This window comes from Orcinus orca, chromosome 18, assembly GCF_937001465.1.
Source record: "Orcinus orca chromosome 18, mOrcOrc1.1, whole genome shotgun sequence".
Lineage (NCBI taxonomy): Eukaryota > Metazoa > Chordata > Mammalia > Artiodactyla > Delphinidae > Orcinus > Orcinus orca.
This window is the reverse complement of record NC_064576.1, coordinates 1,251,257-1,537,866: the sequence shown is the minus strand read 5'-3', so window position 1 is coordinate 1,537,866 and position 286,610 is coordinate 1,251,257. Positions and strand designations below refer to the sequence as shown.

At 50.2% G+C, this 286,610-nt stretch overlaps 1 protein-coding gene and 5 long non-coding RNA genes across 6 annotated transcripts; 4 read left to right on the top strand and 2 right to left on the bottom strand.

Annotated features, from left to right (window-relative positions):
- Window positions 1-58,164: 58,164 nt before the first annotated feature.
- LOC117202772 (uncharacterized) lies at window positions 58,165-69,355 on the bottom strand. The gene is made up of 3 exons (XR_004485227.2): window positions 65,191-69,355; window positions 60,035-60,336; window positions 58,165-59,133 (listed from the first exon to the last, which is right to left on the bottom strand). It is a non-coding gene; the product is annotated as an uncharacterized LOC117202772 (long non-coding RNA).
- A 20,262-nt stretch (window positions 69,356-89,617) lies between these two features.
- LOC117202771 (uncharacterized) lies at window positions 89,618-93,962 on the bottom strand. The gene is made up of 4 exons (XR_004485226.2): window positions 93,810-93,962; window positions 93,601-93,710; window positions 92,781-92,870; window positions 89,618-91,842 (listed from the first exon to the last, which is right to left on the bottom strand). It is a non-coding gene; the product is annotated as an uncharacterized LOC117202771 (long non-coding RNA).
- A 244-nt stretch (window positions 93,963-94,206) lies between these two features.
- Window positions 94,207-182,759, top strand: LOC125961886 (uncharacterized). Its single transcript, XR_007472984.1, has 3 exons — window positions 94,207-94,343; window positions 143,870-144,792; window positions 179,768-182,759. It is a non-coding gene; the product is annotated as an uncharacterized LOC125961886 (long non-coding RNA).
- A 12,568-nt stretch (window positions 182,760-195,327) lies between these two features.
- On the top strand, window positions 195,328-199,419 carry SOX1 (SRY-box transcription factor 1). Its single transcript, XM_033435027.2, has one exon. It carries the CDS (start codon window positions 196,391-196,393, stop codon window positions 197,549-197,551), a length of 1,161 nt encoding a protein of 386 aa, XP_033290918.1. The 5' UTR covers window positions 195,328-196,390; the 3' UTR covers window positions 197,552-199,419.
- A 2,070-nt stretch (window positions 199,420-201,489) lies between these two features.
- LOC117202773 (uncharacterized) lies at window positions 201,490-228,711 on the top strand. The gene is made up of 7 exons (XR_007472983.1): window positions 201,490-202,363; window positions 202,562-203,744; window positions 203,971-204,016; window positions 210,065-210,849; window positions 213,795-214,490; window positions 221,442-221,601; window positions 226,477-228,711. It is a non-coding gene; the product is annotated as an uncharacterized LOC117202773 (long non-coding RNA).
- A 38,379-nt stretch (window positions 228,712-267,090) lies between these two features.
- LOC125961909 (uncharacterized) lies at window positions 267,091-273,533 on the top strand. The gene is made up of 3 exons (XR_007473015.1): window positions 267,091-267,546; window positions 272,426-272,581; window positions 273,252-273,533. It is a non-coding gene; the product is annotated as an uncharacterized LOC125961909 (long non-coding RNA).
- The last annotated feature ends 13,077 nt before the right edge of the window (window positions 273,534-286,610 follow it).

Here is a 286,610-nt window from a genome sequence, read left to right as displayed (position 1 = left end):
TCCATGGAAGGAATGTTTTAGTTGTTGCTACGGTTGTGTGGGTAGCGGGTTATAACTCCATCACTCATGAACTTCCCGAAGCCTTTCAGAATCCGTAAGTATTTCTCACCCTTTCAGGCCTTGGGGGAGATGATTTCCTTCATGTGTTCACCCAGAGAAAACGGAGAACGTGGGGTGTCTCGTCTTGCTTGTCATAGGTCCTCCTCCCATTGTCAGTGTCCGGGAGCCGGGCCGGGCTCCGCGGTGACCTCCGTGCCTCCCCCATGCTTCCTCCATCCCATCAGGTCGCAGCTTCCGCTTGTCCTGAACACCCTCCCACAGCCGTTCTGCTCGGAGCTGGGGGGTGCCCACACCATTCACCCTCTCCAGCCTCCCCAGATTCTTCTTCTGGTTTCAGGGTACCTACTCGGGGTGGCAGCTCAGATGACAGATGTCATTTCTGGTAGAGAGTGACCGCCAGCGTTGCCAGTGTTGTCACAGGGAAGGAAGGAATTCTGATCTCTTTTGGGGTCAGACGCCATGTGTGTTTGCGGTGGATGCCGTCCCCCAAGCGGCCCAGTGGGGACAGCGGGACATGGTGTGCACCTCACAGCCGTGTGCTGCGGTTACTAAATTTGTGTGAATTTAGTGACTAATCTGGAAAAGCAAAGCTCAGATGCCCCGCACACAGGGGCCGGCACGTTGTTGTCACTGACCGGCTGCCCCTGCCTCACAGCCCTGCCAGTTCCTTTGAAGTTGGGCAGCCCCAGGTTCCGAACGAAAACTGCCAGGGGAGCTGGACCGACAGTGCCTCTGTGGCTGCACGGAGAACAAACGGCCGGCCTCCCTGCACCAGCCTCGGCCCGTGCACTGCTGGCCGCTCAGACAAGAGCATTAAACCCACGTGGCCCGCACACAAGCAGGCCTGTCCCTGGGCCGACCCCCCAGGGCGCACCTGCCAGCCTTGGGCTGCCCTGTTTGCCAGGGCCCCAGGGAGCCTCGTCCCCGGCAGACGCCTGGGAGGTGATACAAGGAACAGCACCTGCTGCAGGGGCTGCCAGGCCTCCAGAGACCTCCCCCGCGGCCTGGGCCTCCAGCGCCACCTCTGCTCCGTGTTTGCGTTCCAGCCTCCCCACCCCCACCCACACTTGCTCCAAGCCCAGCCGAACAAGGAGAGCGATGGGGACCCCGTCCGGGTGTTGTTAGCGCTGTCTGGGCTCACAATGGCCCGGGCCCGGTGATTGGCAGCCACTTACATGCAGCCTCCCACTGAGCTATTGGTGAGCGTGCTTGCTCTGTGCGATTTTAAACCGTTCCTGGCCTGAATAGTAATACGGAAGGTCTGGTACATGGAAGAAATAACGGTATTTAAAGCCCTTTACCATCGAAGCTGCACATGGCAGAAGGATTCTGAAGTCGCCTGGAAAGGTCTTCGTTTAAGGTTAGCGAGGCAGGGAGGTGAGGACGGGCTGCCGGTCGTCTCCTCAGTGCACGTTCGGATTTCTTTATGGGCTTGTGTTGGGCCCCTTTTGAATGAAGAAGCTGGAAAGGACCCCGCTCCCGGTCAAACAACACGTGATCATTGGCTAGTCCTTTCTCTTCCTACCCTGAGTACATTCAGGCAGTTTCTAAAAACCTGTCACGGGAGGGATGATTTGGGGGCAGCTGTGTGACGGCTCGTTCTGCACGTCTTCATCGGAGTGTAAGGCAACCCTGGCTTTTAACATCATCTCAGTGTTAGTTTTTTGAAGGTGAATTATCCAGAATGTAAGAAAACATTTTTTTTCTCATTTAAATAGATTAGGTCTCATCTTTCCGCCTTCAAAATCGACAGGCTTAAACGTCCGAGGGATAGGCATGAGCGGTCAGGGTTGGAATGCTGAGCCGGACTCTATGAAGGCCACCCAAGGCCCCAGAGCTGGGCGGGGGGCCTGGGGACACACAGGGCCTGTCTTCCTACCCTGACCCTCCCCAGCACTACCTTTAGTTTATCCTCTAAAAGGTGATTCCTCCAGTCTGTTCACCACGTGCCTCTGATTCTCAACCATCACATGGGGTGGAGTCTGGCAACCTGACCTGATTCTGTGGCTGTTGGCCTTGCTCACCTGGCTGAGGTGTGTGGGCCAGGTTTTCCTACCCAAGTGACTTCGTCCGTGTTGCCATCTGTCCTCATGGGAAGGAAGCCGTCTGCCCAGCCCAGGCTAAGGGAGGGGAGTGACGCTCTGGTCCGTGAGGGTGAAGCAGCTGCATGAATTACACAAATTGTTCCACATTCCTCTGCGTGGGAGATCTGTCTCTTCTCCCTAATTTAATAACGTATTCAATTATTTATTTCTATCACTTGCTGTGATTTCATCCTTTTAAAGAACTACCTCTCATGAATAGTGCTTATGAGGTACACACCACACGCTCTGAAATGATCTTTCGTTCGCTAAGAACAGGCCGACCATTCCCTAGAAACAGTGCATGTTTCTAGGGAATGGTCCTTAACTATAAGTAAATATACATTGATTTCACTGAGTACCTCCTAGAAGGAAGTGATGGGCGTTTAATACCACATGCTCCTCTCCGTAATCTCGTTGCACGGGGCTTGTTCATTTCTTCACACACACCGTAGAGCTAGTCTTCAGAATATTTTCCTGATATTCACCTTTTCCTCTGACGTGTAGTTCACTCACTCATGTTGGGGCTTTACAGTTATGTGAATTAAAGATAAATCTGCAGAACGTTGTACCATTCTACTTGGCAATCCATTTATCCCACCTATTTTTAACGAGTTTTCAGTGCTGGGAATGAGGGATGAACGCAACCAACAAGGTGTGTCTCCCCGGGGAGCTCCCACCACAGTCCAGGTGGACCGGCAACCCAGGTACATGCGGGCAAAGAAAGAGACGAGGTCATTTCCACAGGAACAGTGAAAAGACAGCGCTGTGGGCGGGACTTGCGTGCTGACGCGTGTGTGGGCGGGGGGGTGTTTCCGAGGCGTGTGTGCCGTCGTGTTCGGTTCAGAGTCATCTCACTCTTGAATCACAGTGGCAGGTATCAAGATACAGTTTCTTCCTAACGGCAGTTGTATTGTAGCACGTAATTTGTGGGTGGAAACAGAGTACAAGTGCTGTAGATATCTCCTGCTTATATATAATTAGCAGCTTTCTGGAGCTTACAGACCTACTCCCGACCTTGTAACATGTGATCACATCTCCTCCGCCAACAATCCTGGGGAGGAGAGACGGGACGATTAAGGAGCACAGGGACCATGGTCAGCTTCACTCCAGAGAGGAGATATTTCCGGACGACAGGCATCGAGTAGCCTGTTCGATGCTCTGAACTCGTGAGCGGTACAAAGCGAAGGAGTCTGAATTTAGATTCCACTGTTGCAAACCCCCTCAGGGGCCAGTACGATTAGAGAGAGCTGACCTTGGTGTTAATGTGGGAAGAGGGCGCCTTTCCCTGTATGAGGCCCCTCTCGATCCCTCACAGGGAAGCAAGTCTAAAAACCCAAATGCAGGGACTTCCCTGGAGGTCCAGTGGTTAAGAATCCGCCTTCCAATGCAGGGGACACGGGTTCGATCCCTGGTTGGGGAACTAAGGTCCCACATGCCGCAGGGCAACTAAGCCCGTGCGCCACAACTGCTGAGCCCGAGCGCCACAACTACTGAGCCCGAGCGCCACAACTACTGAGCCCGAGCGCCACAGAGAGAAGCCCATGCGCCGCAACAAAAAGATCCCACGTGCCACCACTAAGACCCGATGCAGCCAAAAAATAAATAAACAAATAAATAAAATATTTTAAAAAACGCCAAATGCACCCACCCACTCTTTTCCAATCCAGATGACCAGTACCCTACGCAAGGCTCTTCAGGTGTTGAGTCCACCGTCAACCAACATGGGTTGATCAGTCAACACATGTCAGCACCACCTGATTTCCATCCTGAACCCCCAGAACCCCCTGAACCCCCAGTTCTGGAGGGACAGAGGTGGATGGGGCAGACCCTCCCTCTATAGAGCTTAAGGTCTAGCGAGGAAGACGGACGTTACACAAAGTATCACATTCATGCACTAGTCCAGCCATTCATCCAGCAAGTGCGGATGGACCAGGGCCTGAGAAGGAGGTGCACGGGGCCCAACCTCAGTGAGGTGAGTGTAGGAAAGGCCGTCCTGAGGAAGTGACACTGAGCGTGAGCCATAGGAGGCCTAGAAAGTTCCAGAAAGAGAGAACCACTTGTGGAAGGCTGCTGAGGACTGCAAGTCCAGGCTGGTGGAAGGAGGGAGAAGGACAGTGGCAGGAGACGAGGGGACTGTCCCCCGCCCTGATGTGAAGCCAAAGCGCTCTGCTCCTCTGGGCCCTGTGGACTGCAGCTCCCGTCACCGCTGCGCCCCCCGCTCCATTCCCGCTCCTCCAGGGCTGAGTGGGCTCCACCTTTGCTTTGCACCTGCCATCCCAGTGCCCCGAGCATCCCTGCAGACACCCCCCGCTCACTCCTCTGCCCTTGCTCAAAGGCATCGCTCAGTGAGAGCCCGCCACCCCGCTTGTCAGGCAACTTGCCCAGGACTCCTGCAGCCTGAGCCGCCTTTCCCCACATATTTCTCCTCTATCTGATTTCCTTAGTTTTCATTCAGTGTTGGACTTCCCTCTGAATGTTGTCTCTATTAGGCAGGAGTTTCTCTGTTTTGTTCACAGATGCCACCCTAGTGGCTGGAACAGTGCATGTTTCTCCATAAATGCTTATGGAAAGTGCAGTGGAGACCCGGTGAGGGGCCTCAGTCAGGAGAGCGACCTGGCAGCGTGCGCCTTATCAAAGGATCACCGTCTGCAATGTGGTGGATGCCTTGGAGGGGAGCGAGGACTGGGGGCGACCAGGGAGGATGTGACCGGAATCCTGCTGGCTGCTGTCCCTGGAGCCGGCAGAGGGATATGTGGCCATAGTGGGGATACTGGCCGTAGAATGATTTTTCAGGCTTCCAGGTGAAAATAGCCCTTGTTTAAAAATTAGGTGAGCTCCGGAGAAGAAGCCCCAGAATCACATTTGAAGGTTCAGCCCCATTACCTACATCAGTACCTAAACCACACTTACGTGAATAGAAGCAGGGGGCACTCGAGTGCTGGCTGTGCCCCCTGCCAGCTTCGAGTGAGCCAGAGAACGTTAGAAACTCAGCAAGTTGAGTCCACACTGTATCGCTGAAGGTGGCCCTTAAGGACAAAGCCTGAGAACTCCGCGTGCACCAGAGTCACCCGAAGGATCCAAGCGTCGCTCCAGAAATCAAGCTCCCTCCACTGGAAGATGAGAAGCCCCCAGGCCCTCGGCATAAAGGAGAGGGGGGCTCGGGCTTCCAGGAAGGAACTGACCCCGCTACTCAGAGGTCTGGGGTTCTGGGGGGCAGAGTCGACTTCTAGTTCTGAAGGCTTTCTCAGAAGATGGAATGACTTCCTTCACAGGAGTCATGTGGATTTCCTAAGTCCGTTTCACATAAAAATCCCCCCCAACCCAGCAGTTATGGTCACGCTCTGTCCCTGGGGTCACGGGGAACCACAGGCCCAGTGAGTTAGTTGTCCTAGAAGGGCAGGTGCTGGCACAGTGGCAGGTTTCTGGAATCTGTGGGTGGGAGACATAAGCCTGGATGGCCTGTGTGATGGAATCACTGGAGTGTGTGCGCGCGCGCGCGCGCGTGTGTGTGTGTGTGTCGTCTTGAGGGAAACTTCTGAGCTGTACAAAAAATAAGAAGGGACTTGTGGAAACACTTCTGCTGGAAAATTCTTAGATTGTCTGCATGACTAGGGGCAGACAAATTTCCCCATAGGCAGTGGTTGAGAGGCTCGTACTCAGTGGGACTCCAGTACGGTCTGCGGATGCCTGGGGGGCTCCCAGAGCTAGCAGAGTGTCCAGAGATCAGAACCATTTGCACAACAGATCAGGGCCAGCTTCCCGGGGCTGTGCTGAGAAGGGCTCCACCCTGGTCCAATGACTTGCCCTTGGAGTCTTCAAACTCGTAATGATTTTTAAACAAGGGGCCGCACATTTTCATTTCACAGTTGTGCAGCTGGCCCTGACATTAGTACTGAGACAAGGGCGGTAGGTAGAGTTCTAGGATGGGGGTCCCTCCCCCTCTCTGATGTACGCACCTTGTGATCGAGGGTGGGGAAGGAGGAACCAAGGAATGTGATGAGATTATGTCACAGTATAAGGCAAAAGGGATGTGACAGACATGATCAAGGCCCCAAGTGAGTTGACACTGAGTTAATTAAAGAGATTATCTTGCGTGGGCCTGGCCTAATCTTGTGAGCCCTTTTTGAAAGCAGATTTTCTCAGCTGCTCTCAGAGAGAGAAAGCGAACAGCCGTGACGGGAATGGTCTACAGAGGCGCGGCCTCTGGGAGCTGGGAGCGGTCCCTGGCTGGGAGCAGGCAAGAAGACCAGGACCGTCGCCTTACATCCATGAGAAGCTGAGCTCACCTACAACCTGAGAGACTTGGAAGAGCCCCAACTGACACCTGGACCGCAGCTGCGCGAGGGTGCTCTCAGCCCTGCCGACTCCCGGCCGTGGGCTCCCTGAGATGGCACACGTGCTCTGATGAGGATGCTCAGCCTGGTAACTTGCTGTGAGCGACAGGAAAGGCGGATGACGTCAGGTCATCCTTGCTCACGTCCGCAGTTTCGCCAACAGCAGGTGAAACCGCTGGGCCGCGGCTGGGAGCAAGGGCAGCGGCGCCCAGCGGTAACCTTGGTTCCTTGAGCACCGTGCACGTGCAGGGAAGGAAGCCAGTTCCACTCAAGAACGTTCTGGATAAAGCAGTAAAGAGCTTGCCTCCTATTAGATCTTGACCCTTCGTCCAGGTCTTTTCGGTACCCTGTGGCGAAGCGCGGGGCGGGCGCGAAGCCTGTCTGAAGGGCCACGTCGTCTCCAGGAAGAGCTCAGCTTGCACCCCGAGGCAACCCCTTCTGTTGTGGAGCCTCATCTTTGCCTCAAGGAATGTTTAGTGGAAAAACAGTACTTACTCAGACGTGGGCATTAGGCAGACACTTTCTCAAAACATCACTTCAAAGAAAAGAACTGGCAGTATTTATTGTCAATAAGAAAAATTGAATGTTCAAGTGAAATCAGAATTTTGAAAAACTAATACCCACCACTGTGAGCTTGAAGTGTTCCCGTACTTAAAGACTTTTCTGCTGAGAACCGTGGTGGTATTAACAAACGTGAGTTTTTAAAATATTGTCTAATAAAATTTGCCAGCACTTGGAAGATCTGCACAACTCCAGTGCACCAGTAACATCCAAAAGGCAGTGCTCGAGGGAGAAAATCACGCGTTCACAGGGCAAAAGAGACCCACAGATGTTCAAGGAATAGAGCGGAAAGCTTACTGATGCGGCTTCAGATTCCATAACTAACCGTTAAGACACGACCGTGGTTGAATCTGGGTGGAGTAGCGAAGGAGCACATCCACGACTCTCTTAAAAGGCTATTCAGACACTTCTCACTTCTCCAGCAACGCATCTGCTCGAGGCTGAATTTTCTCCACATATTTCAACAAAACAACACACAGCGACAGACCAAATACAGAGATATGAGAGCCCAGCTGTCCTCTTCAGCCAGGACATCAAAGAATTTGCAAAGATGTAGAACAGTGCTACTCTTCTCACGGACTTTTTGGGGAAAATATACTATTTTCATAAAAATGTGTTATTTGTATGAATGTGTATTGGGTTTATTATAGTTATTTTTAAATGGGTTAAAGTAATTAATTAAAGTAAACACTTTCCTGTTTTTAATCTCTAGCGTGGTAAATATCAATACATATATCCCACAGAAACAAGAGGTCTTTTTGTTTTTCAGTAATTTTTAATAGCGTAAAGGGGTATGAGAACAGCTGATGTAATCTGACGTCGTGGTACACAGTGGGGCTGGGGAGGGAGAATGTCATTAATGTGGGTCAGGAAGCCAACTGCCGCGGACTGAACTGTGTCCCCGAAAGGTACGCCCCAGTTCTAACTCCAGTACCTGTGAACGTGACCTTGTTTGGCAGTAGGGTCGTTACAGAGGTAGTCATGACCAGTGTGTTTATAGAAAGGGGAAATTTGGACACAGAGACAGACACACGGAGAAGGAAGATGACATGAAGACACGGAGAAGATGACCCCTGGCTGCTGAGGAGGACCGCCCTCACCTGCGGGCGGAAGAGGCAGGAAACCATCTCCTCCGGACCCTCGGGGGAAGGTGACACCTTGACTGGACTCTGGCCTCCAGGCTGCGAGACAATAAATTTCCATGGTGTGGAGCCACCCAGTTTGTGGTGCTGTGTCACGGCCGCCCCAGGACACTCGGGACACTGCGTGTCCGCTCCCCGCGCTGGACCCACGCGCGTGACCTCACCCTGGCCTCCCGGGAGCCGTGGAATAGGTGGCCTCCGGCATTTTACATATGAGGAAACGGGAGATGAACGGAGTCAATGTTGCGAAGTCCGTGCTTTTTCTTTTCCCCTGCTCTGCCTCCCAGGCTGGACAGCTCTGTTATTCTGCCCCAAACCCACTCCTGCGACACCGCAGTGAGTCCACTCAGGGTTGTCATAGCCCTAAAACCGACTGGGGCTGAAAACATTCCATGTGCTGATGCGGAGTTTATCCTTTCATGGTGGTAATCATACAAATGCGGTAATTATTATTTAATTCTGTTGGCCGAGTACCTCACGGTAAAGTTACTAATTACTATTTTGACTGCCGCACATTGTAAGCGTTTCCAGCCGTTGGTTTTATCAACAACTAAGGATGTGAGTCGACAAACACCCGAGGCTGTGCTCCACAGCAGTGGGTGCTGGACGGGGCGCAGGGTGAGCGGAACTGTTCTCGTCCAGGTTCAAATAAACGCAGGAGAGGCACAGGCACGGTGCCCTGCGGGACTCGGCGGACGTGGGGTCCATTGGAGAGAACAGGAACAGCAGAGCAGAGGAGGTGACTTCAGCTGTGCCCGAGGCAGCATCTGAAGGTTGCCCAGGACATTGGCAGAAGCATGGAGGGCGTTCCCCCTGCAGATGCTTGTTCAGGAAAGGGGTGCATCCTGGCTGAGGCCTGCGTACCCGGGGTGAGGGCGATTCTCTTAGTTACCACAGCCCCTCCTCCTAACCTCCACTCCCCAGTCTTAGGAAGCTAGACTTTTTGTTTTTTCTTTCTTTTCCCCCCGAGATAGTCTATCTTCCAGGAAGATTCTGAAAATCGTTCACATTCGTGTGTTAATGATTCTTCTCAGGAGAAAGGAAGTTTCATTTTTAACAGGGATGAAGAGCTTCTGTAAGTCAAAGGTGTGGCTCTTTGATGACAGGGTCTCAGTAATCGTTTTCGTGAAAAGGACCTTCCCGTTGCCCCTGAAATCACACAGTCTGCCCACGGCGGACACGGCTGGACAGTCAAGCTCTCCGAGCAGGGCAGCGTCCTCTGCCCCAGTCCGTCTCAGACATGCTTCCTAGGAAACTCGGCCTTTTAACTTTTATTCTCTACAGTGTAGCCTCAAATAGGCAGCTCCCCAAACTCAGGTCTTTGGCACAGGGTGGTAGAAAGCTTAGCCCGAGAGCAGACCCCAGGGGTGTGTGTGCCCTGCCAGGCGGCAGCCACGGCCCTCCAGCTGGTCGCCCAAGTATCGGGCTCACGTGAGGCTGGGAAGCAGGAGGAGCGGCGGCCTGGTCAGGGAGGTGTGTTGCCTTCCATTTCCATTTCAAGACACGTGACCAGATGAAGACTCCCGAAGTTAAACCTTTGTCCACCCGGCTGACAATTTGCAGGTGACTTGATCGGGACGCTGCTTTTAATTGAGCTCCAACAGTCACCTGCACCTCGGGTACTGTTGGGCCCGGGTCCAGGCTCCGGGGACCCCGATACCGCAGAGGCTGCCACCAGCCTGTCTACACAGGCTCAGGGGTGAGCCTCCATTTCCCACCAGGCCACACTTCAGTGAGTGTGTCGTGATTATTTAACACGGCAGAAATCGTGGAAATAGGTTGGGGTGGGGGGAATCGTAAGCGGTTGGTGGGAATTGGCGAAGCCAGTGGATGAGGTGCATTTCCCTGGTGATCTGTGTTACGTGCACAAAAGCAAGCCATCCTTCTGTGTGGTAACTGAGCTACGCTCCTCGCAGACCAAATATTTCCTCCCGAACAAGTAACTTGCCAGAGATTCGTCAACCTCGGTCACCTGGAGAGCAGGGTGGCCAGCCGGTGGGTTTTCCCAGCCCCTCGTCCCTCTTCATCACCTCACCTTCGGTCACGGGAACCAGTCTCCACCGTCTGAGCTGAAAAGGCGCCTTTGTAGCATGTTGTTCAGCTTCAGACCTAAAAATTCCTTCCCTGCTCGCCGGCGCCGGGTGGTCCCTTATCTGAGGTCTAGAGGAGTTAAATCCTCTAAGTTTACACCCCTAGTGCAGGGCTGTCCCCGCAGAGCTGACAACAGCCTCCTCATCTGGGAGGTGATGCTGGACTTTTTCTCTTGGGCATCTTCTTTGTCCTAAAGACAAGAAAGTGAAACTCAGTCTTCTCCGTCTGGACACTCGGGACGTTTTCCTTGGAAGGCACTGATAGTTTCTTAAAGTTCGGATTCTTAGATGACCTGTCACTTTCAGTGATTTGTTCCAGTTTTGCTGGACACATAATCAGGAATTGGCTGTACATTTGGCGATTATGTTGTCATCTTCAGTTGAGGAGAACATTTGTGACAGGTGTGAAAAGGAAGCTGATGGTGCTGTGTTGATCTGTTTGGTCATCTGAGTGAATGGTTTCTTCCCAAATGAGCCCGTCACCATAGAGTTGATTCAAGCCGGTTCCTCCCATGCTCTGGTCATCTTTAAAGCTGCCCTTCCACCAGCCGATGCGTGGCGTGAGCATTGGAAGGTAAGGCGGGGCCTCTCCAGCCCTTGGAATGCCTCTTATTACCAAGGTCAACGTTCAAACTGAGAAATGAAAATAAACAGGACTTAGAACTTGTCCCACTGCTTTATTTTCTCAACAACCTGGAAGAAGAATGATGACGTCACCATTTGGAATCTAAGTTAAAATCTAAATTCAAGTTTATCACCAGCCTGCGCGTGTGGTTGCCTTTTTTCCTAGGTCTATGGATCTCAGTTAAATCTATCACACTGTTGATGGTTGACTTTATCAACGAGTGGCTTGGATTCAGCTCGTCTGGTGTAAGTTGAAAAGCTTGCATTCCTTCACATTTGGCCCAAATAGGCCATGATGCTGGGTACACCTTGTCTCATAGAATGAGACAAAATTTTCCTATGTGCTTTCAGTATAATCTGATAATCTGGTAAATTCTCCCTCCAATGAGGAATCTGATTTCAGTTGGTATAAAAGAAAATGAAGTGATAAGTGGGTATTCCGAGGCTGTTCTAGGACAGAACAGTGTTTCTTCTCAGACTGGCACCGTGGTCCTGCCTAATTTTATCTCCTGAGTCAGGGGTGTCGTTAGAGATTTCAGCCTAGACGCCTTCTCTTTCTAGAGACTCAGAATAAACAAAGATCATCTCATCCTAACGAAGGCTTTTACCGGATGGAAGAAGGTAACATCCAAAAAGAATTGGAAAGCTACTCCTTGGACTTTCCAGATGAATATTTCATGGAGGAGGATGTTTAATTTGCATCAGTTATGCAAAGGGCATAATTCCATTGTCTCTGAAATGGGAGGCTTTCAGACCGTTGGGAACAGCATGAGAAAATGCTGGAATAGGGCAGAGTGCTGTGGGCAGGAATGGGAGAAGGAAAAATGTAGGCAAAGGAGGAGGTTGGGCTTTGCATCAGAGGAGCCTCCAATGAGAAAGTGAGGCGAGAGAGTTAGTTACAGGAAAAACCAGATGCGGAACTAGTGTGTAGGGCTGTACAGTGTTAGGGGAAGCTTTATAGGATGGACGTGCATGGCCAGAGGGCTGAGCGGCACCAGGAACACGGCGGGGGTCGTGCCCCCAGCCTGTTGAGCTGTGAAGTGAGAAGTTTCTTGATGGAAGAAGAAGGATCAGTGGGTAACTGTAAGAAATAAAGTGGGGAACCCTCTAGGGTACAAGGGGAAAATGATGCTCTGTCGGGGCCTAGGGCCCAAAAGGAAAGGTGAAGCCGTGGGAAAACACGGAGAGATGTGTGTTTACAGGTAAACCGGAGGACATCGGGAGGCAAGCAGTGGCCGAAGGTGAATGCATGGGCCAGGAGAGAAGGCGTTTCCGTTTGCTGGTTCTGATGCTAACGAACTACTCCCCCTCTTCAGGACACCGAGGGGAACACCAGCTGTCGCATCCAGAGGCCTGGAATGTCGGTTCATTTCTGGTGGGGGTCGGCCCACCCCTGAGATCTCACCCCCTGAGATCCAGCCCGTCCTCAGAGCCTGACACTGGCCCCTCTTCCCGCTGCGCCTTGGGGCGGGGACCCGGCCCCTCCCCTCTGGTTCTGGGCACAGGAGGGGCTGCAGAGACCAGCTGGGGGCTCACGAGCCCTGCCTCTCCCCCAGGGAGGCTTGAGACCCTCACGCCTGCCACGAACAGCCGCCGGCCAATGAACGGGCACACGGCGGAAGGGAGGCGCCTACCCTGGCTGCCCGCGTGACCTCTGCTCCGCGAGCTCCCGGGAAACGTCTGATTTAAATGCGGGGTAGGCGTCCGTGCTGCTTGGGCTCACGCTGGCCCTTCCCTCCTGGACACACAGGACAACTGCGTCTCTCTGCCAGGTGAGGCTTGTTTCAGTAGAAACTCCCAGCAAACATCTCGACCGAAGGATGATGAGAACCCATCATTTGTCTTAGGAAAGGTTCGGTGCTGTGCTGTGACATCCAGCATCGAAAGCCGCAGTGATTTGAGACCGTTCCCCTCACTTTGCAGCATCTCTCGGCCCGGCCGAGGGTAGGGATCGTCTGCAGGGCTGCCCTCCCTGTGCTGGCTCAGCGTTCTGGAAGCGCCTACCCTATGCTACCTGTCTGTCAGCCGATATATACGTCCTCAGTTACAGGGGAAAGGGAGCTGGAGACCCTCCCTGCTCCTCCGTGGGGTTTGGGGAGCGAGGGTCACCAGGGCTGGCTCCGGGGCTGCCCTCTCTGCGGAATGACCATGTCAGGGCGTCCCTCCCCAGCTATCGCCTCGGCCACGAAACAGACGGAGGTGCTCTCGTAGCTCCCAAGATCCGTGTGTGGAAGGGTGAGTGTCCACGAGCTGGAAGGAACCAGAATCTCTGATCTTAGTGCTCTGAGCTCTGCAGGCAGGCTGGGGGCTTCTCCAGGGCGCTGATGGGGGCTCTGCAGGCCCTGCGTGGGGTCAGCGGCCTGGGGTGGGCAGCCGTGTCCCTCGCGCTGTCCTCCCGCCAGGTCCAGGCTCTCTGCTCGGGGCCTTCTCGCCCTGTGGCTTTTCAGACAGCCTCACTCTGCCAAGCATCCTCTGGGGTCTCTGCATCTTCCATCCTGAAGCGCAGCCCCTACGAGAACCCCAGAGAGGACAGCGGTGCCGTAACCAGAGCAGGGAAAGGGCTGGGTGCCCGGAGAGGGGATTTACCCCAGGAAACCCCAGGGCCAGCCCGCCCCTGTCTGGTCCTTTGCTCTCCACCCTCCGCCTCGGCCGGAGACCCCGCAGGGACGGGCACCTGGGCCCAGCCGCTGCCCCCAGGCGCCCCTGTGGTTCCTTTGTTCCAGGTGCCTCACCGCTGACTCCCGAAAGGGCTGTTTTTCCTCTCCTCTCATTTCTTTTGAAACGTGACACTCAAATTTGAGACGGGAGCAGAGATCAACAAACCCTGTCAGCCCTTGTCAACCCAGGTGTGACAGTACCATCTCGCTAAATTGCCGCTAATCTACCAGGGGCCTCTCCATCCACAGCCTCCATCGCGCTGTTTGCTCACACTCGGTTAATGCTTTAAATTCCCCTTTCCAGGGCGTCACTGTTTGCCACTTAGTGAGTAAGGAGAGCCGTGAGCACAGCTTCGAGCACACGGTTTTGGGAAGCTGGGAAAAGCTGATTAGCTATTCAGGGAGAATAATCTTATTGAGAGTAGTAAGAGCTGTATAAAGAATGCTCTTCCCTTCCCGGGAACAATCTTCTAATTATGTTGTCAAGCTTGCTGTTGAGTTCTTTTCCCTGTGCCATTAAGAAACCGTTTTCTATGTTAAGAAAGAGATTTCCAGATTGTGATGCTGTTTGCTGATTTATTTTTATTGTTTAAAGAATCTGTATGTATTAAACCAAACATTAAAAAATGATTCATGTGCAGCATAATTACTGGAGATGAGGTTCGGGGCCACGGGCGGGAGGTGAGAGAGGAGGGGTGAGGGGGGCCGGTATGGCTGGCGGGGCGGGGGTCAGGGTCCCACGTCGGTGTGACAAGCACAGTTACTGATCGCCGGCAGCTAGAAGGGTCAGGAGCCGGCGGCAGGAGGTGCAGCTGTAGGTTTCCGAGCGAAACAAACATTTCCAGGCAATAGATGTTGCTTGTTAAGAAGGAGACACGAAACGAGATATCTGAATTGTGCCGAAACACTCTCCTGGATGCCAGCTGTCCCTCCTTGAAGGCGGTGAGGAGAGGGTGCCCGTCCTGAGCCGCTCCCTCTGATGTGGCCTGCAGATCCCCCCCTTAAGGTCCCCCTCTGATCTTAGACCCCCTTTCGGCAGGAGATTTGGGGACCCGGGGAGCTAGCTGCAAGCTCTCTGCTTGTCCTTCGCTTGCGGGCGACAGTCTGCACACCGTCTACTACCTGCTAATGTAAATACTAAACAGCGAGGAGCTTTGTTTCAGTCTCCACGTGAACCGGGGCACAAAGAGTAGGTACCAGAAGATTTCCTTGTAACAAGCCCTGTCAAAGGAACAAACTCTGGAGCCGAGGCCGTGTGCGCCCCGGGGGAATAGGCCGCATATCCGGGGCGTCCTCGCCTCTGGGCCCACACTCACTCCTCAGCGCCTGAGCTCCGTCCGCTTCACCACAGCAGGAGTTTGGATTAATTCTGGCAAATCAGGCAGTTAGATAACTTGGGATTAATACGTTTGGGAGCTTTGTTATAACACCTCCTGGTGTGTTTACAAGAGCAGGAGGTGACTGAAGGGACCTCTCTTAGAGTTGGCAAACTACACGACGAGAGGGCGCCGTCAACCTGATGATCACTGAGCAGCCATTAGGCCAGAGTCTGCCGTAGGCATTAGGGAACACATGCAAATAACACTTGCTCTGTATTTTCAAGACGTTTGAAGCTGAACTTCCTAGTCAGCCTCTCCCGCCCAGGCCACCTTGGACAAACGTGTTACCTGTCTGAACCTGGGCCCCACAACCATAAACAAGAGCAACATTTATTTCAGGTTGTTGGAAGGCTGAAAAGAAATTGCCTGGCGTTAAGTATGTGCTCAATAAATCGTACATTTTCTTTCATTTACTAGCTCACAACGAACCAACTATTACCACGCTAGTTTCCATTGTGTTTCTTTCTTTCTCTCCTTTTTTCTTTCTTCTTTTTTTTTTTTCTGAATGCACAAAATTTAAAAGACACACAAAAAATACCTCCTGAAAAGTAAGTTCTCTGGTTTGTCAATCTGTGAAGCCCAGCCCCTTCCTCTTTTATGTTTTCAGGGTGGAGCTCAGGAATGGAGCTCACCCCACAATGAACGATGAACCCAGGAAAAAGGGAGGACTCTCCAACAATATGCCATTGTTTGTATAGATTACTTAATCAATTTGCTGTTGATCGACTATTTTCAATATTTTACATAGTATCTAATGCTGCAATAGATGTCTTTGAGCATACGTATTTTACACGTGACTCAATACATATAAAAGATAAATTTCTTGTAGTGCAATTTGTGGGTCAAAAACCATATGTATTTTTGATAGGAAGTTAACAAATTGCTCTCCGTAGGGTTTGTCCCACTTTTTGATCTTTGCCAACCCGAGAGGGAAACAGTGGTATCTCACTCTAGTTTTAATTTGCATTTCTCTTTTTACGAGCAGTTGGGAGTTTTATGTGCAAGAGGCGTTTGTATTTCATTCTCTCTGTCTGTCTGCCTGTATCTGTGCCATTTATTCTACTAGATTGCTGGTCTTCTGCTTATTGATTTGTAGAAGTTCTTTATCTACTAGACAAATTAGCGCCTTATGAGTTCAAATATTTTGATCCACTCAGTCATTTGTCTTTTCTCTTTGTTCTTATTCCTTTTTGTGATTCAAAATTTTTTTCAAATTTTTTTGTGTAAGGTGAGGCAAAGATTTCTTAAGCATGACACCAAAAGCATGATCGATAAAAGAAAAAAGTGATAAATTGAACGTAATCAAAATTAAGAACTTCTGCTCCGGGCACTGTTAAGATGATGGAAAGTCAAGTCCCAGACTGGGAGGACATATTTGCAAATCATATAAAGGATAAAGGATTTGCATCCAGAATATATAAGAAACTTTTAGAACTCAATTATAAAAAGACAATAACTCAATTTTTAAAAATGGGCAAAAGATGTGAATAGACATTTCACCAAAGAAGAGATATAAATGGCCAATGAGCTTGTGAAAAGACGTACAACACCGTTAATCACAGGAAGGCGCAACTCAAAGCCACAGTGAGATACCACTGCACACCCCTGAGGATGCTGTTGTCAGTGACAGGTGTTGGTAAGGTTGTGGAGAAATTGAACCCCCCCCCCCCCAGTTGCTGGTGGGAACGTGAAATGGGGCAGCCACTGTGGAAGACACTTGGGCAGTTGCCTTCAAATGTCAAACAACTTACCGTATGACCCAGCCATCCCAGTCCTAGGCGTCCTCTAGGAGGAATGGAAACACCTGTCCTCACAACAACTTGCGCACCATGTGCACAGCAGCTCTGTTTTCTAGCCCAAGTGGAAAAGGACCCAAACGCCCATCAACAGATAAATGGATAAGCGTATTCTGGTGCAGCCGTACAGGAGGGTACTCTTCAGGAATACAAAGGAACAAACCAACAATACGCACAACAATATGGATACGTCTCAGAATAATTCTAGGAGTGAGAGAAACCAGACGAGTATTTACACTGTATGGTTCTGATTACACAGCGTTCTGGAAAATGCAGACCACCCTTCGGTGACAGACAGCAGGTCAGCGGTTGCCGGGAGAGGTTGGAGGGGTGGGTGATGAGGGCAGGTGGAGACTCTGGGCGTGACTGGGATCGGTGGACGTGAATTGTCTTCACCGTGGCGATGGTTTCACAGGTGCACACGCATGTTAAGCTGTCAGATCATACACTTGTTGTATGTGGGTTTATTGCACATAAAATACACTCAACAAACTGTTCAAAAAGTGTTCGTATGTAGCAGCAATCTTGTCCTTTATGGATTCTGGGTCTCATGACATTTTTTTTCTCGCTCTGATTTTGAAAAAAGTTCTATGACATTTTCCTCCTAGTCTTTTTTGTAAGACTGGGCAAAGAGATCTTAGGCACGGAATCTCTTATAGTGTCATTTTTCATGTATATAGAATTCCATCTGGAATTTGTTTGGAATAGTGTGAAGTAGAAATCCAGCTTTTTTTTTTTTTTTCCCAATTAGGCCAACATTATTCATTGTCAAAATTCATCTTTCTACACTTACTTGAAATGCTGTCTTTATCACATAATAAATCCCGTATACATTTGGTTCTGTTTCTGGACTTTTCTTTTTTGATCCTTTTGTCTATTTTCATACCAATGCCACACTGTTTGATTACTGTAGCTTTCAAAATATGTTTTAATGTTTAACATGGAGAACCTTATGATTTCTTTATTACTTTTAATTTTTAAAAACTCTGACTATTCTTGATAGTTTACTTTTCCATGTGAAATTCAGAATCAATATATTTAGTTCAGAAAATCCTGCATGGGCTTTGTTGAAAGGTGGTATTGCATTAAGTGCATTAAATGGTACAGATTATCTCATGGAGAACTGACCACCGTATGCGCTCAGTTTTCCTGTCATCGAATCTCCTTACCCTAGAATGCTTTCTGTTTGTCTTATTTTAGGTCCTTCAGTAGTATTTTAATTTTCTTCATATAAATCTTGTACAGTTTTCTTTTTCAACTGTATATTTATATATATATATATTTATATTTATTTATATATATATATATATATATATATATATATATATATATAAATAATTTGAAGACCTAAGCTGCCTTGTGGAAATTTAAAGATACGATGGTTCTATTGGAGAAGTGGCAAAATAATCGCATCAGTTTTTTCTTTTTTATTATTGAAGTATAGGTGATTTACAATATTATATTAGTTTCAGGTTTACAGCATAGTGATTCAGTTTACAGATTATAGTCCATTAAAAGTTATTATGATAAAAAAGAGTTATTACAAGATAATGGCTATAATTCCCTGTGCTGTACAATATATCCTTGTTTCTTATCTATTTTATACATAGTAGTTTGTATCTCTTAATCCCATACCCCTAATTTGCCCCTCCCCCTTCCTTCTTCCACTTGGTAACCATTGGTTTGTTTTCTGTATCTGTATTTTGTTTTGCATATACAGTTGCTTGTATTATTTTTTAGATTCCACATATAAGTGATATCATACTCTATTTGTCTTTGTCTGACTTACTTCACTAAGTATAATATCCTCTAGGTCCATCCATATTGCTGCAGATGACAATATTTCATTCTTTCTTATGGCTGAGTACTATTCCATTGTATATATGTACCACATCTCCTTTATCCATTAATCTGTTGATGAGCACCTAGGTTGCTTCCATATCTTGGCTATTGTGAATAGAGCTGCTGTGAACATTAGGGTGCATGTATCTTTTCAAATTAGTGTTTTTGTTTTTTCCAGATGTATGCCCAGTAGTGGGATTGCTGGGTCGTACGGTATTTCTATTTTTAGTTTTTTAAGGAACCTCCATACTGTTCTCCATAGTGGCTGTATCAATTTACATTCCCACCAACAGTGCAGGAGGGTTCCCTTTTCTCCACTCCCTCTCCAGCATTTATTGTTTGTAGATTTTTTGATGATGGCCATTCTGACTGGTGTGAGGTGATACCTCATTGTAGTTTTGATTTGCATTTCTCTAATAATTAGTGATGTTGAGCACCTTTTCATGTGCCTCTTGGCCGTCTGTATGTCTTCTTTGGAGAAATGTCTATTCAGGTCTTCTGTCCACTTTTTGGTTGGGCTGTTGGTTTAACACGAATCAGTCTTGTTTGGATATCCAGCCCGTGCTTACTAGCCGTGTCACTGAGCCTGTTACTGACCCTCCCTGAGACTCGGCTGCTGTGCGGCCCCAGACCTCACACAGCTCTCTCCAGGCAGAGCCGGCGGGAGGCCTGGGCAGCAGGGGTGCACAGACCCCCGCCGGGGACCAGGGAAGACGGGCTTGGGCACCAGGACCCAGGAGCTCCAGGAAGCCGGCCGGCCTCCTCCACGACAGGGCCCCGCCTCCTGCCCCCCCAAAGTCCTGCTGTGCTCCGATTCTTGATTCTGAGCCCCTGGGTGGCTGTCCAGTCCCCAGTGTCCGTCTGAAACCTCAGAGCAGGGCTGTTGGGTGATAAAACTCACACCGGGCCCAAAGGACAGACCCCAGGCCCTTCCCCTGGGCCCCTTTCGCCCCGTTTATTAACGTGCAGGTGAGGACGCTGGGGGGAGCGCGGGTGCCTGAAGGCTTCGTGGCGCATGGGGGGGTCGGGATGCAGCCCAGGCGCTCTCCCCGCAGGGTCCACACCCTCAGGCGCTCCTCATCCGTCGCTGCTACGCATTTAAAGCAGCGAGTGCAAGGCTGAGGCTGCAGGGGCGCCTTGGGGTTCTGACCTCGGAGACGGGGCTTCTAGGGGGACGTGGCAGAGGGGCAGGCAGCGAGGGGGAAAGGTCGGGGGTGTGCTCCCCGCGTCCGCATGGCAAATGCAAAGCTCCCCCTTGATGTCACGGCCCGACCGCGGAGGTTTCTCCTGCCGCACTTGTGCTCGGGCTGGTTTGGAAGCTATAGGCCGCCCAGTGAAGCGGGCCTTCGCGGTGCTCCAGCCATCCGCATCCTCCGTGCCTCCCTCTCTGCCCGCCGCCCAGAAAACACACAGAATCCACGTGACTGTCCTCCCCAGCCTGGAGGGACCACTGGCGTGCGTGTCTGTCTCTGGTGAGCTGCTCTCCTTCCTGCACCAGAACCACAGGACTCGGGTTTCAACACTGAGAGACCCTGAGAAATCATGAGCCCCACCTCGTACCTCACAGAGCAGGGGACGCAGCGAAGAGTGAGGGCCACTGCCATGGCGATGTCCCTTCTTCCTGACAAGGTTTGGGAGGCTGTTGTGATGTCCTTCCAGCCGCTCGACGGTTACGCATCACTCCTCCTATGGGGGAGGAGAAGCCAGTGCGAGTGGGGTGACAGGTGCTGCCGGGCGGCCTATCCCTGCACCCCCACCTGTCTGGATTAAGGCCCACTGAGAGGAGGGAAGCCCTTGCTCGGGGTGGCCCCTCCGGGAAGAGCAGCAGGCATTGGTGGCTACGTTTGCAGCGATGTTGGAGGACACACCGCCCTTGAGTCCCCCCAGGGCCCCGCGTGGCCATGAAGACCGCCTGTGGGGCGGGATCCACCCCAGGAGACGCACGTAATTGGCCGGGGTGACGGCTGAATGATACGGGCTGTTGCCTCCCGTCTCTGTGAAGAGCCACCGACCGCTTTGTGTGCAGACACGTGGCCTTAGGTGCCTTGGGGTTCACCCACCGACGGGACGGGGGGACCGTGCAGGAGAGCGTTGCGCTCCCACCCCGAGCGTCCCAGGACCCACACGAGCGCGTTTTGGTGGAGCAGTTCTGGAGACCTTGGTGCGTGGGGCGGGGCGGGGACGTGGGCGTCCTGACGCCCGGAAGAGCGAAGCCCTGCCCCGGGGGCCCCTCCAGCCGGGCCAGCCCCGCTGGGGCCCACACCGCACCTGTGGCCGTCCGCCAGCTGTGCAGGTGCTTCCCTGTGGGTGAGAGCACGCTTCTTGCGCTAGAACACATGCTTCATGAGGGTGGGGAGTCTCGTGGGCATCCCTGGAGTCGAGAAGCCTCGCTGGTGTGTGCTGGGAGCTTAATACAGAGCGTGGGATGAAAACGAGGGAGGGAGGGAGGGAAGCTGCTGGGAGGAAACCAGGCCCGTCTCACGAGGTTGGTGTCCTGGATGGGGCGGCTGGCGATCACTGGGCTGTCAGCCCACTTCAGAGCCCACGTTCACGGCCGTGTCCTGGGGCTGCAGCGTGCAATTAGAGTCACAAGTGCTTCTGCACTAAGGTACATAATGATTCATGCTGAGAACGTAATTAAAATATTGTGGTAGTTTAAAAATAATACTCTATTAGGATAATACACCAAAATGGCTACTTCAGACTGAGTGCTTCCTGCTTCGGTGACATTGCGGTGAGCATGGTATATGAAATGCTTTAATCGAAACCGTGACGGTCTATATAAATACATCCCCATGATGTGCACTGGGTTCTGGGTGGATGACATTTCAAAATCTGTGCTCTCCAGAAGTGTCCGAGGGCAGCATCCTGAGTTCATTCTGGTTTTTGAAGTGCTGGCACCTGGACGAGGCCAGGCTGCTCTAAATATCGTCTCTGGTCAGTCCACGCGAGGATGGGCTGGACCCCCGCCTGGCGACCTGGCCTGTGTCCTTTTGCAGATAACACCGGTTGCAAGTCTGAGACCTGAATGAGGCTCAGAGCCCTGTGCTGCAGGCTGGAGAGGGGTCTCAGGGACCCTCCAGGGCAGGAACCTCACAGCCTCGGAGGAAAGGGGCCCGGGGGTGGGGTGTTGGCACCCAGGCCTCGCCCTCCCTGGACTCCAGCAGGGAGACATGGACACCCTGGGAATCAAGGCTCTGACCGCTTCTCTACTTCTTTGGAGTCTTTTTTAAAATACATTCTTTAATTGAAGTATAGTTGATTTACAAGGTGTTCATTTCTGCTGTATAGCAAAGTGACTCAGTTATACACATACATATTCTTTTTTATACTCTTCTCCATGGTGGTTTATCCCAGGGTATTGAATAGAGTTCCCTGTGCTCTACGGCAGTGTACAGCTAGCACCAGCTAGAGTCCCGACACTTGCTGAGAACTTACTCTAAGCAGCCCACAAACTCGGGCCGCCTCAGAATTGCCCAGGGGCCGTGTTAAGACACGGGATGCTGAGCCCCAGCCCTGCCGGGGTTTCTGACTCAGGGGGTCCGCAGCCCTCACCAGCTCCCCGGTGACGCCCAGGCTGCTGGTCTGGCCACCGTGGAAACCAGAGCTTCTGCAGGGCCACCAGCAAGCACGTCACACCAACGAGGCACCCGGGGCTCAGGCAGCCCTGTCTCGGAGTTGTCACTGCTGTCCCACGTGTTAACAAAAAGTAAAACAAAATTAAAAACGAAACCAAACAAGCAGAAAGGCGCAGAGCAGGTTAGGAATCTTTTCGGGTGCACACGCTGAGTGTGACCCGTGGGCCTGAGCGCGGGCAGAGGGATTGACACGGGTCAAAAGTATTAACACTTCCTGGGCCCGAACCACCACCGAGGTGCCTCCTGGGGCTGCCGAAGCCGCCGGCTCAAAGCGGCACAGACCGGGCCGCTTAGACGTCACAGACCGATGGCTTCGTCTGTTTCTGGAGCCGGAGTCCAGGCCAGGTGTCTGCAGGGAGCCTGTGCCGGGCCCCTGCCCAGCCCACCTGGAGAGGAATAGGCATTTCCACAAGGAAGCCAGATTTCCCTGCCCAGCACCTGGGCGCTTCCCTTCACGGAGGAATCATCATTTGATGGTGGGACTGGGATGCAGCTGGCACCATCGTACTGTCCCACGGGAGCGGAGGCAGGTGTCTTCTGGGCCCAAGGCCCTCTGCAGGGACGTCACAGGGACAGAGACGGTTGTTTGCGTGCTTCTGCAGGAAACTTCCTCATGATAAGTTGCAAACTCCTTTCTCCCCCGTGGAAGGCCAGTGTTAGCCCCCAGTCTGCTCAGCTCTTGATAGAAAAGTGCCTGAACATTGATCACCTTTATCTGAAGTCACTCATTTATTCCTACTTGTCAGGAAATAATTGCCCGGTGCTTTCTGGAAAGCCAGTGAGACAGAGAGACGGAGGCACAGGTCTGTGCCGGGCCTTGCCCCCTCCCCCTCTGCGTGTACTCGGGCGCGAGCCCAGGGGTCGTGTACGTGCTTTTATACCCGCTTTGTAGGCACTGTCCGTTCTTTTCCAGCTTAAGGCTGTTCTCCGCCTTCGGCTCGTCCTTACCCGACGCGGGCACCGCCGTTGCGCTCCCCTTTCTTGGTTTTGGTTTGGTTTGGTTTTTGCCTTGCATTTGCCTGGTATCTCCAGTCATTCCTTTATTTTCAACCTTCCTTTATTGAGCTGTTTGAGGCCGGTTTCCTGTGCACAGAGTAGCCTGGGCGTTGTCCATTGATGCAGCCTGACAGTCCCTGCTTGTGTGAACGTTATCGTCCCTCTCTGGTGACACGCACACCTCTCTCATCTCAGGGCCGTGGGACCCAGAGGACTTCCTGTCTGCTCTCTGCCCCCTCCCCGTCCATACGCAGCCCCTTGGATGGCAGGACTGCACCTACCCCACCCTGGCCCACGGTGCAAACTCCTAGATTTGTGGATCTGATACTCTTAGCTCAGGGTACAGAAGGCTGTGCCTGCGGTAGGTCTCTTCAATTTCAAAACTATGTATTTAGCACCTGTGTTTCTCATTCCTGGATAAACTGTTGCCCTCACTCACACGCACCTGCGTGTGTCTCTCTGCTTGTTTGCCGGCTCATCCCGAGGCCCCTTGCTCGGGGATGTCCCCAGGAAGGCTCCCTGAATACCTGCAACCATCCTTCCTTCCCCTCGACACCCAGCACCGTGGGATTCTTGGACAGCACGCGTCCCGCACCGTCTGTGATTCTCTCCAGCATCTCCTGGCCTGCCGTGCTCCGGAGGAGGACTTGCTGCCGGTTTGCCGCTTCCTCCTTTGTGATTTATTCTTCACTTCTGAAGGCTTCGGGGTTTGTCTCTTTGTTCTCGTCCCGCAGGCTTTCCCCGGACTCTCCTGGCTGGCTCTTCTCTCTGGAGCTCCCTAGCTCTGCAGACCCTGGTCTCTCCGTGGCTCCCTGCTGATTTATGGGCTGACTCCGCAGCCCCTGCCCCGCCCCGGTTCTTCCATTTTCCTCCTGGAACTATTCCTCTTCGGCATCCGTCTACCCCCTGCTCCCGCTGTCCCCCCGTCCCCTGAGCTCTGGGGCATCATGTATTCTCTGTCCACTGGGGCGCGAGTCTGCCTCTCCGCAGCGACCGTGCTCTGGTCCAGTTCAGCCGGGTTTTTTCAGGATGAAATCGGGTGTTTGCTACAAGAGAGATGGACCTGGGGTCATCTAGAGGTTAAACTGCCCTGGACACCGTCCCTCCCTCCATGCGTCTGTGCCCGTCTCCCCGGACCGAGCACCATGGGGGCGGCCTGGGGTCTTCTCTCCATCGTGGGGAGCCTGCACAGCGGGCTCTGGGGGCACCGACTGGAGGGCTGAAGATCTGCTCTTCAGTCCATCACCGGGAAGCTTTCCTTTCGTGGATGGCTGCTCAGTTACTGGCCTTGCCCAGGAGCACAAGACAAGCTGAAAGGAGGCTTCCGGATAGTTCCAGATCCAGCAGAGGAAACGGGGAGGGAGCTGAGCCTGAGAGGCTGGGGGCTGGGAGAGCCGGCCCCATGGCCAAGGCTGGTCCTCAAAGGACAGAGGCCCGAACACAGCCCTGGGGCCCCAGAGGGCAGGAAGAGAGGGGAGAGGGGGCCAGCAGGGGGGCGCAGGGGCACAGGGCACAAACAGGGGTCTGGGCCCGAGGCCGTGGGCCCAGGGTATCGGGAGGATGAGGGGACCCAGCCCCCGGGGAGCCGGCAGCGCAGGGGCCTCTGTGAAGAGGGGCTGGGCTGAGTGCCGGTGAACCTGAGAGCGGGGCATCCGCCCGTGCCCCATGAGGACACCCACGGGGGTCCGCCCGCGTGCGCCGTGCTCCGGCAGGGCCCCTCCGGGCGAGGCCGTGAAGGCGCAGGGCGTCGAGTGGCCAGGATGAAGAGCCGCATTTTTCCAATTCGGCTTTTCCTCCCCAAGGGAGACGGTTTTAGAAGGATTAATGAGCGTAATGACAAATACGTTTGGAAATTAGGGGTGGCATGTCTTTTCTCATCAATTTCTATGCCTTGGGTCATTAAACTTTGAAGTTTTCAATGGAAAGGCACTCGCTCCATTGGAGCCGGGGCCTCGGGGACGTGGCGTCAGGGAAGCAGCCCAGGTCCCTGTTCCAGAGACACCAGGACAGCCGTGTTCTGTCCAGTCTTTGCACATCAGCTTCAAAGTGTCCTTTCTCGAGGAGTGTGTTGCTTCGTCACTTCTCCTTCCGCCCTGGTCTCCGGCCGAGGCCTGTGCCGTGTCCCCAGCCCCGTGGCCCTGGTGTGCCCTGTGCATCAGGAAGGAACGTCTCGATGGACCACGGGGCAGGGAGAGTGTGAGGTTCCCTCTGTGGATGCCCAGAGGACCCAAGTGGTCAGTCTAGAGCCTGGAAGGCATCACCCCAGTGCTCCGTGGATGTAACCTCGGGTCCCTGGAATCAGGGCTGCCCGGGCGGGGCCTCCAACCAGCGCTTTCTGAGGTGCATGGCCAGCCCAGAACACGAGGACCTTCCTTTTTCATATCAGGGAGGGAGAGGGGTGTGGCATAGCTCCTCTGGTTTATCAAAGTCGTATGCACACCTGACAAGTCCTGAATTAAACAGGGGGCTTAACTCATATATTCATATTTACCCACCTCCACTCTCTCCTTAAGCCTCTGCAAAATGACACAAGCCCACAGGGCAGAAAAATGGGGAAAAGACAGTAGGGACAAAATTTGAGAAGCTGGAAAACAGATGTATGAGGATTAACTGACTTAGCAAACGTGAGGCAGCTGGAAGCCAGGCTGGCAGATGGGGTCCAGGGGCCGAACCAACCCTCGATGTCGAAGCGGGTCGGACGGGAGACACCGGTGTGCAAGTGGAGCGCAGGACCGGGTAGGCCAGCGGGGAAGCAGGGGGGGACCCCGTGTCCCCCAGCCCCCTGGAGAAGGCTGAGGCCAGGAAGACACAGGAGGGACAGGTTTCTTATTGCCCGAGATTGTTCACACACGAAGAGTGGTCAGCGTCTCCCGTGACGCAGTGACCCAGAGCTGGGCCTGAAATGCAAACCAGGAAGCCACCCAGAGCTTTCCATGCCGGGGTGGGGAATCCCAGCTAGCCTGACTGAGGCTTGAATTGGTCTCTTGTGTCAGACAAGGACTCCCCTTCTCTCCTCTCCTGGCTACGCGGGCCCGACCTTGAGCAAACGCAGACAGGCCTGCAGTGGGTGGAGCAGAAGGTGCTGGGACCCAGCAGACCCCTCGCGAGGAGGCGTGCCTCCCCGGGGACCTGGGGTCCATGGGTCCCCTGGGCCTTCGTCCCTGGCAGCCCGACCTGCCTTGTCCTGGGCCATCCTGCCGGCTCACTGGTGTGTGGCCATTCTCGGGGGTCATGGATGTTACAGGGGCAAAAGGAACCCTAGAAATCATGTGACCTCTTCACGGGGTGGCATCTTTCTTCAAACCAAGCCTAGTGTCCGAAGCCCCTGCCTGAGTTCGCCAATGAGGGGACAAGCCCCGAGGGGCAGGGCCCATCCCAGGCATGTCCCAGCCGCCGGACGTCTCTGGAGAGGACCGTGGGCTCCGGGCGCGGGCCCCGCTTCCTGTCTGCAGTGGGTTTCGGTTTCTTGAGCGTCTGTGTCAGTTTGGTTGCGGACACAAAAGAAAAGCTAGGCCCTCGTCAAAAACAGCACGACAGGAAATGCATATGAAACAGGCGTGGGCGGACTCCCTCCGCCAGGTGGAATACCTCCCCTCCCCCTCCGAGGCCACGTCCTCACGCCGAGCGCCCCCCAGCCCTGATCCTGCAGGTCTCAGGTGGGACCCAGAGAAGCTGCTTTGCTTCTCTTGTGCTCGGGGACAGCAGGCAGGAGTCACAGGTGTCCACACGTTCCTCAGATGCCGGCAGGGCATTAGCCTGGCTTTTGTCTGCTCACAGTAAACAGAGTTGGAACCTGGGCCTCCCCGCCCCTCGCCATCCACAGGGTCAGAAGGCGGAATCCATACCCCGGCTTGACCCTCCCGTCCGTGGTTCCCTCTGCATGTGCAGCCTCGGTGCCGTGGCACCTGCGGGCCTCTGGACCTTGGTAAAGCATGTGGTTTTCGATCAGAGCTGGCTGTCCGCACCCAGGGCGCTCACGCGGGCGTCCGCACAAGAGGCCCAGCTCGGGGCTGCCGGGACGCGGCCTCGTCCAGACACTAGGGTCTGCGGCGGCCATGCCTGGGGGTCAGGATGTGTCACCGTGGAGATGACTCTGAACCTCTCTGCCAGCCAGAGCTTAAAAGAGATGCTCGGTGAAGCCAGTGACCACTCACTCCGGAAACTGACCACACGTGGTCACCGCCGTGCCCGGAAGTTCACGGCCAAGGTTAACACCAAAGCCTCAGCTTTCTGGTCCTGAGAGAGCGGCCACCCATCTTCGGGGGGCATCGCAGGGGTGACTCTGGAGCCCGTGAGTCCACAGCGTCCTGCGAGCCAGGTCATCTGGACGCATCACCCCCCAGGCTCACTCCTGCACTTTTCCTCGGTCCTGGAGCCAAGGTCCCAAGCCCACCTTGGGTCCGAGAGTTAAGGGGCAGAGTTCAAGGCCAGCGCTGGGGACCCGGGAGAAAGTGCGGTGTTGAGAGGTGCAGTTGCCTCACCCACGCAACGTACTGGCTTTATTCTCTAAGCTGCAGGCTCTTTGTTGCACTCAGAGCAGTGCGGTTTCCTGCAAGGATGAGGGTGGGTCCCACTGCATCGCCTCTGAAGGGGACCGCCCAGGAGACACCTTCGCTGTCTGGGGTCACAGGACGCTTCTGGGAGCCCAAGTTTACAAAAGGAAAGACAAACTGGAGCATCTTCTTTTCTTAAAATACGTGTGAAAACGAAGTTCCCATCCGTCAGCGGTGACGGGAATTTCTTGGATTGAATGGTTCCATTTTCTCTGAGCGAACCTGACATCACACAGCTTATGGCAGCAGAACTAAGGGAAAACCCAGGTCCTTTTTCACCCCACCACATCCACTGCTTTTTGTATTGCTGTATTTGGGCATGACCGTGACAGTGCGTAAGGTACGGGGTTTTCATACGGGGTCACTTTACATTTAGAATTTGAGATTTTGGAGTTAACGTACTTCAGTGAAGTTATGCGTTACATGGTGGCACAAAAGAGCACATTTACAAAAATTACTAGAGCGCGTTCTGTTCATAGGCTGTGGCGCAGTGTCGCTCAGCAGCGGTAGTTATCTTTTATTACTAATGAAAACATATTCTCCTAATTGTTTGAAACCATCTAAGGACTGATAAGTGTACAATGTCAGTATTTTATAGGTGTAATTCAATTAATCTCCCAAGAAAACTATCTGTGGGTTGCACGTAAACATACAGGTTAAATTGTACGTCTTCATTTCTTCCACTCCAATGACTGAGACTGTGGAGAACAGACTGTAAAAACTGCACCAAAGAGCTTTATTCTCTTTTTATCGCCTGTCACCTTATTGCTGTGACGCCCATAGTTGGTGGTGAAACATTGCAATCCGATGCTGCTAGCAGTGAAACGCTGAGTGTGACTTGCACATTGAGTTTAGGTAATGTACCAGAAAACGCTGCATGAAAACACTAATTTTCTCCATATATATTAGTAGACACATTGGTGTTTACCAATGAGAAGTGAAGATGTTTTTAAACAGTTTGTTAACTTGCAGTCTTGGCCGCGATGCACGTAAATGCTGTCTAGCTGGTGTTAGATCTGGGGGCAGCGGCATCCTTGGGGCTGCGAGGTCTGGCTGCACGGTTCCCGCCCAGCTGGCCCGGCAGCATCCTTGGTCACGTGCGCCCTGGCTCCAGGCTCACTCCCTGTTCACAGTTTCAGAATCGCCGGTGTTCCTGACATCACTCCAGACAGGCACAGCTCCCCTCTTTCCTCTGCTCCATGGAGACTGGGCTTTCCATCAGCTCCTGGAGGAGGACCCAGGGGGTGAGTGACCGCCCGTTCACCCTCGAGCCAATCATTGCATTGAAGGAGCAGGCGCTTTTATAACAATGTGTGTCATACTGTTGAGCAAAGAGCCGGTTTAATGTAATTTGTCTGGTCTGCAAAAAATAAAATAAGAAAAGTATGAGATATGTTATTATCAGCCTTAGGTGACACTGGCATTCAAACAGTTGATTATCTTATTATTGAGCACTGTTTCCAAGAAGGACCTCTGTCTCTTAGCCTTTCTTAAGAAACCTATTCTTAAGGAGTCATTGTTGTCTAAGAGCACGAGGGAAAAAGTAGCATCTCGTGTTGTTAAAGTGGTTGATCTGAGCACCGTCTGAGAAAAGCTTCTCCTGGCTTTGCCCCGTGGGCTCTGTCCTTAGTACCGTGACGTACTTGGACCCCAGTATTTGGTGGGCTTCATCCTTGTGCCATTTTAAACAAGCCTCATCCACCACACACAGTATGGAAGAAGGGTCAGAGTCTGAGCGTGTCCTGTGGCTCGCAGGCACGGCTGAGAGCTCATGAGGAGCATGGGCTTGTTTGCAGGAAGTCTGGCAGCTGGCGATGCTGTGCTCGTCTTCCCGCTAAAGGCACGGGGATGCGCCAGGCCGTTGTCTCACCTTGCAAAGAGCTACCAAGGTCCAAACGAGCGCAGAGCAACCCAACACGGAAGCGGGGCCGTTTTTGCACTCTAGCACCAGACTAAATCATGCATCAGTTCCACAGCCACATTGAAACGCAGTGGTGCAAGACAGCTGTGGATGGTGGAACGAGATGGCTGCCACGGACGCACCCTGCAGCCAACCAGAGGCAGAGTCTAGTGGGAGGCGGACGCACCCTGCAGCCAACCAGAGGCAGCGTCTAGTGGGAGGGCACCTCTAGTGGGAGGGCCGTCTGCTCTAGACCCAGAGTCCAGGGAATGATGTGGGCCTTCAGGCGGGAGGTTGGAGTTTGCGTCCGTTTCTGCATTTATGTTTATAGCATAATTATTATCACCTCATAGTGACGTTCTTATGACCTCAAGACTAGGACTGACTGGACTGTACTTAAAGGATTTAGACAAAAAGAGAAGAGAAGTATCTTTCAATGTAATTTGATAAATACATGTTTATACAGCTTTATTTTAGTATAAGAAAGCTTTGTGTATGGTACGCATTTGGAACACACGTAAAATCCCAAAGAAGTAAATAAAATCAGCCCAGTCTCACTCCCAGAGAGAACTCTTGTTAACGGGTGGGCGTGAGCCGTCAAAGTAGGCATTGCCATCATAAACATCACATAGATCCTAAAAAGCCTCAGTTCTGCAAAATTTTAAAAACACAAATGGGGTTGGGGCAGACTCCCCAAATCCCTGGCAGCTGGTAACTAGAGCCCTGACGGAAATGGACGGTGTAATCCGAATGCCCCTCCCGGGAGCCCTTGGCAAGATCTGGAGAAATCTGTGGGTGTCGTGACTGGGGATGTCCTGCATCGAGCGGTGGAGGCCCCCACACACACGGGGTGGCCCCATCACCAAGCGTCAGCCGTGCCGGCGTCGAGAAAGCCGGCCCTACCCACTACTCCCGGAGGGCCAGCCGGGCCTTCCCATAATGGCCACTCACTACCCCTCTCCTCATCTGCTCCTTCCTGACTCGGTTATTTCTGCATTTGTTTAGTCACTTCCAAACACACGCTGCACGAGAGCACAGACATGAGTAGGACGCGCCCCGGCCTTGGAGACCGCACGGTCCGGGCAGGGAGGTGATCTCGGCTATACCAACGACATCAGTTCGCCTTCTGTCTGTTCATTCATCTAATCTTACAACCGCCCCGAGAGAAAGTCCTATGATAACTTTCACTTCACAGATGCAGAAATTGGTACCTAAACGATCACAGTAGATGAAAGCGGCAACATCAGCCGCGAATAGCTGCAGCGTCACAGCAAGTATCCACTGGGCTCTTTCCACGCCGAGGGCTATGGATAAAGTGGGGAGCAAAACACTAATTGTTTTTAAATAAACACAATTTACTGCGACAATTGGTTATTTTAATCATATATGCAAACTTACAAATAAATTTTTTTATTTTTTTTAAATTTATTTTTATTTATTTATTTTTTTGCGGTACGCGGGCCTCTCACTGTTGTGGCCTCTCCCGTTGCGGAGCACAGGCTCCGGACGCGCAGGCTCAGCGGCCATGGCTCACGGGCCCAGCCGCTCTGCGGCATGTGGGATCCTCCCGGACCGGGGCACGAACCCGTGTCCCCTGCATCGGCAGGCGGACTCTCAACCACTGCGCCACCAGGGAAGACCCAAAATTTTATTTTTTAAATATGCATCTCAAAATTTTTTTTCAAAAACCTGACTTGTTCTTTCATTTTTTAAAGGATAAAAATATTGCTGATTGCCTTAATGTTGGTCTGTGGCTTCTGAAAAAATATGCATGTGTCATTGTTCCATAGGATAGCCTTTTAAAAGAAACAGCATCTAAATTATCAATAAAGAACAGCTAAATTAAAAACTCTCCCCTAAAGACATCAGCAAATGTAATGAGTTGATTGAGGGGGATTTTGTTTCTCTCATCCCAGTTTTCTAGGGACAGTTTTCATGCTATATCAATGAAAAAGAAAAAAAAATGTACAGAATAAGCATTAAATTTTCGACTTATAAAAAGTATTTTCCTGAGTGTAGATGCTACAACTGTGTGGCTATTTGTTTTTTTCTACATAAGTTTTCTTCTGTGGCGGGTTGCTGTGTATGTAGCAATGAAGACACAGAAAAGACCCTAATCAGTGTTGTCCAATATGGTCGCCACTAGCCACGTGTGGCTTTTAAAATTTTAAAGTTGGATTGATATGATTCAAACCCAAAGAAAATGAAAACGTGCGTCTTCATTCACACCAGCCACACTTTACGTGCTCGCCAGCCACCAGGACAGCGGCCACGTCGCAGCCGGGCTGACGCACGTTCCCGGCACCGCACGCAGTTCTGCTGACGGCGCGTGAGACCCCATGTATCTGATCGTCACCTCGCCACGCAGGCGGGGTCTGCTGCAGTCCCCCACCTCCGTTCAGCCCGCCTTGTGAGTGTAGGAGCACATGGCCGTGTCCAACAAGGTGACATAATTTCTGTGACTGTAAAAATGTTTTTCTTTGATGCCTTGAGAGAGAAGAACCAGATTTCATATGAATATGCTTTCAAATCTGGCTTGAAAAAGTGCTCTGACTCTGAGACCCCATGAACCGTTCAGAGTCCCCAAGACCCCACAGCCCTGTCCCGGGACGAGAGGGAGTTCCCCAGCGGTGTCTGTGGGACCAGGACCAGTACGCAGAGCAGACCCCAGCCCATGACGGGACGGTGTCTGTGCAGGATCCACCTACATCTGAGCACGGGTGTGACAGCTGCTTAGACCCCAAACCCTCTTCATTCCAGTGAGTCCCAGCCCTGAGGGCCGTCAGAGGCTCCCGCAGGTCTAGGCTGTGGTGTGATTGTGCTAGGATGGTACAGAGAATGGAAAGCAAGAAATTGAACGTTTCCTTCAATTACCAGGTTTTCCATCATCAGTTCCCTGCTTTTAGGAAACACCAAGATCAGAGCAAACAATTGACTTGAAATAGTGTGTGTGTGTGTGTGTTCCTGAGATGTGATTGACATAGAACATTGTGTAAGTTTAAGGTGTACAATGTGTCGATCTGATACATTTATGTATGACAATGATACCACCACAGTGTTAACTAACTGGTCTCTCAAGCCACGTAATTGTCCTTTCTTCTTTGTGGTGAGAACATTTACGATCTAGTCTGTTGGCAACTTTGAAGTTCATAGTACAGTACCGCTGATGTAGCCACCCTGCTGTGCGCTAGGTCCCCAGGACTCACTTACCTTCTAGTTGTGACTTTGAACCCTTTGAGCAGCATCTCTCCAGCTCCTCCACCCCCAGCCCCTGGTAACCACCATTGTGTTCTCTGCTGTTATGAATTCAGTTTTTTAAAATTCCACCTGTAAGTGAGATCATACAGAGTTTGTCTGTCTCTGTCTGGCTTTTCTCACTTGGCACAATGCCCTCGAGGTCCGTCCGTGTTGTTGCAAAGGGCAGGACCGCCTTCTTTCTCGTGGCTGCGTAATACTCCCTTCTGGGTATGAATCCAGAGGAAATGAAAACAAGGTGTCGAAACGATATCTGCTCTCCCATGTCCGCTGCAGCGTTATCCACAGTGGCCAAGATACGGAAACACCCCAAGTGCCTGTCAACGGCCATGTGTGTGCTGTGAGGACCGTGTGTGAGAAGTGAGGAATCCCTTCATGCCGCAGCGGGCCAGCTCCCTCAGGGACCTCCCTGTCTCTTGTTTAGCCCACGGGCCTCGGGACCATTGGTTGGCAGCCCCAGAGGGCGGTTACCTGCCGGCCAGCGGGGTCATTCGTCAGCACCGGGGAGAAGTGTCCCCGTCCCCATGGGCCCCGAGCCACGGGGGGCGGAGGGTTCCCTTTACTCCCATGACTTCCTAGATTCTCGCCCGGCAAGTCCCAGGTGGGGGCAGTTCACGGCCAGCGCACACCTGGCACCACGCTGCCCAGTCCGCAGAGCGAGCCGGCACACGCCCTTGGCGGCAGGGCCTCTGAGAGCGGGCGCGCCGTGCGTGGCTGCGCCGGGCTGCGCCTCCCTGCAGCTGCTGGCTGACGCCATTTTGCTCTCGCTTTGTTCCTCGCAACCTCTTTGCACTGAACCCCAGGTGCAAGTGAAATGGTCACAAAAGAAGTATCTGGGTTAAATGCGCGCTAAACAGGTTGAAAATTGTTGCTCATTGTCTGCAAGCAGATGCAAGCCTCAAATGAATGCAAAACATCAGGGCAGATGCAGAGGGAGGGCGAGTGGAGGTGGGTCCCAAGTGCTTGCTTCTGAGCGGGCGATTCGGGCCTCCTCCCGGCTGCCAGTCCGAGGGGCTCGGGGACCAGCTGCCCGACGGACACGGAGAGCCGTGGCCTGAGTGCCGGGGAGCCAGGAAGGACCCACGGCCTCGGGGCATTGGCTCTGTGACAATCTCTAGCTCTCGAATCAGGGGTCTTTGTATTTCCAGCATCCTGGGAAGGCCTGTTAAAGTGAGCCCCAGTTTGTGTCCTGCAGTTTGTGTCCTGGACAAATTCACGTGGTGACCTGGGAGCCTCTCCCGTCCACGCACCGAAGCCCCCGCGCCCGTGCACAGCAGGGTCCCATCCAGGTGGCTCAGCCCATACCTGCGTTCTTTGCTTTTCCCCTGGGTGCACCCTGTGTGTTCTGCAAGTTGCTAACAGCTCACATGTACGTGATGTAGCCCTCAGCCTGGCCTCAGGTACAAACCTGTTGAATATGGTGCTTGGATTCCTCGACGGTAACTTGGTAACAGAACCTGGACCTGTTGTCACCAAGCGATCATGGGAAGCTCTCCTCATCATTATGGCCCCATTAGAGACGGTCCTAACACGTCTCGTCTGTGCTGGGCATTTCAAAGAGCGCTGGACTCTGACCTCCGTGGGTAGACTCACTCTTTGTACAGACTGGGGACCGAGGCAGGATGCAGTCGGCCCAGGGCAGCCAAGGGCTCAGAGTCCGGCCCGGACCCCCTGTGAAGTCTGCGCAGACAGCTCCACTGACTTAAAGGAGAGGAGAGGCCAGAAGCCCAGTCCTTCCGTTCTCAGTATTTTAGTGTGAAGAAGGCAATGTTTGGGGGAATAAAAGGTAATATTTTACCTTTTAAAATCTGACTTTTGATCAATTGAAATTATTTTAACTCTGCTCCATAAATGTTTTGCCAAAGGGGCTGAAAATGAGCTCTTAGACCAGCAAACTGCTTTAAACTCTGCTCGCCCTTTGCCACTTACTGCGGGAAATTTAAAATACCTACATGCTGCTTAAAGATGTAAACCTTTCTACCGCTTCTGTACTCTTCACATGTCACCTGATCATGGGGGGAGGGGCTCCAGTGATCTCACACGAATATCAGACTTCTGTTGAGTTAGGTGTAACTGGATGGTCTGACAGCTCCGTCAGGACCCGGCGTCTGAGAGAAGACGGTTGGCGGGCGGGCACTGGTCCCACTTTCCTGGGCCAGGTACGGCCAGGGCCCCCTGGGCCTCAGTTTCCTCTCTGGGTCTTGAGCAGAGATGCCTCCCGTGTCTGCTTCACGTCCGAGAACTGAGCGGTTCTCCACACAAAGCTTTTCCTCACCGCGTGTGCTTCCTCACTATCTAAACACTGGAAGGAAAACCACTGGAAACGTATTTTCTATATTAATAACATTATCTTTTTCACAAACGTGCGCTGAACCCTACGGGCCATGAGCACAGTGAGAAAAGGCAGCATTTTAAACCCATTAAAGCCGGAAGGCGTCTTTGTGGGCCTCCCCGTGTCCTCACGAGGGGAAGCAAGCAGCGTTAAATTCACGAGGCTGTTTTCTGTGTCCGCGATACGAAGCAGAAAATGGAAACAGGATTAGTGGGGGAGACACAGCATAGAAGGCTCCAGAGCCTGCATTATTTCTCCTTTATTAAGTCCAGACAAGATAAGGAGCCCCCCTGCTCCTGGGATGTGGACAAGTGGCCGTCTAGAACCCTTGCAGGCAACAATTATCTTGATAAGTAGCCCGGCGGTGCTCGGCCTCCCGTGTCCTCCGCGGCGGGGCCGGCGCAGGGTCCGCTCCCCCAGCCACTCTCAGCCTTCACAGAGCGCACGCCCACACCCGGAGCCGCCAGGTACGACTCGCTCATACGCTCCCAGGGCGGCGGGGGCGGAGACATCAGCGAGGTTGATCGATGGCACCCCCCAGCCCCCCGCCAAAGCATCTCCAGTTTCCATTAGCAGGGAGCAGACGGAACCCAGACGCGGGCAGTGTGTTGAACTTGGCCGGGAGGCAGTGGCGGGGCGGGGTGGGGGGGGGGGAGTGTTTCTGGGAGTTCGCAACGTGCTGGCCCTTCTGTTTACATTTGGGAGGCGCTCCGTGCGGAGTGCCCAGACCCTCTCTCACTCGAGGGATGAGAGGGTCCCCGTGTCTCCTCCTGATTAAGTTCTAAGAGCTTCTGCACAGTAACGATCTGGTCCTTGAAATGGGCTCACTCTTCCCTGTGGACCAGCCTCGGAAATAGCACAGCCTCTCGGTGGAGAAGGAATCTCAAGGGGGTCGGGGGCTGATATTAGGGGAAGAGTGTCGCCTCTACCCAGGGATGTGATAGATGAGAGGGACAGATTGGCTTCTGCAAACAAACATGTGTGGGAAGGCCGGCCTCAGCCCCGCAGTACCTGCCTGTGCACCTGGGTGGATCACCCCAAAGCCTGAGAAAAAGAATACTTACATTTCACTGGTTACTTACATCTGACGTCAATTTGGTTTTAAAATAAAAGTGATTCAAGTACCTAGATGCTACAACATGAGTCTCCCACCAGCAACCCTGAAAAGGAATTTTGTTATAAATTTAACTGTTCTTATATGTGACACAGATATATACACATTTCTACTTATGTGCATAAGAAAATGGGTAGAAAACCAGGTTTCATGGGGACATCAGGAGTGTCTCTGGGATCTGGAGTTCTGCTTCGGCTGTGTTAAATGGAAGATGCCTACCAGAAGCTCAAGGGGCTACAGCAAGCGATCAGTTAGAGACTGTCTAGAGCCCAGAGGCAGCAGGCAGGGCTCGAGGTGTCCGCTCGGGAGGCGCTGACACAAGGTTAGGTCGCAGGGCAGTGAGACCCCCTCTTGCCCTCACTCCCGGGCTCCCCCTGGGCTGCTCTGCAGAGAGGCCGTGTGCAGAAGAGCAGCCCCCGGGACCGAGGCTGTCGGTGCGGCAGCCCGTGTGAGCCGAGTCCTGCCGGCAGCCATGCAGCTGAGCGGGGAAGCCTGTCCTTCTTCCATCCTGCCATGAGATGCCCACAGCCCGGGCCAGTCCTCCATGGCAGCCTTTGGGGGATCCTGAGCCAGACCACCCAGTGAGGCGGCATCTGAGCATGCGAACCGCAGAAACTGATCCATAACACACGTCATCCTTCGGGGTAATTTGTTACACGGCAACAGATAGCTGATACGACCCCTCGCGGGAAGCCCTGCCCAAGAAGAACCTGAGGATTTTGAGCACGTGCTACGCGTAAGCCCCTTTCACCGGCAGCAAATGCTGGTGTAGTCAGTGGGCTCCGGCTTCTTCTCAGCCACTGGAGGAAGAACATCCTTCTCTGAAGAGACCCTTGCCTGGGCTGAGACTGTGAAATGCACCCAACAAGCTTGAACCACAGGGCTCAGGAGGGCACGTCCTGTTCTTTCCTTTGAAGAGCAAAAGGCCACGTGGAAACAGGCCCGTCTGAGTCATCATCTCGTCCTCACGTGAGCACCTGCCCCCTAACCCTCCCAGCCCTCAGACCCCCACCCCAGCTCAGTTCTTCGCTGGAGTTTGTACAGATACGGAATGAATATGAGCCGAATTGACCTCAAAAGCCAGAAAAGCTCTATTTTGGAGAAGGAAAAAAAAAAACGGGCAATCACTACTCCTCGTTTCAGTCCATGAAAACCCAAGTGAAATGACTGAGCATTATTTGAGAAAAAGGTTATTACTAAAAGCGTGATGCACGTGGGGCTAATTAATTAAATGAACAGGGCCAGAAGAAATCAAACGCACACCTGTAAAACAGGAAGACTCGGTAGCAGACTTAACAACTGCAAACACCCTGATACGTGGCTGAAGAACCCAGAAGGTTAGCATCTTTCCGCCCTGGGTGAAGACAGGAGGGCACGGCCACGGCACGGGCCGCGGTCCTGATGCTGGGCTCCGTCTAGGCTCCTTGGTCGCTCGCCAGCTGTGCAGTCCTGAGCAGCATCACGTACCTCCCTCGTGTTCCCCCAGTGTTGGCTGAGATTTGCCCAGAAGTCTCCACTTCAGCTCTAACGATGCCAGTGTGAAGTTTCAGTGATTTACGGGCCTTTTTGCATGTGTCATGAGAGTGATGCCCAAACAAGGGAAGCAGGTACAGAAGCTGGACCCCTCAAGGAGCAGGACTGGCCCCGCCCATCAGGACTCCCTTAGGAGATGCTTTGTACGCCTGAGGTTCAGAGAAGCCCAGTCCACCAACGCAGCATTCAGCCGGCAAGAAATGGAAACTGGTATTAAGTTAGTAAACGGCCTGAGGTAAACAATTAGCCTTTGGGGAGGGAACTGGTAATACACTCGTCAGAAAAAGTACTTATCCGTCATGATGAGGTTGAGTGCCAAGCAACAGAGACCCAAAAGTTAAAATTAAAATAATCAAAAAGAAAGAAAGAAAAGAAAAGAAGTGCAGCGCTGACTAACCCAGACTGGCACGTATGGTGGATATAGGTAGGAATCCAACCCTTTCCAGATTCTGCTTTACCGTCGCTAGGGGGTGGCCCCTCCTCTCCTGGTTCAAAATGGCTGCAGGCGCTCCGACCCTCGGATCCGTGCTCCACGCAGCAGGCTGGGGGAGGGAAGGGAAAAAGCCACACTCCTCCCCTTTCAAAGAGGCTGAGGAGAAGTCTCGTGCAACACGTAACTTCTGCTTACATTTCATGAGGAAAACTTGGTCCCAGGCCCACACACTTGTGAGGACTGGGAAATATTGCAGCCCTGTTCCCAGCCCCAAATCATGATTCTGTTAATTTTTTAAAAAAAGAGAAGTGGGTGTTTAAAGAGTTAATTTCAGCCTCCTTCTCAGAACAAACCCCTGAACAGGTGACTGTTGTCTTTCACAGCCTTCTTAGGGGGATATGACAATGGCTTTATCATCATCTGAAGGAGAGCCTTTAAGGGACTTAGGAGGACGCATAGAAGTGTGTCTGTTAGGAAGATCTCTGTGGCAAAGACGTTTGGTAAATCAGAGACCGCGTGGCACGGTGTGACAGTGTGGTGATTGGCCACGCTAACGAGACTTTACATTCATAAAATTCCAGCTAATAAGAAGACTCAGGGAAGAGACTGGACTGTTATCAAATTGGCTGCAGGAAAATCGCTCACCAGGAGTCATCAGCGTGCCGCCCGTTAGAGGGCCATTTGCAGAAGCAGGGCCGTCCTCCGTGCGCTCCAAGCATGGGCCTCCTGAGCCGAGCACAGCCTGCCCTGCAGAGGCTCCGGCCCACGGGGCGACTGACAGTCACACGGCGCAGCGGCCTGGGCGGGGAGGCAGTGTGCAGACTCAGTGGGGAGGCGCGTGGGGATGGGGGCGCAGGGGTGCCGTGCGGAGGAGGGAGGGCACAAAGCCAGTGAGGGGTGGCGGAGGGCAGACCTCCAGCCCCAGCCCGCCCCGTCTGCTCCTGCTGTGGCCTCACCCTCTGGCCTCACCGCCTGCTGGCTGGGCTTGGACCGGAGCTGCGCCGGGACCCGTGGAACGTCTAGCCGGGACTGGGTCGCTGCTCCACAGCGTTTGCCAGCTTCCGGGGTGCAGACACTCCCAGCGGGGTGGGCTATGTGCTGCCAGCCTGCGTCCCTGAGCGTGGGGCTGGGCGGAGGCGCCTGGTGCGGGGTGCCCCCTTCTCTCCCGATTTCCATCAGCCGGGCCTGGTGGGCCGGGCGCCGAGAGCAGTCCGTTCTCCAGAGCGACCTTCGTTCTGGCCCTGCCTCCCAGAGCTGCGGGTCGAGTCAGTGCGCAGTCTGTCTTCCAGGCTGTCACCAGACACCCACAGGGGCGTCACATGGGGTGCCCCCCGAGGGCCCCGACCGCCATGAGACCACACCTGCGCAGTGAGTCTCGGCATCCTTCACTTTGGGGTGGGACGCAGGACTCCGTGAGCACAGCCCCACGCGCCAGCGCCCCTGGCAAGACAAGCGTGGGTTTTGTTCGTGCTACGTGTCCATCCTGGGTTGGGGGACTCTGCTCCACATCATTGTTTTCTGGGGAGCTGGTCAGCAGGGCTCCCCTGAAATGTCTCGGGGACCATGGCTCACGTGAGGAGAAGGGGGGTTCACAGCAGCCCCACAGGCCAGAAGGGGCACCTGCCACGTCATCACATGTCATTGGCCAAGCCTGGTTGCACGGCCACACCTGACTTCAAGGAGACAGAGCAGAGCCGAGGGAGTGACCAAGGGCGGGACTGGCCACTGCACACACCGAGCTGCTAGACCGGCCCGATTCGGCCAGGGAGTAACGGAGGACGGAGGGGAAGCTTTGCTTACGAAAGTCATTTCCGGAGACACATCTCCCACTGCAGCCAGCGCCCCTGCCCCGAGCCACACGGTTATCCCAGCGCTGCATCAGATACTCCAGGAGACCCTGACGAGAGACACAAAGATGGTGAAAACACACAGGACTTCTCGGCTGTTGCTGTCGGGCCAGGCTCTCAGGCGGGCTGAGCAGACATCGCCAGATCATTAGAAAGTTTTCCATCCAGGCGAAGTCACCACTAAGGTTGTAGGAGATTAATTCAGATGAAGAAATATCCACTGATCCCCCCCCGCCCCCAGTGCCTGGCGAGTCCCTGCGTCCCATGGGGAGCACATCAGCTCGGGGTAAATCGCCGACTACCGGCCTTGATGTGACATCTTAGTGGGCGGCTCATCTGAGTTAACCAGCCGCTTAACACAAGAAGACAGAAAAAGAGTTAAGCCCTTCCTTCAGTAACATTTCACCAGGTACCAAGGGCTGGCCAGCCAGTGCCAGCATTGCAGGCGCTGTGAAATAGACATGCTGCAAGGATCAGCAAGGCTGAACTCCATTCCTCAAAAGCATATGGTTTGGGGCTTCCCTGCTGGCGCAGTGGTTGAGAGTCCACCTGCCCATGCAGGGGACACGGGTTCGCGCCCCGGTCCGGGAAGATCCCACATGCCGCGGAGCGGCTGGGCCCGTGAGCCATGGCCACTGAGCCTGCGCGTCCGGAGCCTGTGCTCCGCAACGGGAGAGGCCACAACAGTGAGAGGCCCGCGTACCACAAAAAAACAAAAAAAACAGCATATGGTTTGTGGAACAAGACGTAACTACTCAAGCAACATAAGGAAAGTGTAAGAGAGGAGAAAGAGGGATCTTGAGGGTGGCGGCTGAGTATGGAAGTACGTAGTTCAAAATTCAAAGTAAAAATCCATTCTGTATGAAGTACTGCCCTTATTCACTGTAAATCTTACTTATTCTTTTAATGGTGGACAGTAAGACGATCCTCTCAGCCTCAGCTCTGTTCCAGCCACTCTTCCTCTCCCTGCATGTTTCCAGTGTTCTAACTCTCTTACGTCTCCTTTCAGAGGTATTTCGTGGATGTGTAACATGTGCAAGCAAATGAACATAGTTTTACTCTTTTCTTCACTTTTATACACAAGTGATGGCATATTATGATACATTATGTCTGGCCTGAGTTTTCATTTCAAAGCCGAGCTGTGCCAGGATCCGTAAAGAGACCCTTCATTTTCCTTCCTGATGACATGGATTAATTCTCTGTTGACTCAGCTTCCCAATATTGTGAAATAACAAAAAACAAACAGGCTACACAGAATGCCTGGAGGACACATTTCTAAGTGAAGCCACTGTTAGAAGTTTACAGGCATTTTTCATTTTAAAGTCCGTTGCCCAGTTGCTCTCCATAGAGGTTGTACTGATTTACGTGCCCACCAGATTGTAGGAGCGTTCTGGTTCCTTTGCACCCTTCTCGGCACATTTCCAGTTTGAGGGGTGAAATGATTCTAGCCTGTAGTCAGTATTTCTCCGAGTGAGGCTTAGCATGTCTTCAAATGTGGAAGAAATATTTATGTTTCCTTGTCTGTGACTTAACCACTTGTGGACTCTGAACATTTCCCATTGAGCCGGAAATCTTTTTTATTGATTTGTAAGAGCTCTTTATATCTTAAGGAAATTAACTTTTTTCTGGTAAAAGTTGCAAGCGTTGCGCCCAGTTGGGCCTCTGTCTTTTCATTTTCTTTGTGGGTGGGGAGCTTTGGTCACAGATGTTATATATTTGTAAAGTCAGGGTGATCAGTCCTTTACCAATGTTTGTCAGTTACAAAGCCCTTCTTAACTTGATATTATCCTTAAAAAATTCCTATGGTTTATTCTGTTAGTTTTATGATTTTATTATGTCTAAAATTTTTATCTACTTAGAATTTAACCGGGTTAAGGGTGGGACCATTGGCTACCCAGTTATCTCAACACTGGTTATTTAACACTAGTTAAATGATCCATCTTTCACTTATTTAAAATGTCATCTTTATCACATACTAAATTCCTGTATGTATTTTGGGTCTATGTCTAGACTCTCAAAGCTGTCAGGGATCTGCCAATTTAGGTACTAAGGCTGCAGTGTTCAGTTACTGTGTCTTTGTGGTATGTTTGGCTATCTACTAGGACTTACCACCCTTCTTGGGTTTTTTGAATAATATTCGTAGCTAGTCTTAGGTGTTTATTTTTTCATATGAATCAGTGTATCTTATTTCTCCCCCCCCCACCAAAAGAATCCTTTAGTGCAATCATGTTAAACGTATAGATTAACTTAGAAAGTGTATCTCTGTGATTTACACATCGTCTTATTTAAAGCAACGCACTTCACTTTTCACTTGTTCAAGCTCACTTCATGGCCTCAGGAGCATTTAAAGTTTTCTTGTAGATTATTTTCACGCGTTTTATCGTTCTTGTTGCTCTACCGAGTGGGGCAATTCTTCAGCGTTTCTTTTAATAGCTGTGTGTTCTGCTTCTAGGTGGTGAAGTTGGTGGATAGTCACGCCAGATCTTCTTCAAAACAATGATACTTGTGCCATATTTTCTTCTTGCGTTTCCTGAGCTCTTCTTAGTTTTAGAGACGGTCCACAGGGTTGCCCAAACAACAGCCTTCCCTCTCCAGCTGCGGATTTCTGCAGCCCTGCCCAGATCGTGTTAATCTCTGTTGTGGATCTGACCAGAAGCTGTGGCTGCCCTGAAAGCTTCAGTGACATCAGTTCCTTTGTGCCTCTGAGGCCCGGACAGTGTGGCTCAGGTGTTACTCTCACTCTGGAAGGCCTCTGCCCTGGGGAGGGGTGGGGGGAGGGTCGGTGCCGCTGTCCGCTTAACCGCCTTTAAAGAAGGGACTGGACGTGCCGCCCAGAATGCTTCCTGACACTGACCGCAGCTTGCTGTTCACTCCGCAGGCCCTGCCGTCGGCCTGCGCTCCCCGATCGCAGCGCCCGGCCCGGCGGACCCCCGCTGGCCGCTGCCCGACTCCCGCCCGAGCACCCTCTCGGCGGCTCCCGCGAAGCTGTGCGGTCCTCCGAGGCACGACGCACAGGTGCCCCCCGTCAGGTCTACGTCTTCAAGAAACAGGAGCATCTCCTCCGCACCTCCTTTTGGTCCTCCCGGGCGCACCCGCAGGGCAGGTGCTGCCGTGCGCCAGCGTCCCCGAGCTTCCCGATTTCAGCCTGAGAGCTCGCACGGCTTCGACTTCTTCACGCCCAGTGTGCCCTGCTTCTAGCCCGTTTTGGGGTGAGGATGATTATCTCTGAGCGCACTCCACGCTCTCAAAAACCCAGCCTTCGTTCACTCTCCACCCCGCGTTCGTCAAACTGCGTCACGCGCCCCAGAAGGGCTTTCCGTGCCCCGGGCTCCGCACGGGCAGCGCCCCTGAGGCTCCCAAGGGCACGTCTGGCTGGTGGCTGGGCATCCCTCCCCTTCACTGCGGTGCTTTGCTCTTTGCCCTGTACTTGTTTATTTAAGGAAGGCAGCGACAAAGACTGATCAGATACAGCCTGAAAGAGCAAAGCCACCTCAAAGGGCTCATTCAGTCCGTGTTTTTAAGCACTGCCTGACCTGGTAGAGGGGACTCCCTTCTGCCCTCCCTGGAGAACTCAGGGCATCTGTAGCCCCGTGTGTCTGAGATCCCAGGACCCATGGAAGGCACTTTAGGACCAGGGTCACGGTTTACATGGCGGCAAATACGAGGGAGAAGAAACGAGCTCGCGAAGTCTGTTTAGTTTGCAGAAGCAGGTCTGGCCTCTTCGGGATGAAACGCCAGATCTAAAATCATCTCTGAAAAAACTGTTTTTTTCCTTTAAAGCAAAAACAATGTATTTGTCAATAGCTAGGTTATTAGAGGCATCTTTGTAAAGAAGTTGTTCTCACCAAAATGATCTGCAGTCTTCTGAAGACCCCGAAAGGGACATGAGGACAGATGTTGGGGAAGGTCTTTCCCTGAAATGCTGTGAGAGCCAGGGTCTGGGGAGGGGAGGCACATGCGTGGCTCTGGAGGTTTCCGGCTCTAGGCAGAGACGAGCCCCTGGGGACGAGAGCCCTGAGGTCGATCCGAGCACCTCCACCCGAGGAAGCAGCCAGCGACGCCCAGACCCCCAGCGGCCTTGGAAGGCAAGACCCTGCCTGGGACATTCTGATGTTTCTGCGTCTGTCCGTGGAGCGTGACCGGGAGGGAATTAAATATACACCAGGTTGGAACTAACTGCATGACAGGGATCGAGAGCCTGTTTGCACACAATGGACAGACAGTTGTTCGAAGGAACAGATGTCATCAAAACATGTGGACCGTTACTCAGTGTGCAATTCCTCAGGTGGCCGTCCGGTACAGGAAGAGATGGGAACTTAGAGGATGTGATGAAGGGACGACGCCAGGTGCCCTCAGAGGACCGTTCTGGGAGGGGCAGCACGGCCAGCTGCTCTCGAGCTCTTCAGTCACGTCTTTCCCTCCCCCCCGCCCTGACTCTGCGTGGAGCCCCTGTTTTCTTCTCCCGTTATCTGGGCTAATGCCTTCAGGTTTGGGGTTTGGGGCCCACACTGAGCTACACTCCCTGAAGAAGGCCAGTCCTACCACTGGCTCTTAGACTGTTGGATTCTTGAGGACTCCTGTCTTCAAACAGAAGACATGTCCTTAAATCCCAGTGACTACACACAGCTGAATCCCGCTGGCTTCCTATCAGCCTCTCCACCCAGGAACAACTAACCCAGACCAACCCATCAACCAAGGCAACCAAGGTCAACTTGGATTTGGACTACAAACGGCAGTCATCTAAGAGAGGAGGTGACGGCCCCCGAAGACATGCATACTCCTCCCATGAGGATGAGCGAGCAACGCAGGCCCGCCCGAACGGTCGGTCCTCCGTCAGGTAAGCAGGAACGCGTGCTTCCTAGCTCTGCTGGGAACTGGGCACTCGGTCAGGAAGGGTCGGGAAGGTCCCATGAAACACTTGCTTCCGTAAGGCGGTGGTGTGTTCGTGGCGGACGGGGATTTCACCTCCGGAATTCGTGGATCGGTACTGCCGTTTTCTACGCCTTGAAATCTCATAATTTTTCCGATGAGGAGACCTACATTCAGAAGGGACTAGGTCAGATTTGTTGCCTTTTTGTGTCATGATTAAAAATTGGTGGGGAGGTGCTGAAAAACAAACAGTGAAAGAATTGTTAAAATCAGGAGAATTGGGGTCTTGAGAAAAGTTATAAGTTGAATTCAGCTAGTTTTAGAAAGTATCTCAATGTAGAGTGAAAAGCCTGAATTAACCTGGGTTTGGGGATCTGGGAAAGAGTAAGGAGATGGATGAGAGGAACTGTTCCTCGGGGCTGGGCGTCTGTGGGTGGCCGACACCGCCTTGGGCAACACGTAAAGCAGACCTGGAAGGACAGGGGACAGGGTTGCAGATCCAACCCAACTGGTGGCTTTTTCCTGAAAAAGTGAATGCTGCGGGCGCGGGAGGGGGTGGTCTCCAAGGCGTGCCTCAGGGCTCCTCTGGTGCTATCCGGCTGGAAGGGTGTGGAGACGAGGTTCCCCCGCGCGCGTGCGCACGCGCGCACACACACACAAACACACACACACACACACACACGGGTGTGCCCAGGCTCTGGCAGGAGGTGAGGAGTCTCACAGCTCCCCCAGTGCAGCCCCCAGCCTGGTGTCCCCATGTCAGGAGCACAGGGGCAGAGCAGGTACGTCTCTGGGAGCTCAGACCATGGCTGACTTTTCCAAAAGGGGAGAGTGAAACCTCCTATGTCTTGAGAACCGTTTATCATTTTTCTAGTTCTATGAATTCCTGTTCAGTTGATAAAATATTAAAGTATGAAGCAATTGTTTTCTGATGAAAGTGATCATTGCCAGGACACTCAAGGTTGCAGCAAAACTGGTACTTTTTTCACACATCGTTGCAGTCGTGAACATTTTCAATAGGGAATTTTGCCTATATGTTTTAAGAGTCACCAAAATGACTATCACCAAAATAACCTTTGATCCACTAATTCCACTCTCAGGAATTTTTCCTAAGGAGAAAAAGCTAAATAACATACATGAAAATATACATGATAATCCATTTGTAATAGACAAAAATTGGTAAAAAGGCAATAGGAAAATGATTTGATAAATTGTGGTGCATAAGTCTGTTGGAATTTCTTGCAACTATTTGACAATGTGGAAATTGTCAGATTCCATATTTGTAAAATGACCAATACAGGATACGGATGTGGACTTTTCACTGGGTCACATGTGTAAGAAAAGGAGTTGATGCAAAAAGAAAAACTGAAGGGCATAGACCTCTTTCCTCATCTTATACTTAGATGTAGTGATATTTTATTGTAATTTCTGAGAGATATAAGTTTGTATTTGGCCCCTTATTTTATACTTTGTGTTTATCCCACCTTGTGGTAGGCATTATTCTAAATGTCCCCCCCAGATCCCTCCCTGTGTTGAAAGCCTGTATAGCTGTGAGTGGAGTAGGTTACGTATCCAAGACCCACATCTGACCCTGAGAAGGGAGGCTCATGGGCCCAGGAGCTAAGGGAATCACAGCCAACACACAGAAAGCAACAGGGCTGCAGTCCTGGAACCTCAGTTCTCCCAACAAGCAGGGAGCTTGGAAAAGGACCCCAGCCTCTCATGCAATGGCAGCCCCAGCCAGCAGCATGGTTTCAGCCTGCTGAGACCTCAAGCAGAGGACCCCGCTAGCCCGCATCCAGACTCCTGGCCCAGAGAACCTGGGAGATGGTGTGTGTTTTAAGGGGCTAAGTTTGGGGTAATTTGTTGTGCAGCATTACAGTAATAATGCACACCTGTTTTATGTTTCTTTTTATTTTCGTACTTGGATTGTTTTAGATTTATTGTCTATTTTTTCCGATTTTATTTTCTCCCTCTACTAATGTGGTAGTTACCAATCCTACTCTTTTCGTAGTTATCATAGTTATGAACACAAGAATAACTAATGCATCACTGTCTGAATTAGTCGATAGCTTTGCCCTCTGCTGGTGCCTCTAGAGCTTAGAACCCGTTAACTGCCTCCCTTTCATCCTGACTTGGACACTGTTGCTGCCCGTGGTTTGAATCCTGCCTCTATTATTTTCTTTTTAAAGTCAGACATAATTACTAATGCCTTAATATCATCAGTGTTTATCTGGGTTTCTCCACTTATTTACCACAGTTTGTGTTCTCTAGCCCATCTTTTAGTTCAGACTGGTTCCTTCTGTGTGACATCAAACACTTATTTAATGTTTTTCTAAAAGTGCCTTTATTTTCCCTCTGCACTCAGAAGATAGTTTTGCTGGGTATAGTATCTGAGGTTGTTGGTTGTTGGCTGTCAGCACATGGAACATAGAACTCCAGTTTCCCGGTATCTGTCGTTGCCAGTGAGGTAGCTGGCAGTCACTCCTTTGAACATAGTCTGTCCTGTCTCAGTGGGTGCTTTTAAGACATTTTCTTGTTTTTCTTGCCCCCTTGTTTTGTTATGCTGTATCTAGGTATGGATTTCTCTGTACTTGTTATGCTTTGCATCATGGGATTCTTTCATCTGCAGGGTGGTATCTTCTGTCAGTTCTGGAAAATCTCAGCTATTATATCTTCAGATTCATCCTGACCCAGTCTTATTCTCTGTTTTCCCTCTGAGATTGTAGATTATATATATATATCTCATCCTAAATGAGAGCCTCTTTGGCTTTTAATTTTTCTTTAAAATTTTCTATCTCTTTGTTTCTCTGTGCTGCAGTCCGAATAATGTCTTCAGATCTATGTTGCAGTTCACTAATTCTTTCTTACCCAAGCCTAGTTGGCTTCTAAACCTGTCAATTAAGGTTTTAATTTCAATTGTTATATTTTCTTGTAGAAGTTCTGTTTGGTTGTTTTCTAATCTTCGTGGCATCTGCCTTTTTACTCATATTTTTATATCTTTTATTTATTCAAGCATTAAAAATATATATCTTTCTCTACTTAATGATAAGGTCTCGATGAACCCATCATACGTTGAAAATATCATAAGTTGAAAATGCATTTAATACACCTAACCTACCGAACATCATATCTTAGCATAGCCCACCTTAAACATGCTTGGAACACTTTAACATTAGCCTACAACTGGGCAAATCATCTAACACAAAGTGTCTTTTATAGTCAACTGTTGAATATCTCATGTAATTTATTGAGTCCTGTGCTGAAAGCCAAAAAGAGACTGGTTGTGTGGGTGCAGGTGGCTGTAATTGTGCTGGGTTTTACACTTATGACCGCGGGGCTGACTGGGAGCTGTGGCTCCTCTGCTGCAGCTCCAGGAGAGAGGCCCACACGGCACATCCCTACTCCAGGAAAAGAGCAAAATCCAAAATTTGAAGTACAGTTTCTACTGAATGTATCGCGTTCACAGCATAGTAAAGTCACAAAATCAAAAGTCAAACCGTCATAAATTGTTGACTGTCTGTACTTTATTTTCTGAGTTTAATAATTTCAACATCCTCTTCAACTCTGGTACCGTATTTTTTCCATTTGATTCTCTTTCAAAATTTTCATTTCTCTGCTGAAATGCCTCATCTGTTCATGCATGTTGTTTACCTTTTCTACTAGTGTCTTTAAAGTATTCATCGTAGTTATTTAAATTCTCAGTGTCTGATAGTCCTGACATTTGGGTCACATTTGCAATCTGGTTCTGTTGATTTGTTTCCTAACAGTGAGTATGTATTCTTCCTTCCTTTCCTTCCTTCTTTCCTTTCCTCCCTTCTTCCCTCCCTGCCTTCCTCCCTCCCTCCCTCCCTTCCTTCCTTCCTTCCCTTTTTCTTTCCTTTGTATTGTCTTAATGTTTTGGTTGAACATGAGACAGTGTGTGTGGAACAATACTGAGTTAATACTATTTACTCCTGGAAAAGAACACACCCCTTCTTTTGCTCAACCATTAATGTGAGGGTTGAGTCAATGTAGTCGAGTTGAGTTTGAGGTTTGTTGTTGCTCTGGTTACCTTCACTGCACCCTCAGCTTCACATTCCTCTAGTTTTACTAGAGGTTTGTGGCCAGGGAATTTTCCTCAGTGCCCTCTCTCTTCTCAGTCACACCGCTCATGTTCACTCATGCCTCTGCGTGGATCTCTTTCACACACTTGCGCCTCCCCATGACAGACTGCCATGCTTGTTACATGGTGCCTGCTAGCCCGAGTGGGGAATCAAGGGCCTTCTCTGTTGTCCTGGTGCAGACTCAGGCTTGAGTGGGCACTGCATCTCCAGGTCTTGGGAGGGGAGCTTTCTCAGTAATCCTTTCTCTCTGGGAAGTAGACAGTTTCTAATGGTTCAGACCCAGGATGGCTTCCTGCCCCTCACCCAGGGGTAGAGAGTCTTCCTTTTCCCTCCCTCCGCCCGTGGGCTTTTGTCTCCCAGTGGGAGTGGCAGGGTTTGCTCTGCTTCCCCCCCACCCGCCGAGAATTGCAGCTCTTGTCTGTAGTGGGGAAGGCTCCAGGTGGGGCTCTGTGCCCTCCTCCACCCCACCCCACAAGGGGTTCTGTCTGGCTCCCTCCCCTCTCCTCAGTCTTCCTCACGAGAACCCAGTGAAGGTATATGGAGAAGAGGCCTGGGCAGGGGCACGTCCCCTGTGTCCATGACTCCCGTGGGGTTTATACTCTTGCATTAACCCACACTCAGCCTCGAGCACTTGGTTAAAACTTCAGCTGAATTCTTCTCACCTGTCTCACCCCTGGGGAGCCCCATCTTCTTTCTGTGCTCTGACCCACGTGAGTTGAAGCTCACATCTCATCTCTTCTAGGAGACTCCTGACCTTCCTTACATTTCAGGCCAGTTAGTTGACCTGCAAGCTTAGCACTCTGATGGGCTGAACAAAAGTCACATTTGTAAATTTGGGCTTTTTCTTGCTGTTAGGGTAGGAGCAGCCCCCTTTCCAGCCCTCTTTTCTGCATCTGCTACTCAACTTCAGCAAGTGTTTTTGCCACAGTGTGTTTAGCCAGTCCATTCTCTTCCCAGTCTTTTTTCATTTCAAACGCCTTTGTGGGAAATAACATCATTTTTCACACTTCTGAGCATCTCTGAGGAAGTTCCTGGCAGTGGAATTTCTAGGTCAAAGGGAAGACACACCTGTATTGTTCCTAATTATTGCCGTGTTGCCTTCTGTGAAGTGGAGGGAGTTTTCACTCACACCACTTCTCATCAATGCCCGATGTCACGCTTTTTAATCTCTGCCTGCCTCAGAAGTGAAAAATGGTTTCTGTGTAGTTTCAACTTGTTTTTCTCTTATTACAGTAAAGTTGAACTTCTTTTCATGTATTAAAGCTATTCGCATACTGAACTGTATCCTTAAAACTGGTTAACATAGTAAATTACATGTTTCTTACTAAATAAAAAGCTATTTCCGTTCTTTTCTATAAATGAAATATTCGTATTTTACCTTTGAAGTCAATGTGTTTGTCTTTATTCTAATAGGTTTTACTTGTTTCTTCTAGGTTTCTAAGTAGACACTCACATTTTCTGCAAATAAGGGTAACATTGCATCTCCTTAAATCACACTGAGGAGAGGAGACATCCTGTCTTCTCTTTGATTCCACCAGGACACTTTTATTCTTCTCACCATTGACTTCATGGTCTGATGCAGTCAGTCATTATTAGAAGAAATCTACTTCTGTTCCTAGTTTCCTAAAAACATCTTTTAATCGAGAAACATTTTGTTTTCCTCAAAAAAATGCGGCCGGAATTAAGATCAGTATTGCATTTAATTTACGAATCAGTTTCAGGAGAGCCACAGTTACATAAGTTGCTGGCATTTAATCCTAAGCGTAAATGGATTCAGTATTTCCCACCACTCCTTGTATATTAGGACATCGCTATCCTTGAGTTATTAGCTAGAGTCTTGTTTTCGTGAGCTAATCTATGTATTTGGGGAATTTTTTAGGAACAGTATGTGGTGGTGTACTTCTGGAATTCTTGAGTATGAATATCTTTCTGTTACCGTCACAAAAGAACAGTAACTCAGCTAGACCAGGAATTCTCGATTCCCAACCATTACACATCAGAACGCTGTAGTAACTGCTTTCTTGCATCTACGTTGAAACCAACCCGATGGCTTTTTTCTTTGAATATTTTATAAATATCTACTTGACTGAATATAGTGACTTTTATGCTTGGGAATTAAATATTTGACTCGGGTGTATCTAGTTGTGAGTATTCCTTTTATTTGTTGACTTGGAGTAGGATATAGCATTTAAAACTACAGATTCAGGTCTTCAGCTCGGAAACGTTTTCCTAAATTAGCTTTGACTCATATCTCTTTCACTTACTCTGTTCTCTTCTTCAGAAATGCCAGTTGCTCGTGTGTTTAACCTCTGTGCTGCGCATTCTGAACCCATTTCCCTTTTACCGATTTCACTTCTTTATCCGTTCTCTTTACTTTCATCCCCACATTGCTGATCCAGTGTGCTACAGCTTCATCTCTGCATTCTGTATTCCAACACTGTTGGAAATTTTGCCGTGACAATGTTCCTTTCACAGCATTCCTTCCATAACTGTGTCAGCTACTATCTAATCTAGCTGGCTATCTCATCATCTCATCTTTAGCTCAAATTCACAGACTTCCCGTTGTCGTCATATGTTGTGGAGAGTGCAAGGCGAGTGTATGAGATTTCCTTCTTTTTCCTGAAGTTAATCTCGTCCAGAACTATGCTAGTCTTCTCCCTCAACTATTAGGCTTATCCCTTTTGTGCAGGTACACATTCCACAGATGTCACAGGGAGCTTTTGCTCGATCTTGTTTTCTGCACACGTGCATGCGCCTTGGGAGAGGTTCGCATCAGCCTGGTACCTGCCCTGCAGGTTATCCTCAAATGCCCTCCTCACTCACCTGCATGCTTGTCATAAAGCCCGGTTCTCTGCTCTCAAGCTGGTAAACCGTTAGATTAAAAGTTGTATCACTTGCTTGGTGACCCAGCGCTTGTGGGGAGAGGGAGATGCTGGGGGGCGGAAGCCGTGCCCAGAAGCCGCTCGTTTTCAGAGCAGCTTTGTGGCTGTCCGGCCGCCGCTCGGCACAGAAGGGAGCCGGGTTTAGGTTCTCTACTCGGCACAGAAGGGAGCCGGGTTTAGCTTCTCTACTCGGCGCAGAAGGGAGCCGGGTTTAGCTTCTCTACTCGGCGCAGAAGGGAGCCGGGTTTAGCTTCTCTACTCGTGTTCCCATGTCTTGCTAGCAGCAGGATTATCGTATTTTCTAGGAAGACGCCTCTGCGTCCAGAAACTGGAAAAGGTGCCCCACGCATGCTTCCTCTTCAATGGGGCCGCTTTGCTCCTGGGCCTTCTGGCTGGGGTGTTTCAGACGCTCCCGATTCGTAGTAGAGAACAGTTCCAGGTGGGAGTTCAGCATCTGTGCCTCAAACTATGAGATTTTTAGTGTAATTTAGCCCAAATTCTTCCTGCTTACGTTCCATGGTCTTGCATCTTTTCCCTTTTCTAAGAAAATTGTTTGCTGTTCATTGTACCCATAGCTCTGTGAGAGGTAGAAGGTTTGGTCCCGGGGCTGCTGCTTCCTCTTACGACAGGCCAGCGTGAAGCAGACCGCCTTCACGCTATGTTCTGCTCGATGCTCTTCCCGTCAAGAGCATCGAGGAGAACATAATAAAATTGTTTTAAGGTACGCCTGAAGGCATGGAGAGCTGTCAGGCAGCCTAGACACGAGGGCCAGGGTCCTGAGAGACAGGAGGCTCCAGAGGGGAGCTCCCCGTTCTGCACGGCCTCAGCTCCAAGGCCTTTTCCTATCAACAAGCACCGCCGGCCAAGAAATGGGAAATCTTTGCAGATATTAGCGTCCAAGGGGCTGGGGATCTGGGGGCTTCTGGAAGTTTCCTGGCTTTAGAGAGACTCCCCGTGGGGCTCAGAGTGACCAAGGCAGTTGTGGCTGGAGGAACCCCAGAGCCCAGGGGGAGGGAAGTATAAGAAGTGGGGGCTCTTTTTATCCCGCAGTGTTTGCTGACCTTAGCCACTAAGGGTGAGAGACCCACAAGTTGCGTGGAAGGAGGCCCCTGAGCGGTGTCGTCTCAGAGTGTTTGGGAGACACGCTGGAGCTCGGAGCCCCCTGAGGGAGAGAAGTGTAAACACTCCAGGTCAGCTTTCTCTGGGGGAGCTCAGGGGACCCCAAACAGGATTCCACTCTGCGTGGGGACTCTGAGGTGGGCAGCCTGAAGAATAAACCTGAGGGTGAGAGCTCCCCTTCCGTCATCCAGCCGCACACGAGCTCAGACAGACAGGAAGGCAGTTCTGCCCACTGGCCACCCCGGTGGCAGGCCACGTCTAGGCTGCCGCCTGCGTTCCTGCCACCCACCCAGAGAGCCTCACTTCGTGGATTTGCCTTGACCATTGTAGATCGTTTGTTGAAAGTTCAGCACATTCTCAGGATGATTAGGGTTTTCTAAGAGCATCCCAGAGTCAGCAGCGTGGAGCTGAGCTAGAGTGCCCACGAGATGGGCAGCCCCACGGCGCTGCCGAAAGCAAGACCCTGTGGGGTCCTTCCGACGGCCTGGCGGACGCCAGAGTGAACGAGGAATTGGGAAACCTGAAGCTACAGAAGTACACCCCACGCAAGCTTCGAGAAGTTATCCACGAAGAGATTAAGAATTCTTGGCAGTCATTGGAAAGCCAGGTGACGCCTCGCTGCTCCGTCCAGGACAGAGATGTGGATGGCGTGGAGGCTGGAGATAAGCAAGGCCCTCCGGCAGGACCAGGACAGACGCAGCGCCTGGTTAAGAGCTGCGCCCGTTTTCCAGTCATGACACATAGCAGTTAAGAGCACGTGAACTGGCTCTTACCACGGGGCTCGACCCTTGATATACGTCATCTCCTGCAGGGCCCTCGGTACCTTCACTGTGGGTGCCAGCGGTGCAGACGAGGAGACAGAAGCTCATAAAGACGCAGACACTGGCGTGAAGTCGAGAAGCTGGTGGGAAGCAGAGCGGGCTCTGGCGGCGCTCACGCTCCTTCCCCGTCACTGCGCCACTGGCCCCGCTCCACCGGGCAGGTTCGTGGCCCTGGGAGCGGCTGCCGGCGTGCGGAGAAGCAGAGGAATCCACACATCTGTTGGTTGTTACAAAGTCCTACGCTGAAAGAACCCTTCCCAGGTATTATAGGTACATGTTAGAATTGGGAAGAACTCAACTGAAAAGTGCAGTTAAGATTCACATGCTAAGGTATAATTTTAAGTTAAAAAGGAAAGCCTCAAGAAAGTAAGCCGTGATAGGATTTATACAAAATACCCAACTAGTTACGTGCACGTCTGTGCCTGCAGCGGCCTCGGACTGGAGAGACATATCACTGCTCGCCTCCCACAAGGTGAAAAGCGAGGCACTAAAAATGTCAACAGTTAGTGTAGGCAATTGATACAGTTTTCTATAGCCAGACGTGGGCACAGAGCAAAAGACCCAAAGATCTTTAGGTAGCTAGCTGGTAGAGAGATATAAAGAGACGTATCTCTGAGGACTTGGCTCTCATGATTATGGAGGCTGCGAGGTCCCGCAGTCTGCGAGCCATTCCCTGTCCATGGGCAGAAGACCGACGTCTCAGCTCCAGTCGTCGGGCAGAAGAGGGGTGCATTCTTCCTTCCTCTGCCTTTTGTTGTGGCCAAGCCCTCAGAGGGTTGGATGACGCCCACCCACACTGGGAAGGGCGTGCGCTTCCCCGAGTCCCCAGTCAAACGCTAACCTCACCCGGAAACGCAGCCACAGATGCCCCCGGTGCAGCCCGCGTGCCGTCATGTTGACACATTGGCCACACCAGGCTCTTGTTCAGGGCTTCTAGCAAGAGGGGTGTGTCTGAAAACTGTTCCCGAAACACCACACGATGAATCCTTGTTGTGTCGGCGGCCAGGAATGTGATCGAGACGGGCAAGGGCTAAAGGGCTTTCAGTCTTGCTTCACGTTTCTGTATTTTTCCAGTTCTTCACAATGCTAATGCCTCGGAACGTTCCAAAGAGAGAGAAGAGGGCACCGGTGTGCTGACTGAACTTACCGGGTGAGATGCGCCCCAGGGAGTGGGTGCACTTGGCCACACCTGGTCCTTGGGTAGAGGTGCCTGCTGCGTGGGTACCTCCCCATCACCATCTGCTACGAAGACTACTCTGACTTTCTGGGTGCTTAGAGGTTAGAAAGACCAGGTAGAATTTCTAAAATCTGCTAGAAAATGAAGAAAAGAATGGTCTAGATCGGCGCTCCTCCAACTGTAGGACACCCACACGATTCCTGGGCACCTCGTGGCTCTGCAGATTCTGGGCCAGCGGATCTGGGATGACTCCCAAGAGTCTGCCTTTTCAACAAGCTTCCAGGCGACGCCAAGGCCGCTGGCCCACGGACCTCACTTTGAGTATCGAGGCACCGAAGAGAACACCAGTGTGTGACGTGTGAGGTCAAGAGAGCTACAGCCGCAAAGTTCCTTCAAGATGCCTGATTGCCAATAATAGTGCAGTAAGAATTAGAGGAAACAGACACGGTGGGAAATGCCAAGCAAGTACTTTGAATGAACTCATGGGCAGCTGTCATGGTGTGGAAAGGGCCACGGGTGGGGTTCTGATCACAGACCCGCCACCAAGCAGCTGTGTTTGCTCGGGATGTCCGTCAGCTTTCCGTCTGAAGCGAGCGGGTTGGATTCCACAATCTCTAGAGCTTCGCGCAGCCCTGAAATTGCGACCCTTCTGACTGCGGCGGAAGGTTCCACAGCCGAGCTATCACCATACATGCAGAGTAAGAACGGCCAGTCGACGTGAGGGCTGCGTGCCGGGGGTTCCGCTCGTGCGAAAGACGGCCAGACGCTGCAGGTTTGAATCTGCGTGTCTAACTGCTGTTTCCCCAGGAAATCTGAAGTGTCAGTTGTCTGCGCCCTGGTTGTGAGCCTAAAGTGTCGCGGTCCGGAGTGTCCTTGTCATGCAGGGTGAGGAGTCACGTTGGTCAGAATCACGGGCTTGGGGGCTTCCCTGGTGGTGCAGTGGTTGAGAGTCCGCCTGCCGATGCAGGGGACGCGGGTTCGTGCCCCGGTCCGGGAGGATCCCACATGCCGCGGAGCGGCTGGGCCCGTGAGCCATGGCCGCTGAGCCTGTGCGTCCGGAGCCTGTGCTCCGCAACAGGAGAGGCCACAACAGTGAGAGGCCCGCGTACCGCAAAAAAAAAAAAATCACGGACTTGGGGTTGTCGTTCGGCCTCCACATCCCTAAAAAGTTTCATCAGCTGCAAAGAAGTTGGGGGGAGGTCTGTGTACTTTGTGGAATGACTGCAGTCGTTCGGTTCAAGTGAAATGGTTCTCGCCTGGGCCCTGGTAGCTCTGTCTTCTGTGCGCTTAAGTGGGCATAAATCCCTTTCTGCACAGGAACGTGACTGAGGCGGGGCAGGTATGAGCTGTATAACCCCTTCTGTCCGGAGCTGCTCACCTAGAGTTACAGGGACTCCGACATCCAGCACCCACCCTGCCGCCTCGCAAGCGGTGGCCTGTAGGAGCGGCCCAAGCGGAAAGGTGGCTTCATGGGAATAAGCAGAGACACCACCCAAATGAAAGCAAGTCAGGTGTTTATTCGGAGCTCACTGGGGCAGGGAGCGGGCCGCCATCACCTGTGTGTGGCGGAGACTGAGGGCAGGCAGAGAGGGAGGAATCACGGTGGAAAAGGGAGGGCTCCGGGTGCCCTGAGGGAGGCTGTTGTCCCGGGTGACCAGGGGAGCCGGCGTCCCGTGTGATGGGTGAGGGGAGCACACCTGACTTTCTCTGGTGGGTCTGGAGTTGGAAGCAGGACCGGAAGCTAGGGAAGCTGCCAGTTACTGATGAAGCCCTGGCCACTTGGCGCTGTTGCCATGCGGGGTGTTGTCTGGCTCCCTGGATGGTTACCAGAGATAGTGGTCAAGGCTGGCTTACAGCGGCTGCCTCCTGGGCCGGCTGCTGTCCGCAAGAGGGTCGGTTCCCGGGCAGCTTGCCGCAGGCTGTGGGTCAGAGTTCTACCTTTGTTTATGGTCTGGCCGTGACTGGATATTCAGTCTCTCCATTTTTCAATGTAGCTAACGAGGTGATGTCTTCCCAAAGCTTGAAGGGAGTCCAGACGGTTCCCAATTCAGTGAAAGCGTTAAAATATCCTGAAAATCTTTTTAGACGGAGAGTACCCCTCAAATCCAGTCAAGCAGAGTGGGGCTATATTCCATCCTAATGGAAAAGGAGCTTCTCTGATGGGTTGTACGTCATCCCCATAACAAAAAGACAGAAGTCTGCAGAGGACCCAGACGCAGGAGAACAAAAGATGGGTGCAATGGCTCCACGAGGGTCCAAAGGTAACGGAGCCAAAGAAGAGACATAACTGGGAGCCCGGAGAGAGGGGAGGGCGCTCAAGGCCACCCAGCTCCCATCATGCAGATCCCACAATCTCCAAGCGAATCTCGAGTCATGATGTGACCTTTAAATGTAATTTAGTTTTGGAGAGAGTGGACAGGAGTATCTGAGCTACTGAAAACAAACAACGCGCACTCACACAAATGGCTGAAGCGGCTCCATGCTGGCACTGGGAGATTGGCCGCCTTACGTGAAGGGATAGAGCCAGGTTTCCCATCACGGCCCCTTGGAAGCCCAGCCTTGGAGGCTTCAGGTCCAGGTCTTTGTAAATTCTTGAGGAAATTGTGAGAGTCAGAAAGATGCCGGGGAATGTGGGAGGAGTTGTAAGAGAAAGGGAAAGCAGTGATTAAGGGGGGGGTGGGACAGTTTGATTTATGGTTTATGAGTAGAGATTTAAAGAGCTAGATAGGATTTCCCTGAATTGTACAAAGACTAATTATCAAGGCTAACGACAGAGATGAATGCCTGTAAATATCTTTCTGGGCAAACGCATCAAAGGTGATTAAACTCTGCTGGAATTAGGGACAATGGGACAGTGTTAAGAAAAGAAGAAGAAGTTCTTAAGATAGATGGGTTTTCTCTAAAGCCACCATGTTCCCTTCACAATGCATCCTGCCTGCTGCAGTGATGCTTGGACATTTTGCCTCCTTTTGTTCTTGCGATGTTTTTCCTCATTGGTGAAAACGTATGTGCCCGTTTGGGATTCACTGGGGACCAGGAGCTGATGCAGGAAGGAAGGCTCCCAAGGGTGCTTCTGTTTCTGAGACACTGAGTAACTCAGTGTCTTAGACAACGTGTAAAATAAGAGGAGAGAACGCAAGACACTGTCTAGAGGAAGGGCAGGCAGGCTCGATACCCCGAGTAGTAGAGATTCGCTCAGGGCTCACTTAATCCTGGGGACTCCAGGGACGAACTGAGCAAACTCCACGTGGGCAAGTTTGTGCTTTGAGGGTCCTTCTTAGAGGCGAGCACAACAGTTCTGGATAACGGGCAAGGCTGCAGAGATCCGGTTTTGCTATTATTCAGGCGCTAGTTTGAATCTCAAGCATTATAAGGCCCAAAAGAAAGCATGGGGGTGAGGCCCCTCCACCCCCATCTCCGGGAGCATCGCTGACTAACGCCGTCCCAGGAAGGATGCCACCCGCTAGCGCTGGCGATGAAGGTGAAGAGGCGGCTCCAGGAAAGTGGGGGCTTTCTACCAGACGGCACTTTCGTAAGCGACTTTGGTCCCGTGCCCACACAGCGGGAGCTCGAATGAGTGATCTCAGTTTGGGCCATACCCAATTTACCGCTTGCTCTTGGGAATGCAGAGGTGTGTGAGCGTCAGGAAATGGAAAATCGGGGGATATGCCCGTCACAAATGTCCAGATCTGCTGTCACGCTTTTCCTTGAGGAAAAACATTGGAAAGATAAAGAATCCAGTCACCCGAGCTGTGGTAACACACTTCGTTGGATTTAATACGGTCTACGGTCAAGCTAGTGTAACTCTGCCTGCCTCTCGGTTTGAGGATGAAGGTTTGCTTCCGCCATGTCCATATGCCTTAAATCCACCGTGTCCGCTGAGCCGTCCTTGAGACACGGAGAAGAGCTGCTGCAGCTCGTTTCCTAGCGTCGCCCACGAGCTCATCATGTCCACCAGTCCTCAGATATGAACTCATTTGAAAGGTGCCCTGGGGATTCGACAACAACACGTGTTACTAGACGACATTTTTAAGACACAGAATCAGAATGTTTCACAGAAAGTGCAGTTAATAGTCCTCTGGGTATAAATTAGTTTGGGCGCATATTGTAATATATAATATGGGCGCCCCAATAATTCTTCTCAGGACAGCTATGAATTTGTCAGCTTTTTATTTACTGGGTTGTTTTTATGATTTGGCACTTATCTAGTTCAGCAACTAGAATGAAACCTTCAAGGCAAGAATATATATTAATAATCACAGTTAGGTCTAGAAAAAATTAAAGCCAAGTGAAAACAAATGGTTCCATCCCTAGAAGAAAATGTACTTCTTTGTTGTCAAGTTCGTGCAGAGTCATTAAGGGTTATAGATTGTATGCAGCCTTCCCCGCACTCTGTTTCTGTAGAAAACACAAGAGGGAAAGAAACAGTCAGAGCCCCGCCGCACAACCTACGAGGTGACACGACACAACCTACGATTGTTTCTTTGAGATAAAAATTGACTGTCAGCTCAATACTGTTCTGACAAAGAGTTTGGGCTGGTTTTGCCTGACCACTCACCAGAACCAGAATCTGGACATTGGTTTTTTCCTTAGTGCCTAACATCTGAAAGCATTTTAATTTTTTAAATTGAAGAACAGTTGATTTGCAGTGCTGTGTTAATCTCTGCTGTACAGCAAAGTGGCTCAGTTACGTATACATTCTTTTTTTATATTCTTTTCCGTTATGGTTTATCCCAGGAGATTGGCTATAGTTCCCTGTGCTCTGCATTAGGACCTTGTTGTTTATCCATTCTAAATGTAGTAGGTTGCATCTACCAACCCCAGACTCCATGATATCGTAAAGCCAATCTGTAAGGAACCAAAGCCGGTGCTTCGTAATTTTATGACTACCTTCGGAATTGTCCCGCTGACGACAGCAGTCTTGCAGGTTTCCTTGGATGCCAGGAGGCGCAGACAAAATGGCAATCTTCCACGTTGTAAGAGGGTCTGGAAGCGACTTGTCTGGATGCCCTGAAGAAGGCGGCTCTCTGGAACCCTGGCAGCCTCCTGCCTCCTGGAGAGGACTCAAGTCAGCCTGGAGAGGCCTCCTCAGTCTGGCAGATGTGCAGGTGAAGATCGTGTGTGCTCAGTGGGGAGTCTTTCTGCCACTTCTGCGCCCGGTAAACTGTTTCAGTCACTTGCCAGTAAGAAGGCTTTAAAAAAAAAAAAATTAAGTAGCTATAAAGCAGTACTCAGCACTGTAAGTACGTGGTACCCAAAGGCCCTGAGGAGAGGGACTGGGATCGGTGTGGCCAGCGTTTCCTCTTTGAGGAATATCTGGAAGCTCTCTTAGCACTGTCTGGAGGAGCCCGGAGGTGTGGCCTCGCTGGGCGCTCAGGTCAACTCCGCCGAAGCAAAAGGAGCAGCTCCTTCACGTGGGAACCAGGAAACGGTGCTTCTAATGGAAACCCTGGACAAGGACTTACCAGACCTGGATTTCATTCTGCTTCTGCCATCGAAGGCTGTGAGACCCTGGGCCACTCACTTCCCTTATCTGAGACTCAGTTTCTTTATGAATCAAGAGGTTTGGACTTGATCTCTTCTAACTCTTAAGCTTTACGATTCTGTGTCTTTGATATAAAAATCGACTCTCAGCTCAATACTATTCTGAGAAAGAGTTTGGGCTGGTTTTGCCTGACCACTTGCCAGAAGCAGAATCTGAACACGGGCGATCTGTGGGGTTCGTGTCCCTCTGGCCAGGCCCAAGGGCCGCGCGTGAGCAGGAAGCGGGCACGTGCCCTATGCCCCAGGCTGGGAAATTTGCAGACGTGCATATGGTCTCTTAGAAAACAAGGGGCTCATCACTATTAAGCCGGTCTCATTACAGAGTCATAAATTGGAAATTGCAGTGAAATTAGGTTGATTTCTGACTGACAAATTTTGGTTGCAGGGCGGAAAAGAAATAATCATTTTTAAAGCTGCAACAGCGGTTACATCATATTATATTTTAAAACCCTTTAGAGGAATTAATTAATTTTATCATTGTTACACTCTCCTTAATAGTGTTCCAAAATACCTGGCGGTGATTAATCATGATCAGAATTTTTATCAGTCATGATCTAATACATTTTTCCAAAAAGATTTTATTGCACATTAAAATTACTTCGTTTGAATTTTTTAATTGTAGATCTTAATCTTGTTTGAAAATATAATCTTTATCCATTCAGTGTCATGCAAAGTGAGTGCTTCTTCTCAAAAAAACATTTTCAAACTTTGCTTGGGTTCTTTTCTTTCTTTTTTGCTAAGCCGTATCATTTAATTTCATGTGGCTTTAATGAGTAATTGTTTTCAACAGTTTCTAAGGTTTCCGTCAGCAGTATTTCATTCCAGGATAAAAGGTAATGATCCATAAATTCTTAATGCCATATTTTTATAGCCAGTAAATTAGTCTTTAATGGATTCAATAAGTTCTGTGATGTATGTCATTAATTGTTAATGGTGTTTTAACTAGATAATTGTAACGAAGGGCTGTTTGTCATCATTGCTGTGAGTGACTGATCCCTGCTATCTGTTCCGCTTCATAGTGTGGCACTTACTTTATCTGGCTCTGCGTGCTGAGAGCAGATCAGGTTCCCAAAATGCACCAGCCAAACATCACATCCTAACACTCGTGTGTCGTGTGGCAGTGACACAGTTCTACAGCCTTCAGTCCCAATTTGCTTTTATCTTATGTATCAATCAGCTGTTGGTCCTACAATGCTGAGTAACAAACCACCCCAACCTCAGTGGCTTAAAGCAACAATCCTTTACACTCACCATGATGATTAGGCAGGCCCTGGTACCGAGTTGTTCAATCAAACACAAATCTGGGTGCTACCGTGAAGGCATTTTGTAGATACAGCTAACATCTACAATCGGCCAACTTTAAATAAAGGAGATTACCCTCGATAACTTGGTGGTCCTCGTCCCATCAGCTGAAGGCTATCAGAGCAAAGACTGAGTTTTCCTAGAGAAGAGGAATTCCACCTCCAGACGGCAGTATCGAGTCCTGTCTGAGTTTGCAGCCTCGCCAGCCCCACTCATGTGTATGCAGGCTGGGCGGGGACTGGCTGACCCTGTCTGGGTTCCACGGGGCCAGGCTTATCACCGCAGGTTGGGCCCTGTCTGTCCTCGTGGCCCTCAGGCTGCTCAGGGCGTGCTCTCCTTGGCAACGGTAGAGAAGCAGCAGATTTATCACCCAGGCTCACTTCAAGTCCCGCTTGCCTCTCATCTGCCCTCAGCCTCTGGCCAAAGCAAGTAAGTGATGGAGCCCTCAGTACAGGGCAGGGAAGTTCACCCCACTTCCGGGGGGAAGACAAAGTCCCGTGCAGAGGGTGAGGACAAAGGGGAGGCGAAGAGTCACCACCAGCAACCGTGCCTCCCACCTTCTCCTGAGCCCGACGAGGCTGGAGCCCCAGGGCCCTGGGAGACACATCTTTTGATGACTTCTGATGCGTGTACCCTGTCACTCACTCCGGGCCAGACAGAATCGGAGCCCGCGGGTCAAAGACCAGCCAAAGCTCCCACAAAGGCAGAGTCTCCTCTGAGAGCCTCAGCGGACGCCACCGGAGAGTGGCACAGAATTGTCACCTTCAAACCTCAGTTTTCATCACATTCCTGCTCTTTTCTCTTTGGCGCAATTTGCTTTTCTCTTTTTTTGGCAACTTTACACGGATTAGGCATTTATTTTCCAGCCTCATCAGCAGGCTTACTTTTGGGTTTTTTTTTGCAGCTGTAGAAATGCTACAGCTTCCCTCCTCTACCTGCATGTATGACCTTTCCCGATGGACAGTGTCTGGTGTTCCTACCCTGAGAAGGCGACAGCTATGTCTGCGAGGGGTCAGGGGGAGGGGCCCAAAGGACACAGGACAACAGCCATTGAGGGAAGGCCCAGAAAAGATGGGTGAGCATTGAAAAAGGGTTTCCAGCCAAGAGAAGAGTGTCTGCAAAAATCAGAGAAAATGATCATTGGTCGTAAATGATAACTCCTTCTGTATAAGCAAGGCTGGCTCAATGATACGTGGTCCAAATGCTTAAGCATGGTTATGGATCCTTTGGTAGTCTGTCTAATCTACCAAAAACTGCACTAAAACATCCTCTCACCAGAAAAAAAAAATTGTGTGTGCGTGCACACACACACACACAACCACATACTTCCTAAAACCTGCAACATCGTAGCATACAATGAGAGGACCTACAGTTTCAGGGAGTTCGTGGGCCCATCTCTGGATTAGAAGGCTCTTTGGGGCCCACATTCGCAGCATAGTTGGTCATAGTTGAACATGTGGGATTAAGGACAGGGAAGGATCAAGGATGGCTCAGTTCTCTAATTTGGTTGATTGCATGAGGGACAAGGGCATCACCTGTCCTGGGAGCGGAAGAGCAGCCCCTGGGGGACAAGACGGCAGCTGGGCAGGCAGCGCTCACCGTACCCAGAGGCAGCAGCCCATCCAGGCTGGCTTACGGAAGAGAGTCAAGGTTTCACAGTAAAACGTAGGAACCGCAACCGTAGACATGGTTGGAAGTGTTAGGGCCATAGCTCTGGGGCCTGGAAATGGAGAGGGAAGGGACGGCCGGGGCCACGTGCCAGCCCGGTGAGAAGATCACAGAACAAGCGGCCGTGGATTTAGCAGGGAGATCATCATTTTTAAAATGAAACAACTAAAGCCCTGCGGGGGTGCTTGGTCCGCTTGCCTGCCATGTCTGATCTCTTGGGACATGTCAGAACTGACCTGAGGGCAGCAGCTTTGGGTCCAGTTGAGGACGCACATCGGTGTCGCTTGCAGCGGGTGACTCTGTCATTTGCAAAGGGCCCCAGGTGCTTCTGGTCAGTCCCCCACACACGCCTCTGCCCTGTGGAGCATCCCTGGTCTTTCAGAGGGTGAAATTCCCACAACTTAAAATTCAAGACACACTAGCAGTTCCATGAAGTATTCTTTCCTTGAAATTCAGGAGAATCGGACATGGCTTCCACTTCCTAAAAGATGTCTCTTCTTTGCCACCCATGAACACGGTACTGTGCGGGCCAGGTGATGCCGTCTGGGGAACTGCAGGCAGTCTCTGCCTGGAGGCAGGGTCCCAACATCTGCAGCCCCCGAGCGGGGATCACAAACCAAAAGGATGACCGGGGCTCAGCCAGCCAAGCCTGCATCTCATTACTTCTAAGACGCTTTTTCTTTTTTTTTTTACATCTGAGTCCACATGAAAACCAGACACACTCTATGATCCATAGTGTGTCGTAATCTATTTTTCTGTTCATAAAGGTACATAATCTATTGTGTCCTACAGTCTAAAGGCGTCTTAGACTGAAATGCAGTCAGGGTGAAGGAGGGCCAACTCAAGGTCCTAGGGAGTGACGGGGCTTGCGATGGATTCAAATTCAGAAAAATACGTTTTCTAACATTTCAAAGGCTAAACAAGACTGCCCTGGATCAGGATTTGGTCTCTATAATTGGCCCATCACCCTGGCCTGGGCCACATCACTCTGTGACTGATGTATGTAGGGGGTGGAGCCCCCACCAGAGCAGGGCGGGGACCCGAGGCCCAGGCCCAAGCCCCGAGCTCCCAGGGATGCGGCCCCTTGTGCAGCAGGACAAAGGGAACTGCAGAGCGACCTGGGGGAGGATGTCGGCGTTTACCTGGGACGTTTGCGGATTACTCTGGAGCTCAGAGCTGAGCATCTGGGCAGCTCCCTGCCGCTGAAGCCACCCAGCCATCAGCCCTCCCGGGACGGCAGCCTCAGGGTCACATTTGTGCTCAGCTCTGCCCCGTCACAGGCATGTTAGCCTCACAACGACTGCAGACGCCCCTCTGCCTTCCGCCTGCCTGCGTCCACGGGGGCGCTCCACGCCCCCCACCCCCTGCAAGAGCCCAGGTGGGCTCACCTGCGAAAACACGGGTTTCTGGCAGCAGAGCAAACACAGACTCCCACCTCACCCCCACGTACTCTATACTATTCACTTGGTCTGTTCGGGCTGATGTAACAAAACACCGTAGACCACGTGGCTTAAACAACCTTTGCTGCTCACAGTTCTGGAGGCTGGGAGTCCAAGATCAAGGGGCCAGTACATTCAGTTCCTGGTGAGAACCTCTTCCGGGCTTGCAGACACCACCTTCTCGCTGTGTCCCTCACAGCCTTCTCTCCAGTGTGTGCAGAGAGAGATCTTCTTTCTCTTCTAAGGGCACAAATCTCGTCATGGGGGCATCACTCTCACGACCTCATCTAAACCTGATCACCTCTCAAAGCCTCCAGATACCGTCTGGAGTTTAGAGCTGCACTCTACACATTTTAGGGGAACACGGATGTTCAGCCGTCGCAGAGATGATCCAGCAGCACCGGTTCCCCATCGTGAGACTCTCACTGACGCCCGGAGACAGGTGATGCTGCCCTGCTACCACCTGGCACTCAGAGGCAGCCCTACATAAGTTCTTCTGTCCAGAGAGTTGGAGATTGGGGAACAAAATGCTTCAGCCAATGAGAGACAGCCAGTGTGCTATGATCACTGACGTTGGTGAAGAGACATGCTGTTACATGTTCATGCTAGTATCTATAAAGTGTCTCCTATGATCACTGATGTTGGCGAAGATACATGCTGTTACATGTTCAGGCTAATATCTATAAAGTGTGTCCTATGATCACTGACGTTGGCGAAGATACATGCTGTTACATGTTCATGCTAATATCTATAAAGTGTCTCCAAGCACAGCAGTTCCTACGTCTGTGAAAGGCAGCTTATTGCAATGGCAACATGAAAATGGTTCTCATGCAGGATCTACTTAGTGCTGGCAAAACAAAGGGACCATGAGAGCTTACAGACACCGTATAACTCAGACAGCAATGAAAAGTAGTATAGTCCAAATCATAACAGATTCCATAAAGATAGCATCACATCTAGAAAAGTAACCTCATGATATTGTATGTAATAATAACAACAACAACATGAATCAATGGAAAGAGACTCTGACGACACAATAGAATAAGTACAAACCACATCGACACTATTATCTCCAGTTAAAAATGCGCACCAACTTCCTTACATGTATAGGTTCATCATGAGATCAAATATAATCACTGCAGCCATTAAGAAACCGTGGGGGTCAAAACTAATCAAGAAGAACAATAAAGTTCATTCAGCACACTGGTACCTGCTTGGGGCAGCCAGTACATTAGATTCAGGCCCTCGCAGATTAATAACAGCTGATTACTGCCATCGAAGAGATAACATCTTAATGAGTGAGATAGCCTAAGAAAAATAATTAAGTGTTTGAACAATTTGTTGATCGCTAGGTCACTGTTCATCTCCGAATATTTTCTCTTCCTTAGTTTTTTAAAAAATTTATTTTTAACGTACATTTGGTAAAACTCACTCTTCTGGGCATAAAGATATGTGCGTCTTGACCAATGTCTGGAGCCCTTGGAGTCACAGCCACAATCAAGATACAGAAAGGCTTCATCACCCTCAAAATTGTCTTGAGCTACAGCTTTGAGGTCACAACCTCACCTCACCCTTCCTCCCTGGCAGGTATTGATCTATCCTCCATCCCCATCGCTTTCCCTTTTTCTGAGTGAAGGGAATAGTACAACATGCAACCTTTTGAGACTGACTGCTTTCATCCCCTCGAAGCTCTTGAGATCCATTCACGTTGTCTGGTCCATTTGTGCTCTTTAGGGCTCCCTTGTATGTGAAATCACACTTTGTTACCCGTTCCCCAGATGGAGACCATCTGGGTGGTTTCTACTATTTGGCAATTATGAGTAGAGCTACTGTAAACATTAGTGTATAGGTCCTTATGTAAAATGTATGTTTTCATTTCACTTGGATAAATACCCAGGAGTGGGCCTGCTGGGTCACATGGTGAGTGGGCGTTTAAGGTAATTAGAACCTGCTGAGCCATTTTCCAACTGGGCTGAACCATCTTACATTCCCACCAGCAACGTATGAGAGTTCCAGTTGCTCTGCATCCCCACCAACCTTGATATCGTCGGAGAGATTCTAATAAAGAAACTTTTGTGGTTCAAAGGACAATGCCAAGAAAGTGAAAAGATAACCTACAGAATGGAAGAAAAGATTTTCAAATTATATATCTGATAAGGGTCTAGTGACCAAATATGTAAAGTGCTCTTGTAACGCAACAATAAAAAGACAAATAACCTAATTAAAGAATGAGCAAAGGATCTGAATAGAATTTCTCCAAAGAAGACATACAAATGACCAATAAGCACCTGGAGACATACTCAACATCATTAGTCATCAGAGAAATGCAAATCAAATCCACAATGAAATACCACTCCCATCCTCTAGGTGGGTATAAAAAAAAAGCCAGGTAATAACAAGTGTTGACGAAGATGTGGGGAAACTGGAAACTTAATATTTCACTGGTGAGAATGGAAAGTATTGCAGCCACTCTGGAAAACGGTTCCTCAGGAATATCCCATAAGTTTTAGTATGTTGTGTTTTTGTTTTCATTCTTCTCAAAGTATTTCCTAATTTCCCTTATGATTTCTTCTTTGGTTGATTATTTAGGTGAGTGTCGATTAGTTTCCACATGTTTGTGAATCCCCAGATTTCCTTCTGATACTGATGTCTAGTTTCATTCCGTTGTGATCAGAAAACATACTCTTTATGATTTTAATCCTTTTAAATGTATTGAGACTTTATTGAAATCTATGGCCAAACATATTGTATGTACTGGAGAATGTTCCATGTTCACTTGAGAAGAATGTCTGTCCGGCCATTGTTGGGTGCAGTGTTCCATAGATGTTGGGTAAGTCTGGTTGGCTTATAGTATTGTTCAGGTCTATTATTTCTTTATCAATCTTTTGTCCAGTTGTTCTATCCATTATTGAAAGTGGGGAGTTGTAATCTCTGACTATTATTGTTAACTTTTTTCTCTTCAGTTCTATCAGCTACTGCTTCCTTTAATTTATTCTCTTGTTTTTGGTGCATATTATTTATATCTTCTTGATAGATTGACACTTCTATCATTATAAAGTATCCTACTTTGCATCTAGTAACAACTTTATCTTACACCCTATTTTGTCTGATAGTAGTGTAACCACTCCACTGCTTTTTTGGTTACTGTTTCCATGGTGTACCTTTTTCTGTCCTTTTAGTTTCAGCTTACTTGTGTCTTTGGATATAAAGTATATCTCTTGCAAACAGCACAGAGTTGGATCATGTTATTTTTGTCTATTCTGCTGATCTCTGCCTTTTGACTAGAGTGTTTAATCCATTCATATTTTATGTAATTCCTGATGAGGTAGGATTTACATCTTCCATCACCACAGATTTATAATTGTTTATGCTATTTTCTTTTAAACCAGATAGGAAAAAAAGAGTTAAAAACATGCTCTTATAGTCTTTTATATTTATCTATGTAGCTACCTTTACTGGTGTTTTTATGCCGTTGTGTGTATTTGAGTTGCATCTAAAATCCTTGCATTTTAGTCCAAAGAACTCTAGTATTTCTTGTAGGGCCGGTCTGCTAGCAACAAACTCTCTTGGTGTTTGTTTATCTCTCCTTCATTTTAAAGGATAGTTTTGTGGTATATAGAATTCTTGGTTGACCAGGGTTTTTCTATCAGCAGTTTGGAAATGTCCTCCCACTGCCTTCTGTCTCCATGGTTTCTGATGAGAAACCAGCTGTTACCTTAGGCAGAGTCCTTCTGTGTGATGAGTCACTGCTACCTTCCTGCTGTCACGGTTCTCTGTCTTTCTGCAGGGTGTGTATCGGTGTGTGAATCTCTTTGAGTTTATCTTACTTGGAATTTGATGAGCTCCTTGGATGTATAGATTAATGTCTTCATTCTGTTTGGGAAGGTTTCTGCCATTATTTCTTCACATGTTCTCTCTGCCCCTTTCCATTTCTTCCCTCGTTCTGAGACTTGCGTTATGTACATGTTAGTGGCCTCTGTGAGGTTTTTGAGGCTGTCTTTATTTTTCTTCATTCTCTCTGCTCTGTTTCTCAGAATGCATAATCTCAATTGATACATCTTTGAGTTCATTGGCTGTTTTCCCTGCTCAAATCTACTGTTAAGCATTTCTAATGAATTTTTAAATTTTAATTATTGTAGTTTTCAACTCCAGAATTTCTATTTGGTTCTTTTTTTTTTTTTTTAGTAATTTCTCCCTCTATGATATTTTCTATTGGGTGAGACACTGTCCTCATACTTCTCTTTAGTCCACTGAACATTTTTTTGCTGTTGTTTTTTGCGGTACACGGGCCTCTCAGTGTTGTGGCCTCTCCCGTTGTGGAGCACAGGCTCCGGACGTGCAGGCTCAGCGGCCATGGCTCACGGGCCCAGCCGCTCTGCAGCATGTGGGATCTTCCCGGACCGGGGCACGAACCCGTGTCCCCTGCATCGGCAGGCGGACTCTCAACCACTGCGCCACCAGGGAAGCCCTGAACATATTTTAAATAGCTGGTCTAAAGCCTTGGAAAGTCCAGTGTCTGGGCTTCCTCAGGGACAGCTTCTATTGATTACTTTTCCCCCTGTTTATTAACCATACTTTCTAGTTTTTCTGCACGTCTCATAATTTTTTGTTGAAAACTGGACATTTTATGTAATACAACACGTCAACTCTGGGAATCAGATTCTCTCCCCTCAGCGTTTGTTGATGTTGCCGTTTGTTTAGTAAATTCCCTGAACTAATTCTGTCAAGTCCACGTTTTATGTCATGTGTGACCACTGAGGTCTTTGCTCAGTTCGCTCAGTGGTCAGCTCACCATTAGACAAAAGTTTCCTTAGATGCCTGGAATCCGTGCGTCTCCATGTCTTTGCTGAGGGGCCAGGCTGAGTGTTCTCACTGTTCTAGTCAGGGTTCAGTCTCTCACCTGTGTTTAGCTAGGTGCAGTTCTTATTTTCAGGTTAATTTTTCCAACTGTAGGTTTGTTCATTCCTTCAGTCCAGAAGCATTTTTGGAAGCTTTTGTTTCTTTTAAAAGGTTTGCCCAAAGAACCTTAAATAGCTTAGATCGTACAGAAAATGGACATAATGTCATAATCTTCAATATGAGTTATTATTTTCTCAGTGGAATAAGGACTTTAAGACAGGGGACAAGACCCCTTAGTCATCCCTTGAGTCCAGGTTGTACGTGGCTCACAGTGGTCGACACAGGCATCCCAGTATTCAAGGAACATGTGTGGGCACATGTGCCACCACTGGGGGGCCGAGGCCTCTGTCATTTCTGTCACCAAGGTGCCCACACAGCACTGAGCTGGTGGGATGCTGTCAGTGGAAGTTTCAACGGTGACGGCAGGACATTGGATTTCTGTGCCCAGAGCTTTCCAGTTCGTTCGCAGCCTGAAATACCCATGTAGACTCGGCCCTGGATGCGGACTGATTCATTCTTGTGACACATGCAAGGTTTGAGAGGGTTTCCTCTGGCGTGTAGTCAGAGCTGCGGTTCATCTTGTGGAAATCACTTGGTAAGTCAGCCGGATCGCATGGCTCGTTTTCTCTCTGAAAGTTTTGATATGAGAGAATTTGTTGCCAAATCTGAGACTCACCCGTATTCAGATGCACACAGGGAAGCGGAGCCCTCAAGAGGCAAACCCACCCATGCACCCCGCTCCGTGTCTTTGCCTCGTTCATTCCTCGGGGCCAGGCGTCAGGGGGCTAGAGCAGCGTCAGAGCTCGTGGGCCACCAGCTCCGTCCCTGAGGGAGAGGAGCTCTCCGCCCCAGGCTCAGGGTACACGGAGCAGAGCAGTGATGGGACACCAGGAGTTTATGGCAAAGCGGGACAAAGCAAACAAACAAATCTATACATAGGTTTTAAAGAACCTTCACAGGAGCGACAGGCAGGCTCCAGCCAGCAGCAGAGCTTCAGGCCCAGCCTCGCATCATTTGACTCCCTGCAGAGGGCTGTCTCCTTGGTGGAGGTTCAAAGTCCTGAGCTCTAATTACCAGCGCAATTAGAATAGCAACATGTTCCCACCGCGGAGGGCAGCCGGTGCCCCTGGGAGAAAGCTGGTCCTGAGCTCCCGGGAGCCGCGGGGAGGAAGGCGCCCCAGGCCCCGCCGCCAGCCCAGCCTTCAGCTGGTCGTCCACAGCTTAGAATGTGCTAACGAGGGTCATTATTTTTAGCCACGGCGGTCAGACTCGTGCACGGCTTGGGGAAGGGACTTGTTTACACAGGGTCCTCAGAACAGCCAGAGAGCAGCCCCTTCATGGGGGGGCAGGACCCTCCCTGCTTCATTTCTGTTTCTCCCACATACCCACCCCTTTCGGCATTTGGAATCTGGAGGGGGAAAGGGGAGCGTGATTAGGGAACAGTCAGCTTGGGCGGAAGCAGGTCCCCGTCTGGCGCCGGGGGCCCAGGTGGGCCTTAGTCGGCTAAAGTCGGATGCCCAGAGCCCACGAGGATGCTGAGACCAGCGCATGGCGACACCTGCACCCTGCGTCCCGGGCGTCCTGACGTCCAGAGCGGTGTGGAGCCCGGGTTCTGGGGTCCGATGGGCACTCCCTAGCACTCAGGGCAGACCCTTGCCCCTCTCTGTGCCTGTCTCCTCAACGGGAAGCACCAGCGGTGACCGTGCCCACCTGGCAGTAGTGCCGCCCCCGGGTGCCCGCAGCCCCGCCCCCAGCTGCAGGCAGAGAGCTGGTTGTTGTCTGAGCCGCCTCTGTGTGCACTGGTGCCCGTGCTGAGCATCTCCTGCGACTCCCGTAACCAAGTCTACGGCACGGGGGCTGGTCCCTGCCCTGGCGGGGGGGGGGGGGGGGGGGCAGTGATCCCTGCGTCCTGATGAGGGAGGAGACGCAGAGAAGGAGCTGCCTGCAAGAGGAATTCGGCGGATAAAAGTAACAAGACACGGCGATCCCTGAAAGTAGGAGGTTAGAGGCAGGCGAGTAGGAAAGCTCTGGGGGGTCCAGCTGGGTCAGAGCCGGCTCTTGGGACCTGCCGGCATGGCTCCATGGCGTCTACGTGGGTGTCCAGAGGGCAGGTGGACGTCCCAGGGGCCCGCAGCACAGGGCGTCGCTCTCACGGGGTAGCGGCATCCACGTGGGTAATTGCACCAAGAGCACGGCGGGCGGCCTCGGGGTCTGTGGAGGGGGGAGATCCGGGGTGGGCACTCAGCCCTGAGGGCGAAGGGGCTGTGACAGCCAGGGCGTGGGGGGAGAAGTGGCCACCCAGGAGGCACCCACCCGGGGGAGCCAGGAGGCCAGCGCCCCAGAGCCCTGGGGAGAAGGAGAGGGTCGGCAGCGGACCGGTGAGGCCCGGTGGGGATGGAGGAAGCAGCGTGCGTGGCTGGCAGGGGAGAGTAGACGGTGAGCACAGGGAAGGAAGAGGAAGGACGGGGGCCGGGGCTGAGGGCTTTACAGAGCAGCCCGGGAGAGCTAGGAGGACCAAGGGGAAGGCGGCCTGGGCCCAGTGGCTGTTCCCGTGGGGTGCGCCTTCTCTTCAAGGGCTCCTAGGCTTCACGAAAGAAGAAGTCGTTTCATGTTGGGTAGAAACAGCCTAACATGGCTTCTCCCACACGTTCTGGCAGAGAAGGCAATGCTCCGACTTGAAAGCCATAAACCACAGTGACTCAGAGTCCCGGCTCCAGAGCCAACCTCCAGGAAGGTGCGGTCAGAGGCACTGAAACTTGCCAGCTGGGTGACACCAGCCAAAGCCCTCACTTCTCGGAACCTCTCAGAACCTCAGCAGGCACACCCAGGTGGGCGCAGGAGTCCTGGGGACGCCAGTGCCTTGAAGGCAGAAACTAATTCTAGGATGTCGGGATTCGTCTTCCTAAGCCTACATTTTAAATAATATAAAAATTACATCCCCAAAGCCAGACAGGCATATAAAAAGGTAATTCCCATAGATGCATTTGCTGGATTTAAAACTGAAAGCTGGACAGTTTCAGACAGGAAAGAGCTGGCTTTCACGTGGGAATCTTTGGACAAATCCCCACTGATCACGAGGTACAGGGCTGGCACGAGATTGCTGACTGCCCTGGGGCTGACCAGGGCCCCTCATCCCATCCGCTGGGTCATTCAAGAGCTCTGGACCCTCAAGCGCACAGGAGGATCACTGAAGGCTCTGGGAGAACCTCGGGACGCAGGCTGAGCCACACCGACCAACCGGCTTCATGCTGCCGCCCCGCCGGAAACCCCGCCACACACCCTGTGGTTAACATCCAAGTGCAGGTGTCCGCTTTGACGGCCTTTGACAGAGGCAGACAAAAGCATTCGAAAGCTCATGTCCCATTCTGCAAGGAAAAGAATGAAAAAGGAGAGAAGATGGCATATGTGAGATGCAGTTTGGGGCCAAGGTGAGCAAATACTGCAAACATAATAAAATCCATTAACATCCCTCCCCCGTGCCCCCTCCACCCCGCTAATCACCTGTGAGGGGCTGCGCCACGGCCAGGCTGCTCTTGCTACGCTAACTGATCTGTCCAAGTGGCCACCATCGTTATTATAGGGTTTTCCTTCTTAACTGGTTAAATCCAGAGCTGCCATTAGGGCTTGTTTTTTATTTCCACCACTCACGGATGCCTTATTTAAAAACGCACCCGTTCTGACCCCACGTCAGCCCGGCGCTCAGAAATCTTCAGCTTCTCTGGACAGCGGCCTGTGGGACACTGTCTGGCAAACAGCCATCTAGAGAGACGTCCTCCTTCAAGCAGGAGGGGATAGGTCACCTCCGTCTAGGGCATCGCTCTGAAAGGGTCAAGTCACTCTCGCAGGGCTGCACCCCGTGCCTCTGGGGTGAGTGTGAAGTCCAGCCCGCACAGTGTCTGATCCAGGCCACGTCCCATCCACAGACTCAGGAGTCACTGGGCCTGGGCTTTCCCATAAAGACAGGGGAGCCAAAGCTGCCTGGTCCACCTCTGTTACCTGAAGGGCACCTCTTCTCTCCAGGCGTGAACGTCCTGGGGCCTTTTTGGTGAGTTCCGGACAGCAGGGCTGGGGCTGCAGCCCCACGGAAAGGACCAGGCGGTGACTGGAGGCCCTGGGGCCCCAGACTCGGGGGTCACGCTCCCGAGGGAGGGCTGGGGGCCACGTCCCCTTCCTGCAGGGGCTCGCCCGGGAGGGGCTAGTGAGTGGCGACAGCTTTCCGACACCGCATCCTCGGCGTCCCCTGAAACGCCGACCTTTTCGGACCAACGCTGAGCGGCCCCGTCCCCTGCGGGAGTGGCTAGCTCTCGGGTCCCTCTGCCGTTGGATGCGCTCCGAGGGCCAGGCCTGGTGTCTGATCGGTCCTTTCAGCGAGCTGCTTGCAGCTGACGGCGGAAAGTGCAGGTTTGGCTGCCCTGACGGCTCCGGTAATGGCTGTGATTACACCCTGTGTGCATCTTCTTCCCGTGCCAGCCTTTCAGCCGAGGCACGCATTATGCCTGGATGCGACTCAAAGAGCGGCTTAATACCAGGTTCTCTGGGGCTGTAATAAGCGGTTCAGGAGCGGGCAGATCAGCCGTGGCAATATTTCTGTTCAGTCCCCGGGTTAAAGCGTGTCAGTCGCATCCGTGGGCACTTTTTGAGTTAAAGCTCAATGTACGCACCTGCCTATATCAATGGGGTGAGAATAAAAATAAACAAATCCTTTCACTCAGCCCAGCACGAGCAAACCCATATGGGGCCACCAGGCAGCTCAGGAAACACACTTGTAGGAGCAGAAGGGGGAAAAGATCGAAAACCTGCATGTGCGGTCGCCCCCGAAGCTCTCCTGCACACCAAATGGGACATCTGTGCCAGCTTGTTGTATATATATTTTTTCTTGAACGTTCCTGTGTCCACTGAGACCGTCTGTTTTTATTATTTGGGGATGAGGTGGGAAACCTCAGCTAATTTGGCCTGTGCGCCCCTGCACCTTCAGCTAAAGAGACCCTTGATCGCCAAGCAAGTGTGAACCTTCTCCCACCGCTGGGCTGTGTCCTCGTGTGGAGAGCTCCCGTCTCAGCCTTTTCCTGGTCTGCACGCCCAGTATGGTCTGGAGGCAATGCCACTTTCCCAGAACACACGCGTCCCCGCAGTGTGGACTCGGGTCAGCCGTGTCACACACTCAAAGGGGGTCTGGTGCTCACTGTCTGGCCTCCCCGGTCTCTGCTTTCTCATCAGCTTGGGGCTCCAGCTGGTGGGCGGCAGTGCGCTCCAGACGCAAGCCCCGAGCCCGGGGTCCTCAGGCCACCGCACTTCTGACCACTCGCTGTAAATCGCGGCGTCCCGTGACCTCTTCAGTGCAGTGACTCACAGAACTCAGGAGTGCTGTTCCTACCATTATCATTTCATTATCAAGGACATGAATCAGGACCGGCCAAAGGAAGAGGAGCCCTGGCGAGGTGTGGGTGGCCCCAGGGCCGTCTCCCGTGGAATTGGGGCATCACCCTCCTGGCACGTGGATGTGGTCTTGTCCAGAGTTTTGTGGGGTTTTTTGCGGTATGCGGGCCTCTCACTGTTGTGGCCTCTCCTGTTGCGGAGCACAGGCTCAGCGGCCATGGCGCACAGGCCCAGCCGCTCTGCGGCATATGGGAACCTCCTGGACGGGGCACAAACCCGTGTCCCCTGCATCGGCAGGCGGACTCCCAACCACTGCGCCGCCAGGGAAGCCCTTGTCCAGAGTTTTTACTGGGTCTCTACATAGGCACGATTGAACTCAACCGTCTGGAGGGTCTCAGCCACCCTCCTCTCGGAGAGGTCAGAGTTCGGGCTGACATCACGCGGTCAGCTTTGTGGGCATAGCCCCCCCCCCCCGAGTCACATCATCCTCATCCAGGGGCCAATGTGCGTAACAGAGACACTCGTGTCACCTCCCAGGCACCCGGGACAAAACCAGGCCAGTTCCTTACTGCACAACAATTACAGTAAGTTATGACGATTAAACGAGAAAATGCGTATCAAGTAGGAATCAGAGTGTCTACTACCTATGGTTTACATAGTAGACGCTTAATAAACGTCAGCTGGCGTCATCACCACCATCATTACATCATCACAGGCCCCGAGAGTCAAGGCCAGTCCAAACCCTACCATACCTGTGCTTAAGGTGCTAGCAAACTTTATAACAGGCTCCACCAGGTAAACTCTCTCTACAGCTATCTATAAATTATCATTTCTGCCTGCGCTAAGACACTTATCAACCCATTTGGTCTAAATTTTTAATGGCTTTTCAGATAAACTTCATTTGTCAGAATCTTGAACTGTATTTTATTTACGCTGTCTCTCACCTTTGAATTTTATGTGATACTCTAATGTATTTTAGGGGAAATTGATTAGTTAACTCTAAAAACCACAGGTAACTACTAAACACAAATCATTTTTATATTTGTGTGTCATTTTACCCTCCCAACCATAATCTGAAATTATATTATTATTCACATTTGTAAGTAATGATTCTGATGAGGCTTGGGAAGGTTATGTGACTACCCGAGGCCATAAAGCTGATAAGGGATGGAACATTCTAGAGAACCAACAGGAAGTCATTTGAGAGGAATAAGGACGAGGTGCAGCTTTGGGTTCAAAGTGTCAAGTGCTGGCTTGGGGAGGGAAGAAGCAGGATGGGTGGCATTGCTCCAGAGCTGCCGGACATGTTGTCACTTCAGCAGACCTACAGGGACAAGGCGAGGCGCCCAGACACATCAGATCCCAAAGTCAGTTGTGGGGCAGGCCGTCCTATAGGAATTTCAAATGAGAACCAGAACCGGTAAAACAGCTCACTTGCGTTAAGGTTATAGAAGGTTTTAGTCGGCGGCGTGATTGGTGAATGCCTTGCAACCGGCTCTTGGTGGGGTGGGGGGAGCCCTGCTCTATAGTGCACCCGTTTCCATGGTTTCTGTGCATCCATGTCTATGCATTCACGTTCATGCAGCCATGTCCATGCCTCCACGTTCAGGCGCCCATGTCCGTGTATCCACACGCGTGCATCCGTATCGATGCACCCGGGTCCATGCACTGCCGAGTTCCAGCCACTGACGTGCCGTCACTGGGTGCAGAGTGGGGAAGGAGGATTGCACATCAGCTCTTGCGAGGTGCTCAGCTCTCCAAGGTCCAGGCCAGGCTCCCACCCGTCGTGAGGATTTTGAGTCTTGATTTTGTCATCAGTCACGCCTGTGTTAGTGATCCTGTCTCGGTCACCTTGAGATTTGTTCAGGCAGGCCCTGCGTTGAAAGAGGGTGAATAGAGTCATGGAGCCCCGGCTGGAGGCTTCCAAGTGGACCTCAGCTCATATACCTGCCAGCTACCCACACTCTTAGCAAATCACGTCTTTTTACTCTCGGTGGTATGCTGTTTACGATGAGCATACTCGCGGTGTTTTTCAGTGGGTAGCCCTCACGTCTGACGCTGGGCTCAGTACATGTCTCTGCTAGCGGTGTTTTTCAGCGGGTAACCCTCACGTCTGACCCTGGGCTCAGCACACGTCTCTCCTAGCGGTGTTTTTCAGTGGGTAACCTTCACATCTGACCCTGGGCTCAGCACACGTCTCTCCTAGCGGTGTGTCTCCTGCAGGTTTGTGAGCCCTGGCGGACCTTATATGAGCCACTGACCACATGCCGGGTCCCCGAGGTCGGGAAGGGCTGTGCTAGCTTTAGAGCGATTCATGGAAAACGGAATTTCCTGCTGGTTGGGTTACAAAATCCAGGTTAATAGGACGGCAGAGAAACCATGAATGTGACGGGTAGCGTTCGGTGTGCGAATGTGATGAAGTATCTTGAGACCCTCCGCGTGTTGCTGGGGAAACGGCAGGACTGATGGCACCTGAGTGGGGAGGGCATGGGGGGGGCAGGAGTGGAAAGGACCCGCCTGGACCCTGGGAGCAGGAGAGCGGGAGGTGCCAGCGAGACCGCGGCCCGGGACAGGACGGAGAAGGCGGGGCCTAGAACGGGCGCCCGTCCGGCCAACGACCGTTTCGGTGCCCTTCGCCCCCCAGGAGAAAGTTTGGGAGTAAAGCAGCTGATCTGAAACAATGCGATTAAAGGCACGACAGAGACTCCAAGTCAAATAACCTGCGTGGGAACAGGGTTGGTCCTGAAAAAGTCTACCGATGGCTGCTGTTGAAAGAGGAGAGGATCTTTTCCGCGGCAGTCAGGGGACCGCAGGCTTTACAGCCCGTCTCTGTGTGTGTCTGTGGGAACTTAGCCCTGTTTCCTACAGTGTTTGGAAATGATGCCCCAACGCGCACCTGGGGGCAGCGTGATCAGGCCACGCCCCCAGCCCTCTTCCCGCCGGGAGCCCGCGGAGCCCGCCATCTCCGGCCGCGGCCCTGCCTGCACCGCCGTCCTCGCCGCCCCGCATCGGCCACCGCCGCTGTGAAGTCCCCTCTGCACTGACGCGGGCCCGCGGGGAGCTGGGCCCTGCTGCCGACGCAGTGGACGGGCCGTGGAAGTGGAATGTGTTAGGGGTCAGCATTTTCCACTGTTGGAATGTGGAGGCGTCCACTCTTCTGTGGGTTCCACTGGAAGCCTCATCCCATCTGGATAACACGACGCTGCCGCTCTCGGAAGCCTGCTCATTAAGGCTTATCCTCCATCAGCTCCACCCTTCAGCCAGCAAACAGCCAGCCCCCCACCTCCGTGAGTCCAGAGAGGGGTGTCCTTCCTGCGGCCCAGGTGGGAGCCACACGTCCGTCTCCCGCAGTGTGCTCTCTGGTCCACAGCAGGTTCCCAGGTGCAGACACTGCAGGGCAGGAAAGAGGCAGGGCTGTGGTTCAGGGTCTGCCTTCTCCCCGCTCCTTACCGCCGTCTTTCTGACTGCCGGCCGGCGCACAGGCATGTAAGTGGAGAGCTTAGCAGCAGCCCCAGTGTTCCAGTGGCTTGACGTCGCAACAGCTCGGTTTTGCCCTCCTCCCGCAGTCCAGTATGTGGCTCTCCCGGGTGAGGCGGGTCCTGACCTGTGCAGCCGTCCAGGGCCCACCGGCCGGAGCCCCGTCTGCAGGGTGCCTGGGCCACGGGGCGGCTGGGAGACAAAGGCCGTCCGAGGCCCAGGGTGGAGACGGGAAGTGTTTGGTGAGCACCGAGCCTGTCTCTGGCTCTCCTGGGATTTATGCAGGAAAATGGAAATGGTTTGGAGTCCACATTCCAACTCGAGATGGGAAGCGTTGCTTCAAATCTTAGATATTCCAACACCGGGCCCCTCCTGCTCAATCGATCAGAAGGCGTCCGTTGCCCAGCTGGTGTACAAACCCCTACTGGACTCTCGAGGCCAACCTCCTACGTTACCTCCTTCCCCTCCTCTCCCACCCCGCCCCGCTTCCCGAAGCGCTGGCTAGTCCCCCCAGGAGCCCTGGTCCGCATGGTGCTAGCCTTAGGGCACTAGGTCTACCTCTTCTGCTAGGTTGTAAGCCCTCAGGACAGGCAGCCACCTTCTTAGCTCTTAGAGCTGCCATGGTGCATACAGTTGGTGCCCCATAAGTGTTCTTTAAACTGATCCCAGTTACAGGCGCAGGTGCAGCCACGTGCAAATGGAGCTGGAGGCATAAGACGTCACCCTTGCTTCGTGGCTTTGAGAAGAAGTTATCGAGAAGGCATGGGTGGGTGCCTGGTTCTTCACCCCGTTTCTCACTAGAAATTCTAAGGGAAGAGCCCCTCTGGTTTGGATGCGTCCCTGCACCAGAGCAAGAGAACAGGAGACTCCCCCGAAGGGAGAGGACTTTCCTGACGTCAGTCACTGGGGAGTTGACAAGTGGCCCCTGGCACAGAAAGTGCAGACTGGGTGGTGGCCTCACCCAGGGACACAGGGAGCCCCTTGCTCTGTGTGCACCGTGCCCCCGGAGCCGGGACCCCGGGGTGCCCCGCAGGAGACAGTGGTGAGGGGAAGGCGGCTCCGGGGTCTCCAGGGAGGGGCAGCACGTGGTGGGTCAGGCTGAGCGCGTCTCCTCTGCAGATCCCATCCTTGGGCTTGCGGTGGGTCCAGACCCTACGTCGTCACCGTCTCCTCTGGCCGGGGGGCGGGGGATGCAGGGAGTGCCTGAGCCAGCGCCTGAGAGGGACAGGCACCCGGGGCCCAGATGGGCCGGGAGCTCCGGGATGGGGGTGGGACCCCTGGGGGAGCTGGGGCCTGAGCTCCAGCTCCACCCACTGCCCACACGCATTCTGTCCGCGGGGCTCCTGCCGGGGGCCTCAGCCCTGCCTTATCAAGGGACAAGTAGTGTCTTGAAGGCAGCCCTCGCCCGCTTCGTGAGGCCGCCCTTGACCCCAGGAAGCTACCCTCCTTAGCGCCGGAATGACTGTCGCGGGCCTTTCTCTGTGCTGAGCGGCTGAGGGGCCTGCAGGGCCCGACGAGGCATCCCGCCAGGCTGGGGTTAATGACTTCACGGTCTCCTGGGCTCCACGCAGACACCGCCCCCGACAGCGTCCTCAGGAGCTACTCCAGGCTCCTTCCTTGTGGGGACCGCGTCGGGGAGAGTGCTGGTGTGGTCGGAGGCCGTCCTTCTCCTTAGCACCCGGCCTGACTGGCCCGCGAGGCAGAGGGAGGGCGCTCCACCTCCAAGCGTCGAATGCCAGTTTAAAAAACGGAAGTCTTTTTTTATCAGCAAAGTCCCCTCCATTTTCTACCCCAGATGAAATTGGGTAGTAAAGACCCTTGTCCTGGTTCTGAGCCCCGCTCGTAGGGGTCCTTTCAGAAGTTGGAAGGGTGAAGTCGCGCCGCCATGTCTCAGGGCCGGAGGACGAACTCAGCAGAGCCGTCCAGCGCTGCCTCCTGGGCAGAGGACCGGCCCCTCGTCGCGGCCCAGAGATGTCAGGGAGGACCTCCCAGTCTGCTCTGAGATGGAGACACCTTCAGTCTCACGAAGTGGCAAGGGTCCATCCCGTCTCACAGGAGGGCATAAACCATTTTACAGACATTTCTCGTGCTTTGTATTACATGTGAATCATACACAAAATATATATCGTATATAAAATATGCTTTCTGTATATGTAGAGAGAGAGCGTTCTCTCCATATATATGTCTACAGAGAATGTTCTCACTCTATACATAACTATTATATAATACACAGTATGAGAAACACACATATGAAATACAAGATGTACACACTGTATTTATTTGACACATAGATGTACGTGCACATACACACACACATTCTTTTTGAGGAGTAAACCAACCAGGTCTTCTGATTTCTCAGCAGGTAATAGAGTTTTTTCAATGGTGTCTTGACCCAACGGTGAGGTGCTGGCTGGGGGCTGGTCAGCTCCCCGTCTTGAGGGGCTGATTAAACCCCCGCCTCCAGCTCCTCTCTCAGCTCTCACTCCTGGGGGAGCCACTGTCCGCCTGCCCTAGTCCGCTGGGGCAGGTCTGACAGGCAGACAGCTGGGGGCAGCCCTGCATCCCGGACCCCTCTGGAGTTACTCACACCAGCCGGTCCTAAGCCTGCCCGCCCTGCCTCGCCGGGTCGCTCCCTGGAGACCGCAGGAAACGCTTCTGCCCACGCCTCCCCTCCCTCTGCCCTCTGAGCGCCCTGGCGCCCCCACGCGGGCACGCTTTTCGGTGGCAGTTGGCTCCTGACCCGCTGGCCTTACAGCACCTAAACAATAGTAAAACCCAATGGAACACGGCAGCCAACCACGCCCGGCTTTTCCCGGATCACAGTGGATGACCAGGAAACCCCCCAGCCTGCCATACGCGACTGCGCTGGCGTCTGCCACAGCCCCATCCAGTGGGGGCCTGAGGACGCTTGTAAGTGGGCACAGGTAGTGACCCTTGAACTTGTCCGTTCCTATCGGGAGAAGGGCCTCGGTGAGCGCGGGCTGGACTGTGGCTGGACCCCCAGCCTGAGGAGGGGAGAACCAGGCGTGGGCACCTTCCTTTGTACGTCTGCCTTGTCGTTTGGTTCCGAACGTTTCTAGCTCGGCAACCTCTCCGTTCGGCGTTGGGTTTTTACCTAGTGCCTACACACCGTTCCCTTCTAATCTGATTCAGAGTAAGATGCTCTACGTCAGCTTAGAGATGATCTTATTCTGAATCGCGGTCTGAGAACGGCGCCGTCAGTTTTGGTGTCCCCTCGGCCAGTACGGTGGTACCATTCATAGGGTCTCTGGGGCCCGGCTGAGAGGGTGCCAGTAGAGACTGCACATCCTGGGATCACACACCGGAAGGGCAACGTTGGTAATGCTGTGTTGCAGCCTTGAACAGCGCCAGCAAGGCTCAGGGTGTGGGCTTAGGACCCACCCCACACGAGGGGAATCATTAGGGCCTCCGGGATCGAGCGTGCTTGTGGAATTCTGCATGGATTCCTCCGTGTCCCCCTGAGCTTAGACTCTAACTTCCTGGACACTCAGCCCTGTCCTTCCTACACCCTGATCCCCAGATGTTTAGCCAACATCTTGCCTTCCATCTTCTTCCTCCTCCAGTCTTTCTGGCGAAGGGTAAACTGGTTGTTTCGCAGACTTCGTACTCCTGGCCTCTTGGTTCTTAGGAGGCTGTCACACACAGGTGTGTGTTAAGACAGGGCCCCGCCCTCCGTGGCACCCAGCTCCTGCCCCCTCATCGCTGCCTCTCGGGTGTCTGACCAGATCCGATGGCCCCTCACTGAAGGTTCAGGGGGACTACACTGCCATGAGCATTGAAAGTGGGTCGGAAATTGCAGCAAACTGATTCCCCAGGAACTTGCTCTGCAAACCTCTATACTCAGTAACCCCTTGATCAGACCCAGGCGCCCCACTGCAGGGATCTGCATACGCAGGGCTGTACTCTGTGATACCCTTGGGGGCAGAGGAGCTGCCAGGGAGGCTCCTTCAGCGCTGCAGGGAGAGCCGGCCCCTTCAGCCACCCCACCCACCCCACATAGAATGTGGTGGTCACAGCTTCCCCCATCTGTGTCTCCTCTTCGCTTCCGTGTCTCCCCCCTCCCGCTCCCCCTCCTACCCCCTCCTTCCCCTCCTTCCCCTCCACCTCCTACTCTCCCTCCTCCCCCCTCCCCCTCCCCTTCTCCCCTTCCTCCTCCTACCCCTCCCCCTCCCCTCCCCCTCCTTCCCCTCCCCTCCCCCTCCCCCTCCTCCTCCTCTCCTTCATCTCCCCTCCCCACAGCCCCACCCAGGCTCCCAGCCAAGTTCATTCTTCACAGCCAGGTCCCTGACTGGGTGACCTGCCCATCTCAGCGCAGCAATTATGCACTAAACACACAGTGCCGTGGTGGGAACACCGCCTGGGAAGTTGAACTGTAATTTATACGAAGCTTCTTGCTGCCAGCAGCAGTAATTTGAGAATAAAATGCTCCTTTTCTCTATGAAGGCTTTAGGGCATTTTCCTCCCTCTTCTGTGGTCCTTCTGTAGAAGCTCTGCATTCTGTTATGACAGCGGCCGCCTCAGCAACAGTGATGATTCCTGATGGTCAGGGCACGTCCCTGTAACCAGACACAGGCTTTTACACAAAATCACCTCCCAGCTGCTCAGCGTGACCTGTGGGGGAACTGGGCAGGTTGCTGTCTCAACTTTACAGGTGAAGACACATTTCGACTCCAGGGAGCCTCTGTGGACTTCACCAAAAACAGAGTATTGCCTGTTGGGCATCTGACATGAACTTGTTGGCTTGATCTGAGCTAAAAGTGAACACCTGCTTAGTTATTTAGGTCACAAGGGTTGGAATATGAAATCTGTAAGATTGGGAAATTAGACTGGATGCACTTAGAGAAAGCTAGAAAATATGTCACCTATATTTGCTCTATCTGATCAGGGAGAAGGTGGGGTGAGAACACTGGCCTGGTGTGTGCCTCCAGGACAGCCTGGAGACTGCTCGTGGACACCCCCCAGCACGACTGAGTCCTGAGTGGGTGCTGATGGGTGCCGTCCCCTCCCAACAGAGACCCGAGAGGGGAGCATCCTCTGGGAAGGAGGCAGAGGAACCAAGCAGGCCTGTGCCCTTCTGCTTCCCCAGCTTCTGTCCCCAGAGCCATCTCTGCATCAGAGGGAGCACACGCCCCCCCAAGGGCTGCCAGACCCCCATATTGGTAAAGACCCTGGGCCCTGCCGCCTGGTCTCCTGTTCCTTGTCCGTCCTGATCGTTCTCCTATTCATCTCCAAATTAATTGCCTTCTTTTCTTTTAAAAGTGTTTTCCTCTAAATATTCTATAAATATTACCCACGTCTCACTCCAGCCCCTCAGCCGCCTGCGGGTTCGCAGTCTCCTCTCCTGGCCTCTCTCCGCCACCTTTTCGTTGTTTTAGCTCTTACGTTCTAAACTCTTCAGCTCACTGGCTCTGGCCTTTTATCACTGATTTTTACATTTACCTGTTTGACCTTTTAACTTCACTGAGATGTTTACCTCTCGTTGTGACGTTTGCTTTATTCCTTGCAATTCTTTCTCTTGATTCAACTCTTTTTATGATTGAAAAAAATGCATCTTTTTCTTCCCCACCGCTTCTCTTTCCCTCTCTTTTCTGTTTGTTTGTTTTTTTGTTTTCTTTTTAACATCTTTATTGGAGTATAATTGCTTTACAACGTTGTGTTAGTTTCTGCTGTATAACAGTGAATCAGCTCCACGTATACATACATCCCCATATGCCCTGCCTCCTGGTTGTTTTTATTACGGCAGCAGGAAGCCCAGCAGTGTACCCCAGGACGGGGATGGGGGGCGATAGAAGGGATGGGAGCGCCCTCCGTGGAAAAAGGGGTCTAGAGGCCCAATCCCACGGGGGCCCCTGTGGGATTGAAAGAGGATTTCTCAGCCGTTTTTCAGGATCCACTTTCTATGACTCACTCTGGGGAAGCTCAGAGAGGCCCGGGGTTAGCTGCCCTTGTGCAGACATACCCCGTCCTCCTGCTGCCCCGACTCTGATAGACAAGCCTGCCGTCAGGACAGAACCGTGGGTTAGGAAGGGCTCAGGCCTGTTTCCAGGGGGCTCCCCCTTCTCTGCAGGGTCACATCTCCACCTGCTCCCCACGCCCTGTGCAGCCACCCTTCAGAGCACAGGCAGGAAGGAGGACGTGGCTAGATCACGGTCACTCTAAGTAGGAAAACAAACAGAAACAGCTGTCCCGGTTTACACCCTCCTGACTTTGTAGGGCTAGTTTGGGGCCACCAGGGCCACCGAGCACATAGACCAAGGAAGTGGGTTTCTCCAGCTGCTGGCCAAGTCTTCCCCTGCAGGACGGGGGCACACGAGCTGTGGGGCCTCGTATGGGCCTGCCTGTGACCGCGACTCTGGAGCTGGGGTCAGAGGGCAGCCGTTCTGTAGATAATAGTTTCCAAGGGAAGTGTTTAAAAGGGCAAAGTTTTTCAGTTCCCCTCCAATGACTGGGTACATTGCTGGGGTTGAGCTGGGCCCCTGCGATAGAAAGGCGAACGTGTGGGTGAGAGCATGTGGCCCTGCCCGGGTGTCCAGGGCTGGGGTCCACCTGACAGCAGCCCCGCGGCCTCACCGCTGCCAGAAGGGGCACCACCCTCCGCCCCCAAAGCCGAGTCTGAGCTTGTGGCTGTCGCACGCCCCCCGCCCCAGCAGATCGTTGGCGTTCACAGTTCCCTGGGCTTCTGTGTGTTATGCGCTCGACTTGGAGAACATAGATCCCCCAGCCCCGCTGTGCCTCACTGTGTGTCTCATGGCCAAGGTGAACGTCGAATCACTCTTGCTGGGAGATGTTCCCGGGCCAAGCTCGTCTTCAGGAAACAAGCGGCCCTCCACTGAGTTCTGGGGCAGGACGCCAGCCACGTAAGAGGGATGCCGGTCCTCCCTGTGGACCACGTGGGTGGAGGTAAATCTGAGCTCGTGTTCCGATCGGCTCCTCAACCTTCAGAACGGGCTTAGCACCCTCGCCCCTACCACGGCCTGCAGACCCATGACAGCCACGTCCAGCTGCAGCAGAGCCCCTCCCGACCCACCGCCCTTACTGTCCATGGGGGAGAGCTCTTCGCGGTGGCCTTGGACTGACCTCCTACCTGAGCCATGTCACGTCGGCGCTTCGGGACGGGTGATTTTCCTGAATGTCCCTGTGGGTGTCCGTGTCTTTCTCATGACACAGCCATGAGCTGTGTATTTACAGTAGCGATGTGGAGGACGTCGCTCATTACCGCCTTTATAAGAACCTTCAGGAGCCATAGTTCTGGATTTAGGACTAAAATATGAGTATTTCTCCCAGGCAAGTGGCCTGTTTTTATTTTACTGATGGATTTGATCTGGCCTCCCTCTGTAGGAGTTGCTAGAAAGCTTGGAAGTAGGCCTGTGACCTGCTTCCAGCAAGGGCCTTGGTCCTCACCGTGCAGCTTGGTATATTTACTGGAGTTCTGGCTTTATCGGGTTTTTAATTTTTTTCTCTTTTCCCCTTTGGCTCGTTTTCCTCGCACTGATTTTTCCCTTTGTATCTACGCAAAAGCCATCGTAAACTTATATCTTGCGGGACTAAGACGGAGGTATAGACGTACACAGTTAGACGGGAAATCGATTCGGCCTGGTTTCAGGAGTCCCAGCCCTGCCAGCAGCGAAGCTGGTTCGGATGGTACCTTCCTGTCCTCTTGTGGGGAACCAGGAGGGAGCCCCGCGCTCCCGTCGCACTCCCAGCCCGGCTGACGCGCGTGGCGGTAGGAGCAGCAGGGACGTGCAAGCAGAGGCAGCCTGGACCCGACACGTAACCGCCGGCGCCCCCGGCCCGAGCATCCCTGCCCGTTGTCACCAAGCGCGAGGGTCTCTCTGGCTCCGTTCCCTCCCAGCGGTCCTGGGCCTGGCTGGGCTGGAGGAGGCCTCCCCAGTGGATCTGACCCCACGTCAGACCCCTCATGTCAGGGAACTGGGCTCCTGCGCTGCCCACGCAGCACCTCTGAGGACCCTGTGTCCACCCAACACTCTCATGTAGCGACCTGGCTGCATCGTAGAATTACGGTCAACCATCACGTTTCCCATTTGTGAATTTATAGAACACTGAGGACGTCGTTTGTCCAGTTTGATAAGAAGGTAAGCCTTACAAATAAATTAGCACCTGGGAATAAAACCAGACACCTATGGGAGACATTTTTAAAAACCCACAGGGAGCTCAATGGCAAACCAGCAAAGACATTTAGACTCCGTTTGAGAGTGAAATTATCTAAATCCCGTGCAAGCTGACTCTACGCTCTGTTTCTTTCATGTTCGGGGTGGTGTGTGCTTGGGGCAACTCCCAAGAGGCGCTTAAGAACTCCTGGCTTATCAGTGTTGGAAAATCCACAAACAGATGAACCAGGGTTGTTGCACGTCTGGGGCCACTTAGAACGTCTGCAGGCCTGATGGCTTTTGAGGACCAGCTGTCAGGCCCCCACTCACTGCGCTGACGGAGCCCTGAGGCCGTTTGCAGGGACAGGGGACAGGGGGTTCTCCTGGACGGAACACACATGAACGACTCAGCCAGGCCTGCACCTGGCGCCCTGCCCTCGTGACAATGACAGCGCCACTGCTGGGGCACCACGCGCACCTGGCCCCGCCCTGGGGGTCTTTACCATCACAGCAGTCCTCAGGGCGGGGTCACGGTTCCCACAGTGTGAGTGAAGCAGACAAGGGGGGAGGGGACAGAACCGCGCCCCTCCCAAGGGGGCCTGTCCCCGCCCTGCGCGGCTGCGGGGCTCACCGGTTTCCGAGCAGAAATCTCTTCGTGCTGCCCCACAGCACGGGAGTGTTATCCTGCCGCCCCCACCCCCCACCCCCCACCCCCGCCTCCTTGGCTGACTCACTCTGTTCACCAAGTGCCCTTGGGCACATTGGAGAATCTTGTTTTGATAAATGCTTCCTGTCCCGTTTGTTAACTGTTTAAAAGCTCCGGAGGCACGGTTTCCCGGTCCCTTTCCCCGCTGAGCGCATCGTGAGCTCCACGACCCCAAGCATCTGACTCGGGCCTTTCCCCCGCCAGCACCTCACGCTGCCCGTCCTGAGGGTCCCCTTCCCTCCTCGGGACCAGCTCCTGTGCAGACCCTCCTGGGCCACAGCCGTGCCACCTCAGAGCAGTGGCCCTGCCTCTCCCCCTGCCCCCGGCGCCCTCCCCACTGTCCATCAGAGGAGACGCAGGCCTGGCCGAGCCGAGAGCAGGGCCTCCAGAGAAGCGGGAGATGCCTTCTGTCGCTGGAGTCCCACGAGACCGGGTCTCCCTGCGGCCGGACGCTCAGAGCCAGGCCTGGGCCTCGCCGGTGCACCTCCCAGCCGCCCAGGCGGGCGCCCCGGGGACAGGGTTCCCACGAAGCCTCGGTGTTAGGTGTCTGTTCCCAGGGCCCGAGCCTCCGGCGAGTCCCACGCGGCAGCGCGATCATTCAGAGGAGCTGAAATCCATCATATAATGAGCCCCACATGATACTCATCTTCGTGGAGACATGAATAAATCATTGTGCCCGGCAGGACCGCACCCAAGCGGACGGGGAGGCCTGGCTGCACTTGCATGGGCGGCGCTGGGCGGCCGCGCGTTACGATGAATGCGCCTCTGTTTCCGTGCCCGCAGCCCCGGCACCTGCTGAAACCAGACCTGGGCCGAGGGCACCACCCGCAGCTGAGGATGGACGGTGGGAACAAAGCTGGCTGCTGTCGGAGGCCCCTCGGCCCGGCCGGGACGTGCAGGCTCAGCAGCGCCTCCTGCCTGGAACAGCTCCCCGGTTCCTTCCCCCCGTGGGGCCCTGTCCCCCGAGGCGGGTGCAGGCTGCCCCTCTTCCGTTCTCCTGTTAACGGGTAGTCTCCACTGCTTCCGGGGAGACAGTGTGGCCTGGTGTTATCATGGGGGCTCGGGGGTCAAGGTGAGTCCCGACCCCGCTCACCAGGCTGTGATGTTAGGAACAGACTTTGCTTCTTGGGGCCCCGGGGTCCTGGGCATAAGAAGCATAAAGACTAAGGGAAGCACTTAATGCATGGTGGCAGCCTCACGGGTCCTGCCAAGGAGCCCCTGCCTCTGGCCCCCGGCTGATATCTCCACCCACCAGGGCTTCAGGCCCCTCACGGGTCCTGCTAACTGCGCGTGGAGCCTGCGCATTTGTATTGTTGTTAATCCAACGCGAAGGCCGATCAGCCCCAGAGGCTCCGTTCCTAAACGCTAACGGACTTGTGTGGGGTTACCGTCCGTGGAGCCCAAGAACTCCCAGGGGAACCCAAGGCTCCCGCCTTGACTGAGCACGTACTGAGTCAACATGGGCAGGTCTTTCTGCCTTTTTATGGGAATGTGAGTTACACAGAAATGGTTGTCTAGTCATACGCGGGCCAGCTTCCCCAGGACACATAAGGGACCTGACCAGGCAGAAGGGTCTTGGCCTCAGAACCAGACTCTGGGTGTCTAAGGGCACCTGTCACATTGGATCACAGGCCACCTACTCCAGCACGACCTCATTTTAACTTTGTCTGCAATGACCCTGTTTCCAAATAAGGTCACCCTCTGAGGCACTGGGAGTGGGGACTTTGGGGGCACAGTTCCACCCAAAACAGCTTTGGGCCTGTGCTCCTGGTTCTTGATTCTCCAGACCAGGACAGCCCAAGGGTCTTTCAACTTCCTTGTTCATATGCTACTAACACTTTTGAAAAACTCTGTGCCCACTCTTCCATTTTTAAGATGACGTTTAAATTTGTGTAGCATATGTTTACATAGTTGCACTGGATTTGTCTTCTCATACATTGTGTATTGAAGCTACAAAATGCAGCTTACGCAATTTATTGCAAATGTGCGTCACCCACGTTAATTAGAAAATCCAGTTCTTGTCGGGTCCATCAGAACCAGATGCACCGTCTGCATTAGTCAGGGAGGCTGTTAAGCTATCGTAACAAACAGCTCTGAGTCTCAGTACCCACACAGGAGGACTTCACGTTCAGGCTGGGCCCGGGAGCAGGGCTGGGGGTCTCATCACAGGCACGCAGGGCCCTTGGTTAGGGGGTCCTCAATGTGGGCTTACAACCACTACAACTGGGAAGGGAAAGTGGGTTCACACACAGGCGTTAAATACACACATCCCCCTCTACTCAACTACAGAGACCAAAACAAGTCACGTGGCCATCCCTAACTCCCAGGGGGTAGGGAAGTCAGCTTCAAACACCCCAAAGGAGGAGAACCGAATCATTTGGAGACTTACCTCGTGATTATCAGAAAAACTATGACTTCATTTATAGTCAGCTTGTGTTAATATCTCATCCTGTATGGTTTTCTCTGAATTCAAGATACAGAGACACACAGAGGGTCGTAGCCTTGGACCTTCAGCGGCGCTGCTCTGCCCTGCGGGCCTCCACTTCTCAGCCGGGCTGCAGCATCTGCTTCTTCCTGGCTGTGCCGACCAGCCTGTCTCCCTTCGGGGTGTGCTCAGCCCCTGTCCTCTCCGAGGACCCCCAGTCCTACCTTCATCAGCCCAGCGTTGGCCCCGATCCTGCGCTAACCTGGTGCTGCTTCCGCCAAATACCAGCGAATTCCCAAAGGTTGCATCAGCACTCTCTCCCCAGATGAGCAGATGGGGGCACAGGTGCTCTGACTGAGGGACTCAGGGCTGCTGCCGACCAGAGGCCCCAGGGCAGCCCCGAGCTCCTGGAAGCACCTTGAAAGCCACCGCACAACATCAGGATGTTTATACACAGACACACTTGGAAAAGCGGGTGCGGCCCCTGTTGGGTCACTTCACTTGGAAGCAACCAGATCGCGCCGCACAGACAGCCCTCGCCGAGCAGAGCTGTCTGCGTCACTTCTGCCCGAGCAGGCACGTCAGATCTTGTCATTCGGTCACATCAGGAATCCGGTGGTACTTCAGGCCCTCATTTGGAAGAAAGGATTGTGTCAGCATTTCTGTTGTGAATTCCTATTTTCAATGATTTATAATGAAGCATCTTCTTAAAATGGTTTCAGCTGTTCGAGCTATATGCAGCCAGGAGAATGGATCCCAGGGCTTTTTTAGCACTCCACTAACTATGAAATTGTTTGATTTTTACAAAACATATTTAGCAAATTGTTAAAAGTATTGGCTAAACACAGCATTTCATAAATGAAATGTTGAAGCGATCAAGATGTTGAACTTTAAAATCATCTGCTTTCTCTGAACACTGCCTTTTTATTACAAAGTTCAATAAGAATTTTTAACATAATTTTACACAACATTATAAGCGCACTGCTCCGTGTTGCAAATACCATGCCACTACACATTCTAATTACCTGATTACATTCATTTACATTATATTTGTGATTAAACGTAATTTCATGCTTATTGAGTGACAGTCCTTGGAAACACTGCGATCCTACTATCCTCTGTGACGCATGAGGCCCAGAGCAGCCCAGACCTTGGGCGTCTGCAACAGCAGTCAGCAAATCGCATCCGTTAAATCAGTTTCTCAAATACATGTGCAGACAGCGCAATTGTGTCCGGAGTTAGCTCGCAGTGAGGGATGTGCTAGGAGAAAGATCTTTGTTTCTGTGGTTTTGATCTTTTGGGGTCCTGAGTTACGTTGTAAAATAAGATACGGCTTTGTCTTAAAAATTAGGAAATTTTGATTTGTGTCACGAGGACAGCGACGTTATGGGAAACAGGCAGCGAAAGACACCTGCCTATACTCAGACCGAGTGTTTTTAAATAGTAAGAAGCCTTTCTTCTCTTGGAACATTTTATAATCTTTTTCCAAATTCTGTCTCAGCTCCTACATCACCATAGCAACCCACCTTCTCTGGCAAGCCTGGGGACACTTTCAGATGAGCTAGAAGGGGGAGCCTTAGCCGCGCATTTGGCCTTGAATGACTAATCGTATCTTCCTCTCGTGAACATGTAGCCTCGTGTGACACTTCGGCAGCCGAACATATGCAATAAAAGCCTTCTGGGCGGATCTTGGCTTCCCTTGACATCTTGATGCTAAAGATTTGAGTCCTCCCCTGTGGGTTGCATAGAAAGATCAGGAAAAACCAGAACCACCTGTGTCTTGCATGTGACCCACAGAGGAAGGCAGGTAGAGGCACGGCTGAGAGAAGACAGGCAGACCCAGCCGGCAGCCCAGAGCAGCTTCACTGGAGTGAGGGTCGGGGGGACCTTCCCCCGGCGACCCCAGCCCCTCCCCTCCACATAATTATTTAAATGAAACAAAACAAAAGCTTTCCTCACTGAAAGGAGACGAATGAAAGTGCGCACACCTGAGCGTGCATGCGATTTCCCTGCAGGGCTCGTTGAAACACGGCAGCCGGGCTGGACCACCATAGTCTCTGACTCAGTGGGTCGGGGATATGGCCCGAGAATGTGCGTTTCTAACACGCGCCTGGCGAAGCTGCTCTGTGGACCTGGATGGCGCCTGCTCTCCCGGAATCTTACGGACACACTGTAGCGGCCCCCAGACAGCGCCCCGCTGGCCTCGGAGCAGCACGACGATCTGGGTCTGAACTCTCCGTGTAGCGGCCATGCTACTGCCGCCAGGGTTGGGGTGCCCCCTTTCCATTTTCACTGCCCCCCAGTGGCAGCTTCTAATCTCGAAAGAGCAGCGTGGCCACCACTCATGGGGAAGGGAAGGAGAAGGCATCTCTGTAAGCCCGCCTTCCTCCCCAGAAGTTGATTTACAAAACAGCTGACAGGGATCCCTGGACATGGGATCAATTCAGTTGATCCCACCCACCGCATATTGACTCAGGGCCTGTGACACAGGAAAGACTTTTAAAGTCAGATACGACCTTTCCTTACGAACGCACACATTGAAGATTTCCATGACCCACTCCAGGCCCGGAAACTCTCCCCCGTGGCAAAGATTTACCCTTGGGGGATAATATTTTTAAACATAAATCCTTGTATGTAACTATCACAGCTACAGGAGAGGAAATAGTTATACCTTGCTCACACTTCATTCCGGAATAGAAGTCATCGAATAGCTCTGTACTTTAGCTCAGGCAGGCAAGGTTCTCTGGAACTCAAAGGCACTCTGCCGGAATTCAAATAAGCAAAAAGGTGTAACCATAAAAATAAGCAGTATTTCTGGAAGCGGGGGCAGCAGGAGACAGATGTGACCCCCTACTAGGGTATCATAAGTACTGCCTTATATTTTCTACATTTTTGGAAAGGGGCAGAGAAAGCATTCAAAAATGTTATTTTGGAAGCAAGTGATTTGTGATACTGCTACTAAAATCACAAATCACTGCTCCCTTACTAACATTGAAATGTCAGTGTCCCATTTCCACGATTACCCCTGCAGACGTGCTCACACCTCTGGCGTGAGGTGGACCCGGGGTCTGCGGTGTCACCAGGCCTCCATGGCTCCAGTCCATCCCCTGCAGTTCACTCGGCAGGGCTGTTCCCGCCCCGGAGAACGGTGGGGAGACCCGAGAGCTATCACTTCCCATCAAAACAGCTGTCGCTTAGGCCTCCCTAGGTCGCTGAAGTGCACAACCTTGTCCTTCGAGAATGTAATCTTTATTTTTACTGTCTTTTCAGGCACTCATGCTTGCGCGTTCATTCAGCATTTAACAAATATTTCTGAGCACCCAGCATGTACTAGACACTGCAGATTAAAATATTTAGTAAATCAATTTTCACGGAGACAGGAGATAAAGAAGGATTTGGACTAAGGCTGAGGTCTCTAAAACATATAATCTCTTAAGGAAAGGTGCCTGTGATGATAACGGGGGACAGTGGTCCTAGCGGCAGCAGCTCACCTTTGTGCCGGGCACTGTTCCGAGTACTCTGGTTCTGGCGGTGGAACGGCTGGAAGAAGGACCCCGGTCCTTGTCTTCTTTGGAGAAGGAATTCAGTAGAAAGACCGAGACTGTGAAATAGAGACAGCGTTTATTAGAAGTGAAGCACGTGTGGGAGAACACGTACGCGGCGTGAGCTGCACGCACTAGGGGCGGCTTAGGTTGCTTACATGGGGCCAGCTTTCCAGGTTGTCTCTGGCCACTCATCTCGCTTGTGCCCATATCTGGTCTGACTCAGGGTCCTTCCTGGTGGGTGTGCGCACCTCTCAGCCAAGATGGATTCCAGTGCGAAGGTGTCTGGGAGGCCGGCAGGACATATTATGGGCTGACGTCTCCTCCCTCCTTTGGTCCCTCCCCTAGACTAAGGGCCTCTTCCACGCATGCGTCAGGCGGGGAATCCCCGAGACCACAGGAATGAGGAAGTTGCGGTCACTTTATCTTTCACCTAATCAGAGCCCAGTGCTCCTGCTGGTACCTTATCTCGAAGTGTCAGCAGGAGACCCGTTGCAGCTGCTCGGCCTGGGGCCTATCTATCTCCTGCCTCAACTGGACATGTATTTCATGGTACAGTCTTCACAACCCTAGGAAGGAAGTGCTGTGAACAACCCATGTTGGGGGAATGGAGGGTCAGAGAACTCAAGCAACTTTCCTGAGGTCACACAGACTGGTGATCTGACTGGTACTTCACGATACGGTCTGATCACGTGAGTAATCTACTCCCCACTCTGTGATGCTGACTTCAAATGCGAATTCCTCCTGAGGAATCTTTGCACAAACAGGAGGAACGCTAGGTCCTGGGAGGGATCCAGGCCCTCCTGTCAGTCAGGGATAGCTGCTCTACCTGCAGCTTCTGCTCTCAACATCCCTGGCCTTGGGCTCCCAGGTGGGTCAGGGGAGCGTGGCGGTGCCGAGGCCCCGGGGCCATTGGGCCCCATGACCTCTGGCGCTGCAGGGCCCGTGGGCACCTCGCTTCCCCTGCTGCTGTCAGGTGATCGCAGCTCCCGCATCACACAGAACCGTCTGAGAGGAGATGCTGACACTTTTGCAGCTAAGCAGGTGCAGGAGGGAAAAAAGGCACTGAGCTTTTTAAGAAGTCAGATGGCATTGTACGGCAAACAGAAGGCAGGCGGCTGATTTCAAAGCCCAAAATCAGATCCTTTTATTTGTGTAGAATATATCAATTTGGAATGCACAATTTGAAATTGCTGGTTATAGAATTTGCTACATTTGATTGTAGTATAATGTTCCGAGGCGGCACCATCCAAATCCCTACCCAGGGGTGACAAGCTCACACTCAGGTTTATTTCTTCCGGAATCATCACCTGGTGTCCCAAGAAGCGTGCTTTGTAGGAAATGCTATTTCTGCTCCTGTCCCTTGCACAGGAATAACACCCTTGGGGTGCTTTGAAACATCTACCTACTTGCCGTATGCTGCTTCTTAAGACTCAGAACGGAGTTTATTTGTGTTTTCACTTTCTTTCTTGTTGATTTCTCTTAAACTTCCATGTAAACAAAATATAGGGAAAATATTCCTAGATTACAGCATCTGGTTCCAGTTTTAAACCAGTGCCTTAGGCTGTGGCCTGTCCCCTGGGAAGCAGCGCGGAGCTCAGAGGAGAGAAATGTCTTGCGGTCAAAGCCTCTGGTCGAGGTGCCCCCGCTATGGACCAGCTGCTGGGCTGGTCCCTTCCAGCCTCCACATCCACGGAGGGTGGGCTTTCCTCCCCACAGCCAAGGAAAGTGCTCGCGCAGAGACCACTCACTGGCGGGGCGGTGAAGAGCTGGGCTGTCACCCTCGGAGCAGAGGAGGGGCCGTCTCAGGAAAGGCTTGCGGTGGGTGGTCACAGCACCCAGCAGGAGACCCAGCCCCTGCCAGCAGCCCCAGGTCAGTGTCAGCCCCCAAGCCGAGGCCTCCTGCCGTCTGTCTCCGCTGTGGCAGCCTGTGCGTTGGGACGGGCGCGAGCAGGTGGCTGCGCCCGGCGAGCCGCTGCGGCCAAGGCCGGGGCTCACTCTGGTTAATCTCAAATGCAATGTCTACACCACCCCATGGGCCACACGTGATCCCAGAGTCCATCACAGGGAGGGCATCCTTCAGCGCAGAGTTTATTTCCATTTCCTTGTTTGCTGTCATTTTCGAATTGACAGGGGCCACCAGGCATAGGAGGCTCTATCTTAGAAAGAAACAAAGAAGTGAAGGAGGAGAGAAGAAGGAAGGAAAGAGGAAGGAAGGAAGGGAGGGAGGAGCGGGGGCTGCGGGGAAGAAGATTCTTCTTCATTAATTATTTCTGTCATTGAAATAAATTAAGGAGAGTAAAGAAAGGTCACGTTGAGTAAGGCACGCAAGTTAAGACACCAGCAGGTTGTTTCCCGTTATTTGTAACTTGTGTTATGAGCTACAGTCCTACGTGGTGAACAGAGCTCTAAACTCCGAGTCTTTTCCCCCCTTCAGCCCTGATTTTCCCTTCGGGCACTTGTCTCTCCTACACATTGATTTTGCTCTCTGAAGCAAACACCATCATATCTTTTACAAACAGAGGAAGATGTGGATTATAAGATCCCTCGGGTAGGTCGTAGAATTAGGTACTCCAGAAGCAGTGTTCCCCCTGCATGTGGTTGCTCACTGCCCGCTCGTATCCTAGGATCGTGGCTGTTGACAGCCTCACGCAAATGCCTTTGGCCTTTTTTTCCTATTTGCTTATTACCCTGTCTTATCCTTTTTTTAACAAAAATGGCATCACGTTCTTTATCCAGATTCCCAACTTGATTTTTTGCTTAACAAATCATGGCTTTCTCTGTCAGCACAAGTGGATCCACTTTGCTCTTTTCAGAAGATGCACATATTTCCTCTTACCCATGGGTTTCTCGTTTATTTTTTAACCAGTGTGTTGCTGAGGGACATTTGAGTTACTTCCAACTTTTTTTTGCAATGAGTCATTTCCAGTTTTTACAGACAACGCCGCAGCGAACATCCTCCGAGGGCGGTACGCACATAGAGTGTCTGTAGCGTGAGCGCCTGGGAGTGACAATGAGAAGGAGTGTTAATGGTGAAAATAATGTGACTGCCCGTGTGCTGGGTGTGTCCCAACCTGCCCCTCGCCCTCTTGGGACCCGTCCTTTAAGGAGGCGTTTCCATGTCTTCAGTCCTGGAAGTGTGGCCGGGACCTCATCAGACCCACTAGGGTCCCCTTGGCTCCCGAGCTGAGCTCAGTGTCTGCGTGTCGTGGAAATGGGCGCTGGTTCAGCCCTGAGTCGTACAGACAAGCGAGGCAGGATGGGCTCCCCAGTCGCCAGCTCTGGGGACAACAGGGAGGAGAAGGAGTGGTGAGAAGTACTTTCTAAACTTTCCTTAATTCCACCAATTGCAGCTCACTTTCCCTGGGCTGTGTGTTTGGTGGATTTAACTGGACGCCCCGAGTCAGCACGTTGGCCGGTGACCAGGGCTGGCCCGGCTCGGTCTGCGGAGCCATCACCCCCGCATCTCTGACATTAGTCCCCGACCTGCCCTGGGGGGACAAGGGAGGCCCCTCTCTGGCCGCGTGGCACCTCCTGGGCTGCGGGCTCCCAGGCCCAGGGCCCTGTGCAAGGTCAGGCGAGCGCCCCTGGAAGCAGGCCCAGGAATCCCGCACGTTTGTAAGGTGCCTCCCTCACAGGGTCCTTGTGGAGCCCAAATGAATTAGATGGATTCATATCTACAGATTCCTTAGGAAGCGCCTTGCACACAGTGAGTGCTACAGAGGTATTTGCTAAATCAGGAAATAAGAGGAAAGCCCTTTCGCGTGCCTTCTACAGTTCACAGTGCCAGACCTTATTATTCGCTTTTAAAGTGGGTTGTATTTGTTCTCTTTTATTTTGACATTCTCCATCCCCAGTCATTTCAGTGAGTATTTCACAGGTGTATTAGGTTTAGTGCACAATAAAATTTGGGTTAACCAGAATGATATGCCTGAAAAAACTGAAATTTCATTAAGTATTAGAAAAGTGTTACTGTTTTTCATTTCCTGTATATTGATCACTGATGGGAAGAGAGTTTTTAATGGTTTGGCAAGAAGGTTTAAAGGTCACTGAGCAGGTGCAGCTTCCCCTGGTTGATTTTGAGGGTCGCTTTCCTGGTTTCAGCTCCCCTGGGGGTCTTCGTGGCCCTGCGCCACTGAGCAAGCGGGGGCTTGCCGAGCGCGGGGTACTCTGGACGGACCTAGAGATGCTCATACTAAGGGAAGGGAGGCAGACAGGGAAAGACACACCGTACGATGTCCCTTACATGTAGAGTCTAAGGTGGGACACAGATGAACTTACTCACAGTACAGAAATAGACTCGCAAAGAACAAACTAATCGTTACAGGAGGGGAGGGGGATGAATTAGGAGTTTGAGATTAACATATACACACTACTAGATATGAAATAGATAATCAACGAGGATCTACTGTACAGCACAGGGAACTATGTTCAAAATCTTACAATAACCTATAATGGAAAAGAATCTGAAGAAGTATATATATATATATATATATATATATATGAACAAAACTGAATCACTTTGCTGTACACATGAAACCAACACAACATTGAAAATCAACTATTTTTGAATTAAAAAAAATATACCTTTGGGGACCAAAAAAAAAATGTCTTCTCCCCATCCGCCCTCGGCCACCAGCCCCTCCCTGGGGGCAGCCATATTTGCACTGTGCCACTGAAAAAAATAACAGAAGGCAACTCGCTTCCCTAAAATAAATCCCATAGTGCCCTATAGCGTCATCTTTTTTATTATAAGTCAACCTACCAACCTACGAGTCACCAAAGTGCATATGGGGTTTATTGACATGCAGTGTGTGTGCAGCCTGGCCAGTGAGTAGACTCAGCCCACGGAACACCATGCCTGTCTTCACCTCAGCAGCCCCCCACCTCTGGGACTGATAAAGAATCTCTTCCCCTTTATTCTGCCCGCTACTCTCTGGGGTGTGGGTCTGCTTGCTCACCTCACAGAAGCATATTTGCACGACCTGCTCAGTGTTCCGTCTGTCTTTACTGGTTGTACCCAGCGCACCAGAGTGTCGAATGGAGTAAAGATTAGAGGCTGCTCCGACTGTATGTGGACCACGCATGCACCATCGTATGTATTTGCATTTTCTTTTTAAAAAATAATTAGAGCTATTTATTGCTCAGAGAATCCTGGCTGCAGACTAAGGAAGATGCATGAAAGGAAAACTGGGCACAGGACGGAGGTGCCCGTCAGCGAGCCTCACTCCCCACGGCCAGCCCCTCCGGGTCCTCAGTTGAGAAGGAGTCCAGTTACCACCAGGAAACCTACAACTAAGGCCCCTACAAAACATGGGACACGTTCACCTTTTTAGAAGAGAGTTTCCCATCTCTTCTTTCTACAAAACATGGGACACGTTCACCTTTTTAGAAGAGAGTTTCCCATCTCTTCTTTCTTTCCTTTGTATATTCCCAGCGTCATCTTCTTCCCTCACGAGGGCCACAAGCCTCACAGTAACGACTGCAGGGTCTGTTTCTAACCCAGCTCACTTCAGACGAGATTTTACCCTTTGTTAATGGTCTGATGCGAGGAGAAATGTGATAAAATTGCCGGGATTTCAGAAGGCGGAGCCTGGAGAAGGCGACCCCATGAATGAGTCGGATCCTGAGCCAGCTTCATTCCCGAGCAGATTCAACGAGTGCCCCGTGCGCCGCGGGTGTCCCGTATCATCAGCGCTCAGTTTAGGTAAGTGTCAGAGCGTCGGGCAGTTTTTCAGAACAACCTGTGAGTCTCAGAGAAGACGAAGCGAGAGAGGATGGAAGTGACCTCATTACAGCAAACGCGGGAGGTCTGCCTGCGCCACGGCTGCCAACGCCAAGATCTCCCCTGCCCTCAGCCATCACCTCTCGGGCACAGCTGGGGCCAAATCCTGGCACTGATTTTTGCCGTTGTCCCAGACCTTCCACCTACATGTCACCAGGAGCTTCCTCCAGGGTCCCCTCCACGGCTGGCCTCGTGACCATCTCTGGTGACGCTGCAGAGGGCGTGAGTGCCACCACACCGCTCACTCCTCCGGGCTGTGGGGTGCCCCCCCACACCCGGCTCCCCATCAGCCCCAGGGATCTGCGGGGCTCTGGGCATCTCGGCGTTTCAAGAGGAGAGAATCTGGAGAAACCGAAGAGTATCGAAAGTGAAACTGCAGTCATCGTCAGTTCTTATCTTGAAATAACTTGCAAACCTGTAGCCTCTTGGAAGCTGTCCTCTGGGGAATGGAAACAGATCCCCTGGGAGACGGGAGACCTGTGTTCCAGCCTGCGGTTGTGGGCAGCTGAATTGTGTCCCCGTGTAGGTGTGGAAGTGCTCACCCCCAGGACTTGGGAAGGTGACCTTATTTGGAATCGGGTGTCAGCAGATGGTCAAGTTGAGGTCATCCATCAGTCCATTATGATGGGGTGTCCTTATAAACCCTAATCCGTTACGCGTGGAGTCCTCACAGAAAGAGGAAGTTTGGACACAGTTGCACACAGGGAGAACGCCAGCTGTAGATAGAGGCAGAGACAGCTGATGCTTCCACAAGGATCTGCAGGATCTTCGGGAAGCACCAGGAGCCGGCGGAGAGGCCTGGAGCAGACCCTCCTCGGAGAGAAGCAGTCTGCGGACACCATGACCTCGGACTTCCGCCTCCAGGCTGAGCGCTAATACATTCCTTCTGTTTTAATTGGCCCTGTTTGCGGTGCTCTGTTGCGGCAGCCCAAGCCAAGTAACACACCTGTGCTGCCCGCCGTCTGGAGGACAGAGGTGACCCTCATCAGGCCACACGAGTCTTTTGTCTTGCTTTTATTTTCTTTAAAAATAAGAGGAGTTTGGGGCTTCCCTGGTGGCGCAGTGGTTGAGAGTCCGCCTGCCGAGGCAGGGGACACAGGTTCGTGCCCCGGTCCGGGAGGATCCCACATGCCGTGGAGCGGCTGGGCCCATGAGCCATGGCCGCTGAGCCTGCGCGTCCGGAGCCTGTGCTCCGCAACGGGAGAGGCCCCAATAGTGAGAGGCCCGCGTACCACCAAAAAATAAAAATAAAAAAAAATAAGAGGAGTTTTTACACACGACTATATATAAAATAGGTAAACTACTGTATATAGCACAGGGAACTATAGTCAATATCTTGTAATAACCTATAATGGAAAAGAATCTGAAAAAGAATAGATAAGTGTATATATATATATATATATATATATATATATATATATATATATATATATATACCTGCATCACTTTGCTGTACACTTGAAAGTAACACAACATTGTAAATTAACTATACTTCAGTAAAATTTATTTTAAGTAAGGGGAGTTGGATAGATCAGGGATTTCAGGGGAGATCACACTTTGAAGCCCAACAGGTAAAACAGGTAAGAGTGCCGGGGGCGGGGAAACAGCTGTCCGCCTGCACAACCCCAATCCCTGGAGCATATCTGAGAACCCAGGTTGGAAACCACCTAGCCTCCTCACCTTGGGTCCCTGGGCAGCTCTAGACCATCCAGCAGTGAGTAACCATCCAAGGGCATTGCAGCACAGAGCGCTGTCGGGGTGACATACGTGTTGGAGGACTAGGTGGCGTTTAAAAGGTTTTCCGTATTGCAGGTTTGCCGTTTTGCGGTCGAGTGCGTATGTGTAAGAGGGATGAAACTGTTCACATCTTTCTGGTTTACTTGAGTCAATTCGCAGACCCTCCAAGCCCTGGCAGATTTGACTCTGTCTGTAGCCACTCTCTTCACCTGACGCCAAGTAAGGTAGACAGGGCCAGCCGGGGCGGCTGTCTGGGGGGGCGGGCGTGGGGTCCTGACTGGCCCTTGGCCCCTTGGCCATCAACAGCCTTGGCAAGAGCAGGCTTTATTGGAAACAATCTTCTGGAAATCACTTTGCAGCCGCTTTCCGTGGCTCCGGTTTTCCACTTCAGTCGGTCCTCCGCGTTCTTGTTGAGAAGAGGTGTGAATGGGGGCGGTTAGCACAGCCATGGTCAGCGTTCCACCGTGAGAACATTGCTGCTTCTCCTCGGACACGAGCAATTATAGTGTTGCCTGTGCTTTTTCAAACTGCACGGCTTAGTGTTTCTAACGTACTGGGGTTGAGAACAAGGCAGTGTTACATCACAGACCACTGTTGCTGAAGATTCTTTCCGATGCTGCAAAAGGAACAGTGGCCCCTCGAGCCTGCATTATTCCAATGTTTGCTGCATGGCAGTCATAATAATTGCACTTTATTGGAAAACATTGCACCACGTCCCACTGGCCAGCCCTTCTCGGGTGACATGCAAGTGTATCTGCTTCAAATAAGCCTGGAATTCAGAAATCCAAATTTGCAAAAGTGTTCAGTGGGGGAGAGGAGTGGTTATACCTTTCAATACATAAATGTTTCTCACCACTTTTCTTTAAACTCCTTATGCATTTAAAATGGGATTTTAAAAAATCTGAAAGGAACACGTGTGTATAAACTGTCATCTGCCCACATCCGCATGTCATAGATTCCGCAGTAGGAGCTGAGTTATCGGTCCCTGTGGTGCAAGGCAGTTACATTCCGGCGCTGAGAGCCTGGTGAGGCTTCTCTGTAACTGGAGCAGTTCAGGCGCTGGGGGACCAGGCGCGGCAGGAACGAGGGGCGCGGTGGCGGAGCCAGGAGGCAGCCCGTAAGGTGGTGTGAGCCGTGAGGTCACCAGGGAGACTGATGAGTCAGCCTGAGGGATGACACCCAGGTTTACGGGGAAAGGCACACGGGAGCCGCATCTTACAGGGCTGAGTCAGTCACCAGGCGTGAAGAGCCTTTCCTAGAAAGGGGAGCGTCCTGATCAAAGCTTGGCGACCTTCAAAGGGGGTCAGGAAGACTCGGAATGAGAGTGTTCCGGAGGGCAGAGGGGTGGAGGGTCTCCAACGCCGAGGCAGAGAGACGAGGTTCTCCGGTCTCCTGACCAGCCGAGCCTTTCCTCCACAAGGCCCCTGAACTCTGCCCAGGGCTTTCTCTGGCAGCGAGACGGTGTCCCCTACTCAGAGCATCCCGACACCCCAGATGATCCCCCGTACACAGGGGACGAGCACCGCTACCCGCTCAGCCTTCAGGTGGGACGGCTCTGAGGGGACCCAGCCACCTCCCGAGGGCCCTCGAGGACCAAGCCCCCGAGCTCACGGACACAGAGCCGGCTCCCTTCTCTTCCCCCACGGTGCCTCCGCTGCCTGCTCTGCGTCTCCTGGGTCACCTCCCCGGTGATGCCTGCGCTCAGCCTGTCCCCGGATCAGCCTCGGGGGGCGCCCAGCCTGGAGCGGCGCAGACTTGGTCCTGGATCCAGGGCAGCCGCTGAGGACCACAGAGCAAGGAAGCGACGCGCCGGGATCGCTGTTTCAGGAAGATCCATCTTCCAGCCACGATGTGGAAGGAGGGGGAGCCGGGAGCGGGGAGGGCGCGTGGAAGCGAGGGAACCGAGGAGGGAACCGAGAAGGAGCAGAGGGTGAGGTGCCACCCAAAGGCCCCTCCCCACCTCCAGGGGCCAGTGAGCTCTGCCCTCGGGAGGGGCAGGGGGTGGAGCCTGAGTGGGGAGGGCGGTGGCGTGGGCGTGGGCTAGTGGGGGGCTCCTGGTTGCCCCCCAGGCTGGCTCCCAGCCCAGTGGAGTCCGGCCAGCTGTGCAGGCAGAGAGGGGCCCAGCGGGCAGCGGCATGGCGGCAGCCAGCTTGGCAGGTGGCCTGGAAGAGCTTCAGAAGCTCGGAGGGATCCTGGAGGGGAGCAGGGTGACATGAACGGAGATAAACAGCCCCTGCCCTGTGGTGTGGTTTACGCCCTAAGAGGAAGGTGAGGCTGGTGCCGGGGCCGGAGGGGCCTGGACGAACAGCCACGTGACCCATGCGTTTGAACTACAGACGCCCTCAAGGGAAACTGCATTTTCGCCGGGAATCAGCCACATTTCTCTGCGTAGTTTTCTTGGGGGTTCTTCCTCTTTCAGTGCCTCTTTCACCAAGAAGAAGGCAGGACAGGGTTCTGTGGCCCCCAACGCCCCCTCATGAGAAGGAGGCTGCAAAGCCGGGGTGCCTGCCCCTCTGGTCCCCACGAGCCTCCCGTCCCGCCCGCCCATGCAAAGGCAAGCCCTTCTCCTGGAAAGCGAGGGGGAGCAAAAGGACCTGGGGCGGGGGCTTCAGGCCTGACGCAGACCAGGGTCCAGACAGACGTGGGCACTGGAGGCCGCCTGATCTGTTCCACCGCTTCGTGGCTCCCCTTTTACAAGAGCTTGTGACTGTGGGATGGACTTAGGACACTCAGTGTGCAGTCAATTCATCAATTAAACTGAGTATTTCCAATACTCGGGGTCATTCCTCCCAGCATCAGTTCCCACTGGAACATTCTCGGGACACACCGAGGATGTTCCTAGTTTTGATTTGTTCCTGTTTTCAAACCCCTGATGTCATTGTGGGGAGTTATTCATTCTTTACTCAGTTAATAGCTATTGATCGCATGTCTGGAAGAGCAGGTGAAACAGGAAGCAAAGCAGACCCCCTGCCCTCCCGCGGGGACCGCGGGCAAGAGCCAGATACAGTAAACCCATAATAGAGACCAGGACGGGAGCTCCAAGAAGAAAAGCAAAGCAGCGGAGGGGACAGGCCGTGAGTGAGGCGACATTAGGGAGGGGACGGGAAGAAATGGGAGCCCCGGGCAGGAGGAGAAGCCAGGACGGCAGTGAGGGCCCGAAACCGCTCGGGGGCTTTTTTTTCGTGCTTTAGTTTGTTTTTCTGTGGTTTGACTCTTTCTCCAAGAAGCACGTGGTCATAATTTTCAAGTGTATGAGCCCTGGTTCTTAAGGTTTGACTGTGGGTGTCGCTTTGCAGCTTGGGGAGGGACGGCTGAGGTGGCAGTTACGGGGGCTGGTTACACAGGAGCAGAAGGCGGCTCTACTGCCCAGGTGAGCGTGCCCACGCGCTGACACCTGCACCGGCCCTGAAGGAGCTCACAATTTAACTGTTTCGGTTTCCGGGTCAGTTTAAAAAATGAATAATGCCCTTAGAGAAGCAGTTAAGAAGTAACGTGTTAGTGGAAACGCACGTGATTACGGCTCAGGCAGTTCGAGAACATCTCACCCTTCTTCCTGAGGATCAATGCGCGCGTCACTGTCCTGCACTTCCGGAAAAGGTCCGTGATGCTTTCTGTCTTTCTCACTACAGTGAAACTGACTGAGAGACCGAATGCATCCTCAGGGAGCGCTGCGTGTGATTCAGGATCAAAATCTTGCCCTAAAGAAGAAAGCGCTGCTGATAGAAAGCTCCGCGCCGCCTCCCGGGGAGATTAAGGAGGGTGGAAGGGAGGCTGACAGTTGCCCCTGTGCTCGGGTGTGTGTGGCTCGGTGCCACGGGGCCCGGGTGCCGTGAGGGCAGTAGCAGAGGTGCCTGCGGCCGAGTTCTGATCCCGCTTCGTTAGCTTTGGGCAAGTCCCCCGACTTCAGGGCCTTTGCACCTGCCTCTCCTTCTGCCCGCAGCACCGTCTCCCAGACGCCCACCAGGCCCGACAGCATCGTCTCAGGGGGGCCTTTCTGATGACCTCCAGTTAGATTGGAACACGCCCCCCCGCCCCCCAGGCTTCCCTGCCTGGTTTCCCGGTGTAGCCGTTCTCACCATCTGTCATTCTGTGTATCATGCCCATCGAGCTCTCCCTCCGGTGGAACGGAAACCCGCCTGTCTGCTCACTAGAGCGTCCAGGGCTGTGCTGACGGTACGCAGCCCCGGCACAGCAGGGACGCCAACCGGTGAGTGCAGCCCTGCCTGTGTGCCTCTGGCTTGGTCGGCTCAGAATAAGCAACTGGGGGTGACCGGGGCTGGGTGCACGGGTGGGCAGAACCGAGGTGCCGCTTCCTTCTCCAAGGCCCTCGCGGGCTCTGGATGACACAACATGTGTGTCTCGTCTTAAGGGGCCGGTGGCCCAGACACCCCCCCAAGATTTCAAGACAGATCCCTCGTCCCATGATAACCTGTAACAATCAACATATCGAGTACTGAAAGGTAGGGCTTCAGATCCAAGCCTTTCTACGACTCAGACAGGAAGGTCTGGCCTTGGTCTGGAGGACATCTGAGCCTTTTCTGGAAGAAAGTACCAGAAAACCCTCAGGCCACTGGGCCCAGACTGCAAACAATTGAGAACCAGTTCCCTTTTTATTTTGCAGTAAAACATGCGTAACATAACACGTGTAGCAACCATTTCTAAGTGTATGATTCAGTGACATTGAGTACATTAACGTTAGAGTTGACCCTTGAACAACGTGGCTTTAAGCTGCCTGTGTCCACTTATCCGCAGATTGTTTTCAAAAGTAGACGCTACAGCCCCACGTGCTCGGGGCTGGGTTGAATCTGCAGGTGTGGAACCACGTACATGGAGGAACCGTGTACACGGAGTTATACTGGGATTATACTGGGATTTTCTACCGTGCAGAAGGTTGGCGCCCCAGTCCCCCGTGTGGGTCAAGGGTGAACTGTACTGTGCAGCCATCAACACCATCTCCAGAACTTTCCCTTCCTCCCAGACTGAAACTCTGCATCCACTCAACGCTAACTCCCAGCGCCTGGGACCCACCATCCACTTTTTGTCTCTATGACGACTCTTGGTCCCTCATGTAAGTGGACTCAGGTAGTATTTGTCCTTCTGCAACTGGCTTATTCCATTGAGCATACTGTCGTCAAGGTTCACCCGTGTGGTAGCAGGTGTCATGATCTCCTTCCTTTCTAAGGCTGAGTGATACCCCATCGTATGGATGGACCACATTGTGCTTACCCATCATCTATTGATGGACACGGGCTGCTTCCACCTTTTGGCTGGAGTGAGTTTGCTGCTGGGCGCATGGGTGTGCAGACATGAGACGATTCCCTTGTGCAGCCCATGTGCTTTTGAAGCTGGACATGGGTATTAAGCCTTTCATGTAATTACCGGGGGGCCTGTTCAACCCCTCCAGCCCCCAGGCTTGGCGGTTGCATTGCCGTAGGGAGCCCGTTATTTTTAACGGAGATCTCAGAGGACTACCGAGCAAGTCCACGGCCGGGAGTTTGGAAATGCAGGTCTCCGAGAACGGGAGGAGGGGCCAGGGTGGCCGGCGTCTGGGCAAAGCCCTCTGGTTCTTTCATCACCACGACAGGCGGGCATCGGGCCAGAGCCTCTATGGGACATCCATTTGGGATGAGAAGGTGGTACCCAAGCTCTGAACCTCCCCGGAGGGTGGGCGGGGCAGGGACGGAGCGGGGCTGGCGTTGTTTCTGAAACGGTTCCCTCCCCTTCTGAAAGGCACCTCCGTCTGCCTGTGGGCTCCTTGGCCTCCTGTGGCTCCCAGGACCCGGACTGACGGTTGCTGTTCATGAGGCTTTTATCTTCATCGCTGGGCTGGGCTGTTTTTAGACTCAGCCCTGGTCTTCGGCTTCCTGACGTCCCTATCCATTACACTGTCAGCCGGCGGGGCGCCTCAGGGCAGGACAAGTGTCAACAGAAGGTGAGGAAGGAAATCAGCCTCCATCGAGAGCTAATTACCCTGCCTCAAAGTTAATTAAACGCTTGTTAGGAGCAGCAGGGTAGATCCTAATTAAACTTGTCTAATCACAGCCCCCTGACATTCCCGGACCCCGGGATCCCTACCGGGCTCAAATCATTGTCCCGAGGGCAATAATACCTGTCAGGCCTCGGCGGGGCGGGCACAGTGATATGCTCCGGCCTCCGTGCTTTCTGCACTCATTTCCCACGGAGCGAGCACTTCGCGTGTGTTTAATTTACACACGTTTCAACTGGGGGGACCCCAGATTGCCCTGATGATTTTGTCGTTTTCCTCTCTTTCCAAGAGGGAAAGAAAGGGAACAGAAAGTAAAGGACGTGCTGCGGAAGCGGTCAGCAGCGCCATTTTGTATGATTTGGGTAATGATCATGATTAATGCTTGTTGATCGTTTTATCTCTTGTGTTATGTAAATAAAGCTGTGGCCTTCTCCTTCCAATTCCAATTCCATTTGGAAGCGTGGAGGGAGGGCAGAGCGGCCCTGCCAGCCTGCAGGCGCCTGTGCAGCCACCCCGCGGCTCCGGCCCCGCCTCCTGGCCCTGGCACTGCGGCGCTGCCAGACCCCTGGGAAGCAGGACCCCACCCCCCTCGCCCTGCAGTGAGCCGTCATGGGGCGAGCGGAGGACGGAGAGGAGGCTGCAGGCCCCAAACCATGAGCAGGAAAGGATGGACTTAGGACTTCCCTGGCGGTCCAGCGGCTAAGCCTCGGCGCTTCCACTGCAGGGGGCACGAGTTCGATCCCTGGTCGGGGAACCAAGATCCTGCAAGCCGTGTGGCGCGGCCAGAAAAAGAAAAGGAAAGAAAAAAAGGTGGTTTTGCCGGTTCTCTTCAAGCCTGAGTGGGAAAAGAGGACGCGGTGGAGTGAAGTCCGTGGCCGTGTACCTGGCGGAGGTCTGGGAAAGGCCAGAGAAGGAGCCCCGGATCTCCAGGCCCTCTGGGCACTGGGGATGCGAACTGGTCGTGTTCAGAAACAGAACTGCAGGGCCAGGGCGGCGGTTCAGATAAACACACATTCTTTCTCAGCCTAGGAGGGTTTGGGGCTGCTTTTTCTCTTGCTAAGAAGCATGAATGCCTGCACAATTTTAATGCCCATGAAAAAGAAACCCTGACGTCCGGCCAGGTTCTGCGGCTCAGCCGATGGGTCGTGGCACCATCTGTGTGACGGGGTGATCCGCTGTCCTGGCTGGGCCTCTGGAAAGAAAGATGTCGGTGACGAATCCCTGATTACTGCTAGAGCGAGTCCTCGCCAGGAGCCCCGGGCGGCGTGGCCAGCGCCAGCGGTCGCTGCTGCAGGCAGAGCCCAGGCGAAACCAGCCACTTGGGTTACGAGCGAGCACACACACCCGTCCTCCAGAAAGCCAGACTCGGGGAGGGAGGAAGCGGTGCTGATTTGTTTTGGTTCTGTAAATAGAGCCGCAGTTTGCTCCAGACCTGCTCCTCCTTTGGAGACCCAGTAATGAAAGCGTTAAGCCGCCCCTTCTTATTTTTCACCTTCTCACCAAACAGCATGAATTAATGAAAAGATGTAAGCACTCAGATCTTTTCTGGCAAGAATTCTTGTTGAAATAATCAGTTAACCTTGGAAGATCAAATTGACGGGCCGTAAGTGCAAAGTTATTTAAGATGCCAGATTAGCTAGCCAGATGACTCCATCTGTTGCAAGAAAGCAGCAAGAATGTTTTTGAGAAATTTCAAGGCTTCAGAAAGATTTAATGTTATTTCCCCGCAGAATTAATCTGCCCATTAGAACATACTTTAACCTCTTACCAGTAATATCCTGGGATAACTTTAATTTACCTCTTTGCTTTATTCATACAGTAGAAATGATCTAAAGACAGCAAACAGATAAATTAGTTTCAAGCTTTTGCTTTCAGTTATTTTCAAATGGGTTTTTTTGTAAAAAAAAAAAAATTTACATGAAATCTCAGATATTCTAGATTCGTCAAAGCACCGCTTGGATGTCCTTTACTTTGCAGTAGTGCTTACACTTGCTATTGTACACGCAAGATGAGAACATTTCATTCAGGAATGCTTATGCGATGAAAACCACCTTTTTTTTTTTTTTTTTTTTTGCGGTACGCAGGCCTCTCACTGTTGTAGCCTCTCCCATTGCGGAGCACAGGCTGTGGACGTGCAGGCTCAGCGGCCACGGCTCACGGGCCCAGCCGCTCCGCGGCATGTGGGATCTTCCCGGACCGGGGCACGAACCCGCGTCCCCTGCATCGGCAGGCAGACTCTCAACCACTGCGCCACCAGGGAAGCCCGAAAACTACCTTTTTAACAACTGGCCAGTCTGATCGTTTTTGAAGAAAATAAGTGTACACCGCCTGGGGGAAAATAACTCCCTGAGAAGTGCTGTCAGTGGGTACAGGTGGCACGTGGCCACGCTGGGCCATGTCATGCCGCATCTGCTGAGGAAGTGCCGGCCATCAGACACGAGGCAGAGATGGTTTCCTTTTGGTGCCACACTTGTAAAGTGATGTTAGGAGCAGCCGGTTTTTCCATGGTGTTTATCTTACCCCACTTTCAAAGTCATTCACAAGATGTGAGTATTGCTATAATTTGGAACAGTAACTGTGCAGAAGAGAGCATAATTCAGACTCGGCGTTCCCCGACCCTGGCTAGCTCCATGACAGTTTTTGTTTCCTATGAAAGCTGCCTGCTTATTGGTAATTCCTTTAAATAAAGGAATTATTTTCCTAAGCAATTTGTTTTGATTGTGTTACGTTCTAGCTCGTCCTCCTCGGCTGTGATGAAAGAAAAGCTAATCTGCTGGTTTACTATCTTGCCACACATAAAAGACAAGTGGAGGATGGAATTTTCGAAAAGCGAAACTCCTAATTTTTGTGACAAAATGTGAATGAAAATGATGAACTTATTCATAAAAGATGAGGATTTTGAAGTGAATGATTTATGGGTATAAGCATTAAAATATATTAATTTAGTGTGGAGGCAGCAGATGTAAATGTTACTTGGTAGCTGAGCGCGAAGGACGCACACGCCTGTACTGAGGTGCAGACAACGCCCTGAGCCAGTCGTACTATCGAGCCAGCGTGGGTCTAAGAGCTCCGGGAGGCAGCGATCCAGTGGGGCTTGCGATCCGGCTGGGGGCGGTACCGACCAGCACAGCCCAGTGTTTTCATCCATCTGATGGCGCTGAGTCTGTGGATGGAGCCCATCAGCGAAGCTGTGAGCCCTGGAGGGTGAGCCGATAGACCAGCGGCTCGGTGTTCTGTACAAGCAAATCTCTAGCTAAACTCGGGCCTTCTCAGTCTCGACACTATTGACATCTGGGGTCAGATAACCCCTTGTTCTGGGGGCTGTCCTGTGCATTATGGGACGTTTGGCAGCATCCCTGGCCTCTACCCACTGGATGCCCGTAGCACCCCTTTGGCCCCCCAGTTGGGACAAACAAAACAACCTCCAGGGGATGGCAAACATCCCCTGGGGGAAATAGACCCCAATCGAGGAGCCCTTCTGTCACCTACAACAACCCGCGATGTCTGCGCGTCGGGCTCAGGCCCTGGCTGAGGCTGACACACATGAAGCTACGGAAACATGAGGTTCGGGCCCCTCACTTCCACAGGCCCTTCTGAGGCTCCGGACCAACTTTCAGTTTATAATTTTATGTCTGTGATTGTTTACGTCTCTATGAGAGAGGACCCCCAGACGGCAGAAGTTGAGGCCCCATAAAATCTAGACCTGCACCTGGGTCTCAACCCAGTTGATACTCGTCCACTTACTTTGCAGAACCGAAACCTGTTCAAACGGCCTCCTACCCTTCCTCCTGTTGGCCACTTTGTGTCTACGCTCAGGCGTGTGTGCCGTGACTCCCCCACGGAACGCAACCCCCCTGACTTGTGGAGCCCCACAAGGTTTGGATCTAAAAAGTCAGGACTCACCCTGACGTTACCACCTGTGCTCAGGTGAAACTCTCAGGTCCTGTTTTCATGCATTTGAGGATTCCACACAAATATACGTTGCCAACTAGAAATTCTCCTCATGATTTTTCCTAAAGCTACCTTCAGATCAAAAATTCCTTGAGCAATAATCCCAGTCCCAGCCAACATAGTCTTAACTCTTAAAACATAGCGAGGGAGGAGAGGTGAGAAGATGATCCGTGTGTATTTGCTACTGAGACTTTGTCTTGTTGGAGAAGGCGGAGCTCAGAATAAATTAGGTGGAGGACAGGCCTGTGAAGGAGCGACCAACTCTCTGACTGTGACCTTCCTTGAAACCTTAAAAACTCCTTGATCATTTATTAAAATTAAACCTGGCATTGATGGATGGATGGGTGGGTGGAAGGATGGTGGGGTGGGTGTACATAGGTGTATTGATGAATTGAGAGGTGAGAAGAGACAGAGTGGTGCTGCAGATGAACGGATAGATGGATGGATAATGGATAGATGGATGGATGGATAAAAGAATAGAGAGACTGCCTTTACCCTTTATTTTCTTCTGAAAGAGAACACAAGAAACTATCAATAATTAGTTGTTGGGAGAACTAGGAATTTGTGGGGAATTAGGTGGCTGAGAGCGATTTTTACTGTTTACTCTGTACTTTTCTGTAGTGTTTGCCTTTCCGTGTCACGTGTATGAATTCTTTTTATATGGTTGGGATGATAGGCTATTTTTCTTTTTTATATGTTTCCAGTTTTTAATGACTAACCTTTAAGAAACGAACCCCTCTGGGAGCCTCCTGTTGGGTAAAATGGTTTACACATCCTGTCTGATTCTTGCTAAGCTCAGTGGGCACATGTCTGCCCTCACCTTACAGGTTATCCCCCCACCCAATCCTACCGTTGCCGATTTCTCTGGTACGTTAGGTTTTCCTCCTGCGTCTCCTGCCGTGCTTGACCGCCGTGCCTTGCGGGCTGTCATCCTGGGTCCACGCCGGGCTTCTCCGCACCTGTCTCGCTCCGCTCACTCTTTCCCACTCTCTCGCTCCACGTCCTGGCTTTCACTCCTTTCTCTGTGCTGGTGACCCTCACGCCTGTCTCTGGAGCCTCGTCTTCCTCCCGAGCCTCTCATCCGTGGATGCAGCCCCAGGGCCCCTGCTAGGACGTAAGGAGCTTTCATGCAAAGAGCCAAAGGGCGCCCTGCCCAGCTGCCTCCGCACCTGCACGTGTGCCCCCATGTTCTCCTCCGTCTCACGTGCCCAAATTGAACCCGCCACTGCCCACAGCCATCCCCCATGTCCCTCGAGCCAAAACACCATCACTCACAGGCGGAAACTTGCTTCAGCTCTGCAGGGTAGGTCATCGTGAATGGAACCTAAGAGTTTATCCTCGTGCCCCTGGAGTTCAACTCAGACTCGGACTTCGCTGGGCATTGAGGGTTCCAGTGGGTGTCAGGGTCACGCTAAGTCCTGTGTCACGAAAGTCTCACCATCCCTCTTAGATTGAGCCAGCACAAGGAAGGACGCTGGATTTGTCCTCCCCCGTGTCACAGAGGTCTTCCTCAGAGGGTCCACGAACCCTTCTCAGGCCTGAGAATTCAGCTGGTAGGCATTTCTGGGCGCTAATCCGCTCAGGCTTACGGCTTTCCCCTCCCCCGACTCCTTCACTCCTTCCTTAATCTCAGATTTGTGGTTCCTTCAAGCCGCCTCAAGTCCCTTGCTGAACGAGGCAATAAAGAAGTAAATGTCCCTGTAATATCGAATGCCTCTGGGGGCCTCCGGAGGTTACAGAATAAAGCAAGCTGGGCGTCGTTCCTCCCTCCTCCCCCAGACGACGCCTCTGCCGGTACAGCGGTACAGCGCGCTCATCCAGTCCTGACTGCCCCGCACCTCCTGGCCCTCCCGGGAAGGACTGCATCCCTCCTGGCCGGTCGCGTCCCCTGGGGCATCTCCAGCCGGGGGTGGGAGGGCGGCTGTGCGTCAGCCCCTCCCTCCAGCAACGTCTCCGCACAGCCGCAGGCGCCCACCCCTCAACCCGCCTGACCTGCGTGTCCTGCCACGTTCACCTGTGTGCCCCCTGCCCAGCACCTGGCCCCACACGCATGCACCGGGCCCAGTACCCAGGCCTGTGCGGTTGACCCCAAACTGCCCAGGGCCTGGGGCAGAGCCTGCCCCGGAGGGGCCCAGCCAGTGCCCGGTGAAGGGAGGGAGGGTGAGATTCAACAGGTAATGCTTATCCCACCTGCAAGCTGGACCATGGGGCACTTTTCAACCCGAGAAACCCCTGTAAAAGGCAAGGTTATGACCCTTCCTTTGTACCTCGGTGTGCATGGCCCAGTGACCCCTGTATAAAGCTGTGGGCGCACATTCCTGGGCCCTTCTGCCGACTGTGGGCTTGTGGTTGTTCTCGAGGACGCCGCAGCTGCACTGCCCATGGTGACCCTCTGCCTCCTGAGTCCCCATAGCTGCTGGGCTCACGCGCGCTCACGGGTGGTCTGCATCCTGCCCTGCTTGCCCCGCCAGGAACACGCGCTCTCAGCTCAGGGTGTCCCCAGATCTTAGTGGCCTTCCAGTGCCAAAGGGCCGGCCGACTCCCCTCGTGTCCCTCAGGCCTCAGTGAAGACTACCACACCCTCTGTTCCCACTTGTCACTTTGCTGCAGGGTAGCTGCCTTCCTTGTGTCTGTTCACACTTCTGCACATGGGTTCCTGCGACTTCAGGCAACGATCCGCATTGGACCCCCAGCAGGATCCAGACGGGCCCCATCTGCTGCAACGGAGCCAGGGCAGGCCTGGGACTGCAACTTCCCGGGGCCCCGGGCTCTCCTCTCGCTGGTGCAGCTTGGATCAAGGTCCTTGGCTGTGTCCGTCTGGGTTTTGTTCATTTCATGGCTCAGCACTTCCTCATTGGGAGTGTTGACCACGGTGTGATTCCCTGGATCAAGTTCTCACCAGGAATCGCTCTCCTAAGGCTTTTACAAGTTTTAACCTCACTCTTTCACCCACAGAAAAAAATAAGTCGGGCGTCCAAATATGCCCGTTGCCCCAGCAAAGTGAGGTTCCCAGGCGCCGGCGTCCAGCAAGCCAGCTGGGGAGCCCGGCGTGGCCGCGACGAGGAGAGACTCCCGCTGAGTTTCGGGTCCATGGGTCCTGGGTGCCTTCGGAACAGCGGTGAACTCGGAGCTCAGCCTGCTGCGCTGGGAACCACACCCCAGCCAGCACCGTGTGCTAAATACCCCTCTAAGTGCCGGCTCTCCATTGCCAAAGAATTGTATGTTCGGCTCCCGGTAATTGTATCAAAGGCACGGCTTTTCCAGCTGAGATGTGTCCCCAAGCCTGAAGCCACCAAAGGGGGTGGACAGAAGAGCAGAGCAGGTCAGGGCTGGGGGTTCACACGTGAGCTTGGACCCTCAGGCACAAGTCAAGGATGCGATGCCCAGCGCTGCTGACGAGCCTCCTGCAGGAACCGCGTGTGCAAAGCCGAGCACGGCTCCTCCCCCGCCGCCTTCGCTCCGACCGCATGACGGACCTCAAGACACCTCCCCAAAGCCAGAAACTCAGTCAGTATCCACAGGCTTGAGGCGCATCCTAGAAGCAAGCCTTTCCCAAGTACAACCCCCTGGGGCCTCCAGGCCGTCGGTCACTAGAAATGTAACGTGAGCCACATGTGTGAGTCTAAATGTTTCTAGAAACCACGTTTTTTAAAAGTAAGAAGAAATAAGGAAAAGTAATTTTAATAATATACTTTATTTAACCCAGTATATTAAAAATACACTTTTTTCTATCCCGCAATCATGCTCTTTGGTATTTACTCAGATGAGTTGAAAATTTACGGCCACAGAGACACCAACACACAGATGTCTCTGGCAGACTTACTGATAGTCACCGAATCTTGGAAGCAACCGAGATGCCCTTCGGTAGACGGTGCGTAAATAAGCTGGTGTGTCCAGACAGTGGAAGCTCACTCAGCACAAAAAGAAATGAGCTTTCAAGCCACAGAAAGGCATGGAGGGAACCTAAACGCATATGACTACGTGAAAAAGCCGGTCTTGAAAAGGCTACACACTGTGTGATTCCAACAAGATGACATCCTGGAAAAGGCAAAACTCCGGGACAGTAGAAAGATGGGTGGTCGCCAGGAGTTAGGTAGCAGGCGGGGTGACCGGGCAGGGCACAGAGGGTTTAGGGCAGTGAGACTCTTCTGCGCGAGACACCGACGGTGGCCACGCGACGTTACACGTTTGTCCCAAACTGTAGAATGTTCACACCAAGAGCAAACCCTGATGTAAACCGTGGAGTCTGGGTGGTGATGACGTGTCGTCGGGGTTCATCAGTTGTAACAGGTGCCCCGCCGCAGTGGGGTTTGTTGGTTCTGCAGGAGGCCCCGCGGGGAGGGGCAAGGGGTGTATGCAGAATCTCTGGACCTTTCTTCAGTTTTGCTGTGAGCCTAAAACTGCTCCAGAAAATAAAGTTTATTCATTAAAGTCTTTAAAATCACATTCTTTTTTCATAGTGAATCTTCAAAATCTGATGTGCGCTTTGCACTCACCGCACACTCAGCTGGATTTCACGTCTCAGTGGCCACTTGGTGCCCGGGGCTCTGCCCTGGGGGTTTCAGCTGCCACCTGCCCAGCTCTGCCAGGCGCGCAGGGCCCGTTACCTGAGGGATGGAGCCAGGTGGGGGGGCCCACGAGGGGAAGGGAGCGTATTAGGGCCACCTCCTCCCGGCACAGCGCTTTACCTCCGTGTGCCAGCTTCACCTTGCTGGAAATAATAGCACGTGGCGGTGAGCCCTGAAAGGCGTCAACGCCCAGTTGGGCCCAAGGAAGGGGGGCAGTGTCTTTTCCTGACTGCCTTTGCTTCCTTGAGCACTCCAGTGGGCAAACGCCTTGTGTTTCAGTGTTTACGGCTTACCATCAACGATACACAGGGCTTTTCCTCGGTTTGTTTCAGGACCGAGTCCCCCGTGGAGGAGCCGATGTTCAGTACTTATTTGCTCAACTCAGAGGATACCTGTACTTGTTATTTTAGAAAACGCCTGTGTTTTAGGGCAATTAAATAAATAGGTATCAGAAATTTTCTTACTTGGCTATATAATAAGGTGGGAAGTTAGTTTTAAAATAGACCTTTAGGAAAAACACATTATCATAAAACATCAATTATTTCGTGTTCAAATAGATGGCTTTACATCTAAAAACCTTCATTAGCGTTTTACCTACCAGTTGTTCTGTTGAAACTAAGCTTGTTACTTCTGAGTAGATCTGGCCCTGTTTTGGGGATGACGTGGGTGACAGCAGTGATGACCGGAGAGCTGGCATCCGGGACGTCCCCCTCCCGGGGCCGCTCGGGACCCTGGTGACATCGTGAAGAGATCGGAGCTGCCCGTGTCACAGAGGAGAAGCAGACCCCATGGGCCGGGCCGGGCCTGCCGGCACCTCGGAGCCGTGGTTCTTCCCACCTGTCGCAGGCAGGGCACGGTCAAGTTCGCAGGCTTGGTCAGCAGAGGGAGAACACTCCAAGGGCCAGTGCGGGCCATGACCACCTCGGGCTCAGCGGGGCTCAGCCGCCTCCCCTCCGGCATCAGATGGGCGAGTAGCCACTTTCCGTGGAGTTCCAGAGGCTTCCGTGAAGAGGCCCACGGAGCCGAACCCAGCACCCTGCCTGGCACAGTGAGGGCTCTGGAAGTGTCCGCAGCACAGCCCCTGCTCTGCACGCAGAAGACCCCGTCCCCGCGGGGCAGGCAAGGTCCGAGCAACCGTGTGACAGGATTTGCCGAGTCAGTGAAAGAGCCAGTGGACTTGAAGGAGGCTGAGAGAATAAATGAACGTGCAACAGAGAACTGCACGACGATGAAGAAGGAACCGGAGAGCTGCCAGGGGAAGGACTAGATGGCTAAGGGGAGCAGGGAGCAAAGCAGGGGAAATGCTTGTGGGCCGTGAGGGGGCAAGTCGCCAAGTTCTGTAATAAAGTGATTAATTGAGGAGGCCGGGAGCGGACTAGAACAGAGAGCTTTGGACATCGTGCAGCTAGGGAGGAAGACTGCAAGGAATTTTAAAGCATATGAAAAAAAAGAAAAGAAAAGAGAAAGAAGAGCTGAAAAAAATTCAAGACTGGAGAACTGATTTTTTTTTTTTTTTTGCGGTACGCGGGCCTCTCACTGCTGTGGCCTCTCCCGTTGCGGAGCACAGCCTCCGGACGTGCAGGCTCAGCGGCCATGGCTCATGGGCCCAGCCGCTCCGCGGCATGTGGGATCCTCCGGAACCGGGGCACGAATCCGTGTCTCCTGCATCGGCAGGCGGACTCTCAACCACTGCGCCACCAGGGAAGCCCCTGATTTTTTTTTTTAATGGGCTTGCTGTCAATTCAATCCAGGAAAGCAGGCACTCCTCTGCTCATAATATGAATTTCGTTCCTTTTCCTTGGGAAGCAGAACCAATTGTTTGAGAATCTGGACGTACCAGCACCCAAGAATGGAAAATGGAATTCAAGAACTACATCATGATGCAATCAGCTCTTGAAGGGACTTTCAAACTTGGAAGGATGATAGCTAAATTCTGCCTCTGGTGCATGTGTTGTAAAAATTCAGATTCTTACATATCATATGTGAAAAATCAGAGTGAAATGGTCAGACTCCCAACATTCTGTTTAGATGGGACTGTAATGTAAAGTAGTCGAATAAGAGACTGTGAAACCCAAGATTAAACGGATTAACCGGGAGAAGAGGGTCGTGTGCATGACCTCACGCCAGCCTCGGGGGATGCCCCTTCCAACGTAGACTGGAATTACCTGGCATTTATACAGCACTTTTCTTCCTAAGAGCCTAAAATGAGTATGTAGTCCTAATTTACCCTCCCCAAGGTCACGACTGATTAAATGTATTATGGGGACTTTCATGTCTTTAGGAAACACGTGAAGTTGAGGGTGTAGAAGTAGATATGCATGAATTGTCAAGACCATTTAATTTTTTCTACAGTTCTTTTTTACTGAAGTATAGTTGATATACAACATTGTGTTAATTTCTGCTGTTCAGCAAAGTGATTCAGTTATACCTACACATACATTTTTTCACTTTCTTTTCCCTTATGGTTTATCCCAGGATATTGAATAGAGTTCCCTGTGCTCTACAGCAAGACCTTGTTGTTTATCCATCCTATATGTAATAATTTGCATCTGCTAACCCCAGCCTCCAGCTCCATCCCTCCCCCAACCCCTCCCCCTTGGCAACCACCTGTCTATTCTCTATGTCCATGATTCCGTTTCTGTTTCATAAATAGGTTCATTGGCGTCATATTTTAGATTCCACATACAAGTGATATCAAGACCATTTTAAAGTTGGAGAATTGGGAGACCAGATTGGGTCCCCAAAGCCTGAAGTGTGATCTAAACACACTTCCTAACCCCCAGCTGATGCGCCCTCCGCTAAATCTTGGACCAAACCACTTACCATTTGCCAGCTGCGCAGAACACTTGAAATTATGCATGTTTGTGGCCCACAGCAGTCTGTTACGCTCCAACGGCTTAGGAAATAGATGGACGAGTCTCTTTCGAAGGGTGAGGAGCTGTCCAGAAGCTGAGCCTGTTTTCCTTGCCGCGGATCAGGGCTCCCGTTTGTGCTGCCGTCAGTGGTCCTGCGAGACCTGATGTTACCGGGAGCACGAGCACCTACCCAGTGGTACCCGTGACTTTATTATCGCGCAGCAAGGAATTCACAAAGACGCAGCATTCCCCAAACCATGGAGGTCTGAGTCCCTGCTCACTGCATCATGTATTACTGAGTCATTGAAGGACTGAGAATCTTGTGTACACAATGGAAAGCTCCTGGAGACAACAGGAGATGTTTACTGGAGTGTCTGTACACTAAAAGTAATGATATGAATATTGTTACTACTGCTTTTCATGGACCACAGTTTTTTAAAATTTTTTTAAAGTATTGATACATGAGTGGCTTAACAGATCTGAGACCTTTTCCCAATCTGTCAACTAACTAATCTTGAAAAAGCCAAATTTCTTTGAATCTCAATTTTTGCTATGTAAAATGGGAACATTAGACCAGTTGATTCCTCAGATTCCTACCAGGTTCTGTTGTTCTACGAGCTTCCGAGACCCACACGCTCTGGGCTCGGTTTGCTGTACTGGGAAATGAAAACGTTAAATGCCAGGACGACCCCAGTGCCCCCTGGGCTCCCGATAAAACCAGCAGGGATTTCATCAACAAGTCTTTCTGGCCACATAGACACCACTGCAGTCATTTTTATAAAAACAGAAAGTGTTTCAACTTCAGAGAAGTACGAGCAACGTATGTCCTGCCATGACATCACAAGCAGGGGTCATGTGAGAACCGTTTTCAGTCTCTGGCCCAGCAGTCGGAAATTTTTTCCCATCGACCACTCTGTTCATTATTTCAACTCTCACTGTCTCCGTTTCCCAAGTTAAAGAAACGGAGGCTCAGAGACGCTGGACGGGGTCCCGTCACAGCTGGGCTGGAACCTAGGTCTCACCACTTCAACTGTGTTTTACTGTCTACTTGCAGTTGTCAACACATTTCGTGACTTTCTCACTTTTTCTTGAATAGAAGCTTAGACTACTTCACCAAGATCTCAGTTTTGTGATCTTTGTAAGTGTAGAACTCTCCAGAATCTGTCAAAATGTTAACTTCAAAGTCATTCAAAGAATCCTGATTTTAGAATCGATGCACTGATAAAACTATTTCTATGAAATATCATGGGAAATAAATATTTTCAGAAGAGGTCTTTACAAACGCCCCACTACAAAATTCAGATCACAAAAACACTGCAGCAGGTCACCGTGTTCTGGGCATTATTGAAATTCACACGGTTTCCTGGCTCTGCCGAGGGAGATGCTTCTGGAATGTGATGCAAAGGCTCATGAATGTGATGCAAAGGCTCATCCAGCTGAGGACACGCTGGACGGGCAAAGGGCCAGTGGACCCTTAAAACACGGAAAGAGAGGCTAGTAATAGAAAGACAAGAGACAACCAGGTGTTGGTGAGGACATGGTGAAAAAGGAGCCCTTGTGCCCTGTAGGTGGGAGTGCAAATTGGTGCAGCCACTGTGGAGCACAATTAAAAATAGGATTACCGGGGCTTCCCTGGTGGCGCAGTGGTTGAGAGTCCGCCTGCCGATGCAGGGGACACGGGTTCGGGCCCCGGCCCGGGAAGATCCCACATGCCGCAGAGCGGCTGGGCCCGTGAGCCATGGCCGCTGAGCCTGCGCGTCCGGAGCCTGTGCTCCGCAACGGGAGAGGCCACAACAGTGAGAGGCCCGTGTACCGCAAAAAAAAAAAAAAAAAAAAATAGGATTACCATGTGATCTGGCAACTCCACTTCTGAGCGTTTATCCAAAAGAAATGAAAACAGGACACTGGAAAAATACCTGTATCACCATGTTCACTGCAGCATTATTCACAATAGCCAAGCTACAGAAACAACCTAAATGTCAATGATGAATGGATAAAAAATATGTGAAATGTGTATATTCTACTATATATAGTCTACTAAATATTATATATTATATACATTCACTCTATATAATAATATATATTATATATATCTCACTGTATATATTCCACTATATATAATAGCATGTATTATATATAATATATATCCACTTTATATATTCCACTATGCGTAATGTTCTATATATTGTATATATTTCACTGTATATATTATTATATATAATATATATTCCACTAGCTATGTTCTACTATATATAGCATATATTATTTAGTACATATATTTACTGTATATATTACATATTATATAATTTTTATGTATAGTAGTATATATCTATAATATATATTCCACTATAAATAGTATGTATTATATATATTCCACTCTATAATAATATTCCACTCTAGATATAGATATAGGTACAAATACAGGTACACACAGAGAGAGAGAGAGGGATATTTCCAGGGATAAAAAGGAAGGACATCCTACCCTTTGCAGCAACATGAATGGGCCTTGAGGACACTATGCTGAGTAAAGTAAGTCAGACAAAGACGAATTCTGTATGATTGATCTCATACGTGGAATCTGAGAAAACTGAACTCAGAGAGACAGAGAGCAGATCGGTGGTTTCCAGAGGTGGTGAGGGCAGTGGGGTGACATGGGTGAAGGTGGTCAGAGGTACAAACCTCCAGCCTTAAATTTAAAGAAAAAGAATGTCTATTTCAAAAAAGATTGAAAACTAGCTAGAGGTGTGATCTGTTGTGTTCCGCCTGAGGTAAGAGGCAGTAAGTGGCTAATCGGGATGGAAAGTCAAGTGTGGAGCCGGGCACCGAGTAAACTGAGGGGGGATGGCCCGGGGCGGTGGGGCCCACACGGCTTCCACGCCCCCACTCGGCACCGCCCACGTGGCCTTGGGGGGCCCCAACCCCCGAGAGCGGGCCTCCTCCATTTGTGCGCCGCGAGGTTGGGGGCCCCTCCAGGACCCCACGGGCGTGGCGTGCATCCCAGCTCGTCATGAGCGCCCTCCGCTCCTGTGCCCGCGGCGCACGCGAGGCCGTGTCGGCTGTGCTTCTCCACCCGGGGCCACGGCAGCCATTCTGTGCAGAAAAGCAGCAACTGACAGCGCCAGGAAGCATCCTTCTTTGCCGACGCAGCCCGGTTCTGAGCAGGTGCGTGGCCGCCTCCTGAAAGGGGACATCTGGAGAGGGGTGACAGCCAGAGACATAGCCCAGGGTCGGGCATAGGGGGCCTGGCTGCGGGGTTCCAGGGCAGCGTACCCCTACACCCGCCCCTGCGCCCGGATAAGAACCGCAGCTAAGGCACTGAATCGTCTTTCCCCGTTGCCGTGAGTGGGTAAAAAAGTCTTACCGGAAGAACACTTAGCATTCAAAGGTGCTTCTTCCTCCGGTTGGCAGGGGACGTAGACGTTTACAGTTTATAACCAGCAGCCCCTTTTTGCACAGAGGTAGTGGAGTCACTTTACTAAAGCAGTACTTAGCCGCCAAGCATGAAGATTGAACAGAACAGCCCTGCCGCCAGCACGCAGAACGTAGAGCAGGCCGCCCGCCACAGAAGCCCCGCCAGAACCCCGCGCAGGGCACGTGGAGGCCGTCGTTGACTTTGCTGGAACTTATGGAAACTGTTCTCAATGGGGGAGACCATTCTGGAAATGGTCAGAAAGGTCACCTGGGAGTGTAGGTGGCGGGGCACATCCCCGGTCAGTGCTGCCCGAGCGAACCTTCTGGAGGTCCCTCCGCGCCCGAATCGGGGTGGTGGATGAGGGGGAGAAGGTGGGGTGCTCCTGGGCTGAGCCTTCGTCACATGGGCTCCAGTGGGTTTTGCTGATTTCGGCTTTCCCTCCCAGAACGGGGGGATGGTAGCATCCAGCGTGGCCTGGCTGCCCAGATGCCATTCAGCTCCCGTCTGCCTTTTTGTTTACACTGGGGACACAATAGGAGCTCTAGTCCTTCCAATACATCATTTATAAGTGTATTCTACCTCTGAATGTACAGACAGAACTGGCTGTGCGTGAATAAGCCCTGTGAATATTGCCAAGACACTGTGCTTTGTTCAGCATTATTCTTCACAATAGATACCACACTTTGGAAGTAATTTTAAAAAGGGAATCAAAATAGTGGTACTTTTAGCCTTTGTTTCTTTTATACCACACTGCATTCTCTGTCTCTCGTTCAGCCGCTCCCATTATACTGACAAATTAAATAAACCACTCCACTGCAGAAAGGCTCGGGCAGGCAGGACTTCGCTCCAGTGCAGCCCCGGGAAGTGGAAATAAACATTGAGGTTGCTTCTGCGAGCCATTTCAGCTAACTTTAGTGGGAAAGCAGCTGGGGGGCTGGAGGGTTTGGGCTGGCCGGCAGCACCCCGGAGCCCGCCCCTGCGGCAGGTAACGGGCCGGCAGAGAAGCTGCAGTTCCAGAGCTGCTGAGAGCTCCTTCCTGCTGGGTGGCCCCTGGGAGCGGGAACAGGTGAGTCACAGGAGAGAGGGGCAGGCCGGGGGCTCCGCCAACTGGAGCAGCTGGCCCGCTGACCTCTCTGGGAGGTCCAGAAGCTTCCCTCTTGCAAGCATCTTGGCTTTCCTCTTTCTGGAAGGCTTGATTCATTCATACATTTGCTGAACTGCTTCCTAAAGAGGGGCAGTGAGGGACAGGTGTGGCAGAAGCTTCCTCTCTTTCTCTCTCTCTCTCTCTCTCTCTCTCTGTTTCTCTGTCTCTCTGCCTTGACTTTTAGCAGTTTTCCGTCTGTACAGTCCCCATCTATTTTTGAAATGTAAGCATGGGAAGAATAGAGGATAGGACTTTTGAGTGTGGGATTGGTTTGGGTCTTTTCAAGGTACCAGTATGCACTGGAGACATGAATGCCAGCTTTGGAAGACGTCCCCCTGACTTTTGGCCTGGAAACATTTTTATTTTTGCAGGAAGAGAAAAAAAAAATTTTACTTTATACTTGGGAAGGAAGCTCTTTTAAATTAACAACTGATTGTTTTTTAAAGACACAAATTTACTTTGAAATAGAGCGTGCCTCGGGGGCGTTTGGTTAAAAATCTGGGTTTGTGATTGTGAGGCAGAAACTGTGGTGTAGGTGTTTAAAAGCAGCTCTGGCTTGACTTGGGAAAATTGCCGTGAGTGGTGTAAAAGTCACCTTCCAGTGTCTGTGCTGGGACCCTACAGACACCACGCCCCCTTTTGCCCCTCCCCCCCACTCAACAAAATAACGGGAATTGGTGGAAAAGACAGAGTCCAGAGAGCTTGTTGTCAGGGGCCTCAGAGGCGGCCAGATTCCTTATGAAAACAGAGCCAGTAAATGCCAGTCGCGGGGGACGCTTTGAAGCCTCCAGCCACCAGCTAAGATGACCTCATTGAAAATGCACGGTGTCTCGGGCCTGGGGTGGGAACTCTGTGTTCCAACAGAGGCGTCCCCTGGCTGCGAAGTCAGAGGCCACCGCAGGCAAAGGGAAGTATTGAGCCAGAGGCGTTTGACCAGAACCATCGGGGTTCATCTTTTATTACCAAAGAAAGACTTGAAAAAGCCCAGGTGAAATTGCCTTCCATTGTCTCGGAAAATTCTCTGTAATTTGCCCCCAGGGAAATCCAAGTGCCTTGTGGCCGGGGCCCCGCTCCACCGCTCTGTCCTCCTCTCCCCTCCTCACTCAGCGTAAATGTCTCCGGGGTCCCTGGAGAACCGTGTGGGTGAGAGGGGACGCTGAAGGTCAGGGTTGCCCACTGTGGCCTGACTTTTGAGCTAAAGAGGTTTTTCTTTCTCTTGTTGCCGTGTCAGGTCTAATTTGGCGGCATTATGCTAAAGGGGTGGGCCTGCTCCTGACAGGAGGGGGTTAAATGAGATTACAAGCTTCAGAGGCTGTCAGCAGCTCCTGCTGCCTGGATGTTAAATTGCGATTTAATGGTCAGCTTTATCCATAGAGTATCAGTGGAGATCTGCTGTTTTCAGCAACTTAATTGGCTCTGTGTGTGCAGGAGGTTTTCGGGGAGGTGGGAGAGCTGACCAGATTTTAGTGCTGAATTATTTAGAGATCACATGTCAGTGGAAATCTGTGGTGCGGTTTTGTTTTTCTGGAGCACAGAGAGCTTCTGAATGGGCGAGATGCCGGATTCTGCTGCCGTACCCGAAACTTTCTAAAAATATTCCTAGGCTCTGATGTAGTTTATTTATAGCTGGAATAAACAAAAAGTAACAGTTGCTATCACAACATATGTGCGGTGCCCGATTGCAAGAGCGGGGTGGTGAGGATGTGCACGTCGAGAGGCAGGGAACCCCAGACAAAACGAATGTGCGCTGGTCCTTCCGAAATTTTAACAGATGGCATCAGGGTGGAGCTGAGTATTCCTGGGTGGATTTCAGGTGAATTACAGGTGACTCGGGCAGTGCAGACTGATATTGGGACAAGGGAGCGTGTGTGCGCATGTGTGTACACACGTGTGCATGCACGCCTTCACATGTGAGCGTGCCTCCATGCAGGATGGAGTGTAATCCGCGTCCAGCACACTGGTTGGTCCATGTGTGTCAAAGTCACCTGCGTGACGTGCAACGGTATGAAATCGTGGACACCCCATCACATCCTCCTACAATCGCATCTGTTACCTAGGGTTCCAGGCAATCTATTCAGGCCCCAGGGGCCCTGTGTAGTTGGTATTTCCAGACGCAAGCCGTGGAGGGAGGCCATGGTGCCCTCCTCGGATCACCTGCAGGGGAGAGTGTGCGCCTCACAAGGGACGAGCAGCCTGCGTCCTGGTGGCACTTGAGGGAGACTAGGTATTGTGGTGGGTATCGGGGGTGGCAGAGGACACGTGAGGCACCCTAGGAGGAAAGGCAGAAGGAAGAAAGGAAACAGAGAGAGTGTTTTCCCAGCAGACATCGGCATTGTCTGTTCCCAGTTAGGGTCAGTCCGGAAAGTTCAGGATTAGTAAATTTAATATCCTGTCGAAATTCTCATGATAATGAGTCCTGGCCGGCCAGCTGGCACGGCAGTCTCGGCACCGCAGCCGGCGAGATAGTGCAGCTCATTTATGAGCAGGAGATTGTGCTGCGCTGGCACCGGCGGCCCCGGCTCAGCCGAGGGGCGGTCCCCGATCGTGCGCAGCCCCCAGCCCCGAGCTCCCGTAGCCCAGCCACGAGACCGGCTGACCCATTCGTGCCTCGCTAGCTGGGAGCCCCGGGTCTTCCTAGGAGAACCGGGGAGATGCCTCGTAGGAAAACCTCATCCTCAAACCATCCCTTGCCCGCCCGTTGTGTCGCGGAAACACCAGTATTGTGATCCAAAGCGGGTGTAGACGGAGGGACAGGGGAGTCGCAGGGCCGGGGAGAGAGGGAGAGCTGGGCCAGGAGAGGGAGGCTGGCTGTGGCCACCCCCCCGCAGGACCGCCTGGGCGGGCGGTTTGCAGGCTGCAGGGGTGATGCGAGACGTTGTGTGCCCAGCGAGGAACCTAAAAACGAGAAAGTTCCTGTGCAATTTGTTCAAGGCCTGCACCTCTCTAAGCAGCTGTCAGATCCGTGCATTATGGTGCATTGAATCTGAATGAGGCTCTCAACATCAAAACCTCGTCTCCATTATGATATCATCTCCCGCTCTAAGCCGTAATGCTTATTAATTCTGCACCCATACTCTCCCGGCTTCGGCAAATGTATTCCATCAGCCTAGCATTTAATTTAATTAGTACAGCTGGGCTCTCATTCTCCTTTCTGTGTCAGAGGTATTGTCAGCACGGTCTGCTGTAACACAATTACTGATTGCTTTTAGATAGGCAGAAATATGATTAGGGTATTGGGTGACTGTATCATAAGCCTTATTAGATTCATTTGAAATCTGGAGATAAATAGGAAACTTTTATTTGCAGTGTAATGAGATTATGCTTATTAGGTCAAGACCTCACAGCCTTTTGCAAAGAACACTGTATCAGCCGGATTATACTCTGGAAACACACTCTCTGCTCCTGGCATCCCAGCCGTTTCTGGGCCTCGGAGACTCCACTGTTGTCACCTTGGAGTCGTTTCGGGATTATGGCCACCCTGGTATCTTCCCGGTGATAGCACGGGTATCCCTTTTCCTTCTGAAGTCTGATGGAATACGTACATGTTGATACGGAATTGTATTTTGCCAGAAATATTTCGAAAAATCAGTACACAGGCTAAGAGAAATTATACTTTTAAACGTATTTATTTGCTTTTAAGGATGTCTGCATTTATTCCACGTCGCTTACAGAGATTGGCATGTAATGAATGTCTTAAAAATCCCTGGTGCTCAATCTCTGAAACATTTATCGCTGCTGTTATTGTTTTGATAACAGCTAGTGCAATTCCAGAAACAGTTATTTTTTTTCATTGGCGTTTATTTGATCATCTCAAATTTCTAATATTTGTGGAGGGTTCAGGCAGGAATTTTCTCCCACCGAGAATAAATCAGTCTTGAATAGTGCAGAGCTATCATGAAAGTACCGGCGTAACTTGAGGAGATCTACTGAAGTAGAAAGAATTTAAGGCGGCAGTATATTTAACTGAGCTGAAATTTGTCAAATATACTTATTGGTTTGAAAATAAAGTGTTTCTCTACCCAAGGAAAATGATGATGATTTTTCCTAGATATAAAAGTTGGGGGATGATATATATGAATTTTGCTTTAGGAAAATCCAAGATGTAAAATCTAAATTCGCAAATTACGTACAGTATCTTTATTTATTTTTTATTTTATTTTTTTTGCGGTACGCGGGCCTCTCACTGTTGTGGCCTCTCCCGTTGCGGAGCGCAGGCTCTGGACGCACAGGCTCAGCGGCCATGGCTCACGGGTCCAGCCGCTCCGTGGCATGTGGGATCCTCCCGGACCGGGGCACGAACCCGCGTCCCCTGCATCGGCAGGCGGACTCTCAACCACTGCGCCACCAAGGAAGCCCTACATACAGTATCTTTAAACTATGAATTATCTCCTATATCATGCCCATCTCTCACCCCACTCCATTTTTACCGGATAATTTATAACATTATTGATTTAAATGACTCTAGATAGATAATTTTCATGAATTCATTTACTGTGTAAGACCTACACGTACAATGAATGTGCTTTGGTGTCCAAAAAACAAGGAGCATATATTTCTTGGTTAAATATGTGGTCACATGAAGATATACAAAAAAGGAAAACCTGTGCTGGTTGCCCAGAGCGAAAGCTAAGAAGGAGGCGGGGGTACGGGGCAGGGAGAATGGGGGTTATTACTTACTGGGCACCAAGCTTCTTTTTGGGGTGACGGAAAAGTTTGGGAAATAGATATGGTGATACTCTCACAACAGTGGGAAAGTCATTAATTGTACAAAGCCACTGGACTGTACACTTACAGATGGTTAAAATGGCAAATCTTATATATATTTTACAACAACAGAAGAAAAAGAGAAAAGACAGAGACGGGGCCGTGGGGCTCCATCAGTGTGAGTGGTAGATTATGGAACGCACTGGTCAGTGACCTCATGGCTTCAGCCCTTGGATTTACCAATGACCGTGGATTTTAAGTTCTAATTTAGTGAGCTTTATGCTCATTCCTCAAGTTCAAATTGAGCATTTCCTGTCAAATAAAGTATCAGAAACTCTAGTGAAGAGATTTGTTGTTTCCCCAGAATGATCCATGACACAAGTCTTGCTTGGCCTTGACAAGAATTCTTGGTGGTGTAATTCATATCCAGAATTAAGATTGTCTGACTCTGTTCAGGATTAATATTCAGGGAAGAACATGAATAAGAAGTGAATAAGGAGTGAAGAAACATCAAAATGTGTTAGTGACTTTTTATTTTTCCACTGCATTCCTGCTGTCCACTGCCATCTTTTTGTCAGTTTTACGGGGGAATAATTGACATATAAAATTATAATATATTTTAAGTGTTCATCGTGGTGACTTGATATACCGATAAACTCTGGAAGGATTCCCCCACCTAGTTTATAATCATGCACCACCTCACATATTTATCCTTTTTTTTTTTTTTTGGTGAGAACATTTAAGTTCAACTCCCTTAGCAAATTTCATTATAACACAGTGTTATCAACTGTGTTACATTAGACGCTCAGACCTTATTCATCTTATACCAAAAGTCTGTGCCCTTTGACCTGCCTCTCCCCATCCTCCCGCTGCCATCCTTGCATGGGATGAAGTGAAGGAGAGGCAGTATCTAAAAGCTGAGGGGGGAATGGCGTTGGCCTCCAGGGGCATCAGCAGCCAGAGTGAGCCCTATGCACCCACCTCATCTTAACCAACTTCCCCCCAAACCCTCTTCCTTCCCACGGTACAGCACACACTCAGCTCCTGCTCCTACAGATGTGCCTGATGTGCTCCGACATCTTTTTATGCCTCTTGCAATTGCTGTTGTCATTTTTTAATGTAACTAAATATGTGAGCCACTGAAATATGAGTGCAAAAAAGCCATAAAGAATTGGGGTTTTTTTTCTATGGAAATTGAGGATTTAGGAAAGACTAGATAGAAACAGTTGTTTTTAAAAATATAGAATTACCTGTGGGTGAGATCAGTGTCAGTTATCAGGCGAAAATCATTGAAACCTAAGAATCGACATTCAGGTTGCTTCACAAGTGGTTTTAATTAATTGTTTCACTTTAAAGAAACACAAGAGATGCATTACGGATAGATGTTTTCTATGTGAGAGAAAAAGACTATGAAAACCCCTCAGCAGCAGCTTTGGCCCTACATCAAATATGTACCTGAGTCACGTTAAAAGGCTCGGGTATAGATCTGAAATTTTTTTTTATTCCCTACTGGAACCTTCTTATCTGATTACCCACCAATCACCAGTCCGAGCACATAAGCCCAGAGGAGCTCTGAGCTGGGGGGGTCTGGAGGAGACGGGAAGGGCTGCCTGTGCTGTGCCCTCCTGACTGAAGCTCTGAGACCAAGGAACTTGCGGGGGTTCTGAGGTGGTTCAAGGTGATTGCCATTGGGGTAGAGTGAACAGGTGCTCATAGATAAATGCCCGACAGCATATAGTCAGAAGGGGCTGACCCTTTCATGGTGGTCACAGAATGGGACAAAGGGATTGGAGTGGAACGGAGTGGAAGGGAAGAGAAGAGAAGTCTTAGCCGTTTTCTCAGGCATGCTCAGCTGTTCATCTGGAAAATTCGCATCTAACTGTCACATGCATCTGGCTCCTCCCTCTGTTCTCCTAACCAGTCTCAGAAGTGAGGTTTCCCCAGCTACTCAGAGGAGCCCACACAGCAGGCAGAGCCCGGGCAGAGCTGACCTGGGTCTTGGGCCCTGCTGGCCACCGGGCCCTTAGCTGCAAACCACCAGGGCTGAGTCTGGTCCCTGCACAGCCCGTCCTGCTCTGGTGTCGTGTGCTCTTGGCATCACAGAGCTCAGGGCCAGAGAAGATCCAGTCTCTCACGGGGATTGTTGCCACCACTTAGAGAGCTTCTGCCTGGAGTGCCCAGACCAGTTGACTCAATTTCTCTTTTTTTCTCTGTGTTTCACTCATTGGTAAAATGAGGACCTAATGATAGCTTTGTTACAAGGGTCATGTTAGCGTTTAATAGTTGCGCTGGGTGACACGTATGAAACATATAGACTTATACGATACACATTATATGTGACGTGGGATGTGTGCCTGCATGCGTACGCACATAGATTCACACACACACAAACACAACCTCTAACGCCACCCCTGCCCCCAGCACCATCAGCTGTCGTCCACTGGCCGCAGCTGCTGTTGCTTGGCTCTCCCTATGGTCGCTGGAAAGAAAGCACCTTCATCCTCATTATTCATATTCAGATCCACAGAAAAGCATTTCACGGAACCGTTTTACCTTCAGCCCAAAGTGGCCAAGCGAGCCCACTATTCAGCCACAGTGTCAGTCTTCTTACTTTTCTGGGTTGACCCAAGAGGAAAGATTTGAAGAGAAGAAAAATATAAATAAAGATAGGCGGTGGGTGAGAGCACGAGTTCCTTTACCGGGGCACCACAGATGGGGGGCTTACGCAACGGGAATGTGTGGGCTCCCTGTCCTGGAGGCTGGAGGTCCGAGATGAGGGTGCAGGCGCAGGGCTGCTGCCTCCTGAGGCCGCGAGGGCGGATGTGCCCGGCGCTCCCCCCGGCGATCCTTGGTCGCATCACCCCGTCTCTGTCTCTGTCCTCGCATGCCGGCAGTCTTCTCCCTGCGCCTGCGTCTCTGTGTCTCTTCTTGAAAGAACACCAGTTTCATCCCATGAAGGGCCGCCCAACTCCAGTAGGACCTCATCTTAACTCATGACATCAGCAAAGACCCATTTTCCAAATAAGGTCACATTCTGAGGTCCCGGGACTCAGGATATCAATGGATGAATTTTGGAGAGGTACAACTCAACCCGTGAAAGAACAGAGCATTCCGCTCAGAAATGGTGAATTTCACAGAGAACATCCAGTTATTTGGCGCCAAAGCTGAAGGAGGCTGAGGCTCGACCCGTAAACTTGACGACGGTGGCAGCTGTTCTACTCTCTGCTTTATCACGAGAATACTTGGTGGTTTGCTGTTACTTTCTCCCTGGAATGAACTGGCCACCTCGCCGTATTTCTGACTCAGGGAATCCACCTTGCTGGCGGTCTCAGTAGAGGCAGAGACTGGACATCCGTAGCATGTAGCCCCCAGCTCACCCGGAGAGCGGGGGATGGCACTGGGGAACGAGGTCGGCGGCGGAAGTTTGCACCTGAGTTGCTCCCCTCTGCGGAAGCCCAGGGCAGCTTTTTTAAGCAGTGGCGGACCCCGGCCCTGGCCCGGGCCGTTAAGCCACACCCTTTGGGGTGGAGGTCCCCCATGCGGTGAAGGGCCCCAGCGGTGCCGATGGGCCGCCAGGGTGAGAACCGTGGCTCCGGGTGCGAAGGGCAGTGACTGTCCCGGTCTGGCGTGGGTGGTAGGATTTGGGGGCGGCAAGCAAGCTTGGCCCCAGGACTTCCTGGCTCTCACTGAACGGTCTGTCCGCCCTGGCAGCACCTATAGATCAGGCTCCCCACCTGGCACTCCGAGGTCTCCCCAGCCCACCCCGGTCTTACCTTCCTTCCCTGGGAGCCCCGTCGTGTGAATTTTTCCCACCAACGTTCCCTCGTCTGAACCTCGCCTTGCCGAGGCCCATCCCCTGGGGGCGAGCTCCCTGCCCAGAGAGGACCACTTGACCTCCCGCTGTGTGTCCAGTGAGGACCACGCCAAGTGTGTGTCCATTTTAACAGACGCCTGAAGACTTTCTGTGCCGAGAGCTCTATTTCTCTATTATGTCCTCGATCCTAGAACTGTCCTGCGGTGCTGATTGAACATACAGACCCTCACCTTCCCTACACTGTCCCAGACCTTTTAAATTAACATCCCTACAGGAAGGGCTGCAAGATACTTATTTTCCAAAAGCATCTTTGTTATTTCTAACAATTTAGCAAACTTAGGAAATCCCACATTCTCTCCTTTAATTCTCGCCGTGGCTCTCTGAAGCAGGTACTGCATTGCTTGCGGTTACCGACGAGGAACCTGGGCTTCCAGGGGTAACTCACCCGCAGGTGAGCCACGGAGGCCCCTTCAGACCCTGTGGCAGGTGAATGGAGGAGACGTTTGGGGCCAATAGGGAGTTCAGGGTCTCTGGGTACCCTTTGCTTCCCACTCACACACACCAACATCCCTCATTTTTTAGCCTCGGTGAAAAATTATCACCACAATGAGCTGTTTTCCAGAAGACGGCTCTGCACGTGTGCCAGACCACAAGGGGCATGTCGCCTTTAACGACCTGGTGGGTGGGGACAAAGGCCCTGCTGCCCGACAGAGACTCCCCATCCTGTTACCTGCAGGGTCAGTGGATTCTGTCATTAACTCAGAGGCAGCTTCACAATGGCTTTCAGAGAAATCAGTGCACTAAAATTGTATGTAAAAGGAAATTGTGTCATTAGGTGCTAAATACATGTTTACCACAAAGGAAGAGCAATGTTTATCTCCGGCCCTGTTTTACAGGCAGAAGTGTATAAGGAAGAAGTGCTGATCATCGGTTTTCCAAGAACTCATGGATTAAATGAAAGCATAATCATTGCTCTGTGTTTGTTTGATGTGGGTCCAAAGGTAGAATCATAGCAGAAGTAATTAATTATTAAAGTCTGCATTTAGTCCGAAAGCCCCAGGGAATAGTACACATTCATTCATCTGAGACTGATATGTTTCCTATTAAAAGTATGCCTCCCGAATCTCCTGGCTGTCCGTTCTTTAAGGAGCAGCAGTTTGGGGCAACATCGCCACCTCAGGGGCAAGGCTCGCTGTGATGTCCTCTGTAGACTACCTGAGGGCACCATCCGGGGAGGCTAAAAATAATAAGAGGAAGCATTCATCCTTCCAGGATTATCTTTCTTGGCTCTCATGATAACCGTGGGTTTTCCAGAATTATGTCCCAAGGTGAGAAGGCTGTGGGCAAAGCATTCTCAGTCAGAGAGACCAGACTCTTGACTGTTCGTCCTTCCAGGTGTGGCAGGACCAGATATCCTACAGGCAGAGTAATGGAGTTGAAACCACTGAGAGGGAATTTTATCATCTTCTCGAACCTAAGCTCACTCTGAGTGATCCTGTCCTGAAAATAACTGATGGGAAAAAAATACCCCAAACCACCACGGGCTTCAAGTTACTATTCGCTTGTTGAATTTTCATCATTTTATATAAACCTACATACTTCAATAAAGAAGGCAATTGCATTCTTCATCTTGGACCAAAAGTGACAATGGACTTGCCTCTCACTGGTCTGTGTACGTTACAGTGTCCCTACCTCAAGTCTTAGGTTCTCGCTTTCCTACATACTCTCACTGCTGCTCTGTGATGAAACTAGATTTATAAATCTTTAACTATATCCTTATTTACAGAGGAATAAACTGATTCAAGGGCAGATCAAACTGGGTCATTTGAGGGCCCAACCAATGTATTCATTAATTAAACCTCCTATCTCTCTCAAATGTGCGTGAAGACTAGAGATGTAGGATTTCTAATGTAGCTGAAGAGGGAAGACGTAGGTTTGCATCCGCCAGGGCAAAGGAGCTGGTGCGCAGGAGCAAGTCGGCTTTCCCTTCCCCTGAGCTCCCTGGAGCTCCTGCTCTGCCGCCTCCTGGCCCTGTGACCTTGGGCACGTTATTAATCTCTCTGCGCCTCGTCTTCCTCATCTGTAAAATGGGGATGAGTAGTACCTGTGTCAAGGGTGCCCCGAGGAGCACACATATAACGAAGGCAGTGCAGGGCCCAACACACGGCAGGTACTCGATCCGTGTCAGTCTAGGCTGTTAGCAGAGCTCCTTGTGTCAGTGGTCAGCCAGTCCCTCCTCTGGACAAAAGCCGGACACACCCATTGCCAGAGCCATGCTCTTGTTCTCTAAGAGAAGAGCAGTCCCCGGGATTGCACAAGAAGAAGGTTTCAAAGGAATTTGATCATGTGTCCACCTGTGGACTGCAGCGTCGCTGTTCCCGTGGTGGCAGTTCAGCCCCACCTCTGGGGCGACAGCCTCGCCGGACACCCCCGCTGCTGGGACCCAGTCTCTGCACAGGTCTCTGTGGACCAGCCGGCTGGTGGCCCCCGAAAGAAAACTGCCTTGTCCAGCCTGCACTCCAGGCATCCACATGCTGTTTCTCCCAACCATCTTTTGCTCCCAACAGGAGTCACAAGGCTGGGAACACTCAGCTGGGACAAAATCTTTGGTCACAGAAAGAGGCTGGCACAGGGATGGTCCCTGAGACTTGGAGTAAAGGGTTTTAAAACAACTAGTAATTGTCATCAAAGCAACTTTCAAAGAGCATGACTGAGATTTTCCTGCTGTTGCCTATTCAAATGTTCAAAAATGACCACAGCTCATACACCGTCCGAGGTATTCTCCGTGTGAAGCTTTCAAATAAAAGGCAAGCTCGGGTCGTCTAACGAGGTGAGCACCGAACTCGCCTCCCAGGCACCCAAGCTTGACAATCAGGCTTTCCCAGCGGCCACCAGTCCAGCCGCTTTCCTTCCTTCACATCCAGACCACAGGAAAAGGGCATGTACATCTTTATCCAGCGCCCTGAATTCACCGAGCCTACAAGAGCACGTGAAATCACATGGACTCCGGCAGGTGCTAAAGCAGCTGACTGCTGCCCCCGGGTGAGCTCTGAGTGGACGGCTGGTTGCACATGAGTTCTTGAGTCCCTGGATGACCTATTCCCGGGTTGGGTTTCTGGCACCCGTGGACTCACAGGGCAGCCACCGCTACAGCCCAGATGCCGTCTGCAGGCACCACGCCCATCCCTGAAGCAGTTTATTTTCATGGCATATCAGAACCCCTGACCGATTAATAAATGGCAAAGGGAAAAAATCACCACCCAGAAGTAATACCTGGGGAATGACACCTGCATTGAAGTCACATCCATGGCCTTCACTGCCACCAACACGGGCAGAGAGATGGGCGGTAGCAGAGAGCGCCGGGTGCTTCAGCATGGCTGCGGGCTCTCTGCAGGGTTCTTAACGTGGCAAATGTGGAGATTCCCGAGAAGCAGATCAGGCAGGGCTCCAGCCCGGAGCGCAGGCTGGGAGGAGGGAGACCGGGTTCTTTGGAGGAGAAATCTGGGGCCAGCTGTATGTCCCAGTGGCAGAATCACCTAAAGACAGGCTGTCCCAGTGTGGCTTTAGATGCTGGGAATCTGAGATTCAAGTGGACACAGGTGGGAAGACGACGTCTGGGATGTCCACGGACCCATCCCTCCAGCGTTGTCCTTCAGTACAAAGGGGTGAATCAATCAGCAAGTCAATCAGCAAACATTCACTGGGCACCTGTGACCAGAGGATGCAATGCGGTGAAAAAAAGCATGAAAACAGTTGCTGCTCTACAGAAGAAAATCGTGTGGCAAGTTGGGGCATACATGTATTTTTTAAAAACCAAGTATGTGAGGCAGGGACACACGAGGACCACGTGGCTAAGAACCAACACCAAAGCCTGGAGAAAGCGCACTCACTTTGTCCCTCCTTCCCACACTCGGCCATGTGAGCTTCCCCAAGTCTGCAAAGAGGGGTGTTCTTGTTTGTGTGAGAAGCTCAGTAGTCACGCAGGCATGGGACCTCAGGGAAGATCTGTGCCCGTGGGTCCGGGACACTTTCACCCCGGATTTTTCCAAGCAGGTCACCCATTCCATAGTCTCCATTTAGGTGAACTCAGAGGGGGTCCCAGTCCTGGCCTGACATGAGAATTACGAGCCATGCGTGACACAGTGTTGGAAAGAGCGTCGAAGAGGCTGTGGAAATAGAATCACGGCCAGTGAACCCCATGCCCTTTGTGAATATGACGTTGCTGTAATAAATTCAAACACCGCTGCGTCACACTGGAGGCAGGTGACGACTGGCCCAGCTCCATTTCCTCCTTCACCGCTACCCCTTTCCCCACCTGTGAAATGCGGGTCTCCTAAGAGTCCATCTTGGGCTTCTGGTATTTGTCCCAGACTCAGAAACCCCCATTCCTGATGGGTAGTTTGTCATTTCCACGTTCATATTTCACCATCCCCTAAATGTGCAGTCTCGACCCAAGGAACCACCTTGGCCTTGACTTCAGGAGCTGATTCAAGTCTTCCCTCCCCTCCCTGCTGCCCCAGGGCAGATGCTCTCCAGTCCTGAGCCCAGGGGCCCCAAGGGGGGGCAAGGCTACGGTGTCCCACGGCCGCAGCAGGGTAGCGGGGGTCTGCCCCAAGTGTGCCAGCAGAGGAGTGGCTTCTCCTCTGTACACTCCTCACTCCTCTCAGGAATGTGAGCAAAGGCAGGAAGTCAGGTGAACACACACACACCCGCCTTGCGCAAAGCTCACCGTGCTGCTCAGTAAACTCCGTGCACGACATTCTTTTCTCCATGGACTCCTGTTCTCAAAGTGTTGCTCTTCCGTTGTCTACAAATAATCAGGTCAGATTTTCTGCCGGCTGTTTTTTCTCAAGCACTGTGGGGATGATAGGAAGGTTCCGAAGGCTGCGGCGGGAGAGACGGTTCCAGTCCTGAGTCTGCCGCTTGCCAGCTGAGAAGCCTGCGGCATTGGTCGCGAACGGCTCTGCTCCGGAATGTTCCCTGAGGGTGTCTACACTCGGCCTCCCAGAGCTCCCGCAGCATCCCAGGAGGTGCGTGTGGATGCGGCTGCGTGCGATAGAGCACCGCTCATACACGAGGACGTGGGCGGGGAAATCCGGAGCGTCTGGGGCAGTCTTCCTGCAAGGCTGGCTTTGACCCTGAGCGCTGGTTGTAGCACAATTGATGCATTGAGCATAATGTCAGTTTGGTGTCTGCTGCTGCTGCGTGATTTCCTCTGCAGTAAACATCAGGGGAACACAAAACCCCCGTCCAGCAGAAGGGAGTCTCGTAGGAATACACAAAATGCACACGTACACCCCCTCCCAGAACCCACCAACTCCTCACCCATACTGATTGTAGTATTTATGTATTTCATAACTATTTAACAAGCAAAAACACGTGTTACTGTTTTGTCGAGCTCCCATCTTCTTTTTTAATGTGTCACTGATGACGTGTCTTGAGTGTGTATCCCTAGACCCTTTTTTCCCATAAAGCTCTGTGTTTTGCACTGTGCAATTCTACACAGCACCATGATTTTTAAGACCCCCCGTGTCACACTGTAGCATGTGGTATAAACTAGAGCAGGGCTCTGGTCACCACTTTGTGCAGTGGAAAAGCGAGAATGGGAAGGCCCGTCTCGGAGGGATGTAGGGAAGATTAAATGAGATGGCATGAAAAGCTGGACAGGCTGTAGCATTTTCTGGGTTTTCCAGATTCATAGGCTGGAATTCCAGACAACCTGGGCTGGAAGAACCAGCCTGCCTTCCCAGGGCACCGTGTTTGAACCAAGCTTGGGAACATCTGGGCTCTAGGCTGTCTCGAGTGGGAAGGATGCAGGAAGGCTACCCCATCATCATTATAAGGGTGACAGTCGCAAAAGGGCAACAGCTTCTTCTGTGTCTGTATCCTTAGAGTCTGGCCACATCCCTTTGAGGTCTCCACAGAAGCCCAGCTGTACAATATACGTGTGGTTGTAGGATGAAGTTAGTTAATTTCTGCCGGTCACCTTTTAAGTGAAAGAAAATACTCAAAGTGAGGGAATAAATCATAAACCTACTTCTCAGTGAACGTGTTAGTGTTACGTCCTCAACAAGCTTGTCACAGGTTTTTTTTTTTGTTTTTTTTTTTTTGCTGATCTATCCAACTGTTGGTCACTTTATTCATTCAACATTCACTTTGTTGCCTGTTTCTGTGAAAGGCACCAGCTAAACACTAGAGACCCACAGATGCCTAAGGTTTGCAACTATCTTCAGAGGACTTACAGTCGGAAGGCCAGATGTGAGCATGTAAATGACAGCCATGTGAGATCGCAGAGCCTAAGTGCCTCTACCAGACAGAGACTCGGCTCTGGGCAAGGGAGCCCACCCATGGCTGGGACGGCACTGAAGGTGGCCTTGACCCCTTTATGTGGACCAGGCACCAGTGCCAAAGGAATATCTTCTCAGATCACTGCTGTGAGAACCAGACTTTTTTTTAAAGTCAGTGTTACGAATACAATTTTTATCTCCCAAATGTTCTTACCCGCCTTTCTTTTGGTCCTGTTCCAATAGATTTATGTAAAATTACTGAGCACACCACGCCTATCCGCACACTCCCACGCAGCTGTCAACAGAGCAGCAAGGTCCTTCTCATTTTCCCCCATTTACTTTCAAATCTCTCACCTTTGTCAATTAGCAGCAGATCCTAACCGTACATAAAAGAAATTTTGGTGCCTTTTAATTTCAATCCCGGTTGATTTGACATCCAAGTTTATACTGTTATTTTGCAGTTCTAGCAACGGGGGCAATTGAAATTCAGAAAATTTCGTCCATAGGTGCCACATTTGCATTTCATGAGTGGTCTTTAGTGAATAGAGTTTCTACATTCGCTCTTGAATGAAAACAGCAGTGGCAGAGGCAGCATTAAAGCAGCTGGTAAGGATGCCCAGGCCACCTCATAGCAACCGCCAGGTTTCCAAGGGCAAAGAGCTCCTTCCGACCCTAAGCAACTAGATGAGAACATCAAAACATGCCTCGCACCAGAGCTCCAATGCCCATTAGTGTTAGGAGCTGTTACCTCCATCATGAGTGACACAGCCCTAATTATTAAGTTAATTAGAAGTTATAACACTGGCAATATTAAAGGGAGAACTTCTAGAGCCCATTAACAGTGTTACTTTAAGTGATCTGGCTGTGAACTGTTCAAGTCTCTAATTACATTATACGTCTGTCTTAGAGGGTGATGTAATTAAGTGACGGGCGAGGGGATTAATGTATACTGACTGCTGCTAACCCTTGTAAGTACTATTTTCACAGCGCCTGGCTGCAGCGATGTCATTTAGTTTTCTTCCACTTAACTGTATATAGTATGTAGCTGAAAAAATCCTGCCCTTGCTGTATTTACGCATATCTTACGCACAGATATTTTTGTTCCTTCCTTTCCCTATTTAATGTGTTTATATTTATGGTGTATTTGCCTAAACCCAGTTACAGATAAACCAAGGTGGCTTTAGTTTATACGTTAAATACATTTCCTATTTTTTTGATACGTATAAACGTTTAAACGTTATGCCTGTCTCTCCACTGCGGAATCAATTTCTTCTGGTGACATAAAGTTATAAAGAAAATCTTCTATAATTAATATACTATTGCATTTCTTTTCTTTTGTGACCAAGTAATAAATTTTATACTGGACACATCATTATATCTTGGTTTTCTACAATTTCTTAGGAAATCCAAATTGCTTTTTATTTAAGACTTAGTAAGATGTGCTTATTTAACGTAAGTCATATTTGATCAAAAGGAGTTGGTTTTAAAGAATTAGACTTCCTTACAGCCACTATGGAGAACAGTATGGAGGTTCCTTAAAAAACTAAAAATAGAACTACATACGACCAGCAATCCCACTACTGGGCATACAGCCTGAGAAAACCATAATTCAAAAAGAGTCATGTACCACAGTGTTCACTGCAGCACTATTTACAATAGCCAGGACATGGAAGCAACCTAAGTGTCCATCGACAGATGAATGGATAAAGAAGATGTGGCACATATATACAATGGAATATTACTTAGCCATAAAAGGAAATGAAATTGAGTTATTTGCAGTGAGGTGGATGGACCTAGAGTCTGTCATACAGAGTGAAGTAAGTCAGAAAGAGAAAAACAAATACCGTATGCTAACACATATATATGGAATCTAAAGGGAAAAAAATGGTTCTGAAGAAAGTAGGGCAGGACAGGAATAAAGACGCAGACATAGAGAATGGACTTGAGGACACGGGGAGGGGGAAGGGTGATCTGGGACGAAGTGAGAGAGTGGCATGGACATATATACACTACCAAATGTAAAATAGATGGCTAGTGGGAAGCAGCCGCAGAGCACAGGGAGATCAGCTCGGTGCTTTGTGACCACCTAGAGGGGTGGGATAGGGTGAGTGGGAGGGAGATGCAAGAGGGAGGGGATATGGGGATATATGTGTATGTATAGCTGATTCACTTTGCTATAGAGCAGCAACTAACACACCATTGTAAAGCAATTATACTCTAATAAAGATGTTAAAAAAAAAAAAGAAAAGAAATTAGACTTCCAGAAAAGACAATATTTCAAGTTGCCTTTATTGAGAGCTTTATTTTTTATTTTATGAGTCATCTTTCATTTGGAAATCACCTACTAATCCATTATACACAGATAATGTATGAATAGGGAAAATGACATTGCCTTCATTTAAAACAGGCCTCTCGCAATACCGACTCTACTGGCTTGAAGGCAATGCTACGACTTCTGTTTCTTCTTGGACCTGGTAGTACCCTCTCACCTTCCTTCCCTGTCCGACCCCAGCTGTTCGTTTCTCCCCCCCCCCGCCCCCCCACCATGTCCGGGATGGAGGAGCAGGTGAGCGTCACAGCCAGCAGCCTCCACTTCTCCCCACCCACCTTTGTAAATGGAGAAGCCACCGCAGGGCAGTGTCCCTCCCCGCTTCCCTCGCCCCCGCTCCCCCGTAACCACGAGCTTGTTCCCTATATCTGTGAGTCTGTTTCTGTTTCGTTATATTCATTAGTTTGTTTTATTTTTTAGATTCTACATATAAGTGATAACATACAGTATTTGTCTTTCTCCGTCTTATCTCACTAAGCATCATACCCTCCAAATCCATCCGTGTCGCTGCAAATGGCAAAATTTCGTTCTTTTTTATGGCTGAGTAATATTCCATTGTATATACGTACCACATCTTCTTCATTCATCTGTTGATGGACACTTAGGTTGCTTCCATATCTTGGCAATTGGAAATAATGCTGCTCTGAACCTTGGAGTGCATGTATCTTTTTGAATTTGTGTTTTTGTTTCCTTCAGAAGAATACCCAGGAGTGGAGCTGCTGGGTCACATATGGTAGTTCTACTTTTAGTATTTTGAGGAACCTCCATACTGTTTTCCACAGTGGCTGCACCCACTTAACATTCCCACCAACAGTGCACGAGGATTCTCTTTCCCCCACAAGAGATTAAGTTAATTTCGGATGTTATCCTCCACTCTGCATTTGTCCGATTTTCTTCTTAAGACACAGATTGCAGTTTTGTAGAATATGAACCCCAGCTCAGTTGGATTTTGAAATGAGCTGTCACCAAACTGTACAGAACTGAATAAATGAAAATTTCTCTGTTTCTTGCCCCAAGTGGTACATAAACTATGTGCCTTTACTCTCAGATACTCTATCAAGAGTGGCATTTGTCTACATGAGAAAGCACTCAGAATTACTCACACACACCTGCTCGGTGGAATATCATAGGGCTTTCCCACGGGGAGCAGAAGCCCGCAGCCCAGATTAACTCCACACCTTCACACCTTTGCCTTCAGCCCGTGGCAACATCTTCAAGCCTTTGTTTGGAGTTTATACCTGAAGGAAGGGTAGTAACTGTTAGCAGTTCTTTATTTTCAAGGACACCCCTTTACAAACACATCCAAACAGGCCTGTGTTTGTGGGCACAGCTCCGCACGTGCTGTCCACCCTCTGAGTCTCCAGCCTCACCTGGCCTGTCCTGCCTGTGTTTGGAAGAACAAGACCATTTTCTCCACGTTTTTTACTTAATCTAGGCCGAGCTACCCAGACCTAAAGACTTAGATTTCACCTGCCCCAGGGTTAGAGGTCTGTTGACAACATGCTTCTGAAAAATTTTAACCTCTGATTGCTTTCTCTCTGTCAGGATGAAATTATTGAGTCATTTTTTAATCACTATAAAACATCAGAGAATTAACTTAGAACACGTGGGAAGACCTTGGTGAAAAGGGAAATCCTATGAAGTATAAAGAATTTGTGAGCTAAAATTAGCAAGATTATTATTTGAAAATTGTGAACTCTGCAGGAGCACTAAAACATTTTCATTTTTAAGAGCATTCTATCAGAAACACACTCTGAAAACACGTACAGAACTTGAGGCCTGAACAGTGAATAGAATTCAAATGGAATGAAGGTATTTATGCCCTGGAGAGATTTCCTCACCTTTTTGATTGTTTTTTTCTTTCTTGCTAATCTGTGCTGAGTTCAAGTTTTACTACAGCAAAAGTAAAGTCTTGCAAAATCATACACTTCTATAATACCCTTAAATTGCCTATGTGATTTCAAGTGCGTCTGTTTATGGATATGCGTGTCAACATATGCCTTCAAGTGTAACAAAATAGTTTTCAGTTGTTATGCATTGTTTTGTTTTGCGAAGGAGTGAGAGTTTCAAGGATCTCAGTGTTTCAATGATCCAGTGTTCACTGAGGCAACTTTGACCTTTTTCTGTAAATGAAGCCAAGACCAGGGTGTGATACATCAACCCCAGGGCTAGTCTGCTTAGCTGGCTTCGGGAAATGGCCCCAGGACCGTGGGCCAATTCTAGAAACCCAACACCTGTGCAGGTAAAGAGTAGGAAAGAGTTGCCTTTTCCGTAGGGTCTCCTCTTCTTCACTTGCTTACAGCTCCCACCCTCTCAACTAATTTTGATGAAACATTATTGTAATCATTCACTAAAATTAGTTTTAATTTTATCCAATGTGGACACTCTAGCTGATGTTCTCAGTGGCCAACACAAGACTGAAATTGAGTGGCCATCACTCTGATGGTTATGACATAACAAAATGCAGTGTATTTTAAACATTCTGTTCTGCACTGGAAATACGAGAAATTGAAGTTGGTTCCCAATTAATTTAATTCTTCACCAGACTCAATATCAAGAAAGGAAAGTACACTTGCAGCGACATTAGGTTTGGGGGACCATCACACAATAGTTTCTGAGCAGCAGTTCTTAAATATTTTGGTCCCCAGGGCACAGTGCCCTCTTAGAAAATGTAGAAGACCTGTCTGTGTGAGTTACACCTATAAATACTCATCACATTACAAATTAACACTGAGAATGTTTAGAAAGTATTAATTTATTTAAAAATAACTATCATATACAATATAACAATGATAATAAATAAACATTACTTTTTAACCTATTCTTGTGAAAAATACCTATATTTTCAGGAGAAGAAAGGCAGTTTGGTGGAAAGGGTACATTATTTTAAATCCAGGTTAGGACTCCCCTGGAGGTCCAGTGGTTAGGACTCTGCGCTTCCACTGCAGAGGGCCCGGGTTCGATCCTTGGTCGGGGAAACTAAGATCCCGCAAGCCGCACGGCACAGCCAAAAACTAAATAAACAAAAAGTTTTAAAAATAAAAAAAATCTGGCTTAAGAGAAGACAGGTGAGTTTTCATACCTGCTTCAGTATTCAGTCTGCTTCTGTGTGTTTTGGCCGAAGTGGGTAAAGCAGATAGGACCTCACGCAGATGTGTCCTTGGCAAAGGGAAGAGCGTTTTAATTTTAACTGGTTTTGGAGATTCTTCTTTGGCACTGCACCAAAACGTGACAAGCATTCGTATCCTATAGGTTAATTGCACTGAATCTGAAAACAGGTCAGTGAATATTTGGTCGTATTTTATATTTAAATCCACTGGTTTAGCCCGTGTTTGAATGAGTCATACCCGTTTGTGGTTTTGTGACATCATGCACTGGTTATCTGGAAAATATTGGCTCATGGAGTCATGCAGTTGACAAGTTTCATTATACCATTAATATATCCGAAAATCACATTCGTTAATATCACCACCAACTTCAACAACAAAAAACCTTTAAGAATTAGGCTTTAAGTTGAAAATTAAACTCATAGAGGCAGGTTTTCAGAAATTTGAGTTTTCATTTCAAAAATCGAATGTTATCATTGACAACAGATGCTGCCAATCATTTCCCCTGAATTGACCGACTGCTGCTTTCACTTTCCCAGATACTCAAGTCTCGATGTCATAGCTTGTTTGTCGGGGGTTCTTTCGAGTAAAGACGCGTTCAATGAGGGAGAAGAGCGGCTGGTCTAGCGCATCTCGGCCAAGGTCACGGTGTCCTTGCAAGACCAGCACCGCGCTTCCCATCCCATCACACAGAGAGCGGAAGAGACATATGCTCAAGGGCTGAGCGTTAAAATAGTCACTTATACAGCATCGTCAAGGCATTTCCTACGAACGGCTGGCATTATTAATTATTACCATTATTATTTCCTGTGCACACATGGCCTTGAAGTTCCCCGTGACCACGGGCACAGCTGGGAGCCACTGCTCTGATTTGGGCTCAGACCCCAGCAGTTCGGCCAGCGCAGACTCCGCACCATCGGTGCAGATATCCACGCGGGGAGAAGGTCAAGAACACACTGGCATTTTCACGAAAACACTCTGGACCTTGTGACCCTTTATAAAGGTTTTAGGGTTCCCCAGGAGACTGTGTACCACATTTTAAAAATTGCTAAATTACATGCTATGTAAGGGCCAAAACAAAAAGCAATTGTTTTACTAGAAATGTATGGGGACTCCAGGAACACATAAAAACAACCCAAGCCCAGGCCCTAGCGGTGGGAGCGATATCTTTAGCCATGGAAGTGGCCCAAATCTGTGATGTACTTGGAGAGCTTTACCTACAAAGAGCCAGCATGTTAAGTTATAAAGAGCAACTAGCATCTTCAGTTTGAGAGACTGTATCCAGCAGATCGCGCGTGAAGAACGAATAGAGATGAGGGTCTAGACCAGCGCCGGCGCACTGCTGGCTTGAGGAAGCAGTGGGCTTCTCTGCTGAACATGTTTCTCCTACTTCCATACCCTTGATCCCACTGGGGATGGTGCAAGGAAGAGTACGTGAATCGCAGTATAATTGGAATTGCAGGTAATTTTCATAAAAATATTCAGTTTAAAAAAAAATAGGAATGTGACATGCATCCTACAGAAAACAAAATAGCTTAACAAAAATCTTCAAAAGTAAGAAAAATGTCATATTGGTAAAACGGGTAAAGTCTGTAAAACGTTAGTATGCAGGCAATCCTCATTTCAGACAAGAAATCCATTTTTTTAAGCAAACCAAGACAATACCAGCTAACAATGGCTAGAGCTGCACTTAATCTGTAGAATTCAGTTTACGCCTTGGCACTTTACTCTGTTTTTGGTGAACGCAGGTTTTTTTTGAAAGCTTTTTGGCTTCAATTCAGGCAAAAGCAAAACAAGACTGAAAATGTACAGTATTATGAGCTTCAGATTGATGCCAAAGACAGCAGCTCTCAGCTCATTTGTTTTAAAGGTTGTGCATCTGATTACAAGTGTCTTTAATACGCTTTTTTGGGAACAAAATGGGATAGATCTAAAAATGGAAAATGAATGCTTTGCTAATGTGTATTGATATTTTAAGAATATTGACATTTCATAACTAGTTTATACAGAAAATACATTTGCAAGGTGTTTTTAAGTCTTGTTTAGACCAGTTGCTGATCACTTTATTACTATCGAATAAGCCATTAAGGGGACTACATAACTGCAATATGATTATTTATTAAACCTTTTACAATGAAATGAACACTTAGGAAGAGAGAACTGTCTCTGCTTTATCTTAAGCAATAATTATAATGTATTCACCATGTGTTTTTTATGTCATTGATGCATGGCAAATGGTATGTGTGGTGGCATCACATTCTACCCATGAGGGTGGTTATTTTATAATTGTGCTAAATCTAATTAGAATATATATAGCGAGGAAAACCAGCCACCAACACAACGTCCCCCCCACTTGGCCATTTATTACCTGATTTCATTACCTTTGCTGCAGAATAGACACTGGGCTGTGTCCGATTAGCAGGATGGGGTGGCAGCTTCGGGATAAAAAGGAGTTTTTCCTTCGGGAAAGTTACTGACGAGAGAAATCTTCACACCTGCTGCCTTAGGAGCTGACACCCCGTCGGGTTTGCACACCCCCGTGCACCAGGCCTGCACATGTGGTCCGGCGGAACTACCGGGACCCGGGAGCTTCTTGAAGTGGTCTTTTTCAGTGTCATACATGTAGGAGGACATCTAGGGAGCCATGTGTGTATTTCATGCTGTGTGTGGTGTGAAAGGAACAATATAATGTGGGAAATGAGAGGAAAAATGAAAATTATAGGCAAGAAAACTAGGAAAACCTCCAAAAGCCTATACAGAGTGTATATTTTTATATCTAAAGAGTTAAGGTCCAAATAACCCAAAAAACTAACTAAATGCAAGAGGATGATTCATTACACAGATTTGTATTGTTAGGAAGAGACAGACAACCTGCATTTGAATCTCAGCTCTACTTAGCTACCCTTAGCTGTGTGATTTGGGTGAAATTACTTAACTTCTCTGAGCCTTTGTTTCCCTTTCTGTAAAATGGGCATAATGATAATAGCTACCTCGTTGGACTCTTGTGAGGATGAATTGAATGAAGTGGTCCATGAATGGGGCCTGGTATATAGTAACTGCTCAATAAACGGTAGTAATTTTTCTTCTTGCCGCCTTTGGAAAGCGTCAGGTGTGAATCCTGCTTCTCCTTTTGTAATCTCTGTGCCACAGAATATCACTGAGCAAGTGGATGGGCTGACACCTGGGTTCCCCCTGGGGGAGAGGGAGGGGGGCCAGGCGAGGACACAGGTTCTCCCCCCAGGCTGGTGCTACTGCAGCCGATCCGTCCACTGTTCACCCTGCAGACAAACAGCATCAGAAAATGGAGTTCCAAAATCCCTCCATCAGGACAACGGGGCCAGAGCAGAGAACAGGAATGTGATCCAGCACATCACTTCTCAAAGTGACCGTATTTGCTCCCCGCCCTGGGGCTTTGAAAGAGCTGGTAAATAAGATATTTTCCTCAGAAGCCATTACTACGGGCTGCTGAGGAAAGGGTGAGATCGGTCCTTTTGCTCTATAACCATGTCCTTGGGGGCTGGCATCCCAGAAAACCCCCATGGATCACCTGGGGAGACAGCCTGGTGCCGTGGTCGTGGGCGCCTTTGTGACCTGTGGGCAGGAACCGGGTCTGCTACAGAGAGAACATGCACTTCTGATCCTTTTTTAAACTTTTTTTTTATTGTCAAAAATTTCAAACCTATCTTAAAGTAGAGAGACTAGTATAATGAACCCCCGAGCCTCTCACCCAGGGTAATTATTGACATTTGGTCAGTCACCTGACCCCCTCCCACTTCTTACTCCATGCGTTATAAAGCCCATCCTGGACATCCTGTCACTTCATTGGTAGTAATTTGGGTAACAACCCATTAGTATGGCTATTATAAAAGTTTTAAAAAAACCAGAAAATAACAAGTACTGGCAAGGATATGGAGAAACTGGAGCCCTCGTGCATTGTTGGTGGGAATGTAAACTGGTGGAGCCGCTCTAGGAAACAATATGGTAGCTCCTCAAAAAACTAAAACTAGCACTACCATAAGATCCAGCAATTCCGCTCCCGGGTACATAACCGAAAGAATTGAAAGCACCATCCTGAAGAAATACTTGTACACCCATGTTCATAGCAGCATTATTCACAGTAGCTAAAAGGTGGAAACAACTCAAGTTAAATGTGGTCCATCCGCACGATGGAATATTATTCAACCTTAAAAAGAAGAAAATTCTGACGCACCCTGCAGCATGGATGAACCTTAAGACATCACGCTAAGGGAGATGAGCCAGTCACAGAAGGACAAATACTACGTGATTCCACTTACGTGAAGAACCTGGAGTAGTCAGACTCTTGGAGTCAGGAAGTAGATGGTGGGGGCCAAGAACTGGGGGGACAGGGGACCGGAGGGTTACTGTGTAGTGGGGACAGAGTTTCAGCTTTGCAAGATGAAAAAGTTCTGGAGGTAGATAGCAGTGGTGGTTGTACCATCACGTGAATGTATTCACTGCCACTGAACTATGTACTTAAAAATCGTTAAAAGGAAAAGTTTACAGTATGCATATTTTATCGATACTAGTTTTTTTTGTGTTTTTTAAATTGACAAAATTCAATACTATCAAATATTTAGTCAATGTGCAGTATTCACTTAGTGTCTCATCCGTGTCTTTTTTTTCAATTGGTTTGTTCAAAATCAAAACCCAGGGCCTCTGCACTGTGTGTGGCCCATGTGCTTCTCACATCTTTTCTGGTCTGTAACTCTTCTTCTTGTCTCCTTTACACTCTTGCCACTTATTTACTGAAGAAACGAAGTCCTTTGTCCTGTAAAAGTTCCCATAGTCTGCATTTTGCTGGTGGCCTTGGCATGATTCTCCGTCCCCAGGCTTTTCTGTAAACTGATCGTCTTTTCCAGAACAAGCCTGTCCAGTGGAACTTTCTGCAAAGACGGGATTGTTCTGCATCAGAGCTGCCTCCTGAAGCAGCCACCAGCCACGTGTGGCTCCTGAGCCCTGGAAGCGTGGCTGGTGCCGCTGAGGAGCTGAATATTTAGTCCACTTTCGTTCTGAGTAATTTAATTTTACATACTTTTTAAAAGCCGGCTCTCAGACAGCACAGGCCTAGAGACTTAATCAGATTAAGGCTCTTTGTTTGGTCCAGGAAGCATTTTCATGGGCTGTGTCCTCAGGTGAACCCGGATCTGTCACGGACACACAGCACCAGTGCCCTGGGCTTGCAGCTGGCCGGTAGGAGTGACCTCTGTGGCGCCCCTACAATGCCAGAGGCCCGTACGTGTCCTGGTGGGGACCGTGATGCTCACAGCCCCACTGGCATCTGTCAGGACCACCGGCACCTCACAGGGAAAGAGGCAGAGATACGGGAGATGAATAACTCTCCTGGGCCACGCAGCCAACAAGCGCCGTAGGCAGCATCAGACCAGGCGGCCTTTCTCAGAACCCACACCCTTAGCCACAGCCATCCTGTCTGGTTTGATCTGGTTTCTTCCCAAAATGTTTACCTTCCGTGGCGTGTGGACAAAACCATTATCTTCTTGTCTCAGCTCATTTCAGATCAGGCTCCTGTTGGACCTAAACTTCAGGAATATATGGATTCCTTAAAATACACTTTCTGTGTTTCTCCGCACAGCTACCCATTTCTCCCTGCCTGGAGTGGGCTGAAATTCTGAAATGTGTTAATACTGACTCCATGGTCACCAGCCATATGTTCTGTTAAAAAGAAAATCAGGTCCTCAAGGTTTTTTACAGGCATACATGGATTGATTTATTCTCTTTTCTAGTCATTTTTCTTTATTTATTTTATTTTTTTATACAGCAGGTTCTTATTAGTTATCTAGTTTATACATATTAGTGTATATATGTCAGTCCCAATCCCGCAATTCATCCCTCCACCATCCCCACCCCGCTTGCCCCAGTTGGTGTCCATACGTTTGTTCTCTACCTCTGTGTCTCTATTTCTGCCTTGCAAACCAGTTCATCTGTACCATATATATGCGTTAATATACCATATTTGTTTCCACATGTGTTAATATACAATATTTGTTTTTCTCTTTCTGACTTACTTTACTCTGCATGACGGTCTCTAATTCCATCCACGTCTCTACAAATGACCCAGTTTCGTTCCTTTTTATGGCTAATATACCATTGTATATATGTACCACATTGTCTTTATCCATTCGTCTGGCAATGGGCATTTAGGTTGCTTCCATGACCTGGCTATTGTAAATAGTGCTGCAGTGAACATTGGGATGCATGACTCTTTTTGAATTATGGTTTTCTCTGGGTATATGCCCAGTAGTGGGATTGCTGGGTCATATGGTAATTCTATTTTTAGTTTTTTAAGGAACCTCCATACTGTCCTCCATAGTGACTGTATCGATTTACATTCCCACCAACAGTGCAAGAGGGTTTGCTTTTCTCCACACCCTCTCCAGCATTTGTTGTTTGTAGACTTTCTGATGATGCCCATTCTAACTGGTGTGAGGTGGTACCTCATTGTAGTTTTGATTTGCATTTCTCTAATAATTAGTGATGTTGAGCAGGTTTTCATGTGTTTGTTGGCAATCTGTATGTCTTCTTTGGAGAAATGTCTGTTTAGCTCTTCTGCCCATTTTTGGATTGGGCTGTTTGTTTCTTTAATATTGAGCTTCAGGAACTGTTTATATATTTTGGAGATTAATCCTTTGTCCGTTGATTCGTTTGCAAATATTCTCTCCCATTCTGAGGGTTGTCTTTTCGTCTTGTTTGTAGTTTCCTCTGCTGTGCAAAAGCTTTTAAGTTTTATTAGGTCCCATTTGTTTATTTTTGTTTTTATTCCCATTTCTCTAGGAGGTGGATCAAAAAAGATCTTGCTGTGATTTATGTCAAAGAGTGTTCTTCCTATGTTTTCCTCCAAGAGTTTTATAGTGTTTGGTCTTACATTTAGGTCTTTAATCCATTTTGAGTTTATTTTTGTGTATGGTGTTAAGGAGTGTTCTAATTTCATTCTTTTACATGCAGCTGTCCAGTTTTCCCAGCACCATGTATTGAAGAGACTGTCTTTTCTCCATTGTATATCCTTGCCTCCTTTGTCATAGACTAGGTGACCATAGGTGCATGGATTTATCTCTGGGCTTTCTAACCTGTTCCATTGATCTATATCTCTGTTTTTGTGCCAGCACCATATTGTCTTGATTACTGTAGATTTGTAGTATAGTCTGAAGTCAGGGAGTCTGATTGCTCCAGCTCCATTTTTTTCCCTCAAAATTGCTTTGGCTATGCGGGGTCTTTTGTGTCTCCATATAAATTTTAAGATTTTTTATTCTAGTTCTGTAAAAAATGCCATAGGTAATTTGATAGGGATTGCACTGAATCTGTAGATTGCCTTGGGTAGTATAGTCATTTTCACAATATTGATTCTTCCAATCCAAGAACATGGTATATCCCTCCATCTGTTTGTGTCATCTTTGATTCCTTTCATCAGTGTCTTATAGTTTTCTGAGTACAGGTCTTTTACCTCCTTAGGTGGGTTTATTCCTAGGTATTTTATTCTTTTTGTTGCAATGGTGAATGGAATTGTTTCCTTAATTTCTCTTTCTGATCTTTCGTTGTTAGTGTATAGGAATGCAAGAGATTTCTGTGCATTAATTTTGTATCCTGCAACTTTATGAAAATCATTGATTAGTTCTAGTACTTTTCTGGTGGCATCTTTAGGATTCTCTATGTATAGTATCATGCCATCTGCAAACAGTGACAGTTTTACTTCTTCTTTAACAATTTGTATTCCTTTTGTTTCTTTTTCTTCTCTGATTGCCGTAGCTAGGACTTCCAAAACTATGTTGAATAATAGTGACGAGAGTGGACATCCTTGTCTTGTTAGTGATCTTAGAGGAAATGCTTTCAGTTTTTCACCATTGAGAATGATGTTTGCTGCAGGTTTGTCATATATGGCCTTTATTATGTTGAGGTGGGCTCCCTCTATGCGCACTTTCTCAAGAGTTTTTATCATAAATCAATGTTGAATTTTGTCAAAAGCTTTTTCTGCACCTATTGAGATGATCATATGATTTTTATTCTTCAGTTTGTTAATATGGTGCAACACATTGATGGATTTGCATATATTGAAGAATCCTTGCATCCCTGGGATAAATCCCCCTTGATCGTGGTGTATGATCCTTTTAACATGTTGTTGGATTCTGTTTGCTGGTATTTTGTTGAGGATTTTTGCATCTATATTCATCAGTGATATTGGTCTGTAATTTTCTTTTTTTGTAGTATCTTTGTCTGGTTTTGGTATCAGGGTGATTGTGGCCGCATAGAATGAGTTTGGGAGTGTTCCTTCCTCTGCAGTTTTTTGGAAGAGTTTGAGAAGGATGGGTGTTAACTCCTCTCTAAATGTTTGCTAGAATTCACTTGTGAAGCCATCTGATCCTGGACTTTTGTTCGTTGGAAGATTTTTAATCACAGTTTCAATTTCATTACTTGTGATTGGTCTGTTCATATTTTCTATTTCTTCCTGGTTCAGTCTTGGAAGGTTATGCCTTTCTAAGAATTTGTCCATTTCTTCCAGGTTGTCCATTTTATTGGCATAGAGTTGCTTGCAGTAGTCTCTTACGACGCTTTGTATTTCTGTGGTGTCTGTTGTAACTTCTCCTTTTTCATTTCTAATTATATTGATTTGAGTCCTCTCCCTCTTTTTCTTGATGAGTCTGGCAAATGGTTTATAAATTTCGTTTATCTTCTCAAAGAACCAGCTTTTAGTTTTATTGATCTTTGCTATTGTTTTCTTTGTTTCTATTTTATTTATTTCTGCTCTGATCTTTATGATTTCTTTCCTTCTACTAACTTTGGGTTTTGTTTGTTCTTCTTTCTCTAGTTCCTATAGGTGTAAGGTTAGATTGTTTATTTGAGATTTTTCTTCTTTCTTGAGGTAGGATTGTATTGCTATAAACTTCCCTCTTAGAACTGCTTTTGCTGCATCCCATAGGTTTTGGATCGTCGTGTTTTCATTGTCATTTGTCTCTAGGTGTTTTTTGATTTCCTCTTTGATTTCTTCAGTGATCTCTTGGTTATTTAGTAACGTATTGTTTAGCCTCCATGTGTTTGTGTTTTTTACGTATTTTTCCCTGTAATTGATTTCTAATTTCATAGCACTGTGGTCAGAAAAGATGCTTGATACAATTTCAATGTTCTTAAAATTACAGAGGCTTGATTTGTGACCCAAGATGTGATCTATCCTGGAGAACATCCCATGTGCACTTGAGAAGATGGTGTAATCTGCTGTTTTTGGATGGAATGTCCTATAAATATCGATTAAATCTATCTGGTCTATTGTGTCATTTAAAGCTTGTGTTTCCTTATTAATTTTCTGTCTGGATGATTGGTCCATTGTTATAAGTGAGGTGTTAAAGTCCCCCACTAGTATTGTGCTACTGTCAATTTCCTCTTTTATAGCTGTTAGCATTTGCCTTATGTGTTGAGGTGCTCCTATGTTGGGTGCATATATATTTATAATTGTTACATCTTCTTCTTGGATTGATCCCTTGATCATTATGTAGTGTCCTTCCTTGTCTCTTGTAACATTCTTTATTTTAAAGTCTATTTTATCTGATATGAGTATTGCTACTCCAGCTTTCTTTTGATTTCCATTTGCATGGAATATCTTTTTCCATCCCCTCACTTTCAGTCTGTATGTGTCCCTAGGTCTGAAGTGGGTCTCTTGTAGACAGCATATAGATGGGTCTTGTTTTTGTATCCATTCAGGGAGCCTGTGTCTTTTGGCTGGAGCATTTAATCCATTCACGGTCAAGGTAATTATCGATATGTATGTTCCTGTGATCATTTTCTTAATTGTTATGGGTTTGTTTTTGTAGGTCCTTTTCTTCTCTTGTGTTTCCCACTTAGAGAAGTTCTTTTAGCATTTGTTGTAAAGCTGGTTTGGTGGTGCTGAATTCTCTTAGCTTTTGCTTGTCTGTGAAGCTTCTGATTTCTCCATTGAATCTGAATAAGATCCTTGCTGGGTAGAGTAATCTTGGTTGTAGGTTCTTCCCTTTCATTGCTTTAAATATGTCATGCCACTCCCTTCTGGCTTGTATAGTTTCTGCTGAGAAATCAGCTGTTAACCTTATGGGAGTTCCCTCGTATGTTATTTGTCGTTTTTCCCTTGTTGCTTTCAATAATTTTTCTTTGTCTTTAATTTTTGTCAATTTGATTACTATGTGTCTCGACGTGTTTCTCCTTGGGTTTATCCTGCCTGGGACTCTCTGCGCTTCCTGAACTTGGGTGGCTATTTCCTTTCCCATGTTAAGGAAGTTTTCGACTATGATCTCTTCAAATATTTTCTTGGGTCTTTTCTCTCTCTCTTCTCCTTCTGGGACCCCTATAATGTGAATGTTGGTGTGTTTAATGTTGTCCCAGAGCTCTCTTAGGCTGTCTTAATTTCTTTTCATTCTTTTTTCTTTATTCTGTTCCATGACAGTGAATTCCACCATTCTGTCTTCCAGGTCACTTAGCCGTTCTTCTGCCTCAGTTTTTCTGCTATTGATTCCTTCTAGTGTATTTTTCATTTCAGTTATTGCATTGTTCATCTCTGTTTGTTTGTTCTTCAATTCTTCTAGGTCTTTGTTAAACATTTCTTGCATCTTCTCGATCTTTGCCTCCATTCTTTTTCCGAGGTCCTGGATCATCTTCTCTATCATTATTCTGAATTCTGTTTCTGGAGGTTTCCTATCTCCACTTCATTTTAGTTGTTTTTCTGGGGGTTTATCTTGTTCCTTCATCTGGTACATAGCCTTCTGCCTTTTCATCTTGTCTGTCTTTCTGTGAATGTGGTTTTCATTCCACAGGCTGCAGGATTGTAGTCCTTCTTGCTTCTGCTGTCTGCCCTCTGGTGGGTGAGGCTATCTAAGAGGCTTGTGCAAGCTTCCTGATGGGAGGGACTGGTGGTGGGTACAGCTGGGTGTTGCTCTGGTGGGAAGAGGTCAGTAAAACTTTAATCCACTTGTCTGCTGATGGCTGGGGCAGAGTTCCCTTCCTGTTGGTTTTTTGGCCTGAGGCGACCCAGCACTGGAGCCTACCTGGGCTCTTTGGTGGGGCTAATGGTGGACTCCGGGAGGGCTCATGCCAAGGAGTACTTCCCAGAACTTCTGCTGCCAGTGTCCTTGTCCCCGCAGTGAGCCACAGCCACCCCCGCCTCTGCAAGAGACCCTTCAACACTAGCAGGTAGGTCTGGTTCAGGCTCCTGTGGGGTCACTGCTCCTTCCCCACGTCCTCATGCACAGACTACTTTGTGTGGGCACTCTAGGAGCGAAGTCTCTGTTTCCCCCAGTCCTGTCAAAGCCCTGCATCAAATCCCCATTTTGCTTTGTTTTAAATGAGCGAACTTACCATAATGGAAAGAGCCAGGTTGGCTGCGCAGCATCGGGTGGGTCCGCGGTGCTGGAGCATCCCTTGCCCGGCACCCGCGCGGAGTGTGTGTGCGCATGTGCGCAGAGCGTCAGCATGCAGACAGGGCTGCGTGTGAAGGTCCAGACCTCCTCCCTGGCGACCCAGCGTTTGGCACGAAATGCAAAATGGTTTAGCATCGCTCTCCTCTCTCACTGTGTGTTCAGAGAGGCAAGCAGGGCCCCGCTTATCTCGGGCAGCAGTGGCATGGACCACAGGAGGGGACTTGGCTTTGCAGTGTCTCGGGTGGGCGTTCAGACGCCAGCACGAGCTGCCCTAACTGTGTGGCCTCAGCAGGTCCTTGACGCCTCCTGAGCCTCGGCGTTCTCACCTGTAAAGCGGAGGTAATGCACCACCTGCAGAGCTTATCATGACGGGGTCCCACATGGGCACCTCTGCCGGTGGGGAGATGATGGGAATCTCAGTGCAAGGAAATGTTACTGAAGCCAATCAGAAGTAAAAAGTAAACTTTGGTGAATATCTTCTGTAAGATGTGAACATTGTTAAACACGACCTTTGGGCATGCGGAGGATGTTAATTTGCACAGTTGAGAAAGGAAATCTGAGAACAGGTGATCACAAGAGGGGAGCAAATGTGGAGGCTGAGTCGGTGTCGTTGGTGAAAATAAAAACCTAGTTTCTAAGGTATTTTGCACATAAGTAGATGGAAACTGTGTAGTTTCTATTCATTGGGCACTTGATGTGATCCAGGTCTTTCTATAGGCCTAAAAAGTGGGGTTAATTCACAACTAATTCTGCTGATATGAATTCTATAGTTTTAAAAAATATATAACTCAAAGTATGATTATAACTGTAGAAAGAAAATTCAATCCAGTGTACATAATGGAAGAAAATAATTTATGTGTTTGCAGTAATTATCTTTAAGTAGTAGGATGAAAGTGGTTTTGTCCTTTCCTACTTTTCTGTATCATGTAGCTTCTCAACAGTGATCCTATTCACTTAAAAGTATTTAAGAAATGCTTATTGATTTGGAAAAGAAAGGCCCTGTCCAGAGGTAACTAGCTCACTGGCCTCATTAAAGAAAAATGCTCCCCTGTATGGTGGGTGCACGCAGGGTCTGTGGCGAAGCAGGGATGCAGCTCAGAGACACTACCACCTTCATGTCAGGCATGAGGGGCCGGCACAGGAGAGCCTGGCTTGACAACTAGCAGACATCCTTCCTGTGCTGGGAAGAGGAGGCCAAGGCAGTATGGGTTGAATCGTGGCCCCCAGATTCCTGTGTTGAAGCCCTAACTCCCAGGACCTCAGGATGTAACTATATTTGGAAATAGGGTCTTTACAGAGGTCGTCTCGCGACAAGCTGCTTGCAAGCGACGTAGTCAAGAGACCCACTTCGCTTGGTCGCCGACAACCTGGGAGAGGCAGCCCTGTGGCACCTGCTTGGTACCAGCAGTCCTGAGTGTCCCACGCCTAGGAACACCTAGGTCAGTACGCGAACGGGTCCTCTCTCTGGACTCGGCACCCGTGGGGCTCACTCACAGCCAGCTCGCCGTCGAGCCTGGAAAGAGCAGTGCTTGCAAAGCACCATGGCTGCCTGCGCACATCCTCAGGTTCCGCGAACGCCCGTGCCGGGTAAATGGGAGCAAAGAGTCTGCAGCACTTACACCAAACAGACCCCAGTGTGTACAGTGGCTCGAACACGATAGAAACGGACTCGCCACACCACCCAGCCAGCGCACCCACCCTCGGGCGTTCGTCCCTACGTCCCGCAGAGTCTGTGCGGTGGCCGCTGATTCACCATCACTGAAGCCGGAGGCTGTCCAAAGGTGCCCCCGTGGGCGACGGCAGAACAAGCCGGTCCCCGAGCCCTGGAGCTCTGCCCCCGGCCGGAAGGAGTCAACTGGATGTCCTCCAGGGAATTAGGCTGAAGAAGAAAGGTCAGGTGCAGGGTGTTCCACTTACAGAACATTCCTGAGGTGACCCAGTCGTAGCACTGGAGAGAAGATGCCTGTTTCCGGGATCAGGGAAGGGGGGAGGGGTCGGCGTGGGAGGGGGAGTCCTGAGAGACCACGTCACGGATCTGGGCTCTCGATGTGGCGGCGCTTACAGGAAGCTGCACACGGGATGATGCTGCATAGAGCTGCGGGCACGCGTGCGCACACACACACACGTGTGTGCACACGGATGTGTAGAACAGGAGGAAACGGAGAACTCTATGGACCTGATCCCTGCCAACCTCCTGGAATTGATACTGTGTGGCAGTTATGCAGGGGACGGACCTGTACACGTCTTTGCAGCTTTCTGTGAATCGGTGATTATTTCAAAGCAAAATGTTAAGATAATAAACGAGAAGGGGAGAGGGCTCTGCCAGGATGGAGAGCAGGAGTGGGAAGATGATTTTCTGTTTTTTTATTGAGATGAACCACGCATAGGCCTCAGGTCACCTGATTGTAGGGGCGCAGCTCTGAATCTCTGCACAGGACGCACCCACGTGACCCCTCGCCCTGAAGGGTCCTTCTTGCCCTTTTGCCTTCACTGCCGTGCCCCTCAGAGGCACCCGGCATCCCGGCTGGAGTAGGACCGCAGACACCTCCCTGGTCCTAGCAGAGAGGGTCCTCGTTCACGGTTACAGCTCTGATTTTATTTATAATCTTCAATCCATCTCTTACTGATGAACACTTAGTTTCCAATCATTGGCTAATCTGCACGGTGCTGCCATGGATAACCCTTTGCCTACATTTTACACGCGGGGAAGTATATCTTTAGGGTAAATTCCCAGAGGCAGGACGACATCTGAAACGTTCACAGCTGCTGCTGACTCACCCTCACCTGCCCTCCCCAACAGTGTGTGTGCGGGTCTCCCAGCCCACAGCGCCTGCCGACCAAATTCTGGATGTCTGTCGCGCTCGTTAGTGAAATACGGCATCTCAGTAGCTGAGCGTCTTCTCATCACTTAGGGGCCATTTGTTTCCCTTTTCTGTGGCCCAACTTGTTCGTTTCCTTTGCCCATTTTTCTTCCAGGTCTGTGGTCTTTTTCTTAACGATTTGTAATACTTTACACAGTAGGGAAAGTGGTCCTTTGTGATATAAGTTGCATTTCTCTTAACTCCTGTTGAATTTTTGAGCCTTAATTCATTCTTCCCAGCCCAGGCTATAAAGAAATTTGCCCACGATTTATTCTCGTATTCGCATGGTTTCTTTTGTTTACGTTTAATTTTTGGGGCCATTTGGAGTCTCTTCCAGTGAATGGTATGATATGTGGACCCAAGTGCGTTTTTACAGTTGGTTCTGCAGTTCCCCCAACACTGTTTACTGGAAGACACACCTTCTCCTGGACGTGGACTCTTCACATCTGAGTTGCCGTCTCTGCACCCTGGTCTCTGTGCCACCTGCATGTCTGGCTCTCCCAGCCTCGTCTTCATGCTGCTTAACTCCGAGGCCTCATGTTCCTGTCCTGCTGGGCTGGGGCCCCTTCCTCGCTCTTCTTTTCATTATTTCCCAACTGTTACTTATTTTTTCTTATGAACTTAGAAATTAACTTGTTTGGCTTAACAAGCATTGAGGTGTTGAGACTTTTCATTCAAGCAGCTGCGTCTCTCTGTTCTTCAACTGTGTCTTAAAGCTTCCCGCACGCCAGTACTCCTGCTTCTTGAGTTTGTTTCTACTTTTTGTTGTTGTTGTGGCTGCTGCTGCCGCTGTTCTTTTGTGATGACAAACGAGGGTCTTTCTTCCATTTATTCTCTAATTTGTTTGTATCTATGATGGATATTGGTTTTCCGGTGTATAAACAAGACAACTGATCTGAACTCTTCAAAAATGACAGTATCATGAAAGCCAAAAGAAAAAAAAAAAAAAAGCAAATCAAACAGATGGGGGAACAGCTCAAACTAAAAGGAAACAGAGGTACCAGGGCAAGTTCACGCGATGTGCGATCCTGTTTGGGGACGGTTGGGGACATTGTGTGTGAGCTGTGTGACGAGGTGTGGGCACCGAGTCAAGGGTGCGTTGCCTGGGTTGGTCACAGTGTTGGCGTTTTGCAGGAGGACGTCCTCGTTCCTGATCAATGTGGAGAGCCAGGTGGGGGGCCGCGAGTCTGCAGTTCACTGCCCAGGGATTTAGTGACAAATGAGAACAAGACAGAACTGCGCACACACGCGCACACGAGGCAGACGTGGAAACGTGAACCACCGGTGAATATAAAGTGCTTATGCTGTTACTCTTTCAGCTTCTCTGCAAGTCTGACCATTTCCCAAAGTTGGGGCACAAAGAAAATCCATGTAAGATGCTTGGCATGTAGATGATGGTCTGCGGGGACCGTCACCATGTTGGTTCACCCCCCCAGGAGGACCGGAATTCTGGGTAGAATAAGAGGGTTTTAATCTACCCTCTTTCCTCCCATCCCTGCGTCCCTAAAGTCCCCGGTGAGTGTAGCCTCGGGACGCCTCTCAGCTCACAGATGACGCAGTCTCTCCAGCCACAAGAATCACTTCATTTCTGTGCCAGAAAGGTCCTGGTCAACTACCTTTCAAACTTACTGCGAAGGTACCCAGCATGGGGCAGACCTCCCCTGCTGCAAAGGCAGCGGGGCCCAGGCAGCGGTCACGGAAGCAGGAGGACGTCCAGCTGAATTCCCTCAAAACCCACGAAGAAACATGCTCTTCTGATGCGACTTTGCCAGATAAATGAGAAGAGTCTCGTTGCTTTTTTGAAGAGAGAAAGCAGGTTAGGGGGAAAGTATGAGCTAACAAAGTACAGAAGCTACTGCAGATAAAGATGGCTTCTGCCCCAAACTGCATCGTTGGTGTAATCCGAGGGAGGGGCAGACTGAAAAATACCGTCCCTCATATTCAAAAGCGTCATGCCACAGCGGTTCTCCCAACAAACCCGAGTGCGTCTTTCCTCTGCCTCCGGGCTGCCCCTCGTCCCCTTCCAGGAGCTCAGCTCCCCCTCTCCCGCGCCGGGTCCCTCCAGCGCGGGCCAGTAACGGGGCCAGGAGCCACAGATGCTGTCGCCGTGGGAACCTGCGAGGAGAGACAAGGGTGTGGGTGTGCGGCCGCAGCGCCCCACGCGTCCTGCACAGCCACCAGGGCTCTGCTCAAACGTCCTTGAAAAGGCGCCGACAGGTTCCCGGACTCCGACACCTGCTGGTTCACACCTGAGAGGCAGGTGCCTAGGCCCTCACCTGGGCAGAGGGGACAGGAGCGGGGGAGGGGCGACGGCGGCCTCCACGCTCCCCTCTGTGTGCGCAGGACACTGCCCCCTCCCCCAGGCCGGGGCAGGTGGCAGAGGGATGGAGCTGAGCTTTCTACTGAGCTGCGTTCTCACAGTCAGGATGTGGAATTTTCCAGAGTTCCTAAGGACCCAAACTTGGCCCCCGACGCCCCCATCTAGCAGGGAGTGTTTTATTCTCCCACGCAGGTTAGCTTTCTACACCTGTCAGCAAAGGCCTTGTTCTCGGGAAGACGATCGGATTGACATGCTTTCGCACCCGCCGAGTTTCAGACGAAGTCAGAGTCCAAGCGAAGGGCCGCGCTGCGGACTACGCGGCGCATCGATGGGCCTCCAGCGCAGCTCCGTGAGGGGGTCCGGCCGCTCAGCCCGCAGGCTCTGTTCCACGGGACCCGGGAGGGACGTGCAGGGCTCCGTCAGCTGTCACGCTGGGCTGTCAGCTGCACGCCTTCCGCCGTCCGTGTCTCCTCCGCCTTCCGGTCCCCTCCCGAGCCCAGGATCAGCACAAGAGATGGAGGTTCCCCGTGCACGAAGAAAGGCGGCCAGCGCTCGCGGGGGGCCTCCTGGAGGAAGCATCCCACGCGTGTGCCTTTGGGCAGCAGCCTTGGGCGTGCCCCAGGCCTGGGACCATTTCTCCATCTTCCGTCCCCTTCCAGCCCTGCCCAGGAGCAGGTGGGAAGCCCTGCAGGTTCACGTTAAGTAAAGGTGTACGGGGCTTGGGCAGCAGGAACCTCTCGTGTCCCCACCCGAGGACGGAGAGCCAGGGGAGGAAGAGGAGACGGGGTGGTGGGGCAATTTTGTCCTTAACGTGTTGCATCACTAAAGACCCTGTGAGATGCCGCCAATTCTAACCTCAGGGGTGTGTGACAAAGAGCATCATCCCGTCTGAGAGAGACTCAGACGGCAGGTCCCAGGTGAATCGGCGATGCGAGCGACCTCCACCTAAAGCAGCCCCTCCCCGACCCCAGCGCAGCTTACCCTCCCCCCAGCAGGCCGGCCTGCTGCCGTCCGCCCCCTCGTCCACAGGCCCGGCTCCCGGCTCCGGGCAGGGCTGTTCTGGGTGGGTGCACGCCACCCCCCTCCCCGGGAGGCAGGGGCAGGAAATGAGCACGTCCCCGCAGGAGGACCCCGGTCCCGGAGACCGAAGGAGGGAGGCCGCCGGGCCTCCGCTCTTCCCTGGCCTCCCTGCCTCTCCTCCCGCTTCCCCGCTGCCCACCCGTGGAGGGGGGCCCTTCCTGCTGCAGGACTAGGTGCCCAACATGGGTCACTCGCCTGCTTCTGAACATGCAGAGCTGGTGACCTAACCCCGCGCCTGTTCCCTGCGGTGGTCGCCCCCCGCTGTGAGCGTCCCTGGGATGAAGGTCCCATGGTCACCTGCACCAGCTTCCCTCACCTTAGCTCCTGCCCCCCCTTCCACGCTAGATGCCCCGTCCGTGTCTCCTGGCACCCGGTGCCACCCTGCACCCCGGCCCCCTGGAATTTCCTCGTTTACTCTCTGCTGACTGCGCCAGGCCGCCCCTTCTCGCGGGGAGGGAATTCCTCATTCAGCTTCATGCAGCTATTTCCTGGGTGGCTCTCACCCTGCTCACTTTGCCCGTGGTGGTGGGTCCGCGGTAAATGTCCGTGGAGTGACTGGTGGCCGAGTGGCTGAGTCATTGCTGCACCTGGTCAGCCCCACCTGTGTGGGCATCACAGGCCAGGCAGGATTCTGATGAAAGCATGGTGGAGGAAGCCCTGTCCTTGCAGGGTCAGAGCACACAGGACAGTGAAAACACGCAGCAGTCAGTCGGGAGCCGAGTGTTCTGTGCTGGGGCTACCGCGGAGATACAGGGACGGAGGGGTGGACGCATGGGGCTGGTCCAGGAAGGTACGTGGGCTCGTTCTGAGGGTCAAGGGACGGTGTGAATTTGGGTCAGAGGAAACCAGAGATGAGGGGCCACATCTGGGAAGAACCTCAGAGGCTGCTCAGCTGCCTCTCCTGGGATCCGAATCTGGACATTTGCACTGTCATCGAATTAAGCAGAAGGAGAGACCCTCGTGGGCGCAGGATCCCGGCAGCCGGGCAGAGTGGGGCTCTGGCGGTGCAGCCGTGACCCCATGACAAGGGGCTGATAAAAAGGCGCCCTGACTGCCCGGGATGACGTAACAGCCACCGCAGCTTCCTTCTCCTCACCACCATCCCCAGCTTCTTCCCCTGGACGCTGCAGCAAACGTTACCTTCTCCACGGAGCCTTCGGAAACCTCCTCGTCCTCCTGCGGTTCCCCCATTGTTACTGCTCTCACTTACCTTTGTGCCGCTTTGTAAATGTCCTTGTGTCTGCGATGGGCTGCACTTTGATTCTTTTCAGCTTATAAGCTCGTTGAGGTCAGGAGCTCGTTTTCTGTTTTTCTCCTGTGATGGTTCCCGGCACCGCCCTGCAGCCCACCTTCCACCCACACTCTCCGTAGGAGCTCTGCTTCCCTCTTGCCCACGATCGGTTTTATTATCGTGCTCTGTCCGTCTGTCTGTCCCTCGATGGTCATCTCCTTGAAGGTCGAGTCTTATTTATCTTTACGTCCTCAGAGCTTAGGAAAGTCACGGATGTTCCGTGTTCGTATCTGTCAAACGAGAGCAAATGAATCGGTGAACGAACAACAACAAACCTAACCTTCCCAGGGCGCGGTGACATTTATCAGTGACGGTTCAGCGAAAGAAACAGAAACCGTTCTGGGCCCCATAAGAGAGCTGAGCGGCTTCAGTCACGGGGCTGGTAGAAGGGCCCCAGGCTGGACCTCCAGGCAGGACCCGTGGACCCTGGAGAGGTGGCCTCCCAGCAGCCTTCATCACAGGCATGAAAATGGGGGATCAGGTGCCCCCAGAACCCCAGGGTCAAGGACTCTGCCAGGATGGGGAAGCCGCCTGACCTCAGGGCCGCACCGAGGCCTCTCAGCCCGCAAAGCCGGTGACAACCTAAGGCTGGATGTTCCCGCCGTGGCCTCCACCACAAACCCCACTCCACACGCTCCACGACGAGCGCGTGGACACAGCAGCCCGGCTGGGGGCATCCCGCCCATGCAGCTTTCTAGGAAGCAGGAAGTGGTCCAGCAGCAAGAAGATGGGTTCCTTCCGCCATCCCCCAGTCAGAGCCCCTCGGTGGGAAATGCGATCGACATTCGGGGTCCCAGCTGCAGAGAGGTCAGGAGGGGTGAGCTGCCCGCCTCCCCAGGAGAGGAGGAGATGAGGCTGCGTGGGGAGCGCCGTGTCCCACCGTGTCCGACCCTCTGCCTGATGAGCAGAGTCTCCGTGTAGCTCGACCTGGAACGTCCCGAAGAACAAGGGGCCTGGTTCTCCCCGACGCTGCATCTGGATTCTTCAGCAGCGTTCGTGAGTAAACAGCCCGTAAGTCCCAGGGATGCAGGTTCCAGTTGTGGCAACACCAGGACCCTCACAGAGGGTGCAGCCTCCGCCCCTCCCGACAGCGCTGGACCACAAGCGGCCTCCCTCTCACTGCACGGGTTTTTGAGTTTTTAGGTTTTCGGGGCGGTGGGGGCCTCCCGCCCGCAGGATCTGCACTGGGAATGCGGAGTCGTAACCACTGGACCGTCAGGGAGGCCCCCTCACTCCACGGTTGTTCAGTGTGTCAGCCAGACCCTGCCCTCTCCCTTCCACCAGCCCTGTTGCATTCTCCTCTCTGGAGTGGTCCCCGTGACCCATCAAAACAAACAGCGAAACCAGGAGTCGTTTCTGAGGTTCTGACCCAGGTGGAGAGGGGCCAGCTGTGCGGTTCGGTGCTGCCTGCCCGGAGGGTTTTCTGCTGCCCCGTCCGACGCCTGCTCTCGCTGGAGTCCGTGGGAATCTCACACTCCTACCAGCGACAGAATTTGGTGTCACGGGTTAGTATCCTGGTTGGACACAGCCTCCGGCACACAACCCGATCCCTCACTGCAGTCGGGGTTTCATTGTTCCCCAGAAATCCAAACCCAAGCTCATTCATTCCTCCAGCTGACTTCAAGGTGCTCCCCGGGACCATCTCCTCATGGGGCCTGAGGCTCTGAGCAAACACTCACTTTTCCTTTGTTCACTTTTTGGTCCCTACCTGCCGTCTAAAGACGTCTGTTGCCTTGGGTAGAAATCTGAGCGCACCTGGAAGGAGCGGTCTTAGCCCAGGCCTTATGCGAGTCCTTGAAATCTAAGCAGTGTTTCAGCCGTGTGTATTTTCAGGGCTTGGTGAGTTATTTGGAGGCTGGTCTCTGGCGGTCTGGTCACTGGTGATAAAGCAGGACCACGTGTGGCCGGGCGTCCAGGACAGGCCACGGCCACAGGACAGGTCCTTGGGTCTGCAAGGCCACTGTGGCCCCCCGGCCCCGCCGTGGAACTGTCCTTCTCCTGTGGAAGGAGACCCAGTTTCCTGGGAACCACAGGCCCTCGGGGAAACTGCCTGGAAGGGCAGGAGGCAGTGACCGATCCCGCTTTGATTAGCATCCAGCACTCTTCTCCCCATCAGGTCCTGGGGAGCAGAGCAGCGTTGAAGCAGCCTATGTTTGTCCCTATGTTCGGCACGTGCATCTTGGTGGAAAGACCTGCTCACACGGACGGAAAGATCCCTCCACCAGCCGCCCACCCGGAGCCAGGAGCCAGTCCTTCTCAGCCTGGTGGACGCCCCAGTTCCCCTCCCAACACCCTAGTCCTTGGGCTTCGCATGCGGGTCCCATCTGTCCCCCCTGCCCCCGTCTCCCTCGCCTCCAGAGGGTCCTCCTTGTCTTCAGGGCCCCGAGGCGGCCTCCCCCCTGCTCTGAGCCCACTGCCCCGGGCCCCTCGCTCTGGGGCACAGCGTGTCTCACAGCTCTTCAGGTCTTGCCCAAATATTTATTCCACTGATGAAAATCTGAGAACCAGGGACTTCTCTGGTGGCGCAGTGGTTGGGAGTCCGCCTGCCAATGCAGAGGACACTGGTTTGAGCCCTGGCCCGGGAAGATCCCACATGCCGCAGAGCAGCTGAGCCCGTGTGCCACAACTGCTGAGCCTGCGCTCTAGAGCCCGCGAGCCACAACTTCTGATCCCATGCGCCACAACTACTGAAGCCTGCGCACCCTAGAACCCATGCTCCACAACAAGAGAAGCCACCGCAATGAGAAGCCCGGGCACCGCAACGAAGAGTGGCCCCCTCTCGCCACAACTAGAGAAAGTCTGTGCACAGCAACAAAGACCCAACACAGCCAAGAATAAATAAATTAAAAACAAAAAAACAAAAAACCTGAGAACCAGACAGAGAGCTTCCCAAGGCCCAAGATCTAGTGACTGTCAGATCATCGTCACCAAACCTCACCTAATCTTTGCATTTATTCTTGGAGAACAGGCTTGTTCTGTTAAAACAACAACAAAAGGGTGCTAGTTATTGATGCACATCAGAGCCCATGGGACACTCACCACAAGGAGATCGTCCATTTATTCAGATGAGAAAACCAAAGCCAAGAAGTTAAGGAACTCGTCTGGTCACCCGGGCACCACGGGCACAGTCCTCTGGCCAACACGCTAGGGTCCGAGGGTCCTTGCTGAGAGCCCGCCGTGCACACTCTCGTGGGTGTCCCCCGGTGCTGCCCTGGCGCTCACTCCGTGTCCCCGGCCTCGGGAGGACAGAGTCCACACTCTCCTACTCAGGATCCTACAGTCGCCTCCCAACTCGCTCGAGATTCAAGCAGAAGCTCCCGCGGACCTGACCACTCCCCCCACTCCTTCTGCTCCAGCAAACTGGCTCCCGTGACTCCTAGACGACCCCAAGCCCTCTCCCATCGCGGCTTCTGTTCACGATGCTCTTCGCTCTTCCAGAAAGTTCTGCTTGAGTGTCATCTTATCCCCGAGACCTGCCCTGACCAACCTAGAATCCTTCTCGCCTTAACTCTGCTTTATCTTCCCCAAAGCGTGGACCACCATTTAGCATCGGCATGTAATCCTCTTATCTGGTAGTTTCTTGTCTGTTTCCCCGGCTCCACCTCCAGAACCCAGATTACTGACTGGTAAGCAGCTCTCCATAAATACGTGTTGAATCGATGAAAACCCGAGCTGCTGTCACTGCAGTAACCCTCAGCTGAGAAAAATAAATCCATTAGTTCTCCCAGATCTTAAGCCCATCTCTTGTTTCTACGGTAAAATAGGAACAATGCTACAAACGCAAGCATCTGCTTCATGAGAATAATGATCCCTACAGGTGTCTCAAGCATGGCTTTGGAGGAAATATAAAATACACCTTTTCCCTGCTAGGGAGCTCCGCCACGAAGATGGGAACGCACGCCGGCCTTCGCTAGGGAGCTCCACCACAAAGATGGGAACGCACGCCGGCCCTGGTGTATCTGCACCTGCAGAGGCCACCGCGGCGGCTCTACGTGGGTCTTTAAATGTAAGTTGAAGGAAGTGAAAGCTTCAGGAGCTCAGTTGCTTCCCCACAGGTCGAGGGCTAAGTAGCCACAGGGGCTGGTGGTCACAGCGGTGGACAGTCAGACACAGGACGTTGCCATCAGCACAGAAAGAAAACAGAAATAAAGCTACGTAGGATGGATCTGAGCATCAACGTCTGGAAAGTACCTTCAGTCGTCCCAAGGCCGCCCCGCGGGTGCCCAGACGTAATAAGCAGGATTTATTTCCGTGCCCTGTAATCACGAGAGCCGGCAGGGGGAACGGAGCTGCCAGAGGGATTTGGGCGGGGGATGTCTCCCTGCTGTATTTCGTTACCTCGGAACGTGTGGGAATGAACCTGCTGTTCCCTGGCTCTCTCATCTTGGAAAGGGATTTGCAGACGTGAAGTCACGCAGGCCGCTGGGCCTCCTCTTGTCCCACGGTCGCCGCTGGACCGCGAGTTGTGAACGTGAGCCTGTGTCCTGGCACCGGCCGCCGCGCGGCCCCACGTCTCCGGCACCACGATGCAGAGCTGATGTGCCCTCAGTGGGCTTGATGCCCACGCTGAGATACGCGACCCAGTGTGGATTGAGGACATGCTGGGGGGAAATAAAGTCACCAGCTGCTCCCCTGAATCTCCTGGCCTCGGTCTCCACGATGATGGGTGTGGTGTTATTTGGGTTGAGTTGTCTACAGGACTCTGGGTGTAAAACGATGGAGAAATAAATGAATTCCGCCTGCAGTTCTCCTCCTGGCAGGGACGTCACTCCCTTCCCGCCCACACGTGGTCCCTCAGCAGGTCACGGCGTCTCTCCTCCCAAGGGCACTTTGACCTATGTGTCCTCTCCCTCCCAACTGTCACCTCCCCAGACCCCGTCACTGGCTCAAGGGCAGGAGCCCCTCACTGTTTCCTGCCATCGAATCCGTCCTGTGCGGCATGAGAAGCCCTTATATCTGCTCTGGGTCACGTCACTGCTTCAACACCCTCCACCATTTTCTAAGCAGCTTTGATTGCCGTCTAAGGCGCATATGGAGAGGTGCCCAGCTCTCAGGATGAAGCCCGATGAACTGCCACAAGGTGAATCGCCCACAGCCTGTAGGCAGCCCCCAGACTTGGAACCAGAGACATCCCGGCACCGCCCCTGCCCGCATCCTAAGAGACATTCCGGCACCGCCCCTGCCCGCATCCTAACTCCAGACATCGTGGGCTGGGCCGCCTGCTTTCCAGCTTTCTACAGGTGGATGCACAGCAGGAATTCTTTTGATCTTGGCTTATTTGGGTCAAGATGATGTTTGAGATTCATTCACGTTGGCCTGTGCAGTAGCAGTTCATTCCATTCCATCTTTTTGCCATTGGCCGTGGTCTGAACGTACTCAGCGCCGAGCTCATCGAGGGCCGTTAGTGATATCTACTGAATGATTATTGAGTAACAATAGTATCTATTAAAAGCTTTGCTGGAGACAGTAGGGCTCTAAAACTCCGAAGTGATACGCTTGTGGCCATCACAGCTCTCTTTCCAGAATGACTTCAAACTAGCAAGGACTTATTTCAGATTTCATTTTAGGAAAAGGATGTACCACACCTACAAGATCACTCGTTGGCCCCCGTGCGGCACTGGGACAGTGAGAAATGAAGACCCCGGGGCCCCAGAGCTGCTCCAGGAACCCGGCACAGGGCACTTCCTAGCCTTGGATCCCCCATCCCCAGGTGGTCTCCCAGGAAGTTGGTTTATTTCATTTATTTCAATGGCTTTATGCTCCCAGGAAAGAGACTTCATCTACTGCGCCTAAATAACTTTGATATGGACTGAAATTGTCCAAACGCAAACCTGATCCCATCGGGCAGAGACGCTGACCCCGGTGCTCCTTTCCAGGCGTGCTGCCCGCTTTGTACACATGCATCAGAAATGGCATTTTGCATACGTGGTTTTATTCGGGCAATTACTGAGAAAATAAACCTCTCTATCACAGCACCCCCTCAGTGGGTAATTGACACGTGCTCACTTCTGCAAAAGAAAATGTAAATCTCAAACAAGCTGCAGAGATGCGTGGAAACATGGAGCATACTTTGACTAAAATGCACAACTATTCCTTGGAAAGACGTTCAATCTTTTGCTATGTTAATACCTTTAACCTTTTAAGAAGGACCAGACCGTTGTCTTTCTACGACCACCGCAACTACTGATTTGCCCAGGAGCATCCTCAGAAAGATGTATGAGATTCAACTGAGTATGCGTCAAACCCCTACCAAAGCCCGCTGGGTCCTTAGAACTATCAACACAACATGCGGGGTTAATTTAGGCTGATGCCGGGGGCGGGGATATACTTTCTGTCCGAAAAACAATAGGATTGGACAAAAAATAAATGAAGTCAGCACACTTTTTTATTTCCTGACAAGCTGAGCCACTAGAGTCCAGCTTAACAGTGAAAACTTCTCCAGCCCAACAAGGAGCTTTGCTAGGTGAATAGAGAAGGGCTTCCTAAGAGGTCACAGGTGACATTTGTAAAGGAAAGCTGGAGAGGAAGGCCCTGTCCCCGTGGCCTGTCGCACCAGTGTCGCCACCTCCCTGACTCGGTCTCGCTGCCTTTGCTGGTTGAGCCTCTGTTATGGACTGAATCATGTCCCACAAGGGACGTGTCGAAGCCTAACCCCCAGGACCTGAGCGCATGACCTTATTTGGAAACAGCCTTTGGAGGTATAATTAGATGAGGTCATACTGGAGCAGGAAGGACCCTAAGCCAACATGACTGGTGTCCTTCTACCAGGAGGACAAGAGGCGAAGACAGACACAGAGGGGAGAAGACCATGTAACAGAGGCGGCAGAGACTGGGCTGATGCAGCGGCATGCCCAGAAACGCCCAGAACTGGCAGCTGCCCAGAAGCAGGAAGGAGGCCACCCAGAGCCTCCGAGGGGCAAGGCCCTGTTGGCACCTTGGCTTCAGACATCTGGCCTCCAGGACAGCGAGAGAGTACATTTCTGTTGTTCTAAGCCACCCAGTGTGTGGTACTTTGTCCCAACAGCCCCTGGACATGGATATACTGTCCCACGTCAGCCATCCCAGGGGAGAAGAGGGAGCTGTCCCAGCCCCCCACGTGGGAGTGAGCACGTAGGTTCATGGCTGCAGGTCCCACTCTTACAACCACGTAAAGTCACGTGTGTGTGAACAAAGGTTCGAAAGGAACACGTAAAGTGATCGGTATTCAGAGTGGTGGAATTAAGTGTTTCTTTTCTTTTCTCTAATCCTCTGAATTTTTTAATGCTGTTATATCACTTAAATTTTCGTCAAGGTTAATTTTTAAAAATTCCCAAGCTAAGTGGGTTTTCAGGTTTGATGAACCGTATTATTGCCTGAACACTCTGGAAATGCCTGCTTCCACTGGCATTGCCGGGGAAAGCCAAATCTGTAGGCTCTCTCAGCCCAGTCAGGAGCTATTATTTGTCCTGATAACTACGAGTTTTGGCACCTTCTTAAATTTTGTGCCAGGGGTAAGGGTCTCATTCCCCTGACCCAAGGCCCAGTCTGACCGAAAGCAAACTACAGATGAAAAACACAGAAGTAAAGGTAAGAGACATAGAACTTTTGCTTCTGTGTTTTTCATCGGTAGTTTGTTCGTGATGGTTTTTTGATTACTTCTAAAGTATCTGCCCGTTCACCGATTCTCTCTTTAGCTCTCACTTGTCTTAAATCTATCCAGTGTGTTCTTAATTGAGTTCGTATATGTTTTTCTTCTGAATTCCTAAAAATTTCTTTTTCACTTTTTGTAGTTTCCAATTCCCTGCCCATTTTTTGAGCTTGGCTTTATCTCTTAAAACAGTAACTATAATTATCATCTAGACCACACCTAATGATTTTAGTATCTGGAGTCACTGTGGTTCTGTTTTTGGTCCCTTGTCTCTGCTCCTTCTCAGTCATGGTGTTGTTGCCTCTTGTGTCTGGTTATCTTTGACTGTGTGCTGGACACAGTGTTGTTGTTGCTGTTTTAAGCATCTGAGGAAATTGTCTGAGGCCTAGGGCGATGCTGTCTTCCGTTAGGGAAGATCTTTATTTGCTTCTGTAGCTCACTGGGGAGGGTAGCAGTCTGGGACCACCTTAAAGCAAGTGCAAACCTTGAGGTTTTCTTGGCCACCTTGCTGGTATGAAACGGGGCTGCAGAACTGTGGGAAGACTGTCTACATTGTCCTTTCTCCTGTGGTGAAGTGCCCCAGGGATGCCAGCCCGATGTGGGGTTCCTTTGTCAAAGTCTCCAGTCTGGTAAGCCCCAAAGTCCAGCTTTTTCCCTCGGCTCTGTGAGGCCACCAGAAGCATAGTTCAAGTTTCAGCCGTGGCTTTCTGATCAGTCATTTCCCATGAGATCCAAAGAGGCCCTTCCTGCCCGGTCTGTCTCTGGGTTCCAGCCCCCTCTCAGATTTTGGTCCAGTAATCTCTCACTATCTTGTTAATTCTTTGATGCTTTAAAAAATTGATTTTGTTTATTTTACACTTTTCCCACCTTGTTGGGTTATCCTCTGTAGGACATAGCAAATTATATAGTTACTATAGTTAATTATATTAGTTATTATATTTGCTTTTAGAATCTTATCAAATTATATTTGCTTTTACAATATCATAATATTATAGCAAATTATCTAGTCTGCCATTTACTGGAAGTGGCAGTTCTTTCAATAAGAAACTCAAGTATGGATAAAGTTGTACTTATAAAATTTTCCATCAAAAAAAAAACAAAAACACTTTCCCTCAAAGCCCATCAAAAATTTGCCAAGTGATAGAGCTTCGCATGTGTTAAGTCATTTATTGTCACTACTACTATCTCTGATGTTATGTTATTATTATCTTCATTTTTAAATGAAGAAGTTGTGGCCCAGAGACGTGGGATGACTTGACTGAGAACACACAATTAGTCGAGGGCAGAGCGTGATTTAGACCCAGGCCCTCCTAACTTCGTGGCCCATTTTCTTTGTCTCCACACTTGAGTCAGGCTTGAAAATTGATATTTTAATCTGTGCTTTGTGCAGCAAAAAAGAGAGTTCTTCAGGAGATGAGTGGCAACCATGAACAGCCAGGAAATCAGTGGATAAAGTATGCTTTCACTGCATATTTTATACAAATTACTTCAACCATAAAATTTGACAGCTTGTAAATAATGGCTTAAGAAATCCAGAGAGAAGAGGAGTAAAATTAATTTAGAGGCTGATTGTCCCTGGTCTTTAACTGTAACCCCCAGTTCTCTGCTTCCCAACTCATAATGGCATTTCGTGGATATTCACTTCATTTCAATGCTCCTTTTCCTTCTCTCAGTGTCTAGACGATGGAGGAGTTATAACACAAATGTACATTTATTTTAGGAAGTATATAAGATGGAAAACAAGTTTACATTTTTTAAACCATGAAAAATAGTTTATATTTTGGCAAGTACAAAGCAGCATGGGGTGATAAGTAACTAGATATTAAATAATTAAGTACTTAGATGCTAAACTAAGATTTGAAATAATCTAACCCCCAAATAGCTCCTGAGTTATCTTAGAGGAACATTATAATGCACTTTTTAATCATTATTTTAAAATATAAAACAATCTTTTGTTCAACACACTGAATTTAAAACAAATTCCAGAAAAGTATCAGAAACAATAATTAAAAATTCTTATTAACTTCTGTTTGGGGATTGATTGCATGAGGTTGCCTCAAAAAAAGTACATGACAGTATTTTATTCTATGAAACTATTCCAGTAAACATCAATCTAATAGGCAAATCTGAAATGTTGTGGAGTGGCCCTTCCTTTTAAAGGGGTCCTTTGAAAATGCAGATCCTGCTTCAGTAGGTCTGGGATGGGACCTGAGATGCTGCACTTCTAACGGGCTCCCAGGTGATGTCCATGCTGTGGTCAGGGGGTATTTCATTTTCAAGATACAAAGTTAAGAAAGGTAGTTTTTGAATCACATAGAGGAGATGTGAGAAAAATCCAGTAATTGTACCAAAAAACAAAGTTCAGTAATAGTCTAATTATTTTAAGACATAAGTAAATTTGTCTACAAAATTAGATAAGGCTTTTTGCTTAGCACTGCTCTTTTAATATTATATTTTAACACTACAAACGACTATCAAACTGGCATATGAAACACACTTTTTCAGATTTTTTATTGATATGCAGAGCTTCAACAGTTTTTGAGAGAGCGTCCCATGGAGCCTCAAAGACAAGACCTTGGTAAGTGTACACATCATCAGAAGGGAGTGAGATAGCCGTGTGTGCGTGCGTGTGTGTGTGTGTGTGGTGTACCTTCACATTTATAAAGACAGTAAAACAAATCTGTGTTTTTATGTCAAGTGGCAAAGAAAATAAATAGGGAAAGATGAAAACTAGATGTCCTCACAGGCAATACTATATTTATCCTAATCAATGAAAAATTTTCTTTTTTCAAAATCCTGAGTGCAGTGTGATACAGTGTGCTTTCTTTATTCCGGAGTGTAATTCACTTAAAATAGAGGACTCATAACTAAACATAGAAAATCATCTTCTATTACAGAAAAAAAAATGCGTGGCCAGTGTCCAATGAGAAAGAGAGAGACAGAGGAAAGATAAAGACAGATGGACAGAAGGAGGAAGTGGGGAGGGGGAGAGAAAGAAGAAGAGGAAGGAGAAGAAGAAGGAGGAGGAGGAGAGAGAGAGGAAGGAGGGAGTGAAGACAAGAAGAGAAGGGAAGAGAGGGAAGGGGGTAAAGAGTCTTTCAGTGGGTGTTTTTTTTTTATTCTCAAAAGGAGAGCATCCTTATTTATCATTATGCATAGAGATCCAGCTCTAATGTCTCCCCATGTACCTCTCATGAGGAGAAATTATCCCAAATGCCCTTGGGCAGCAGTATGAAAGATCACTCAATTTATGTTGCAATCAAAGCTCAGTTTGTAAAAATGGGCCAAATTCTTCACTCAGCATCCTATCCCTTGTCTTTAATGAAGCAAGCACTCTTGAAGAGATCAAGAGACAGGTAGAGAAACAAACTAACAACACAATGCAGGCAGAATACTTATTGTATCTTAAAAGAACACAGTAATTCCTCAACACAGCACAGTTTCTGACTAGAAGGTAAGAGGTGTTCCATCTTCAAGAAATCTGATAGGATTGGATTAAAAACTCACTGTTGGCAAAATATTCTGAAAATGCACAAATTCCCAATACTTCAGTTCACTTTGTAATCAAACATCATTACTCGCAACACTGTGTTGTGTTGTTTTGTTTTCTTTTTCTTTTTTGCTTTATCTGGAAGTAAGCATTCAGGTGGTTGGAATTAGTGAAGCCAAAGATATGGATTCAATCTCCATATGGAGCTGTTAACGCTACACTAATGCTAAAGTTGCAGACTTACTTTTTAAACACTGAGTTATCTTCTAAGTAAATGATGAGAAAAAAAGAAAACGTTTCACACGTCTGTGGCTCTTCACTTCTTCCTGTAGATGCTAGTTTCTACAAGGTTTCATGTCCTTTCAAAGATTGTCCTTCAGCAGTTTTTATAGTGCAGGTCTGTTGGTTGTAAATACTGTCAGCATTCAATGATGTGAAAGCGTCTCCTTTCAGCCTTCTTTTGAAGGATATTTGTGCTTCGTATGGAATAACTGTGGGTTGGTAGTGTTGTTGTTGGTTTTTCTTTCATCATTTTAAAGGTACCCTTCCTTCATTTTCTGGTCCCCATTGTATTTCCTGAGGAGTCCATTTATAATCCTATACATGTGTCCTTTTTCTCCAGCTAATTTCATGATTTTCCCCTTATCTTTGTTTTCAGCAGTTTAACTACAATGTGCCGAGACATGGTTGTTTTTATGTTTATCTTTCTGGGAGTCTGATGGGCTTCCTGGATCTATACGTCATGTTTTTCATCAAATTAAGCAGGTATCTGGCCATTATCTCCTCAAAAAAATGTTTATGCCTCAGTATCGCTTGCTTCCCCTTCTGACCTCCAATTATATGTATATTAGACCACTTGATAATGTCCACATGTCCCTGAAGCTCTGTTGATTTTTCTTTAATTTTTCTCTGTCTGTTCTTCAGGTTGGATCATTTTTGTTGATGTCTTCAAATTAATTACTCTTCCTTCTAATATTTCCTACCTGCTGTAAGCCTATCTTACGAATTTTTCTTTGCAGTTACTTTTGCAGTATAAGTTCCTTATACTTTTAAGTTCATAATTTCCATTTGATTCTTCTTTAGAATTTCCAAATCTTTGCTGAGATTCCCAATCTGTTCACTTATTAATACCATATTTTCCTTTGGTTCTTTGAACAGGTTTATGAAATCTTTGCAAAGTGCACCATCTGGGTCATCTTGGGATGGTTTCTATTGACTGCTTTTTCTCTTGACTGTAGATCTCATTTTCCTATTTCCCAATATGTCTAGTGCTTGTCTGTCTGTCTGCTTGTCTGTCTTTTTCCTCCAACCATATACAGCTGTTCAGTTGAAGGTATGCAGTGTGAAGAGTTCACTTTAACTAAGATTGTGGTTTGGCCATAGTGGAGTTAGTGAAAAAAGAATGGAGCCAGGAGGCTGAGAGTATTTCAAGGGAATGATTATAATAATTGATTGGAATATAAAGTGGTTCAAAGAAGACAACCCCAAGAGCTGAAGGATTGTTGGAGCTAAAGATTAGAGATCTGCACATAGCCACCTTGCAGTCCCTGCCCATCCACATGAGAAGAACTCCAGGGGCAGTTGTTCATGGCAAAATAATCGCAGACGTAGACTGTGGACCTACATATAGACTGTAGATAATACAGTGTGGAGACTGGGCTCTGTTACCTTCCTCTTCCCCGTACTGACTCACGACAGTGAGCAGGTCAGTCACTGGATGACCACCGTGAGCTTGGGTCCATGGTTTGTTGGTGCGTATGTAGAAGTCCGAAGTTTTTCTGAGGTCCCTCTAACTTGGCCAGACTTAACCTTCAACGTATATTGGCTTCCCCCGTGGATCTCTGCAGGGCTTGGCGTTAGGTTTGTTAGGGCTGGACTAGGGCAAATCGTACCCAAGCATGTGATCCTCACCCTAAGGCCATACCTCTGGTGTCTCATCTGGACGCCGCAGGTGTTGGTTTGGTATTCATGAGGCCCCTCCCCCTGGCAGTGTCCGCACTGCTCAGCTTCTGGTTACTGTTTCACTCTCAGTCCCCTACCAGCTTCTATCTGATAAGCCTTGGTTAATCCTACCTTGTGTGTGGACAGCCTGGCCTCAGCCACATTTTCCCGGGGCCCCCACAGGATTTCTGGGGCCCTCTTGTTGCATGGCTCTCTCTTCTCTGACGTTCTACCCTGCAGATTCCAGCTGCTTCAGGTACCCAGAACTCTGATTTCTGCTTTCTCGACTCAGAGAGACCATCCTGCTGTCCTTGGGTCGCCACACTCTGCAGCATGGCCAGGAAAGTGTTCCCAGGAAGAGAGCCAGGCCATGGGGCTTACTTACCTCATGAGCTTCCTGCCATTAGAGATCATGACCTTGCGATGCCTGTTACCTGCTGCTGCAAGACAATTGCCTCATATTTTGCCCGATTTTACAGTTGTTTATGGCTGAAGAACAATTCAGTGTGGTTTCTCCATCACAGGCAGCCGGCCGTTATTGTTTATTTTTACCTATTCAGCAAATATTTCTTGAGTGTCTACAATGCAGGAGGCATTAGAAATACAGGGTTGAACAAATGACATGATCCTTGCCCTCAAGAAGTTTACAGTCTATGGGGGAGAATGAATCTTAAACAAATAATCACAGAAATAAAATTGTGGTTCAAGTTGTGATAGGTGTTGTGTGTTTAAGATAGAACAGACTACCCTAATTTAGATCAGGAAGGAGAGCATCTTCAAGCAAGTGACTTGAGTGCTGGGTAGGCCAGACAAAAGTTTCAGGGAAGAAATATGAGATAAAGGAACATATGAGAACCAAGGAAAGATTGTGAGAGGAGGAACATATGAGAACCAAGGAAAGATTGTGAGAGGAGGTCCCCAGGGCAGGAATGGAAGTCTGCTGGGGCTGGGCCTTGGTGTCTGGGGACAGCAACCCAAGGTGATGTGGAAAAGCAGGCAGGGGCTCTGTTAACAATATGAGATCGTATCTTCAGAGAAATGGAGCACCGCGGAAATGTTTTGAGTAAGATCAGATTCAGAATTGTGTTGTTAAGTGTAGCTAACTGGTCCTGACACATCCGTCGTGGCTGAGTCTTCCAAGAGACCAAGAACGAAGGTACCTTTTAGAGGATGTAAAGCCCAGCTGAGGATGTTCGCCTTAGAAGAACCGATGTGCTGTAGGTCGGTATTTATTGAGATGATGAAGCTTCTGTAGTTAATGCTTCCCTTTCAAACATTCAGACAATGAAATCCTACCTAAAAAGCCCCTTTGAATTTTGCGAGTCGGTTCTTTGTACTCTTACAGGTGTAGTTAGCTGTAGCGAGAACCAAACTAGGGAAAACACTGGAATTAAATGCAACAGGCTAGTTTTCTGGAGGTTAAGTGTTAAGACAAAGATGAAGTAGATGTTAGGCGTGAAGAATATCCAAGGAGATAAGGATGGCCTACAGGAAAATCACTTTTACAGTTATTGGAAATATTTCCAGAATTGTCTTTGGGTCCCTGACAGAAGACACCACTTAACAAATGTCTGTTGCTGTCAAGGTTACCCTTCCGCTTCACGCTTTGACTGAAGCTGAAACATTTTTAAATCATTGAAGAGAAACTTCCAAACACAGAATCTGCAAACTCACATTGCAGGGCAGCCAGCCACACGGTCACCAAATTTGCGTGGTGACTATCCACTCACATTAGGCAAGTTTTGCCCAATATAGACAAATATTGGTCAAACTGGTCAGTTTGGGCTTCAATCATCCAGTTATTAAAATAGTTTCTTTTGGCAGCAATAAATTAATACTCATATTTTTTCAACTATTGCAAAAGGAGCTGTGTTAATGAAAATCGTAAAGATTTTTCAAACTATTGCAAAAGGAGCTGTGTTAATGAAAATCGTAAAGATACTCCGATACGGTAAAAGCAGGCATCTTCTCTGTGTACGATACTCGCCAAAAAGATGCGTAACTGTCTCAGTGTGTGTGTGTGTGTGTGTGTGTGTGTGAGATGTAGGCAGCTATACACCCATAGTCATGTGCATATATAACCTAGTTCCCCAATGTCACCTCACATATATTTTCCTCAGCTAAATTACTGAAAATAAAATGTATAGCATGATATATTGCAACCATATATTGTGTACAGTTTGTATATAAAAAAGAAAGAATGATTAGAAGTCGATGAGAGGCTGTTTATAAATCTTGATTGCTTCATAATTTTAACTTTGAGCAACATTTTTATCATAATTATAGGCTTTCTTAAAGCATTTATGCAGATTGTTGTTACTCAAAAGGGGGTTTATTCCATTTGGGTATAAACTACACTCTTTTTTCTTTATGAAATCACTCTTTGAGTTCCTAATACTCAGTCCTCTGCCGGAGCTGAAAAATCCAAACAACAGGAAGCACTCATCTCGGAAGCGCCGTCACTGCGCCCCTTCACCTGCCCGCATGCTGCCCCCTAACAAGGGGCAAGTGTGGAAACGCACGGGCATGACACGCAGTGGGCATCGTTAGAAGCTTTGGGATTCCTCTTTGAACACTAACGGGCCTGTGAGGCCAGTACATTTTTGTACCCACTTCGCAGACCAAAAACTTAATCCCTGGAGGTTTAAACTGTGACAAAATATTCAATGCTAGAATCATAAAGCCTTAGTTCTGCCTTACTTTTAAGCTTGAAAGATCGAGGTCCCAGAGAAGTGAAGTGATGGCCCCGCGGCAGAATCGGGCATTTGCCTGCGTTGAACGCACAGCAACAGTTTAACTGAAATTTAGACGGAATCGTTCAGAGGCTTTGGCATCACGTAGATTCAAAACCAGAGGAAAATCCTATGGACGTTTTCTTCCACGGAATCCTCACTTTCACTGCGTGACCACAGACCTAAAAGGAAAGGAGGAAAAGAAATACATCACCAGAAACAAACATGAAAACAGAGCTTTAAGAAGTGTACCCCAGACGAAAGGAAGAAACGTCAAGAAAGACCGATGGGGCTGTCCCAGAAGAATGGCCCAGGTCTCCCCAAACCTGCAGACGTGCTCCCGGCAGGAGGACTCACACTCTTGCCTGATTTCGTGCATGGCCACGCCCGCGGGATTAGCATGGTGCCCCGTGCATCGTAGGAGATCAGTACAGATATTTTTAATGACTGGATGAAGTTCTGAAACAGAAAATCTCCCCAAACAAAGAAGGAGTAAGATCTCCAAAACCTACAGTTTACGAAGCAGGGGTCGCCCTGAGTATCCCAACGGAGTCAAGTCAACAAATAAGCCATAATCAGTGGAGGAAATATGAAGTTAAGATTTGGTCACTGTTTCCCAAAGAAGACGATTTGATCACAAGACGGCAAGTGACAGCTTCACGTTTTCATCACAGGCTGCAGGGGGAGGAGCGTTCGTCTCAGGCTTTCAGATGAAAACGCTGAAATGTCCAGGTTGTCAGAGCCCCGGCTTCCTGAACACAAACACTGTGTCTGGGAGACGGTGGACAGCACTTCAGGTGCTGCACTGGTCAGACTGGTGGCGTTTTCCTTGGAGAAGTAGATGTCGTTTGGCCGGACCTCACTCTGTCCAGCACTCCCCGACCAGGGCAGTCAGCGGCAGCCACTGCAGTTGTCACGATAATCCTGGAAGTGGGAGTTAACGTGTCCGCTCTACAGACTAGGAGCCAGGACTGGAGAAGTTCAGAGACCAGCTCAAGGTCACACGACAGGGAGCAGCAGAGCGAAGCCAGGCTCCCTGGCAGGCAGTCCTGCCCTGACGTCCACGTCACAGTGCTTCATCGTAAACACACTTCTCTGCACCGGCTGTGTGGCCACCCCCTCCCAGGCTGTGGCCTTTTCTCTGGACCCCACTACACCAAGGCTCCTGTGTGCTCATCACCTAGGAAGCCAGCAGACCACAAACATTAGGAACTTTATGGAGTTATTTTACCTTTTCAAAGGAGATTTGTTTAAACTGTGAATTAGTTAGTTACTGAGAAGGTCTTTATTTCTATCTCTCTGAATATATATTCACAGAGAGGAAGCTCTGTATTCATAGGTGTGGTTGTGTGTGTACGTACGTATGAAAGCACCAGCAAACTGCCCCTCTTTTTTTTAAATTTATTTTTTCATTGAAGTGTAGCTGATTTACAATGTTGTGTTAACTTCTGCTCTATAGCAAAGTGACTCGGTTATACGATATATACATTCTTTTTCATATTCTTTTCCATTGTGGTTTATCCCAGGATATTGAATATAGTTCCCTGTGCTCTACAGTAGGACCTTGTTGTTTATCCATCCTATATATATGATTGTATCTGCTCATCCCAAACTCCCACTCCATCGCTCCCCCACCCCCCTCCTCCTCCTTTTAAGGACAATTATTCATGTTCTTCTCCACCGACAGGTGAAGTCTTCCAATCCTTACAGCTGTGCTATATTAAAGGACAGGAATAGAATGAAAGACTGGCCCTCATCAGCTCTGCTACAGTCTGATATTCCAACTGTCTTCCTGTCCAACAACCTGGGGTTCAGTTAACGCACCTGGTTTACTACGAAGGTTGACAATCGGAGAGAGCAGGGCATGCTTATGCCTCGTTCAACATGAATAGGGATGTTCAACAAATCAGCAAAACTGCATTATTTTATGACTCAACAGTTGGTTCAGTTTAAATCCCTAGGGAAAAAAGGCATAGAAAAATAGTACCATGAGTGTGAAATAGTTACCTTCAGTAACGAATGGGTAGCTGGAACTTAAAGGATGCTTTTGAGCAGCTGACTAACAATGCGGAAACCACCGCTAACTGGGATTTTTGCAAGTTGCGTCATCACCTGGAGCGCCCCCTGCGGTGACGGCAGGTCCTTCTGGATGAAACCCTGTTTCTCCCTCCTTCCACCGGAATCATCTCCGCCTGTCCCTTCTCCACCTCCCCCCCATCCCGCCTTTCCCGAAGACCAGCCAGGACCCTGTTGAGTAGATGTGAGCTGCTCCACCATGGTGCATTATATATAAATGGGACACACCCGTATGCAGGCGTGTTCCACGTCAGCGTGTGGGAATCTACACGGCCGTGTCCACGTGGGTTGCTGTAAAAGCTTTGACATTGTAATTCTTCCATAAAATTGGAAAATAATTCATTATAATTGCAAGACAATATGCTTTCTAGGTGAGTTTCCAAGTAATCTCTTAGCAATACTAGGTTAAGCCAGGGATTCTCTGAATGCCAATCGGAAACACTTTGAGGCCTTTTAGAAAATGCGGATAAGTTCTTCAAGAGATTGGGTCAGCTAGTCTGGGAGGGGGCCTGCACACTGGAATGTTCTAAAGGCTTCGGGTGATTCTCTTGTGAACTATTCTTACCTAAACTATTTTTGCAGGTAGGTTGTGAAAATAGCAAACTCTCTAGTCAGAAAGTTCATTTTTGTCCATTTAGAATGAATCAATCCTATAGACCTGGGAAAACAGCTTTTAAAAAGTTAACACCTCTGGTTTTCCATTAAAATATAATTAAAATTACTGGATACAGGAAGCTTTAGTTATCCTAAAAGTTCCATCCCGGTAAAATATTTGTTCTGTATATTTTAAAGAGGACTGGGGTGGAGGGCGTTAAATTATGCTTTAATTCCATCCCATCAATGAGAATATGAGAAAAAAGGAAGGCCTTATTTCAAGCACGTATTAGCCGCGTGTGCATTCATGGAAACTAAGAATGTGTCTCAGGCGCTGCTTTTATAGTAAGGCAAATTGGTGTTTTGATCTCTGTTTATTATAAAGCAGATAGTAGCCTAAATAGTCTAGCCATTTTTCCCCCGTTTTGTTGAGATATGATTGGCATACGGCACTATGTAAGATTAGTGATTTGACTTACATACATCATGGAATGATCATCATCTCATAGAGATACAACATTAAAGAAATAGAAAAAAGTATTTTTTCCTTGTGATGAGAACTCAGGATTTACTCTCAACAACCTTTGTATACAACAAACAGCAGTGCTAATTATATATATATATCAATTATTAATAATGTGATTATAATTAGTCAGAAATTATTGTACTTATTTCTCTTATAACTGGAAGTTTGTACCTTTTGACAGCCTTCCTCCAATTCCCCCCTCCCCCTCCTCTGTAAGCACAGATCTGATCTCTTTTTCTCTGAGTTTCCTGGTTTGTTTCTGAAGTGTAATTGACTGACTACGCTATGTTAGTTTCTGTTTCACAACACAGTGATTGGATATTTTCATACATTTCAAAGTGATGACCATGAGAAGCCTAGTTGCCATCTGTCGCCATACAGAGATACAGTTTTTGAAATGCCTATCTTGAGGGAATCTGTGAGGCTGAGAAGTCGCTTTCTTTCCTGGGAATCCCTGAGAACTTTCTTAATCTTCATACTGACATTTGCCTTTCGTCACACTTTGTAGTATAATCAAAAATTTCTATTTTGACCTTCCAGGTTCAAGAATAAGTTCTAAAAATGAAGAGTTGGCAGGATGGTTATACAAAAGGAAGGAGCGACGTGGGTGAAGCAGTGAGTCAACTGCTCCATATTATAAAAATCTAACAACAAGTAGTCGTCTGTTGTGACACAGGCGTTACCTTGCAGCATTAGGGAATGGATGTGACCTTGCCAACGTTTGCATTTTGTGTACAAGTTAGGCATCACCAAGGGGTGAAACATTTCAGGGATGACTGAGGCTCTGAGCGAGCACGTGGAAATACACTTCCTGCAGAATTATCCTTCCCATTACCCTGATTTACCAGAGGGCAGTGTGCAGGACGCGGCGCCCAAGCATTACTGGCGCTCAGGACTAGAAGGACCCGGGTTCTCGGGTGCTGTGAGAGAAAAGGGGGCCGTTTCTTTAGGAGCTTGTGTCCCATCAGATTGAAGGGGCGCTCTAGGCTTCGGGGGCGGGGAGTACTTGGGAGAGAAAGGGGTCTGCCCAGGCCCGCCTCGGGGACCCCAGAACAAAGAAGATGCTCTGTTGCCCCTCTGTCCTCCCTCCTCGCTGTGGGAGGACCCCGAGCGTCTTTTGGGCCCATCCCTGGGCCCCAGCTATGAGGAACAGACAATTCCGGCCCAGGCACCCAGACTTGGGGCCGTCGGAATGGAGCGGCTGGACCCGCTGCCCCCTGCTCTCGCTCTGGGCCTCACTGTGGACTGGCGTGGCCGCGGACAGATGGGCGGACCTCAGCGGTGCCAGCCGGTTCCGCTGCGATAGCGGGTCTTTCTTTTCCTGGGGAGCTACCCCCAGTCTCACTACTGAGGCCACGGGAAAGGCGTGCTGCCAGAGGCCAAGTTCTCTGGGTAGAGGCCTGGGCACCTGGGGAGGCCGGAGGAGGAGCGGAGCTGCGCTCTCTGCCCCCTCCTGGTGCCCTGGGATCTGCAAAGCTGCCACCAGCAGTGGGGGGGCGGGGGGGGTCGCTCGGGTGGAGGAGGACAGACCGAGGTGGGGTGTGGAGCTGGCTCGGTCCTTCCCCAGGCAGGCACCTCGCATCTCCCCCACCGCTGCTCCTCCCCTGCCTGCGCGAGAGAGGCGGTCTCCGTGTTTACTGAATTCCTAGGTCGCCTGTGCCCAGGGCTCGGCCACGACTTTCCGAGCGCTCGCGTTCCTGGCGCTGTGCCCCTCGTGTCCACATGGGCTCTCGCGCTCCAGGCCTAGATGTGGGTTAAAACTCCACTTCACAAGCCCCTTGATATGAGATATGGATTTGACATCTGTTTGCCAGAGTGTTTTGCACTTAGCCTAACACCCACTATTAAGTGACAAAATTGTGGCAGCCTGTCAAAGCCAGAAGACTGGCAGCTGCTCGCTTACAAAACCATTCAAATATTTGCAGGTTTTGAAGCTTTATGCAGTGTTGTACCCAATCTTTCAGTGATTTAACATGTAAAATATAAGTCAAAGTTTTAAATCTGGATTCCAAAATGTTTCCATTTTCCCTCCAAAAAGAAAAAGCTTTCAGGGTGTGTCTGCTGGAATCGGTCCAGTTCCAACCTGCTTCTCCTTCCCCAGCATGAGATTCCTGCACAAACCCGGTTTTTAAAAATGTCAAGGACCAAACTCTGTCTTCCTGCTGTTACCGACATCTCCGATGACAGAACTAAATTACCTTAAACTCCAAGGGAATACAGTTCCTCAAAAGTAGATTGCAAATAACAATAACAATAACAATAATCCCCAAGTAAAGCAATGCTTTATTTCGCGTTTGACAGTGGCACCAATGTGCCTTTGGGGGAAGAGCGTCCTAGTTAACGCTGAGCTCTTTGGTGATTTCTGAAACACTACCTCCTCTCACTGCACCTCTAAATAGCTTAGTCCGATTAAGAAATAATTTGCAAATGACACAGTGTTTCTCTAGATTGAGGTCCATTGAGTAAAGTCATGTGGGGTTTTGTCTCCACAATTTGCGCCCGGCAGACAAGGACCTCCTGAAAACTGCAGCTGTGAGCAATGAAAAAAAAAATTATCATACATTTGTCCAAGATATATAGATAAGTACACACGCCTTACCCCCTGGAAGACTCAGGGCTGTCAAGCACTTAAGATGTTCAAATGTGCTGTACGTGTACGCCTTTTTTTTTTTAATGTTGGTAAATATCGTTCCTTCTGGTGGGAGGGGGGTCATAAGTCCATTGGGGAAAGGTGGGATCATCATTTTCAGAAAGGCAGTTACTTTACTTTTGATACATTTCCAGAGGCTCTCAGAGTGCTAGAAGCGCAACGCTAGAGATGGGAGAGAGACGTGTGGCTCCAGCCCAGGCGCCTCCTCGGAAGGTTTTCTCGTCGGGCTCTGCCGGGCGGACGGCTCGGTCCTCTGGGGGAGGCCGGGGCCTCCGCCTGCAGAGGGAGTCTGGGCGCAGCGAGGGCCGGCGCCCTGGGGTGGCCGCGCAGCCCCGCCGGGTTCCCCACCGGCCGTGCGCCCCGGGAACGCCAGCCTCCCGGCCGCCGCCACTTTTTACCTGGAGAGTTTTGTGTCCACAACACTAAACCTTCGACACAGTCTCTGGTTCTGCAGCTGCCGAGTTGTTCGGCGGGGGGTAGGGGGTGGAGGTTAAAAGCCTGTGGCAGAGCAAAACAAAACAAACAATAAGTAAAAAAAAAAAATAAAAGCAAGGCCAAGGTGTCCCCTGGGCGGGAGAACAAAGCTGAAGCTCGGGCCCGGGGGGAGAGAGCCCGGAGCGAGGACGCGGCGGGGAGCGAGGGGGCGGCGCTGAGACCCTTGTAAGCGGTCCAGGTGACTCGCGACTGCGGGTGTGGGGCTGCCATCCTCCCCTCGAGGTCGGGAAGGGACCCGGAGAGCAGTTCGAGGCGGAACTCGGTAGCCTGCGTGATGACAGGAGTGACAGCTATTTTACGGGGGGGTGGTGGTGGTGGCGGGGGACGGGTGCAGGAGAGAAGGGGGACTTGCCGGCCGGGTCAGCTTTATTGGGCCCGATCTCTGAGGCCGGGCCGGGCCGGGGCTGGGGGCGACGGTGGATCCGCGGAGCGCAGGGGGGCGCGGAGAGCACGGGCGGCGCGGCTACACCTCCCGCTCCGAACGGCGTCGCAGCTGCTGGCGAACCAACTGCTCGATTCTATTCACTGTCGAGTAGGAACAAAAAAGTGGCTATTTATTAGAATACTTGTTTGGTATTGTTCGGCGCCACACAAAAGACGTTTCATTATGTGGAGGGATCCCCCTTTTTCCAGGGAGAAACAATAACTTGAAATTGTCTTTAAAGTCTTTTCCATCAGTAATAAATTTCATTTTCTGGTCTCTCCCGCCGGCAGCGTGCGTGTCCGGGAGGGCGCGCGAGGCGAGGAGCGGCGTCTGCGTGTGCAGCGAGTGTGCGAGCGGGGCGCGCGTGAGTGTGCGCGTGTGAGTGTGCGTGCGCGTGGCGCCCGCGTCCGCCGTGCGGCGCCGCCGGAGCCGGCCGGGCTGGGGTCCCTGGGCAGCGGCGCGCGGCGTGAGGAGTGGGCGGGCCCCGCGACGCCGGGTTGGGGAGGTGCCCGGGGCCGAGGACCCGCTGCAGCCGGCGAAGGAACTAACTGTAAGTGTGTCTCCAACTTGCGCGCGGGCTGCCGCCCGCCCCCAGCCGGGAAAGGGTGCGGGAGGGGCTTCGGGGGGGGCGCGGGGGCCCTAGGCGACCTTCCGGGGGCGGGGGCATAGAGCGTCCCCCAGCTTCCGTCCCCGGTCGAGCACAGGTGGGGAGCTGCGCTGACCGCCGCGGGCGGACTCGGGCCCGCGCGCCGGCCACGTTGGTCATTTTCTTATCTGTGCGTTCACTCCTCCCTCCTCCTCAGCTTTTTGGATTGGCCGCTCCCCAAGGGGCCGAGACTCTGTTTCACTCCGGGTCGCCTTTTGCGGGGAGGGGGGAGGAAGGTCGAGCCAGTCGGTTTTGGGGAGAAGGTTCGCGTCCGCAGGCTCCCCGTTTCCTTCTGCCCGCGCGCCCCCGCCCCGCCGAGGCCCGGGCTCCCGGCGCAGCGCCCTTGCCCTTGGCCGAGCCGACTCCGGCTCTCGGCAGCGCGCCCGGCAGCGCTGAGAACTAAAGCCGCGGGTCGAAATTACGTTTTAAAAATGAACATGTCGAGCGTGTGCCATTTAGTGAGAGGTGTTTTGGGCAAAGAATCAATTTAACTTTGACTGACCGACGGTCTTGACTGTTAATACTGCCACACACACACACACACTCAAAATCAGTGAACCGGGATTCCTGGACACGCGGCGAGCGCCCCTGGACTCGGCGCCTGGCCGGGAGCCCCGCGGGCGCGGCCGCCGCCTCCGTCCTGCTGGCTAGGGCAGCGCGCCCCAAGGTGGGGTCCAGGGTGCCCTAAAGCCCCGCCTGCCCTGTGGGCCGCTTTAGGTAGGGGTGACACCCCCCCCCCACCGCGCGCCGTCGCCCATCCCCTCGGCGCGTCCTCCCTCCTCCAGCGAAATAGCACCCGCTCGGCTTCACGGTTCCACACGACGCGCGCCTCGGTCCTCCCTGCGCGCAGCTGGGCGTCTCCCCACCCGCGTGCGCGGGCCGCCCGCCTCCGCCCTCTATTTCCCCGGTTTGAGCCGCCCGCTGAGAGGAGCGGTGGGGAAGTTTCAAAGGTGAAATGGATTTTCGGCGGTGGCTGGCGCTGGAAACCAGCGGCCGGGAGGGGCCGGTCAGGCAGCCATCGACCGGGCACAGGACGGGGCTGGCTGCCTCTCCATGCAAGAAACGGGTGTTTGAACACGATAGCGGCCGCCAGTCAATTAACCCATTAAAAACCCGCTTTTCCGCATCGATTTCCCGGAGCGCTCCGGGGCCGGCGTTCTGGAAGCTCCTTTGTGAAGGCGGGGGGGGGGGGCGGGGGTCTGCACCGAGGGTGTCCAGTTGGTTCAGAGACCCTCAGCCCCGCGGCAGGGCTACCCAGGCGGCCGGGTCGGGGGCTTCTCCCTCCGCTAGGGTCGAGGAGGGGGGCGTTCTGTCCTCAGCTGCGGCCTGGCGGGTCGGTGATGCCCGCTGCAGAGGGGGGAACGCCCCGCGCCGGCCAGTGTCCCCCGACGCGCCCAACTGTGGCTGCGAACCAGAGGTTAAGGCCAGCGCCCACGCGGAAAGGAACTGCGCCCCGCCCCACCCCACCTCCGTGCGGTGCTCCCAGCTTCCTGTCCCAGCAGCGTCTTTCATGGACGGGGCGACACAGGCCGGGTGAGTGGCCTGAGCACCGGCAGGCCGGAGAACGCCACACTTGCTCCTTGAGGGCGACAGAGAACCTCCGGGTGGCCTTGTGTTCCAGCCCTCGTTATCACTAGAGAGGAGAGAGCAAAAGGCCGAGCCTGGCGTGTGATGACAGCAGCTGGAGGGACGGGCAGGATTGGCATCAGAAGGAGGGGGCGTCTCTCACGGAACCTGCGGGAACTGCGGCCAGTTAGACTTGCTGGACCCGATCTCCCCGCACGCGAGGAGAAGGAGGCCGCCGGGACCCTGCCGCGGGGCTGTGCCCCAAGCGCCGCCTCCCTGGGCAAAAGCAGAGGGTCAGCCACCTGGAGAGGCCGGTGGTAACGAGGGGGTCCTGCAGGAGCAAATGCGCCTGCTGTCGTGAGGGCTCAACACAATTTTAGATGAAACCTAAGCGCGGAGTTCCTACCCTGAAACCCTAACGCCCCTCCTCTGCTGCTTGATGGGGTCCTTTGTCCTTTTGGGACCACTTGCCGGTGCCCCAGGGTGCCAGTCCAGGAACGGTCGGTCGGTCCATAAAGGGAGAGGTGGTCCCCAGCAGCCAGATGGAGAGGTGGAAATCTCCCATTAGCCGGTTTTGTAGAAACCCCACTGTGTTCACCCACTTTTTCCTCACTCAGATTTAGGGGTCAAGTATTTACCTCGGAAGTAGGGTGCACTCTCTCCCTTCCTCTGTCTCTCTCTTCCTCTGTTTCTCTCTCTCTCTCTCTCTCTCTCTCATGCCAAACCTCCCTCCATCTTATTTTGATGGTGCCCAATCCCCAAGATGGTTACTGTTCTGAGTGGGGGGAGGTCCCTGGAGGCCCTTGGGGGTGGGCTGCAGGTCCTTCCCCATCCCTCCTGCCACCCCAAATATCTAAGAAAGAATAATACAAGTGTGTTCTCCACAAAGACCCATGCACCCAGATAGTCACCAGGCCTCCACCCAACGAGAGGGAAACCTAGTTTCCCCTTGCAGGATGGCTGGCTCTGTCTCTATGGGGTAAGAAAATGGCACTGAAATGTAGCCAGGGGGCCTCTCTTAGCTCAGAGCGCGGGGCCCTGGTGCTGCCTTTGGAGCCCAACCCCACTGCCTGAAGATTTTGACTGACCTGCTTCTCTGTTTGCTGTTTTCTGAAGTAAGCAACTGAAAGGGCTTGAAATTGTGTCACAAGTGATGTTTTAATCTCATTGAAAAGTGTATTAAAGGACAAGATGTAATTTATGTGAGATGCTTCGATGAAAGGAGAGATTGGAGTGGATGGTCTTTTCACTCATGTGAACCTCGTGTCATGTTTATATTGAAGCCTGTGTAGCTAATCTAATTTACAATAACAGGGATGGCCTGTACAAAAAAGCGTCTCTGATTTCACTTTATTTCTTTTCATATAGAAATTCCTTATGACTTGTCTCCTCTTGTGAGTGACGCCTTTTCTATTTGGGGGCTAATGAGAGAGAATATGAGAAAGGGCCACGTTTACTCATAACCACGGCTCTTTTCTGCATACACCTCAAGGTCCTCGGCTGGCCTGGACTTGACCGGGGCACTGCATGGCCCTGAGGCACTATTTTTGATCTTTTCAGAATGAACCTTATGGCAGCCTCCAGGGTCAAACCCTCCCCCACCACCACTCGGATGGGGCCTGCCAGGCTTGTCTGTTTACCTGCAGAGGCTGGATGGGTTTCTGCCAAGGATGTTGGCTTTGGAAGTGAGCTTAATCAGATGTACTGTACTCACAGGGCTTTAGTTCTGCAGATTTTAATGTGAACAGTTAGGAAGGTCCTCCCATTCGGCAAAGTTAGATCTTTGCCGAGTCTTCCCGGGAGCTTTGGAAGAAACCAAGCACACCTCCCGCTCAGACGAGGAGCTTTGTATTCTTATTATCACGTTGAACACAAGCGTTCTTTACCAATAAAAAACGACACGCGTTAGAAAATTACAACTTTTGTACAACGTAAAAAGGTGTATTCAAACTGTTAATTACCGGAGGTTGTGTAAATGAAACTTTAGCAGTGACCCAATTTAACTCTGTGGTGATTACTGACAAAATGAGACAAGGCGGTGTATTTATCTTGAAGGAGAATATTGCACTGGTGTAGTTAAGAGAAGGAGTAAGAACAAATGAGAGTGGGGTGTTGCAGAAATATAAAAAGTCCATAAAAATCGCACTCTGAAACCATTTGGGCTCAGAGCACAGAAGGCGCGGCTCAGGTGGCTTTCTGCAAAGCCCGTGCAAATGTTAGAGGTTCCGGCATTTCCTCCCTAAAATCCAAGGCTCCCAACCGACTGCTCTGGCGTCGTCGTCTCAGCGCCGCGGATTCCTCGCCTTGAGCTCAACTTTTGCGAGTCCTGGAAATCCGGGAGGCAGAAGGAGGGCTCTGCCTCGGCCCCCGCCCGACTCGCGCCCCGGGGAGGAGAGGCTGGACAGCCGGGTCGCCGAGCGGGGTTCCCGGGTGACCCTGAAACCGCGTTGAGTCCAGGCTCGGGCCGGCCAGGCGGGGTGGGGAGGGGGTCGGCCACGTCCCCTCGCCCAGTTCGCTTCCTGCAGGCGAGTCTAACGGCTTTTTCCCTCCCTGTCCTTCCTGGGGCTTTCAGCGATGGTCCAGGAAGGGAAGCGGCCCGCCTTGCGCCCATCTTCCTCTGCCCAGGGTCGGGCAGCGGCTTCAACAGGGCCAACCGGGCTAGGCCACTGAGCACGAGCCGCGGTTCCCACTCGAACCACTTTCCCGCCCAGCGCTGCGTAATCGGCTGGGACACAGAATGCGGGCAGCCGGCGGCGCCCAGAGGCGCCTGGCTCTCCACGCGCTCACCCCGCCTCCAGCTCCAGGGACCGGCGAGGGCTGCCCTGGGCCGGTGGCCCTGAGCCCTCCCGCAGCGGGGCGGGGTGGCAGCCGGGGCGGACTCCTGCCTTTAACGGCCACCCAGTTGAAGTGCGCGCTGAAGCCGCGCTCGGCCCAGCCCTCCGCCCCAGTTGGTTTGGGCAGGGTGGGCACCCTCGAGGAGACCCCAGCGCCCAAGCGGACGGGACAGTAGACAGGCCTGGCTGAGATTCTTCTCGGAAAGTTTCCCGCAGAAGAACCGCTGGGCAGGCGAGCGGCAGAGCGGAGCTGGCGGGGAGGCCTGGGCGCCCCGCACCCCGCGGCCGCCCTCCCTCCAGAGCGCCCGCAGCTCGCCCGGGCGGAGGGCGCGAGGCTCCCCTCGGGCCCCAGTGTTTTCCTCCCCTTGTCTTCTCTCGTTCATTCATAAACCTGGTGGCTACAGACGCGGCTTGAATATTGACGGCTCTCCCCCAACTGCTCCGCCGTTAACCCAATTACAGAATTCATCAAGAACTGTGTTGAATTATCTCTTTCCATACAGTATCAGCATTAGCCTAATTAAAAGCTATAATGTCTGATATAATGATTAAATCGTTAGCTCTGCTGTAGGGAAGCAATATTTTGTTTTCCCTTCAATTAGAAGCTGATTGAGGTTTTCAGAGCAGGTCAGCTGTGAAATTTGAATTATATGTGTGAGTACTGCTCACAGGGTGAGCCCCTACTCGAAAGCTCCCAGAGATTCTCCAAACGCTTTCACCCAGAGCGCTAGAGGCACAGACAACGCGCGCGCGCTCACATGCAGGCTTGTTTGATCTTCTCTGTGTATTTACGGATCTCCACGCCGATCGCTGGAGACAGAGTCTTGCTTGGCTTCGAGGGGATGGGCTTTATTTCCTTTTTCCTGCAGACGGTCCTGGAACAGCCCTCCAAACCCCACGCTTCTAGTTGAAGGAGAGGAAGGGGCCTTGGACGCTCCGAGCAGCTACAAAGACCTCCTGCTCTGTGATGACTGAAGTCGCTCGAAGCTCCATGTCGGCAGCGATTCTCTTTCCCTTCTCCTTCTTCTCTTTCCCCCTTTCCCACGACTGTTTTTTCCCCTTTAACACAAAAGCGAACCAACAAAAAAAACTTTTCGGTTACTTTGGCTCCTTGGCCTTGGCAACAGTGGGGTCAAGGTCGCCGTGTCAGGGGGCAGAGGGGTACCGAGAGCGTCCGGGGACCGGGAGAGACGAGCGCCCTCACGACCCCCAGCCCGTCGCCCGCGCGCAAACCCCCGAACGCGCGCTCGCCGAGCCCCGGAACCCGGCGTGTGGCTGGAGAGCGCCGGCCCGAGGCCCCGGAGCTCCGCCCGGACGGCGAGGGCGGCGGCGGCCAGCAGACGGCGATCGCGGCCCGCGCGGCGGCCAGGTCCAGGCAGACGCGCGCGGGGCCGGGGCCGGGGCCGGGGTCGGGGCGCGCGCCTGGGCCGGTTCCCCGCCCCCCACCGCATCCCCGCGAGGTCCCCTCCGGCCAGCACGCCGCCCGGCGCCGCGGTCCCCTCCCACACGCGCGCGTCTCCGCCTCTTCTCCGTCTGCGCCTCCTGTTGGCCGAGATGACCTCGGACGCCTCTTCCAATTGAACTGTCTTTCTCTCCTTTCCTTTTCTTTCCCGCGCTTTCTTTCCGCCTTCTCTTCCTCGCTCTCCTCAGGTCGCTCCTTTCTTTCCCCAAAGTCCTGCCTAGGAACTGGCGGCTCCGTCGTGGTTTGCCTCTTGGAACTCTGGTTTCAGTCCTTTGGGCTACGCCCTGGGCGGTCTACGGAAGCGCCTACACGTGGCCTCCGTCCTAAGGGGCCGCGGGAAGCCGCTGGAGCTGAACTATGGGAGGGCCGCAGGCGGAGGTCTGGGCACATCCCCCGGAGGGTGTCATCAAGACAGGCCGTCTGCGCCAGGGCCTCGGAAGACAGGAGAGTATTGGTCTTCTTCGCTTCCCCAGAATGACCTTTGATTGTCCTCTGGAACCCCTAATCTGTCCATCTCTCTGCTTCTTGGAGCTTGAGGCGGGCACTGGTACAGAAGGTCACCTCTGTGTGCCTGAGAGCTAGCTTTCATTTACAGATTGCTAGGGCCGGGGATGCTGTCCACAGTAACCCTCTGTGCTTCCCAGAATTCTCCTGAGCGCAGCCAAGGGGAGGGGGGAAAGCAAACGCCAAAAAAGTTTCAGTCACTCCGTACAGGCAGTATAAGCTACTGGGGTTAGATTTAAAGTCCAGGACTCAAGTTATTTGAAAGTCAAGGGTTCTCGTATAGTTGCCTAAATACTGCACATAAATATATATGCATACATTCTTTATGTACACACCTGTATGTAACTGTATGCCTATATTCTGTGGTATACATGGTATATACAGGTGTGCATATATCGTGTGCACCAGTATGTATATGTACACATATGTGTATGTCCTGTGTGTATACAACTATTTATATGTATGCATATGTACATATATTGTGTGTACACACGTATGTAAATGTGCATATATTCTCTGTGTGTGCATATGTGTGTTTATACAATGCATATATTCTGTGTGTATACACATGGATATAAACCTGTGTATATATTCTGTGTATGCATATGTATACACACATGCATCTATTCTGTGGGTACACATGTATGCATACATATGCAAGGTGTGTGTATATAATTTCCTCTAATGACGGCTTGGATCTGAATTTTCTTTGAGGGTCATGCCTACAAGTTAAATAAAAGAACAGAAAGCATCTTTACTTATGCACATTTCTAAGTTGATCTTCTCTTTGGCGCTCTGAACAAAGAAGCACAATGAAGTTTCTGAGCTGCCAAGAGAGCAAATGTGGTCACTCAACAGTGAACGAATCCTTTGCTGGGGGTCTGGGCTTTGATGTTACTTGGACCTAGTGTAGTCTGTCTTCAGATTCTCCAGTGCCTGGCCTTGGAGAAAGTCCTCAGCGTAAAGAAGGTCCCTGCCAACCTGGTGGGGGGCAGGAGGGAGAAACAGAATCGGGGAGAGGAGGTGTTTTCAAACCGTTTTGAACCGTTTTCTCTTTTTAAAGTGTGGCTGGGGAGGGTGGGGGGGAGTCACAAGGAGCAAGACATTGAGGCTCCTGGAAGCCATCGCCCGCAGGAGTTAGTATGATGCTCCACAACCTCCATGCCAGGATGGAAGGCACTGAGAGGTCTGGCAAGCAGCGCCCTGCCACTGCCTGACTGGCACAGGCGGCGGCTGCCAATCATCTATCGCTTGGCAACAAGTTACACCTGCAGCTCGGGTTTAATACTGATGCACTTGGACACCCATAGTGTGTGCACCCGCTAGGGCCCAGGGAACACCTCGTCACTAAAAAGGGCTTATGGAGAGCGCCCCGAACGCTGAACACGAGCACGATCTCACACAAGGCTAAACCATTTACCCCCTATTTAGATGCTCTGCAAAACAAGGGTAACTTTGTATTTGGAAACAATTTTCAGGACTACGGTAGAAAGAAACCAGACCATTTCAAAGTCAGCTATCCAAGCTCCCCAAAGCATAAAGCCTTCCTGCAGTGTGCACTGGAGAGCAGGGTGTTTATAAAATAAATTGCTCCATTGATACGGAAAAGAATGTACCAAGCCTGATTCACACAAAGTATTTTCAGGGGGGCTTCGGCTATGTATTTTAAAATCTAAATTGGAAAGCAGAGGAAAGAAATCTTTCAATTGCTAAGTGTATAATATAGTTTATAATTTGTAAACCATTTCCTTTATTTCGGTCTTGCTGACTTTCCATAACACACTGGATCACACAGCACACCCATTGCCTCCTAAATTATCAAAGGAGAAACAGATCTGTAGCACCCGTAAACAGTATTCTTGTTCTTTTTTTGTTCATTCACAATGTAACTGATATTTGGAGGTAGTGCGTGAAACAAATCAAAAGGTTTAACAAACTCGACTGGTGAAATAAGAAGGCAGTTGAAAACCAAGTTTATAACCTAGATATTTAGTGAAAAATAAATATGAAATGACGTTTCCTTTCTAATATAATTATATATTATTTGATGAGTTCACTATTAAATGCTGAATGGCCTGAAATGAAAGCAGTTTAATCTGCAGAGACCAATTTGCTCTTGCACTGCATACTGTAGCAACCCTGCAATTAAAAAAAAAAAAAGCCTACAGTAATAATCATAGTAATTGAGAGGAAAGAAAGCATTATTCCTGTACCTTGGACAAGCAATAGGGTCAGGAAATTCACAACGGCAGCATTTTTTTTAATGGAGGGGGGGAAAAGGGAAGAGGCGTCATGTATTCACTGCCCAACATACTTAAACATCATTATTACTCCTCTTGTAATCATCATCATCATCATTATATGTTTATTTCTATTACAGTATGGTCAGTCGGGCCGCTTTGGTTAGGCTCCACTTTACCCACCAGGAATCTCCTAAACACCTCCCTCTGTGGCGCACAGAGACGCCCCCGTTCCTCCATGAGGACTCTGGAGGGATGCTTGGACTGTCATGGATTTTCTGCAAGTCTCTGGGCCACTTTCATACCATTGGGGTTGTACCGGCAGCGTGAGCGCAATGGTGTTTGAGAATGGGCTTGGAAATTTCTTGTACTTCCCGGTATTGAGAACCCTTCAAGGTTTAAGAATTATAACCGCAGGTCTATGCCTTAATCGTTCCAGGAAACAGGCCTCTCGTTTGCATAATGCAGGGAAACGGCATCTGTCGCTCGGTCCCGAGGCCTCACTTTTCCGATTCGGGTTCAGGTGGGCCCCACTCCGTTCACGGAGTTTTCGCAGTTCTTAGGCAAACGGCTTGTGGAAGATTCGCTCCAAGAGAGCGTGGGCTAGATCATTCTTTTGCGATTTCAACAAACTTTTTCAACTGTCATTGAGTAGATTCCAGATGGATCTTGTTGTTTTCAACCTTCCCAGAAATTCCTTTTTAGGAGGAAGAAGCCAAATTGAGAAGAGCACGTGATTACAACCCCTAGGCTCATTAAAAGCAGTAAGAGTTCAGGGCTAAGGCTAAAAGCAGCTGTGGAGCCAAGCCCGACACAAATGCTTCCCCGTTACGGGATTATCGTGGCCTGGACCGCGGAGGCCTGGCCTACGAGAGGGGGCACTGGAGAACTTCAGCACAGCGGCGGTGAAGCGTGCATCCGTGGGAGGGCGGGGGGCTGAGCTGCCCAGGCCTCGCCGGAGAGCCCGCGGGGTGCGGGGAGAGGGGCGATTTCCAGTTGTGTACCTAGGACGGTCTCCCCTGCTCCCAAGGGCGCGCCCTTGCTTTCCGGCCCTCGGGCCGAGATGAGGGCGAGGATGCCGCCTCGGCCTCCAACTTTCCCCTTCCCAGCAGGCGCAGAGTTGGCTGGCAGGGGAGCAGAGGAGGAGCCGGGTCTCCTTTGCGCTCTTTTAAACAAGGCTCCGGGCTGCATTCCCCCGCCACCACCCCCCCGCCCCGCAGGATTCTTTCTTCGTCTTCGCTTTTAAACCCAATCGTTAATCGTTCGGAGCGCGCGGGCGGGGAGAGGCAAGCAGGGTGAGCTCGGGGTTCGCCGCCGCCGCCGCGCGCGCTCAGGAAGCAGCGTGGCTGTGACCCCCCTCCCGGGCCTCCTCCCCCCCTCCTTCCTGCCCCTGCTCCCCCTCCTTCCTCCCCCTCCTCCCCGCTCCGCCGCCCGCGCCCGGCGCCTCTACTCCCTCCCCACGTCACTCGCCAGCGCGCCATGCAAATCACCGCCGCCGCCGGCTCCCATTGGCCGCGGCGCGCTCATTTAATGGCAGCCCGGGCCGGGCGTATGGCTGCTGGGCCCCGCGCGCCGCCGGCCCCGCGTGCGCCTCCGCTCCGAGCGCACGGCCCCGGGCAGGCAGCGGGCAGCCCATCCCGGGCTCGGCCGCCCTGCTTTCTGGCCCTCTCTGCGCGCCTGCCCTCCCTCCGCTGCCCCCGGCCCCCCTCCCTGGCGGCACCGTGAGCGCCCCCCCGCCCCCTCCCGCTCCCCCCTCGGCGCTTCGCTCCCCACGGGCACCTGGGACCGGCACATGCCTAGCGCACGCGGCGCGCCGCGCTGCTAGAAGTTGCAGCCCCGGAGTTGGAGGACCGAGCGCAGGAGGAAGGAGGCTCCGGCGGCGGGCGGGCGAGGCGGCGGCGGCGGCGGCGAGCCCCGGGCCGGGCCCCGCGCACCGCTCGCGTCCCGGAAAGTGGAGCTGCAACTTGGCCGCGACTGAACCTGTTTGCACCGCTCCGCCGAGGGCGACCCGGCTGCGGCGGCGACGGCGATCCCGGCCCTCGGCCTCTTTGGCAAGTGGTTTGTGCTGCAGAGAAACTTTCCACCTGTGAGCCGGACCGGCGCTAAGTGCGTGTGTTTTTGCCTCTTTTTTGTTGCTGTCGCCTCCACCTCTCCCCATTCTTCTCTCTGCCAGGACCTCTCCCCGCGACCCACGGCTCGTTCCGTCTGAGCCCCTCTCCGTCCCCCCCGCCCCCCGGCCGTCTATGCTCCAGGCTCCCTCCTCGCGGTGCCGGTGAACCCGCGAGCCGCCCCGATGTACAGCATGATGATGGAGACCGACCTGCACTCGCCCGGCGGCGCCCAGGCCCCCACGAACCTGTCGGGCCCGGCCGGGGCGGGCGGTGGCGGCGGCGGCGGCGGCGCGGGAGCCAAGGCCAACCAGGACCGGGTGAAGCGGCCCATGAACGCCTTCATGGTGTGGTCCCGCGGACAGCGGCGCAAGATGGCCCAGGAGAACCCCAAGATGCACAACTCGGAGATCAGCAAGCGCCTGGGCGCCGAGTGGAAGGTCATGTCTGAAGCCGAGAAGCGGCCTTTCATCGACGAGGCCAAGCGGCTGCGCGCGCTGCACATGAAGGAGCACCCGGACTACAAGTACCGGCCGCGCCGCAAGACCAAGACGCTGCTCAAGAAGGACAAGTACTCGCTGGCCGGCGGGCTGCTGGCGGCAGGCGCGGGCGGCGGCGGCACGGCCGTGGCCATGGGCGTGGGCGTGGGTGTGGGCGCGGCGGCAGTGGGCCAGCGCCTCGAGAGCCCGGGCGGCGCGGCGGCCGGCGGCTACGCGCACGTCAACGGCTGGGCCAACGGCGCCTACCCCGGCTCGGTGGCGGCGGCGGCGGCCGCCGCGGCCATGATGCAGGAGGCGCAGCTGGCCTACGGGCAACATCCGGGCGCGGGCGGCGCGCACCCGCACGCGCACCCGGCGCACCCCCACCCGCACCACCCGCACGCGCACCCGCACAACCCGCAGCCCATGCACCGCTACGACATGGGCGCGCTGCAGTACAGCCCCATCTCCAACTCGCAGGGCTACATGAGCGCCTCGCCCTCGGGCTACGGCGGCCTCCCCTACGGCGCCGCGGCCGCCGCAGCCGCCGCCGCGGGCGGCGCGCACCAGAACTCGGCCGTGGCGGCGGCGGCGGCGGCGGCGGCCGCGTCGTCGGGCGCCCTGGGCGCGCTCGGCTCGCTCGTCAAGTCGGAGCCGAGCGGCAGCCCGCCGGCCCCGGCGCACTCGCGGGCGCCGTGCCCCGGGGACCTGCGTGAGATGATCAGCATGTACTTGCCGGCCGGCGAGGGCGGCGACCCGGCGGCGGCGGCCGCAGCCGCGGCGCAGAGCCGGCTGCACTCGCTGCCGCAGCACTACCAGGGCGCGGGCGCGGGCGTCAACGGCACGGTGCCCCTGACGCACATCTAGGGACGCGGGGGGCCCTGCGGCCGGCGACGGGCCGCCTGGCTTTTGTACAGACGTTTCCACGTTCTCGTAAACAGGCAAACACTGGCGCCGAGCACCAGGTGACACCCGGCCCCCCTAACCGGGAGCTCCTGGGGACCGCTAGGCGGGACCGTTGTGCGTTTGAGACTGAACTTCGGTGTTTTCTTGAGACTTTTTGTACAGTATTTATCACCCGCGGAGGCAGAAAGCGTTTTCTTTGCTCGAGGGGACAGAGAGACCAAACCATGCGAGAGGCGACGCCAGCTTTTTTCTATCCCGGCCGCGCGCCCGCCCTCCGGCCGCATCGCCTCCTGACGGCGTCGGGTGCCGGCGACGCGGGGAGCTGTTCTCATTTGTTATCGGTGTAGTGAGCCGGAGCCAAGCACACGCTTTTGGTGGTCGTTACCGCCTTGGGGGATTGGTTGGTTAATTTATACCAAGAGATCCCCACTCGCACCCCTCTCAGACGACAGCGTTATTCTGGGTTTTGTAAAACTTTCTGTATCTGAGCATTTCCGGGTTTTTGTTTTGTATTATTTCATGTAAACGCGTTGTGCAGTTTTTATTGGAGGCGTTGCGGTGTGGGGAGGAGGATTCAGATTATGTACATAGTTTCCCGAAAAGCCTTTCTGCTCAAAACGGTAAAGGAACCTCCACCCTAAAAGTGCATCGAGCTTTGAGTCAATAAATTTGAGAGAGAAAAGTCCGGTTTTTTCCCCCTAAACTTGAAACGTGCTAAATTTAGATTCATGTTTTATGAGCTCAAAACACAATCAGTAAATCTGACTAAGGAGAAAGAAAAATTATCAGCATGAACTAAAACGGAGGGAACACCAGGGGAGAGGGTACGGTTTTCATGGAGCTGCATTCAGAGGAACGGAGGGAAGTTAAAATCGGTAGATTATTTTGTAGCGTTTACAGTGTTATTACGGAACGAGAAATAATTGCTCCCCCCCCCAAAAAAAATTTATAGTTTTGTAGTCCGGCCGTTGGGTGTGTAGTTTTTAGCTGCCGGCCGCTGCCGGCGGGCTTTTCGATCCCTGGTTTCGGGCTTTGCCTCTTGCAGCTGGCCCGGGACCTGAGTGCAGTTTGGGGCGGAGGAGGGAGGAGAGAAGACCCCAGTGGCGGGACCAGGCCAAGGATGGATGACAGAGACCACGGCGGGGGCGCGGGGGCCCCCGACTCCCGGGCAGTTAACAAGATTGCGAGTGAAATTTTCTGAATTTGGCTCAAGGAGAAACGCACTCTCTAAACCAAAATGTACTGCAACCGAGGCCCCTCCGTCTGTCCTCAGCCCCTCCCTCTGGTATATGTCTCCTTGGAAAGGGACAAAATAATTTCGTTGGATTTTCACACACACAGAACCGACCGCCCCACATGCCCCGCCGTGACACTGGGATGCAAGCTGTTAACCGATGTGAACGCAAAATGCGGTGTTTATTATTCTAATGAGATCTGAGGTTGTTTGATGCTTTAAATTTTTTAATTATATTTTTTCTAGGTGTTTATTGGTACCTTGCAGTTTTTTTCTGGATTTTAAAGTTTTCTGTAAAACTTTGTCTTCAAGTAATCTGACAGCATTAAATATTGCATTTAAAATTATACTGTAGCAAATACATTTTGACATTAGTCACAGCATAAAGATGAAATATTTTTGAAAAGAACAAACTTTTAGGCCAGATGGAAATATGTTGATTTCATCAACCCCTCATTTTCTTAACATCTTTTTTTTTTTGTCCTGGAATGAGTATAGACTATACTTCCAAACGTGGGCCTATGCTGGCAGGTTAATGAGAAGTACTTTCAGCCTATGCTGGGGAATAGTTTTAAGTAAAATGCTCACCTGACAATTGACGTGTGTAATTTTTTGGAGTCACTGATAATTTTGCTTCAACCACTCATTCCTTAAGGTGATTGCAGAAATTTCAAGAACGACGTCAATTGCTTCTTTCTAACAAGATAATAAAGTCTCCCTCTTTTTTCTTTTCCCTCTTTTTTTTTTTTTTTGCTTTAGCAATCTGATGTGTTTGGATACATAGGGACTGCTGAGTAGAACAGCATCTTCAGATAGTGAGATAGTCTGGGAATAAATGCCACACACAATCCCCTCTGGGAGAGGAAATTCTGTGACGCTCTGTGAACTCCACATGCAGCCTAAGGTGCAGGCCTCATTTACTCTGAAATATACAGAGTTCAGTGGACTCCGGCTGGCTCTTTTGCAGCATCTCCCTGCACTTACTAAGGTGGCAGACAGATGTGGGGTTGTGCTCGAATATATGTGTGACCAAACTTGTATCTATGCTCGACTATTGGCATAAGAATATTAGTAATGTGGGTAACACCTGAAACGTTTCTGACTATAGAAAGCTTAGCAGGATGCGGGGGACTCTGGGAAGAGCTGTCTGTCGATTTCCTGAAAGGTGGACTTACAGTGTGGCATTTCCCCCTGTCTGTCTCATACAGAGTCAGCAGAAATAGTCAATGCCAGGTGGCCCAAGCCACTTTGTTAAAAAAACCCAGGAAGATCTTCAAAGAGGGAACTCCTGATATCCAGCAGTTTTGTTGACTAGAACAATGTGAAGGAAAGCAAATATAAATTTTTTAATGATTCAATTTTAAAACAACCTGGGATGGGGGAGTAGAAATTAGCTAGGATTCATCCTTCAGGATTGAGATCTTATCATTCCAGCACTGTCTCTTCGATTTAAATTCGCGGTGAGAATATTCCACAAGGCTCCCGAGACGCCTCACTCAACTGTGAATTCCGTTCTTGCCAAGGTACCCCTCACCCTATTCACGAACTGAAAATGTTATGTGACCATCATTATACTGTGATGGCCTCATCCACTTCCAGATCCCAGGGCGGTACTTCTATCGCTTATTCCAATTTTGTAGGAAAACCGTGTGGCGAGCGCGGACGGTCTTTGGAGGCCTTGTGCAAAGTTCGCACAACTTCGTGCCGGGACGACCGCGGGAGTTCAGGAACCGGCCTCGGTGCGCCGCCCGGCTCTCCAGGCTGAGGGTAGCACGGTTTGTTTGCTGGAGGAATTTTTTGCTCGTTTCTGTCCTCCGCCCCCCGCCCCTGTTTTATTTTAAACTCACGGGCCCCTTTCGTTGTTGTTAAGACTTTGACCCTACCCTCTCCTCCCCGCCAAAGAAACCCACCGGTAGCTGGAGAAGTGAATTAATTTCAACACGGGTAGCGCGTAGAGCGCGCCTGATGTGCAGATGCGCGTCGGGCGGCGGTGACTGAGAGGTCTATTAAAATCCTGCATGTGGGAGAAGAACAACACGCGTATTCGCGCGTTTCATTTTCCCGACAAAGAGCGGCCAACGCAGATTTCTGTCTCCGAAAAGTTCCAGCTAATTCGAGAAGCCCCTCCCGGGCTGCGGGCCCCGGGAAGGCGCGCTCCGGGGCGGCCCCGACCCCGCTCGCCCGCGCCCCCTCCCCCGCTTCCGCAGCCCGGCCCGCGGGGCAGAGGCTCCAGAAACGTCGGCGACAGAACGTAATAATAGGTTTGATTCCTTGGAAACTTCAAGTGAAAAGCAGACTTGGCCTTGACGCAGCCCTTTTCCCAGCATGACTAGTTGGCGGGATTGAAAGGCCGGGACGGGAGGGGAGGGGTTGAGGGGGCGCGGGCCCCCCGGAGCGAGGAGCCGAGGGAGGTGGGCCCGGGTCCCCGCCCCCCCAGCCCCGCAGGGTCGGGGCGGCGCGGGGAAGGCGCGCGCGCGGAGGCCGAGCCCTGGAGGAGGGTACCTGCGACCCCTCACCCTCGCCCCCCCACTCCCGGCCCCCGGCCCGCCTCCCCCAGCCCGACGGCGAGGCCCCGCGGGGGGTGCGGAGCTCTTCCTCCCTCCCCTCCCTCCCTCCCTCCTCTCCCTCCCTCCTCTCCCTCCCCGCCGCCCCCCTCCTTCCCAGCCCTTCCTCCCCAGCTGCGTGCCCGCCAGGACCCCGCTCCGCCCGCCCGCGGGAGCCCGGCAGCGTCGGCGGCGGGCGGCGCCCGGCGTGCGGGTCCCGGTCCCCTCCGGGCCGGGGCCCGGCTGCTCGCCGTCGCCCTCCTCCTGCCGGGTTCGCGGTTCGGCCCACGCCTCTCCTCCCGTTCACTCCTCTCTCGGCAGCTCTCCAGCCGTCCCTTCCCGTCCCGTGAGCCTCGCTCTCCCCTCCCCTCTACCGCCCCTCCCGCTCCGTCTCCTCCGCTTTCCTGCCCTGCGCTCCCGGCCTTTCCTTTGTCTTTTCTCGCCGCGGCCCGCCTCCCCACCGCGGCCCGGCCCGGGACGCTCCCCCGGAGTCCGGGTCGGGATCGGCAGGTGCCGGGGGCGGCCCGTCCCCCCTCCGCTCCACCGCGTCCCCGCGGGCTCGGCGCGGGAGGGGCGTGGGGTCCCGGGCGTCCACCCCCAGCCCACTCGGGTGCAGCCGGGGGCCGCGCGGGGTGTCAGCCGCCGGGGGGATTACGATGACTGATGCGAGGGAAGAGGGCAGCGTGTTTTGTGTCTAAAGAGGGCGGGATTAGTGCAGAGAAAGTCCTGACCCGGGGTCAGCTGCAAGTCAAACCCTTTCACAATCAGCGAGCGGAACAGGCCGTCTCCCGGCTCGGCCGCAACAAGTTGGGGGCGGGGAGACGGGAGGCCCGCGCCGAGGCGACTGCAACCGCAGGGCGGACTGCGGGTCGGGCCGAATCCTTCTCCGTCACCAGAGCGCCCGGCTCCACTTCCTGGGCCGCCTCCGGCGGCTCCCTCGCACGCGAGCCCGGGCGGAGAAGGCCGGAGAGGCCCGTCCTGCCGAGGCAGTTGTGTGTGCGTGAGAAACCAAACCTGAAAGACCAGGTCCTTGGGCGCCCTGCCTTTCCGATTTCACCTAGGCTCTGCAGGAATCGCTGCCTGGCTTGGGCTCCTGCAAACCTCGTGGGGGGGGGGGGGGCGGGGGGGCAGTACTGGGAGGTGGGCGATGGAATACATTCAGGCTGTTTGTCGTCAGACCCCATTCTCCAGCAGGGCGGAGGAATGAGGCGCTAATCTGGGTGATAAACCCGCGTAGCTCATCAGGGAGCGAAATCCCCATGGCTCATCTGGCAAGTCAGGAAAACTGGAGTTTGCGGTGAAGGATCGGGTCGGGGGTCGGGGGAGAAGGAAGGAGGAGGATAAATTTGTCTTCCTCACCAGTCAAGCTGGGAATTTGCGCTGCAGTAACAGCACGAGGAGCTTTAACAAATACGAAAAGTGGATAAAGCACCCAAACGAGTGGTGTATCCAAAGATAGAAAAAGATCAGCTATTTTGATAGTGAAAACAAAACAGAATTGCCATATTTTCCTCTAAATTGGCTTTTCATCTTTAAATGTGAAAACACCAACACCAGAGAGAGAGGGAGAGAAGGCAGTGTTTAAAACACCACGAACAGATACCTCCAAGCGCGCTGCTGTGTTTGCACAGCCACCCTGGGTGACACTGGACTCTCCTGGTGAATGGGTTCCGGGTTCAAAGCACGTAACCGATTGCTCCTCCTGAACTGCTAAATGTAACCTATGGGGAAATTTTGTCTGCGGCAGAAAGGCCGGACATCGTGAGTGAGTCTGAACGCCCCGCAGGTCCCTCGCGAGGACTTCATTGCCCACAGCCACTTCAGAACGACCGCGTGGGGACATTAAAGATGCAGTTTGTGAAGAACAGCAGGGCATCACATGCAAAGCCTCGAAATAGTCAGCCAGTCAAATCAGTGGAAAAAATCAGCTTTTGTTAGATTTTGCAGTTTCAGGAATTAGGCATTCACTGCAGAGCTGCAGTTTTGAGAAATTGCAGTGTCAGGCGTGTTCCCAATGGGGAAATATTGTGAGAGTGTGGAGGAATGTAAGATTGGGTTTGACAATGGGGGGACTGACAAGAGTTATCACCCAGACATTGTTCTCTCTCTGCGCACCCCGGAAACGCTAAGTAGAGACGGTATCTAGTGGCAGCAATAGTCCTCCACGCTCACAGACGTGGGGATGAGAGTCTTAGCCTCGAAAAGACTGGCCTCGGGTTTCACAGGAGGAAAACTGGAACGCGTAGGGCACAGAACCTCATAGGTACAGAACACCTATAAACAGTATAGTAGCAGGGTAGGGTCGGCCTGAAGACATTCCAAGCAGAAGCCAACTTCTCCTTTTTCTTTCTAAGCAACAGAACAGGAGGAATTCCAGGTGAGCATGTTGTAACCTGGGCAAGGGTTTAGAAACCTCGTGCTTTTAATTCATCCATGCTATAGGGGGAAATGTAGGTATGTGGGAAAGGCCAGACCTCGGCAGGCGATTTAGCCTGAGTGTCCACACAGATGGAAAAGTAGGGGCTTTGTTCTCTGTGTTAGCAATTGAACTGAAGGGGGACGTTTATCCTTCTAAAAACTGGCCGTTTGCATTTTCACCTCAGGGAGAAACGACACCTGTGCTCAAAGAAAAGGAAGAATCATGGTGAGGTGAGATGATATTTATATTGTTTCTAATCTCTGTCGAGCCTTGTCCAGCAAGATGGGAAAGGATATAAGATTTGGAGTCAGAACTGAAGTTGAATCATGGCTGGTCACATGGCAGCCCTATGTCCTGGGTAACTGTCTTTGCCTCTGAGTCCATTTTCTCACATGTGAACCAGAAATCATCAAGCCAACCTCAGAAGGATGTAGTTGGGATTAAGGATCTAAGGGTATGCTGTGTGCCCAGCAAATAGTAACCTCCCTATAAATGGTGATTTGACACGTAAGCCTGTGTCCGTTCAGGCAGGGATAACGTGGGGAATTGTGACGTCAGTTGCCAAGTGTGGCCTGGCTGGGAAACAGTGATAATTATACAAACCCGTCTCCCCTCCATCGTATTAATAACGGTTTCTCTTGAGAGTTACCTGACGGTCGTCACATCATTGGCTCATCTGCCCAGCAGACATTTATTACAGGTCCATGGCGGGCCCGTGTTACTGCTTGAGCACCTGTTGTATGTGTGGCCTGTGCACAGGTGCTGAGAATGCAGTGGTGGACATGACGGGCCTCACTGCCCAGTGGGTGGACCTGGTCATCACATGAAGAAGTGTGACACTGAGGGCCACAGTTGTGGGACAGACTGTGCACGCCCATCTTGGGGGGGTCAGGGAAGACGCCTCGGAGTAAGTGAAAGCTCGGCTGGAAGCTGAGTCCGGCGGGGTCCTCCCATGGGGCGTGCACACACACTGTATTTTCTTTTCTTTTCTTTCTTTTTTTTTTTTTTTTGCGTGGAGGAAGGTTGGAATAACTTTGAGCAGAGTAGGTCTGATCACGGCTTTGAGTTGGCAAAGGTTTAGACTTAGAGGTTCACGAGGGCGGCGACCTCTCATCCGGGTGCACAGGACACCAGGAGAGCTTGTTACCAACGCAGGTTCTCAGACCGAGCGCCCCGGGCAGGCTGCTCCTGAGGTTCCAGGGGACCTGGCCCTCTCCTAGGCACCCTCCAGAAGATGCTGAGGCAGGTCCAGCAGGGCTCTCGGGAGACCCGTGATAGGACACGGGCCCCAACAATTTTACGGTAAGTAGCTATTAAGACCGTGTCTAGATCACTTAAATTTGAGTAGCAGTTTATTATTTATAAAGTGCTCTCACTTAATTGTTCAGCTTAGATTATTTTTGAAAAAATTAAATTAGTGGGAGAAGAAAAAACTTAAGCTCTATCAGTAGAATCTTGTAAGTAGAGAGGACTGACCGATTTACTGATTTTATTTTCCATTTTTGGACCGGCCGTCCTGGCTGCCCGTGGACGCACTGGGCCTCTCCTGGAGGGCAGTCAGGAAGACACAGGAGGCGGACTCCACACCCGCATCTTTGTTTTAAAGATGGGCGATTCAAAGGATGAAGCAATGTCACCTTGTGCCTTATCAATCTCTAATTTTACCAAACTAATTTGTATTTATGTAGACTAGGTCTGCACAGCCCTCGTGAATGCAGTGTGGGCCGAAACAGTCACATAAATAGTTGAGCGTTATTTTAATGGTATTTGAAAATAGGAGAAGGGCATTTAATAGTACATGTGAGATGGAATAAATGGGTTCTGTTGAATATATCATAACTGTAATCATAATAATATAATATTTAACTATCAAGTTTCTCAGTATTGTCATCTGTAGAACGGGAGTATCTTGTTTAAAAAAACAAAAACCTTAAGTACAAAATACATTAAGTACTTTAAGTGTCTTTGAGAGGAAGAGGTTGGACAAATAGAGAGGCTGCTGTTGTAAAGAGAATAAGCTATTACGTATCAGCAATGTTTTATCTAGAAAGCACAGGGTTCCCCATGACGCGTGTGACTGTTACTTCAGATCATAATAAAGATAGCATTCATTGTATTTATAGATACAGATCTAGATAAAAGTGTGGTCATGGAAGAGATCCGTATCTATTTGAGTAGCATGCGAGAAAATAAATTTTAAGCAGGGTAAAGTGAGATAAAATATTCTATAGAAAGAATCAAAGCTATCTTGATAATACAGGAATTCCAATAGGGTTTTTAGCTAATTTCAGGGCACTGGGCATCATTCAGGAGATCTGATAACCTATGCATTTTAACTATAGCTTTTGGAGAAGATGACACTGTTTTTGTTGTCTAAATCGTTCATCATTCTAATGGATAAGATGTCAATCCAGATAATCAGGCCCCTGTGAACAGTGGGCAGGGAAGAGTTTCTTAAACTCTCTTGTTTTGATCATTATTGCACATTATAAATATAATTGCTCTGGTTACTATGATTACATGCGTGTTCCTCGTACACTGCCCCCAACACCCAGAACTATAGACGTAATGTCACCGCGTGATTACATACACAGAGAAAAGAAAATCCTGTACTAGGAAGGAAGGGAGGGAGGGAAGGAAGGAACGGAAGGAAGGAAGGAAGGAGGGAAGTTACAGTGGATGAAATGAAATAGAGAAATAAAATCCAGGGCGACTCTTAAAGCAGTCTCGTCCTTGGTCAAAACTAGTAGACTAAGCATCTTTTTAAAAAGTTGATAGAAATCCTGGTGCTGGGAGCATTCACAACGAAAATAGACAAAAAGCTGATGAACGTGTTTTAGCGAATCCTTGCATATGAGTTTACATGTTCGTAGTTTACCATCTCTAATTCTCTCTGAGTTGCATGGATTTAAAGTTGGTTATACTAATCTGAGGAAGACATTAATGTAAAACCTTTCTTCTCTTTTAAAAAATAATAAATCATTTATTTTAGTCTTTCAATCCGAGATTACTACAAGAAATATACTCTTAATTTTAAAACATTGACCACGAAGTTTTGAAAACGAACTAATTTCCACTTACTACAGGAAATTATATAAAAGCCTTAAAATAATTAAACCATACTTTATCGTCTAAAATAAATACATCACCTGTAGCAACTATTTGCAGAAAACTAAAATTGCCTTTAAAGTCACAGCTCAAATGTAATCATGCATTTGCATTAAAAACAGATAATTTAAATCAATCTATAAGCTTCAAGTTCAATATAAATTTAAACAGCTTAAGTTTTAAATGAATTTGAAACACTTATGATTATATTAAATCAGGTTTGAGGAAAGTAGCACATTTACAACATTTTAAGGCGAAGTCTTCACTTTAGGATTTTTTAAAAACGTAACCAGAACGGGGTCGGCCCTTCCCGCTTCCCTGTGCAGTCTCTGCGAAGCCTGGGCCACCTGCAGACTTGTGCAGGTGAAGGCCTGCCTTTGCTAGAACACCTTCCGGGGAGCAGACGTGCCCCCGGGCAGAGACCGCATGTCAGCTAGCGTGCCCATTAGCCCCCAGCCCCCTGGAGAACAGGCTCGGTGTCTGGCTTGATCCGTTTGTTTGTCCTAAAGTTTGATTTCAAGCATCAGCACAGTTCCAGGCAACTTGTGGGGACCAACAGCTGTTTACTGAACTGAATCCATACAGCGGAGCAGATGCAGGGGCTTCGGGGGGCTGCTGAGATGCTGCTGTCAAGGACCAGCCCAGAGGAGCCAGCCTGCTTCCGCCTGGAGGCCCCCCGCGCACCCCCGGGGAGCGGTGCGGGGAGCAGGCACCTTAGGGCTTAGCACAGTGCCTGGTGCATATCCCAGAGCCCTGGCTGCTGTGTGCTTCCCTGGCTACAGTCCTGGTGGTGATTAAGGAGACAGGAAAGCAAAGTCCGGCGCTGAGAGTGGCACGCAGGCCTCCTCCTATGGCTGGGCGAGTGGACCCCAGAGCTTGTGTACATAAGCCCCAATCCAAGGGACTGTTGGGCTGGGGGAACTTGTTTTCCAACTCTCAATTCCCCAAGACCTGCTCTGTAATCTGACACGTGGGGATGCAAGGAACTTTGGTTTGCCAGTGAAGTGTTACAGTTGTGCTCTGTTGCGTTATATTGTATCATATGGTGCGGTGTGGTACCAAGCCCAGCTGTTTCATATGATATTAAGGTAAGTTTCCTCCCAGGACCATAAGGATAAAGCCAGCTCTGGTGCACAGAGATGATTCAGCCACCTGCACAGGAGGAGGTGGGCAGGGGAAAGGGGCCACCCTCTTAGACTGGGAGGGGGACCTGTGAAGAGGCACAGGCTGGGAATTCACCTCTTCCACCTTAACCGTAGAACTATCAAGAAGTCTAGCAGGGAGCGCAAGGGGGATAAGTCTGAAGGTGGTGACCTTGATGTGGAAATAGGTTGACAGTTAGTCCCAGCCAGGTCTGTCTCCGGATGCTGCCTTATTATCCTTCTCTGTAATGCTCCTCGTTCTAGTGTGAATTGGACTGTGTAACTTGCTTGTATGGTTGAAATGTATAAAACTGGACGTTGATTTCTTACGGTTAGAATAATGGTGGCAGCAGAGGAAAGCACATGGCAGCTCCACTGGGTGGTAGGGCAGTGCCAGATAACCTGTCCCAACCTTGTCCCCGTCCTGTGCTTCCCCAGGGGCCCCACAGAACTCAGAGAGACAGCTCAGGATACTTGTGAATTTGGGGGGAAACACAGCAATGCTGGACTTTGGTCAGATGCCCTGGGAGCCGTACCTTACGGTAGCTCCCAGTCTCAACATTTGCTTGTAGCTGAATCCCTCCTGATGACATCATATCTTCATGAAATTGGGTTTTTGTCAGTTGCTGAGTCAAAAGCAATTCCCGTGGGAGACACAGGGTGGGCCAGGAGTGAGGTGTTGGGGACCACGCGATTCCAAGGTCAGAGGAGCTGTGCAGAGGGGACCTCGTACCGCTGAGCCTTACTCAGCAATGGGGGTTAGTCAGGGAATGAAGTGAAAGTATTATTTTTTTCATTCAATTCATGTAATTTTTTTAAATGGCTGCTAAGTTGTTAGGATATAAACATATATTAAGTTAACATAGCTACTTAACAAATGGAACTGTTAGATATTTCTTTTGGCCTGGGGCACAGTAAACAATTATCAGAATACTGAGGGTATGGTAAAAACGTGCACGAGTCAGGTTGGCACTGAATTTGCAGCTTGTAGATTGATTTTAAATGATCTATTTTTGCTTATATTATGTCTCTACAATGGCATCATTTAATTTGAGCTGCGACTTTAAATACAATCTTCTTTTTCTGCAAATAGTTACTACAGGTGACGTATTCATTTAGATAATAAAGTATTGGTTTAATTATTTTAAGAATTTTGTATCATTTCCCTTAGTAAGTGGGTAATTTAGCTTGTTATCCAAATTTCACATTTTTTAAAACTGAGAATACATTTCTGCTAGTAATCTCAGTTCGAAAGAGTAATATAAACGATTTATCCTTTTTTTAAATGAGAAGAAAGGTTTTACATTAATATCTTCCTCAGATTAACATAACCAAATTTAAATTCATGCAACTCAGAGAGAATTAGAGATGGTAAACTACCAACATGTAAACATATGCAAAAACTTGCTAAAACGTGTTCATCAGCTTTTTGTCTATTTTCGTTGTAAATGCGCCCAGCACCAGGATTTCTATCAACTTTTTAAAAAGATGCTTAGTCTACTAGTTTTGACCAAGGACAAGACTGCTTTAAGAGTCGCCCTGGATTTTATTTCTCTATTTAAGTCACTTTAATGTCAACTATTCTGTCCCAGGACATTTTTTCTATCTTAGTACAGGATTTCCTTTTCTCTTTGTAAACCACATGGTGACAAAATGTCTATAGTCCTGGGTGTTGGGGGACAACGTACAAGGAACACGTCTGCATGTAATCATCATCCTAGCCGCCATGGCCTTAACAGTACGTGATAATGTTGGAAGGGGCGGGTCAATTCAGTGTCTGAAGGTGGCAGTTCAGAAAGCAGAGGGCGTCAGTATGAGTTATTACTGTTACTCTGAAATCCAAACATTTGATAACCATTTTTATTTTTTCAAATAATTATTTTTATCTTATAGGCTGATTCAATATCTATGAATAGGAGAAAACGCTCCCTTTGAAAGAGAGAACTCTCAAGTATGCATGTTAAACTACTTTCTTCTAAAGTTTTTTATTATTTTAAAATTCATTTTTCTTATTTTTGTTTTGTTGAGGAAGTTGAGAACGACCAAGGAAAGTTCTGGACAGCAATAAGGAAAGGAAGCCGGCAGTGCAGGAAGGCAGGTTGCCTGTGACCAGCCGTGGGCTGAGCCACGGAGGAAGGACTTCAGGCTTCGATGCAGTTCTCACCCAGCTCAGGGGAGATACGCAAGGGGCGTTTCAAGTTCGCTATAAAAATACTCCTACACAGCCTCTCGCCCGCGGAAGCCAGGGCTCTGTTATAAACATACGATTGCAGTTGAACTGGATGTGATTGAAATGTTTCGGTTGGATGTATTCATGACAGTGACTAGAACATGGGAACAAGTGGAGAACATAATTCAGCCCAAGAAATACATGGAGCATTAAGAAAATGATTAGGAACGAGGGGTTACCCGGAAGCTGGAGGTGGACCCAAAGCAGAGGGGGTCAGAGAGGGGTCACATTGGAAAGACCGAAGCATGAAAAAGACAAGAGTTTGCAAGGAGCCCTCCAACCCCTGCCTCAGAGAAGTGCTGTGTACTGTGCGCGGTGCCAGGATCAGAGATGGGGCGCAACTGTTAGATCACATCCTTTACTCGGGCCGGATTCTTTTAAGCAAGGAATCCTTTTTAACCTTCCTGTGAACTACGTAGTCCCTATTGTAGCACATCTCCCGGGGCTGCCGTACAAAGTGCCTCAGACCGCGTGGCTTCAAACAACAGAAATGTATCGCCTCGTGGTCTGAAGGCCGGAAGTCAGACATCAAGGTGCCTGCAAGCTGGTTCCCTCTGAGGCCGCGAGGGAGGGTCTGTCCCAGGTACCCCCCCCGCCTCTGCTTTCTGTGGTTTGCTGGCATCCTTGCCGTCCTTTGGCTTGAAGAAGCATCACCCGATCTCTGTCTTCACCTTCACCTGGAGTTCTCCCCGTGTGTCTTTGTATCCAAATTTGCCCTTTACAAGGACACCACACACACCGACACCCTCATCTTAACTTGTTTGTCTGCAAAGACCCTATTTCCAAATAAGGTCACGTTAGGATGCCAACCTCTTCTTGGGGACACCATTCAAGCCATGACATTCACTCTTTTGATCATGACACCAATAAATTTTCTTGCCTAGTGAATATTGCACATTCTGAAGGCCCTGGTTTACTAGAAAATGGAATAGTTTAGTCTTGTGGGCTTTCAAATATTCTATGTGCAATTATTCCCAAAAGCTATTTCTAAACAGGACCTTTTAATACAACCAAGCAGGAGTCCATCTTGACCTAACCATTTATGTAAAAACACAGTAGTAGAGGGCATTTACTGACGCCACTTTAAGGCAGCACGTAGCAGGCACAGGAACTCATGAAGTTTACCCAAAACGTGTTGCTTCAATTACAGGAGAAAGAAAAGTGAACAGTTCCTGGGTGCCAGACTTATTTTTCTTATTTATTTTTAATTCACTTTATCTTGCTATATTAAATGCACCTTTGTAAACCATCTATCTCTTTGCGAAGAATGCAATGTATAAAGAGATTAATCACTGTTAAAGTTCACATATATAATCTCATTTAATCCTCACTACATCTCCAATTTATAATTATTATATTTCCCCCTTTTATAGATTAAGAACCTGAGAGGTTAAGTTATCTACAAAAGGGCATATCATTAATGAGCATAAAATTCAGGATTAAAATCTAGTGCTGACAGATTCTAATGTTTATAATTAATATAGTACGTAGGAACAGTTTTAATAGACTTCATTTTTAGAGCAGTTTTAGGTTCACGGTAATACTGAGTGGAAAGTACAGGGAGTTCTCATGTACCCCCTCCTCCCAGCATGCACAGCTTTCCATACCATCAACATCCCCACCAGATGGTACATTTGTTGCCATTGGTGATCCTACACTGACACGTCATTATCACCCAGAGTCCACAGTTTTACGTTTGCACACACTCTAGGTGTTGCACATCTGTGGGTTTGGGCAAAGGTGTAATGTTATGTATCCACCGTTATAGCATCATACAGCCCCCCAAATCCCCTGTGCTCCCCTATTCATCCTCCCCTGGAAACCACTCATCTTTTCACTGTCTCCATAGTTTTGCTGAATACTGTACTTTTTAAAGGCAAACAGTATTATAAGGCTTATAAGGAAAATAGCCCCCCTCCCTAGTGTCAGGCATCCCTAGCTCTCAGTCCCATTCCCCAGCAGCAACCTGTTATAAGCCTTCTGGCTGTTTTCCCACTGTTTATCTCCGTATTTCTGAATTATAGTTTTATATTGCTTATTCTTGATTTATTAATTTTAGACATTATCTATTTGGACCTTATTCATTAGCAACTATAAAGCTTCCACATTCTTCCCCACTTCCCTCTTTCCCAAAGTACGTATGTCATTGTTTCTGTTAAATATTCAGTGTATACCTTAGTCTGAACATGGAAGTACTGGTCATGGCTGAGAAGAGTGGTAAACTACGATTACATTTCCTTTCGTTCCAAACTTTTGTTCCCCCTGAAGTTATTAATGGTCTTGTTTCGCAAGAGTTCTTGGTATTCATACGCTTAGTTTTCTCTGTTCTTACCACACATTCCTTCCATGCTGTACGTCACTATCATAAACACCTTTGACACTATGATTTGCAAGATTAAACATATCAGGAATTTACGAGCGAGTATGAGAGTTCCAGTTGCTCCACATCCACATCAACACTTACTTTTCATTGTTAGCCGTACTACTGGGTGTGTGGTAGGATCCCATGTGGCTTTAATTAGCCTTTCCCTGATGATGAATCAAGTCGAGCATCCTTCCAGGTACTTATTAGCCATCCAAATACATATCTTCCTTGGAGAAATGTCTATGAAAACATTTTGCCCATTTTTATTATTTTTTTGTATTAATTGAATTTTGGTAATTCTATATATTCCAGACACAACTCAGATCACTGTCTTGCAAATATTTTCTCAATCTGTGGCTTGCCTCTTCATCTTCTCAGCGATGTCTTTTGAAGAAGAAAAGTTTTAAATTTTGATGAAGTTCAGTTTATTGATTTTGTTTTTCTTTCATACAGTTCATGCACTTTGTGTTGTATTGAAGGAATCTTTGCCAAACTCAAGGTCATTAAGATTTTCCCTCATGATTTCTTCTGGTAACACATTGCCCAATGAAGTAGCCACTGCCTCCCAATGGCTAATTGAATTTAACATCAAATAAAATTAATTTTTTTAAACTTTGTTCCTCAATCACAGTAGCCACATTTCAAATGCTCGACAGTCATATGTGGTTATTATTTTGGGAAATACAAAGTATATTTCCATCATCAAGAAAGTTCTATTGAATAGTGCTCTAACATTCTATAGTGTTACCTCTCACATTTAGGTCTGTGATGCATTTGAGCATAACTTTTGTATGTGGTGTGAGGTAAAGGTTAATATTTCTTGCATGTGGTTACTCAATTGTTCTAGTATCATTTTTTGAAAAGATTATTCTTTCTCCATTAGATCGCTTTTGTACCTTGGTTGAAAATCAATTAACTGTGTATGTTTGGGGCTAACTTTAGACTGCTTATTCAGTTACATTGATCTCTTGGGCTCCCAATCAGTGACAATACTCCCTTATTGGAATCCTAAAGAATACCTCTGCGGTTTTCCTTCCTTGGCTTGCGGTTTCACATTGCTAAAGAGATTGGAATTTTCTCTTTTTTCAGGTGTTGGACACGCTGTCTTGTCTCACAGAATTCTCTCTTTTTCTGCTTTGCCTCCCTATGTTGGCTTCTTATAGGAAAGCAGAGCTAGATTTCGCTCCTCAAACCTCTTTCTTGTTCCAACATCAAGTGACACTTGATTGTACTGAACACTGAGTTTTGAGCACAGTCAAATGGATGCATGTAAGGAGAGTTAAGAGGTAAGAGTGGAATTCTGCAAAGTCAAAATACATTCGATGAAATCCATTTTTCCTGAACTTTTTAGGAGACAATTATGGTGTACATTAGAGGTATGGGCATCTAGACGTGAAAAAAGGTTTTGAATATACTGATTTCCTGCATTTTCTCGTCTCTGCCCCTAGATTCACAGTTTTAGATAGCTGTGAATGCTCACTGAGAAGTTCCTGGTCGGTGGGGTTCTTATTTCAAAAGATGAAATGCTCCAGTACCAGTTGTGATTGTTTTTAGTTTGCTGTTACGGTTTAAAGTTACCTATGACCCCATCATTTCCCTTTTCAATCTGAAGACTTTATCCATTTGACATGGGGAAAGGGAAGGGAATGTAATTCCTTTTGAGATGATGGGAGCCCTTGCACCCCTGAGCAGACTGAGGAGGAGAGAACTGCAACTAAGTCAGAATCTGGAAGCATTTCTGCAAAGAGTCCTTCTTCGAATCCTTAGAAAAGTGAAACTACAATGACAGCCACCACCCCACCACCACCACGAACAGTAATGACCAGTAATGACGAGGTCAGCCACCCATTGAGACTAAGGTGAGAAGGAGACCATGCCCGCCCTCCCCCGCCCGGTGTGATTCCCCAGTGAGCTGCATGATCTGAGAGCTATTATGTAACAGATATTTAGGGTAATTATTCCATTTATTCCACAAACATGGACTTTGATCCACTGGCTCATTAGAGATAGCCAAAGAGTTGCCATGGAAAGACCATTTCACAGAATTATTAAGTGATTCCTGGGCCCTATTCAGAAACGCTGAGAAAAAGGAAAATACACACAGGTTTTATTAAGGTATTAATTCATTCATCTCCTTTCTATCACAGAGAAAGTAGGCTGTAGCTAGGACAAATGTCCCCCGAAATCAAGTCTCATGGAGCTGTTGTGGTCAACAAAAAAGTATATATAATTCTCGAACATAAAACAGGGAATGGATTCAGGAGCCTACCAATCAAACCCTCAAAAATGCACTTTATGACAGGCTATTTTATAAGGTTCAGAATTTGGATAAAGAATAAATAAGGAAAATATTTTGTCTTCTCAAAATGCACATTTACAGCTACACTTAAGTCTAACTGTGTCCTCACCAGTACGTGATGTACACACACGCGCACAGAGACGAAATGGCATGATTGATACTGGGACTATCTGGGTGGTCCTTATATAATCTGGACATGTCTATATTATAGCATATATAGGGCACAGATATACCACACTAAAATGAGAAAACAATTCCACTTGAATTTCCCCAGGGCATAAACTACTACAGGGCATAAATGGATTCACTGAATTATTCTAAGCCTAGGAAGTTGAATTAATTCCTCTAACATACAAAAAATTAGATTTTAACAAAATTGAGTGTGAGGCCATAACTACCCTCCTTAAGAGCTTAGAGCTGTGCTGAGTCCCTGAAAATTTGACTACTGAGGAGCACAGTTTTTAATTAAAATGAATTTAAGTAGTTGCCTGTGGCTAGTGGCTACCGTACTAAACAGTGCAGATATTGATTGCTTCCATTATCACAGAAAGTGATTAAACAGTGCTCTCTCAGTGTGAAAACGGCATCCAGTGGTGCCCCGTTGATTAAAGTTCCTTGACTTCCTTGCAGAAAATGTGCTGGAGTAAAACCTAGTGTTACTGGTCTAATATTGTACTTTGTTTATAGAGACAATACATTTTGTATACTTTATTATGTTTAGGAACAAGACAGATACTTTGGAGAATGTACAGATGAATGTAAATATTTCATTTTAGATTGTGCTTTTCTGTACTAGAATTTCCATGTGTTCTTTTTCAATCATTTTTACTTCTCTATTGATATTCCCCATCTGTTTCCACGCTGTGTTCATATTTTTATTTATATCCTTCAAACTGCTTGTTTTTATCATATTAAAGTCTGTCACGTCTGCCATTTCAGGTCTTTTTTATTTTTAACTGATTTTTTTCCTACTCATATTTTTCTCACTTTTTCTTCTTTATGTGTCTGGTGATTTTTTATTGTCTGCTGGGCTAGTAGCTGCCCCTTCGTTGAATGTCCAAACATGACTGCCTTCATTTAAAGAGAATTAAGTGTAATTCTGAGGCAGTTCAGCTTGATCTTTTAAGTCTTGTCTTTAAGCTTTGTTAGGGCTCGCCTGCAGTAGTCTTTACTCTTGGGCTAGAGTAGCCCTGTTCTTAAGGCATATCTCCTTTGGGACGTCGCTTGAGTGCTTGGTGTGTTCAGCGAGGTCTCTCCATACTACTGCACTGTTTCCCAGCCCCACGTGAGTTCTGGGATTTCCACTCAGCTCGCTTCTCCTTGGTAGTTTGCCTGCTATGTCAGCACCTTGCCTTTTGCAGGCAGAGTCAAGTGTCCGGTCAAGGACTCAGGGGACATCTGGGTAGATTTCCAGGCACTCCTTATAGCCTACCCTCCGGCTCTCTCTTTGGTCCTACTCTCCAGTCGCCGTCCCTGCAGCTCAGCAGGACTGCCTTGTTCTCTGTGGGCCCCCCTTGTATTGCACGATACCATCAAACGGATGCACCGTGGTAAAAATAAATAAATAAAAAAAATGCAAACTGGCTTTTTAAAAAAGCAAAGTCCCACAGAAAAATCCGTGTAGAACATGAAATGAAGGTGATGGCAGCTAAATCTGATTCCAGTAGCAGACACGCATGCCTTTAGTAATACAGTATAGTTATTTAAGAATGTAATTAAAATATCATTTTTTTTCTTCAGCCGACATGTATTACTTTTCTCAATTGGCTACAGAGCTGTTAGTACCTAAAAATTTTTAAGTTGAACCTAACTTCTTAATAAACAAACACTTAAGAGTTTCTTTTGGACGAAGCTGCTGTGGGAACTTTCCCGAGACACGAAGGGCACCATGACCTGGGCGAGTTGGGGCCCTCTGGACCAGAGAGCTCATCTGTCTGGGCATCACTGTTCCTACCTGCAGATGCAAGGGTTGTGGTAAATTGTCCTCAAGTTCTCTTTTTATTCTAACATTTTAGGAATCTGTTTCTGTATTATGACAGCTGATTCCTAAGTGGTCCCTTGAATGTGGAATGTTAATTTGGCCATTTTTCCATCGGGGGAGGAAAGAAGAAATGCTGAGATTCCCAACTTGTCTGAAGCAAGGGTCCCCATGGCTCCTAGAAAAACAGGGAGACAAGACAGATCCAGGAGTGTCTCAAGCAGCTAAGAACCAGGATTTTAAAATCAGTTCCAATCCCCACGTCAGACATGGCCTGGCTCTAATCCAGAAAAAAGCATGGTATCCACCCCAGAACGCTCCCACACCTTGAGAACACGGCCGTTAACCTGGGTCCACCAAGCTAACCTGGGGCCAAAGGACTCCATGGGGAAAACTCAGAATGTCCATTGAACTTGGACAGAAAAGTAGTCACCTTTATTTTTATTAACCTTTAACTGAAATTGAGCATTTCCTTTGGTTATGAATGTAAGTCCACAAACCACAGGAGTATCGGCATTCCCTATGACCTTGTCACCAACTGAAATAATCAGTATTTTCATGTCATGGTACACTTGTTACAAATATTTCAAAATATCATTTACACTCCCAACCACTCTGAAATTGCAGTCATTTTTGGACCTGCTACAGAACTTGTTACTTAATGCATTATGGAGGAAAATTATTACTATATCACAAAATATTTTAAAAATATATTCTGATATTTGCATTTCAATATGAGTTGTTTCCTTGGTAATCTTAAATCTTAGTTTTAACCTTTTATTGCGGAGGACTTGGAACATACATAAAAGTAGATTAAATGATATCTAGAAGCACACATACCCATCTCCCAACTATACCCCCAAATCCTTTCCAATGCTACATTATCTTGTAGTAAACCCTAGATGTCATATAATTTCATCTGTAACTATTTCAGTATGTACTTCTAAAATATAAGGTCTTTTTCTTGAAGTATAATCATAATACCATTTTCACACTTTAAAAAATCAACACGACCTGAAATAGCATCAAATATCCCATCAGTGTTCAAGTTTCTAGGCATCCATAAGTGTTAGCTTTTAAAAAATTTTTTTAAATTAGAATTCAAATAGGGTCACACTTTTAATTAGTTGATATGTCTTTTAAGTCTCTTAATTTCTAGATTCTGCCTCATCTCTTCTCTCTTCTTGCAATTTATATCTTGAAGTTAAAAAAGGGGGGCAGGGCTTCCCTGGTGGCGCAGTGGTTGAGAGTCCGCCTGCCGATGCAGGGGACACGGGTTCGTGCCCCGGTCCGGGAGGATCCCGCATGCCGCGGAGCGGCTGGGCCCGTGAGCCATGGCCGCTGAGCCTGCGCGTCCGGAGCCTGTGCTCCGCAGCGGGAGAGGCCACAGCAGTGAGAGGCCCGCGTACTGAAAAAAAAAAGAAAAAAAAATGGGGAGAGGTTGTTTATCCTGCAGAGTTTCCCCATCTGGGTTGTGGATTGCATCCCCGGGTCATAGTTTATCACGTCCCTCTTTCCTCTGTTTCCTGTCAACTGAGAGTTCATCTGGAGGGCTGATGCCATCAGGTTTGGGGGCAGAAGGAAGCCATTGGTTTTCAATGTTTAGATCCATTAGTTAAGTGGGGGTTGCACAATGCTTTATTTTAACTCTGTCATTCTTATAATTTATTATCTGTAATATTTCTTCAAGAAAAAATTATGCCTCATCAGCTGTTTGGCTCCCCGGTGATACAGTTAGTATAGAAAGATGGAGCACACACTCTAGATTCATCCCCCTTGTCTACCAAGTTTCCAGATGAGCCAGCTCCTTTTTATACATGTAAAAACATTATCCTGACAAGGGGTTGTGGGCTTCACCCAAAGGTCAACCGGGCTGATGTCAGAGAACAGTTAAAGCCTCCTATCGTGGACCATCCCGGGAGATGCAGAGGCTGATCTGGGCTCCTGTCCAGTCATCCCAGCCACAGTGATGGCCGTTTCTCCTCCAGCACACCCTTACTCTCCATCTCACGCATGCTGGTGTTGTGCTGTGATATACACACGGAAACCAATCCTGCAGCCGCAGCTGTGGTGTCGGAGGGGCCACCAAGTTTAAATTCGATGGTCTGGTTCAGACACTGGCTGCGCCGCTTACTAGCTGGGCCCGTCCTCCACTCCTCTGAGCTTCCGTTTCTTCATAAGGCAGATGGCAAAAAAAAAAAAAAAAGGCAAAAAATCATACCTCACTGGAAGAAATTGTTTTGAGAACTAAAGAGGAAAACATTCCTGAAAGATCGAGACATTGTTGGCCCTCAGCAGGTATTTGTTAAACCTGACTCTTAGTTCCCCCAAAGCAGGGGCTTGTTAATTAGATCTTTGGTAGCAGCCAGAGGAGTAAAAAGAAAATGTTTACCATGAGATACCCCTGACTTAGACCCCTAAGTCACAGCGCATCCCTACCTGCCCAGCTCTCTCCCATCTCCCTGGCTGACTTACCCCTGTTTCCTCCCCTCCCTCCCTCCGTCTTCCCTTCCTTCCTCCACCCGCCTCCTCTTTTCCCCCTCGGACTCTCTCTGTCTTGGTCTTTCTCTCTCTCTGACCCTCTCTCTCACACACTCCCATATTCACTTCTCTCCTGTTCAAGGCACAGGGTGCTCTGCGGGGTGGGAGCCTCCCGTCTCTGAAATGCTCTTCGCAGTGAACCACGTCCCACCCACGACAGGACACGTCCCCTCTCTTCCCTTGGTCCCATAAGCTCCCTTCTTCATGACCTTGCAACACAGCTGGCATCCCCCCCATCCTGGGCTTGAAATGCCTGTATCCTGCTCGAACCCCCGGTCCAACGGGAGTATCTGTGCTGTGTTTCGGTCCATCCATATACGCTCAGGGGGCTCATCCGAAAAATCAGCTGGGCCCCCCGAGCCCCTTAGGCTTCCCTTTGTGCACCAGCCTGGCCAGGTTCCTCTTCCATTTGAAGAGCTGAGACCCTGGCTCTTCAATTGCCCCCCTAAGCAGCTCAACCCCCATACACACTTCCCTTCCCTTTCGATGACGTAGCGGCTTCTCTAAAGCAGAGCTGCCCCTCGGGATATAGTTCCCGTGCTCACAGCCTGCATGCCCTTCAGCAATATCTCACGCACATCTCTCAACAGTGTCTCATCCACCGTCTCTCATCAACGTCGGTTCTCGGGCCTCGTGTCTCTCCTCAGCCCTCAGAGGTCTCACCGAGGGGGGCGTGGTGGGCAGCCTGGCGCATCTCGGTTGTGCGGATGTAAGTTAAGATGTGAGCGTCCCCGTGTATCAGCCGTGTCCCCTGAGCCTTAGTTTCCCTGTTTGAAACGGACATGAAAGCACCTGCCTCTCTCTGTTCTGAGGCTCGTTAGTGGCGGTCAGTGCTGGGCGCGCGGGTGGCTGACACACCTCGGAGGGTACACCCCGCTGGGTCCCTGGGCCCCCTCCCTCTCTCCCTGTCCAAGGTCGCGGCTCTCCCTCCGCGTGGTTCTAAGGTCATTTCCTCCCGGTGCCAGCTGCTCCCAGGCAGCGGCTAATGCCACGCTTTGGAGTCAGAGCAGCCTGGGTCCAGATCCCAAGGCTGACGCCTCCTGTGTGGTTTTCAACTCTGGAAAGGGGAGAGGATTCTTAGGAAGACGCAAGAAGCCAGTGAGGGTAAAAACGCAGCACAGCGCCCGGTAGCTTGTGATTTGGGAAGAACAGTTTTTAAGAAACGGATTTGTATGCCTAACATCCATTTGCAGCTGGTGATGGTGGAGTCAGTGACTAATAAAAATGTCATTTCCTGCGATTTTTATAAATTACAGTAAATATGCAGTAATCACCCCCATTAGCTGCTGAAATGCAGGCAGCCATCTGGAGGGGAGGCCCGGGACCTCAGTGAAGCCTCAAGAGGTAGACCCCACAGGTGCAAATTGACACCTAGGAAAACAGTAGTTAGTACACGCTAGAATTTGGAGAAGGGGAAGGTGTTAAAATAAATGTATGTCAAGCAAATTTGGACTTCTCCACGAGGATCTGTCATGTCAAACAGGAAATAGCTATAAATTACTTGTAATAGTAAAAATCTTGTCATTTAGAACCTTTAAAGCAACGGGCTCATTTAACACATCAGCTCAGAGATCATAATCTAGGACAGTCAGCCTGGGTATTTATTTCACTTTTAATGTGTAGGAACCAGAGCAAACTATGCGTGATCCACAAAAGACCCCTAGCCTCCCCTCAGCTCTGGGAGCCACAGAACGGGGCAGAGAGACTGCCTGGGGCCCGGGGTGAGGTGTGTGTCAAGACAGGAAAACCCTTCCTGCTCCTAAAAAGACAATTAAGACGTGATTGGAAGTGTCACGGCTCGGGTCGCCTCATAATGAATAATTCCAAATAAATCCCACCATTATTCTGTTTATTTGTTTTACTTAGAAGCTATTTGAAGTCGTTGGAGCTGAAAGTATGTTTCAACATGCCAAGCGTATTGACGCTATCTTGTAATCATCTTGCTAACGAGTCCGCAGGCAAACGATAATTGGAATTCTGTGTTTATTTCAGATACCTCAATATATACTACCCGCAGATAGGAATCCAGCTCAGAGACGTTGGTAAAGGGGCTGCAACGCCCCCGAGAAAGTGGTCCGGGAGTGCGACTCCAGAAGACGAGCACACAAAGCCATCCTTCTGCTGCCTTATCGGGAGGCTCGGTGGCAGCAAGGTATTTCGGACAGAGCTGCCTAATGAAGTTTGCATGCACTGAATATATATTTGATGTCGGTTGATGCAGGGTGGGGGGAAGGCTCTGGGGAGAAGGAGTGAGAGAACGTAGCCATGCACCAAACTAACCACTCGCCTTTTCCACCAGTAGTGGGAGTTGGGCACGGAGCTCACATTCACACCTGTGTTGTCATCCTGAGCTCTGAGGAAGGACCGAGCTGGTCTCCAGAAGGACACTAACCCAGGGCTGCAATACCTCCCGCTTCCCCTGTCTTCTTCCTGGTGTCCCCACCTTCCACGTTTGCTCCCTCACCTGCCAAGCACACACACGTGGGACGCACGCACGCGCGCGCGCACACACACACACACACACACACACACACCCCACAGCCCAGAAGGGCGCAGCAAGGACAGCAGCCACATTCAGAAACCCTAGGTCTGTTGTTTGGGTAACTTTGCCCCTTTTTTACTCTTCCACGTTCTGCCAAGTCCCACTGCTAGTGGGGTGGAAACCTGCCACTGTCCAAGTGTATGAACGCAGGCTAATTTTAAAAAACACTGAATTTGATCTTAACGAGAAATTACATTTTAAAATTACCTTCAAACTGATACGCAGTTTAACTAGTTCCTTGCACTTAACTGGTTACCTTAAAAATAGTTGTTGGTTTGTCTCTGAATTTAACCCTGTTTTCATCATAACCGCTAATTTTCGTAGATGGGTTACTGGTTGTTAGGGAAGAAGGGCGCTTTGATGACAGGAGAGCATATATAGGCAGAGAGTTTAGACACTATTCAGATCACTTCGGTAAAAATTTTGTAATTCGGGAAGAAAACCTGATCCTGGGAAACAAATTATCCAGATTAACAGCCTCTAGAACCAACACCCAACCCAACCAAACGAAACCAGCCTCAGTTCGTCACTTTACTTTAGCAGGACATGTATGTATGTGAAGTAACACATTGATTTTTTGGAATCAAATAAATTGAAGAACTGGGTTCTTTCTCTAGCATAGGTAATTTCTAGAAATGCCAGCAACCTACATATTTAGCCTCAATGACTGGAGTATTACTGATGAAAGAACGTTTGTCTTTTTTCTCTTTTTTTGTTTTTCTTTGGTGAATTGAATGGATAACCGTCTAGATTCTGCATTTCTAAACTATATAGAACTGTAGAGTAATTGTTGCCTGTGTTGACTGCGTATTATTTTAACACATCCATTCATTTTAAGAAAGTTAATTTCTATAGAATAATGGATAATTGTGAAAATATTTGGGGCAAAATGGTGCAAATTCATTATTTGACTAACAACTGTGCACACTGCGTTTTCTTGGTTCTAAGACACACGTGTTTAGTTTTATCATCTCTGGAATCTAAGTGCTCCATTACCCTCAGTGACAGCTCACAGTTATAAGTGGCAGAGTTTTTTCCTTCACAGTGGCATGTAAAATAAAGATGCATCTTACGGTAACTGGCATCTTAGGCTTGTTGAAAAGAAAAAGTGCATGTGAGTGGTCGTAACCTACAGATAATTTCTTATCCGTGTGGTCAAGGATCAGCTCTTCTTTTTTTTGTGTGTGTGGTACGTGGGCCTCTTACTGTTGTGGCCTCTCCTGTTGCAGAGCACAGGCTCCGGACGCGCAGGCTCAGCGGCCATGGCTCATGGGCCCAGCCGCTCCGCGGCATGTGGGATCTTCCCGGACCGGGGCACGAACCCGTGTCCCCTGCGTCGGCAGGCGGACTCTCAACCACTGCGCCACCAGGGAAGCCCCAAGATCAGCTATTCTTCCTGGACACTTCCTTACAGAGAGATTATAAATTACATGCCCAAATGTCAGCATGGCTCTTTTTATTCTAAAAAGTCTCGTATTTATAATAAGTGGTTCGCACTAGATCGCTCTGTGCATTTGACAGAGGGGCCATATTGCCTTGGACCAGAGGTGGTCCAACACCAACTGAAAGATTTCCCAATGAAAACTCTAGAAGACTCTCAAAGGATGAAGGAAGGAGGCCAGTTTCCCAATTGGTACCCAAGCTGATGATGAGTCAGAAAAGAAACATCAAAGTTAGTGCCACTGAATGGGATTTAGTTAGTATTTTAAATTTCAAGATGAGCCCACAAATTGTGCATCAAAATACTAAGCTACACTTGTGCTTGCTTTCTGGAACCTTTACAAGGCAATTATTGTAATGCAGGAAAATCTCTACCACTGAGCCCACAGCCATGTCACGCGATCGTTCCAGCCCGAAGTCTTTCTGCGTCTTTTCTTGGAGCCAGACGTCTTGGGGAGGATTGGGAGCCAATCCCTTTTTTTATTCTTTTTTTTATAAATTTATTTATTTATTTTGGCCGCATTGGGTCTTTGCTGCTGCGCGCGGGCTTTCTCTAGTTGCGGCGAGCGGGGGGCTACTCTTGGTTGCAGTATACTGGCTTCTCATTGCGGTGGCTTCTCTTGTTGTGGAGCACGGGCTTTAGGTGCGTGGGCTTCGGTAGTTGTGGCACACAGGGTTCAGTAGTTGTGGCTCTTGGGCTGTAGAGCATAGGCTCAGTAGTTGTGGCGCACGGGCTTAGTTGCTCCGCGGCATGTGGGATATTCCCGGACCAGGGCTCGAACCCGTGTCCCCTGCATTGGCAGGCCGATTCTTTTTGTGTGTGTGTGTGTGTGGTACGCGGGCCTTTCACTGCTGTGGCCTCTCCCGTTGCGGAGCACGGGCTCCGGACGCGCAGGCTCAGCGGCCATGGCTCACGGGCCCAGCTGCTCCGCGGCATGTGGGATCTTCCCGGACCGGGGCACGAACCCGTGTCCCCTGCATCGGCAGGCAGACTCTCAACCACTGCGCCACCAGGGAAGCCCTGGGAGCCAATCTTAAATACTAGGTCAGTCTGAGGTGATGTGGGGACAGTAAGAGAGAAGAGAAAGAATTTGTTTTGACTTCTAAATTTTTAAATGCTAAGGATTCCAGACAGGAAAAATGGACCTATCGCCTCTGTGCTCCAGCAGCAGCCTCTATGCACAAGCTTGCTGGCCTGTGGGACACAGAGATGTGGACACACGGGCATATAGTGAGCGTCCGTGTTCATTTTTTTCTGGCAGAGATGCTACTGCTCTACTCGCGGCCCCCTGTGCTTTCCCTCGTCTCGCTCTTCCTGGGAGCATTACCTCACCGTCCTATACATCCGATTTAAAGGGAATTACCTATTACTTCAATTATTTGTCCCTTATCAACTGATGTTACACTACAAGGATTCGTATTCAAAGGCCAGAAAGAAAGAGCACGTCATGGCATGTGGCCAAATAAAAGAGTAATGTTCTGGTGAATTTAGCCTAAATAATTTACTGCTCTATAAAGGTGGAAAAGTGGAAGGTGAACCCTTTGACCAATAAATCTCTCCTGCCCGTGAAAGCCTTATCTGGCCCCCTCCGACATATTCCGCGCGCAGAAGCCATCATCACCGGCTCTGGTTCGTTATTTGTAAGCCTTGATCCTTCTGCACTCGGTGTCCTAAATACGGATAATTAGCATCAGTTTATCACACTTCTGCATATTTTCTCTTCTCTCCAAACATGCACGCTTCTATCGGCTGCTGTTGGGCCGCAGAAGATTATGGAGACGGATTGCAGAGAATGAATGTGCTCCGCGAGATTAGGAAGGAATAGAAACAGGAACTTGGCCAATGAATTCCTCGCGAGAGCCTTATCATGCAATTACACGTTGCCTCGCATCACACTCTCCCAGCCTCTTAATCCAGCGCCCCACCAAGAATAAGATTTCACTAATTTCTGAATTACTGCATCGCCTCCCAACTCGCTCCCGAGAATGGTTCGAAGGAGAAATGCTGCCGAAAACTACACACCCAACTTTATAATAAAGCATGAAACTTGAAATGTCGGAAAGGGCGGCGTGGCTCGGGATGGCTCAGCGTTTTAGCTGCTACTAAGCCTTGTGGCCTAGAGAGACACTCACTGCCCTCTGAGCCCCAGATTCCCACACGGGCCACTTTGGGGGTTCAGAACTGGATGAATGGGAGGATTATCTTCTCTTAAACAAACGATCTGATGCGTTTTAAAACAGGACAAAGCATTCACTGATTTTCTTATCATCGCTGCTGATGACAGCCGTGGTGCCCTGAGTACCCTGGGCGGTCACTTGACCCCTTTGAGAACAGGCTCCCCCCTCAAACTGCCTTTTTCCCAATCAGCGCCACCACCCCCTTTCCCGGGGCTGACACGTTATAGTTTCTTAGGCACGTCAACCTGTATAAACGGGAGAAGTCTTGCCCCCCCCACCCCCCACCCCCGCCCTCCGCTGTGTCTCACAAGAGTGTAACCACGACCTGTCCCTGGGCATCCACACTGGAGCTTTCTCTTGCTCCTCTGCCTGTTAAGGTCATTCTCCCCGCGCTTTGTAATACTTAGGTATTTTTTTGTTTGTTTGTTTAACAGCTTTATTGGAGTATAATTGCTCTACAATGGTGTGTTAGTTTCTGCTTTATAACAAAGTGAATCAGTTATACATATACGTATGTCCCCATATCTCTTTCTTCTTGCATCTCCCTCCCTCCCACCCTCTAGGTGATCACACACCACCGAGCTGATCTCCCTGTGCTATGCGGCCGCTTCCCACTAGCTAGCTACCTTACGTTTGGTAGTGTATATACGTCCATGCCTCTCTCCCGCTTTGTCACAGCTTCCCCTTCCCCCTCCCCATATCCTCAAGTCCATTCTCTAGTAGGTCTGTGTCTTTATTCCCGTCTTGCCCCTAGGTTCTTCATGACATTTTTTTTCTTAGATTCCATATATATGTGTTAGCATACGGTATTTGTTTTTCTCCTTCTGACTTGTTTAAGGAGACTCATTAAGCCCTTCCATCCACCAGGGGACTATTTCTCGTCCAGAGCCGCAGTCAGGCACTCAGATGCACCCACAAAATCAAGGTGCTGCGGCCGGAGAAAACGCTACAGGCCTGCGGTGATGATTCCCGGAAAGAACGGAAATCCAGATCAAATCTTCAAAACGTTTGCGCTTGCAGACAAGAAAGGCTAAGTCCTTGTGCGAAGAATTCATCAGCTAAAGAGACTCGCAGCAGTTGTGAAGAGTGTTTACTGTGATGTGCCTGTACTTCACTTTCTCCAAGTGTTGTCTGTTAGGGCCTCGGGCAGGACGGGGAGAAAGAAAGGATCCCACATTTCAGAAGACCCGCTTCCAGGCTTGGAGTCCAGAGTCAAAACTGGACAACGTTCATACAAGGAATGTGTCCGAGTGTTTCCCGTGTGCCAGGCCCTGTTCTAACACGGAGCCCCCGAGTAACAACACAAAGAAAGAGGCCCTCCCCGACCAGCTGACAGTTACGATGCTGGGAAGTCCGACGCTGAGGAGGACGGGTTTGCCTTCTGCAACCCGGCCCATCTATTGGCTGACAAGGATTTCCTTTTTTGGAGGGAGCCAGACTGGAACCTCGTTCCCTCACTTGAGAGGGAGAGAGGGACCAAGGCCTGCGAGCAGGCTCGGGGAGGCCCTAGTTTGAGGAGCTACACTCTCTGTAGGACCAGTGGCTCGGAGTACGCCTGTCATGCTAGAACGGCAGCCTTGAACACAGCAGCTCCAGGCTGCCCGCGCCTCGCGTCCTAGTATCTGTCCAGAAACGAGCAAATACATCTTCCCCACACTGATGTCGGGGCAGTCCCCCCTTTGCTTTCCCTGAATCGTCCTCCCTTCCAAAGCCACTGCAATCCACCCAAGGGGGCCGGGGGTCCTGATGAATGGGGCAAGCGGGCCTAGAGAAGAAACAGGACCGCGTTGTTTTCCTGTCCCGAGACGGGGGCTCTTCGGCGTGGCTCCATCTAAGTCCCCGCTCTAGGACGGTTCAAAGCCGAGAGCCAGCAAACGGCCAGGCCGAGGCTCAGGCGCACTTGGGACGTGGGTACTGGAGCTGGGGAAGCCCCAGCCCAAAGTGTGAAATCAGATGAGGTGTTATTAGTAACTCCCTGGGTCATATTTCCTGAAGCTAAACTGGGGGGACGGGGCGGTGAGAGGGAGCCGTTTGCCATTAATCTGGGAACAAACGGTCAAGCTCGGTGACTGGGCTTTTCGCTTTTCTTTTCTCACTCTTCTCAGTGCGGGGAAGCGGCGCGCCCGCGCGGAGCGATTGTGAGGCTCTGCTGGAATTTGGCAGCCCGTGGGCTTGGAGAGCAGCCCCATGCTGGCCGCTATTCAGCGCCCCGCTCTCCTCGAGCTTTGCAAGTTTCACTCAGCCGTGCACTCAATGGCTTCACAAAGCTGATTACAAGCTTCAGCGCATTCCTGAAGGAGCCAAAAGCGACGCAGGTGCAAACGAGCCGAGGGAGCCCCTTATCCCGGTGACAGAATGGGACAAGCTGGGAAAGGCTTGGACCACACAAATCCAAGCGCACCAGGCAGCAGAAAGCCTGCCTTGGGAACCGGGGGTCATTATCCGCCCTATTCAGCGGGGCCCGGGGACCCTGGGGGCCCGGAAGGCCAGCTCGCGAGGGAGAGCCGGCGGCCGTGGGGACCCCGACGGGCCTGCGGCTGGGCTGGGACGCTGGCCGCCCGCGACTTGTGCATTTGCACCGATGGCGCCAGTGAAATCCGTGCTCGGACAGGCCCGGGTCAACACCAGTAGGGACAGAGGACGCAGCCCGGTGTGTGGACTGCGCGCAACCTTTGTTCAACCAGCGTCCAGACCGCACCGCCCTGTCCCTGTCCCAGCCTGGCGCTCCGGGGCCCGGCCACTCCCCCAGGCTACCGACCGTCAGCTCCGAGGGTCACTCTGCGCCCTTTCTCCCCCAGCCCGCCTTCCCCATCTGTCCTCGTGGCAGCCGGGTCCTGCGTAGGGCGACCCCGACGCCGTAAGGTGGCAGGGACAGTGTCCGCGCGGGGAGTCAGGATGGCGGGTCACCGGGCCGCCCTGTCGGAGCGCGCTCCCCGTGGCCTAGGATGCCTGCGCCGCGAGTCGGACTCCACGGCGGGGAGGAGGGCCGGCCCCCCTCGGGGGATGAATGACGTCCCCGGCTGCGCTGGAGGACTGAAAACCAGGGCCGCGGGCGGCGGAGAGAGAAGGGCAGCGCCGTGGGGAACGCGCGTGAGAGGAGGGCCCGGGAGGGGGTCGCGGGGGGTGGGGGAACGCGGGCGGAGCTGGGGGGTGGAGCTGGCGCGCCGGCGGCTCTCGGGCAGCCCGGCGCTGTGTCCGGCGAGGGCAGCGTTACAGCCTTTGCGTGGGGCGGGGGTCCCCCTCGTGCGCACCCCCTCGCCCCGCGTCCCCTCGGCCTCGGCCCGGTCGGCCGCGTGCTGGACCCGGCTGCGCCCGGGGGTCCCCGCGGGCAGGGCGCGCGCGCCGACGCTCTTTTGTCTGATAACTAATTTGAGTTAATGCGATCTTTATGTAAAGCTAACAGCGGATAATTGTCTATTTTCTCGCCAACAATCTCCATCACAATCACTTATCTGGAAACCTGCGGCTGGATTAATCGTTATATTCCCGAGATGAGCGTCGCTGTAATGCGCAGCGAACGCGGGTGGGGACAGGAAAACGCCTCCCCGCGCCTGCGGGCCCTCGTGCCGGCCATTCCGGCTACTGCCCGGGACCCGGTGGCCCGGGGGGGGGGGGTGTGCCCACGTGCGCGGCTGTAGGGCGCCTGCCCCAGCACTTGCTGTGCGCGCGTGGGTGGCGCGGGGAAGCAGAGGCAGAGGAAGGGCGGGGCAGGGGTGAGGGCGACCTGCAGGGCTGCGGGGCAGGGCGGCCGGGGGCCCCACTGGGCCTCGTCAGGCCCTCGCGAATCCCGACGCGGCCTCCGGCTCCACGCAGCCCAGGAGCTGTCAGCGCCAGAATCAGGTCTTCTGACCTGGGTAAAAGGATGCCCTCCGCTCCTTCTCCAGAAAAGTTTCTCCCTCTCTTGGCCTGGGTTCCTCCAGCTTCATCCCCTGCCCCACCCACCCGTTCTGCTTTAAGTCCCTCCCCCACGATACCCCTCCTCTGGGATCCCCGTCTCTGCAAATTATAGGCAATATTTACACGCCCTGAGGTTGAAATCCCCGGGAGAGAAGATCTTGGGTGTGGAAACACGTCCCACTGCCTCAGTCCCCCGGGCGCTCCCGTGTTAGGGGGAGAACACGGTGGCAGATGGATCTGAGGCCTCGCGGGGAGAGGCACTTGCGTGGCAAAGATTTTGCCCTTGACCTGAAGTCAGAACATCAGTTCAGATGAAATCCGGGCGGCGGTGGTGGCGGTGATCAGCGCGTGACCGCCATGTGCAGGATGAAGTGAAAACGATGGACTTCTGAACCCAAGCACTTGGTGTGGCTGGTCGCTTGGAAGCAAACCGTTTGATTCCAGTCACTGCTGCAACTCAGGTGGGCTGGCCAAGGGACCAGCATCGCAACTTTTCAAAATGGCGTTTCCGGAAAAGAGCAAAAGCTCAGTCTCAATTGGTGACAGTTTTCGGCCGCGCGGAATGGAACTATTTGTTTCCCTTTTGGCAGCAAAACTCTTAAAATTCTAGAGTGAAAGAATACAGGGAAACAAAGTGCCGTAAAATCAATGGATTTTTAGATAAAGGGGGACCCCAAATTACCCCCTCCCCAAATAAGGCGTTGTAAACTACTGTTCAAATCCTTACGCCTCCCCTTTCCTCTCCAGCAACTTGATGAGGTCTTTAAAAGCAAACAAGTAAATCCACTCTGAGGTCGGCGGCGGCCCAGCCGGGTTTCCCAGGCTGTTTTTTGTGCGGCGGTCGGGAACGTCCCACTTAGCCTCTCACCTGAGCCTTGTCATCCGGGGCATCTCGAAGTGATCTGGGAACAAAGCTGATCCCCGCGACAGCCCCGATGGTCAATCAGGCAGAACAGACTATGCAAATGCAGCGCAGAGACGCAGGGCCGGGAACAGTGGCCCCATTGTCTTGAGCATTTCAAAGCGCTGAGCAGCTGCGCAGACGTGTCGTCTCGGACCCTCGGTTGCCACACTAATGGCATCATTGCAAAACATCAGATTTTGAAAACTATACAATCCGAATTCATTAGCAGCCTCCGCAGCAAAGGTTTCTCTTCTCCGTGACAAGTTGCAAACTCCAGATCCCCTTCTGTTGGGGGGAGCAAAGGGAGGGGGGAGAGTTTTGCAAGTGACAACCGCTGATGATCCGTCATTTCCTCTTTCTGGTGGATTTGAGGGCTATAAACCCCCCGTCCTTGGAGCTCTGAGCTTGGACGTGTGACTCAAGCACCTCTGAGACGTCGACCTTTCCGCGTTTTCTCCTAAATGTTGCTTGCAAGTTTTAAATTCCTGAGAGCAACCAAAGTAACAAATGGAGTGAATTTAACAAAACCCCATCTTCTCTCATAACACCAGTGAGAGGTTTTGAAGTTCTTTTCTTCAGATTGAACTCAAAACGATGCCTATTAGGGCCACTGTGTGCCCTACAGCGACAAGGTGGTTACACGAGGGCACGCCCCTTGGCGCCGCTACAAACGGCTCGGGACTCTGGGCGCCCACGCGACACGCGTCTTAGGGACCGGTGTACCTGTCCCACCCCGACTGCTGAAACTCCTCCCTGCCCATCGCCGCGCGCCCCCGCCCCCCATCTTCCAGGGTGACCTTGTTTTTCTGAAACTGGACGACGGAGGGACGCCCTGGGCTCACCTGCGGCGCGGGCGGGTCGGGTGCAGGCACGTGGGGACGCGGGGACCACGCGGGGCTGTGCTCCCGGAGGCCCCAGGGCGCAGGTTGAGGCAACTTTCCGCTTCTCACGCGCAGCCCAGCCATCGGTGTCAACCCGTCCTGCTGTTCTCAACAGGATTCCGTGCCCGCTCTCCTCTCTCTCATCCGTGGGCTGGAAATTGTCCCCAGGAAAAGGCAGTCAACGCAGAGAAAGCCACCAGGTCAATTCGTAGCCCGGAGCTGAGGATGATGGCGGAGGCTGAGCGGCGGGGGGCCGAGGTCTCCCCCGAGCCCTAGGCCGGTGGCACCTTCCAGTCTCCTGACCAACTGGGCGGGGAGGATTTGACGGAGAGTCAACCAAATAAAGGTTTTGTAAACACAACGAGGAGGACAGGGAAGTAGATGGAGAAAAGCCCCCAAAGGCTGTGTCTTGTTTGGTGGGGGGCGGGTGCAGGTGGAGGCCGCGGTCGGCCCCCAGGGAAACGCTGTAGGGGGCTTTGCCCGATTGCGGACACCTTGGAGGGAATTGGACTAGAACACTCTTTTTTTTCTCCCCCGGAAAATTGTATGCATTTGGCCTGGACCCTACAGTTGCTCTTCCAAGCCTCTTCGTGCCTAGGACACCCCTCCCCTCCCACTAACCCCCCAAGCCTGCCGGGCCTCTCCCGCGCCCGCCCCGGCGCCCAGGGCAGCGGGACCAGCCCGGCTGGGGCGCGGCCGAGGCCAGAGGGGGCTCCCCAGACCGGGCCACTGGCGGAGGATGCTGCCAGCTCCCGGGAAGCAGAGTTTTTGCCGGGTTGGATCACCAGTGTCTCTCCAGGGTGTGGACAGCACCTGGTTCCTGGTGGGAGTCCAAAACACGTTTGCTGAGGCCCTGAAGGGGCCCTCGTGTGGCTGGAGGTCGTGGCCCTGGTCAAGTTCGAGGGGAGGTGGGGGGCCTCCCAGCAGAGGTGGCTCCAGGGCCCGCTGGGCCAGGTCCACAGAGTTGGGGAGCCTGGTCCTGCCCTTGACTCCGTCTTCAGCTCTCACTCACACGCGCCATGTGCATTCTTACACACTCATGCACCCACACACACTGTGCACTCACCACCCTCACAAGCACCCATAGTCTCCTTCATACACACACATGCTACCCAGGACCACACGCATGCTCACTCTCACACCTGAGTTGTGGGCACGCACGCACACACACACACACACACACACCCTGGGGTCCCACAGTCACAGACTGGCTGATTCTGGGGGTGGCTGGTGGCTGGGGGGAGAAGTCACACAGCTCTGCCTGGTACACACAGCACGAGTGAGCTAATCCTTGTAGGAACTCAACAAACACAGCAGTGAGGGACCGGGCAGTTTATTTCCAACCCTTTTCCTCTGAGCTCTCAGAGCCGGATTCCTGTCCCCAGCTAGAGTGGGTTGCGTCATCACTTTGTTTGTGTCCAAGTTCACTTTACCCCAAGATGCTTCCCTGGGCTGCTGCTTAGACTGCTCTGATCCAACAGGGTAGCCACGGGCCATGTGTGGCTTCTGGGCACCTCGCATGTGGCCAGCCTAGGTGGGGACATGCTGAGCGCACACCACACACCAGGCTTTAGAGACGTGGTGTGAAAGAAAGCACGCAGAACACCTCACTAATCGTTTTAAAATATTGTTTTCATGCTGAAATGTTTATATTTTTGATATAGTGGGTAAAATAAAATGCATTCTTGACATTAATTTCACTTGCTTCTTTTCACTTGTAAAAATGTAGCTGTTGGGGAGTTCAGCCTGAGTTACATGGCCCCTGTTTGTGGCTCGCGTTGCATTGCTGCAGAGCAGCCTCTGACTTTCCCAGGCATCCTTCAGGAAGTGGAAGAGGAAAAGCAAAAATGGCGGAAGGAGCTGGGCCTGTGGTTCAGCAGGAGGCGGCGCAGGACCGCCTATGCTAGAGTTGCAGTTGTAACTCTAGAGCACATAACGTATTCTCCAAGCTTCTTCTCTTTCATGAGAACTCGTGGTGGGGGTGGGGTGGCATCACGCATTGTATTTTATCGCTTGATTCATTTTCTTTCCATTTTAACTTTAATCCCGTCTAATTACTGTATTGTGATCTCAGTCAGCAATCTGAAATGAACTCTCAAGTAACTTTGGAAGAATCGTGCTACGAATGTTGGGTGGTGATGAGATGTAAATTACAGCATGTTATCCGCTGAGGTCTACACAGGTTGAAGCAAACCCTTTCCTGCTATTTTCAAATTTCAGGTCAGCATTTTGGTACTTATCTGCTTTACTTTTTCCCCCTGCCAGGTATTACCGCCACCACCCACCACCACTGCAACCCCAGACAAAACAAACAACACAGAAAGCTTGAGCCAGAGTTTACACCCAGTGAAAATGCTTTCTACTGAGCAGGAAGGAAATTCCTTCCAGATTTTTTTTTTATGATTGACCCATAGGTTTAAAAATCTGTGAAGTCACACCTCGGTTGAGGAGACTACAATACACTGCTTGCAAGCTTTTTAAATTTTAAATAAGATTTTTCAAAATAGTCTAACACTTTAGAGACAAGAGTTCTAAAAATAAAGTTATAAAACTTAGAAATTGTATTTCATTTTTGATGACAGCAAGAGATAAGAGAATACTCCAAGACTATTGTTTATAATAAATTCAGTATAACTGTAATATGAAAAATCTGCATGCCTATATATTTGCTATACACACATTATATTTTTTACATATTTATCTTGAGAGTTATCTATGTAGTGAAAAACTAATTCAGCAAAAATGTGAGATGGGTCTATGTCGCCAGTAACTGGAAGTATCTCATGATAATTTTGGATAAAATTTGTTTTTATCATAAAAAGAACCTTTCTGTTACTCAATATTAGTACGTTCATTTACTGTTCTATTTTTGGCTAAATTAAATTTAACTAAGGGAAAAAGAAGATGTTGTAGAATACCCAAAATGCTCAAGGTTTTGTGGGTAAGCTCACTGAAATGGTTTACTCTTTGTATTAATTCCTTGGAAGATGTCATTCTTGTTATCCAAGGCTTGTGCCCAATTAATAAGAAAATAATAGAAATTTAAATTCTTTAATTGGACTGCCTGGTTTTTTTTTTCAGAGTTTCCAAGGAAATAACTGAAAATTTAGCATGGAGCGTGCTGAAGAGCCAGCAGCATCCCATTAGAGACTCAAGTCCTCTCACTTAGGATGCGTAGGATGGTGTCGTTGTTAGTGGGTGAGGTGGTTTATTTCTGAGATGACCCGTGTTTGCTCTCATTAAATTTACTGACATAACTGTAAGGACTGAAGAGCCAGAATTCAGCATTTAGCCACTGACTGTCAGCTCCACTCTGCTTGTACTTTCTCAGAACCACCTGAAAGGAAAAGAACAAAATACGATAAACAAGCGTAGAGGCTCAGGCTCATGGCGCCCAGACCGGCACTGTGGGAATTCCATGTGCCCGCAAAGGTCCCAGGGATCCATTCTTTGGCTTATTTCATCTATGTGCTGTGTGGCCTCGTGTGCTTCATCGTGGTATAAAACTGGAGACAACACTTTCATTGGCTCCTCCAGTTTTCTTTTTTCCCCTAAAGACTATAATGGTTATACATTTTCAAATATTCACAGGCAAGATACTCTGGATAAATAATCTAAGTTAACAAAATTAGGTCAACGTTCATACGGGGCTAGTGCGATACGTCCCTCGTGTTGAAATGATCTGGTGTCAGCGACAGTGATTGAAAAAGCACCACAGACCAAAAAAAAAAAAAAAAAAATACAAGACTCATTACAACATGTCTCAAAAGCAGATAAGAAAGCGATGGCGCCTGCTCGTAAATGAGGGGTCTTATCTAGATTTTAATATGGCCGTAAGCAAATTGTGAAGGGTTTTGCAAGTTAGGCAACTTGTATGGGAAAGCAGGCATTTCTAAAGTTTCTAGAATTCTAAGCCAGGCACGATGGTTTGCACACCCATCCGTTGCTGGTGGGGTCATTGTTCTTTTCCTCAAGATAGAAAGCCCAAAGTTTATCAAATTCAGGGGCACATCGTCTGGACAGTCTACTGCGTTCTGGGATGCAGAGGGTCCCGGAGAGTGACACCCAAGAATCATTGCGGGAGGGCCCCTTCCTGCCTCTTCACTGTGTAACTTCACACATTCTTTCTTTCTGATAACTGCTATTGATACTGATGAAATTCCTTAGGACGAGACCAAAACACCAAGGGCTGGAAAAGAAGGTTCTTGAGACCTTCACACAGAAACCACATGTGCTAAAGTCAGTAGCGTAACTCAGTTTATTTTCCCCAGTCAGCCTCTGCAGCCACTTTCTGGGGGGTGGCGGTGCTACATTTATCCGATCCTTGGTCATGGTTCTTTTATCAAAGGTCACTGACTTGTCCTTTCTGTTACCATTACAACCTATTTATTAACACAAAAGATACTTAATACGTTGATAATTTGGTATGATTAACAGAATGGCTGTTAGAAAATATATTTCAAAAATAGACACGGACTAGTCTAACACCTAGACGATGCCACCCTTTTCAAATTGACTGTATTTAGAACGTATTTCTGGGTGGCGATATCTGTGGTAGCCTTTATCTTCGGGTTTAACTTTCATTTCTAATGCAAACGCACTGGCTCAGGCGTGCAATAAACTGTAATGAGATAAAACCAAGGAGAAAATCCAGCGGCCTAAACCCGAAAATTCCTGATTGCGTCCTAATAGGAAAGTGAGTGCTTTGCCGAAGAACATCGTGGTCGTTCAAATACCGCAGCAAAGCAGCAGCTGCGGGCAGAGAGGAACTCTGGAGAAGCAGCTGCCGGAACAGAAATAGAAAAAAGCAAAACAAGTCGGAGTCTGAGGTCCGGAATAAAGGATTCTTCACAATTTAAGATAGTAAATTTCACAGGAAAATGAGAACTGAAGACCACCCAGGTCTGCTCGCGGGTCTGGGGTGAATGTCGGGGTGAACTGCCAGGACCCCCATCCCAACAGTGTTCTTGGTGCGGGGTCTGTTTAGAAAGCCCAGCATCTGTGCTTTGGCCACCAGAGCGCTCCAGATGCCAGGGCCACTCGTGTCCATGGGAAGATGGGGTCACAGGGACAGATGTGGCCCTTAGTATTTCACCCTCCTTACCTGAGTCTCAGAAGCTCCCGCTGGGATGATCTGACCTTAGCGTTTGGGGGATTGGTTCACCTAACAGGCTCACAGTACCTTGGGCATTGTGTCTGGATGGCCTTTCACACGCTTGCTGGCTGTCATCCAGCCAGACCCCCACGTGCCCAGTGCCAGGGTCGTGTCTGGGGAGTAGGAACAGCCCTTCCAGTGGCGCCCTGTCCCCTCTGAAGAATAGTACGTCTGTGGCCCCTTTGGAACTGCCCCAGAGAAGCCACATATTGTGACACCGGACGATGGGGGAGCATCCTTCCCGATCACGACCCAGACCCCCCCCCCCATACCTCCTTCCTCCTGGGTCTGAGCATGCCCCGGGTTTGTGGCTTTTGGAAGCTTCTGTTTCATGTCTCTTGAGGAGAAAAGATGGAACAAAGGGAGGGAAGGACTCTCCAAGCTCAGCCCATGAGCGCATCTTTCTGAAGATCTGATGCGTTTCTAGTCTCTGCAAAAACTAACCAACCCTCACAAGCAGCAACAGTAACAGAGTCCTTCTCAGAAGAAAGGTGACAGCAGTGGGGTAGGAGTTCACCTCAACAGGTATTTGTTAGGTATCTATTATCTGTCTGGTACTTTACAAAGTGCAGGAGACAAAACTACAAGAGATAATGGTTATGATTTACGCTCTTAAGAAATTCTCAACCTTGCGGGAAGAGCACGTGAACGCTTGAGTAGCACACAGTGTGGCCGTTCCGTGGGCATCTGTGCCTGCTGACATCACGGTGTCCAGGGACCTCAGTCCTGGAGAAAGACGAGGGGAGGGGAAAGGTGTTCTAGGCGGGGAAGAGCACTGACAAAGAGGAAGTGGTGTCAGGAGGTGCCAGCGCCTGTGCCCAGGAGCATCAGGGAGGAGCAGCTGGGGTGGTAGTCAGGAGAGCTCCCAGAGGGAGGCGGGAGCTGCTCAGGATCTTGGAACAAGACGACACCTGGGGGCCGAGTGGAAGGTAGCATCCCGGGGCAGAAGCTCTGGATGAGGTGGGTGTTCAAGCGTCCTGGGGCGGGGCATCCCTGGCTTGGGTCGGAGCAGAACAGCACCTGAAGAGGAGGTGACGATGCTGGGCAGGGGTCCGGGTGATCACGGCGGCCTGGACAGCCGGTAGCGAACGGAGACCTGATTCTCTGCGTGAGGAGGACCCAGCGAATGTTTTGAGCTGGAGAAGACATGAGGGGTTTGCGGTGAGGTCTGGGTTTGTGGCTGTGGACAGTTAGGGTTCTAAACGGCTTTGCTTCATTGCTCCTGGGTCCATGAGAATCCAACTGTCCTTGACAAGAATCTGAGACACGGAAAGAGACAGAGAAAGAGAGCCAGAGAGCCACACACGGAGAGACAGAGAGGCAATCGGAGACAGAGACAGAGGGACCAGAGCGGGTGGTGAGCAGGTGGGCTGCCCCTTTCTGGGTGTGCGTGGACCACCATCTGGCCCCTTGCTACCCCTCTGGTCGCATCTTGGGTTCACACTCCGCTCTGGTTAGTCCCTTTTGGCCAGAGTGACCTCCGCACTGGTCCCCCTCAGGGCCCTGGCTTAGCCGCTTCCTCTCCCTTAGGCAGCCTCACTTCCTCTCTCAGGCAGCTCTTTGCTCCAAGGCCATCTTGTCAGGGCTGCCTTCTCTGGATCCGCCACCCCCGCCATCCTTCTTTCTTCTCTGTTGGTCTCCAGGGCGCTTCCATCAGGGGACACCCCAAAATACGCCTGGTTCATTTTCAGGGGACACCCCAAAATACGCCTGGTTCATTCTGATGACTGTCTCCCCACCCAGAATGTCAGCCTCCGGGACGTGGGTCTCGCCGTGTGGTTTGTTGCAATATCCTCAGTGCCTAGAACAAGGCCAGGTACGTAGTAGGTGCTCACGGGTATCTGCTGAAGGAAGGGGGGAAGAGTAGGTGCCCGAGGGCAGGATGGAGATAAAGGCCACAGAGAATCAGGAGCTGCTGGGGGGTGAGCAGACCAGGCCAACGCGGTCCAGGCAGCGCTGGAAGCGGGCAGGCAGCAATTAGAGGCCACACGAGGAGGCCAGCTCACGTGTGTTCCTCGCAGTGTTGGGCGCAGAGGAAGGCGGGACGGAGGCCGGGCCTTGGGATGCCAGGGTCCAGGGCACCTTAGGGGAGTCGGCGTGATGGCCAGGATCCACAGAAGATGCCCGTGGAGGACGGGGCAGCGAAGAGGTAGCGGAGCAAAGGCAAGGGACAGCCTGTGCGCTAAAGGCAAGCAGGCTACACGCACAAGGCTTGTTGGGTGAAGATAGTTTCCCAGGCACTTTTTCTTAAAAATAAAAATTGGTTTGCCAACACTGATAAAACAAAGTGCTTCTCCCGCTATAATGAGCCTTTAATTAAAAGTTGATAATAAAGATACAAACACATAACTGATGCTTACATATGTATAGATGTCGTTTCCTGTCAATTTTTCAAAGAATTAAAGAAACGAAAATGAAACTATAGAGAATCTCTCTGTATGTTCCTTATTCTGGTCTGATTATTTCCACTTTAAATCTTGTTAAAGTGGCCCTTGAAATATACAAGACTTAAAGGTTAACACACACTTTGAGAAAATTATGTCGCATCCTTAATTTGTACAGAGGTCGTGTGTCGATACAGGATATTTTCTTCCCTTCAGATTGAGCTGGTGGGAGGACAGAACACAAAAAGGGCCAACGGGTCACACACACAGCCCACCGGGGCCCCGGGTGGCGCCAGCACACCCCGCCTCCGCCGGGACCGCCTCGCACAATCTCCAAAGCAGCCCAGGAGGCTGTTCGGGTCCCGGGTGTGACCTGATGCACCATCTGTGTGAGTGGCGGGTGCGGCGGCGTGGCCCGTCCCGCTCTCAACCGCCCTGCCCTGCCCCACTGGCCCTTTGCGGAAAAACGTGAAGAAGAGAAAGAGATGTTGTCATCCATCAACTCTGATTAGTGAGAAAAAACGGTGACGACCTTCACATTTTGGGGGTTGAGAAATCATGTGACCTTTTCCCCAAATTTGTACAGATGCTCTGAAAAAAATATGCAGCCAGCTGTCCATGCCTATGAATTAAAACACCAGTAAATGCTACAGTCCTGATAAGGTGGGTCCCTGAGAGAAAGGGCCCGGGCGGGCGAGTCTGCCAGCGTCCAGCCTGCTGCCCAGCCCCTCCTGCTTCCAGCGCCAAGAGGCCCCTGGTTTGGATGATTGATTACAGAGGTGACCTAGTAGAAGGGAAAGAAAATGAAGGGCGATGGGATAGGGGGTCAGGAACACCCCTGAAACGGGGAGGACACCGCACTCTGGCCACACCGCATTGGGCATTGGGTGACCGAGGCCTGATGTGTGCAGAGAGCAGAAGAATGGGAGACCGGGCTTTGGGAAGGGCCGACTGGCCGGACAGCCCCACCAGAGGTTGCATTGTGTCCCTAAAAGACATGCTGCAGCCCTCACCCCCAGAACCTCTAACGCGACCTCATTTGGACATGGGGTCGTAGCAGAGGCACTTAGCTGAGATGAGGTCACACCGGAGTAGGGCGTCCTTATAAGAAGGGCAGAGAGGGAGGAGGCCTCGGGAAGTTGAGGCAGGGATGGGAGGGACAGGCCTAGGAGCTAAGGGAGGCCGAAAACGGACAGCAGGAGCCAGAGGCTAGGAGGAGGCAGAAGGACCCCCCACGGGGACCTCAGGGCGGCCTGGCCCTGCCGACCTGTGATTTCCAGCTTCTGGGTCCAGAGCTCCCAGGGAGCCGTCTGCTGTGCAGGCCCCGTGTGCGCTCCTTTGGTGCGGAGTCTCCCCCGTGAACAAGCCCTGCAGGGGAACCGACCCTCCATCCTCCCCACATGCGCCTGGGGGGCAGGCACGTCCTCAACCAGAGAACAGCCCATGGGCTGGGGGCTCTGGGGGCCAGCACGGCCTGGGGCTTGTGGTGTGGGTCTCGGGGATCATGACCCCGGAGCCCTTCTCACCCCTAGGCCCAAAGGCACAAAGGAGGCCATGTCATCAAACGAACCCGGGGCAGGCGGTGGTATAAAGAGGTGCGAGCCGGGGCCACAGCCAGGGGAGTGGACACCCCTCCACCCCTCCGGCCCCCAGTCATGCCCGTGACTGGGCCCGTGAGCCATGGCCGCTGCGCCTGCGCGTCCGGAGCCTGTGCCCCGCAACGGGAGAGGCCACAACAGTGAGAGGCCCGCGTACCGCAAAAAAAAAAAAAAAAGCAACACCCAGTGGGCCCAGCTCGCCACTTGGCTTGAATTTTCAAGTTTCCTTCTCAGTTTTGTTTTGTTTTTTTCATTTTCCCATGGACCCAGCCAGTTACAGCTGGGGTCCCGACCCACCCACGTTGTCATCTCTCAGCTGCACTCAGTCCAGGGCCTGAGTTTGCAGCCTGCCTCCCCGTCCCCGCTTCTCGGGCTGGCAGGCCGCTGCATTGGCCGCAGGAAGAGAGGCCTCGGCGCCGGCAGCGTTCGGGATGGAGATGATTTCAGATCTGATTGCACCGACCAACGCACGGCAGCGTGATTGCCAATCAGTCCGGGAGGAGATTAGATTCAAAGCCGCATCGGCGTAGCTGGATCCCACCTTGCAATTATTCTAAACTAAGGCAGCACTGGCGCTGCCACTCAGGTCCAGGACCCTGTGATGCCCCTGGGGTGACACAGAGGCTCAGGCGTGTTTTACTCTCAGCTCCTGGAGCCCTGCTGGGCCGACGAGCCCCAATCAGGGGGCTGTCAGGGGGCTGTCAGGGGGCAATCCGACGCTGCCCGGTGCCCAGATTGCTCTCGAGGCCGGGACGACCTCAGGGGCCTTAATGGGCTCGGCAGCTGCGGGCGTCCCCCGCAGACCCCCGGAGCTCTCTGGCTCGCAGCTGCGAGACCAGCGGCCGCCGGCCACGTGGCCCGGCCCCAGAGGGGTTGGGAAGTGAGGCCGCTGGGCTGGTTCAGATAACGGCACCCGCTGGGGATGACAGACTGTCCCCCTTTCACTCCTGCCCCCCTCAGCACTCTCAGGGTGAAATCATATGCTTGGAACTTGAATATGAACAATAATAAACGAGGAGCCAAATAAACACTCCTCACGTAGCGAACGCACCACCGGGCAGGAGACAGGGTGCTACGCAGATTCACGCACACGTTTCGAAACGAGCGAATTGGATGCGAAGACTCAGCGCCACTGGGGCCTTTGGGGAGCAGCGCCAGCCCGCACAGCCACCGGGAGTGGGCTCCGCACCCCTGCCTGATCTCCCCACCACGGTGCTCGGGGCCCGGAGCCCGTGTCCTTCTGCAGGACCGTTCGGTCCCCTCCAGCCCCAGGGCCCGAGAGGCTCCTCCAAGCTCCCTGAGGGTATTTCCCAGCTCGAGTCTGTAACAGAACACTGCAATCATGGGTCCATTTCTCTGTCCCTCTCACCCCTTTGGGACAGGAGCCCCGCCTCTGACTTGTGTCTTCAGCACTGAGGACGGTGCCGGCCTGAGCTGGACTTGGCTGTGGGAGTGGGGAGGGAAGAGCTGGGGGGCAGGCGAGGAGGAAGCCAATAGCTGCAGGAATGGGGTTCGCTCCCCTCGGTGTCCGCAGAGTACTGCTGGGAACGAGCAGAGGCGGTCAGGGGCTGAGCCCAGGGCAGGGGTGCCGAGGGCTGCCCCCTTCCTCACCGCGGTCCCAGTGTCCCTGCCTCCAACTGGACACGGTGAAGACCAGCTTCTCCCTTTCAAAGTCAGGGACTGGGACTTCCCTGGTGGTACAGTTGTTGAGAGTCCACTTGCTGGTGCAGGGGACACGGGTTTGTGCCCCAGTCCGGGAAGATCCCACATGCCGCGGAGCGGCTGGGCCCGTGAGCCATGGCCGCTGAGCCTGTGCATCCGGAGCCTGCGCTCCGCAACGGGAGAGGCCACAACAGTGAGAGGCCCGCGTACCGCAAAAAAAAAAAAAAAAAAAAAAAAAAGTCAGGGGCTGATCCAGGGATTGGCTGGCACAACTTGTGAACATTTTTATTTTTACCACCCCTGAATTTCATTCTTTAGAAAAAAGACCATCTTTCAGGACTGGTTGAATAAATAAATGACTGTGAACAGTATAAATGGTTCTCCCCACCCCATGGGATGGCAGGATCCTCTGGGAGCCCCAGTCGTGCTTTAAGCACAGTTGCTCTAGACCCAGACGGACACGGGCTGCACGATGCCAGCATAAGGAGCCCTCCTGGGAGGTGCAGGGCAGAGGCAGGTGTCTGTGCTGCAGACAGTATGGCTGGTCCACACTACTAGAAAGGTGAGGCCTTCCTGTGACCTTCATACAAGGCCCAAGGCCCTTGGCCTTGCCATGCGTATGGACTGGTCAGCACCCGGTCTGTAGCTGGATGATCTGATGACACGAGCTGTAACATCCCCTGTTTAAAGTCTTGAACTAAAAAGCTCCGAGTCTGGGTGCAAAGAGCTTTCCTGACCAAGGGAGACGTGATATTTTGTGTTCAGCGGAAGCTCACCGATGCAGCTCTGGACGGTTCCAACGTCGCCGTCTTTGCGCGGTAGGTGGGCGAGCGGGGTGTTCACGGGATCAGCGTGTGTGACGTGAACGGAGCCCGTGACGCAGAGACGGTCGCCGGCCTGTTGCTCTTCTGGGGCATCAGCAGCATTTGCTTCTTCTCCAGCTCAGCTTGCGTTAACAAACTGAGCCATCATTGTGTTCTCGGAGAAATGGTGTTGGAGATAATTACTCAGGGATGTTCCAGAAATTCCCAAATAGAGAGATTAATTATAGTCATTTTCAGATTTCATGAAAACAGTTGTTTAAGGGAAAACGGCCATAAAATTGCTTTGTGATCACGCTCAATTTATCAAGGTACGTGGAAATACAGTATAATTACTGCTGGGTTCGGTTATTTGAATTAAGAAGTACCATTGTGAGCCGTGGCCGCTGAGCCTGCGCGTCCGGAGCCTGTGCTGCGCAACGGGAGAGGCCACAACAGCGAGAGGCCCGCGGACCGCAAAAAAGGAAGTACCAGACTCATTCTGCAGGTATTTTGGGAAATAGCTGGAAGAAATGACTAATATAACGAACGACGGCTTTTTTGGTGCAGATTTCAAAACGCAAGCTCCGTTCTACGGGGCATGAGTGTGCGTGCAGTGAAATCAGGAGTCTTTTTCTCCTTAAACACTTTTTTGTTTTTTTAAAGATAATTTTTATTTTATGAGATCAGTCAGGAATAGTTTTTTTTTCTTTTTTTTTTTTGCGGTACGCAGGCGTCTCCCTGTTGTGGCCTCTCCCACTGCGGAGCACAGGCTCCGGACGCGCAGGCTCAGCGGCCATGGCTCACGGGCCCAGCCCCTCCGCGGCATGTGGGATCCTCCCGGACCAGGGCACGAACCCGTGTCCCCTGCATCGGCAGGCGGACTCTCAACCACTGTGCCACCAGGGAAGCCCCTCTCCTTAAACACTTTTGATCACAGAAGAGAGCATCACATGGGAGAAGGAGGGAGACAGGTAATCCTGTTTGGAGACTGTATGTCCCATGAGTGACACGGAGCCAGGTCTTCAGAATCCTGTCGTTTCTGGGAACAGGGGCACAGCTTGGGCCACTGGAGACCCCAGGGGACCGAGACAGGTCCCGCCCTGACGCACAAAACGGAGTGTGTACTGTGCTGAAACCTGGGACACAAAGACAGAATTTTAAGAGCGTGCAGAGGACGGAGCTCTTCCCTTCTGGAATCACCTTTTCCATCCCAGCCACAGCCCATCCTTCTCTCCTCTCCACAGGGTTCTGTGTGCCCACAGGACAGCTGCCAAGGTAGTATCTCTAGTTAATCTGCAGCACCATTATTTAAGAACTTCACATCAAGGTTCATAATGTATGGAATAATTTCTTTCTTTCAATCCAGTCAGAGACTTCAAAAAAAAAATCATCTTTTTCAACCCTTAGGTTATTATTCACTGTTTATATACATATCAGTGAACATGACGATTAAAACCAAAATGGAGTGTTCACAATAATCCTTAGCTACTCCTTAGAATAAAGGCTTTTCTGTAAACCCAAGAGCGTACTTTGGTACTGAACACTTTCATCCGTTTCCTAGGAGTTAGCAGGTGTTGAAATGGAGGGCTTCCGTTCTCCTGGAGATGACGTGAGTCACCTGATTAGTTACCACGTCAAATTTTCTTCATTGTCTTAGTTTCCCATGTATTTCAGTACTGGACATAGCAGAAGGGTCTTTTTCTCCCAAGCTTGCGTTTCATATCTCACATTGTCCAAAGTGAGAGTATCTCGCTTGCAGGAGATCAGCCGATGGCTGGCTGCCCTGCTTTGCTGAGCGCTGCACTAGCTGTCGATCGCTGTGTAACAAGCCACCCCACACTGAGCAGCAAACACCCGTCCCCTCGGGCTCTGTGAATCAACCACTGGGGAAGCCCTCCACGCCGTGGCTCCGGGCAGGGTCTCTCCCGAGTCATCGTCAAGACGACAGTGGGGCTGCTGCCATCTGAAGACTTGGCTGGGAGGTTCCTCGTGGGAAAAATGGCCAGTGATGCTTGAGGAGGTGATACTCAATGTTCAGTTTCAAATCCTTCCCTACACTGTGCACAGTCTACTCTAAAGGGAGACTTTTAGATGCAGATACAGATTCAGAGCCACAGATATTTATAGAGGTGTTATTATAAACCAGAAAACATTGGAAATACCCAAAAAAACGGCTCTGGGACTCCAAACCTTCAGAAGGTCATGCGCACAGCGCCCGTGTGCCTGGCTTCGGGGAGGAAGAGGGAGAAAGGGAACGTCACTGTGGGAAACGCAGTTCAAGTTGAGGCTGGCCCTTGACATCAAGCTGCTGGGAGAGGATGAAGAGTTATTGTCAAGAAGGACCCTGGGGCAAATGTGACCGGGAGAAACACCCGCTGTGTGAAGAATCCCGGAAAGTGAAGGAAGGGTGTGATGGGCCAAGGTGGATGGGGACACGAGACACCTCAATCTTATCCTAGAAAGAGAGAGAACTTAGGGCCTCCAGGAGGCTGACTCTGGATGACATCCATGACAACCTAAAGACAAAAATCGAAAACTAAGACTACGCAGCCATAGAAAAATACGAAGAAATCCACCAAAATGTCCATCGTAGTTATCTCTGGATAAGGTGTGGGTCATTTTCCCTTCTTCTAAGTTTTAGTTCTGTTTTGTTTTTTAAATCATGTTTAAATTTTTTATGGGAAGAACAAATCAATTTTTAATATACACTCTTTTTATTAAAACATTTAAAAACTTCATCCACACTAAAATTCACTGGTTTTAATGCACATCCTGTAAGTTTTGACAAATGCAAAGTACTGTGTAACCACGACCACAATTAAAAGACGAAACAGTCCCATCATGACCACTCCGCCCCCCGTCAAATTCTCTCAGACTCCCTTTGCTGTCACCCCCGACCCTGCATTCAGCACAGGCAACCACTGCTCTGTCCTCTGACCCCATAGTTCTGCCTTCTCCAGAACTGATGTCACACAAATGGAATCACACCGAATGGAGGCTTTGGCCTGGCTTCCTTCACTTGGCACGCACAGCTGAGGTCACCCATGTAGCTGCGAGCCCAGGGAGCTTGTCCCGTTGGTTTGCTGACTAGGTTTCCATTGTCTGGAGGAAGCAGTTGGAGCCCCCATTCCCACTCTAGGGTCACGTGCGTTCTTTACAGTGTGGGGCAATTACCAAAAAAGCTACTAAAAGCATTTGCAAAAGTGTTTTCGTTGTTTGTTTGTTTGTTTTTGTGAACACTGGTTTTCATTTCATTTGGGCAAATACAAATACAAGGGAGTAGTTGCCAGTTCTTACGATAAGACTCTTTATAAGAAATTTCTAAACTGTCTTTCAGAACGCCTGAACCAGTTTACACGAGAATTCCAGAGGTTCCGTATCCTCATGGACACTCGGTAACTGAATTTTTTAATCTGTTTACTATGAATACTAAGTCTGTTAAAGAGAGTGGAATCTCGCTGTGGCTTTAATTTGCGTTTCCCTGATGACGAATGCTGTGGAACACTTATTTCACGTGCTTATTTGCCGTCCACATATTTTCTTTGGTAAAAATGTGTTCAAATGTTTTGGCAGCTTTATTATCGGGCTGCTGGATTTCTTATTGTTGAGTTTTGAGAGTACTTTACGTATTCTGTATATAAGTCCTTTGCCAGACCTGTGATTTACAACAATGTTTCCTAATCTGTACCTTGTATTTTGATTCTCTCAAGCATGACCTGGGCAGAACAACATTTTTAATTTTGATAAAGACCAATTTATTAATTTTCCTTTGTGGATTATACTTTTGATGTCGTATCTAATAACTCTTTGCTAAACCCAGTTTAGTTTGTTCTTATTTTTCTAGCTAGAGTCTTCTTGATTTGAGACATTATTTATTTTCAAATGTAAACATGTAAATCTACTTTTTCCTAAGCACTGCTCTAGCTACATCCCTCTAATTCTGATATTTTGTGTTTTAATTTTTATTAGGCAAATAAATATTTTCTAAGTTTCCTTGATACTTTCTCATTGACCTATGGGTTATTTAGAAATGTGTTGTTTAATATCCAAAACATTGGGGATTTTCCAGGTATCTTTTTGTTATTGACTTCCTTGTTCATTCCGTTATTTCAAACAATATAATATCTATGACTTCAATTCTTTAAAATGGTTAAGGTTTGTTTAACAACATGCAGTGTGGTCTATCTTGGTGAATGTCCTGTGTGGAACGCTCTACGAATGTCAAGGTCAAGTTGGTTCGTAGTGTTGGTCAGATTCCCCTCTCCCCTTGGTAATCAATCCCTTGGGTGCGTTAGCTGCTGATTGGCATCTAAGGGATCATCAAAGGGCTCTGACCCTTTGACCACAGGGCTCCCTTGGTCTCCATGCCCCAAATGGGGTCCTGATGAAGAGACCTCTTAGGCTCCAGCTGGCCAGGTGATAGGACAGAGCTCCGAGCTCTTCAAGCAGCTGGGGTCTTCCCATCCGTTTCACTCTCCTTTCTTTCCAGCTGCCTGAAGAGTCAATGCCATGACTGCTTCTGGGGCAGGGGCTTTCATAGTTGTTTCCCTGAGCCGGACCTCAGGTTCTTCCTGAAGCTGGATGGAGAGGCTCTTCCCTGCGGCACTCGGCTGCCCCAGCCCTGGAGGGCCCCTTCTCAGCCCCTCCGCACCCCGCTGCTCCGCTGTGCTCCCTTCCTTCCTTCCTTCCTTCCTCTTTTCCTTGTCTCCAAATAGATTCCTTTTCCCCATTTCTCGACAGCAAACCTGCCTGAAACATGTGCTTTTATTCTCTGAAGTTTTCTTTTAAATAGAAGAACATGCTATACAAAAACACACTTAACAAGTAGAAGTAAATAAGGCCCTGAATAGATATAAAGGTTGCAATGCCCTCTTTTATCTGGGGAGGGAAAGGGGTGTGAAGCCATAGGTGTGAGATTGGGGAGGAATATTGTGTTAGTGGCAGCCACTAGTTAACAGCAGACAACCTGCAAGGAGGTGGGTGAGGCGTCTGCAGGGGGCATAGCACAAAATAAGAGACTGAGAAAAGGTGAGTAATGGTTAAAACCAAACAGAAAGTACCAGCGTGATCCCGATGACACACAGGCGATGCAGAAAGACTCACCAGAAACTCCTGCCTCCTTCAGTTAAATTGTTCAATTAATTAAAAAGCTCACCTACAATTTGGGCTGAGAGAAAGGCTCCTTTAAAGGCGTTCCTTTTACTTGCTCCATTCTTGGTTAGAGGGAACAAAGTTAATTAAGTTCTTGGAAACTGGGCCACAGAAATTTACCAGGACACCTTGGAAGGAGGGCTGGTAAGTGGACGGCGGGGCTTTTATCTGCAGACAACCCCCCAGCGCAGAAAGGAGGTGGGGCCCTGCATGTGATTCTTTTCGGTCAAGCGAGAGCGACCCACATCTAATCATTATTTCCCCCACATGCATTTTCAAAGTATATCACGGCAGTTAGGGGAATATTGGGGTAAAAACTAGTACATGAGTCACTCTAGAACTGCAAGTAACTGCCCCCTCTGTTGTCTGTAGGAGAGTGGTAGCTGCTGTTCAAAACACTGCAAGGTCACCAGGGGTCTTTTTACCATCAGATTAAATCACGTTCAGTGCTCCGCTATTGGTGAGCACAGTGCAGCTGCTCCTTCCAGGGCTGGTGATCCCCACAGGCCCAGATACTCAGCCTGGTGCCCAGCCAGCATGAGTCCAGTCAGTGCTTCTCCACCCGCCCCACTCAGGGCTCCCAACTTACCTCCATCCCTCCATCCTCCATCCTCCATCCCCCTCCCCCTCCCCCTCCATCCCCCTCCATCCTCCATCTCCCTCCCCCTCCATCCTCCATCCCCCTCCCCCTCCAACCTCCATCCCCCTCCATCCCCTCCCCCTCCATCCTCCATCCCCCTCCATCCCCATCCCCCTCCCCTCCATCCTCCATCCCCCTCCATCCCCTCCCCCTCCATCCCCCTCCCCTCCATCCTCCATCCCCCTCCATCCCCTCCCCCTCCATCCCCCTCCCCTCCAACCTCTATCCCCCTCCATCCTCCATCCCCCTCCCCCTCCCCCCTCCATCCCCCTCCATCCCCTCCCCCTCCCCCTCCATCCTCCATCCCCTCACTCTCCATCCTCCATCCGCCTCCCCCATCCCCTCCCCCTCCATCCCCTCCATCCCCCTCCCCCTCCATCCCCCTCCCCCTCCATCCTCCATCCCCCTCCATCTTCCATCCTCCTCCATCCTCCATCCCCCTCCATCCCCTCCCCCTCCACCCCTCCCCCTCCATCCTCCATCCCCCTCCATCCCCACCCTCCCCTCCCCCTCCACCCCTCCCCTCCACCCCTCCCCCTCCCCTCCATCCCCCTCCATCCCCCACCCCCCTCCATCCTCCATCCCCCTCCATCCCGCCATCCCACCATCCCGCCATCCCCCCTCCCACTTGCCCACACCACCATCTCCCCAATCATCTCCCCACTTTTCTCCCCTCCTTCCTTGCCTGTGTCCCCTCTGGTCCCCATAGAGCATCAGAGAACCTTTAGAATGACCGGTGACATCAAGACACTTCCTTTGTGAGACCCTCCCCTGACTGCGGTCTCCAGGGTCCTGCCCACACCACCCCTAACCCTGGTCAGTCCAGGCTCACTCTCGCTTAGCCTCTGGGCCTCTGCATTTGCTGGTCCCTCAGCCCAGGGTGCTCTGTCCACGACTGGGACTTGCCTTCAGTGTCACCTCTGCAGAGGCCACCTAGCAGGGGACACGGCCTTGGTGTCACTTGCCGAGGACGCCCCTGGAGTCTGACTGCCGTGTGCAGGGGACAACACAGGCTCACACCCCGGGACCAGGTGCGGCATGTGGCAGGCGCCTGACAATGCTCGTGGGTCAAAGAAGCAAAACCCTGCTTCCTACATGGCAGAGGGACCCGTTCTCCGGCCAAGAGCACGTGAGGGTGGTTCGAGCTGCTTCTAGAGTACAGCGCTTGAGGGTGTCACGTGTGTAGAGAGCTGGGAGGACAGACATCCGAGCAGCTGCGGCCCGGCAGTGACTGCGGCTCCTCACTGCAGGGTGGGGACAGAAGACACAGAGTGACTGACCCTGACGGGCAAGCAGAGGGCGGGACAGACGGCTGGGCCGGCGAGGCAGCCGGATGCTGGGCAGCTGCACAGGGAGTGGGCGCCCGGCGTCAGTGAATCGGAGACCCTTCCTTTCCCATCGTGGCTTTCTGAGCCATGAGCCTTGGTGAATGGTGAAGGGAAGGGGCAAAGCCATCAGCATGCAGTACAGCAAGTCCAGCTGAGACAGGTGGACCCGGGCCTTCCCGTCCCGTCAGCCACACGGCCACACAGAGGTCATGGCTGAGTCACGCCCCACCTTCTAGCATGAGGGCATCAGACACACTGCCGGCCAGCTGGCCACACGTGCTGGACACAGACAGCGACCACTTGTACGATTGCCGTTTGAAGACCTTACACATGGCGCACGACACACACTGAAGGAGTTAAAAGTAAAAGCGGCAGATGTAATCACTCGCATGTCACTCTGCTGGGATCTCAGGACTGTTACAACCGAAGAGAGGGCTTTACTGAGTAAATTAAAAACCCCTGAGCACCCACTACAGCAGGAGCGTGTTATCCAACATCCTCCGGTACTAAGCGATGGCGACACGAACCCAAACCGGGTTCACCAGACATGTCCAGACCCGGGGCCTGGGTCAGCAGGGGCCCTCACATCTCCAAGTCACAGCAGATGTCCTTTTGGGGTTACAAATTTCTCCCCCTCCACAAACCACCAGCTACAGCAAAGCCTGTGCTCACACACAGCAGAGAATTGTGTGCTTCCTACCTCTGTTCAGCGTCCTTGATCTCTGTATCAAGTGCTGCCTATTTAAACACCGTGAAGTTTGCCCTGAGCGCAGGCAAATGCCTCCTCATTTCGATGTTTAAGGAGCACCTGTGCAGTCAGACATTCAGTACACGGTGCTGTCCTCTTGCTGCCCGTGCCGTGGTTGCAGATGACAAAGGTGCTAGCATATCTAGATGCCCTCAAGGTGCCTCACCGATGCCTCATTAGAGTGCTTCGTGGCATGAGTTCCCGTCTACACCTGTCTCTTTCAACGGACTATATAAGCACATCCTGTGCGCAGCCCAAAGCGAAGAAGCCGGTACATAGCAAAGGCGTGATGCATTTCCAATTAAGGACAAAAAGGAACTCTGTAATCGCGCATCACCTAGCGCACATGTCCTGGCTGGTGATGGATAAATGTTTCTTGTGTTATAAATAAAGTTTAAGCCCCTGCATGGACAGTGAGTGAGCGGAGGGAGGTATTGCTGTTTTCATTTGTAAAACACAGAGAACTGTACTCAGTGATGGAGCCTGAGTGCCGTGGCATTAAACAGAACGGGTCCTAAAAGCACATACCCGTTGTGCCACCCACATCCTTACACACGGCTCCTCAAACGCCCAAATCCATCTGCATAAACACACACAGGATGAGAGTGAAACAGAGCCTCTACCCAACCAGCCTGGGGCCACACAGCAAGAGATGCTGGTCCATTTGCCTTTGTTTTAAAACCAAGCCTGGGATGGCCTCCGTGACCCATGCGGAGGACATCTTCTTGCAGTTAGCAAGTGACCAGAGGAGTTCAAAACCCGGAAGGGAAATCAAAGCCCCTTAAGGAAAAAAGTAGATGCAAACGGCCAGGTGCTCATTAATCCCCGGAGTTGTCCAGCCTGGGGGTGGGGGCAGCGTTACTGCGATTATAAACTATACAAATGTGAAGAAGAAAGTAATTACCTCCTTCAGACACTGAAAACTTAAACGTTGACTGCTTGTTGCCATGGAGACACTGGGCTTTTCCTGGCCCTGAGGGCCGGCTCGGTGGCCACAGAGAGCACAGCACTTCTGCCTTAATGACACTCATTAGGGTCACTTTTGTCAGTAGGTCCTTCCTTTGAAAAGAAAATCCAATTGATTCCGCACATCCCTTCACAAATAACCACGTAGGAAGGAGCAGGTGAGGCTGCCAGGCTGGAGGCAGGGTCACCCCAGGACACGGGCTCAGCCCCAGCGGAGGAAGCCTCTGCCCGCTGCCCGCGAAATGCTGCAAGAATTCCAGATCTCTGCTTGGTTCTAGAAACCTGGTCAGTGTTCACGATGTTGCCAGGGAGCCTGTTCTCGGGGTTCTGCTGAGATGCAGAGCCGCATGGTAGGTGTTTGGACAAACAGAAAACCAAACGGAGCCCCACTGAAGAGGGAAAACAGAGCCTCCCCAGGCCTGTTTCAACCGCACTGGTGGACGTGAGGACGACTAAGACATCTCCGTGGCTGATGAAATCGTGACCTCATCCCCAGGGGTTCACGCCCACCGGCTGGGATGGGGAGATCTGCACTGTCACCGGTACTGTGTGTACATCCTGATTCATCCCTCAGAAGACCACTCTGTGACTGAAGAAACAACCGTTTTCTCCCTTTTCCCTGAATGTCCCAGGAACCGCTTGTTTTCAGGAATAACAATGTTCCCCCCAAAGAAGAAGGACACTGAAGCCTTGGTCTTTGGATCTAAAATGACCACAACTTCACGTCCATTTCTGGGAAACACAGCAAAAGGAAAACAAACCAACTACTACCGCGCCACACAGCGTTCAGTGCGCGTCAGGCTGTTGGACCAGTTTTACAGGCAGGTTGGAATCCACACCGTCTCCAGCCCCAATGTGGTCGAGCAGCCGACCCACAGATGGGTGACCGTGTGTGGGAGGAGAGGGCTGCATTGCAGAGTGAGAAGTTAGGAACTTCCGTAGCAATTTCACAAGTAATGCTATGTCTCTTGAGTCTCATAATTTTAAAAAATCAGAGTGTATCTTGATGGTTATTTTTATTTCACTTTTGTAGTAATGTTATCACACCAAACTTGGGTCCGCAGCAAAGCCAATCTACTAACACCGGGTTGTGGTGAAGGGAAGTGCAGTGTTTGCCGCAGGTTCCCCACATGGGACCAAGCAAGGAGAACGGGCAGCTCATGCTCAAAAGATGCGAGCTCCCAACGGCTTTCAGGGAAGGGATTTTAAAGGCAAATGAAAGGAGAGGGTCCCATGGTGCTTGCTCAGCTCCTGCAGTTCTCTGACTGATGGTGAGGTAATGGGGAAGTTTTGGGCATCTCAGTCATCAACCCCTGGTTCCAACCGGTCTGGGGTCTATGTGCTGGTGGTCAGCATGCAGTTAACTTCTTCCCCTTGGTGGGGGCAGGGGAGTTAGTATCTGCAAAACGGCTCACGGCTATGGCTCAGGGTACTATCTACAGCCCTTGAGGAGGAACGAAAGGTCCTTGACTTTGTTTTATCGCTAAACTATGATTATTTTGTTTTGTTTGACTGTTTTCATTTGGTTCTGAATTTTCTCACTTCTCTAGTTAAATTTGCTCTTTGGAACCTGGAAAAGGCCTAGGAGGCTAAAGCTTTCCTACAAACAAGAGGCAGGTGACGGCGGAGAGAGGTGTCTCCTGGGAAAGCCCCACAGCGTCCTGCTCAGTTACAGTAATCTGTTTTTATTATGTTTTACAAAAGTGTCATTCCATGACAGATTGGAAATTAAAAATAAAATACTGGTCCCTCACTGCGGGCTACGTGATCTCAGTCACACAGGCTGGACGCTTGAGTTCTTCCTTAAGACTGAACAACACCCATGATGAGACAAGACCCACCTTCCTAGTTGGACTAACATCAGGGCTTTTAAAAAAGTTTGGAGGGGAGACCATCTCCAGGCATTAGCTTTTCTGTCCCTTTTTCTTGGTTAACTTTGAGAGTCATGGGAACCAGCTCAGGTCTTACCACGACTGGCCCCCGTGCAGCGTTCACGGACTCTGTCCCGAAGCTCCAGGCTGGGAAACTGTCTTAGAGGTTTTCAGTCAGCTGAGGAAAGGATCCGCCCTTGACCCGGGCCCAAGAGAGAGCTGGCTTGTACCAAGGAGAAGAGCCCTCCCGCTCTGAGCACTCCCAGCGTGGGCGTATACGCAGTGCTCAGCTTCCAAACGGGTTGGACCCCACGTACGAGTCTACATTAGCTGTCAGCACCTTAGAATACTTTTCATGGAAATAATGTTAAACGGTGAAACTAGGGTCCCAGGTAAGCCTATCAAAGCCCATTTAACCCATAACGTGGCTAAAGTTTTACAGAAATATTTTAGGAAAACGATTTCAAATACCTCTTAAGTTTGACGGGACCTCTCCATCACTGCCTCAGCCTGATTGGCTCACTCGGATTATCCTTCATGCTGCAGCCGGAGATGCTGCTTCTTTTTTTATTCAGGGTTGGGAACCATAATTTTCACTTCTTTGAGGCTAAGCCTACATTTCCCCTAAAATAAAAATTTAAAAAGAGAAAAAAAAGAAAAAGAAGAAGAAAAAAATTAAAAAAGAGAGGGCTTTGGAAGTATATGCACCAAGGCAATTGGGATGTGTGGGTTCTTTTTTATTTTTTTTTTTGGTTATGCTCTAAATTTATTTTATTTTATTTATTTTTGTGGCTGTGTTGTGTCTTAGTTGTGGCATGCAGGTCTTCGTTGAGGCATGTGGGATCTTTCACTGTGGCTCGTGGGCTCTTCGTTGCTGCGTGCAGGCTTCTCTCCAGTTGTGGTGCTCGGGCTCCAGGGTGTGAGCTCTGTAGTTGAGCCCCGCAGCATGGGGGATCTTAGTTCCCTGACCAGGGATAGAACCTGTGTCCCCTGCTTTGGAAGGCGAATTCTTTTTTTTTTTTTTTGCGGTACGCGGGCCTCTCCCCGTTGTGGACTCTCCCGTTGCGGAGCACAGGCTCCGGACGCGCAGGCTCAGCGGCCACGGCTCACGGGCCCAGCCGCCTTGTGACATGTGGGATCCTCCCGGACCGGGGCACGAACCTGTGTCCCCTGCATCGGCAGGCAGACTCTCAACCACTGCACCACCAGGGAAGCCCTGGAAGGCGGATTCTTAACCACTGCGCCACCAGGGAAGCCCTGGAAGGCGGATTCTTAACCGCTGCGCCACCAGGGAAAGCCCTGGAAGGCGGATTCTTAACCACTGCACCACCAGGGAAGTCCCTCTAAATTTAATTTAAATTTGATGTTTCTGAGCTAATTCTGCCCAGCCTGCCTGCCTTGCACCTTCCTGCGCTCCCTTGGGCCAAACATCTGCCCAGCTGCTCACCTGCCCTGTGGGTTGGCAAATTCACCGGAGCTGGAGGGAACGTCCCAGGAGGGTGGACTCTCTGCCCTCTGTCCTCCCGCTGGATTATCAGACCCCACTTCCCTTTGTCTGATCACCAGGTCTTGACTTAAGGGAATTTTCCTCAGATAGATTTTCTTGATGCCTGGACGCTCCTCCAGGTAAGATCCTTCTCTACCCTGAACTTCCCTTGTCCTGGAACCCATCCTGTTGCCAGGAACTCTGCTTTTCTCCTCCCTCCTTTCCTTCCCCCCTTCCTCCCTCCTTTCCTTCCTTCCTTCCTTCCTTCCTTCCTTCCCCTTCCCCTTCTTCTCCTTCTCCTTCTCCCCCCTCCCCCATCTCAGTCAGTCCATCACTGTGCATTGTGCCTGGCACACAGCAGAGACTCAGTTGAATGGGATCAAACTGAAAGGCACTGGGACGAGCTGAATCTTTGCAGAGCAGGGCAATGAATGTGGTGAGAACATCAGACCAGATCACATCAAAGACGGGAGCTGCAACTGGGGAGTTTAGCACAAGAAACAGAAAACCTTGAGCATCCTAATAACCGTCTTCAGAGGTTTCGAGTCCCTCAGGTAGGAACAAAGGTGGAACTTTTATAGCTTGGAAGGGCTGAGCTACAATCCCTAGGTAAGAGTTAAGATGCAACTTCACTTGGTTTAGGGTAGAACGTTCTACCCCAACTGTCAGCAGGTCTGTTCTTGGAGGTGCACAGGCAGTGGCCAGAGGCGTCCTTTGGGGATGCCGGAGGGGGGCTGTCTGGGTGGCAGGTTGCCCTCCACGGTGTGGAATTACACCTGAAACCTCCCGTCCCACTGAAATGAGGGAAGCCCCTGGCCCACCTCCTGGGGCAGCTTGTGCCCCGAGGATGGCCCTGGCATCCGTCTGGCAGCAGAGCTGGGGCTTCTTCCTTGGAGAGGGGAGTGGAGGTGTCACAGCCATTGGCCAAGGGGGCCTTCTGCTTAAGGATGGAGATAATCCCGGGACGATCACGAGAGGCAGGCCAGGGCCCGGATTGGCCTCGTGCTTTCGTTTTCCAAAATTTCTTTAGGTTTTCAATTTTGAGCTAAAGGTAAAAGCAAGCTTTTTATTTTATTGTGGCTTCTTCCACTCATTTACATCTTCAAAAAAACATCACTTCTTCCAGTTCAAAGAGCTATGTTATCATTAATTTGCTAAGTAGGGCTTACCATTTAAAGGCTTTAAGTATTCACAACCTTTAGTCGCAGCAGCACAAAGATATTCAGATATGCTCACAAACAGGTATTAAAATAAGAGGGTTTACCACAGACATAGAAAACAAACTGATGGTTACCAAAGGGGAAAGGCGGGGAGGGATAAATTAGGAATTTGGGATTAGCAGATACACATCACTATATATAAAATAGATAAACCACAAGGTTCTACTGTACAGCACAGGGAACTCTGTTCAACATTTTATAATAACCTATAAGGGAAGAGAATCTGAAAAAAAAATATATGTATATATAACTGGATCACTTTGCTGTACACCTGCAACTAACACAACATTGTAAGTCAACTATACTTCAATTTTAAAAAGAGGGTTTATTTGGTTTGTTTATTCAGTCATCTGTATCATTTTCAAAAAGGCCTTGCTCACGTCTTCATAAGTCTAGTAAGAAGAGAAATTTAACTTCCACAATGCAGACAGTCCTGCACATTTTCGGGGCTATCTATCGCCTGTGTATGAGATTATTGGGTTGAATAGGTTAGGTTAGGAGGAAAACACGCTGCTTAAACAAAGACACTTGAGTTTGCTGAATCTTTTTTTTTTTTTTTTTTTTGGAACTAGGAACAAAGTCCCAACAATAACTGCAGAGTTAATTTTGCTTCAAATCCTTTTTTTCTTAATAGAGCTCATTACACAAAGAGAAGTCTCGAGATGCTTTTTGTTTTGTTTTGTCTTTTTTGTTGCAGTAATATTTGCCAAAGATTCAGGCAACCATTGTTTGACGTTGAGCTAAACAGTCAGGAATCGAAGCATCGTGGAGGTCCTGCTTCTAGGGTACCGCTTCCCTGAGATGGAAACGGAGGCCCAGAGGAGTGGAGTCGTTTCCCCGACATCCAGGCCAAAGTCGCGATGGATTCTCCAACTAGGAAAAGCAAGAGCTGCTTCTAAAGGTGGCTGTTCAGGAAGCACAGGTGGATTATCGTTAAGGAACGAAAGTAGAAATAATACGTGAACTCTCCAGAATAATATTCGATCTTGGTTAATAAGCAAGACTGTTTCACGGAAAGATGCTCAATGTCATGACTTCCAAGACCAGCCCCATCTTCTCTCCAAGTCGGAGGCATCTGGGAGGCCTGCGTGTGGGATCCGTGGGCTCAGGGACCACGCGCCCTACACAGACATAAGTGAACATACAGTCCTGTTTGCCAAACTCGTGGTAATTTCTGTAATTATACACAATGTATTTTAACCAAATACACAAAGAAGATTTTCATAATGCCACTTAGGGTCTAGATTTAACTTAAACCACTACTTAGACTATCTCTCTTAATAGGATACTAAAAGGGAATTTTATGACAACATTATCAGTAGCATTTTGCTGATAATTAGAATAACAATAATAATACCGAGATATTTTTTCAGTAATAATGGTGTTATTAATGAGATTTTTATGAAAGACAGACTTCTTTGGTATAATTATGAAAATTGATCTTTTGCATTTTACTTATTCACTGAAATCAGATAAGTGGCTTAACTACATGTATTATTTCTAATAAATATTCAAAAGAATGCATTTAAACAAGGCTGCTCATTCTCTTCCTGCTCATATTCCTTGCATTTAAATAAAAGTGTAATTGCTCTGCTTTTTAAACTGCTAGTTTAGATTAGCTGTCTAACCTGTACAGTGTCGCTGTTTTCTGTTTGCATTTTTAATAGCTTTATTACCATTTGGTGAAGCCTTAATTTCTGACTCCCTTGAAGAGTCCTGCCTTTAAGTCAGCACTACAATTTAACCAGCAATAATCTGTCAAGATAAGATAAAGACCCACACCAGCTGAAACGTGGTATTTCTGTGCGGCTTCCTGTCATTGTTAAAGGCAAGATCCCAGTTTGTCAAATGTAACCTCTGAAAGTTTCCTAAACTTTACAGCATAATTTTCAGTTCACTTCATGTTTTTAATCAGCGGCTCCAGAACGCATTATCTTGCTCAGCAGGGAAAGCAATTAGAACAGCTGTCCTCGAGTACACATCCTCAGGACGTCGGCAGGGACATACAGTTACGCGTGTGTGTGTGGTGTGTGTACACGTGGAAACGCTGCAAGTAGAAAATCTTTAGTTTTTCAGCAATAGTAGTGATTTCATTTTCTAAGAATCTGAGATTGTACACATATGTGTACATGTTTTATTTTTAAAATTACCTCAACATGTAAATGTGGACAGAATAGTATAATGACCCTCATATACCCACAACCCACCTTCAACAATTGGCAGTTCATGAGGGTCTTGCCTATCCCTCCCATCCTCCCACCTCCTGTCCGCAAGCAAACCTCAAATGTCACATATTTTCATGTGTAAAGATTCCAGGTGTGCGTCTTTAACATTTAAGGAATCATTTTTCTTAAAATGACGATTCCATACCGTCACACCTAAAAATGTAACAGTAATTCCTTAATATCATAAAATACCTAGCCATGTTTGACAATTTCTAATTGTCTCATTTAATGTCATATATGTGACTTATGGAGGTCATAAATAAATATATTTTTTCAGTTTAAAAAATAAAATTTGCTCGAGCCAGGATCAGAATAAGGCTCCCCATGTTGTGATTGGTTGAGATGTGTCTTCAGTCTATTTCAATCAGTTTGTCTCACTGCATTTCTTCTTTCTTTTTTTCTTATTATTTGTTTAGGAAACAGTCATTGATCTGCAGGGTTTCCCACTTCGGAGGTTTTCCCAGTTGCATTCCAGTGGTTTAGTCCAACACACTCCTCTGCATTTCCTATAAATTGTAACCAGATCTGGGGCTGCGATCAGATTCCGGTCTACTGGGTGAAGGCAAGACCACTTCCTAGGTTCCTCTTCTACCTGTCAGGTCAGAAGACAGGGAATGTCTGACTGTCCATCTTTGTAATGGTAGTGGCTGCCACTGCTCCGTGTCAAGATACACTAATACACTTAGGGTTGGAACGTGGTCCTATTCTAATTCTATAAAGAGGGAATTTCCTCATATCGTATCTGGCTGCCCAGGGTATACTTTATATTGGAAAGGTGGGATAAATATTTGATATCCTCCCTTTGTTTACGAATTTTCAAAATAATGAATTATTCATTAGCATCCTCCAGTGGTACCATTTAATTCTTTTTAGTTTCATTGAAAGCTCATGGATTTAAACATATGTGTTGTGTTTCGATCCATTGCAGTTATGATATTTGGAGGATCAAATTGTCCCTTCTTTGGTCAGTGGACGCCTCCTTAACTTGGCTCCATCATTAGTGGTGTGATGAAATGTCCTCGGGTCGTCTGGTAAACGTCCAGGTCCAGATCAGCTGTTTCTCTACGGAGCTCCGGTTCTTTTTAGTGAGAAGTAGTATTTCAGGACTACCGTGTTGGCCCTTGGATATATACATAGATACATGTGAGTGTATCCAGTCACCCTGCTATGTCTGGACTTCCTTCAATACGTATCATGTCAATCTTTAATGAAAGAAAGTCATAAAGAAGTATCAAAAATCATCACTAAATCTATCACATTAAGGTTTATCTCAGCTTTGGAATAGTTAATTTCTTCACAGTCCATGAAACACATGGTATGATCAATGGCATTAGATTAGTAAGCCATGAAAATACTCGAACCTGGTGTCTCACAGGCACGTCTGTTCTCAAGATATGGTCACAGGGTCAAAATAATCAAAGTGCCAAGTACAAGAACTGAGTCGGGGTTTCCAGTCTCCCAAAGCCCTTTCAAAGGTTAATTTCACAGGACCACATGAACCCCGCTTTCCCTTCTTTGCTAAGTGCCTGCGATCCTGTCGCACCTCAACCCCATTTGATCAGGGGAGTGGAGGTTTTCCTCCGAGGTGAAGTACGCACAGCAGGTGAGCGAGGGCCCTGCAGGAAGGGCGGCCCTTGTGACTCCTGAGCGGGGGGCAGATGCTGCGTCCCCCACGGACAGCAGCCAACGTGAGTCCAGGTGGATGGAGAGGCAGGAGAGTGAGTAGCAGAGGTGGGGGCTCTGGTCCTTCCTCCTGAGGCTGCTCGGGTCCTGTGACCACAGCAGGATGCCCTACTCCACCCCCATGCTGCCTGCAGCCCCTCCTCGCCCTCCCAGCAACCTAACCAGCGCCTTCCATCTGCTCCCTTGGGGCTCTTGGTCTGCTCTGCCCTCCATGCAGCAGGGCCACCTGCCACCTTGGGCTCTGCCCACACTGCCCCCTCCACCCAGAATGCTCTTTCCACGTCTTCACCTGCCCGGCCGTCTCTCACGGTCTTTCTCAAACGATGCCATCTCCAGGAACCCAGAAGTTGTCGCTCCCCTCCCAGTCCCCATGGCCCACTTCTTGTACCACGTTCTGCTTTTAGAATGGTCACACCTTGTTTTGTGTTTTTTTCTTTTTTTAAGAAATTTTTACTGAAATATAGTTGATTTACAATTTTTTAAACATCTTTATTGGAGTATAATTGCTTTACAATGGTGAGTTAGTTCCTGCTGTATAACAAAGTGAATCAGCTATACGTATACATTTTTCCCCATATCCCCTCCCTCTTGCATCTCCCTCCCACCCTCCCTATCCCACCCCTCTAGGTGGTCACAAAGCACTGAGCTGATCTCCCTGTGCTATGCGGCTGCTTCCCACTAGCTATCTATTTCACATTTCGTAGTGTATATATGTCCATACCACTCTCTTACTTTGTCTCAGTTTACCATTCCCCCACTCCGTGTCCTCAAGTCCATTCTCTACGTCTGCGTCTTTATTCCCGTCCTGTCCCTAGGTTCTTCAGAACCTTCTTTTTTTTTAAGATTCCATATATATGTGTTAGCATATAGTATTTGTTTTTCTCTTTCTGACTTACTTCACTCTGTATGACAGACTCTAGGTCCATCCACCTCACTGCAAATAACTCAATTTCATTTCTTTTCATGGCTGAGTAATATATATTCCATTGTATATATGTGCCACATCTTCTTTATACATTCTTATGTTGATGGACACTTAGGTTGCTTCCATATCCTGGCTATTGTAAATAGTGCTGCAGTGAACATTGTGGTACATGATTCTTTTTGAATTATGGTTTTCTCAGGCTATATGCCCAGTAGTGGGATTTCTGGGTCATATGGTAGTTCCATTTTTAGTTTTTTAAGGAACCTCCGTACTGTTCTCCATAGTGGCTGTGTCAATTTACATTCCCATCAACGGTGCAAAAGTGTTCCCTTGTCTCCACACCTTCTTCAGCATTTATTGTTTGTAGAATTTTTGATGATGACCATGCTGACTGGTGATGTGAGGTGATACCTCATTGTAGTTTTGTATTTGCATTTCTCTAATGATTAGTGATGTTGAGCATCCTTTCATGTGTTTGTTGGCAATCTGTATATCTTCTTTGGAGAAATGTCTGTTTAGATCTTCTGCTCATTTTTGGATTGGGTTTTTTGTTTTTTGTTATTGAGCTGCATGAGCTGCTCGTATATTTTGGAGATTAATCCTTTGTCAGTTGCTTCATTGGCAAATATTTTCTCCCATTCTGAGGGTTGTCTTTTCATCTTGTTTATGGTTTCCTTTGCTATGCAAAAGCTTTGAAGTTTCATTAGGTCCCATTTGTTTATTTTTGTTTTTATTTCCATTACTCTAGGAGGTGGGTCAAAAAGGATCTTGCTGTGATTTACGTCAAAGAGTGTTCTTCCTATGTTTTCCTCTAAGAGTTTGATAAGGTCTGGCCTTACATTTAGGTCTTTAATCCATTTTGAGTTTATTTTTGTGTATGGTGTTAGGAAGTGTTCTAATTTAATTCTTTTACATGTAGCTGTCCAGTTTTCCCAGCACCACTTATTGAAGAGGCTGTCTTTTCTCCATTTCTTGCCTCCTTTATCAAAGATAAGGTAACCATATGTGTGTGGGTTTATCTCTGGGCTTTCTATCCTGTTCCATTGATCTATATTTCTGTTTTTGTGCCAGTACCATACTGTCTTGATTACTGTAGCTTTGTAGTATAGTCTGAAGTCAGGGAGCCTGATTCCTTCAGCTCTGTTTTTCTTTCTCAATATTGCTTTGGCTATTCAGGGTCTTTTGTGTCTCCATACAAATTGTGAAAGTTTTTGTTCTAGTTCTGTGAAAAATGCCATTGGTAGTTTGATAGGGATTGCTTTGGGTAGTATAGTCATTTTCACAATTTGATTCTTCCAATCCAAGAACATGGTGTATCTCTCCATCTATTTGTATTATCTTTAATTTCTTTCATCAGTGTCTTATAGTTTTCTGCATACAGGTCTTTTACCTCCTTAGGTAGGTTTATTCCTATGTATTTTATTCTTTTTGTTGCAATGGTAAATGGGAGTGTTTCCTTAATTTCTCTTTCAGACTTTTCATCATTAGTGTATACAAATGCAAGAGATTTCTGTGCATTAATCTTGTATCCTGCTACTTTACCAAATTCATTGATTAGCTCTAGTAGTTTTCTGGTAGCATCATTAGGATTCTCTATGTATAGTATCATGTCATCTGCAAACAGTGACAGCTTTACTTTTTCTTTTCTGTTTTGGATTCCTTTTATTTCTTTTTCTTCTCTGATTGCTGGGGCTAAAACTTCCAAAGCTACGTTGAATAATAGTGGTGAGAGTGGACATCCTTGTCTTGTTCCTGATTTTAGAGGAAATGGTTTCAGTTTTTCACTGTTGAGAATGATGTTGGCTGTGGGTTTGTCATATATGACCTTTATTAAGGTTCCTCTGTGCCTACTTTCTGGAGAGTTTTTATCATAAATAGGTGTTGAATTTTGTCAAAAGCTTTTTCTGCATCTATTGAGATTATCATCTGGTTTTTATCCTTCAGTTTGTTAATATGGTGTATCACATTGATTGATTTGCCTATATTGAAGAATCCTTGCATTCCTGAGATAAACCCCACTTGATCATGGCGTATGATCGTTTAAATGTGCTGTTGGATTCTGTTTGCTTGTATCTTGTTGAGGATTTTGCATCTATGTTCATCAGTGATATTGGCCTGTAGTTTTCTTTCTCTGTGACATCTTTGTCTGGTTTTGGTATCAGGGTGATGGTGGCTTCGTAGAATGAGTTTGGGAGTGTTCCTCCCTCTGCTATATTTTGGAAGAGTTTGAGAAGGATAGGTGTTAGCTCTTCTTTAAATGTTTGATAGAATTCACCTGTGAAGCCTTCTTGTCCTGGGCTTTTGTTTGTTGGAAGATTTTTCATCACAGTTTCAATTTCAGGGCTTGTGATTTGTCGGTTTATATTTTCTGTTTCTTCCTGGTTCAGTCTCAGAAGGTTGTGCTTTCCTAAGAATTTGTCCATTTCTTCCAGGTTGTCCATTTTATTGGCATATAGTTGCTTGTAGTAATCTCTCATGATTCTTTGTACTTCTGCAGTGTCAGTTGTTACTTCTCCTTTTTGATTTCTAATTGTGTTGATTTGAGTCTTCTCCCTTTTTTTCTTGATGAGTCTGGCTAGTGGTTTATCAATTTTGTTTATCTTCTGAAAGAAACAGCTTCTAGTTTTATTGATCTTTGCTATTGTTTCCTTCATTTCTTTTTCATTTATTTCTGATCTGCTGTTTATGATTTCTTTCCTTCTGCTAACTTTGGGAGTTTTTTGTTCTTCTTTCTCTAATTACTTTAGGTGTAAGGTTAGGTTGTTTGAGATTTTTCTTGAAACTCTTAAAACTCTTAAAACCCTCTTAAAACTGCTTTTGCTGCATTCCATACGTTTTGGGTCTTCGTGTTTTCATTGTCACTTGTTTCTAGGTATTTTTTGATTTCCTGTTTGATGTCTTCAGTGGTTTCTTGGTTATTTAGTAGTGTATTGTTTAGCCTCCATGTGTTTGTATTTCTCACAGTTTTTTTCCTGTAATTGATATCTAGTGTCATAGCATTGTGGTCAGAAAAGATAATTGAAACGATTTCAATTTTATTAAATTTACTAAGGGTTGATTTGTGACCCAAGATATGATCTATCCTGGAGAATGTTCCATGAGCACTTGAGAAGAAAGTGTATTCTGTTGTTTTTGGATAGAATGTCCTATAAATACCAAGTCCATTTTGTTTAATGTGTCATTTAAAGCTTGTGTTTCCTTATTTATTTTCATTTTGGATGATCTGTCCATTGGTGAAAGTGGGGTGTTAAAGTCCCCTACTATTCTTGTGTTACTGTCGATTTCCACTTTTATGGCTGTTAGTATTTGCCTTATGTATTGAGGTGCTCCTATGTTGGGTGCATAAATATTTACAATTGTTATATCTTCTTCTTGGATTGATCCCTTGATCATTATGTAGTGTCCTTCTTTGTCTCTTATAATAGTCTTTATTTTAAACTCCATTTTGTCTGATATGAGAATTGCTACTCCAGCTTTCTTTTGATTTCCATTTGCATGGAATATCTTTTTCCATCCCCTCACTTTCAGTCTGTATGTGTCCCTAGGTCTGAAGTGGATCTCTTGTAGACAGCATATATATGGGTCTTGTTTTTGTATCCATTCAGCCAGTCTATGTCTTTTGGTTGGAGCATTTAATCCATTTACATTTAAGGTAATTATCGATATGTTCCTATTACCATTTTCTTAATTGTTTTGGGTTTGTTATTGTAGGTCTTTTCCTTCTCTTGTGTTTCCTGCCTAGAGAAGTTCCTTTAGCATTTGTTGTAAAGCTGGTTTGGTGGTGCTGAATTCTCTTAACTTTTGCTTGTCTGTAAAGGTTTTAATTTCTCTGTCAAATCTGAATGAGATCCTTGCTGGGTCGAGTAATCTTGGTTGTAGGTTTTTCCCTTGCATCACTTTAAATATGTCCTGCCACTCATTTCTGGCTTGCAGAGTTTCTGCTGAAAGATCAGCTGTTAACGTTATGGGGATTCCCTTGTATGTTATTTGTTGCTTTTCCCTTGCTGCTTTGAATATTTTTTCTTTGTATCTAATTATTGATACTTTGATTAATATTTGTCTTGGCATGTTTCTTCTTGGATTTACCCTGTATGGGACTCTCTACGCTTCTTGGACTTGATTATTTCCTTTCCCACAATAAGGAAGTTTTCAACTATAATCTCTTCAAATACTTTCTCAGACCCTTTCTTTTTCTCTTCTTCTTCTTCTGGAACCCGTATAATTCGAATGTTGGTGCATTTAATGTTGTCCCGAAGATCTCTGAGACTCTCTTCAATTCTTTTCATTCTTTTTTCTTTATTCTGCTCTGCAGTAGTTATTTCCACTATTTTATCTTCCAGGTCATTTATCTGTTCTTCTGCCTCAGTTATTCTGCTATTGATTTCTTTTAGAGAATTTATATTTATATTTCATTTATTGTGTTGTTCATCAGTTTGTTTGCTCTTTAGTTCTTATAGGTCCTTGTTAAACGTTTCTTGTATTTTCTCCAGTCTGTTTCCAAGATTTTGGATCATCTTTACTATCATTATTCTGAATTTTTTTCAGGTAGACTGCCTATTTCCTCTTCATTTGTTTGCTCTGGTGGGTTTTTACCTTACTCCTTCATCTGCTGCGTATTCCTCTGTCGTCTCATTTTGCTTAACTTACTGTGTTTGGAGTCTCCTTTTCATAGGCTGCAGGTTCGTAGTTCCTGTTGTTTTTGGTGTCTGCCCCCAGTGGGTGAGGTTGGTTCAGTGGCTTGTGTAGGCTTCCTGGTGGAGGGGACTGGTGCCTGTGTTCTGATGGGTGGGGCTGGATCTTGTTTTTCTTGTGGGCAGGACTGCATCCAGTGGTGTGTTTTGGGGTGTCTGTGAACCTAGTATGATTTTAGGCAGCCTCTCTGCGAATGGGTGGGGTTGTGTTCCTGTCTTACTAGTTGTTTGGCATGGGGCATCCAGCACTGGAGCTTGCTGGACATTGGGTGAAGCTGGGTCTTAGTTTTGAGATGGCGATCTCTGGGAGAGCTCTCGCCAATTGATATTACATGGGGCCAGGAGGTCTCTGGTGGTCCAATGTCCTGAACTCGGCTCTCCCAACTCAGATGCTCAGGCCTGACACCAGGCTGGAGCACCTAGACCCTGTCCACCACATGGCTCGGAAGAAAAGGGAGAGAAAAAGAAAGAAAAAATTAATTAAAAATAAATAAATAAATGAAATAAAATAAAATAATTAAAATAAAAAAGTAATTTAAAAAAAGAAGAGCATAACCAAACCAATAAACAAATCCACCAATGATAACAAGTGCTAAAAACTATACTAAGATAAACATAAAATCAGAAACAAGTCAGTCGCAGACAGCAAACCCCAAGTCTACAGTTGCTCTAAAAGTCCATTGCCTCAATTTTGGGATGATTCGGTGTCTTTTCAGGTATTCCACAGATGCAGGGTGCATCAAGTTGATTGTGGAGATTTAATCCGCTGCTCCTGAGGCTGCTGGGAGAGATTTCCCTTTCTCTTCTTTGTTTGCACAGCTCCTGGGGTTCAGCTTTGGATTTGGCCCCGCCTCTGCATGTAGGTCACCCTCTGGCATCTGTTCATCACCCAGACAGGACGGGGTTAAAGGAGCCGCTGATTCGGGGGCTCTGGCTCACTCAGGCCGGGGGGAGGGAGGGGTACGGATGCGGGGCGGGCCTGCGGAGGCAGAGGCCAGCGTGACGTTGCACCAGCCTGAGGCGCGCCGTGCGTTCTCCTGGGAAAGTTGTCCCTGGATCCCGGGACCCTGGCAGTGGCGGGCTGCACAGGCTCCCCGGAAGTGGGGTGTGGATAGTGACCTGTGCTCGCACACAGGCTTCTTGGTGACGGCAGCAGCAGCCTTAGCGTCTCCTGCCCGTCTCTGGGCTCCGCGCTGTTAGCTGCGGCTCGCGCCCGTCTCTGGAGCTCCTTTAAGCAGCGCTCTCAATCCCCTCTCCTCACGCACCTGGAAACAAAGAGGTAAGAAAAAGTCTCTTGCCTCTTCGGCAGGTCCAGAGTTTTCCCCGGACTCCCTCCCGGCTAGCCGTGGCGCACTAAACCCCTGCAGGCTGTGTTCGTGCCGCCAACCCCAGTCCTCTCCCTGCGCTCCAACCGAAGCCCGAGCCTCAGCTCCCAGCCCCGCCTGCCCCGGTGGGTGAGCAGACAAGCCTCTCGGGCGGTGAGTGCCGGTCGGCACCGATCCTCTGTGCGGGAATCTCTCCGCTTTCCCCTCTGCACCCCTGTGGCTGTGCTCCCCTCCGCGGCTCCGAAACTCTCCCCTCCGCCACCCGCAGTCTCCGCCCGCGAAGGGGCTTCTAGTGTGTGGAAACCTCTCCTCCTTCACGGCTCCCTCCCACTGGTGCAGGTCCCGTCCTTATCCTTTTGTCTCTGTTTATTCTTTTTTCTTTTTCCCTACCCAGGTACGTGGGGGGGTTTCTTGCCTTTTGGGAGGTCTGAGGTCTTCTGCCAGCGTTCAGTAGGTGTTCTGTAGGAGTTGTTCCACGTGTAGATGTATTTCTGGTGTATCTGTGGGGAGGAAGGTGATCTCCACGTCTTACTCCTTCACCATCTTGAAGGTCCCTCCTACAATGTTGTTGTAATGGTCATTTATGGACACCAAATCCTGCTGTTGGCTTGTAAGTGCTCCCAGTTTGGGGATCGGCGTTTTATCCACCACAGGGGGCAGCCCTGAGCAGGTTATCGAAACCCCTGGGCTGGAGGAATGGAGGTCGTCTCTGTGGCTGAGGCTCTGCACAGGGACCTGGGGTGGGGGACAGTCAGGAGGGGACAGTCTTGGAGGGATGACAAAGGGCCCTGCCTTTTAGCTCAGCGCCATCACTAGCAGGGTGCTGGGTGGGTCCGGTTCTGTAGGATGGGAGTGAGAAGCCCTGGCCAACTAGCCTCAGACACGCCCTCAGCATCAGAGCAGACGGAGACCCAGGCTCCCGCCATCACCGTGACGTCACCACTGACCACTGGGCTGTTGTGATGGTCATGGTGCTGTTTATGATGTGTCCTGTGCCCCCCACAGGAGGGGAGAGTGAGGAATCCCTCTGTTCTGAGTCCCACAAGAGGGTTGTCAGGAGGGCTGCCATGGTCAGCAGTGACGGGCCAGGGCAGGACGATACTAAGGGAAGGATGGTCTGCTGGGTCTGGGGCTGACGGTGCAGGGACCACTCCTCACATCTGTGCCCACGTGTGGGATGGGAGCCCAGCCCAGGCCCCACTGGTCCTGCAGAAGCGGAAGTTCTCAGGTGACAAAGAGGGGAGCCCCACTGCAGGCCTGCATGCCAGGACCGCACACCTGCTGGGGCAGCTGATGAGGGCCAGGGGGGGGGCGCCACAGCTCCAAACATGGACAGGAGAAGATCAGGTCGGGGGAAGACAGGGACGTTCCTTTAACCTGCCCTGGCTGATGGGCCCTCTGGGGTGAGGGCAGAGGTGGAATTAGAGCTTGCAGGGCCCTGCTCATGTGTGCGCACCTCTGACTGCCTGTGGTCCACTTGGACGCCGCCAGATGCAAGGGATGGGTGAGGACGCTTCCACCGCCTCCCTGTGTGGCCTCAGGTCCAGAGTCCTGCTGTGTGACCCCCGTGTGTGGTGCAGGCACACAGCCTCACGTGTCCTCGCGTGTGTCAGGCGCTCGACTTCCCAAGGCTCTTCCACCCAGTCGCCTCATTTGAAGCACACAAGACCTCAGGGAGGTGGTCATTGTGGGGAGGATGTGACCTGAGGAGGTGAGAACTACTGTCCCCATTTTACAGATGGGAAAACGAGGTGCAAAGTGGCAGAGGTAAACTCAGGGCAAATCCACGGCCAAGGGAACATTCTAGAGGAGAAGGGCCGGAGCCCTGAGCTGTCTCAGCCCCCTCATCGCGATGCTGCCGGCTCCCTTTTCTGCGCAGGAGGCTTGAACGTGTGCACACTGCTGCTTCCCTTCTGGGGATTGAGGCTGAGTTTTACTTTATCCAGAGGAGTTTCTTTCCCCTTAATCTGTCTTGGAGCCGGCTGACATTCATCATGAATATTAATTAATAAATACTCTGTTAAAGGATAAAATTACACATGCTGGGCATCCGTTTACAGAAGCTCCCTCCGCGTCTGTGCTTATAAAGCACGGTGGTTGCAGAACCAGCCATCTGTGAATCGTCCCTGTTTGCTCTTCTAAGTTATTATGTTGCTTAAAAGAACACGAGACATTTCAAAATTCCTCTCTTGAGAATCCGTCTTCAGGGTCCAGCTACCATGCCGCGAGGGGCTGTGGCCCGCGGAGCTGGCCTTCTGCTGGTGATGGGCCCTCGGGCACATCCTTACCCCGGAGCCTCGATCTAGCACGTGGCACAGGTGGCAGGGCCTCCAGCTGGTGAGGTTGGAGGGAGGCGGCCTGTGCCAAGCGCCCGAAGCTACCAGGATTATCCTGAGTGCTGAGAAACGTCACCACCACGATGGCGGGGACGGCTTGGGCATTTCAGCAGTGCGGCCGCAGGGTAACCCACTGGACAGGATGCTGGTCAGCGTCCCAAGAAGACAAACTATTTTCCTCCAGGATGAACGAGGTTACTGCCCCTTTATTTTCCTACTTCCTCTCTGCACAGATGGAGTTAACGTACGCACAGGGTTACTCCCGGGCGTGTGACGGGGGTGGGTGTGAACCCAGCACGGGCAGGTGTGGCTGGATCCAGGGCTTCGTGCCTCCACAGCACGCCTTCTCAGGACTCACAGAAAATCTGCCGCTGATATGGGGTGGAGAGTAAGGGTTGCATCAATATCTCCTTATTATTCGTTTTTAAATCACATGGTGAAAAACTCAACGTTAGCAAGGTTTTCCATGCGCTCCACAGTGGTGTGTAGGTCGGAAGCGAGAATCTGAGCGAGCCTGAGGGTTGACCACGATTCTCCAAGGCCCTCCCCCAGGGTAATCGTCACAGGTCCAGGGAAACCAGACCTGGATTGTTGTAAAACTCGACACAATGAACCTGACAGGCAGCCAGATTTGTTTTCAGCCAGTTTAGGGTTACCATAATCTCATTATTATGCTTGAAAGACGACAAGTAATGGAATCTCAGGTAGCGCCCGGGCTCTGCCTGGCCCTGTCTTCTGCTCGAGGCCGATCTCCCTTGATTACCCAGTCCAGCGAGGCTCAGTTTTCCACCCCTTCTCCTGCAGAAACAGTCATCCGATCAGCCTGTGAGCTTCTCACTGCCGTCAACGGTTTTAATGGGTCAAGCATTAAATTAAACCTTTAGCCCCGTTCCTGCGAGAATACCACACTTATTAAAAAGCGATTTCCTTTTCAATCATTGTCAAAGGGGCAACATAGAAGCCTGTGAGCCTGCTGCCTGGCCCTCCCCCTCCGTGTCCAGCCCTTGTTAGGTTTGCTCTGCGTCCTTTTCACCAGCACAAAGGCAGGCATCGGAGCGGGCTTCTTAGCAGAGCCCTTCTGCTTTGGTTGCTTCATTGTCTGGAAGAGAACGGCACCAAACACTTGTGGGTATTTCACATTCTGTCCAAAGACAGTAGAGTTAAGTTTGACAAAGGCTGGAAGGATTATTAATTGCACTTTATGGAAAAACACATCTATGAGAAAGGGACTCATCAGGGAAAAAGATTTCCTGAGATGCGTGGTTTTTGTGTTTTTGCTTGCAGCCCTGTCTCACTCCATCCGGCCCAAAAAGGTCCGACCTGAAAACCAGATCGACAGACAAGGGCTTGGGGAGAAGGACCACAACTTTCTTCACGATCTAGGGTGGCCAGCACCCCTGGAAACAAACCTGTGAATGGAGGGCTACCAAACTAGACACCCACAAACATATAGCATTTAGATTTTTTGCTTCTATATATTTTGGAGGAGTTCTGGTGTGTATGTGTCTGCATGTCCTAGTGCTGTCAACTTCCTGGGAAAGTGGGAAATCCTCATCGGTGACACCAAGTATCTGAGCGACTTCTCTCATCGCTGCCACATGCGAAGCCGGACTGTGTCCACCAGCACCCCCAGGAGGTGCCCGCAGGAGCACGGCCTGGCTGTGACGGGTGCAGCTGGCGCCCGCTCCCCAGAGAGCACAGAGGGCACCAGCCAGCCTCAGGGAGGCTGCGCACGGTCTTGCACTTGATTCAAGGTCGCTTTCACTTTATCCCAAAGCTGAAAGGGGGTTGTGCAAAGGACGTAAGTGATGGGAGGATGCTGGCAGGCAGACACGGCTCTGTGTTGCCCCATGGCTTCCAGACGTTTGCACCACATCTGGGGCCCTTAGCAGCCGAGAAGGGATGAGATGTCCTCTAACCCAGCAGAGCCCAGAACAGGAGGCTCACGACCTCTCTTACCCGCAGGCGGGATGCCTTGTACTGCCTGCCTCATGAGCTCAGATACCTGCTGTTCAGGGAGTCCAGGCCTAGGCAAGGTGGAGGCTTTCAGATCCTTGCTTCACACGGGGTAGGGTCCCCCCTCTGCCCCTACACCAAAGGCCTGGAGCTCTTCAAGGAGCCCAGGGGGCAACCTGGGGGCAGCTCTAACTGTGGCCCACCCCGGGGGACAGTGGTGTGTTTTTACAGTGAAAGAATTATTTTGATAATCTCTAGATCTGCTTCAAAAAAACCCACAACAAACCACCTATGCCAGCTACAAGTCATCTTGAGCAGATTGAAACAAAGCAATTCTGTTTGTGAATAGTCTAATACTGGTGCTGTGGACTGAATTGTATCCCTCGCCCCAAATTCACACGTTGAAGCCCTAACTCCTAACGTGATGGTATTTGGAGATGTGGTTTTTGGGCACTAATTAGGTTTGGATGAGCTCATGAGGATGAGGCCTTCATGATGGGATTAAGAAACTATCTGTCTCTCTGTCTCTCCCATGTGAGGACAGATTCATCAATGAACAAGGAAGCGGGCCCTCACAAGGGCCCAAATCAACCAGAACCTTGATCTTGGATTTCCCAGCCTCTGGAACTTTAAGACATAAATTCCTGCTGTTTAAGCCCCCCAGGCTACGGTGTCTTGTCACGGCAGCCCAAGACCACCAACACAACTGGCAACAAAGAGCTGGACCAAGAGGAATCAACTTGATGTTTTTATATGGAAGATGCAGCCATGTTTACACATGGACATGGAAGGAGAAAAGAAAGGTGTTCTGTTTTAGGACAACTTAACAGTTTTGTGTACAGATCATTTTCAAAATGAGAAGACAGAGGGTATCTGAGTTGTTATTGTAGCATGTTTTCGGCAGTGGAATATTAATATGAAGCATGAAAGTGGGTGAGTTTATGCTGAAATGAGGTTATTAATAAGAACAATACTCCACAGCTGCCTGGCATTTTTATCCGAGAAGAGGTTTACAGAACCAAACCTGCAGGGAACAAATATTCGCGACTACCACCTGCACTTTAAAGAGAGGAAGAAATCATCAGCTCCGGAGACAGTAAAGGAGAAGCTGCAGCTTCTGCAAGGTCGAGCATCAAGGTAATGGAAGAGCCAGAAATAGCACTCAAGTGTCTGCCCCCCTGGCGCCGGCACCGCCCTGCCCATCCTGTCCTCGGAGAGAGGCCTCAAGGGCACTTAGCGATCAGAAGTTAAGTCCTCCAGCTCCCGCATTTTGCTCTAAGTGTTCCTGCTTCTACAATTCCTAGGAGCAATTTCCAAATGTTGTTTTCCTTTCGGGCAATGGTCACATCAATATTCCGGAAGAGCGGGGTGGGGGGTGGTGGAGAGGAACTCGTGCCGTGGCATCAGTTCACCTCGACGGCATCCCTGGTGTGGGCGGTGCGGCAATCCCGCTTCCAGAGGACGCCAGCCAGGCGCAGAGCAGGTGAAGTAATCTCCCCAATATTTCATGCTCAGGAGTATCTTTTCAGTCAAGGTGACTAGGAAACAAAAAAATGTTAAAACAAGTGAAACAAATTCCACCATGAGACTTGAGTGGTGAGTCCAGTTACGCTACAAACAGTGAAATCTTGAATTTCTTGGGTTCGATTGTGTCTCCTAGAAAGATGTCTGGGAGCCTGAAACCACAGTAGCTCAGGACGAAACCTTGTTTGCATACAGGGTCATTGCAGAGGCAATTAGCTAAGATGAGGTCATAACGGAGTAGGGTGGGCCCTTAATCCGATATGATACGATATTTCCTTATAAGGAAAGAAGAGAGACACACCCAGGGGGAAATTGAAGCTGGGCAGTTACAAGCCAAGGAAAGCCTAGGACCACCAGCAAACACCAGACACGGGAAGAGGCAGGAAGGACCCTCCCCTGGAGCTTTTGGAGGGAGCACAGCCCTGCTGACACCTTGCTCCTGGACTTCTGGCCTTGAGAACTGTGAGAGAATGAATTCCTGTGTTTAGCCACCCGGCTGTGTAATTTGTTACAGCAGCTGGAGGAAATGACCTCATTGGGTCTCAGTTATTTGGCTGATAAAATTCCGAGGTGAATCCTAGGACACCCTCACATAGATGAGCTACATGATGTTCAAAAGAAGGCCGTAGTCCTGCAATTTGACTTGGTATATATTACATGGAATATGGTTTGTCAGTGTAAGAGATAAGAGTAAAAACACAGAAAGTGGTCTTTTCACCCGATCTCAGATTTGTGCTGATGGGAGAGCAGACTAGAGGGGTGGCAAGCCTGTTGGTCCAGGAGCCAGCACACCACCAGCAGCTGCCGCTCTGAGGGATGCAGAGTAGGTTTTGTGTACCTTGGAACCAGAACAAATCCAAGCTAACGTCGCAAATCTGGAAGGACTCTCTTGCCCCATTTTTGACCCTCCTTCCCCTCATACTCCCAAAGTCCTCTACACACATCACATCGGGGCTGGAAGGAACAAGGGTACCAAGCTTGATGGAAAAGTAGGATCTGCTGCACTCAGCCATGCTGGGTGTATGATCCCATGGCATTTCCCAACACTGAACTTCATTTTAGACATCTTATTATTTTCTGATTATGAAAGCCATACAAACCCACCAAAAATATTCAAGCATTTCACCATAATAGAATGCAGAATTCAGAAGTTCCTCAATACCTTCTCCCACTGTGATTAAGAGTTGAGTGAAATGCTCTAGGTAAACCTAACATTGTTACAGTTGTGTGTTAAGTGATAAAGTCAGGAAGAAAGAAAAATGGAACCCAAAGGATGGCAGGATTTGGAGAAATTATGATGTTAAATTTCTTCACTTTCATGTACCTTACCTTCAGTGTTTAGACTCCAGAAGGACAGAATCCTGGGGATGTTTCACCCAAATGCACACTCCTAGATCCAACATTTACCCTGAGTTTCTGTCTCTTTGATGAGCTAAGAAACAAGAAGGAAAAATACAGACCGCTTAACCTTCTCCTTTGATCCTAGACCAACCCTCTGTGCAGGCACACATCTCCCCTCCTCAGCACCCCATCCTGCTCCTTGGGCCCGCAGTGCATCAGAAGTTCCAACTGCCCAGGCTCCAAAAGCTGCTTCCGAAGCCAACGGTCCAGAAGGACCTTGCAAACCTTCATGTCACAGGCCCTCTCTGCGTTGGGATTCCTCCTTCCAAACTCTTTCCATGGAGACTGTCGACGGTTGGTGATGGACTGGTTGCTGTACTGAGTTAAACTCAGTGACACATTGATTGACTCCACCAACATTTATTAAGGACGTACTACGTGCAGATTCAGTGTGCTAGGAGCTCAGACAGAGACAGACAGAACTCCTGCCTTCTCGAACCCTAGAGATCAAGCAAAGAAGAGAGATGTGAGCAGAAGCCTGGAGACTGGGACAGAGGACCAACAGGGGCTACCAGGGGCTGAATGTGTGACCCCTGAATCCATATGTTGAAGCCTTAACCCCCAATGTGATGATGTTAGGGGTGAGGCCTTTGGGAGGAGACTGGGCTTAGATTAGATCATGAGGATGGGGCCCCGTGATGCAGTTAGGGCCCTTAGAAGAAGAGGAAAAGACAAGACCCCGCACACACACCCTCACACTCTTGCACCAGGAAAGACCCTGTGAGGACGCAGCAAGAGGATAGGTGTCTACGAGCCAGGAGGAGAGGCCTCACCAAGAACCAAATGTGCCAGTTCTTGGGATTTGGCAATATCTGGAGATGAGGGAATCTTCTGGGCACCTTTCCTATCACATATACTCACTCAAGGATCACTGCCAAAAGAGGGATCTAGGACCTCCTGTAGAACCCAAATCTTTATTTTTGATTGAGAAAGGGGTAAGGGAGAAAGAGCTGATGGTAAATGCACTTTCAATTGCTTGACAGGGCACAGAATTCAATACCTTACACATTTTCATTTTTAGTCCTATGCCATTCATGTTTTAACCAACAGAATGCAAAAGCACTGTCTGTTTGAGAGTCAGAAACCTTGGGAAGAGTTTGGATACTTGAGAGACACTGTCAATCCATTTCTTTGATCTGGGCTATGGCCACGATCTGTTTCCAAGTATCATGGCTGGAGCCCAGTGGCTGCTACTGTCTTGGAAAATAAAATACAGCAGTTGTCTGAGGTGTCTCCACTCTGAACGAGGGCTCTCCGTGTCCAGACGTTCACAGAACCCCCTGGCTTAGAAGTTCTCATGCAGATGTAGGTTCTTTCAAGTGCTTTCAACCCACTGAATACATGATTTAGTACTTTGGAAAGCTCAGGAGTTGAGGTTTTGGAAATCTCAACTGTGCCGTTAGAAAACTCTTATCCCTTCACAGAGAAAACACCCAGACATCGTCTTTCAACCTCTGAGGATCACTGGGTTCTGGGAAAGACTGTGAAAACGATTCTAAAACCTTGCTCCTAGGAGCAGCTGCTCTGTGCACAAATATTAGAACTGTGTTGATTAAAGAAATGTCAGCAATTACTTTGGGTAGAGAAGCGGATGCTTCTTTTGTCCATAATATTTTAATACTTTTCCACTTTCAACTACTGGTTTTAATTTTGTGACAGATGCTTCTTTATAAAAAAATTCAGTGTACAAAAATTCAGACTTTCAGTGTCTGAAGGCATGCAAGACAGAGGGAGAACCCATCCTAAACCTGACAAATAAAAAACCGAATTAATTTGCTCCTCTAAGCTGAAAACTTCTGGAGTAGAGCTGGCTTCAGGTCTGAGGGTCTCAGCAGTCAGCAGCACCAGGAGCTGCCCTGACTTCTCCCACGTTACTCTTCTTGTGCTAACGCAATGGAGTCAGTGGTTCTGTCCCCAGCATCGTCGTGGGGCTCAGTTCCAATGGCAAACAAGCTTCTCTCTTCCAGAATCCACAGTCGGAAGTCTCACTGCATCTCTTTGGCTGTGCTTGAGCAAGTTGCCCGCCGTGAGAGCGTGAGGATGCGCTGCTCTCTCTGGTGGGGCCTGGAGAGTTCGGAATGGATCCTGGGCTGTATCCTCCAGCCCTGGAGTTGGGAATGGGATCCCGGGCTGTATCCTCCATCCTGGAGTTGGGAATGGGATCCCGGGCTGTATCCTCCATCCTGGAGTTGGGAATGGGATCCCGGGCTGGGAGCACATGGAGTAAGAATGGATGATTTTGCAGAGCTTTCGCTACCAAAGGTATAGTTACCAGAGGAGGCCTACAGATGCCCCAGAACAAAGAGACGTATCCACTACTCTTTCCAAACAGATAAATTATGGGGTTACTGTTACTATTGCAGAGGAGGCTTCACTGAACAAAAGGAGACTTTACAGAAGGGTTCACTGAAGGTTTCCTTTAGGCAGTTGTCTCCAAATGCAGCTCATCGCGTGTTTAGTGATCACTGATGCTTGAGTAGAAAGGCTGAAAGAAGGAACACTCAAAGCTAAAATGTAAGAGTCACTGTCAATTGGGAATCAAGAAAGAAAGAAAGAAAGAAAATAAACTTGAAATTGTAGGTTAGTGAACTGAAAAATGGGATTTGATTTACATAAAACTTCTCACAAACGTGTCTATGCAGGAAGCAAGGCAATATATATTGAGGAAAAATGAACTTAGTAAGGAATATGTTCATGATGGCCCTAGTTCTCCTAAGGAAGCAAAATCGTTCTGTGAGCTTTAGGTGCCCTGAAAACAGGTGGTGAAAGGGTTTCCTACATAGCACCACCCAGTCTTTGACTAGTCAACCACCTAGATGACAGCTGCCTACCTGTCTGAGATACCTATTACCATTAGGGGTTTCTTGGGGCGCCTGAGAACCCAGAGATAGCTCTGGAGACTGGTTCTTATGTTGACTGTTATGATCTACATTAAGAGTGCAGGTGGGGTTTGAAGTTCAGGACGTTCTAATTACTGATTGGCCACTGAATGTATATGAAGGCCCCCATTACCATTTACAAGTCATCTAGGTCGATGCTCATTTGTTTGGGGATGTTTTAGCCCCATTATAATAGAAACTGCTATTGTGCTATTTACTAGTTTATTTATTTTTGTCATTGTTTATATTTAGTCACTACATTGTTTGGCACATCCAGCTCATGCTAACAAATCGTGACTTTTATTATTACATAATGCCTGCTTTCATCTGATTTAGAGCCACTGGTCCTAAATTCTTCATTGTCTGATACTAATATCACCACATCTTTCTTTCTGTTTGCATCTGCTAACATCTGTTTGCTTGCTCCTTTATTTTCAACGTTACCACCTTGTTAGAAGGGTTTCTTTGAAACAACACATACCTGTTTTGTTTTTTTTTAAAACACAGTCTGACAACCTCTGGTTTTAATAGAGCAATTTACCTCGTTCACATTTAGTGTAATAACGAATGTGCTTATTTTATTCCTCTGTCATATTTTATGATCCTTGTTTGTTACACTTTACTCTGTCTTCTTTTTCCTTTTCCTCATTTTGGATGGTTTGATTTTGTTAACGTTCACTCCCATTTTTTCTTTTGTTAATTTGGTGTTTCTGAGCTTTTCCATTGAGCCGGTAACTATCCACCCATTCCTCACACTCAGAATTCATACACATTTTCCAACTGTTGGATGAAAACCAGAAACCAAAATACTCTATTCCCTCATTTCTCCCTTCGCACAAAGCAAATACGATTAAAAACAAAAAAATTGGAATCTTCTACTCTGTTCCCTTCCTGTAACTCCTAGTTTTTGTTGAGACAGTTTAGCATTTTCAGTGCAAAAATATTATTAGATTTTCCTTTGAAGCCTACCTTTTCTCTCCTAAAACAATATAATCCACCCTTTATTACAAATGTTCAAACTTTATTAATATTAATTTGGAATTAACGCTACAGGATACAAAGTTCATTGCTACCCAGTACTTCTCTTATTTACCTTCTCCTTTCTTGAAGTTGGCAGCCAGTAGAAGGCTGACACTCAAGTGTGTTTGTTTTGAAAGTTCACTCTGCTTTTCACTTGAATCTTTGTAAAGCACTCACTGCCACCGTCCACTTGTCATCCTCACGACTTGGTGGATATGGGACAGTAGGTATCATCATCCCCATTTACTGGAGAGAAAACTGAAGCACAATCGCACCTTGATGCCATGTACCCTCACCCCACCCTCCAAAAGCTTTGCTAAAAGGAGTTCCTCAATTTGTCCAAAGTAGTCTCTGAGGCCGTCCACGTATTAAGGTTAAATACCAGGATCTCAACAAAACACACTTTAAGTGAAAGAGACTCTGCTGTCCCAGTAGGAATACTAGGATAATTGATCTGCAGTAATTGAGTTTAGCAAAGCTTATATAAAAGAGGCAACATAAACAGAACATTAATCTTCTTCAAAATCATTTATTTCCTTGCATCACAGTTTTTAGTGTCTCTTCAGGAGGAAGAATTGTTTTGTCTGAACTGTGTTTCTTTGTGCTAGTAGGTACCAGAGAGTGGATGAGGTGGGCGGGGCAGGGTGGAGTGGGCAGGATGGGGTAGGGTAGGGTGGGCTGGGGGGATGAAGAGGTCTCTGGGGGCTCCCTTACCCTCAGTCTCTCATTTGCCCCAGAAGGCAGTGATGTGCTGTGATTTCCTTTATCCGTTCACTTACTCATTCATCTATTCACTCAATAGACATCTCTGAACGGGGCTAGGAGTCAGAATGCAGGGACACACGAGCCCATCCTTGCTACGGAGAAGCTCACAGCCTGATAGGGAAGCAGGCAAGAAAACTGAAGTCCCCGAACCCTGCGGGCTGCACTGTTTCTGAAGGTCACGGAAGGTGGGCTGCCCCGCGCCCCTGACATCAGCGGAGGCCTGAACCCAGCCTCTCCTCTGCTCTGGAGCCCCCCAAGGCTGTGCCAGCTGGCGGGGGGTCACTGGCTGCCTTTGTCTAGGCTGGCTTTGCACACCATCCTTAAAGAAAGGTTCTGGAACAACTATGCAAATTTGGGTCAGGGAGTCACGCAGGAGAAGTTGTCAGGCCCAGTCCACACCGTCCCCCCGGGAGGTGCGGGCAGCCGCCCTGCCCTGTGCTCAGCGCCCAGATCACGTCCTTACCTCTCGGGTCTCAGGTGAAAGCTGAGCGGCTGGAAGATGCTCCAGCCAAAAGCCTGTCACCTTCTGCCCCCGCTCCCACGCCTTTGCCGGGCCGGTCAGCCGCCCTGGGACTCCTGGGGCGCTCTCCCCCTCCACACACACATTAAAAAGCCAAAACACCAAATTATCCCTTTTCCTCATCTCTGCCTCTTGCTGCTGCCGCTTCCTCATATTCGAGGGGTCACATGTTGAGAATCCTCTTCTTAGATTGATGCCATCACGCGATCGTAAAACAACCCCCCAGAGTGAAGAGCCTCTGCATCCTCATGGACGCCCACCTGTCGATTCACTGTCAGTCTTGCCAAAATGAACATCATTCTGGAACTTTCCAGAGCAACACTTAGGGCTCCGTTCCGAGTGCTCAGTGAACACCCCCGGCGTTCTCGTGTCCCTGCCCGGAGCCGTGTCTGTGCTCAGTGACAGGAGGAGAGAGCTTTCTCTTCCTTCCCAAGAACAGTGCCTGAAACCTAAGTTTTCCTCGGACCAGGCAGAAGAAGAAACAACCCATCTCATTGATTTAGTACTTTTAAAAGAAAAATCCATCAGGCTTCTCCTCAACTTTCTGAGCCTCCAGGCAGGCTGGTTACAATTTGCCCACACCCTCTAGGACTGTTCCTTATTAGTTTCTAGCTTAAAACTTTCACTTCTTGGATTCCCAGAGATCAGGTGAACCAAGTGACCAGTTCCAGACTCAGTCCTGGCGACTTCCTGGGAGATGCGGAAGGTACACCAGGTGTTCTGAAAAGCCAACGTGGTTTCTGCCCATCGTAACTCTTCCTTCTTAAGTCCCTGCACGAAACAGTCTAGTCGGTTTTGAAACATCCAATCTGAGGTGGTTTGGCTTCATGAGACACGTGAGCACGGTCATCTTGCGCCTTCACGGCTGGAAACGCTATCGTTCACCGTGAGGCCATCACCGCCTCACCTTCCAAAGCTGCTAGAATATTTATTCCTGCAGCGGAAATGGTAAGAGGCCCATGACTTTTCACCTTTAGAAAACGAGTTTCCATGGTAACAAAAATACGATGGACCATTCGCAGTTCAAAACAAACCAAAGCAAAACAAGCCTGAAGTCCAGGCGCTGCCAGAAAGTCCATATTTTGCCAGAAGGATCTACCCCACAACCGAACCACCATTTACAGAAACTCGGCAACCCGAGTCCTGAACAGTGGTGGTCCCGGGAGCTGAGCGCCTGCAGCTCTGCTTCGCTGAAACACTTGAAATTAACATTTCAGTTCCATGCCTTCGCCTTCCACTGTATGGCAGGTGACTTTCAAAGAACGCGAAAAGGAGGGAATAATTGGCTGATGGGAGACGGAGAAAACAATCGAGGTGTCTGCAGACCCTGCAGACCCCGCTTTCCCCAAAGCCCAGGTCTGCTAAGGAAAGATGCTGAATCTGAAGCTCCCGTCCTTGGGGTCGCTTTTCTTTGTGCTATTTAATTAGGCCGTTCGGGCCAAATGAAGCACACGTTGTACAGACTCCTGTTTCTCACCGAAGAGGGGGAAAGTGATCTATTTGCAGGAGTTATATATTTTTTTCAGGCACTTTATGGAGACACCCCAGCCCCCCTTGGCTGCTGACTGTAAAATAAGAAAACTATTACCCAGCTGGGGTAACAATAGGCTCCCACAGTGCTTTTCTGCTCAGCCCGCAGCTGCAGGGAAAGTGGAAACTCAGCAGCGGGGTAACATTCTTTCCTTACAGCCTGTTTCTATGGGCAAGGAGCCCTCCCACTGATCCAGTGTATTTTCTATGCAAAACTGCAGAAGAAGTGACATTTTAAAAGTTTTGACCTTTGTGTTTTTTTTGCATGAACCGAGGCATACATTTTTTAAACCTTCTGACAGGGTGTCTGTTAGAAACGGCAATAGCCGTTACTGTAATAATAAAATGTTTCAAAATTTGAGAGTTTTATATTGAATATAATGCACAGATAACCTTTGTCTGGAGAATGATAGTGATGTGGGTCTTCGAACCACTTCTTCATTGTTCCAGGAAAACAGATTATGACAGGTTTCAGGCATATTTAGGAAACAATATCGCTGGACGCGATGTTTTCATTTGCTAATTTAAGACTTTTGTGATTTTTTTCCCCAAAAAAGGATTTGGAAGAGTTTTGCATTTATACTATAGGGTGCTTCCACTTAATACTAACAGTCATGTTATTTGTTCAGAAAAAAACGCTCTTTGCATAACAAAAATATTCTTTAAAAAATTTAGTTTTACACATCAATATATTTAGGATTTGGGGGGAGAAAAGTTAAGATCTTATTTGAATCTAAAACTTCTCCATTCAAAAAAAAAAGAAGAGGAAAACAAAATAACCAAGGGACTAATGCCAAGGAGAACGTTCTTTAAAAGACCTTCCAATTAGCAAGGGACATGAATGGAGGAGACAAAAAGCTCAAATACAAAAATATAAAGAAAGAAAATTGGAGCAAATGAGATGTTGAATTACTTGCAACAAAAGATGGGTGAGTGGGAGATGGATTCTTAAGTGAAAGGGTTCTGTGGCTTTCAAGTGCCAGACCAGACCTCCAGAGACCAGGTGCGGGATCCGTCGGACCAGGGTTGTGCCGCGTTCCTTGCAGTCCCTAATTTGTCCTCCGATCAACTGTAGCTTTTATTTTGAAGGCTGGGAGATTTTCGGGGTTAAATGGGAGTTTGGAAAAGAGTGTGCTGGCCCCTCCTTGGCTGCTTGGAAGCTGACAAGCTCAACACGACTGGATACTCCAGGGAGGGGCCCACGTTCTGAGCACAGATGAGGCTCCAGGAAACTGGCGCTGAGTTTGAATCCTCTTTCTCTACTTCTGGCTCTGGCTGACCACTTAACTCTTTAGTCTCTCCTCAGAAATGGAGGCAATAACAATCAAACATCAGACAGCTGATCCCTTGCTAATTGGTGAGTCGCTATGAATTGCTAATTTAATTCGATGATGAACTTTTAGATGGGATTGCTTTCTCTAACTCACAAAGTTGTTAAAATCCTGCAGATAACTAGAGTGTGCTTCAATTTAAAAAATTCAGATCGTAACTATGGCAGTCAAACCATTTGTTAACTCGAACTCACTCAATTAAATAAAAAAGCAGTCAAGCTGGGTCCAAATGTTGCGTGATATATGAGAAAAACCTTTTTATGATAGAAAGGGAAGCATGTTAGAATTATGCTGACATGTTCCTAACCCATGGTACTATTTAGAAGTTCAGATCGTGGAATTTTAGAGCTAGAAATACTAAGTTCATCTAGTCCAAATCCTGTTTTTCACAGATATAGAAACCAAGGCTCAGAGAGCTTAAGTGACTTACCCGAAGTCACAGAGACATGAGCAGAGGTAGAACTGGGAGCCCATCTCCTCTGTCCCCTTCCCCAGCCCACTGGGAGGTCTCCTCCCCCTCCCCTCCCCCTTCCCCTCCCCTCCCCCTCCCCTCTCCTCCCCTCCCCCTTCCCCTCCCCTCCCCCTCCCCTCCCCTCCCCCTCCCCTCCCCCTCCCCTCCCCTCCCCCTCCCCTCCCCTCCCCCTTCCCCTCCCCTCCCCCTTCCCCTCCCCTCCCCCTTCCCCTCCCCTCCCCTCCCCTCCCCTCCCCCTCCCCTTCCCTCCGTTCCCTCTCCCTCCTCCTCCCTCCTCCTCCCCCCTCCTCCCCCTCCTCCTCCCCTCTCCCTCCCTCTTCCTTCCCCTCCCCCTCCCTCCCCTTCCCCTCCCCCGCCCCCTCCCTCCTCCTCCCCTCTCCCCCTCCTTCTCATCCTCCTTCCTCTCCTTTCCCACCCCCCTTTTCCCCCCTCCCCTCCCTCCCCTCCCCCCCCTCCCTCTTCACCCCCACTTATTATTATTTCAATAAAACTTAAATCGCAGCTACAGATTTCAGGCTGAGCTGGCCTAGTGACTCTCTCCTTACACCCAGTACCTGAGCCCTTGCCATCCTGGCCCATTGGTCTTGGCGACATCTCTTGGCGTGCACCTTTCCTTCCAAGAGTGCATCTGCAGAATAATACCCGTTAGAAAATACCTCTCTGAAAGGCAGGTTCAGGATGCTGTGAAGGCTGTAGAGATAGGTTCAGAGGGTGCTGCTCACCGGCTTTTAACGACCGGCCGGAGCCGCACAGCTGGGGTTGCCAGTGTGGGGACGGTCGCGCAGGTAGATCTCGGGAGCCGAACCCTCACTGCTTCTGATTGTCATAAAGACAAATTTGAAACATATCATTTCTTGAATTGCACAGTCTCTCCTGTTAACACGAGGATGAAAAAGGACGCAAATGATGGTGATGAGCCCAGTTAGTCTCTCCATCAAGTGCTCAGGGGACCCCTGGCTGCCCTGACTCGGGGACGAAGGTCATCTGCGGATGGAGCTTTGGGCTGAGAGGTCTGACCTTCCCCCACAGGGGCCGTGGGGTGGGTGAGGGACTCAGCACAGGCCCAAGTTCTTGCTGGTCCAGAAGGGAAGGAAGGAACCCAGCAGATGGAAATATGCACACCACAGGCAAGGACATTTCAAACCAGACCAGGACACAAACCCTTCAGAGTCAGGATGCTACCTGGGACCATTTCTCTGCTCACCAGCAGGGGTTGATGGGTTCGCTGGGTAAAGGAAGTTTTAGCTGATGACTCTTAGGGGGTCTTCAGGAGTCTCTATGGGAATTTTCATGGGGTGGGGCGTGGCCTTTATACCACACAGGGAGATGCAAGTGTAACAAAACTTACGTTATCCCCGGAAGGAAGGAAGAAACCTGCCCTTCGGAAATTTAAGAATAGGCAAAGAGGATGTGATTTGTCCTCACGAAGGAAAATAGATGGTAAGTATTTTCTTAAGGAATTATTCCAAAAATTGTACGTGACTTGCGAATGATTGTGAGTCCTAAGCACACACTGGAAAATAAGCTCTGTCTTGGGATCATGCATTTACCTTTTAAAGCGAATGTCATTTTATTAAACTCCTGCTTTTTAAAAATTTGTTCTGGGCTGCCTTTTCAGAGCCTGTTGGTAAGTGCAGACAGGCAGGCTAGCACCAGACTGGACATCGTTTTTAACCAAAGCGAAACAAGAGCCCTCGTCTTCAAATTGTGGAAAGGCATCTTTAGAAAGCAGGGAGACACAGGGAGCAAAGGCATGTCCCACATCTGGGTCCCCGGCACCGGACTCACTGAAAGTGGCCTCGGGAGTGTCTCTGGTCCTGAGGTATGGGGGTCCGCCTCCTGCAATGCTCAGATCTCTGAACGTGAGGCAGGGGTTCCAACATCAAAACACAAGCAAGGAAAACCCAGACTGGGCAGAGGGAGTACGTGCCCTTTCTCTTTGCATCCCTGGAAAAACCTCTTCCAGATTTTAGGAAGTGTTATGAGGGAGAACAATGAAGAAATGGCATTGACTAGACATGTACACTGCATTAACATCCTGATTTTTCTTTTCTGTGCTTTTTTTTTAACTAAGCCCCAGTTTTATTATCTGTAAAATGGGCATAATAATAGTCTTGTCATCCCAGATAGGGATAATGCCTGTGTAACACATAGAATAGTATAATTTTTATTATGAAAAATGTCCACACTAGAAAAAATGGACTAAAATAGCTCCTTAGGACAAGAAAAGGACTCCCTATGGAGAGAATAAAAACAGGCGTACATTTCTGCAGCGGAATGGCTTCTGGAAGGAGGAAGCACTGTCCACAGTTCCCCGCACTGTCCATCTGGCCAAAGCATCGTATTTGTAGAACATGCTTAGGGACAGGCGTTCTCGGGACCTTCCCAGGGAAAAGCCAACACTGCACATTTCAGGGCCAACGAATGAATGGTATCAAAAGTCGAGGGTCTTTTACGCTTAATACAAAACGTGTTCGCAATTCCCCTGCACCTCCTCTGCTGGCTGCTAACACCTTTGCGGGACACAAAGGGCCAGGCATGCATGTTAGGGAGGCTGGTTACAGAAATTAGTCCTACGCACTAAACTGGGGGAAACTTTAATGCAAACCGGAGCCAACGATTTGGCTTGTGGGCTGATCGTTATTCAAGTACAGAGTGAAAAGCTGCAAATGTATAAACTGCGCTTTAATCAGATTTCGTGTGTCACTAGCTCCTGGGGCAGAAAAAGGTCTCCAAGGGTTATGAGCACAGACGAGAACGTGGGCTCTGACGTCTGCTGACAGTGCAACCGCCACTGCGGGGCGAGACGTCTCCTCCCCAGGTGGGTCTCTCAGCCTCCGTCTCTGTCTCTCTCTCCTTCGCTCTTTCCCGAAGTTGGGCTATTTGTTGAAACTACGTAGGTTTTTCTTCCTCCAGATAGACTCACATTCGCTAAAGCCTCTCCTCTGGTGGGTGGCACGTCCTACCTTGGGAACAATGAATGTCAGCAGTTGACATCATCGAGGGCCCCTGGGCGTGATCCCCCCTCTCTGCCCCCCGCCCTGTGCAGCTGGTACTGTTGGCAGCCCCCCTTTATAAACAGGGAGCCTGAGTCTTGGAGAACAAGGCTGTCTCCTAAATAGAGTTTCTGGAGGAGAACCTGAGCCTCAGCATCTGCAGAGAGTTCCTTTCAACTATCTGGGGTCCAGACCAGCATCCCCCTGCTTTCAATAACCGGATTTGCAATATCACCGTTAGAACTGCACACGGAATTAAGATATTTTAAAAATCCACCTAAGGACGAGTGTCCGCTTTGAAACCTCCACTGATCAAAACCACACAAGTGCGTCCTCCTCCATAGCTAGTCCCTGAAAAGTTCATTCAAAGTTCATCGAGGCAGGAGAGAAATCTCTTTTAGTTGCCAGGTGAAGTGGGAACTGCTCGTATAATTATTTGAAATTAGTCTTCTATGGAAGTGCATTTACTGAGGATCAAATCTCGGGGTTCTCTCTGCTGTTAACGTATGTCATTTTCTTCCTTTATGTTCTCCCACGTAAACAAGAATATTAAAAAGACTACACCAGAATCCATTCCAAAATGCCTCAGTATTTTCACACATGAGAGAGCTTGACCTCCATCAGTAAACAGCAAAAGGTCAGGGGTCCATCTGTTCATTCACAGAACCCCTTGTACTATCCTGAATTTACTCACGTTAATAATCAATTAATTAATTCAACAAATGCTT

Excerpts from the sequence above, each read along its gene's own strand:
- SOX1 (XM_033435027.2), top strand. The coding sequence starts at position 196,391 with ATGTACAGCATGATGATGGAGACCGACCTGCACTCGCCCGGCGGCGCC.